Here is a 248,633-nt window from a genome sequence, read left to right on the forward strand (position 1 = left end):
ACCATCCCTTTTTGTAACCTCAATAGCACCCCCTCTCTATATCCCACTTCTGGGGCTACTTGCAAAATTCATTTTGATCAAGATGGATTGTATGCTCAGAATTATCAGCCTGATATGGATCAGGATAAAAGTTTCGTGATCCCTGTAAAACAAACAAAACAGTTGTGACTTTCTGTTTACATAATGAATATAAAAGGGGAGCGGACGAGCTACAAAAAAATATAATAGTATCAACAAAGAGGCAATTCGGATGAATGTTCAAATTATTTAAAATTTCTCAAATTACGAAAAGAGTGCACACGCTGAAATGTCTCGCCTTCTTTACTAATCATTGATATTATGTTGATCCAAAATCCTGGACTTAAAAACATGAAATCCCGAGGTCCTGAATGAAAAAAAAAATCCCGGGTCCCGAAAGGGTTAATCCCGAAAGGGTTAATCCCGAAATCACAAGCTAGAACACCCGATCCTGACGTCCTGAAAAAGGTCCTGCCCACCCTCTATGTTGATAGTTCTTAGTATAAAGCTTTACTACAACTATCACATAAACTTAACATGGTCAAAGAAAATTAGGACAAGGTCATATAAACAAAACAAGAAATACATGTACACCTTACAATAAATCACTAAGTATAAATTACCCATTCTAGTAGTTTCTAAGAAACAGACTTAACCGAGAAAACTAAACACATGAACCACGAAACTAAGGTCAAGGATCTGAACCATGGCAGGTAGAAGTGTACAACTTACAATTCCATACAGCAAATAAAGTTAACCTATTTCTTATAGTTTAAGAAAATCAGAACAAAACTAAAAAACTGAATACTGTGCAATGAACAGTGAAAATGAGGTCAAGGCCAAATAAAACCTACCAGACTGACATGCACATCATTAAATATTTCCATACACCAAACAAAGATTACATATTGCATATAGTGTTAGAAAAAAAGACGTTGGTCAAGGTTTGATAAGCACAACCATGCTTGACACATCTATATCATTTCCTCTATTGTTCAATAAAATATCGTCATTTGATCTCGATGGATCAGCATTGCGTTGTGACTCAGGTTGGATTGGTTGATCTGACATCCATATATGTCTACTGGATCAGAATTCGTATCAGAGGCTCCTCTGATTCTACCTCTATCTCTACCATCACGCCCACTAGTTCTGGTATATTTTGGTGGTATGCCTGTGTTGTTTGCGAGAATTCTACGTATTTTAAATGACAATTAGAATAATTAAAGGGAACAGTATTTATAAACAGTATGTATATGTAATATGATGTTGATGATAATGACGAGAGCGTAGTCAAATTACGTTTTGAAAGTGGAAAGGACTTAGACTGGTCGATGTAAGAGCGGTCTATAATCGCAGAAAAGGTGTGTTAATTAAATTAAGATCGTGTTGCAATCGAATAAATCGTGCATGTATTGTCGTTATGAAAACTTGATTAGCGTAATAAATCGTGATTATCGTATTGAAGACTCAGAATAGGCGTGATGAGAACGTGACCCGTAGCGGGATCGTAGTAGCATCCTGAAAACAATGAAAATCCAAACTTTCATCCTGCTCGTACCGGGAACTCACCTTTTAGATCGCGGTGAGCGTGGTGCAATTGTGGTCTAGAGTGACTTGGGCATAAAACATGCTCCTTGTTTCTCTACCTTTCCTACTGATCAAAATGAGCAACTGGTTCTTGTCTTGAATTGTTGATACCGTACGTTTCCTGCTTTCATCGTGTCAGAATACATTTTTTAATAATCGTGAAATATACATGTATATCACTTATTGTTCAGTAATTTCAACTGTTGTTATTATTGTTATTGGTCGTAACGTAATCAATAAACATAATCAATTCCGAAGAAACTGTGCTATCTTATTTTTTCTTAGTTTCCCAGGTAGCAAGTACAAAACACATTACTAATTGATACATGTACATTTATAAAAATTCATATATGTATAGCATGTATGGCACACGAAAATAAATAACGCTGCGCTCTCCATGTATTCATTTACTCAATTCGTGAATGGAATGCTCTGTAACTAAACTGACGAATACTAGTGATAAACTTTGTTTTATTCATAATTTCACCAAAAAAAAAGATGTGGTATGATTGCGAGAGAAACAATTTTATCCACCAGACATTAAATGATGATGAATTGAACAAGTATAATTCATAGTACAGTCTTCAACATTGATGAAAACCATTACCGCACAACAAGCTATCTGAGAATCCAAAAAGAAAAATTTAAAAACAATTCAAATCATTCGAGAAAAATTAGTTTTACGGCGCATATATAGGACTCTTAGTGATTAAACTCGTTTTATGTGCACAACCATCCCCTTAACATTGAACAGTGATAAAAAGCATATTATAAAAACAGTTGAATCGTTTCACAAATGATATCGGATATGTTCCTTACGTCGTAACTACAATCCTCTTCCCTTTCATGAATGTGACTACCGAATTAGACTATTTACCGGATTTGTTATCACATTGGCAACACGACGGTAGCCACATGTGAAGTAGGATCTGCTTTCCCTTTCGAAGCACCTGAGACCAACCCTAGTTTTTGGTGGGGTTCGTGTTGTTTATTCTTTAGTTTTCTATGTTGTGCCATGTGTACTATTGTTTGTTTGTTTGTTTGTTTTCTTCATTTTTAGCTATGGCGTTGTCAGTTTATTTTAGATTTATGAGTTTTACTGTCCCTATGGTATCTTTCGTCCCTCTTTTGAAAAGACTTTTCAAATAAATAAATAAAGAGCTCCGCTGTAAGCGCATGGTACTCCTCTTGTCTTTATGCTTTAAGGGCATACGATACAGTAGAAATCCCTCGTTGATTTTTTCTTAAATTTTTGATAGAAGGTCAATTTCAATGTGTACTTTTTAAATATGCAAAGAAAAAAGTACCTTCATGACTTACTTTTAGAGATAATTTGGTTCGAAATTTGCATATTTGGAAGAAAATCCCTGATATTTAATAAATTATGACTTTTAAAGAAAGTAACAATACTTTTGAACGAAAAGTCATTACTTAACCGGGTTTTTGTAAAATATTCCCTTGATCCATGACATCAACATGCTGAAACAAGTTTAAGGTTAAACCAAATCATCATGATCCGGATTTAGATTGCTATATCCGAAATAAAGAATTGACCATACTTTTGCGTCTTTTGAAGTGCAGACAAAATTTGATCGTTGTTTTTTTCCTGAAATTTTGTCGGAGTGTTCTTGAAACAGTACTTGATTGATTGCAAAAGAAAACAATTGGGGTCCATGTGCTTGTTTTTTCAATAAAAGCCATACATCTTTATTTTTTACGACGTCTGTCAGTGTGGCGCTAAATTACGTTAAATTAAGTTTTAATCGCAACAACGTCGTTTAATCATTCCCGCCGTACACGAGTTCGCTGTCAACTTTATGCACGTGTTTTTCAAAGCGTTGATACTTAATATAAATGAAGGATTCTAGCAGATTGCTTTGTCAGATGTAGATCTGCTAGAAGTATAAAGGTGCATCTCCGTCCGACATTAGTTCAAAATTGCTTGATGTACTGTAGGATGACAGACAACATTATTGACATGACAAAATGTGAACCAACTATAAATTAAGTGAGGCGATCATACCATATAACCGTCAACAATGACAAAACCGATACCGTATCGTCAACTTTAAAAGGTCCCGACGTACTTTGATTTTATTTATTTTTTTACACTCAAAAGATAATTATCTTTCAAATTTAAATTATGAGCAGTTCTTCTTGTTTTATAATAAGAGCTGTTTTGTGCAATTTAACTCATGCCATTATTGCATCAATTCGACCGAAAATGAAGTTGTAATATAATATTTCATAGGAAGTACTGCAGCAGGTATAAGAGAATGATATTGAACGATGTCTTTATCAATAGATAAGTTACATAACATTTTTTTTACGGCGTATACGTATGAATATTTGCATACTTGTTTGTCTAGAAGAAGAGCTATATTGAAAACACTTTGTTCGTCTGTCTGATCGTCTAACTATACGACGAGTTTTAACGTGTGTACACTTTCTGATTTGCCTGTCTGCAGTTAGTGTACATTTGCCGATACTTCAATTTTTATCTCTCAATACATTGAAGTAAAAAATGTACAATAGGGACATGCTTATACAAATAAGAAGACAAATGACTAAACGACTATAGGACATCGGACGGCCTTCAACAAAGAGTAAAACCCATACCGCATAGTAAGCTATGAAAGGCACCTACATGACAAATGCAAAAAAACTCAAACTTACGGCCTGATTTAAGTACAAAACAATGAACAAAATACAAATATGATGAACAATAGCAAAAGACACCGTTAATTACAAGCTCTTTTAACAACATGTGAACGGGCGTTTCCTTGTTTTGGTCTATTACATCCAGTTTCATATACAAAAAGAATACATGTACAACCAATTAAACAAACTAACGTGTGACAATTAATGCTGCATCTTTTGGTAATATTTTGCTTAAATTCAAACCAAAAATGACACCAATATATTTTTTGAAATCTTTTTAACGGATTTTTATTGACAGTTTTTCTTCATACACATACAATATTATATGTTTTTAAAATATCAATTAAAATCGGCTTTTTTATGTACCAATTTCAAGTCCAGAATAGGATGAGACACTGAGGCTCTCTTTACTTATTATTCTATTTACGAATAGAGGTGTTATACGACCTTGTCCACCAATGAGAGTCTCGCACATGCAGTCGGTTTTGTTATTTCATTGATAGTCTGTTAAATTTGGCCTTACAATGACAATTCTCCGTAAAATTTGTAGGCTGCCAAGTGCTAAACAAGAAAAGAATTCAAGATAGTATTATTTACTTCGAATTCATTATCAATAAATGAAAATAACTGTTCTCGTCATGAAAAATATTGCACAGCTGTACAACACGCCGTAGTAATGACTTTTGTGTATGGATTTCAACACCAGACCAGATTCGGCTACCCTACGCGCTATAGATTTTGTTTAATTTTTCTCATTAATTACGGGTTCATACGTTTTCTCATTTCTTTAAGTTTCATTAAAATAACATTTGGATGTCATTAATGAGCAAAAAATATTTGCCGCTGTATGTTAAGCAGCTACCAATACTCATAATTAGCTATTGCAGGTCGTTTTGTTCCGAATTTTGTTTTTCAGCATGTTACAGTTTAAGCAACGAATAGTAAGATAGATCCCAATTCCTTGAAATATTTCTTTCTCTACGCTGAGCAGATTCCGCTGGGCCGTGCAGCGTTTTGCAGTTATTCAGTGCCAGACTTAAAAGCTCCACAATTCTTGTTCCGTCTTTCCATGTTATACTGTCAGTACTCTCGTTTGTGTCTATCACCATTTCTTCAATTTCGTCATGCAAAATTTCCTTGACCGTTTCGGACATTTTGTCAGAAGAAAAAATCCCCAAAACTGTACAACATCAAATCAGAAATTATATAAAAATCAAAAGGGTACTTAGTTTAATAGATATATTAACTAGTCACCATAGTCTAATTAAATGCTGAAAGCATTTTTATGATTTATTATCCGAAAAACTGGAAAAAAGCCTAATTTTTTTATGAATAAAAACTCCATAACTCCAAAAATGTAAATGTTTCATAAAAGTTGGTAAAAGTGTGTTTGAGTTATTGTCCAAAAAACTGGAAAAAATCCCCTTTTTTCAATATAAAAATTCATAACTAAAAAACGTAAAATCTGAAATTTGAAAAAAAATTGAAAGGTAGCTTAATTATGTCAACAGATTTAAATAGTTCACTAAACTGTCATAAAATTTTGTTTAAGTGTTTATGAGTGATTGTCCGAAAACTGGAAAATCCCCCCTTTTTTAAGCATAAAAATTCATGACACGGAAACGTAAAATCTGAAATTTATAAAAATCAGAGCATACGTCAATAGATTTAAACAATTCACCAAAGTCTCATTAAGTTGATGGAAGCATTTTAGAATTAGTCTCAGAAAACTGGAAAACTCCCCCCCCCCCTTTTAAGGAAAAAAAATTCAAAACATGGGAAACGAAAAATTTGAATTTTATAAAAATCGAAAGGGAGCTTACGTCAATAGATATAAACAATTCGATAAAGTTCCATAAAAGTTGGTGGAAGCGTTTTTTATTAATTGTCCGAAGTGTGGACGACGGACGGACAACGGTATACCATAATATGTCCCGTTTTAGACGGGCGTATACAAACAAAGTAACAAGTTATAAAAAATGCTAAACATATAGTACAGATACAAGCGTGCTCGATGTTTGTGATAGAGGGGGGAGGGGTGTGAAATTGCTGCGAGTTTTGTTTATCCAAAATCGATTTTACAATATGTCCGTTTTTTACAATCAATATTTCACAAAATTAAGTTAAGAATAAGGAATCAGTGAAAAAACTATGTAAATTAAGTATTTTTTTATTATCCTACATTGAACTTTTGATGTTGTCCCTTACTTTGGCTTTGTGGAAGCGTCGACCATGTGCATTATACGCTGTAATCATTGCAGAAGTTGAAACACTTCATATATGTATTTCCGTTGGTGCCCCCACCCTTTTGTGGGGAAAATTTGGTTGATTATATAGGAAATCGCCGAAGCATGATTAGACCCCCTTAAGGTCAGTCAGTGCCATCCCTTATGAAAAGTTCTGGATCAACCACTGCTGCTGTCGTAAATGATGGTAGCGAGGGTTAACTGTCGCTAATGTTTTACCAACTCTAGCATCACACACATCGATTCATTTGCTTGATAAATGTAACTACTAGTATTTGTTCCATGTACATGATGCATACGGTTTGAAATTCGATCATTTGTGTCGATCTGTGTCGATCTGTTATTTTTTCCTTTTTGTATTTCAAAAGAAGATTGCCACTGACTGAGACCCTATTTTTGTGTCGACATATTTGTCCTATAATACTCGTTTTGCTTTCATATATTGAAGATGTAAAATCATATTAAAGACATGATAATAGAATGTACATAATACAGAACCTCGGGGGAACTGTTTCATGTTTGTTGAAATACTATTCACATAATTATTATATATTCTTTGCTACATTTTGTTTTCGGTAAAAGCAAATATAAGAAGTCTTTCATTCTTCGAAATATACATTTATCACACATACATTGTACATGCATGCAAGTTAATTTCATATTTTCTTTTATAAGATGATTGCTTATTTGAAATTCTGCGAATGAAATTGTGAATATCATAAGCTTGGGAAAAACAAGTTTGTATTAAGCAGATTCAAAATAAGGAAACGCTGTACAATGTAGAAAAATACAAAATTGAAAACATATACTAGCATAGTGATCAGAATAATTTAACATCTACACCCATCCCTCCCCATCCCTTTCGAATCGCGAACCCTACTCCTTGAGCATGTACAGAAACTGACATGGACAATATCTAATATTCTAATATTTTCTCTTCTTTTCTAACATGTTTGACACATTCAGCCACGATATGGTTCAATGCTACTTTGTCTACTTCGCATCTCCTAGTAATTTCATTTTCAGAACACAAACGACTTACGGAAAGAAAAGACAAAGAAAAACAAAAGTCAGATCGATAGAAATTCCATTTTCAGAACAAAAACGACTTACGGAAAGAAAAGACAAAGAAAAACAAAAGTCAGATAGATAGACAGATAGCAAGATATATACAATGAAGGACAGATTGATAGATCGAAAGATAGATATAAACACGTAGCTACAAAGACAGCTATATACATTGTATATAGATAAAAAGAAAGAATGATTTTTTGTGGTCATTATCGTACTTGTCAGTGTACCATTCTTGTTCGGAATTTGTTGATACCACACATAGTTCACACACACACACACACACAAACACGCCTTAAAAAGATCTTCAAGACATATTGCGCTTAAAACAAGACAAAAAAAAAAACGGAAATAGTAAAACATTTAATAAAAAGGGACAACAATTTAAACATTTAAAACGCCTACATTGAAACAAATTACATTTCGTTCCCATTATTAGACATTTAAATAATGAACATTTTTCAAATTTGAATATTGCACAGTAAAATGAGAATTGAAAAATTGGAGCATTTTTCATTTTTCAATATTAAACGTCAAATTGAAAAATGCTCCACGTTGGAGCATTTTTCATTTTTCAATATTTGAAGACAAATTGAAAAATGCTCCACGCTTGAGCATTTTTCATTTTTCAATATTGTAAGTCAAATTGAAAAATGCTCCACGTTAGATCATTTTCCATTTGTCAATATTGTAAACTAAATTGAAAAATGCTAAAGGTCAGTATCTTCAATATTTGCTTTTAAGAATGAGATTGAAACATGTTTTGTTTTCTAAAGCAAGCAAATACAAATGTTTTAATAATTTTAAACTTTTGACAAAATAAAATCATTTTTAACAGAAAGTTATTGTTATTTGTTTCAATATCTTCGTTAAATCAAAAATATAATTTCATGAAAATAACAAATTTCAAATCTCATAGAGAAAATGGTTTTTCCAAAGTGATTTCTATGGGTTTTTGTTACATTTTTCAAACCAACTACCTTTAAGATTTGCAGAGCAATTTGAAAATTTATTTTTCATTTTAAAATGAAAAATGTTTGGCGTAAATGTACACGGACGCATTTAAAACGCCTACATTGAAACAAATTACATTTCGTTCCCATTATTAGACATTTAAATAATGAACATTTTTCAAATTTGAATATTGCACAGTAAAATGAAAATTGAAAAATTGGAGCATTTTTCATTTTTCAATATTAAACGTCAAATTGAAAAATGCTCCACGTTGGAGCATTTTTCATTTTTCAATATTTGAAGACAAATTGAAAAATGCTCCACGTTAGATCATTTTCCATTTGTCAATATTGTAAACTAAATTGAAAAATGCTAAAGGTCAGTATTTTCTATATTTGCTTTTAAGAATGAGATTGAAATATGTTTTGTTTTCTAAAGCAAGCAAATACAAATGTTTTAATAATTTTAAACTTTTGACAAAATAAAATCATTTTTAACAGAAAGTTATTGTTATTTGTTTCAATATCTTCGTTAAATCAAAAATATAATTTCATGAAAATAACAAATTTCAAATCTCATAGAGAAAATGGTTTTTCGAAAGTGATTTCTATAGGTTTTTGTTACATTTTTTGAACCAACTACCTTTAAAATTTGCAGAGCAATTTGAAAATTTATTTTTCATTTCAAAATGAAAAATGTTTGGCGTAAATGTACACGGACGTAAATGTTTAAATTGTTGTCCCTTTTTATGAAATGTTTTACTATTTCCGTTTTTTTTTGTGTCTTGTTTTAAGCGCAATATGTCTTGAAGATCTTTTTAAGGTGTGTTTGTGTGTGTGTGTGAACTATGTGTGGTATCAACAAATTCCGAACTAGAATGGTACACTGACAAGTACGATAATGACCACAAAGAATCATTCTTTCTTTTTATATAGCTGTCTTTGTAGCTACGTGTTTATATCTATCTTTCGATCTATCAATCTGTCATTCATTGTATATATCTTGCTATCTGTCTATCTATCTGACTTTTGTTTTTCTTTGTCTTTTCTTTCCGTAAGTCGTTTTTGTTCTGAAAATGGAATTAATAGGCGATGCGGAGTAGACGAAGTTGCATTGGACCATAGCGTGGCTGAATGTGTCAAACATGTTAGAAAAGAAGAGAAAATATTAGAATATTAGATATTGTCCATGTCAGTTTCTGTACATGCTCAAGGAGCAGGGTTCGCGATTCGAAAGGGATGGGGAGGAATGGGTGTAGATGTTAAATTATTTTGATCACTGTGCTAGTATATGTTTTCAATTTTGTATTTTTCTACATTGTACAGCGTTTCCTAATTTTGAATCTGTTTAATACAAACTTGTTTTTCCCAAGCTTATGATATTCACAATTTCATTCGCAGAATTTCAAATAAGCAATCATCTTATAAAAGAAAATATGAAATTAACTTGCATGCATGTATGTGTGGTAAATGTATATTTCGACGAATGAAAGACTTCTTATATTTGCTTTTACCGAAAACAAAATGTAGCAAAGAATCATATATAATAATTATGTGAATAGTATTTCAACAAACATGAAACAGTTCCCCCGAGGTTCTGTATTATGTACATTCTATTATCATGTCTTTAATATGATTTTACATCTTCAATATGTGAAAGCAAAACGAGTATTATAGGACAAATATGTCGACACAAAAAAGGGGTCTCAGTCAGTGACAATCTTCTTTTGAAATACAAAAAGGAAAAAATAACAGATCGACACAGATCGACACAAATGATCGAATTTCAAACCGTATGCATCATGTACATGGAACAAATACTAGTACATTTATCAAGCAAAGGAATCAACGTGTGTGAAGCTAGAGTTAGTAAAGCATTAGCGATAGTTAACCCTCGCTACCATCATCTACGACAGCAGCAGTGGTTGATCCAGAACTTTTCATAAGGGGTGGCACTGACTGACCTTAAGGGGGTCCAGTCATGCTTTGGCGATTTCCTATATAATCAACAAAATTTTCCCCACAAAAGGGTGGGGGAACCAACGGAAATACATAGTGTTTCAACTTCTGCAATGATGACAGCGTATAATACACATGGTCGACGCTTCCACAAAGCCAAAGTAAGGGACAACATCAAAAGTTCAATGTAGGATAATAAAAAAATACTTAATTTACATAGTTGTTTCACTGATTCCTTATTCTTAACTTAATTTGTGAAATATTGATTGTAAAAAACGGACATATGTAAAATCGATTTTGGATAAACAAAACTCGCAGCAATTTCACACCCCTCCCCCTCTATCAGAAACATCGAGCACACTTGTATTTGTACTATATGTTTAGCATTTTTTATAACTTGTTTCTTTGTTTGTATACGCCCGTCTAAAACGGGACACATTATGGTATACCGTTGTCCGTCCGTTGTCCACACTTCGGACAATTAATAAAATACGCTTCCACCAACTTTTATGGAACTTTATCGAATTGTTTATATCTATTGACGTAAGCTCCCTTTAGATTTTTATAAAATTCAAATTTTTCGTTTCCATGTTATGAATTTTTTTTCCTTAAAAAGGGGGAAGTTTTCCAGTTTTCGGAGACTAATTCTAAAATGATTCCATCAACTTAATGAGACATTGGTGAATTGTTTAAATCTATTGACGTATGCTCTGATTTTTATAGATTTCAGATTTTACGTTTCCGTGTCATGCATTTTTATGCTTAAAAAAGGGGGAATTTTCCAGTTTTCGGACAATCACTCATAAACACTTAAACAAAATTTTATGACAGTTTAGTGAACTGTTTAAATCTGTTGACTTTCAATTTTTTTTTTTAAATTTCAGATTTTACTTTTTTTTAGTTATGAATTTTTGTATTGAAAAAAGGGGATTTTTTCCAGTTTTTTGGACAATAACTCAAACACGCTTTTACCAACTTTTATAATACATTTACATTTTTGGAGTTATGGAGTTTTTATTCATAAAAAAATTAGGCTTTTTCTAGTTTTTCGGATAATAAATCACAAATGCTTTCAGCATTAAATGATTAGACTATGGTGACTAGTTAATATATCTAATAATTAAACTAAGTACCCTTTTGATTTTTATATAATTTCTGATTTGATGTTGTACAGTTTTTGGGGATTTTTTCTTCTGACAAAATGTCGGAAACGGTCAAAGAAATTTTGCATGACGAAATTGAAGAAATGGTGATAGACACAAAAGAGAGTACTGGCAGTATAACATGGAAAGACGGAACAAGAATTGTGGAGCTTTTAAGTCTGGCACTGAATAACTGCAAAACGCTGCACGGCCCAGCGGAATCTGCTCAGCGTAGAGAAAAAAATATTTCAAGGAATTGGGATCTATCTTACTATTCGTTGCTTAAACTGTAACATGCTGAAAAACAAAATTCGGAACAAAACGACCTGCAATAGCTAATTAGAACGAAATTCATAACAGTGTGGTCGACAGTAAAACGTTTATTAGTAATTGTACTGAAAAGTTTACCTTTAACTTGTTTGTCGTGGGCGATGATTTTATGCTCACTCAGTCTATCGGTGGCCTTCAAGTGGGGATTTAAATAATCATTTGTTACACATTTTGATACATAAAATGAAACTTTCTTTTCACAAATCATTTAAGGAATTTATTTTAAATAATAGTTATACCATCACTTACAACACTTTTAAGAATATTAATGTCCAGAGATGATATCAATAAATAATAATAATAAAAAAAAAGTTTATTCATGGTAAAAAAAAGCAAAAAAACTTTTAAGTTAATAGGGACCCGCGTTATTTCAGAAAATATCTTATTGATTAAGAGAACAAAAACTTCTACGTTGTGATCATTTAAGAGTGGCCTTCTATTTATTCAATGATAACCATGTGGGCTTTGTTTTTTTTTATATACCATAAATCGATTCGTTCATTCAGATATTTGTCAGTTTGCCTTGGCTCTTCAAGTCCAACACACAACTTCTCACGAAATTGGTATTTTTCTTACAAAAATTACATCCATGTGATGTATTCTTTTCAAGGAGAATGAATGTTGCACCTTATTTTATTTGTTATCGGTTTTTTGTGTGTGTATCATTGACGTATAAGACAACCTGAATCTTCTTTATTCAAATTTAAAACATACGAGATGGCAATTATGACACAAAATAACTAAATTAAACTTACAGCAGAAGAAAGATAATGAACATCGCTTTTATAGTCTTCTAAATATCGAAGACGCGTGGTCTTTTTAAAAATGATGTAAATTTATCAAGGAAACAACAAACAAAATAGTTCGAATATTTATATTGGAAAAAGTAACGGTGTGTAAATCATAACAATTATTTTATTTCGATGAAAATCAAACTGTTGAATTTTTTCCGCTGCGAGCAAATTTTTAATTTTGGTCGCATTTTGAAAATCAATAAATCTTGTATTCTTGTTGGAAGCTGCACTGTGTAGTTTATACCCGTTTTTTTCAATGCCACACAAATCCAACACAGACAAAAAAAATGGTAGGTTCAAGAAATAATTGATCAAACTATACTTTATTGTAGTTTTAACATGGGTAGGCATTATATTCGTGATTATTTTTGCCCGAGCGATATCGAAAAACTATTATAAAAAGTGTCCTAGTTCAGTGAAAATGTACGTCATACTTATTTCCTAAAAAAATAAATAAACAAACATTAATTAACATACAACACTACCAAAGACCAGAAACTCCTTACTTGTATGATTTTGTAAAAATATGCATCTTTTTAAAACAGTCCTCAACTTTGTTAAGGCTCAACTTTGTTACATGTTTCCTTTTTCTAAAGGGAAAGACCTTACTGTATTTTTTCTGTTTATTATTATTATTATTATTATTATTATTATTATTATTCTTCCGCCAAACTTTGACAAATTTATCCGCGTTAACCGTAAGACGTGTCGCTTTCATGTTCACACTTTGTATCGGTGTCATGAATACCTATCCGGAACTCACCCTGTGAGTCGAAATATTATGTCGGTTCGGAGTAATCCCTCCGAAATAAAAAAAACCTTGTTATCGTTCAAACATCGTAACCGTAAGAGGTAGAAAAAAAGCCAAGGGTGAAATTTGTTCAGGACCAGACCCCGGTTCTCCGTTACATTTGGATCGAAAGGTTTCAACAATTCATTGGTAGGGTTATGCCCTATGAAAATTAACCGGTGTCGGTTGACCACCAAAACTCAGAAACCGTAAGTCGTATACACCTAGGATTTTCACCATTCATCATCAATTCATGTGACTTTGAAAAAAACCTCAAGGTCAAATGTGTATGTTGACCTTGACCTTTGACCTTACACCTTGTTATGGGATAATCTCAGAAACCATTATACTTATAGAAGTTTTGAATAGCAGAAAATGTTTGGGTCATTAAGGCTCAACTTTGTTACATTTTGACCGAAGACCTTTCTGTAAGGGGCATGACCCCTGATTTAGGTTTCTGAAAAGACAAAATCAGCTTTTACTATATAACCAAAGGTCCTAGACCCATGGGGTCTTCAGCAATGACATTGGGGACTAATGACCTTGACAAAGGTCAAAAGGTCAAAGGTCAAGGTCATGTCCCAGATAGCGAATTTAGTGTTTTTAACCTTATTTAAAGGATTTTTAGTGTGTTTTCAAGCTTTTTAAGGTTGACCTTGACCTTTGACCTTTCAACTTTTTATTAGATATCTCAAAAACGATTCTACTTACAGAAATAGTAAATAGTGAAAAATGTTGAGTTGACTAAGGCGCAACTTTTTTACATTTTGACCAAAGAGCTTTGACATACCCTTAAGGGGCATAACCCACCGTTAACGATTTCTTAACAGACAAAATTAGCTTTAACTCTTGAACCAAAGGTCCTAGACCCATGGGGTCTTTTATAATGAAATCTTGGACCAATGACCTTCACAAAGGTCACGATGTCAAAAGTCAAGGTCATGGCCTTAAAAGCGAATTTGTTGTTTTTGTCATATTTTCACGGTTTCATGTGTGTTTAAGAGCTTTTCAATGCATTCTACGACTATTGGAACATGTATTTTACATTACGAAAAGGAAAGACCTCTCAATTGTTCAAGAACAATTGACATTTTAATTTTTTTCTTTTTTTTTTTGCTCTTTGGTTGGGTTTTTGTCTCAATGACAATTCAATGTTCATTCTTATCATAGATATAACTGCATGTTAAAATAAGAATATGAAGTGTGATAGACAATCAGACATTCTTTCCAGGGACCAACAGGCGTTATAAAGCTATAGGTCCCCGTATGGCCTTCGACCATTAGCAAAATACACACTTTATAGAATGAAAGCTCCAAGAGGTCTTGGGATGAAAAACACAAACATAAAAGATGAGCGAGAAAAAAATAGGGATACCGCATGGAAATTGAAAAATGCCACTTAGTTGAAATTAAAGACCTGGCGAATTTTAGCCTTTTGCAATGGATGTGATGTATGTTTAAAAAAAATCATGGTTTGTTTGGACATTTTTATAAATCAAGTCTTGTTTTTAAATTATTTGCAAGTAAGTTTTAAGTCATGAACAAAAATTTAATAATCACTCACAGATCCATCAACAAAAGAAAAAAATTAATAGACGACCGACAACGCACAGAATATCATGTGTTCCGGACCATATGAGTATTTGGACCATACGCATATATCATGATCATAAGGGTATACTAATATGGTCCAACCATACACGTATGGTCCAAATACTCATAAGGTCCGGAACATATTTTATTTGCGATCACAAATGCACGAAGACGTCCATTTCTATGTAAATTGGGTCGATTTTTTTATATAGATAAGATGAATGCGTTTCTGTTGCCAAGTGTTTTTCACAAGTATAGTAGCAGTATAGCAGAACGGTTTAAGTTTCCTATATACACCAAATGATACATTTTGCCAATACAATAACGTAAATGAATGCAAATTTCACAAGGTTTAATCCAAATAGCTTTCTTACTATCCAATAACTTTCAAGTACGAAAAAGACAGGGCAGAAGTATATTTTGTCTTTATGTTTCGTATTTGCACAACTTTGAAAGTGGATTATGCATTCGTTCTAAAATAAAATTAGACCAGATAAAAGTTAAAAGATTACATAACTCGACAATCGCAATTGTTAAATCCGAAAAAGATAATCAATACATGCATTCAGTAAGTCATTCTTTTTTCTGAAAGAACATGGCTTTGCGATATCTTATTATGAAAATTGATTGTCGAAACATAACAAAAACACAAGTAAAGGACGTTTAATTAATCAATATAAATCAAAACACAAATTCCTGATTAGTATTTCGAATTATTTTATATAGGCGTTGAGAACCTTTGGTGACCCCACGGTTTAAATGTTTATATTAAGGACGTCGTGAGCAATGGGCGTTATAGACGAACGTTCACCTAATCTGTCCCAGTCAATGGGATATTAAAGTGCGCCAATCAATGTCCATAGCCACACTGTTATGAATTCGATACTATGAGTATTGGTAGCTGCTTAACGTACAGCGGCAAATATTTTTTGCACATTTATGACATCCAAATGTTATTTTAATGAAACTTAAAGAAATGAGAAAACGTATGAACCCGTAATTAATGAGAAAAATTTAACGAAATCTATGGCGCGTAGGGTAGCCGAATCTGGTCTGGTGTTGAAATCCATACACAAAAGTCATTACTACGGCGTGTTGTACAGCTGTGCAATATTTTTAATGACGAGAACAGTTATTTTCATTTATTGATAATGAATTCGAAGTAAATAATACTATATTGAATTCTTTTCTTGTTTAGCATTTGGCAGCCTCCAAATTTTACGGAGAATTGTCATTGTAAGGCCAAATTTAACATACTATCAATGAAATAACAAAACCGACTGCATGTGCGAGACCCTCATAATTGGTGGACAAGGTCGTATAACACCTCTATTCGTAAATAGAATAATAAGTAAAGAGAGTGTCTCATCCTATTCTGGACTTAAAATTGGTACATAAAAAAGCCGATTTTAATTGATATTTAAAAAAAATATAATATTGTATGTGTATGAAGAAAAACTGTCAATAAAAATCCGTTAAAAAGATTTCAAAAAATATATTGGTGTCGTTTTTGATTTGAATTTAAGCAAAATATTACCAATAGATGCAGCATTGTCACACGTTAGTTTGTTTAATTGGTTGTACATGTATTCTTTTTGTATATGAAACTGGATGTAATAGACCAAAACAAGAAAACGCCTTGTACATGTATTCTTATTTGTATAAGCATGTCCCTATTGTACATTTTTTACTTCAACGTGTTCAATGTATTGAGAGATAAAAATTGAAGTATCGGCAAATGTACACTAACTGCAGACAGACAGATCAGAAAGTGTACACACGTTAAAACTCGTCGTACAGTTAGACGATCAGACAGACGAACAAAGTGTTTTCAATATAGCTCTTCTTCTAGACAAACAAGTATGCAAATATTTATACGTATACGCCGTAAAAAAATGTTATGTAACTTATCTATTGATAAAGACATCGTTCAATATCATTCTCTTATACCGGCTGCAGTACTTCCTATGAAATATTATATTACAACTTCATTTTCGGTCGATTGATGCAATAATGGCATGAGTTAATTGCACAAAACAGCTCTTATTATAAAACAAGAAGTACTGCTCATAATTTAAATTTGAAAGATAATTATCTTTTGAGTGTAAAAATAAATAAAATCAAAGTACGTCGGGACCTTTTAAAGTTGACGATACGGTATCGGTTTTGTCATTGTTGACGGTTATATGGTATGATCGCCTCACTTAATTTATAGTTGGTTTACATTTTGTCATGTCAATAATGTTGTCTATCATCCTACAGTACATCAAGCAATTTGGAACTAATGTCGGACGGAGATGCACCTTTATACTTTTAGCAATCTGCTAGAATCCTTCATTTATATTAAGTATCAACGCTTTGAAAAACACCTGCATAAACTTGACAGCGAACTCGTGTTTGGCGGGAATGATTACACGACGTTGTTGCGATTAAAACTTAATTTAGCGCCATACTGACAGACGTCGTAAAAAATAAAGATGTATGGCTTTTATTGAAAAAACAAGCACATGGACCCCAATTGTTTTCTTTTGCAATCAATCAAGTACTGTTTCAAGAACACTCCACCAAAATTTCAGGAAAAAAACCAACGATCAAATTTTTTCTGCACTTCCGAAAAGACGCAAAAGTAGGCCTATGGTCAATTTTTTATTTCGGATATAGCAATCTAAATCCGGAACATGATGATTTGGTTTAACCTTAAACTTGTTTCAGTATGTTGATGTCATGGATCAAGGGAATATTTTACAAAAACCCGGTTAAGTTAATATGACTTTTCGTTCAAAAGTATTGTTACTTTCTTTAAAAGTCATAATTTATTAAATTTCAGGGATTTTCTTCCAAATATGCAAATTTCGAACCAAATTATCTCTAAAAGTAGGTCATGAAGGTACTTTTTTCTTTGCATATTTAAAAAGTACACATTGAAATTGACCTTCTATCAAAATTTTAAGAAAAAACCAACGAGGGATCTCTACTGTATTGTTTGCCCTTAAAGCATAAAGACAAGAGGAGTACCATGCGCTTACAACGGAGCTCTTTATTCATTTATCTGAAAAGTCTTTTCAAAAGAGGGACGAAAGATACCAAAGGGACAGTAAAACTCATAAATCTAAAATAAACTGACAACGCCATGGCTAAAAATGAAGAAAACAAACAAACAAACAATAGTACACATGGCACAACATAGAAAACTAAAGAATAAACAACACGAACCCCACCAAAAACTAGGGTTGATCTCAGGTGCTTCGAAAGGGTAAGCAGATCCTACTTCACATGTGGCTACCGTCGTGTTGCCAATGTGATAACAAATCCGGTAAATAGTCTAATTCGGTAGGTCACATTCATGAAAGGGAAGGGGATTGTAGTTACGACGTAAGGAACATATCTGATATCATTTGTGAAACGATTCAACTGTTTTTATAATATGCTTTTTATCACTGTTCAATGTTAAGGGGATGGTTGTGCACATAAAACGAATTTAATCACTAAGAGTCCTATATATGCGCCGTAAAACTAATTTTTCTCGAATGAATTGAATTGTTTTAAAATTTTTCTTTTTGGATTCTCTTATAGATTGTTGTGCGGTAATAAATAAATTTGGTTTATTTACTGTCTTCTGATTGGTTAAAAGTGTTAGTTTTATTTTCATTGTTGTCAATTTTTATGGCGACACGCCCACTCTGACGTTGTGTATTCATACGCCAACATGTGTGTACGTACGTTGTTATTGTTAATATAAAAAATATAAAAAGTTCTTTGGGCCTTATTTTTGATAGAAATTTGTTTATAATGAATGGCAATAATTTATTTTGAATTTATTGACCCATAAAATAAATTTTTGACTCTTCACATTTGCGGATTATTCAATGTGAAGAGTCAAAAACTAATTTTATGGTTCAATAAATTCAAAATAAATAATAGCCATTCATTAAATGGTTTTCATCAATGTTGAAGACTGTACTATGAATTATAACAGTCTCCGGGACAAGTTTGCAATTCCGCTGAGTGCAAAAGTTGTCACCTTAATTTTTGGAGTTAAGTCAAAATGAAGTTGATAACTTGGTTGGTATTGGTTCCCTGATATTTGTCCTTAAAATTTTTGGCTCTAGCACCACTGTTGAAAAAGTTATGCCCCTTTTTTCAACAATTTCCTCAGAGGAAAAGTAGGTTTCCTCAAGGGAAATCAAATTTCCCTAAAGGAAAAATATTTTTCCTCGAGGGAAATAGTTTTTTCCTCAAGGGAAAAAGATTTCCCTTAGGGAATTTGCTGCATAAATATTTCCTTTGAGGAAATTCTTTTTCCTTTGAGGAAATTTGCGTCTTCAAATTTTCCTTTGAGGAAATTCTATTTCCTTTGAGGAAATTTGCGGCTTCAAATTTTCCTTTGAGGAAATACTATTTCCTGTGAGGAAATTTGCAGCTTCAAATTTTCCTTGGAGGAAATACTTTTTCCTGTGAGGACGTTTTTGACAAACACTTTTCCTTGAGGGAAAATTCAAGACAATAAATTTCCTCTAAGGAAATCATTGTTCTTCAAATTTCCCTTAACCCTTTCCCTTTCAGGCATTTTATACCTTTACTTATCGAAAAGACATTATTGAAGTTTAAATGAATACTGCATTCGCATCAATGGTCATATACATGCCATGTTGGGCTCAAATGAAAGATAATTGGTAAAATATTTCAAAAAATTAAGTTTGAAGATAATTCGTCATTTTTTGGTCACGTGGTATATTTCCAAAAGTCACGTGACTGTTGGAGAAAAGGTGAAAAAATACGAAATCCTTGGGCAAAAAGTCATGCAGAGACATATTGGTGGGCTAATAGGGTCATGTTTTGGTGGAAACACAATGCCTCGAGTCTGTTGAAGCCATATAAGTTATCATAGTGGTATAAATAGACGCATAACGTGCTATAGGCCTCAAAATATAGATGTCCGTAACATTCAAAATAACTGATTTTGGACGCCATTTTTGTCCGATTTCAAAATTGGACCCTAGTTATTTGTCTAATTCTTTTTCAATCAATCAGCGACCTAAACTTTGTTTTTACAAGGGAAAATTCATTGAATTACCAATGCTAGCTTGATCTGGGACACCCTTGACCGAGCCCGATGGAGCAAAGGGGGTAAAAAAAGGGGAGGGGGGTAATTTGGCTCACACATTCTTTTAAAAAAATTCTGTAGGTTTTCTTTTTGAAATTGAAAGTAAAGTTAAGTTAAGTTACATTTAATATAGGAAACTATTTTTCCAACTCCGGCAGTGAGATTCGAACTCTCAATCTTAGCGCCTTGGGATAGATCATCTACATCATACCCCTGCGCCACTGACATTGTAATGAATTTATTGAAATTTAAGTACTTAAGTCTACTACTACGGAAGAAATTAAAAAAAAATATATCATATAAAGATTCTCATCCAGTTTGTTTTCTTTTTTGGAATTATGTGTTCAGATGATATTTTTTTGTTGCCAAATGCATGATTTTTACGCAAATCTGGGAGGAATCCACTCTTTAAAATGTCATTTTTTCATTGAAATATACATGTTCCTTAATTCAAACAAAAGTGTTTTCAACTTTAGCATACCGCAACACTTACGAAACCATGTTTTGTTACATCTATTTCAACTTTGCCAATAAAATTTAGAATATTTTAGTGGTTTTTGTCTCTTTTCTCGTAATTTCTTTAAAAAGTTTGTGTTTGCGCTGCTACAATAAAAATTACATTTGCAACTAGTTTACAAGTTAGAACTATTAGTTTAATACTATTCTTCAAACACTCACTGCACAGTTATCGAGAAAAGTCATAAATCCTCTTAAAAGAGCAGTTTTCTTTGCCCTTCTTTTTGAGAATTTTCCTCAAAATTCGAAGAAAAATAAATGGTTTTTACAGAAAAATTACACATCAGTAAGGGGCGACTTGTTTATTAACTAATAATGATAGAGGTTTGATGCACATTAAGTCGCATTGCTGGTTATATGAGGATTAATTTGAGCCCTTAACCACATCTGTACGTCAGCAAATGGCGACGCAACAAGTCTAAATGCACCCAAAAATTCTTAAAATTGGCTTCACCGGTAAGCTGTACCGGTGTGAAAGGGAGAGGGTTAAGGAAATTTCTGAACATCAAATTTCCCTTAAGGAAATGTTTCCCCTATTTTTCCTCTATGGAAACTTCATAACAGTACAAACAGTATTAATATAATTTTTCCTAGACTGAATTATTGATACAAAAGATAATTAAAACTTTAATACAAATTTTCATGGTGAGTATTAAACATTCAAAAACAAAAGGCTGACTGTTTAACATGTTTAAGACAATACAATAATAAGCAAAACGCTATGAATATCATACCATTTGGGATGTTATTAATATTGTGCTCATATTTGCATATTAAATAAAATAATTTAAACACTTTTCATGTTAAATTAACTTGTCTTTTGTTTCAGCTGCTGTGTACAATTATTCGACCCCCTACATAACAGTTCAGTGCATAAATAATTCCATCCACAAGACATCTTCCTTCATTTGGTTGAATTAATTTTGGCAACTTGTTCTTCAAACATCTCTGTATATTTGATATGATGGAGCCATGTAGTCCACATGAATGGATAAAGCAGGTGTTTATTTCGACAACAAACATGACAAAGATACTATTTTTTCTTAATTTCTCCATAATCCATCAGTGAATATGTGGGTTGTTACATTTTACACAATTGTGTTCTTGTGCATCTTTGATAGTACTCCATTTTGTTTATAGCAATTTTGTAGAATTTTTTCTATTTCTTTTTCCAGAAAAACACACAGTTCATTTCACGTTATCATGACTATGTAGAAAAGTAATAAGAATTAAGTTTCCTCTTCAGTATAGACCTGCAGGACCTGTTGATGATCATAAAAACCAAGATATCTGACCTATAAATACACAAAATTAAAAAAAAATGTTACAGATGGAGAACAAAAACAGCAATATAAATAAGCTTATTTTATCATGTTTTAATGAAAATTTTGAGAAACTTTCATTTGATATTCTTACTTATGAGTTCTCTTATTTCAGTGCTTTGTGTCCAAGATTTAATATTCGTTGTTTAGTGCCTTGCAGTGATATTTAAAGTTGAGCCACTTGCAATAGTTGTTATAGAATGTTCATGACATATATGTTGTGTTATTTGAACCACTGTCAAATATTACATGTATTATGGTAAGGTTGATTGTTATTGACTTTGAATATATATGTTGAACTTAATTGGATTGTTTAAATCTTTTCATGTTGGGATCTTTATTGGCTGACCTATAAAGGAAATGTTTTCTCATTATTGAAGGCCGGCCCATCTTTGGCCTTTAATTTCTTGCATCCACTCTGGTGGATAAGTCACTCATTTACCATACCACATCTTCTTATTTTTATATGAGTCATCATTCAAAGGCAATTACTTTTATTACTGTAATTCAGAAATTAACGAGAGGTTTTTAGTAATGCGAATAATGTGACTGGGTGCGTATCGCAAAAATAAGAACTCATATTTTGATAACAAAAACATATATATATATAGATCTTTATGGAGATTTTTTTTGTAATCACAATAAGTTGTCCATTCGTGAAAAATCACAATAATAAATTCAATCAACATATCAATAATTTCTGAATTTACTTGTGCAGTATATATAGAAGTGGTCTTACCATTTAGGCCTTGTTGTATTCTGTTTTTCTTGTTTTGCCGCTCATTTCTATTTCAACAGTTTCTATTTTCTATATTTCTTGTCCTTAACATAAAAAGGGTAAAAACTATTATTAAACATCAGTATGTGTTTTTCTTTATGTACAATAATATTTAACTAGAGGCTCTAAAGAGCCTGTGTCGCTCACCTTGGTCTATGTGAATATTAAACAAAGGACACATGACAAAATTGTGTTTTGGTGATGGTGATGTGTTTGTAGATCTTACTTTACTGAACATTCTTGCTGCCTACAATTATCTCTATCTATAATGAACTTGGCCCAGTAGTTTCAGTGGAAAATGTTGGTGAAAATTTACAAATTTTATGAAAATTGTTAAAAATTGACTATAAAGGGCAATAACTCCTTAGGGGATCAATTGACCATTTTGGTCATGTTGACTTATTTTTAGGTCTTACTTTGCTGTACATTATTGCTGTTTACAGTTTATCTCTAACTATAATAATATTCAAAATAATAACAAAAAAAAGGAAAAATTTCCTTGAAATTACCAATTCAGGGATATCAACCTAACAACCGGTTATCCAATTCATCTGAAAATTCTAGGGCAGACAGATCTTCACCTGATAAACAATTTCACCTCCTATCAAATTTGCTCTAAATGCTTTAGTTTTTGAGTTATAAGCCAAAAACTGCATTTTACCCCTATGTTCTATTTTTAGCCATGGTGGCCATCTTGGTTGGTTGGCCAAGTCACTGGACACATTTTTAAAACTAGATACCCCAATGATGATTGTGGCGAAGTTTGGTTTAATTTGGCCCAGTAGTTTTAGAGGAGAAGATTTTTCTAAAAGATTACTAAGGTTTACGAAAAATCGTTAAAAATTGACTATAAAGGGCAATAACTCCTAAAGGGGTCAACTGACCATTTTGGTCATGTTGACTTATTTGTAAAACTTACTTTGCTGTACATTATTGCTCTTTACAGTTTATCTCTAACTATAATAATATTCAAGATAATAACCAAAAACAGCAAAATTTTGCTTAAAATTACCAATTCAGGGGCAGCAACCTAACAACGGGTTGTCCAATTCATCTAAAAATTTCAGGGCAGATAGATCTTGACCTGATAAACAATTTTACCCCTGTCAGATTTGCTCTAAATTCTTTGGTTTTTGAGTTATAAGTCAAAAACTGCATTTTACCCCCATGTTCTATTTTTAGCCATGGCGGCCATCTGGGTTGGTTGGCCGGGTCACCGGACACATTTTTTAAACTAGATACCCCAATGATGATTGTGGCCAAGTTTGGTTAAATTTGGCCCAGTAGTTTCAGAGGAGAAGATTTTTGTAAAAGTTAACAACGGACGACGGACGACAGACGACGGACGGCGGACGCCAAGTGATGAGAAAAGCTCACTTGGCCCTTTGGGCCAGGTGAGCTAAAAAGAATGGAATATTTGTGCTATTTCATTTCACAGACTTTTTGCCAGTCATCACTTTCAAAGACTTTCATCCTGGTCAATAGTTTAAAAAACAAACATTCTCATACTTTTTCTTCATGTTCGTACTAACTTTTCATTGGACAACAAAGACATGATTCAACTATTCTTCTATGATTTGCTGGCTTGACTACGTTAAACTCTGAAATATTGTTTACAGTATAATCTGTATGTGTCTCGCTCGTCAAAATTTCAAATTAATATATATTACTTACAGAAGCAATTAAACAAGAGGCTCTCAAGAGCCTGAAGTGCTCACCTGACATTTTTTGCATCAATCTTCCATTTGTGATCATTTTACCCCTATGTTTCATTTTAGCCATGTTACTATAAACATGATAAAGTGGCTATGTTTCTTGACGTAAAAGGAAATAACATACAAACTTTATACTAGTTACTCTGAAACTCATTCAGTCCAAGTTTGGCTGTAATAGATTCCACAATGTTTAAGGAGAAGATTCTTTAGAGTATTAAGCAAACTAGATGAACAAATTGTGAAAAATTGTCTTTAAAAGGCAATAACTCCTTATGGGGTCAATTGACAATTTTGGTTGTATTAATATCATATTTGTAGACCTTACTTTGCTACTTATATTTGCTGTTTACAGTATAACTTTATCACAAATCAGATTCAAGATAATAACCAATAAAAATGCTACGCATGGCGCTAAGCTTGATACGACCGTACAGGTTGAACCCTGAACAGTTGGGGCAAGTATGGACACAACATTCAATTGATACAGCTTTGAATTTTAAGTTTGGATTGTGATTCAATAGTTGACACAGCATAGGTTTCTGACACAGAATGAATGTGGTCTAAGTACTTAAAAAAACTAAATTGAAAATTAACCTCTAATATGGTCCAATATCATGAATATTCAAAATCTTAATACATGGTTAGATGCAGCATATCAACATGATCAAAGAACCCCAATAATTAATTTTTTGATGAAATCAAATAAAGTTCAATTTTGGACCCTTTAGACCTCAATTTGGACCAATTTGATAACGGGCCAAAATACCAAAAATCTAAATGAATGGTTAGATTCAGACTATCAAAGAACCCCATATATTCAATTTTTGTTGAAATCAAATAAAGTAAACTTTTGGACCCCCGATTTGGACCAACTTGAAAACTGGGCCCATAATAAAAAATCTAAGTAAATATTCAGATTCAGCATAATACAGAACACCAAGAATTTAAATATTGTAAAAATCAAAATAAGCTTAATTTTGGACCCTTTGGACCTTAAGGTAGACCAATTTAAACAGGACCAAAAAAAAGAATCTATATACACAGTTAGATTTGGCATATCAAAGAACCCCAATAATTCAATTTTCTATAAAATCAAACAAAGTTTAATTTTGGACCCTTTTGGACCCTAATTCCTAAATTCTGGACAAAAACTCCCAAAATAAATCCCAACCTTCCTTTTTGTGGTCACAAACCTTGTGTTTGAATTTCATAGATTTCTATTAACTTATACTAAAGTAATTATGCGAAAACGAAATTTCTTCGGACAACGATGACTACATGATACCAATATATGATGGCAAAAAAATTTTTGCAGTTGTATAAAAACTGCAATGTTTCCTTAAAATTACCAATCTAGTGCCAGCAACACAACAATGGGTTGTTACATTTGTCAAAAAATTGGTTCAGTAGTTTTAAAGGAGAACACCAGACAGACGACGACGAACAATGACAGGCACCAAGTGGTGGCAAAATCTTACTGTTCCAATAGAACAGCGAGGTAAAATTGCACTGGCTCTATCCAAAAAAAGACTTTTACAGTGCAGTGACAGTCTGGGCGAACATGTTACTAGAGCAAACGGACCCGTTTTCATTGAACAGAGACCTGATGTCACATCTTGAAGATGTGGTCACAGTTTGGTATTAAAATAACCATATTTTAAATGGCTCAACCACTACGGCTCCTTGTACAAATAGACAATGATTTAAAACTTTGATTGTTTGCTTTGGTTTTATAAACATCACTTTCTACACCATATGGGTAATTTCATGGCAGTCAGTTTTTTTGGCAGACTAAACCGTAGTACTTGAAGGAAAGTGCCAACCTGTGGGAGGAAACTGACTAACCTTATCACATATGACATGAAAATAGAACCTTAATTTGCAACTGTCCAACTAGGCCTCAAACCAACACCTAGAGGTACATGTAAGGTGTGACAAACTACCATAATATTAACATGCCTACTGCCCCTGATAAGTTTTGAGGATAAAGGATCTGTACCAAATCAGGATAGCAAAATATTAAAAAATTGGGAGGTTGGCACAAATAGACATGGTGTTTATACTGATATTATCCCAGTGCAATGTTTTTCAGGGCTAGGTTTAAAACGTATGATAAATTCAAAATGGAAATATATGCAGCAGGACAGACAATTTTTGCAGATACATGTAAATAAATTATGGGTTGTAATGCTTGTTTGATTAACAAAAATCTGGACATGCATTACATGAATACAGATTGTATATTTTTTTTACTTTTAGATTAGTTCATCTCTGTGTTTCGAAGTGTAGAGTGGCATCCATTTTCTTGATCTAGTATACATTAGGATTTAGGGGCCTGCTCAAGACCTCTTTGGGTGTGATATTTCTTACATGTTGAAGACCCATTGGTGGCATTGAATCGTTTTGTACGTTTTGGTGGGGTTGTTGTCTCTTTGACATATTCCATTCTTATTCAAATTAATGAGCCCTTTGAATTGTTGAAAAGGAGGGGATTTTATTCATCATTGTATGTTTTGTACCAGGCTAGCATCTACTGGTACATAACTACTATAAACCTGTAAATCTGGGACCATTTTGGTCGTTTTAGCTTTGGTGCTTTCAGCCATAATTTAATATCTTGAATGCATCATTGTGGTTCTGACTATCATGACTATAGTGGATACTTTGTTCTCTGGTTCAAGGGAAAATTTGTCAATGATAAATTTCAAATACATTGTATTTAATAAATTCAACAAATGTAAGAGCCACACATATTTGTTCTGTCATGTCCTGGTGAACAGCTATCTCATGAAGCGACAACATCAAGCAGACATCAACTGTGTCTACTTTACAAACGATAAAATTTGAGTCCTCTATAAGGTCTCTCAGAACGTTTCTTTCAAAAAATTTAGCTGAAAATGTGAAAGTGATAAAATTTTGCCAGCCTCTTTGACATACTTTTGGCAGCCTTTTTCTATTCTATGTCATTAAAACGTTTGCTTCCAATACAGTGTAAGGCAAGCACTTTTAAGATCGTGATTTGAAATGAGTAAAGCCAGAAACAAACTTAAATGAAACTCGGCGGATACGATCAAGTTCCGGCATAATTTCAATTTTTTTTAAATAAAAAAAAATAAATTTCTGAAACTCAAATAAAATTATTTGGGCGGCAAGTTTTTCAGTGGGTCGGGCGGCAATGCCAAACAAATGAAATTTTATTTTAGGTCCAGGGGCAAGTCCCTGTATGACAAATGACTGAAAGACTTCCAAAATTTGATAATAATGAATAGATGAGTATAATGTGACACTAGTCTGAATAAAATTTTACTAGTCTGGCATCCGACTACTGACTAGTGGCTAAATGTGCAGACTGTAACTTACCTGCCTTTTGGTGTACCTTTTCCCCTGTATTGCAGAAGATGACAAAATAAACAAAAATCTGAAATTCATTTGATAGGATCCACTTGTTTACACAGTTTAAATCATGTGTTGCATGGGTTTTTAAGAGTTTTTCATCGTTGTTTTATGGGGAGCATTTCAAACATTTCTTCAAATTATTTTATTTTGGCACCCTCTGTGGAATTGAAAAAAAGGCAGAGCACCTGTTTGATTATACCGATAACGATGAGGAATTGTTCAGCATTTATGTTCAGGGGCGGATCCAGCCATTTTAAAAAAGGGGGTTCCCAACCCAGAGTAAAAGTGGGGAGAGTCCAAACATATATGTCTACACTGAGGGCATGGTTTGTTGTGATGACAAATGAGAGAAATACACAGATGTGTGTTATCTGTGGAGACATGGAGGTGGCCATAAACGATATAATTCGACAGAGTCGATATGTAATTGTGAGACCCATTTGCCAGTTGTGTCTGGATCAGGGATAATATCTCTGTACCAGAAATGCCCTGCTGGAAAGTTAGACAAAAAACTTATAAAAGAATAAAAGGATAACAATGTGCATTTGTTTTAATTAAAACATGTATATTCCTTCCATGAATTGCATATACATGTATTTAATTTATTACAAATCTTTGTCTGTCAGATGTATGTTTATAGGGTTGATACAGTTATGTACAATGTAATTTCTGGGCTTCTGTTTATACTTTCAAATACTGTGTGATATATGCTCCTTCCTTAAAGGTGTTGTCAGTATACAGGCGCGGATCCAGAGGGGTGGGAGGGGGGGGGGGGGGGGGGGGGGTTCCGGGGGTTTTATTACATAATCTGAAAGATGAAACCTTGAACTTTACAGGAAAAATACTCCCACTGCTGGGAAAAATCTGTTAAGAAAGTATCAGTTCATTAAGTTAGGCCATTATTATAGCATTTTATCCACTAAAATAGAATTTGCAGCTAAATTATTGCACCAAAGGCATAAACCTTTCTACTTAAAAGAAGCAAAAAGTTCATTTTTTACAATTTTACTAATATTTACCTATGTGTTTAAAATTTTAGTATAACTACAAAATCACAATTTATGACAAAATTTCTAATTTGCTACTTAAATAAGTAATTTAAAAATCACTCATGTAAGGAAGTCCCCTGACTGTTAATGTTTGTGAGTCAGTGTATGACCTTATGCCCAGAATCCCATATAGCCACTTGTTTGTTTTTACCAATAACCATGAGGAATTGTCTTTATTTTATTACTGTTAATGGTTGTGAGTCAATGTATGACCTTATGACCAGAGTCCCATATAGCCACTTGTTTGTTTTTACCAATGACCATGAGGAATTGTCTAACATTTATTACTGTTAATGGTTGTGAGTCAGTGTATGACCTTATGCTCAGAGTCCCATATAGCCACTTGTTTGTTTTTACCAATAACGATGAGGAAATGTTTAGCATTTATTACTGCTATGTTTGTGAGTCAGTGTATGACCTTATGCTCAGAGTCCCATATAGCTACTTGTTTGATTTTACCAATAACCTTGAGGAATTATTAGCATTTATTACTGTTAATGTTTGTGAGTCAGAGTTTGACCTTATGCCCAGAGTCCCATATAGCTACTTGTTTGTTTATACCAATAACCATGAGGAATTGTCTAACATTTATTACTGTTAATGGTTGTTAGTCAGTGTATGACCTTATGACCAGAGTCCCATATAGCCACTTGTTTGATTTTACTAATAACAATGAGGAATTGTCTTTATTTTATTACTGTTAATGGTTGTGAGTCAGTGTATGACCCTATGCCCAGAGTCCCATATAGCTACTTGTTTAATTTTACTAATGGCAATGAGGAATTGTCTTTATTTTATTACTGTTAATGTTTGTGAGTCAGTGTATGACCTTATGCCCAGAGTCCCATATAGCCACTTGTTTGATTTTACCAATAACCATGAGGAATTGTCTTTATTTTATTACTGTTAATGGTTGTGAGTCAGTGTATGACCTTATGCTCAGAGTCCCATATAGCCACTTGTTTAATTTTACCAATAACCATGAGGAATTGTCTTTATTTTATTACTGTTAATGGTTGTGAGTCAGTGTATGACCTTATGTCCAGAATCCCATATAGCCTCTTGTTTGTTTTTACCAATAACCATGAGGAATTGTTAAGCATTTATTACTGTTAATGGTTGTGAGTCAGTGTATGACCTTATGCCCAGAATCCCATATAGCCACTTGTTTGTTTTTACCAATAACCATGAGGAATTGTTTAGCATTTATTACTGTTCATGTTTGTGAGTCAGTTTATGACCTTATGCCCAGAGTCCCATATAGCTACTTGTTTGTTTATACCAATAACCATGAGGAATTGTGTAACATATATTACTGTTAATGGTTGTGGGTCAGTGTATGACCTTATGCCCAGAGTCCCATATAGCCACTTGTTTGTTTTTAATAATAACAATGAGGAATTGTCTTTATATTATTACTGTTAATGTTTGTGAGTCAGTGTATGACCTTATGCCCAGAGTCCCATATAGCCACTTGTTTGTTTTTACTAATAACAATAAGGAATTGTCTTTATATTATTACTGTTAATGGTTGTGAGTCAGTGTATGACCTTATGCTCAGAGTCCCATATAGCCACTTGTTTGTTTTTACCAATAACGATGAGGAAATGTTTAGCATTTATTACTGTTATGTTTGTGAGTCAGTGTATGACCTTATGTTCAGAGTCCCATATAGCCACTTGTTAGTTTTTACCAATAACGATGAGGAATTGTCTTTATTTTATTACTGTTAATGGTTGTGAGTCATTGTATGACCTTATGCCCAGAGTCCCATATAGCCACTTGTTTGATTTTACTTATAACAATGAGGAATTGTCTTGCATTTATTACTGTTAATGGTTGTGAGTCAGTGTATGACCTTATGACCAGAGTCCCATATAGCCACTTGTTTGTTTTTACCAATAACCATGAGGAATTGTTCAGCATTTATTACTTTTATGTTTGTGAGTCAATGACCTTATGCCCATAATCCAATATAGCCACTTGTTTGTTTTTACCAATAACAATAAGGAAATGTTTAGCATTTATTACTGTTCAAGTTTGTGAGTCAGTTTATGACCTTATGCCCAGAATCCTATATAGCCACTTGTTTGATTTTACCAATAACGATGAGGAAATGTTTAGCATTTACTACTGTTCATGTTTGTGAGTCAGTTTATGACCTTATGCCCAGAGTCCCATATAGCTACTTGTTTGTTTATACCAATAACGATGAGGAATTGTTCAGCATTTTTCACTTTTAATGTTTGTAAGTCAGTGTATGACCTTATGCGCGAAATCCCATATAGCCACTTGTTTGAGTTTACCAATAACCATGAGGAATTGTCTAACATTTATTACTGTTAATGTTTGTGAGTCAGTGTATGACCTTATGCCCAGAGTTCCATATAGCCACTTGTTTGTTTTTACCAATAACGATGAGGAAATGTTTAGCATTTATTACTGTTATGTTTGTGAGTCAGTGTATGACCTTATGTTCAGAGTCCCATATAGCCACTTGTTAGTTTTTACCAATAACGATGAGGAATTGTCTTTATTTTATTACTGTTAATGGTTGTGAGTCATTGTATGACCTTATGCCCAGAGTCCCATATAGCCACTTGTTTGTTTTTACCAATAACCATGAGGAATTGTTTAGCATTTATTACTGTTCATGTTTGTGAGTCAGTTTATGACCTTATGCCCAGAGTCCCATATAGCTACTTGTTTGTTTATACCAATAACCATGAGGAATTGTGTAACATATATTACTGTTAATGGTTGTGGGTCAGTGTATGACCTTATGCCCAGAGTCCCATATAGCCACTTGTTTGTTTTTAATAATAACAATGAGGAATTGTCTTTATATTATTACTGTTAATGTTTGTGAGTCAGTGTATGACCTTATGCCCAGAGTCCCATATAGCCACTTGTTTGTTTTTACTAATAACAATAAGGAATTGTCTTTATATTATTACTGTTAATGGTTGTGAGTCAGTGTATGACCTTATGCTCAGAGTCCCATATAGCCACTTGTTTGTTTTTACCAATAACGATGAGGAAATGTTTAGCATTTATTACTGTTATGTTTGTGAGTCAGTGTATGACCTTATGTTCAGAGTCCCATATAGCCACTTGTTAGTTTTTACCAATAACGATGAGGAATTGTCTTTATTTTATTACTGTTAATGGTTGTGAGTCATTGTATGACCTTATGCCCAGAGTCCCATATAGCCACTTGTTTGATTTTACTTATAACAATGAGGAATTGTCTTGCATTTATTACTGTTAATGGTTGTGAGTCAGTGTATGACCTTATGACCAGAGTCCCATATAGCCACTTGTTTGTTTTTACCAATAACCATGAGGAATTGTTCAGCATTTATTACTTTTATGTTTGTGAGTCAATGACCTTATGCCCATAATCCAATATAGCCACTTGTTTGTTTTTACCAATAACAATAAGGAAATGTTTAGCATTTATTACTGTTCAAGTTTGTGAGTCAGTTTATGACCTTATGCCCAGAATCCTATATAGCCACTTGTTTGATTTTACCAATAACGATGAGGAAATGTTTAGCATTTACTACTGTTCATGTTTGTGAGTCAGTTTATGACCTTATGCCCAGAGTCCCATATAGCTACTTGTTTGTTTATACCAATAACGATGAGGAATTGTTCAGCATTTTTCACTTTTAATGTTTGTAAGTCAGTGTATGACCTTATGCGCGAAATCCCATATAGCCACTTGTTTGAGTTTACCAATAACCATGAGGAATTGTCTAACATTTATTACTGTTAATGTTTGTGAGTCAGTGTATGACCTTATGCCCAGAGTTCCATATAGCCACTTGTTTGTTTTTACCAATAACGATGAGGAAATGTTTAGCATTTATTACTGTTATGTTTGTGAGTCAGTGTATGACCTTATGTTCAGAGTCCCATATAGCCACTTGTTAGTTTTTACCAATAACGATGAGGAATTGTCTTTATTTTATTACTGTTAATGGTTGTGAGTCATTGTATGACCTTATGCCCAGAGTCCCATATAGCCACTTGTTTGTTTTTACCAATAACCATGAGGAATTGTTTAGCATTTATTACTGTTCATGTTTGTGAGTCAGTTTATGACCTTATGCCCAGAGTCCCATATAGCTACTTGTTTGTTTATACCAATAACCATGAGGAATTGTGTAACATATATTACTGTTAATGGTTGTGGGTCAGTGTATGACCTTATGCCCAGAGTCCCATATAGCCACTTGTTTGTTTTTAATAATAACAATGAGGAATTGTCTTTATATTATTACTGTTAATGTTTGTGAGTCAGTGTATGACCTTATGCCCAGAGTCCCATATACCACTTGTTTGTTTTTACTAATAACAATAAGGAATTGTCTTTATATTATTACTGTTAATGGTTGTGAGTCAGTGTATGACCTTATGCTCAGAGTCCCATATAGCCACTTGTTTGTTTTTACCAATAACGATGAGGAAATGTTTAGCATTTATTACTGTTATGTTTGTGAGTCAGTGTATGACCTTATGTTCAGAGTCCCATATAGCCACTTGTTAGTTTTTACCAATAACGATGAGGAATTGTCTTTATTTTATTACTGTTAATGGTTGTGAGTCATTGTATGACCTTATGCCCAGAGTCCCATATAGCCACTTGTTTGATTTTACTTATAACAATGAGGAATTGTCTTGCATTTATTACTGTTAATGGTTGTGAGTCAGTGTATGACCTTATGACCAGAGTCCCATATAGCCACTTGTTTGTTTTTACCAATAACCATGAGGAATTGTTCAGCATTTATTACTTTTATGTTTGTGAGTCAATGACCTTATGCCCATAATCCAATATAGCCACTTGTTTGTTTTTACCAATAACAATAAGGAAATGTTTAGCATTTATTACTGTTCAAGTTTGTGAGTCAGTTTATGACCTTATGCCCAGAATCCTATATAGCCACTTGTTTGATTTTACCAATAACGATGAGGAAATGTTTAGCATTTACTACTGTTCATGTTTGTGAGTCAGTTTATGACCTTATGCCCAGAGTCCCATATAGCTACTTGTTTGTTTATACCAATAACGATGAGGAATTGTTCAGCATTTATCACTTTTAATGTTTGTAAGTCAGTGTATGACCTTATGCGCGAAATCCCATATAGCCACTTGTTTGAGTTTACCAATAACCATGAGGAATTGTCTAACATTTATTACTGTTAATGTTTGTGAGTCAGTGTATGACCTAATGCCCAGAGTTCCATATAGCCACTTGTTTGTTTTTATATGACCGCAAAATTTAAAAAATTTTCGTCGTATATTGCTATCACGTTGGCGTCGTTGTCGTCGTCGTCCGAATACTTTTAGTTTTCGCACTCTAACTTAGATAAAAGTGAATAGAAATCTATGAAATTTTAACACAAGGTTTATGACCACAAAAGGAAGGTTGGGATTGATTTTGGGAGTTTTGATCCCAACATTTTAGGAATTAGGAGCCAAAAAGAGCCCAAATAAGCATTTTCTTGTTTTTCGCACAGTAACTTTAGTAAAAGTGAATGAAATTTTGACACAAGGTTTATGACCACAAAAGAAAGGTTGGGATTGATTTTGGGAGTCTTGGTTCTAACAGTTTAGGAATTTGGGGCCAAAAAGGGGTCCAAATAAGCATTTTTCTTGGTTTTCGCACCATAACTTTAGTATAAGTGAATAGAAATCTATGAAATTTAAACACAAGGTTTATGACCACAAAAGAAAGGTAAGTATTGATTTTGGTAGTTTTGGTCCTAATAGTTTAAGAATTAGGAGCCAAAAAGGGGTCCAAATAAGCATTTTTCTTTGTTTTTCGCACCATAACTTTAGTATAAGTGAATAGAAATCTATAAAATTTAAACACAAGGTTTATGACCACAAAAGAAAGGTTGGTATTGATTTTGGGAGTTTTGGTCCTAATAGTTTAGGAATTAGGAGCCAAAAAGGGGTTCAAATAAGCATTTTTCTTGGTTTTCGCACCATAACTTTAGTATAAGTAAATAGAAATCTATGAAATTTAAACACAAGGTTTATGACCATAAAAGGAAGGTTGGTATAGATTTTGGGAGTTTTGGTCCTAACAGTTTAGGAATAAGGGGCTCAAAGGGTCCAAAATTAAACTTTGTTTGATTTCATAAAAAATTGAATAATTAGGGTTCTTTGATACATGTATGCCGAATCTAACTGTGTATGCAGATTCTTAAATTTTGGTCCCGTTTTCAAATTGGTCTACATTAAGGTCCAAAACTTAGTTTGATTTTAACAAAAATTGAATCCTTGGGGTTCTTTGATATGCTGAATCTAAAAATGTAATTAGATTTTTAATTATTGGCCCAGTTTTCAGGTTGGTCCAAATCGGGGTCCAAAATCAAACTTTGATTTCATCAAAAATTTAATACATGGGGTTCTTGATATGCCAAATCTAACTGTGTAATGTAGATTCTTATTTTTTGGTCCTGTTTTCAAATTGGTCTACATTAAAGTCCAAAGGGTCCAAAATTAAACTTTAGTTTGGTTTTAACAAAAATTAAATTCTTGGGGTTCTTTGATATGCTCATGATGCTGAATCCAAACATGTACTTAGATTTTTGATTATGGGCCCAGTTTTCAAATTGGTCCAAATCAAGATCTAAAATTATTATATTAAGTATTGTGCAATAGCAAGAAATTGTCAATTGTACAATACTCAGCAATAACAAGAAATCTTCAATTGCACAGTATTGTGCAATAGCAAGAAATTTTCAATTGCACAGTATAGCGCAATAGCAAGAAATCTTCAATTGCACAGTATTGTGGAATATTTTTTTAGCAAGTATTTTCAATTGCACAGTATTATTAGATCACAATTAACAAGGAAATATCAAGTATATCTTTCATGGAATTTCATTGGACTGGTTCCCAAGCATGTTTCTAATTAGTTTTATCATTTTGATCGTTCTATAAAATTTTGTCCTACATGTTTAAGTGGGATATTAAATGAGTGAAAAGGACGATTGTAACAAGTAGTGAGTATATCTTTAGTATAGGACACAGTATCTTAAATAATATGAAACTTTGAATCGGAAAAAAGATGTTGACTATTCATGTTCCGAAGGAAAAATGGTTAAGCATGGTTGGGTTTTTTTTTCTGACCGCGATTTTGTTATAGTTGCATGAGTATTTTAAAGACCTTTCCAACCATTTGACAAAAAAATATGTGTTAAGTGATGCCACGTTTTCAGTACACACAAACCTGTGAAACAGGTACAGTTTTTAAGCATGCGAGGCATAGCTTAACTACGGTTTTTTTATTGAGTTCAGTCATTCCAATTGATATTTTATAGTGTGTCTTTCTATGTTGTGAAGTTATACTATTTTTTCAGAAAAGGGAGAAGGTTTGGTACCATCAAAACGTTTAATCCCGCTGTAATTGTTTGCACCTGTCCTAAGTAATGAATCTGATGTTCAGTGGTTGCCGTCAGTTTATGTGGTTCCAAAGTGTTGTCTCGTGTCTCGTTTTTATATAGATTAGACCGTTGGTTTTCCCGTTTGAATGGTTTTACACTAGTAATTGTTGGGGCCATTTATACCTTGCTGTTTGGTGTGAGCCTAGGCTCCGTTTTGAATACCGTACCTTGACTTATAATGGTTTACCTTTGGATGGAGAGTTGTCTCATTGGTACTCATACCCCATCTTCCTATATCTACAGATTGTTACTGTGTATTTCAAAACGAATCTCTCCCGTAGTTCATTAGAATTTTAACTGAGGAAAAAATCATTCACAAAGGTTTTTTTATTTACACTGAAGGATTATTTGAAAGAAAAGAAAAAAAACAGGAGGTATGCCGTTTGGGAATGCGTCATCAAGTGCCTCCATTGATGCTCTATGGGGTCCGAATCCAGCGATCATGAGTGCATGCACAATCCATTAGTATTTCACTTGTCCGAATTCCACGTTGACAAAGCCTGTTTCAAACTGTCTTGGTGGAAATTCTCCACATAAACCTGGAATATAAGCAATAGTATTTGTTTCTGGACTAATAGCTTATTTACTATTATCTAATTATTTACACCACTGTCCCAGGTTAGGGGGAGGGTTGGGATACCGCTAACATGTTTAACCCCGTCACATTATGTATGTATGTACCTGGCCCAAGTCAGGAGCCTGTAATTCAGTGGTTGTCATTTGTTTATGTGTTACATATTTGTTTTTCGTTCATTTTGTGTACACAAATTAGGCCGTTAGTTTTCTCGTTTTAATTGTTTTACCTTGTCATTTCGGGGCCTTTTGTAGCTGACTATGTGGTATGGGCTTTGCTCATTGTTGAAGGACGTACGGTGACCTATAGTTATTAAATTCTGTGTCATCTGGTCTCTTGTGGAGTGTTGTTTTATTGGGAATCATACCACATCTTATTTTATTAATATATAATATACTGTAAATTCAGAAATTATTGCGAAACTCGCATTTTGAATTTTTTTTTATATGAACTAAGCGCTATTTTTTCTCAATATCGCAAAAATTAAAATCGCATTTTTGTGTAAAATGACAAAATCCCAAAAATAAATGCACACAATAATTTCTAAATTTACAGTATGTGTTTTTTTTTTTCAAAGGAAAGATAAAAGTTGATCGCTCTTTGTGTTTCACTTTCCGGACTTTTTAACTGGTTTTCAAATGGTGTATAAATACTAAACTTAATTAGTTTAATTGAATTCGGTTACACATTCAATACAGTTTTTAAATTATAAGGTTATGTCTTTGTTTTGTAAACAATGCCGACTACAAATAAATCTTATCTATAATTTACCTATTATTGTCTTAAGTTAACAATTGTATGATCTTGTATTTGATATGGATAATCGAGCGACAATAGAGATCTACACAATGCCAATAGGTGTTTACAGGTGCACAATTCTAATTACGGAAAATGCAGGTCCACCCAGGCGATCGTATTCAGCATGTTTATTACCTTGATTGAATTTATAACTCGAAGTTTCGTATTAAATATCATTTCCGTTTACTAAGTAACTAAGCATAAAAGAACATAAGGCTAAGATTTCATTAGTATATTATTACAACTCCTTGGCCAATCAAATTGATTGAATTTGCATTATAAATTTCATAGTAAATTACTTTCTTCACTCAGAAACTATGCATAAATAGCGACAAGGGTAAGATTTCATTGTATTTTTGCATTTGAATCCAGATAATTAAGACAAAAAGTGCCACTTGCTATTTTGGAATACAATTTTGTGTCCCAATTAAAAAAAAAACGTGTGTGTGTTTTCACAATGATTTTTTATATAGACTGCTATTAAAATTCTTAGTTTTAGAACCATACATTTTTCTAGCTCATCGTTCCAAAGCCTTTGTCATCACTTGGCGTCCGTGTCCGTCGTCGTCCGTCCAGTGTAAAATATTTCAAACATCGTCTCCTCTGAAACTACTGAACCAATTCAAACGTCTTCTCCTCTGAAATTATAGAACCAATTCAAACCCAACTTCTTTCAGTATTATTCATGATAAAGATAAACTGTTAACAGCAGAAATGTTCAGCTTTGTCAATTGACCCCTTAAAGAGTTATTGTCCCTTAATGCCGACAATTTTACACAATTTCTTTATCATGTTTTCTAATTTTAAAAAGTCTTCTTAGGGTATCTCGAATAGACTTTGTTTCCTCCGAAAACATGGTTGCAATTGCTAAAAATAGAACATAGGGTAAAATGCAGTTTTCGACTTATCTCTCAAAAACTAAAGCATTTAGAGGAAATCAGACAAGTAGTTAATGTATTCATTAGGTCAAGGTCTGTTTTCGCTGAAATTAGCAGCCAAATCGGGTATCTGATTTGTAGGTTATTGCCCCTAAATTGATGAGTTATTTTGCAGTTTTCGGTTATTATATTGATATATAGTGAAAGATAAACTGTAAATAGCAGAAATGTTCAGCAAAACGAGATATATACAAATAAGTTGAAATAACAAAAATTGTCAATTGACCCCTTAATTTTGTTCATATAGTTTTCTTGTTTTAAAAATCTTCTCCCTTGAAACTGCTGAATCAGTTTCAGCCAAACTTAGGCTGAATGAGTTTCAGAATATCTAGTATAAATTTTGTATTTTATTTCCTTCTACGCCAAGAAACATAGCCACTATGGCTAAAATGAAACATAGGGGTACAATGCATTTTGTTTTGCTTTTGTAGAAAATAGGACAGATAAAACGAACATTAAAATGGAATTTTTAAGCCATACATTAATATATATTGAAAAGCAAAAATAATCATTGATGAGATTTTAGCAAAAAATTACATGTGCGTGATTTAGGCTCTTGCGAGCCTCATGTTTAAAGACTAATTGCTATCTCGTAAGTTTACATCCTTTGTTTATTACACTAAAGAGGAAATACTAATATCCGCAGAATTCATTACAAATGTAATAAATTCACTTAAAACAGATGCCACCGATTTGGACATTCTGGATGACTTGTTTAGAACATTATTATTTTAAAAAGGATTTCATAATAAATTTTAGACCCTTCTTTAATTGAGAAAAAGGTGTCGAAGATCATATACATGATAATTAATTTACTGTCTTTCGATCAAAACTAATTAACACATAATTGTTTTGCTTAATTTAAAGTGTCACGTCAACAACCGTGTAAATACAATCATTTATGTAACAATGAAGTGGAATAGAACACCGACAATAATAGTATTGATCAAGTGTGCATTGAATAATCTTGATATACAGTGAAACCTTTTAAAACCGAATCTCTTCGGCACTTAAGATTTTGTTCCGTTTTCGCAGATTTTTGGTTTAATTCGGTTCACGACGCATAAAAGTTGATACGACTGAACTTGAGGACATGCTTGGTTTGAACAGGTTTTCGGTTTATGCAAGATTCGGTTTATAGACAGGTTTCACTGTATTTAAATTCGTTAAGGACAAATAAACATAGTATTAGATCACAGTTTACACGGAAATATCAAGTATATCTTTCATGGAATTTCATTGGACTGGTTCCCAAGCATGTTTCTAATTAGTTTTATCATTTTGATCGTTCTATTAAATTTTGTCCTACATGTTTAAGTGGGATATTAAATGAGTGAAAAGGACGATTGTAATAAGTAGTGAGTATATCTTTAGTATAGGACACAGTATCTTAAATAATATATATATATGAAACTTTGAATCGGAAATAGACGTAGTAAAATCAAAAGATGTTGACTATTCATGTTCCGAAGGAAAAATTGTTTAGCATGGTTGGGTTTTTTTTCTGACCGCGATTTTGTTATAGTTGCATGAGTATTTTAAAGACCTTTCCAACCATTTGACAAAAAAATGTGTGTTAAGTGATGCCACGTTTTGCAGTACACACAAACCTGTGAAATAGGTAAAGTTTTTAAGCATGCGAGGCATAGCTTAACTACGTTTTTTTTTATTGATTTCAGTCATTCCAATTGATATTTTATAGTGTGTCTTTCTATAGATGTTGTGATGTTATACTATAGTTTCAGAAAGGGGAGAAGGTTTGGTACCATTAAGACGTTTAATCCCGCTGTAATTGTTTGCACCTGTCCTAAGTAATGAATCTGATGTTCAGTGGTTGTCGTCAGTTTATGTGGTTCCAAAGTGTTTCTCGTGTCTCGTTTTTATATAGATTGTACCGTTGGTTTTCCGTTTGAATGGTTTTAGTAATTGTTGGGGCCATTTATACCTTGCTGTTTGGTGTGAGCCTAGGCTCCGTTTTGAATACCGTACCTTGACTTATAATGGTTTACCTTTATAAATGTGACTTGGATGGAGAGTTGTCTCATTGGTACTCATACCCCATCTTCCTATATCTACAGATTGTTACTGTGTATTTCAAAACGAATTTCTCCCGTAGTTCTTTAGAATTTCAACTGAGGAAAAAATCATTCATAAAGGTTTTTTTATTTACACTGAAGGATTATTTGAAAGAAAAGAAAAAAAAAACAAGAGGTATGCCGTTTGGGAATGCGTCATCAAGTGCCTCCATTGATGCTCTATGGGGTCCGAATCCAGCGATCATGAGTGCATGCACAATCCATTAGTGTTTCTCTTGTCCGAATTCCACGTTGACAAAGCCTGTTTTAAACTGTCTTGGTGGAAATCCTCCACATAAACCAGTGGCGTAGCTGGATCACATTTACGTGTGCGTCCGAACCTTGAGGGCCGGGGTGACAAACCGCTCAATGCCAACCCCCCTGCTGGTAGTTGGTTCGAGGGGACGGAGCCCCCGAAAGCGATCGAGTTATCGAGAATGACATACCATTCCTGTCAGTAAAAAATCATTGATAGTAACATACTTTTGAAGAATAAATGGTATATTTTTATGTTTAATTTTGAACTTATTCATCGTGTTAATTGGAAGCTATAGCGGACATTGGTTTTAGCGAAAACGTTCAAACCAATATTACTTTCAAATTGTTTAAAGTCGTGAGTGAGCTACAATCGACAAAAGCACCTTTTAATGAACACGAAAAAATGTTTTCTTAGAGATGCAATATAAAAAAATTCTGAAACACGCTTTCTTTCCACAAGAAGTGAATCAATTTACCAGTGTTTTCCAGGAATTAAAAAAAAAAATAAAAAATATTCTTTATTATATTTTCTTGATCTTGAATTTAACGTGTGCCAATATATCACATGTTATGAAGGTTTATAAATTGAGCATGTAAAACAATTAATTGCGCAAAGAAAAGTCTAGCTATCAGTAAAGAACTGAAAAATGAACGAAAACAGATGCTTTCAAAATTTTGCTTTAGACATTAATCATAGAAAAAACTTCTTCCAAATTTTCATAAAATTCGACAAAAAGATTCTATAAGTAGTTAATGTAATTAAGAAATAAAAAAAATTAAGCCCAAACTGTGACCACTTATTAATTGCAGAAAGAAATACCTGTTAAATTAAAGAAATAATTGCAAAATTATATATTGCACTGGATACTCTTTTGATCATAAACATTATTTTTAACAGAAAGTCATTCAAAAAACTTTGTCCACATTCGGAACCTAATTGACGGCGCTGATGACGCTATGTCTCGCTTTTTCGACATAAGTCACATGCTCGACAACAATGCAAACCGCATATCGAATCTCAGCAGATAATGAATGGTTTTAAACACAAGAATAAGTACACAGAATTCACAGTAGATTCAGACTTTTACAGAAAATTGGAACAAATATATACAAAATGAAATATTTGATTAAAGTAAATTTAGTCCCTTTTTATTGAAAATTACAATCCATTGAAGAGAGTTCTAGCACAAGGCTGATGTGCTTTTGACCAGTTTTTTAAATTATATTTAGATAAAAAAAAAAAAGATTTCAAAATTCAAGTGTACGCCCGGGCGTTTTGACGTCAACGTAGCTACGCGCATGTAAACCTGGAATATAACAGTATTTGTTTCTTGACTAATAGCTGATTTACTATTATCTAATTATTTACACCACTGTCCCAGGTTAGGGGAGGGTTGGGATACCACTAACATGTATAACCCCGTCACATTATGTATGTATGTGCCTGGCCCAAGTCAGGAGCCTGTAATTCAGTGGTTGTCATTTGTTTATGTGTTACATGTTTGTTTTTCGTTCATTTTGTGGACACAAATTAGGCCGTTAGTTTTCTCGTTTTAATTGTTTTACCTTGTCATTTCGGGGCCTTTTGTAGCTGACTATGTGGTATGGGCTTTGCTCATTGTTGAAGGCCGTACGGTGACCTATAGTTATTAAATTCTGTGTCATCTGGTCTCTTGTGGAGTGTTGTTTCATTGGGAATCATACCACATCTTATTTTATTAATATATAATATACTGTAAATTCAGAAATTATTGCGAAACTCGCATTTTGAATTTTTTTTATATGAATTAAGCGCTATTTTTTCTCAATATCGCAAAAATTAAAATCGCATTTTTGTGTAAAATGACAAAATCCCAAAAATAAATGCACACAATAATTTCTAAATTTACAGAATGTGTTTCTTTTTTCCAAAGGAAAGATAAAAGTTGATCGCTCTTTGTGTTTCACTTTCCGGACTTTTTAACTGTTTTTCAAATCCGGGTGTATAAATACTAAACTTAATTAGTTTAATTGAATTCGGTTACACGTTCAATACAGTTTTTAAATTATAAGGTTAAAGCTTATATGTTATGGTATGTCTTTGTTTTGTAAACAATGCCGACTACAAATAAATCTTATTTATAATATACCTATTATTTTCTTTAGTTAACAATTGTATGATCTTGTATTTGATATGGATAACCGAGCGATAATAGAGATCTACACACTGCCAATAGGTGATTACAGGTGCACAATTCTAATTACGGAAAACGCAGGTCCACCCAGGCGATCGTATTCAGAATGTTTATTACCTTGATTGAATTTACCACTCGAAGTTTCGTATTAAATATCATTTCCGTGTATTAAGTAACGAAGCATTATAAATGAACATAAGGCTATAAGAATTCATTAGTATATTATTACAACTCCTCGGCCAATCAAATTGATTGCATTTGCATTATAAATTTCATAGTAAATTACTTTCTCTGTTTACTCAGAAACTATGCATAAATGGCGACAAGGGTAAGATTCCATTGTATTTTGTACAATTTTGTGTCCCATTTAAAAATGAAAATGTGTTTTCACAATAATTTTTATATAAACTGCTATTGAAATTCTTAGTTTTAGAATCATAAATTTTGTGGCTCATCGTTCCGAACGAACTGTGAGCTTTTGTCATCACTTGGCGTCCGTCGTCGTCGTCGTCCGTTCAGTGTAAAATATTTCAAACATCTCCTCTGAAAACTACTGAACCAATTCAAACCGAACTTAAGTGAATGGTCCTTAGAATATCTAGAATAAAGTTTGTGTTTATTTTTCTGTTTCAGAAAATCTATAGAGGCCAATGTGCTAAGCTTGCTTTCGAGATATATATAGCCATTGAAAGTTTGGCGGGAACATGTTCTCTCTTGATTTTTCATAGTTTATCATTGACAAGTTAAAGTTCTCAAAAACTATTAAAAAATGAATAAGATTGTACAAGAATTTTACAAATGACTTATGCATGCAAAAGATTTATAAAAAGAACGGGCAAATTTTTTAAGGCATTCAAATGGATAATACCAGAGGATTCCGAAAATCTGACAAAAAATCTTAAACATGACAAGCAAACATCCTTAAGGAGTTATTGCCCCTTAATGACAATTTTACACAACACAATTTCATCATGTTTTTTTAACTTTAAAAATTCTTCAACTGAACCAATTCTAACCAAACTTAAGCTGAATGATCCTGAGAGTATTTCGAATAAACTTTGTGTTTCCTCAAAAAACATGGTTGCCATTGCCAAAAATAGAACATAGGGTAAAATGCAGTTTTGGACTTAACTCTCAAAAACTAAAGCATTTAGAGAAAATCAGACAAGTACTAGTTAAAGTATTCATTATGTCAAGGTCTATTATTGCCCTAAATTGTTGAGTTATTTTGCAGTTTTCAGTTATTATATTAATATAGATAAAGATAAACTGTAAGCAGCAGAATTGTTTAGCGAAGTGAGATATGTAAATAAGTTGAAATGACCAAAATTGTCAATTGACACCTTATGAAGTTTTTGCCCTTTAAAGGTAATTTTTCACAATTTGTTCATCTTGTTTTCTTGTTTTAAAATATCTTCTCCATTGAAACTGCTGAATCAATTTCAGCCAAACTTGGGCTGAATGAGTTTCAGAATATCTAGTATAAATTTTGTATTTGATTTCCTTGTACGTCAAGAAACATAACCACTAGGGCTAAAATGGAACACAGGAGAAACATGCAATTTATCTTTTGCTATTGTAGAAAATAGGACAGATACAAAAAACATTTAAATGGAATTTAAAAGCCACTCATTAATATATTATATTAAAAAGCATAAATAATCATTGATGAGATTTTAGCAAAAAATTACAGGTGAGCGATTTAGGTTCTGGGGAGCCTCTTGTTTAAAGACAAATTACTATCACGTAAGTTTTTTGTTTATGACACTAATGAGGAAAGGACAATATCCCAAGAATTCATTACAAATAGATTATCTAAGACTCTCTTAGTTTTCTTAAAATTTGCAATATCATTAATTCAAATGTGTTCTCCTTTTTTTTATTTTTTTTACAACATATATATGCAGTGTAGCAATATATTCTTCCAGACTGCTGTACCCCTATTTTGACAATTTTACCTATTATATCTGTTTTGTTCACACATCGTTGTAAATATAATGGAATTTGATGCGACTGTCATACAAGTGAGATGTTTAGCGCTATAAAACAAGGTTTAATCTACCATTTTCTACATTTGATTTTGCCTGTACCAAGTCAGGAATATGACAGTTGCCCATTCGTTTGAGGTGTTTTATCAATTGATTTTGCCATTTGATTATGGACTTTCCGTTTTGAATTTCCTCGGAGTTTAGTATTTTTGTGATTTCACTTTTTTCTTCAACATGATCCTTGACATTAGAAGAATATTGCTACAATGTACAACATTGGAGTATGTTTGTGACCAACTTTAAATGCCTGAATATGGCACCAGACTGCAATTTTTACAGATATTGGCAAATGTTGCGAAAGGTATAAGGATATCCTTAATCAAAAATTATGTTGGAAGTCAATCTTCAAATTAATAACTAAAAGTTAGAGACATCTTTCATATTCTTAAAAAAAACCTGTATAGTGACTGTGTTTTAACAGCAATTTTCTTCGCTTAATAACAATTGTGTGATTATATTATAAAGGCCCTTTTATATTCGATTGTTGAATATGTGAAACATCTCGTTATAAAAAAAAAACTACCTATAAATAAATGAAATTTTTCTTTGGATGTAAATTATCCAGCAGCGCCTGCATACGAAGTATATATCTCCTAATTGATACGATATTCCCCTGCTTGTGTTTCCTATCATGATTTCCTTGATAGAGGATTGCTGCTCACAAGGAAGCTATAAGGTCCAAATGGTGAAATTGAAATCATCCCTTCGTAAATTTATTTGGACGAGTTAGTTGACCGTTATGGATTAACCGTTTCACAGAGGATATCAGATGTGTTCCTTCCATCGTAACTATAACCCCCTTCCCTTTTCACGAATGTGACCTACCAACTCAGACAATTTACCCGGTTTGTAATAACATGAGCAACTCGACGGGTAGCACATGTAGAGCACGATCTGCCTATCCTTTTGGCGCACCTGGGATTACCCCCAGTTGTTGGCGTGGTTAGTGTTGCTTAGTCTTAAGTTTTCTATGTTGTGTCATGTGTACTTTTATCTGTCTGTTTGTCTTTTTCATTTTAGCCATGGCGTTGTCAGTATTTTTTATCTATGAGTTTTCTGTCTCTCTGGCATATTTTATGGAAGATAAATAGGGCAACAAGGAGCTAGCATAGTGCATTATTTTTGATACCCCTCCCCCAAATCAAACCCATTTCTATAATGTGCATAAACAGTAAATAATCCATTTTAGGTAATCCCTTTATCACTATCAAATTAGGTTTAGTTTGAAACGGTTATTTTGATCTGAAAAGTAAAACAATAAATTAATCATCCATGTTCTGCTTTTCAGTCTATTTTCAGACGTTTCCTCTGCGTTAATTTCTGTTCTGTTTAGACAGTTGATGTGTTCATATGAATAACAGATGTTAAACAGTTTAAACAATGTTAAAAATTCAATCAGTTGACTCTGGATTATGTGGTGATTGAAATTGCTTACAAATATGAGGCAAACATCCCATTAAGACCGATTACTTTCCCAGATGAATACTGGAATTAAAATCGCAGCTAATAACATGAAAATTCAGTCTTGATCCATAGTTAACCGTTTTCCTTTTTAGCTCACCTGGCTCGAAGGGCCAAATGATCTTTTCACATCACTTGGCGTCCGTCGTCCGTCGTCGTTAACTTTTACAAAAATCTTCTCCTCTGAAACTACTGGGCCAATTTAAACCAAACTTGGCCACAATCATTATTTGGGGTATCTAGTTTAAAAATGTGTCCGGTGACCAATCCAACCAACCAAGATGGCCGCCACGGCCAAAAATATAATAAAGGGGTAAAATGCAGTTTTTGGCTTATAACTCAAAAACCATAGCATTTAGAGCAAATCTGACGGCGGTATAATTGTTTATCAGGTCAAGATCTATCTGTCCTGAAATTTTCAGATGAATTGGACAACCTGTTGTTGGGTTGCTGCCCCTGAATCGATAATTTTAAGGAAATTTTGCTGTTTTTGGTTATTACCTTGAATATTATTATAGATAGAGATAAACTGTAAAGAGCAATAATGTTCAGCAAGGTAAGATTTACAAATAAGTCAACATAACCGATATGGTAAAGTCACCCCCTAAGGAGTTATTGTCCTTTATAGTCAATTTTTAACAATTTTCATAAAATTTGTAAATTTTTATTATCATTTTCCACTGAAGCAACTGGGCCAAGTTCATTTTCGATAGAGATAATTGTAAGCCGCAAGACTGTTTATAAAAATGTAAGATGTACAAACACATCACCATCACCAAAACACAATTTTGTCATGAATCCATCTGCTTCCTTTGTTTAATATTCACATAGACCAAGGTGAGCGACACAGGCTCTTTAGAGCCTCTAGTTTAATTAGTTGTATATTAAAATTAATAGATGAGATATTCTGAATGATGGACACTGAGAAGAATACTAGGAGCCACATCTCAAGAAAGAACAAAGTTATTATTGACAGATGGTTAAACCATTCTTCAAAGCAACATGACACAAAAAGAAAACCGGAGGTAAATATGACGGACGTATTACCAATGTTATTTCAACTGATCGGGCGGAGCTTATATTTTAATTTGGACAGTCTATGTATAGATGTGTATGATAAGAATGATTGCCGTTATAATTATTAATGATTTCTAATCACTTTTCACTGTTATCAAAGGAATTTACAAAACAATGACCGGACTTCATTGATGAGTTTATCCTAAAATACATATCTATAGATGGTTTATTGTGAGCGAAACGGTTAAACTTCGCCCAGTCAAGTGAAATACATCGAGTAATAGCAGATCGGTTATTAAACCTGCTATAGCCTTCGGCGAGGCAGGTAAAAAGTAAACAAAAACAAAAGGCCATCTTTAAAACAAATTTGTCATATTTGGTGATATAGCTGTCCAACTGTTTCTGTTCCTATGCTCGCACGGCTTTCGAATATTCGACTTTAAGCGTTCCTCATGAAAGTTAATCCAGTTAAGCATTTGTAAGACACGCATTTAAACCTTATAATTTCCTTTAAAATCAGAATTGACTAGGAGTAAAAAACAAAGTTCAAAGAAATCCGCATGGTTTAACTTAAAAAATCTGAATGGTCATTTCATGCATTTGATCTCATAACCGGAAACAAATATCAATAAAATGCTAATAAGGGAGGCCTGCAATAAATAGATAATAAATAAATGCCTTTGTGTACACAATCAATGTAACAATTTAATAGACTATTTTATAATTCAAAATGTTTCTGCTTGTGATATTGAATTTTCGCTTTTTTTTTCAGGAAAAGTCAAAGGAAATAAGTAGAAAATATAAATACACGTAAGAAAAGTCACCTTACTTATATTGTCAATTAAAAAGCTTTATACAAGTTTATGATATGGCAGGGCGTTCAGTTATCGCTTGGCATAACTTTTTGGAACTTTGGATCCTCATTGCTCTTCAACTTTGTACTTGTTTGGCTTTATACATATTTTGATATATGAGTGTCACTGATGAGTCATATGTAGACGAAACACGCGTCTGGCGTAGTAAATTATAATCGTGGTACGTTTGATAACTATTATGCAAGTGTATTGACACATAAGATCCAATGCACAAATCATTTAAAACCATTTTTTATTCTGAAAAAAAATCTCGTTTTTAAACATACCCATTTTCAGAATCATGATATGAAGATAATGCTTTGTAAAATTGTCAACTTTAACCTGTTTAGTTGTTTTGCAGTTAGAAAACAACTATATGAACACTTTATAATAGGGTACAAAAAGAACAAATGTATAAAACACGTTCAACATGTTCAACAATGTTACACGATATCTACTAAACCTACATGATATTTTTATGGAAATAAATAATTGAATTTAGAAAAAAAAAAAAATGTTAACGAATATAACTCAATGTGCACAATAATTGTAAAAGATGCACGTGTATCTAAATATCAACTCTCTACCTCTCGCGTTCAGACTGCTTTAACCTCTTATTTAAATACGTACATTTAGACCAAAAAAATACATCTTATAAAGTCTGTTTATTTTCTTCTCACATTGGTGTCAATACAATGAAATTTTATGCGACTGTCATACAAGTTTGAGGTTTCGGTAGCTGCAAAATAAGGTTCAATCCACCATCTACATAAGAAAATGCCTGTATTAAGTTAGGAATGTGACAGTTGTTATCTATTCGTTTAATGTGTTTGAGCTCTTGATTTTGCCATTTGATTAGGGACTTTCCGTTTTGAATTTTCGTCAGAGTTCGATATTTTTGTTATTTTACGTTTAAGATAAATATTGTAAGATTCTAAATTAAGTATTGCTGTTAGCTTTTAGTATATTATGTTGTAAATTGATAGTTTTAAATACTAATCAATATAATAATAAGAAAATATCTTTTCTTTTAAAATTTGTTAGGCGTGGAGGTGAGACACAGAACAACCTTAAACATGGAATTATCAGATTGAATTCAGAAGACACCGAGGAGCAAATAAAAATTCCAGTATGTTTTTTAAAATATATTAAAATTTGTACTTTGAAAGAACAAATATGTTATGCATAGAAATCCAGTAGAGGAAATTCAACTGTACTTTCAACTTGTGAAAACATGTAGCTTTATTTTGGAATTTCTAGTACAGAACCGTTTTATACAAAAATAGAAACTGCAACTTAATTTAACCTTCCGATGTTGTTTAGTGGTAATCAAGATGCCGTCATACCATTTAGAATTAACTTTCCAAACATAATATCTCGAACAAATATATCCGTAAAATAGTAGCTTGTTATAGGAATACTGAGTATGTTTACTGCAATCGTGTGGACAGATTGGATAATGGGTCTGAAACGGAAAAGATGGGAAGGGACAACCCGCTTTATGTGACTGAAAATACGAGATTTAGTGTAATGTTTTGATAATGGAAGCCATTTTTGAAAATACTTGATTCGCCACTGATCGCTTCGATGTGAAAATAAAAATAAATGTAGATAATTGTAAAATTGAGAGTGGAAATGGGGAATGTGTCAGAGAGACAACAACCCGACCAAATGCATATAGATATAAAACCAAATATATATATATATATATATGGGTACGAATCTCGGCGAGGGAAGAACCAAAAATTTGCGAAAGCAAATTTACAGATCTAACATTGTTGGGGTGATGTATAGACGAGTTTGGTTTCTTTTCCAATATTACAGGATTGACATTAGGTAAACATGTCCTAATATAAGATATCTTTACGCTGATTTGAAAAAAAAACACCTTTGAAATCGTCAGTCTGAGAGAACTTATACACACTGATAATCAGTACAATTTTTAAAATCAAGAGACAATTACAAGCACGCCAAGATCGAGATCAGTCTTTCAGTTATTTTTCATATGTCCATTTGTAGTCCTATACCTTTTCAGTGTATCATAGCGCCTGCTGACACTGACTGTAAGATTTTATATGAGGAGATGCGCAAATGGGTTCCTTTTAACAAAGCACCAAAGGCAGTTCTATCCCTTACTGGAGGATCAGCACATTTTTTAAACAATGAAACACTTGCAAGTCGATTGAAAAGTGGCTTACTGGATCTTATCACCACCACAAGTAAGAAAGAATGTTGCATCCCTACGCTCTCTCTCTCTCTCTCTCTCTCTCTCCCGCTCTTTTTTGTTGTTTTTAGACAAATGAACTTAAAAAGTAAACTCACAAAATTACTGAACTTAGAGGAAAATCAATTCGGAAAGTCCATATACAAATGCAAAATCAAATAACAAAATACACAAAAAACGAATGGACAAGAGCTGTCATATTCCTGACTTGGTACAGGCATTTTCAAATGTAGAAAATGGTGGATTAAACCTGGTTTGATAGCGCTAACCCTCTCACTTTGATGACAGTCTAATCAAATTCCGTTATATTTACAATGATGCGTGAACTAAACGGACACAATAAATAAAAATAGTCGAAATATAGGTTCATAAGTCATTATCGTGTTACAATTTTTTCGTTTGTTTTCTCTTATATTTGAGTGTGAATTCACATTACTATCAGACGTGTCACGGTACTTTTCTATCCCAAATTCATGCATTTGGTTTTGATGTTATATTTGTTATTCTCATCGGATTTCGTCTAATGCTTAGTCCGTTTCTGTGTGTGTTACATTTTAATGTTGTGTCGTTGATCTCCTCTTATATATAATGCGTTTCCCACAGTTTTAGTTTGTTACCCCAATTTTGTTTTTTGTCCATAGATTTACGAGTTTTGAACAGCGGTATTCTTCTGTTGCCTTCATTTAAAAGGGACAATTTAACAGATCACAAAAACATCTACCTACAAACACATTCATTGATTCGCGTGTCTGACGTCAGAAAATTTTAACCGTCACATATATGTGTCGTTCAATGTACATACACACAATTTTAAAATTTCACATAGGCAATGTTAGTATGCAGGGTAAGAAGTATGTAAGAATAAATTTCAAAAAGAGACCGTGATTTAAAATAGTCCGAAAGTTGTAAAGAATTTATAAGAATCCACAAATAGTTAATTCCACTACTCGATTGAATGATTTTGACGTTTGTGGTTCAACGTATTTTGTAATTCATAATAGAAATATATCACAATGACTTAAAATAGAACAATATCATACTGGCGGGATCTTTTAATGTACAGAGTCACGTTATAAGAACCAAAGCGGCTCACACTCTTTTTGTTAATATAACGGAACTTCAGACAATCATCATACAAGTTGGAGATAAGCTATCGGTAAAACAAGGTTCAACTCACCATTTCTTAACAAATGCTTGTGAAAAGGAAGGTGCCAGTCGTTTTACAGGCCCGTATGCTGATTTTGTCAAGTGTTGGTTGTGTCTGTTTCTATGGGTTTTGGCCTTACCGAATTTACCTTGAAGTTCGGTATGTTTTTTGGTTCTTTTTCGCCTGACACGAGATATTTTCCCAGAAATGTACGTACATATTTTATCACTGAACGCTACGCAATAAACAATCAATAAATTAATCGATCTTTTTCCTGTTGTTGAAAAATCTTGAAGTACGTTCATTTGTTTCTCTTTTATTTGAACTTCTCCAAAGGTATCACGCCGTACGGGCTTTGAAAGCTGTCATCACCATAAAAATACACATTTAAAGATTTTTCAGCGATCCCTAAAAAATTATCAAAAAGAGAACACTTCAATAAGATTCAAACAATATCGGAAGTGGGAAATTTAATGCAAACCTCGTGGCCAAACAGATCTACTACACTATTTAGATTGTCTAATAGAGAAAGACTTTATATATATATATAGAGAGAATTCATATGACCAGTTATCAGTTGCCAAGACATCTAAAAGGTAGTCAACAAATCAGTAAATTAACCCTTGGCACGGAGCAATATAGGAAAATAAAATAAATTCAGAAATATTGCAAGGTTTGTATTCATGCAACAAGGTAGCGTATTCTGACATCTGTTAAATAAAATTAACGGTACCAATTTTCTTGCACCAGATGCGCATTTCGACAATACATTTGTCTTCAGTGATGCTCGTGGCCAAAATATTTGAAATCCAAAGCTTATATAAAAGATGAAGAGCTCTAATCCAAAAGGTCCAAAAAGTATAGCCAAATCCGTGAAAGGAATCAGAGCTTTGCATGAGGGAGATACATTTCTTAATTTATAATAATTTCTGACATCTGTTAAAATATCAATATACAGATTTTATCGCAATAATTAAACCAGCATTTTGTTCAGTCTCCTAAGATCGCAATAATAAAACCACACAATAATTTCTGAATTTACAGTATTTTATTTGCTGCAATATTGTTATACTGTTTGGTGTATATCTTTTAGGTCTCTGGCTCATTACTGGAGCAACGAACACAGGAATTACAACTTCTGTAGGAGAAGCAATTCAGGAATACAGGGATAAACATGAAAACAAAGATCATATTCCGGCTTTTGGATTTTCCGAATGGGGCAAGGTAAGAGTATACAGTAAATAATTTACTTCGTCAAAATTATTTGTCCATTTGTACGCCATCTAATTTTTCAATTACGATAATTGGAGACACTATAGGGATGACGCGGTATCAATTAAGTTTTATAATTTTTGAAGTATTAAGATGTTCCTCTGCCCCTGCAACCGTTGTTTCGGGAATAAATCCTCAAAATGCGTAAAAAGTTCATCGAAAAGGAGAAATCGATTCTTTATACTACTGGGAGAAGAGACCGAATTCATTAATACGCAATTCCTCTGAAACCATACCTAAGTCGGAATCTTTTTTTCTATATGATGTATAAATGTAGTGTTTTGTTGTTCCTAATTTTGTCTTTGGAATAATATTTTTTTTCCACCGGTAACGCCAATTTTTTTGGAGAATATCCCAATTTGGAGACTGCTAACAATACGAGTATTATACACCTTTCCACACAATCAGTCGACTTTTATTTTATTTTTCATCCGTGTTAAATGGATTTTTTTCCATTTAGTTTTCCTTTTTTATCCCTATTTAACATATTTAACGTGGCTCATAAAGTTATTGTGATTGTGTTTTCAGGTTGTTAAAGGTTATTACCAAACCTGCAATGGGAAGGATTTAGAACCAAACCATACACACTTAATAATGGTCGATGGCAGCGAGGAAAAGGTATTGAAGCTAAGAACAGACCTTAGATGTTATCTTGCAAGTAAGAACAATACTTTAAGTTTAATGCCTCGTTTACACGTACATTTCTTGCAAATAGAATTTGAATCGAATTCGCTAATCGCGTTCACGCACTCTTCGTTTTTAATTCAAATTGATTTAAATCGGCTATATCGCATTATCAAATTTGCAATAGAAATGCGTTTTTATTAATACGATTTAAAAGTAAACGTCGTTCGGACAGTAAAGCGAATTTGACGCGCATTGCAATTCAAATTAGAACTTACGTTTGAACTTAAAACGTTTCGTATGAGAATAAAACTAATTCGAATTAGTTAATACGATTCGAATACGAATGACGTGTAAATTGGTGATTGGTAACAGATGTTCCATAATCTTCCAGGATTTCGTTTATTCTTTTGAGTTTTGTCACGAGTAAATTGTTCTTGACTTTAAATGATGCATCTTGTACTGCTGATTTTAATCTGTTTTAAATTTTACGTAAAAAGTTGTGATATACTAATAGAATGAAATCTTGACAAAAGCAATAAAGGTATCAAATAGATTATAATAAAGGTAGTATCTGTTGTATTTATATTACGCTTACATTTTGAAGAAATAAAGAAAACCATGTTCTTTGCGTTTATATTATCTAATGCATAACCATTTGTAAAGGACAATTCATACATCTAGAATTTACTAGTCCGTTAGGCATTGATTGAACTGTTATTCGCATTAGCTTTTATAGTGATTTTTAGAGTTTGATTCGAACGTAGTTAAGGATGTACTTTGGTGAGGTTTTGGAATGCGTGTCAAATGTTCGGAATCCTTGGTGTTTTTTCATACAATTCAAAGTAAAATGTTTTGCCCCATAACACCTGATTATTTTTTTATTTAAGACTTAATAGCACATGAAAGGTCAAAATTTCAAAAGATTCTTGATTTTGTTTCTTTTGTTTCGAGACCAAAAAAATACCACTGAAATATAAGTTAAAAGTCTGAGTCAGCCTTTTCCCGCCATATTCTAAATCTCAAATATCTCGAAAAGGAGGTCCATGACCTATCGATATTTTTAGCTTATGTTTATCTTTAAAGAATGCTCTACCAGATTAAAGTATCAATTTTAAATTATTAATTTATTAATTATCACCTAAACTCACCTTAGTACATCCTTAAGTGAATCATATTTTCAAAGACACTTAGTGTGATATATTTGATTTATCATGTACAAAAATATGAAGGTAAAAAATTCTGAAAAGTGTATGACAACGTATTTTAAGGTATGATTGTATAGTATTGAACTATTCTGCGATTGGCTCAAGAAATGATAAACATTGACCATTTTGGCTCAGAGATTATTAGCTATGTGTTGATCTGTTGAAATAAATTGTATTCCTATGTTTGATACACACTACAATTTGAAATGCACCATTTATAATCAAAGTTTACACATCATTAATACACTGGAAGCTATGAATGAAATTGGCTTAAACAGAACACAAACTTCGTTTTAGGTCTTTGTTTTGTCTATTTTCCCTGCATTACTCAATCTATTGATTGTCATTCGTGTAGCACATATGCAGATTCCCGTGATACTGTTGATTGTAGAAGGTGGACCAAAAACATTTGAAATAGCATTGGAGTCTGTCAGAAAGAATATTCCTGTTTTAGTAATAGAAGGGTCGGGTAAAGCAGCGGACTTCATATCTAAAGGTTATAAATTGAGCGAGGATAAAACCAGGTTGGTGGTAAAAAGTATTATCTGATATTGTAATAATGATCACACCTATATTAGCTTAAGCTGTAATTAGTCAACGCAATATGTGCATCGGGTATAATGTTTTTGACTCGTCCGTTCCTCCGTCAGTCCATCAGCACTATTCTTGTCACCGTAACTCCGCTGAAATCACACACCAGAATTTCATGCATCTTTATAGATAATAAGGATATTCTATGTAGACATGGTAAATGTGCATATTGACAGGAAGTAGTGATTCAATTTTTCTTGTTTTTCCCCTTTGCACTGATTGGCTTGTCCACTGACAATGTGGGGGAGTGAGGTATATGAATGTAACAAAGGTTCTTTAATTGTTATTTTATGTAACTGATTATAATTAAAAGTGTTTATTTTTATATACATTCTCAATGGGATATTTTTGTTGTTTTTGGTTTTGTTTGCTTTTTCATAATTTGAAGAAAACGTTTTAATATTTTTATATAGTGAAGGAAATAGCGTTTTTACTGAAACATTTGGACCAGAAATGTTTCAGTCAGCAAAAAACATGTCAGACACAAGCAAAGATGATCCTAACAAGTATGTAAGCCAACTGAAGGACTGTCTGAAGGAAAAGAGGAAAATGGTAAGGAAACATTAATTTGGGCATTCCATAGTTGTCTAACTTTTTTACGATATCATATAATGTCGACCCGTTTTATTTATATAACTTTTATTAAATTCAAATATCCTATCTGCTTCAACATTTGTTTTAAAGAATCCAAGATGAAGATCGATCTAAAACGTGCATCGAACATATCCAATTTTGTTTTTGAATATAGATATATAAAGAGATGTGAACAATTAAAGGCAATCAAAAGGTCTTCAATACTTCAACAGGTTACTTTGTTTCAATTGGATGTTAGTTTATCTAATTCTGACATTTTTTTTTTCACGTAGATATACGTTTTCTCGTTAGACGACACAAGTGAAACTTTGGACAGGCATATCCAAGATATGATTTTCACCATAAGAAATAAAGGTATATTTGTTAATAAATACTTAAACTTACTATTTAACCTTTATTTACAGAGACAAAACTGTATTCTTTGAGATCGTTTCGTTGTCTAGTATTTACCACTGTGGTAAAAAGAAAATGACAGTTAAGCGATCAGGAGTGCTGGAAAATCTTCCTTTTGCATAGTAACATTGAAATTTAATTAATGCATGTTCTCATTTTTATGTAATGAATAAAGATCAAAACTTATTAATTTTCATTTCATTTCAATTTTAATCACTGGTAAACAAATTTGGATCTGAAACGTCATTTCGTCTGAAAGACTGAAAATTGATAATTACGGTTATTTCGTAAAATTCACTTCCAGTCAATTAATATCTGTTAAGTCTGTGTGTAGATTGTTAATATACAGTACTATTACTGAATTGTCTCAGAAACTGAAAAAAAGTGAAAGAACAAACAACAAAAATTAATAACGAAACCAAATCCTCAACTATTTCATTGATATAATCTTACTTTGTTTGTTTTTCATAGTTATTTTAAATTAAAAGAGTAAGACAATGTCTTTATAGAATTCAATAGAATACTAACACTTTACTTATGAGAATATATTTTAGATAAGTATAATTGTGAATACTTTTATACATCCATTTTGCAGATAATAAAATGGATACCGAGAAAAAAATTCGTTTGGTCAATATCTGGAACAGACCTGATATAGCTGAAAACCACATTTTTAACATGCAGAATAGACAGGACATTGCGTATTTACGGGTAATAACTTACTTCAATTGACAAATTATAGTATTAGTATTAGCCAAAAAAACAGGTTAAACCCACCATTTTTTTCTTAAAATGTCAATATGAAGATATGATAAAACTGCCAATGAGACAAATTTCCAGGGGGAAAATATTAAATATAAAAGTATCTGTTAGACTGACATTAAGGTTTCAAACAATCATTGTTAACTCTTGGTATACAAATTTAAAATAAAAACATATATTTAAATCTATAAGAGCAATTGAATACATTAAGTAATGTTTTTTATATTTAGTCCCCTTTCCTTTTCAACTTCGTACTTTATTTGGCCTTTTTAAAATTTTGATTCTAACGTTACTGATGAATCTTTTGTAGACGCAATGTGCGTCTGGCATAAACATAAATTTCAATCCTTGTATGTATGATGAATTTATTTACCATGAATTTAAACAGTTATTTTATTTAACATGTTTAAACAATTGGTTTATTATTTGCAGGAATCGTTGAAAAAGAAAGATAGTGCGGTATCAGAGCTGTTTAAAAAATCTTTGGTGAACAACAGGGTCGAATTTGTAACCCTTGTGTTGAAATACATATTAGCACCAGAATGTTATCAACAATTTGTGACAGACAATCTTTCTTTACTATACAGAGAGGTATGTTCAGAACTTGTAAATTTCATTCTGAATTTACCCGCCGAAAGTTTAAAAGATAACAGCTGGTGGATTAGCTTCAACCCCAACCTTGACAGGAATCCATCATTCATTGGAATCCAGATTCAATAAAACAAACAAAACGATTGGCAATATGAACAAAAAATACACAAAATTTAGTATTCATGCAACCAAACTTTTTGAAATTCGCAAACTAGAATTATTATAGAGTTTTTGTTCTATTTTCAAAAGAACTTTTAGTATCCCACTTCGCATTAAATAAAATTCTGAAATATATTTATACAGGCATTATCTATGATTGAGATTTTATAAAAAGTGCATATACTTGGAATCACATTTGTATTTGTACCCTTCACGGAAAGACACGCTCCCTAAAATCTTAAGATTTTCAAATTTAAATTATCTGGTATTAATTCGTTAAAGTTAATTTTGTTATATATGTATTTGATGCTGGACTCTTTCTGTGTCATTGTAGTATTCAGCTGTAATTATAGAATATGCAAAAACGAAAATACCAAGAAACAAATCTAAAATACTGATGATTTGTTATTTAGAGGATTGATTTTTTTTACAATAATCCTTTTTTTTTTTTATTTATAGTGTATGGATCCAGAAAAGGAGAGTAGTTGTACCGCAGGACAGTTCCTACACGAGTATTTACAGTCATCAAAAGTAAGATGATATTTCATTTCATAATTGTGTTACTTCAATAATGTTGATAAAGAATAAAAGGAAATTATAAAAAAGCTTGGTTTATCCTACTTGCAAACTACCGACGTTGTAACCAATACGATTTTTAATATTTAATTGCCAAATAGATATAAAAAAGGCAGTAAATATCTGACTAGAGATCAATAATGATTGTCTGGGAACATTTCATAATTGTGTTACTTTAATAATGTTGATAAAGAAAAAACAAATTATAAAAAAAAGCTTTGCTTGTCCTACTTGCAAACTTCAAAGTAACGTTATCATATGATTTCATACCGATAATATTTTTTTAATATTAAAATAAATAAAAAAATATATCTTACTAAAAATGAATAATGATCGACTGGGAAAATTTGTTTATTATTAAACATGAAACCATCTAAACCTTGAAAATGATCTGACACTGATGGAGTTTATTTTGATGTACCGACTTCATGCAGGGGCGTTTATCAAAAAAAGAAAAAAAAAGAGCTCGCATTATCTTTTATTTCATGTTCAGCCTTATTAATTCTACCACTGAATAATTCAACATTTGGTGAATATTTTGATCCCAGCTTTCCCATTGAACTGGAAATAAAAAATAACACAAAGACATGGAAGTCTGCTTAATATTTTGAATTACATCTATGATAATTTATCGGCTTAGGACGTAAATTAATCGAAATTGTTAGGCAATTCATAACACTGGAGAAATTACCCTATTTTTTCATCGACTTGGACTGTTCCTAGATATTGGCACGACATAGTTGTAATTCTGATTTTTAAGTAGATAAGAATAAGTAAAATCAGAAAAATACTGAACTTTGAGCTATTAGTCACCGAAGTCGATAGGTGTTTTCTTTTAATGTAAAATACATTAATCTGTAAATCATACAAATGTTTGAAACACTTAAAATAATAAAATATATTTCCAAAACAGCAATCAATGTTGAAGAGAGGTAACTGGAAAAACGATCGCAGTGACCTTAAATATCTAGACGATATAAATCAAGCTGTTATACTGCTACTTGGCAATAGACAACTCAAGCCTATTGAGACTATGGGTAATTTAATCGCATTTCATGTCGTTCTTATAAAAAAAGGAGATGTGGTATGAATACTAATGAGACAACTATCCACCGAAGTTCAAAATAAGTGGATGTAAATAAATGCAACAGTATTTTACTGCTGTTTGACAGTCATAATTCGATAACACAAATACCAATCCGAGTAAAAAAATCAAGTCGAGAGAAACACATAAGTAAATTATATGAGGAAAACAATGGAATAACAGAAAAACTGAACTACAACAAAAGCAAACACTAATATACATTGATACGGACTGTTGATACAATGTCTTTGATATGTTCATTTGCTGTCAATTTACTATTTTAAAATGTAAAATTATTCTTGACACTAAGTAGTATCTACGTCAGGCAGAGATTGCCATACCGTATTATCGTAATTTTCAGTTTTTTAATGCTGTTCAACTAATTTTGTTTATTTGACCTCCCAACTTAGACGATTCGAGCATCATCGATGTGTTTCATGTAGACAAAACGCGCGATTGGGTTACCAAATTATATCTATATTATAGTTGTACTCACCTATGTTGCAGAACCAACAAGCGCATGGAAATTTGAGATTTTGTTTTGTCAGATCGGAATTCTGAGTACATAACTTTCACAAAAACACATTTATATTTGAACAATACTTACCTCGTTATCATTGAAAAGATTAAGAAAAAAAATAAAACTTATAACTTGTATAGTCAGTGTTGTTATGCATTTTCTTTGTTCATTTCGACAGAACAAATACGCGTTTGAATGAGGAACAAGATTAAACTTGAGAATTAAAATAGGTAATGTGTCAAAGAGAAAACAACGTGACCATAGAACAAACAGCTGAATGGTACCAAAGGGTCTTTAATGCAGAGAGAAACTCCCGCACCAGAGGAGTCGTTTTATTTAAGAAGTAAACAACTGAATATAGAAATCAGATTATGTTACCATTAACAATTCAACTGCAAAACTCCTGGGGATGAAAAAATATCATATGTCAGAGCGGTAGCTGGTATTGTCATGATAAAATTGTGACTCTCGGGGCTGCAGAAGTGTAGCAGGGCGTCTCATTATCCGAGGGCAGATAGATTCCTTTTATCAGTTTTGCTAGTAAAGTACTTATTTGCCTGAGAGCTGTGACCCCATGTATTGCTTTAAATGATATGTTGTACTTCATATAAACTATTTCAAGCAATATCGTTATGCACAGATAAAAATGATAACCTACTCATACATTTTTTATTGTGCTTTTCTTTTCAGGGACCATATTTCCCTTTAAAGCACTTTTTATTTGGGCAGTGCTTATGAATCGAAGGGAGATGGCTGAGCTATTTTGGAAAAAAGATAGTGATTTTATATGTAAGATTTTCATATTATGTATGCATGGTTTGTGTAACTTGCAACTACTTAAATGATCGTCCTTTAAATATGCGTTGAAATCATACGTTGAAATATGAAAAACAACACATTTGACTTTTTTCTGTATTTACCTTCACCACGAACAATTAGAGCCGAATATTTGAAAGCCAAGGATGTATAAGAACCGAAAAAGTTAAAGAGCTTTATTACTATTAAACAGTAAAACAACAAAATTACCGAACTCCAAGAAAAATTAAATTAAATAGTCGCGAATATATGTAAAACTTGGATTTTCCAATATCTATCTACATCATGTAAGGTTGAAAATGGCGTACTTAATTCGCCGCGAAATCTATTAGATCGGGATAATCGCAGAAAAACGTATACGCGAAAATAAGTTTGCTTACAGTACATGATAGATTGAGTACATGTTATTTAGGTGCAGCCTTGTATGCAAGTTCATTGGCCAAGAAGCTAGCAGAGAGCGCTTGCTCAGAAGAAAATATGGAATTGATAACATCGTTTGCAGAGAATTCCAAGTGAGTGTAAAATGCCTCTATTAAAACAATTAAAGATTAAAAAATATCTGTCAATGAATGTATAAGACATAATTCGCTCTTCGAATATAGTATTACATTGACATCTATAATTATAGATTATTATATAAAATAAGAATAGCGTGACACTAGTATACACGTAGATGCTGATAGCGCATATTTCTTGTCTGTCTATTTGCTTAAAAATTGTATGCACATTTTACGCGGTATGTAAAAAGGATTCGGAGAATAAATATAGCTACGATGTAGGAAAGACTGCTTAAAATGTTTATGTTTTGTTATGTGTTTTCTTCAAACATAAATGATTCAAATAATATCATTAATATCTACTATTATCAATGTTATTTCAACTGATCTGGCAGAGATTATGTTTTAATTTGCATACGAACAGTCTATTTGAAGATGTGTGTGATAAGAATGAATGCCTTTATCATTGAATTCTAATCACCTTTCATTGTCACCAAACGCATATACAAAAGAACTGAGTGTATGATATGGGACGAATAACTAGACACTTCATTGATGAGTTTATCCCAAACTCCTGTCATTATATTAACTGGTCTTAAATACGCGAACATCTTAAACCCCGCCCAGTTAGAGAAATAAATCTAGTAATACCATAGATGTAAAAAAAAAAAAAACAAAAAACAAAAAGATTGAAAAGAAAATGTGTGGAAGAATTAAAACAGCACCTTTTACAGTTCGTGCTTTTGGATCACTTGTCTGGATTTACCTTCATCGGGAATTTTCGGGGATATAGGTAAGCCAGAAATGTATAGATACGTAGCCCAGGTAGGAACTATCTAATCAAAATGAATTGTCAACAATATTTTACAGATATTATGAAACCCTTGCATACAATGTGATGACAGAATTATATTGTAAAGATAAATCCAAGGCTAGACAACTGTTGGTGAAAAAAGTTGAAAGATATGGTAATGCAACAATATTTGAATTAACAGAACACAACAACCTAATGAAGTTTATTGGACACACTGCATGCCAAACAAAGTTGAATATAATTTGGAAGGGACGAATTGCTACTTATACTTCACACATGAAGGTATTTTCAAATAACTCTTATAATAGTTAACTTAAAAGATATTGTGTTTTCTTTTTTCTGTTCCGATAAGATATATATTTATATTTAGCCTTTTCCAAAACCGCGAAAATCAAGTTTTCACAAAAGAGTTTTTCTGAATGCAGAATATACAGCGATATTGTACAGCGATATTGTACAGCGATATTGTTTGAAGACACATCTTGCTCTACTTTTATATTTGGAACTCACATTGTTAGAGTTGTATTAATTTGTAAAAAATTTATAAGATTAAACGATTCTGTTGAACATGTTGAAGCAGTTATGATTATTGAATGATGTACGTCTAATATAAGTTGATATATAAACAAAATGACACATTTGAATAGGAAGCGAATGTGACCTTTTTGTGGTTAATGTTATCATTTATTATTTATATTATTTCCACTTGCTCTGTTGATTAATTAATAAGTACACGAAATATGATTTTGTCATTTTTTATGGACTTTTATGTCCTATAGGTTTTTTTGTTATACGTTTATAAAATAATGTAAACACCATCGTTTCTATGCATAGGCTAGCCTACTTTATCGTGGTCATTCTTGTAGATCATAATTGATACTGTTGGCCATAATGCAATTATAAATCGTGGAAATAGGATTGAGTTGTATTGATTAAAGTTAATCTAGTCTGGTAATTTAATCACCAAAAAATGGACGTTTGACGTTGTTTGTCAGAATAAGATAATTTTTGTGTTTATGGTAATATCATTTCCAGATTTCATCAAATTAATGATGACATAGTGTATCTTGTGTCTTATTCTAACTCGTTGTAAAAGAAATTAAGGGTATGTATGTTAATGTTTTAGGCCGAGGAAAATTCAAAACGGAAAGTCCCTAATCAAACGACAAAACCAAAAGCTAAAACACATCAAACGAATGGATAACAACTGTCATTTTTCTGACTTGGAACAAGCATTGTTCCCATTTATAAAATGGTGGATTGTTTGGTATGACTAAATTAGATTAAAATTCCTATTTTGTAGGTAATTTTTGGCGCTTTCCTACCCTTTTTGATACAAAGCATGATGATTCAAGACGACAAAGAAAAGAAATCTACTTATGAGACGCCAAAAACCCGGTATGCATTAGACATACACAAAGGTTTGCCAAACGGTATTCACAACGGGTCGACAAAGCATGGACCTGAATTTCTTACTGAGCAACACCAATCTAAACGAGCAGAAAACTGGAATGGTATAGCATTTCATAAAAGAATAAGAAATATTTATTACTTTTACAACGCACCTGCAACCAAATTCATTTTTAATGTAGTAAGTACTTTATATACATATATATTAGTAGTTGCAGTATCTAGGTGTTTCACTTTAAAAGATGAAGATGAACCACAATGTGTACCTTGCAACTGCAAGTATACTATTAAACATGTTTTAATTAATTGTATTGACTTTGCTGATATTCGTAAGAAGCATTTCAATGTCAATAATATGTATGATTTATGTAATAATGTTCCATTTACAAATATTGTTGCATTTTTAAAAGAAATTGAAATTTATTATAGAATAAAAAATGTTATTATATTTAAGTCGTTTGTTATTTTTTATCACGTTATCTTACTGTTGATTTTTATTTGTAAATAATCAATTTGCTTTAGTCTAGAATTTTAATGTATTGAAGGACTTTTTGTCTTATTTTAAAAATATGCTTTAAATTGTAAAAATATTCGAATTAGCTCTCGCCGCAATATAGCCTTTTTGTGCAATTGCGGCGTAAAGAAACCAAAAATCAATCAATCAATCACTTTAAATAAGACAAATCACCGAAAATAAATTCAACTGACTAGAATGGGTTTGTATATTAAACATGTTAAATGGGGTTTATCCTGTAAGTTGAACTTTGAATATGCTTAAGTAAATATTTATCTTATTTAAACTAGAGAACGGAACGTTTATAATACATTTAGATTAATTTAATGGTATGACACGCACACCACACAACCATGAACACATGCTCTTCAACAACAGACAGACAGTTGCCTTTATGATACTGCAAGCTCTTAAAATAGATACATTGTAAAGCTGGTAAATCATTTTTATCGTTTATTTGTCCATTTGTCTCCATGAATGTGTACTTTTCATTCATCCACTATCCACTTGTGTTTAAGTTTAGTTGCAAATCTACTGAGTCAAATTCAAATTCTTTGTGATTGAATATAATCAGTTTTTTTCAGACATTAAAGTTTGTTTTCTAACTTATAAATCAACTTTCAGTTCTCATGTTATGACACAAACAGATACTCGATCAGGAGTTTGTGTTTTTTCGAAAACAAATGATAAGTTATAACTTTTCGGAAAGGGTGTATAAGGTTACACTGAATTCAGTATCAGAAACATGTGCATCATAAAAACATCATGTATACAATTATTTTACAAATATTTTATCAAGTCTTAATGATGTACTTAGAAAAAATTAAAAAGTCAAGAATTTAAAATCAATACTGTCAGTTTTAGAGCATTAGTTAAATAACAAAATAAGCTATAAATAGTGAAAGGTATGGAGCTCCTTTCTTTTCGAGATGTTTATTTTTTAAAAATCGCGGGAAAAAACTGACTCTGACTTTTACCTTATACTTGTATTAGTATTTTGTGGGTTTCAAATCGAAAGAAAAGAAATATAGAATCTGCTAAAATTGTGGGAAATGACCATTTAACAGCTATTGTACATGTTGAAGTCTTATATAAAAAGAAAAATGGGTGTTATGGGGCAAAACGCTTTAATGTAAAATGAGAAGTCCCAATATTTGACACAGATTCCTAAACTTCACCTCAGTACATCCTTAAACAGCCTTTTATGAATTTGTTAACAATAAAATGCATAAACTGATTTGATTATACTATTTCAGTGTATGATAATACATTATGCGTTTGTTTTCAGTTGGCGTACACAGCTTTCTTAGTGGTTTTCTGTTTGTTTGTGCTGACAGATTTACATTCAATGGTTAAGGGTGGCATATCTACTTATGAATATGTCACGTGGGGATGGGCAGCATCTATGATGACAGAAGAAATCAGACAGGTAAAACAACTTATTTACATGGAACTCCAATTCTTAGCTTACAGATTCCAAATCTAATACTAGTATTATGTATGGGATTGCGTACCTTACTCTAATATACAAACATAATAATTGTCTGATTCGTTCATATTTAATGTAAAACCACAACAATAGACTTGCATTTGTTAATACAAGCTTTTGTAGACGCCAAATCAATTACTAGGATTTATGGCCACATGCATAATGAGAGAGAATCCCTTTTAAATTTATTAAATGTCAACGAAGAAGTGAGTAATGTTACTTTCAATACTAAATACGTTATGAAAACTGTAACCGAGAAGATCAACTTTCTTGACAATGATGAATGATATAACATACTTTTAAACAGTTATTGTTATAACCGTGGACACCAAAACGGTAATAAACTAAGCACTGATAGACAATTTAAACAGGAACGAAATATTGAACCGTATGTCTTATTGTAAATACCTAGACAACTCTGTTCCGGGCCGCATCGCTACTGCTACATTCGGCTTTTTTTGTCCTTTTAATGGGGAAATGGGGTATGTTAGTTTGCTCAAGAAAAGAGAGGCAAAATAGATAAAAAATTGTAAATTGATAAGTCGATGATATATTGACAAAACAATGGCAAACACGAAAAACGATAGAATGAAAAACAGACCACAACAGTAAAATAATAAAAAAAACATTATCGCCAATGAGCAAGTATATATGATAGTATCTTTTTAAATCGATATTTAAAGTGCTACTGGTAAAAAAGAAATAAACAATTATGTTTAAGTTAAAATAATTCGAATCCATCTGAACACTTGATGAACGATGAGTGTTTGGAAGCAGTAGAGTCCATGTTTAGTATATCATTATCACAGGACATGTGAGTTAAAGAAAATACAGACGTAAATATAATCTTTAATCGACAATTTATTCCTTGACAACATTCATTTTTTACTCTATACATTTTTACTCTATACATGAAGGAAGATCTAGGGTAAACGTCAATGAAAATCCAACCAACGACACAAACAGCCACAAGGAGGCAAGATATAGTGTCCAACAATATACATGTGTTAAGTTTTGATAGAATATGTAGCACAAACCATCAGTGCCTTCATATCGTATGACTAAAATACCCGTATCAAATATACTTTCCGTGTGTATACCATATTAATCCACTGATGTACAGTAGGATATAAACATTTATATTCTTCCAACAATCGGATACATTTGGATCTATTTCTAATTTTGCAAAGTGATATAAAAAAGAAGATTTAGTATGATTGCCAATGAGACAACTGTCCACAAGAGACCAAAATGAGAGATAAATTAACAACTATAGGTCACCAAATAGTGATGCCTTCTTTATCAGGCAATGTCAATAACCATAAATCTTGTACATACATTTATATATTTTAACACGCAAGTGACATCGCACAACTAATTGAGTTCTTTGATATCTATATAATAGATACTAATTTTTCAGGCTTTAGTTTTGTCAAAGGCGCCGTTCAGGTATGTGACTTGGTTCAATTTTTGGACAGTATACGAAGTAATCATGTTTTGTCTGTTTATTGCATCTGTTCTCCTTCGACTAACCTTGTCAGAGGTTGATTTTAATTATGCACGTGCGATGTACGCATTAACGCTTGGATTGTACATTGTGAACATCATGCAATTTTTTCTTGTTTCGAAGACAATTGGTCCAAAGGTCATCATGTTGGGGAAATTGGTGAGTATTTTTTTAAAATTCTTTATATTCCTGTCATTTTATGTATGACCACCTGACTCTTCTTACATTTATATGTATCTTGATAAATCAATGTTTTATCCCCTGCTGCAACCCGGAGAAGAAACATAGACATATCATACCACCTGGTTTTTTAAGCGTACTTATGTCAACATTTCCAGTTGGACTTTTATGAATTTAATATCAAATATAACAAAGAAGATGTGGTATGATTGCCAATGAAACCTTGTTATACAATATACTCCAGTTGATGTCAACTGTTGAAAAGTATTTGAAAATTAAGATTCAGAACTACTAAGCATCGCTGACAAGCTAGTGTAATTGCTGATGCATGCAAGTTCAATTAACAACAGAATGTCATAAAACGCACCGAAGAAACTTCTATTAGAATTATTTTTCATTAATACACACGTACATTGATTCAGTTTTAAACAGTACAGGAACTAAACTTTAGAAGCAGAAGTTTTTGTTTTATCAAAACATAATACTTAATGGATTTGGTGCTTCTGAGGCACTATACTGGGTTGACCTTTGTCAGTGTACTCAAACTAGACAATAAAAATATATAAGCGAAGTATCTTCATCTTAGTTTATAAATACGTGATGTGTGCCGTAATAATTATCGTTTTTGTAAAAAATCAGAAATTTCGGATTCAGATTTTACATTCTATCATATTTTTTACCGTGCCTTTTTTCTTAACATACTGTATTTCTTTCTGCTGAATGCCTCACATTAACCTTCGGTTGTAGATAAACTCATCGTGTATTCAAGGCTTAATGTTTTGTCAAAACAAAAAACTATAGTAAACCGCTTTGAAAACCCAAACAAACAAATAAACTCACAATTTTGTTTTAAATTACTTTAAGACTGAATACACAGATAGTAAATTTTAGATATATTGAGTTATTTTTTGTCTCTTACAGATCTATGACATCATTTTCTTTGTGTTGCTATTTGCCGTGTTTGTATTTAGCTTTGGTGTCTTTTACCATGCAAACATGTACCCTAACAACTTATACCATAACAACGGTACATTGACCAAGAGAAATGCATATGGACTTTTCAAAAATATCATATACATGCCATACTGGCAGTTATATGGGGAACTGAATTTAGACACCTACAGAGGTAATGCTTTGAATTGTTTTTATCAACATTAAAGTCATATCACATAAAACAGATATTTTGACAAGTTTCCGTTTGAATTGATCCAAGAAATGTAGGTCGTCGAATTTGCTTTCTAGGCTTTTGACTCACAGCTTTTTTCACTTATGTACATGCACTTATCCAAATAATAATCACCTTGAGAGAACTATCCAATAAATATAGACGCAACTTTTAACTAAACTTATATAATAAGCAAATCTATAATTATTCATTTTTGATAGGCATAGGTGATCGAGTAGTAGGAAGTTTTTTCCGGGTACAATAGCTTCTCCTCGTCATGATATAGTTGATAGCGGAAAGCGACATTTACACCAACAATCAATCAATAATAATCATTTTCCCCTCGAACAAAACAACGTAAATCGATAATTTATTTTAATGATTGATTGATTGTTTGTTGCTTCACGTCTAATCGGAAATATATCATGGCATTTTTTTCTGATTTGTTTTCTTCAAAATGTATTAAATAATAAGAAGAAACATAGTTATAGAGTTGTAGCAGTTTATCTCTAAGCCATTTGCATTTTTTTTGGTATTAGCGTATTCAACATACTGTGTGTGACAGTTGTATAAATTTATCGTTAACACATGAAATATTTAAAAAATAAATAAATGAAGAATTAAAAGTATTCGTAGTAAGATTTTTGTGATAAAGGGTTTAATAGAACATTTCCTATAAACGAAAATAAAAGCATCTAGAAGGATTCATATGTCTACATGTCAGAAATATTGAAGCTCAACATTACTCAATATCTTAATTAGTCTTATGTCCTCCCTGTGAATATTAATCATGGATATTTGAGGCACAGGACACAAGACTAGTTTCTTGATGGACAACTGTAAAACAAAGATCTACGCACAACCCGGTGATTTCCGTTTTCCTATCTATCGTCGACTTTATTGTGTTAAAAATATAAAAAAAAACTTTCTTTCAAAGTTTATGGCCTTAACAGTCATAATTGAAATGATAAAATTGAGATTGTTCTTACTAAATCAATAGAGATATATTTTCTGCGAAAAAAAAGGTTAAGAAAAGTAAAGATTTAAAATTTCTTTGGCCGTCTTCATGAAGTGGAAGATTGTCATGAAATCTCAGTGCTTGCACTCACTAGCAACATTATACTGCCATGGTCGGAGATACCCTGCTACCATTGATTAACATTTATCAAGTTAAAGTAAACATAAGTGATATGCATAGTGCTTAAGCAGATGCAGATTGTCAGTTATTGCATACACGAATACGCAATGCATACATTGGTGAACCAAGTACCATGAAAGATATGAAAATTAATAGAGTAACTTATAAGCCGGGGCAAATGACATGCATTTTGAAATGCATGCTAATGTTCTCCAGTTCACACTTGCAATAAGGAGAAAATTGCATGAAAGGCTTAAGATTAATTTTTTCCTTCACTTTTGAGAAATCAATCGAATGACAAAAAATCCTAATTTAAACAAAACGTATTAAGGGTAGATTTAACAGTCACCAATAAGTCATTATTTTCAATTATTGATGTGTTTTGCAAATATCAAATGTCAAATTGTATGTGTTTACAATTCAATTAATGTTCTGATTAAAAGGGGGTACAGAAGAGGAAAGAGATACAGGAACTGGCCCAGAAATCAGTGAGATAAATATATTGTTGCTAGCTCTTTACATGGTATTGACGCAAACTATTCTCATCAATTTTCTTATAGCAATGTTTTCGTAAGTATTTGATTAAAAAAAAAAACAAGATACATATTAAAAGACACATCTTTCAAAAACAATGTCTACACAATTCAAAACACAAATTGATCAGATATTTTTTTATTGCAAATGAGACAAGAGAGAGGCGGAGGATACACACTTAACGTAATAGAAAAACTGACAATTTTGTGTCCGATCAACTTTCCAGTGACGAAACATTTATGTGACCTACCGAATTAGACTATTTACCCGTCACATAAGCAACACGACGGATGCCACATGTAGAGCAGGGTCTGCTTACCCTCCCGGAGCACATGGGATCACCCCTAGTTTTTGGTGGGGTTCGTGTTGCTTATTCTTTAGTTTTCTATGTTGTGTCATTTGTACTATTGTTTGTCTGTTTGTCTTTTTTATTTTTTATTTTTAACCATGGCGTTGTCAGTTTATTTTCGATTTATGAGTTTGATTGTACCTTTGGTATCTTTCGTCCCTCTTTAGACGCAATGAAATATTGTCAATTCTACAAGCGCTATAACTCCTTATATCCAATTTCCAGTTAAAGTAAGATTGGCTTAAGTTTGTATCGGACAGGCTTATATATCTATATTGCATGTCATTGTAACGTGACTATGTAATCGACTTAACCCCGCCACATTATGTATGTATGTGCCTGTCCAAAGTCAGGAACCTGTCATTCAGTGGTTGTTGTTTGTTTATGTTTTGAATATTTGTTTTTCGTTCATTTTTTATATAAATAAGGCCGTTGTTTTACATTGTCATTTCGGGGATTTTTATTGCTGACTATTCGGTATGGGCTTTGCTCATTGTTGAAGGTCGTACGATGACCCTACAGTTGTTAATTTCTTTGTCATTATGGTCTCTTGTGGAGAGTTGTCTCATTGGCAATCATACCATATCTTTTTTTTTACATTTGCCATAGTGACCATATGATTTTGTTTAATTATAACAGATTGGTCAAGTTCTTTACTCTACATTTGAACGCGCCTATTGTAACATTTGGGAGTATTCATATATGTATGATTTATTTTAACAACGCAAGTGGGTTTATAATGCAATATAATTACATTTGATGTATGTTTCATTATAATACGTTATTCTGATTGGCTAACTGCACATCACGTGTTATTCCTTAAGCAGTTGTATCACACAATAAAACTTATCATTCATGATGACACGAGGTTCCACAAAAAAGTGCACAGGTGTATTAAATAATTTTTTTTATTAAATTCGTGTTTTTCATGATCATAGCTAAACAAATGTAATTATAAGTATTGAATGCTTCTTTTTGTAACTTCATAGGGTTGTAAAAGCGTTGACCGTGCATACATTTTTAGAATGAAGCGCTTCCGCGCTTCATACAAAATGTACTTCGGTCAACGCTTTTACACCCCAATAAAGTTACAAAAAGAAGCATTCAATTCTTAAATAAATGGTTCAAATTTATATGACATGAAAATAATTGTTTATCAGACTAAACATTATATATATTCGGAAATTTCTTGTGATCACTGGCCTAAAGTACTCTCAATTCAATAGCCAGCATTTTAACAATTTCACAAAAGAACAATATACTTTTCTAAACCTGTCTTGTTTTTTTTATGACAGGCACACATTTAATAAGTTTCAGGAGAACAATGAACTCGTTTGGAAATTTCACAGATTTTCGCTTGTCCAAGAGTATTACGACAGATGTGTGTTGGTGCCACCACTTATAATTATAAACCACATAAAGAGGGCCTTCTTTTATATCTTGTACAAATGTTGTGACAGTAAAACAAATCAAGTAAATGTTTTCAGTAAGTATATATCTATTAGCTAAACACATCAATCATACACTGTTGATTCATTCATTTTCGTGGGTAAAATGTTTGTGGAATGCAAAAAACTTGCCTTTTCGTGGTTTACCAAAGTCTGCAGTAAACCTGTTGAAAATTTAAATTCGTGGTTCATCTGTAACCATGAAAACCCCAAAACAAAAATTGAAATTCATGGTTTCAGAGATTACTTGAGAAGCTTAAAACTTTACACTGTCTCACAAGGAAGACCCAATGTTCGTGTGGCTATATGGTAAGCACGAATTTAAATGTTCGAGGAAATGCAGATTTTAACAAAAACAAGAAAACAATATCGCATAAATACAATTTGTCTTCAATCCACGAAAATAACTGAATTTATAGTACGATGATTTTTCGTATCATTATTATAAAAAGTTTTTGTCAGCGAAGAAATCGAAAACGAAATATCATCCTCTTCCATATGATATACTGTATACATGATTGATGAAAATAGTTGAACAAAAATGGCTTACAAGGAATTCATAAATCACCAAATGGTCAAGTTGAAGTTGCTCCTTTGAAATTGTACGGACGCCATTACAAGTTGATTGACAATTATAGAAAATCTGTTTCGCAGATGATGACGGATAAGTTGTTATTGTCATAATCATAACGTCGCCCTCTATATTCCTCAAATACTTATCAACGGATTTGCTTTTACACAAGCAACACAATTGGCGTCACAGGTGGAGCAGGAAAATCTTTCCCTTCCTTGTTACCTGATATCTACCAATGTTCTTGTGTAGGGTTATTGTTTCCCAGTAATTAGTTTTTTTAAAATGTGATTTGTTTTTTGATAGTTTTGCTGAGTTAATATATCCCTTATTTTTCACTCGTCCCTCTTATAGAAACTTTCAAATATATCTGCAAGCATGCAAATACCAAAAAAAATGACGTATGACCTATGTAACTTTAAAATGTATAATGTATAATATAAAAAAAAACATACGGCCTTCAACAATAATGTATTTATATTGCAGAAAATATCAGAATGCAATCCGTGAAAAAAAGTTGTTCGTGTATCTTCTTTATGTAAAAATAGTACAGATGCATGCACGTGATGTAAAACAGAGAGATTATTTCCTTCTATACAGATAAGAATCACAGCAGTGTACGTTATATCAGTACCTGTTTTGTCAGTAATAGAATTATGGTGGCGGTACCCAAAGTACACATATTTAATAGTTTTTTCACCTACGTGTTTTTATGATAAAGTCGAAAATTGCCATTCTGTGTTTATTTTTATAGCCGTATCCTTCTTTATTATATAGGTATACCAATTTGATTTTTAATTCCTATTAAAAGTGATCGAAAAATGGGTTTGAATTGACCTCCAAAATATCCATGATTCCGTAATCATGGTAATGAGGAGTACAGAAAATGCATCTATGCTTAAATTCCCATCATTAAAAATGAAACAACTTTAATAATTTGTTTTATTATTTTCAAATGTTTAGAACAATTTGACATTAGAACATCGCCACTATTGTTTTTTAAATGGATGCTTGTAACATATTTTTTTTTGTTCATTTTAAAAGATGACTTTTTGAGAACGTCGCATGGCGGCGTTTTCGTACATTTTTCTTTCCAATTGAAAGCTTGGTCTGTAAAACGTGTGTAATAATAATAACATGTATTATGTCAAATAATAAAAATGAAAATTGTTAAGTCTCAAAGAAAACTTTTAAGAATTTCTCAGCTGTTTATATTTAAAATGTGCATTTAAGGTACCGTATCGTTAGGTATAAATGTGGTATTGTAATAGTCAGTTCTGAATATATTCACATATTTTTGAGACTAATTTGATACTTGAAGCTTGATGTTTTGTATAGATACATATGTATTGTTGAATCGAGCCCGTTAATATCTTGTTGACTACGGACGTATTGTGTTGTTTGGCTGGTGATTCTTCGTCGTAAACTCCAAATCTAATTTTATTCCTGATTCGAGTACAATAGAAACGCTACGTTATTATGAAGAGTCAATAGCGATATTCAATTAAATCGTATTTACAATGTGGCATTCAGCGTAAATGTTGACTTTACACTGTAATAACTATGGTAAATATACATTTACAGATAGAAACACTCATGTTACTTGAGACAAAATCCTAATCAATTGCATATGAAATATATATACTAGTATTTACATTCCAGCTTGTTGTTATTTATTTTTTGTAAAAAGTTATCAAAGGTACCAGGAGTATTATATAGTACGCCAGACGCGCCTTTCGTCTACATAAGACTCATCAGTGACGCTCATATCAAATAGTTATAAAGCCAAACAAATACAAAGTTGAAAAACATTGAGGATAAAAAATTCCAAAAAGTTGTACCAAATACGGCTAAGGTTATCTATTACTGGGATAAGAACATCCTTAGTTTTTGGAAAACAATTTGTTTTGGATATATTTATTCATCGGTCAAAATGTAACCCAATCTGATCTGACAGGATATGGGAGCACTAATGTCATAAGTAACATATACTTTTTTTGAAATGTACCTTGATTATACATATAGTAGATCTGAACATTTGGGGTATCAAATAATGTCTTCTGTCGGATCTGAACGCATTTTTTCTGCCATCAAATATATAGCTCCTTTTACAGTTTGTCAAATACAAGGACTAGTCATATTCTTGTTTTTATGAGCATAACTCAATTATTATTATTATTCAAATACAAACACATTTGAATGACAAACATGATTATGTGTTAAAAAGTATGTAAGACTGTTTTAAATCAATTGTTTATTTTAGGAATCGAGATTAAAGGCAAAGAAAAGAAAAGACTGGATTTATTGGAAAAAGATGCAGTTAAAAGCTACTTGAATTCGTCAATTCGGTTACGTAGATCTCGCGCTAAGACTATATCAAGTGATGATGGAAGGTATGGGATGTTTTTATTGTATCATGTGTTCAAACTGTTTATATCATTTTACTCAGATGCTATTATTTGCTTATCACGGCTTTGTGATGTTTACAATGCAGGACATAAAAACTTTGATCATCGATGTCATCATAAACGAACCGACATTGATAAATTTGACATATTTTTTTCGGGCAAGGTAACACACTTGTTATATCGTGTTACAAATACAATCCGATAAATTGATTATCTAACTGTCCTTAACTGTAAATTCAAACACAATATGAAGCTTTTCTTTTTAACTCGATTGCTGACCTCAGTCGACAAAAAGCTTTATATTGTGACTCATATTGATATATTGATTTTGTTTGCTTAATGTCCAGTGGTCAATATTTTATGTATGCTCAGGACGATATATATTTAAGGAATAAAAAATTTGGTGTACACTGAATAACGCGCGTAGCGGGTTATTTAACAGTGTGCACCACATTTGTTATGTTATTTCGAATAGACAGAAAAAATATTACAGTCATTTCTTATAATTTAATTCTAAATTCCATTTTAAACTGGGCTCATAACAAAATAACGTCAGCCAATCAGAAGACGCGTTACATCCAAAATTCAATTTTATATATGTATTGGGGAAACAGGAATTGTTGTACAACAGGTTTAATCAGCAACCAGCACGTGATCCCACAGAAATAAAAGACGTACCACCAAAGAAAAAGCCATAAAGAACAACATATGTCAAGATAGTTTGACTTTGTAAATGCATACAATTTAAGTAGTTTCATCAAGCTCAGAAGATCAAAAGCTTCCTCTAAACATGTACTGGTTAAATATAACTCACCTAGATACATTAGTGGTTCAGAACATTGATACTTGCATTACAATACGGATGGTTTGTTTTACATTTGCTATTATTAAACTTATAAAATCAATAATAATGAAAAACTGCATCTTCCGCATGCACAGTTCTGGTTGCTCTTTTGTTGTTTGCTATACACATGATACATTTAGTCATGTTTTTGTTACTGGTATTAGGTTATGGTTTGTTTGATAACCCTGTTTTGTCAAATCAGTTCTTAATTAGTTCGAAACGAAAACATTTCTTTCTTAAAAACAAAAACCTTTTTACTAAGCTTTACTGGTAAACCAAAATCGGATCAAACAAATCATAAACAATTTATTATCTAATCCAGAATCTAATAAAAAGTGTCGCTGCAACAAATGTGCCCATGGATTATCATTGTTCTTATTTTACAGCTTGGAAGACCGTTATAAACACGATGCAGAACTAAGCTTACAAGAACAAGTTGAGGTAGTAACAGCTGATGTTGGACAGATCCAAAATCACCTCAAAGAGATCACACAGAATATTAAAGACATAAAAGCATATAAACAGAAAATATTGCTAGTTGAACTTCCGCGGGGTGTACAAAGCGGAACACATGTTCCAGATGAGGTGACCATGTTTGAATAGAACGCATGAACAATTAAACTTTCAATGCTTACTGGAAAACAATTTATGTAAAGTGATGTCAGTGTATATTCACTTGTTTGTGTTCACAAATCTTTTGATTGAGTTAAGCCATTTTAATTTATTTTTTATAGTGTGTCTTGGTATAGTGTGATGTTACATCTTTGTTTCAGGTATGGGTAATAACTTCGTTTCTTATTAGATAAAGGCAACAGTAGTTTACCGCTGCTCGAAATTCATAAATCGATTGAGATAAAAACAAATCCAGTTTACAAACTTAAACTGAAGGAAATGTCAAATATAAGAGCAGAACTACGACACAACAGAAACACACCATTATAATGTTACACACACAGAAACAAGCTATATTATAACAATGTTTATTCCCGCTGCATCTGTATTTTCTCAGGAACCTGATGTTCAGTGGTTTTCGTTTCTTGGTGTGGTTAATAAGCGTTCATCGCTCATATTTTTTATATATAAAATAGACAATTAGTTTTCCCGTTTGAATGTTTTAGACTAGATATTTCTGGGACCCTTTATAGCCTATTTTCCGGTATCATACAAGGCTCTGTATTGCCCTATAATGGTTTACTATTATGAATTGTGACTTAGATGGAGAGTTGTCACAATGCCACTTATATCACATCTTCTAATATCTATTCACATTAGCAGATAAGGCGTAAAAATCTTGCATTTTACTACAGCCTCTAATCAACTTACAGTACAAATAATTGTGAAAAGAAACAGTACTTTAAATACATGAAATAAGTGACATTGAGGCATAATTCTATCTTTGGATTGCGTTTCAGTTTTGTTTAACTCGTTTGATTAATTTTACATGCAGATTTTTGTAGATTTATGTTCCTCACCTCAACACAATTTTGTTTTGTTTCCTTGCAATTGGCCGTTTCAGAAACTAAAGGACTGTGGGTTATTCAATTGTTTGTACCCCAAAATAAAAATAACGTCACGTCATTGGTTGAATTTCCATTGTTACGGACGTGTTTAATCAATCACGATGCTTTGGTATACGCTTTTGAAAATATTACCCAGAATGCATTAGATTCTGAAAAGGCGAATTTGCATTGACATTGTTGATTGTATGATGATTATTTATACTTGTGACTGATTAGAATATAAAAATATTTTTACAACATGATTTTACAAATTTCATGATTTGTATTTGTTGTATACTATTTTGACAAATTTAATGACACTAGTGATTCAATTAAACAATTTGATTGAAACGTTTAGTAAATAGATAAGATTTTGTACATCCGTAAGCATGTTATGATAAACATAGATCCAGCTCCTGGTTGTATTTATAGGGGAAGTAGTTATTCATTTTTTCTTGCATTAGATAAGCATTTGTGTTCCCTACTAGGGTGATCGAAGTGAAGTTTGGAATGTTCGATGTACGTGTATATTGTTGTTGACTACAGTGTGTATATTTACAAAAAGTATTTGAAACACATTTTTGTATAAGTGTTTTGTGTAGCATCACTTATCCCGTCATAGATTTGTTTTCTTTATGCAATAAAGCTCCGATAATATCAGAAGCTCTGTCAGTCTAGTATCTGTTCAGATAAAAGTGTATCTATAAATGTGATCGAACAAAAATAATAAAACAAGGCAAAATACACGTGTTAATTTGTTTAAGTTAAAGTACATTTAAACTGCGTACGGCCTGGTTTTTCGACACGACTAGACAATATATTACAGATAACAAGATAGATGGGAACAATATGAATATTGTCAGTAGAAATCCATTCTTAATAAAATAAATCATTGTCTTGGATTGATTGTTTTTTATTGGAACTTCCAGTAAATGCAAATACTCACATATCGGTTCTTTGTGTATTTGTTTCTATGTGAATGTATCATGGGGAGAGTTTGGAGCTTGCAAGTATTTAAACCATGCCATATTTGGTATGTGTCAGTCTCAAAGGTATACATTACAGTTTCGATTTCTAGGTGTATATTTTACCTAAATTAGCACACAACCTGTTATGACGTAAAGAATACAAATATGTATAAAAAATGTATATATTCATATGATAAGTTCGGTCAAAATTTTAGAGATTTACTCAACATTTCGTGTTACAAAAGATAAACACCCGCTTGGTGGATTTTTGTAAAAACATTTGGAAAATCTTCTTTACATAAGTATGCTCGTATTACAAATGCATTATGTGTAATATTTCTTAATGATTATTTTTATCCAAGTTTCAGGAGTTTGGAATAAAGTATTGTATGTGAAGTTAGCAGCCAGTTCGTTTTCGATATTCGATATTCAATATCCAACCGGCTGCTGGCAGTCGGTTCGATATTCAAAATTATTTGAAAATCATACGAAAAAATATTTGATAACATTAAAAGGATGATTTTCATAGTTAAGAGGACTGATAAGATATGTAGGAAATCGTTTAATTATCTCTTCAAGCTGTTTTCAATTCGATTGTCCTCGAATATAAACCCTTTTCTAAGTTGCATATTTGTTTTTATGTAATATAGATTTTTTATCAATACAACGACTTGAAAGATGAACTTTTATATATGATATTGTAACGTGTCTGGGGTCCGTTCCCGAGTTGATTCTCGAGATCTGAGACTTGTGTTTATATTCATTTAGTTTATAATTTCTCTCTAACTCTCTCTCTGCTCATTAAAGCTCCCCCAGCTCAATGATTATCCAGCCTTACTGGCTTACTGACTCTATAGGTCAATTAAATAGCAAGATCTACTTGCGCACTAGCTCTGTAGCTCTTAGCTCAACAGACTCACTAGCGCTGTAGCTCCACTGACTCACAATATTATCGCTCTTTCCGCTATATCTTTATCAACGAGGCTCTCGTAGCTCTCTAGCTCTTCTGTCTCTCTCAATGCATCTCACTTAAAGCTTAAGGTAATTCTTCTGCTAAGCTTCAGTTATTGGAAAGACTTGAGCAGTGAATCCAATGTTTGGAACAAGAAGCAGGTATTTATCTTATCACTTATACGTGTGATCTGATCGTAATACCGACCCTGACTGACTGCTGACGGCTGTTTATATACCCCTGAATGATTGGGATATACCACTATTGGACAATACCATTACCCTGTATTGCCTAGTAACGAGGGTTTATCAACCCTGGATGAGTCCACCTTTATTGGACGGGCCATATTGAGCATATCATAGTAACAAGGGAAGTCAAGTAATCAAACGATAATATCTTATATCAAGGAAGATATTATGGTACCCGATGACCATAAAAATACCAATTATATTGTTATTACATCTCACGCTGTAGATTCTTCATACACGTTCACTCATTTTCCAGTTTATAAAATAGTCAGAGATATGCATACATTGTTTCCTGTTTTCAATACTTTGAATTTTTCGGAAAACTAAGGATTTTCTTATCCCAGGCATAGATTACCTAAACCGTATTTGGCAGATCTTTTTGGAATTTTGGATCCTCAATGCTCTTCAGTTTTGTACTTGTTTGACTTTTAGATATTTTGATGTGAGCGTCACTGATGAGTGTTATGTAGACAAAACGCGCGTCTGGCGTACTAAATTATAATCTTGGTACCTTTGATAACTATAGTAACTCCTTGAATTGGAAAGTAAAATATAGTCCGAAATAATGCAAGTTATCAAATGATTTTAAACTCACTGTAACTTTAAAAAAATGTAACTTATTAATACGATTAAGTTTAAGGTAAGTATTAAGACAGATAAAGAAATTGTAACTGTACCTTTTAATTCCAATGTTTTGATGTGTAGGGTTCAAATACGAAAGGGGACAGTAACTACTGACTTCGCCCTTGTTAACGCATAGTCGTCCCAAAGTTATTCGTCACAATATTTCTTAAAACAAAAAGAAAAACCGATAACTCTAGAAACATTTAGAAATATAAATAGACATATTTATTGAAAGCCCCAAAAAGAAATATATAGTGAAAACCTACCTGACACCTCTTAAATTAAAGTGAACTTGTCTTTCAACGTTCATACAATTGGAGGAAATCATAGACACTGTCTATATGAAGGTTGTATTAGAAGGATTTCCCAGAATAATGTCATATTCGATATCTACGATGGGCTTAGATTGTCATTTTTCAACAACAAATTGTCAAAAGTTTAGGACAAAGAACACAAGGCAATTGCGAGAACCCCATGATCTCTCAATCTTTCTAATATTATGCAGAAATTTATTTAATAGGTAGATACAAATGTGACTAAAAGGAATTTGGGTAGACTTCCTGTCTTCTGTATTTACAGAGGGCCAAAAGTGCCAGTCGGATATTCAAAATTCATAGTTAAAATCTACCTGAGACCGCTTATATGAGGGTGAGACTCCACTGGTCTTTAAATGACCATTAAATTCGACTAGATCATAGACGCTGTATGTATAAATATTGTATCAGAAGCATTTCCTAGAATAATGTCATCTTCGATATCTACGGAGGGCTTAGATTATCACTTTTTAGCAGAAAGTTGTCAAAAGTTCAGGATAAAGGGCACAGGGCAATAGTGAGAGCTCTTGATCTCACAATCTTTCTAATATTATGCAGACATTCAGTTTATGCGTAGATACAAACGTTTATAAAAGTAATTTGGATAGACTTCCTAACTGATATATTGACGGATGGTCCAAAGTACCAGTTGTATATTCAAAATTTATAGTGAAAACCTACCTGAGATCGCTTAAGTCGAATGAAGATGACAAAGTGATATGACATCATAAAGAGTTAGAGAAAAACATTACCTTGTGCAATGCCGAGATACGGGAGTCGACAGATTGTCATTCCATGAAAGGGCATATGCATATAATAGTACTAGTAACATTTAGTTAGTGGGTCTTCAATGCAAAGTGGAACTCCCTCACCCTGATGCATCCTTCAGCTGGCCTCTAAATGTGTATACTAGTTCAGTGATAATAGATGTCATACTAAACTCCTGATTATACACAAGAAACTAAAATTAAAAATCATATAGGACTAACAAAGACCAGAGGCTCCTGACTTCGGACAGGCGCAAAATTGCGGCGGGGTTAAAAATGTTTTTTTTGAAATCACAAATCTCCCCATATACATGAGACAATGTAGAAAAAAACCAAACGCACAACAATACGCACAGTAAAACTCAGATGAGGAGAAGTCCAAGTCCGATGTGAGAATATGAAACCAAAGAGAAAAAACAAAATGACAATAATACATAAATGACAACAGACTACTAGCAGTTACTGGCATGTACGCCATTTATAGATTTGACTACAACTATTTGCACGCGTGAGTGTTGTACATGATGTTTGAAAGGTTTAAAAGATCTATATGAACTAGATATATCATAATTTTTCATTTCGTTTATAACTATCGTCCTTTTCAAGAATTTCAAAAACCTCCTGCCCATAACAATACTTTGATGAAAAGGAATATACGATATGATCACATAAACAAACGGTCCGGGATTTGAATTATTCTTTTACACTTTATAAAATCTGAACACACAATTCTTAATAGTAAAGGTGGTATATTATACAAGTATATTATACCTATAAAGTACTTTAAAATGTCATTGAGTTATTGTAATTTTGCCACGTTGTATAATCAGAAATAATTACATCATGTATATGTAATCAATTGATTTTTTCATGTTCTGTAACATATTTGTGAATAATAATGATGATTAGTAATTTTCTTTATTGGCAGAAAAAGTACATTTAGCATACAACTAAAATAAAACTATACTGAAATTATGACAAGCGATAAAGGTATATTGTTAAATGCAAAATTATTTCTGAAAAAAACCCCCGTGATATTCAAATAGTGATTGTGTTGTTTCAAATTGTTGATTTAGGTAACCCTACAGTCAGAATTTTCTGACTCTAACCAACAGTATTTAAAGATCAATTTTCTTCTAAACATTCTCAATGGATTTTTAGACTCTTTAAATCATTTGAAAGCTGAAATAGTATTCTTTCTTTATATATAGATCTTAATTTATTTTGGTTTTATTAATCTCACAATATAGCTCATTATGTGCCAAAAATGTCTTTCAACTTGGATAAAAATGGCACATTTAGGTCATATGGAATAAAATTTGTTTTCATCCCTTTAATCAACCATACACAAACGAAAAAAATGTGTGTTGGATTTTTGATATCTGCCTCCATTAAGACGGAATTTTTATTTAATTGCTGGGTGCTAAACCTCATTTCACCTTTCATCTTTGGAGACCTACACATTCATTTTGAAACAAAACATTCTAAAACTGGGACATAGTATTGTATTAACTTGTGGTCAGGGATAAACAGCTGGACACAGATGATTGACATATTAGCCCCTCCTAAATGTCTATATATTTAGATTAATTACCATGTGCTTTTATTTACATAAGTTCATTATCAATTTATTCCCTGTGTTATATGATAATGACTTTGTACATTTTACAAACTGTGCAGGGTTTGGTTTATTCTTGTAATCTTCAAAATTATGTTTTAAAAAAATCATAAAAAGATCAGGGTTAGACTGTAGTGCTACCTTGTGATAAAATCAGTCTTAAGATATAACCGATTGTATCGTATACAACACGAAGGATTTTCTTATAGTAGCCAATAGTGACCAGTGTCAAGCTATCTAGTAATTCATATCCCGCAGTTCTCTTTATAATAAGCAACCCTGCAACTCGTCATTCTGCAATTGCGTTTGGAAAACTACTAGAGCGGCAATTTCATTTTTTTTGTTGTTGCTTTTTTTGTTCGAAAACGCGATATGAGCGTCACTGATGAGTCTTATGTAGACAAAGAACACAAGGCAATTGGGAGAACCCCATGATCTCTCAATCTTTCTAATATAATGCAGAAATTTATTTAATAGGTAGATACAAATGTGACTAAAAGGAATTTAGGTAGACTTTCTGTCTTCACTAGCTTATCTCATAGAAAATCAGAGATTGTTTTGTGCCATGTACCATCCCGTTGTAGTACTATCCAATAGCTATTTATTAGAGCAGAGATTTTTTATGATAGCCGTTATGTACTACCGAAAAAATGGGTCGGAAATTAAAGTGGGTACCCAATGCGTATTTTACCCTCCCTTTGTATACTATCCTGTTGATATTTATCAGAGCAGTATATAATCCCTAGCCATAATGATCTACTCAGACAATGGTTGGAAAGATGACCCTAGTGTTTTTATGTTGTTTTTTTTTTTATCGAATTTGGCTCTATGTCCCGTGTTTCTAATGGTATTTTGAGCCTTTACGAAAGCTTACCCTAAAAATACTTTACCATCCCGTTGTAGTAATAGCTGTTTAGTAAAGAAGAGTCTATAATCCCTAGCCATTAAAAACTACCGTGACAATTTGTTGGGAAGGTGTAACCCGAGTACGAATTTTATACATAAAAACATGTTCCGTCTACATAAAAGTCATCAGTTGCGTTAGACTGTTTGTCATAGTATGTTAACTTTTTAAACGGCAGTACGATACTTATAAATTTACCGGTTGGAAAATAGCACGTCACAATGTGCATTCTAACTGTTTAGTTATATTTGTTTGACTCTTTTTGTTTTCTAATTAACAATCACAGAATCTAGAATATAATTGATAACTTTCTTATCATACAATCCTCATTAATGTCAAAATTATTTAAAGTGTTAATTTATTTTATTTTCTTTTTAACTGGAAGTACATTTTTACATCCATATATTTTTCCGTGGTTGTTGCATATGTTATTTACATATTTCTATTGATATTTTGTTCATTTGGTTATTCAATAAATTGTGCGCCTACATGTACTTCTTGTCTAGCCATTACAATCAAAGCGTTATTGCATCATTTTCCCTTATACACAGATACTTGTGTGCTTTCAATCTTTAAAGTATATATTGGCGAAAGTGAAGGAAATTGATAGTATTTGCTAAGTTTGTATAAACAACTTTTGGGTCAGTTTTTATTGTAAGTATTGTTATTTTTGTCGCAATAAATGCGTATTTAGATATCTTTTTAGTGTAATACTTTACATCGTTGGTTAAGTACATCATTAGTTGTTGACCCTTTCATTGTTAAAATTTATAGGTTTTTTTAAACGATGGTGTATTTCTATAAGAGAAGCAATATTAAACATTCGAAGAGTCAACTAACAGTTATGGTATCTTTTCGAAGAGATTGTAGCCGGGAAATACCCTATCGTTTGAAAAACTATAAATTTTAACAATTATATGCAACAACGACTAACGATGTACTTAACCAAACATGTAAAGTCATTAAACAAAATTCATGTTTTTCCACGATTGCATAACAACGGAATATTTGAAACATGTTTTGAAATTAACATAACTTAAACTTACGCATCAAAACGTTAAGCTAGCAATAAACCGATATGAAATACGATAATTTTACAGTTACTGTAGCTTATCTTTAAACTATAAAGTTAAGTGTTCTCCTTCTACTGGTTTATATTACTTCTCTTTTTATTACACGGATCGAAAGTATAAAAAAGACAGGTGATTTATTTGACCAAAAACGCTTGTGCCATGTTCGGATATAGTTAACCGTTATTTATATTTAATGAAATGTACCTTTTTGGGTACCTTTGATTGTAGATGTTATATAGTTACACTTATAATTTCGTATTTTTTCAGTCATAGAACGTTTTGATCTTATTATCCCGTATACACATTTTTCTTTAAAAGAAAACTATATTTACTCTTAAAATTTGGATTTGTCTGTGTCGTTGGGTTGCTGTCTCCTTTTATTCAAAACCAAAGAATTGAATTCAGTTGTTGATTTTGATTTGAGTGTAAAGACCTGCACTGGGTTAATAAGTTCGGGGTACAATAAGTAAACAAAAGAGGTTCTTCATGGCATGGGATCGTCACCAACATATCTAATACTATTTTGCTCTGATTAACAATAGAAAATGCACGAACAGAGTCTTATCCATTCCAGCAATTGCAGGCTCATACCATATACCTAATAGTCTGAACCTAATAGAAAGGTTTCAAACAAGATTTTTTTCTGACAAACGTTTTTCCATACTTTCCGTTTTTGACCCAATCCATATGGCTTCAGTTTTGTTTCTGCTAATTTATCAAACTTCTTTTAACATTGATTTAGGGACTTTTTGTCATCATTCTAGTGATGAATCGTCAGCATATTGACTCAACAAAATTTCTGAGTCATTAATTGTTACACCAGCAACATCAGGGTCATTTTTAATAGCTGCACTGAGTAATTCCAACACGAAACTAAATACATACGGAGAGAAAGGATTCCCTTGACGAACCCATCTTTTCAATGAAAAAAAGTCTAAAATATATCAGTTGTTTAACACTGCACTAGAGGCTTCACAATAGCAAGCCCTTATCCAACTAATAAATGTATCGTAAAAGCCATAAAACTGCAAAGCCTCTAGTATAAAAGACCATTTGACCGTGTCGATCGAATAATTGTTAAAAGTTCAGAAATGTCGTCTTCTTCCATCTTATCCATCAGATCATAAATAAATGTAGTACATTCGACTATATACTTTTTTTTGTGTTTGACTCGGGGTGTCAGGATTGCTCAAAGAAAGACCTCTCTACAATCGGTCTTTCATTTAATCAATTTCGATACCCCTCGATGTGTTCTGCGACAAGAAAAACCATGCATTATCTATAACCGAAACACTCAAACAAATTAACCCGTGGTTATCGAATTTAAAATCTGTGAACTCAGATTATCAATCGGTGATCTCGGATGATTATCTGTGTTCATGAATTGCCAATATGTTCTCATGAATTGACAATTTGGTAATCCTGAACTGATTCATGTAAAACTTTTAATCAAGACATATCGGGGCCTTTTATAGCTGACTATGCGGTATGGGCTTTGGTAATTGTTGAAGGCCGTACGGTGACCTATATTTGTTAATGTCTGTGTCATTTTGGTCTCTTGTGGACAGTTGTCTCATTGGCAATCATACGACATCTCATTTTTTATATTAAACAAAAAAAATTGTAGAATTAGTTTACATTGTTTCCCGCAGCTACAATCGTGTACCTTATAACGGGCTTTCATGTATGTAAATACACTAATCTTTCGTTCCCCCTCCCCCCACTCTATTGCCATAATTCAAAATAACATGTGTCTGCATTTCCAATTCAAATGGTTTTTATCCTCTCGCTTACAAAATTGAAGGGAATCTTGTAACGATACCGTCTGTCCCTCCGTTTGTCCACTTCGTTCGTAGCACATTTGTTAACACTTTATATCCAATCGTTCTAGGATTTTGTCAAATTTGGTAACACGTAGTCCTCATGCATTACTAGAATCCTATATTTTTTAGGTCAAAAGTCAGGGTTACTGTTAGACTTGTTATTTATTTGATATCCTTGCCAACACTCTAGACTCGATTTTGACTTAACTTGGAATATACTTTACCCTTATGAATATCTGGAACCCATTTTCAAGTTCAGCGGTAAAAAGTCAATCAACCACAAATTGGTACACCATGTAAGAGACATCGACGGAAAACGTCGAGCCAAAATTGAAATGTAAAAATGTAAATAAAAAAACATCAGAGTGTCATGCATGTGTATGTCGAACACGCAGTGAGGCGTTTAAAGATAAACAAGTTCGTTTGAAACTTTTTGGAACTTACTCAAATTGTTGAAATTTGTGCCAGACTTGTCGAGAGACAAACTGAGATAATTTCGTATTTAACCAATATAACTGAATTCTAATGTGAATAAGCACGTGACCACAAAATTTCAAAATTTGCCTAAGACATAAGACATAAGACATAAGAAATTTCATTTCACTAAAGCCCCTACATTGGGTATGTTAGTACAACATGTTGTTACCTTTTTAAAAAACAATAAAAGTGTGAACATATTTACATTAGAACAACATGGTAAACAAAGGTGCAATAAGAGTATATAACTTATACTGATATTTGACAGGAAGTACAAATTATGGTAACATGATTAAGCAAATGTATTAAATAATAGGTTTTAATAACACTTTTGCAAAATTTTGCTATTCCTGTAAGTGTAAATAAATATGATGTATTCATCAGTTCTTTAAATTTTAAAAAAAAGTTGGGCTATTACATATATTTAAAGGTAAAAATTTACCTCTTACATTGTTGAAAAAGGTATATTTGAATAAGTAATGAAACTCATCACCAAGTTCATTAGCATTACAAAGATTACAATGTCTTTCAGTACTGTCAACATTACAAATCTGCTCGTTTTAAGGGGCAATTTATTACTAAGGCAACGGAATTAACATAAATACATTTTAAGATCAGATGGTTACACCGATATATATTTCTCAAAACAAAAATCAGAATTCTATATTCGGTATTTAAGACATTTTGCAGAATTCATAACTTTATTTATACTCCAGTTTAACATAAATGTATCACTCAAACATTTCCTGACATTCTTACTAATATTATCAGATTAAGCAATTATTTTACATCAAATTAAAACCCCATTCATATAAAGTTTTTTTAATTTCTAATTTCTAATAACCATTTTGGGTGGTTGATACCCTCTGTACTAAGCTGATACAATCTACCCAATTCTCCACAAATCATACAATGAGCAGTTCTTTTTAAACCTTCACAATTGTTTTACATAATTGCACATGTTAGTTTTTTTTTATAATATTACAATTTTCAAAAAAAACCATACTTCTGCACCATATAACAAAATAGGTATAATCATTGTATCAAATAGCTCTAATTGCATATCAATTAGTAAATTCAACTTCCTAGTATAGACATGACTTTTCTTGCTTGCTGTACAAGATGTGCTTTGGCGTCATTGAAATTACAATTTCATGAAAATACAATACAAAGGTACTGAAAATTTGTTACACTATTTAGGCTTTCACCACTATATTTAAAGTTCATATTATCAGTGTTAAGTCTACACTTTGAAAACATAACAACTTTTGTCTTAGATTTGTTTACTTGCATTTTCCAGGTTTGACAATATAAATACATGGCATTTAATGAGACTTGTAACTCTGCTGTAGATTCGGCTAAAATTACAGTATCATCTGCATACAATAACAAATATAAACGAAAATATACAGCGACTTCATCAGTATCAAGAAGATGTGATGCATTACTTATATCATCTAGACCATTATTTGAATGTGACATAAATTCGACCAAATCATTTAAAAAATGGCAAACATTACAGGAGACATATTTTCTCCTTGGCGTACACCAACATTGAAAAACAAGTTTGAACAAGAATTGTCTTGTCTCACACAAAACTTTGCGTTGTTATACATACTGTTGTATTTTAGAATAAATCATCGAGCATTTATCTTGTGTAAAATGGGAAGTTGTGTCTAGTTTCCAAAGTTGTTTTATTCTCATTCCTATTTTTAAATCGTTCCAGATAGTAAAACTATGTTTTTGTTTCCATTAGGAGATGTACATGTATAAGGCGAAACTGATAAAACTGTTGTTTCTTTATTTGTTGTAAGACTTTTGTGATTTTGAAAAACATGCCCCCCCCCTATATAATTATTTTCAATAAAAGTATCCCATGTAATTTATTTTAAAATTCACATTAAGCTATTAATGCTGGGTCTATAAAAATGATTGTTTTGTATACTATTAATAAAGTATTCCAGTGGTTATACAGGTATTAAAAACGATATAATATTTAAACTTTTGGGGATGACCTCCTCCTCATATTGTATTCATCTTCCGTCCAACACGTGCGCCAGCAGTAGTGTCGACTTTCTCTTCTATTAGAAACTAATATTCATGGTCAACATTTACCCGCAAATGATATTAAAACAAGCATGATACTCTCCATCCACGTCATCATTAGTAAAGTTAAATGTCCTTTAGTTCTTATCTGTAAAATTATTCTCTTTTGTAGATAGTTGCTGTGTAAAACTAACTCACAAGAACAATAAATCAATAATATAATGCAACGGAACAAAAGAACAGCCCTAAGAAATCAAACTTTTCAAAAAACGTTGAAATTCCCGCAACCAGAGGCGTCCTTCAGCTGGCCCCTAAACACATATGTATACTAGTTCAGTGATAATGAACGTCATACTAAACTCCAAATTAGACACAAGAAACTGAAATTAAAAAAATACAAGACTAACAAAGGCCAGAGGCTCCTGACTTGGGACACGCACAAAAATGCGGGGTTAAACAAGTTGATGAGATCTCAACCCTCCCCCTATACATCTAGCCAATGTAGAAAAGTAAATGCATAACAATACGCACATAAAAAAATCAGTCCAAGAGATGTATGAGTCTGGTGTCAGAAGTTGTAACAAAAGAAAATAAACAAAATGACAATAATAATTGCGTATACAAACGTGCTTTACTAGTTCTAAAATTTCATGACAATAAGTATATATTAATAGTGTGGTTTAGTTGTTAGTTGAGTTTATATCACATTGACGTATAATTTTATCAAGCACACGTGTGCCGTTACGAAAGGCATAGGGATAGTTGTTATATTTTCTTAATCATGTTGTATTCATAAGATTAGTTTTACACTTAAATTTTTCTGTTATATTTTCAGAATTATGTCAAGATTTTATTGTGTTGTCGCTGTTATCTTCACCATATGTCACGTGGTAAATGCAGGAAGTAAGAAGTTTGTCATATTTCTTTACTATAAATACACAAATATGAGTCTATATATATCTCATTCCCACAACTCATATCCCGTAAGAATTGGACTTAATGTAAATTATTATTCTGTATTCTCATTTTGGTACATCCGTTTTTATGTAGCACTTTAAGAGGTCAACTAAACGCGGGTGTGTCTTATATACACAGTTTCATGTTTTTATTTCTGATAAGGATTTTCTTCTCTTAATTATTGATTTTTGTTATAAGACTTATTTAATTTATGGCAGGATTGTTTCAAAGTAAAAATCGTCAAGATGAGAGTGGCACCACCATGAATTAAAATGGTCTGACACCCTTTACGGAGTATAGATGACCACTAGTCATGATACAGTCCTTCCTTACTGTTTAACTATATCACATATTGATGGTGATTGACATTGATACACAGCAGAGGGTATTATATTACATAGTGAATGCCACTAGTGAAAGAGGAAAGGGTATTATATACATATCGGATGCCACTAGTGAAAGAGCAAAGGGTATTATATAACAAACTGGATGTAATTTTTGAAACTGCAAATAGTATAATATTACATACTGAATGACACAAAATGAAACAGCAAAGGGTATAATATTACATAAGCCATTTCCACTTATTTTTATGAAAAAGTAATAAGAAACAATATAATTTAGGAAAAAGGGTACATTAACTTATCAATTGAGACAGTGAATTAGCTGCAATACACAGAAGGTACCCAAATATCCCCAATATATTTAAAATCTTTGTGAATAATGCTTTAATATTATACCGGAAGTCATATTTTAAAACTGGAAGTTGCAATTTTAAAAAAATCCTTATTTCAGAAAAAGATCTATTTATATATATATATATATCCCGTATATTTTTTAAATCAGTATGAAGAAACTTATGCGAGAAGCCAAAAGTAACTTTGAGTAAACCAAAGTAGCTTCTCGTCAATCATTAAGAAAATGATGCGTAAAGATCTTCAATTGTCTGTGGACAGTCATATCATATTTTTTTCTTCATTCAATTTGTTTTTCTTCTTAGGTGCATAGTGGTTTGGAAGATGTCTTTTAGATTTTTTGCATATGGTTTCAAATAGTTATTGCACTGTTAAACCGAGCACTTATCTTAGGATAAAACTCATGGTCCCCTCCAATAGTGGAGACTAAGTGTCAATTGATTTTAAGACCTAGCTTAATAACCTCAAAATTAGGTCAAAGGTGACATTCTAGATATCAACTTTTACTATAAATTTAAATTTATATTTGAAAAACAAGTCTTGTGATCTTTTACATTCGGTGAGTAGACAAATGACATTGAACATGTAAAACAAAGGACATATTTTAAAACCGAAAGAGGCCATTTTTCCCTATTTCAAGCGATAGTACACAAAACTATATAAATTTTTAATATCAGGGAAAAGTATGCATTAGGTTGCAATTTATTTGACCTTGATAAAAGGAACCGAAAGTGAGCTTATGTAATCCGGAAGTATAGATTTGTTTGCACGTCTTTAATGTTGAAGTAAAAAAAAACATATAGTTTTGGAAAAGTAATAAGCGAGTATTTTTGGCAAGTTAATACTATTCAAACAGAAAGTTATAGAAACCACATATTTTTTTAAATCAGTATACAACTCTCTATAAGTTGACACTGAAAGTGAAACGTTTAACAAGATTTTACAATTTTTCATAATTTTATTAAAAATAAAAATTTTAATTAAAAAAAACCCGAAAAAGTAGAAACACCTATTGTTTTTTTTTCTCTGAAATTTATAATTTTTCTTCCGCCAAAACATTTTTCCTCCGCTGTTTGTCTTTTTTGCAAGCTGTCGTTTAGTTATTTGGTATATGACATCGAACAGTTAATACGCTTTTGAAACAAATACCACTTACTTGAATACTTTTCATGTAAGAGTTATCTCTTTGAACACTGTTTTTTCTAAGACTTTGAAAAGAAACCAACAGATGTATTGTACCAAATTGCCTCTGATATCCGTAGGATGTTTTGATTTTTTTACCAAAGCGGTATAGAGATTTTAAGTTAGAGTTAATTCAATTGATGCATTTGATATAAGTGATATGCATTTGTAACTAAAAGAAACGTATTTGGGAAGGGGGAGCGTTGTCTTTTGACTTATGGTTCTTGGTCCAAAAAAATTAAGAACAAAAATCAAAGATTCAGGTCATATTCAAAATTTTAAATATTGGCTTTTTTCACTTCTTTTCAAAAACCGTAAATGATATCGACCATATGATTTTGTCGTTAGTTGCGACATGTCGTAACACATACACTTTAGTTGAAAGAGATGTCGACATTGGAAAGGTGTTTTGATTGGAGGTCTTTGACTTATGACTTTGGAATTGAGGTCAAAATCATAGGTAAACTTAACGTTCTAAATTCATTGAAGTTGTATGCAGAATAAAACTGTGGAAATGACCTTGCGTTAACCAGAAGTAGGTTGTTTTTGTACTTGTAAAAAGTATATAAAACCATACATTTTTTGGATTATTGTCAAGTAACCTATCATATAATACCAGAAATATTTTTTTTTCAAACCCGGGAGAACACATTATGTTTCTTATTTAAAGTAAGCCATCATATGGCACGGGACATGATATTTGTATTCAAATTATAATATTAATCGGATCAAAATATATCGTATCTAGTGGAGAGACCTTCAGTTGTTCTCTGAAAAATTGATTAATAATTCTTAGTATTATTATTATTTTTATCATTATTATTATATAGAGTTATTGCATAAATATTGGGGAATATTGTCCCGAGTAGAATTTTATATTGCACGAGCTTGCGAGCGATATATATATTCTACGAGGGACAATAATCACCAATATTCATGCAATAACCCTTTAATTGTATAGAAATATAATATTTGAAAGTAAAAATTGGTTTAAACTAAGATTATGTCGTTGATGACGCCATGAATTTTGAAGATTTATTGCACAAGTACACTGTTTATTATTATTAACCAACTAAGTACATTATTGCCAAAAATGACTGTTTATTAAAAATTACATATTTTCTGTATTGGCCCTATTTTCTGTAATGGCTCTGTTTTTTTTTCTGTATTGGCAATGTTTTTTCTGTAATGGCCCTGTTTTTCTGTAATGGCCCTGGTTTCTTTTCTGTATTGGCTCTGTTTTTCTGTAATGGGCCTGTATTAATGCCCAGTTTGTCTGTATTAAGCCCAGTAAAGGTTTTTAATTAAGTTAATAAAATTAAGTTGTTAAGAGTATAATACCTTTATTTATTAACCAACTAAGTGCGTTATTGCCAAAAGTGACTGTTTATTAAAAATTACAAATTTTCTGTAATGGCCCTTTTATTTTTCTGTAATGGCCCTGTTTTTTTCTGTAATGGCCCTGTTTTTCTGTAATGGCCCTTTTATTTTTCTGTAATGGCCCTGTTTTTCTGTAATGGCCCTGTATGAATGCCCAGTTTGTCTGTATTAAGCCCTGTTAGGGTTTTTAATAAAGTTAATAAAACTAAGTTGTAAAGAGTATAATACCTTTTTGAATCATATAAAGGGATCACTGTTCATCCTGTTTTTTAACACATATCTCTTTCAACTTAATATCTTGGATATTTGGTATATTTAAAGCTTTATAATGGTGAAGTACAAATTATTTTGTTTAAACTAAACTGTCATTAAAAGAGTAAGACAGTACATCAAGTTAGCACCAACACATACACTTTAGTTCAGTTGGTTAATAAATGTATTAAGAAATGGGTGTTTTTATAATGGCCCTGTTATATGTCCTCGGTCAGTAATAATGGCCTCGGATGTCTGTAATAGCCCTCGGCGTTGCCTCGGGCCATTACAGACTTCCGCAACCATTAATACAGACCTTGAAAATATAACAGGGCCATTATAAAAACACCCATTCATTAATACTTTATTATTAACCAGTTAGTATAATTATAAGCTTAACTGTCCTATCATTATAATAGGTGTCAATACATTATTTTACCCAAAATAGTCACCCCGGTCCAATATGACTTTTATCCGGTCCATTATGACTCATATCCGGTCCATTATTGATTTGTTGCCAGTCCTTTATGAGCACGTGCAATAATGTTGAAAAACCAAAAAAAAATGGCTGACATCAGTGTCCGCTTCGATTTCAATTTTATGTTTTGAAAAGATCTGTGCAACTTTTCTGTGGAATTACCTACAAGTCCAGGACTGCGTAACTTCTTTTAGCAACATTTTGCGTGCTATATTTAGAACCGGAACTCTATAGACGCAGACGACAGTACAGTATGGCAGGCCTTGTTCCTGCAAAAATATCGGACAGATACGCCAAGAATGGCGAAGACATGCTTGATGTTTTGTCTCATGACATAATGAGGTACGAAATGCTTGCAGAGAAGGAGACGTTCACACTATAATTTTCCGTCTATGAAACAACAAGACCAGGCATCAAATATCATATTAAATGTTGTCATTCCTCCATGTTCCAGCAATCAGAATGAAACGGCACCTGAGAATTCAGATAAGGATACCAGTGACTGTCCTGAATATGATATTCACATTGTTTCCTCTCAAGAAAAAACTCTTGATATTCATTATGACAAGGAAAATGATTCAGAGCTATCTATGTTTGAAAAACCATCTCAGGCTTCTAGCATTGTTAACAATAGTAAAAGTAACATGATTGCCAATAGAAAAGACTGCAGTAATCCATTCAGTATTCTAACTGGCGCTGTTATTAATGGTGGAGTCATAAATCTAAACATATTTTCTGGGAAGAGGAAACGGGATGACTTTTCCAGCTCTCAAGAGTCTTAATAATTATCAGACAAGTTCCTAATTCAATCTGTATTTGTTGTCCTTGTTGAAAAATTTTGTTATCAGTAAATAATTAAGAAAATATACAATTCCATTTTTATTGCCTCAGAACTGGTTAATAAAAGTATTAAGAAATGGGTAATTTAATAATGGACTGGTTATATATCCTCGGTCCGTAATAACGGCCCGCGGATTACTGTAATGGCCCTCGGCGTTGCCTCGGGCCATTACAGCAATCCTTGGGCCGTTATTACAGACCTTGGATATATAACCAGTCCATTATAAAATTACCCATTTATTAATACTATATTATTATTATTATTATTATTATTATTATTATTATTATTATTATTATTATTATTATTATTATTATTATTATTATTATTATTATTATTATTATTATTATTATTATTATTATTATTATTATTATCATGATTATAATTATTATTATTATTATTATTAATATTACAATTAACTATATTATTTGTATTATTATAATCATTATAATTATTACATTGGGTCTTTTGTAGACGAAACGCGCGTCTTCGTATATACAAAATTTAATCCTGGTATCTATGATGTGTTTATTTCTTACGCTTACAATTGTCAGTTCAATCAGTTCAATGTGAAGATCTTCAACCTCAACCAAATGGAATGGTTTCTGTGAATGGTAGAGACATTGGGGATGTTGCAAACTTTTCATGTAAAAGCCGATATACTTTACTGGAAAGTCAATCTCTAAGATGTACAGACTCCGGGTGGGATGGTGATATTCCGATATGTGATGGTACGTTAAACATTTAGTTAATGTTCATTCAAAGGGTTAGCTGATTTTTGTTTTATCATCTGAATGCATATGATTTAATATCGTGAACAACTATTCTCACATTTTTTCTTATCTTAATTGTGAGATTTACAGGATTATGGGACTTTAAGGGAAACAAAAGAGTGGTCAAAATCTTTTTACGTTTTAAACTATTTTTTCATTTTATTTAAAATTGTATAAACTTTCACAAGCGGATGTATGCTGATAAACTTTATATAAAGGTTGGTAGGGAGTCTTAATCAAAATTGAATATTTTGATAACTTGTCAAAATGAAGTTTCTTTAATGCTTTTTTGCAAAAATATTGAAAAGTATGGGTCACCGGACTTTTTTCCACGCTACAGGTTGTGCAAAATTATCAGATTTTGTATAGGTTATGCATGGAACATCTTATTTTGTGTGCTAAAAAGAAAACTGTCTATCAGAACTTTTAGATAAAATGTGAGAAGATTGCTCTTATAACATGCTTTCAGATAAGAAAAGAAAAAAATGGGATCACCGATCTTGTTTTCTTGCTACAAATTAAAATAGGTAAATTCATTACACTTTCTATTATAAAAATTACTTTATCTGAGTTATCTCTCCTTATTTGTCAAAGTTGAAAAAAATCAAACCAAACACAAACGAGGTGTTTGAGAAATTACAGCTATAATTATGATAAAACACACAATTTTCTATATTGGTATCAAAAGTCGTTTACATAAATTACATACAACTCTCAAAATTTCCACATTTCATCAAATATCTAGACCAAAGTTATCTGCTTCTTCAAAAAATCCAAGATTGAGGAGGATACCCAAGCCAATTTAAGCGTGTCATAGGCTATTTTGTTGTTCTTTGTTCAAATATTTTTTTTGGATCTATTATGGGGAAAAAAAATACACTTCAAAGTTGACTGCTGTATCCAAAGTATTTTACATTCTAGCTTTTTGTGTGTTTATTTTGCTCACATATTGTTTTCAATTTAATGTAAATAGGTGTTCTTGTAATACAGTGCGAGGCTAAGTAAAAAAATAATCTACCATTTTCTGCATAACGAAATGTATGTATCAAACCAGGAATGTGACAGTTGCGTTCCCTTTGTTGGATTTTGCCATTTGAAAATGGAATTTCCGTTTTTAATCTTAGAAAAAGAAATTTAATAAGCTCATTATGATTAATCAACAAAACGAAAGAAGATCATACAAAAAAGCGAATTTCCTTTTGGTAAATTAAACGGGAACTAAAATGTGATACGATCATACGGATAAATGGTTAATGATCTTTTTATTAATTTATCTATTATAGGATGTCCAGCTACCCAATTTTCTTTTCATGACACAATATACACTTTAATTTGTGGTCGCGCATCTATGCAGAGTGCATTGGTAAGTATTACAATATGAAATTTGGCATGCTTAACATATTAAAAGCGTGTTGAAATCAATCAAAACTAAAAGAATTAAGACAGCTATACTTTAGTAATTAGCTGATAAAACATTAAAACTTATGAAAGAATATGAGATATCTACCTGTTTGGATTTCATAAGTTTTTTCTAATACATTTTGGTTGAAAGTTGTTGTAATGCTTTCTAATTGTAACTGTATCACCTTATTACGTGTCTTTCATTAGTGTCAAGAGCTAATTGCACAAAAACGATGACGTCAAACAGATATGACTGCATACCAATGACTGCTTGTCGTCTGCTGTACCACCAGCTCGGAAGCCATAATAAGTTCACTTTTTTTTACAAAAAATCATTTGAAATTCGAGGATAAACGTTCAATTATAGACTACCTAAATGTATCTGTATTTGGCAAATTTTTCGGATTTTAATGGTTCTCATCGGTCTTCAACTTCATACTTAACTTTTATCTTGTTTTCCTTGTTTTTATATGAGCGTCAAATCTTTTGTAAACAAAACAAAACATCCTGCGTAAAATTCGGTCCTGGAATCTATAATAATTTTACTGTTGTGCAATGTATATACCAACACTGTTTGGTGTAATTTTTATACTTATAAAAATATTTGTGTTAACCAATGTATCTTATCACTCTGAGATCCAGTGGGTCACAACTTGTGACACTTGAAGAAGGCTATTTGTTGAGCCGAAATATTTGTCAACACGATTTAATAACAACATTTTCGTATAATAACATCTTATATAATTACGGTTGTGCAAATTTTTAGACTGATATATATATAGTATATATATACAACTCGTCTAAACATCAACCCAACAATGGTTTGCTTTCGCAAATTTTTTGTTCTTCCCTCGCCGGGATTCGAACCCATGCTACTGAGATATCTTGACACCAAATCGCATGCACTGTAGCCGTCCCGCTAGACCACATGACCTCCTGGGCTTCATACAGAAAAAGTAATGGTACCGTGTGGAAGTAAATGCCATCCTTAGCGTAAATCTAAGAATTCGATTCGCGATAAAAACTAACTGTGGCATCTATATTTGATTTTTGTATAACCATTGTTTTTTTTTCTTTCGATAAAGTTTATTAATATTTGAAAAAAATACCTATATATGTATATGGTCCAAATACTCATATGGTCCGGCCTGTAAATAAGCAAACTAGTATAGGTGTAATACCACCAAATCATGGTACGTCACATCCGGTTGTATACAAAAGTAGGTCTAAAACATATTCCCTTGAATTTGAAAGTTGTTGAAAATTAATCCTGCATTACAATGCACTTAAATTTTTCTGGGTCATAAACATGTATGTTGGATGTCTGAAAGCATCATTCTTTTTTTATTTGATGGTCTTATAAAATATTTCAGATAGTTAAGGTTACATAGTTATCAAAGCCGGTAACCAGTAAATAACAATGTAAAAATTGGGTTGTTTACTTCCGGTGATGGTTACTTCCTTATATGCAATGAAATGTTGTGTGAAATTTTCACTGTAGCACTTAAAACGATTTAACTTTATTCATGCAAAGTATTTCTTTGGTTGAAATAAAGGTAAATACTGTACAATTGTTTTTGAAATGCCAATTTAACAAAGACTAATAGGGGAAAATCTATTATTATTATTATTATATTGATATTTTGGGAGGCGACTTTCCGGATATGGAACTTGCGCCCTATTTACACTTATCGTGATTGTTTTTTGGAAGAACAAAAAAAAAAATCAAAATAATCTTAGTGTTTCGTGTTTTGTTTACTACACGTGAGTTCTTAAGTTGTGAGGTTTTTTTTCCCAGAGTCTTTAATGTGTTGTGGTTTTACTTTTGTAAAATAAAAGTGTTTATTTTGTCGTTCTTGCTTTTGTTTCGTTGCATTGCTAATTACATAGATGAATGCTTTGATGTGTAAGGTAGTAGTAGCTAATAAATATACACAAGTGTATAAATGAATCTTAATGTCCATCGCTGAAGATAGAGATTAGATACTGCTTCCCGATAGCCCGGTGGCAATTATTTAATGAAAAATTGCCAAACATTATGTATGCGCCAGAAAAAAAGACTGTCGCATACTTTTGTAACCTACATTGGGATAATTAAAAGAAACAAAAATATTATATATGAAATTCCCACAGATACCAAGAGACCAGTTTGAGTCATGGTCCCTTTGTTCAGTGAGGATGGTTGTGGTCTGTGTATTGACCCCGACTGTCCTCACTGACCATGAGACCCCCAAATAATCAATCTAGTAATCAAATTTTGTATCCTATTATTTACACCGTGACTTCGGGAACTACTAATACCATACGTTTTGGACCAAGAGATTGGCAGTATTATTTTAACTTATCTTGCTGCATTTTATTTTTTAAAATCTAAATTAAGTTTAACAAACATTTTATCCATTAACAAGTTTTCTTGTTTTTTTTTGTGGGGACAGATTTCAATGAGTTCTTCCTAATGTAGGTAGACCCCTTTTATTTTATGTAATAAAAATAAAATCAAGTTATTGTACAAGTATTATAAAAGTAATACGTTTATAGTATCATTCTATTCGTGCTTTTTACGTATGTATCAATTGGTAAAAAATTATATCCAGTTATATTGAATATATTGAAAATTCTGTATTTGTAATTTTCTTAAACTGTCAAATAAAATAGATCGTTCTGCGTTATATAATTTGCAGTGTAGTAAGAAATGTTCTACTGTTTCTTCAACACGACACGGGAAAAATCAATGGTGGTATTACACCTATATATACTCATACGGTCCGACCATACGCGTGCGGTCGCACCATACGCGTATGGTCGGATTATATGAGTATACGCATATGGTCATGACCATACGCGTATGGTCAAAATACTAATATGGTCCGGAACATTTACATATGACTTCCGGATATATTATGATTATTGATTAACATATGTATTTGCCCATTCTTTATTTGCTATGTTCCGGACTATATGAGTACTTGGACTATACCCGTATGGTCATGACCGTATGGGTATATACTCATATGGTCGCGGTAATTAATAAATTTGTAGTTAATATACTTTAACTCTTCATAAGGTATGACCCTTCTATTTGTCACGATATTAAAAAGACGATACCAAAGGTCATTTTATTATATGATAATAATAAAAAGAGTAACTAAATAATAATAAGCAGTTTCACACATTTGATTTTACACATTTTATACCTTATTATCGTTTTTTTTCATTACGCTTAAATGGCAACAAGCCGACCTTTGAAGATATTTTCGGAATTTTTTTAAAAGAACCGTTATGGAATTCATCACTGCTTGAAGCTGCTAAGAAGGGTAACTTTCACTAAAAAGCAAAAAAGTGTAACTACGGAGAATCATGCATAATCAAGACGAGTTAATGCAGACAAATAATGGGACGACGAATAGTACTGTGAAGAAATAATTTCACCCTACGCATTAATACAAGAATGCGAGTAGTGATGAAAACATACGTGTCAAAATACTCATTTGTTCTGGAACATAGATATATATATATATATATTTATGCATTATATTTTTGTCAAAAATTAAGATAAATTATAATTTTATTTTTCACAAATGTAGATGTTTCTTGTAAAAAGATGTTTCTTCGTGGAAATCTTTCACTGAATCTAATTTACCACAAATCCAATTTCCATAAATTTGCAGACAAAGTTAACCTTACATTCTTCTCCTACATTGTGTCAGAAATTATTACAACACTGATAAAACAGTTCGTGATAGAGTTCAGACCACAATAACCTCCGACAACAAAAAACTCTATTCTCTATTCATCCATCACGCTTTGAGCCGAATATTTTGAACCAAGGATGCAAAAAAAAGGTAAACTTTGCCTGATGGAGTAAAAACCTTACTTTCTTTATAATGTTAAAATTTATGGTCAATTAACATAATTAAAGTTGATTTCAGAATCAATACGTCGCTTTCGTCGGAATGATTCCTAAGTTTTCATTTTTTTATATTTGTACGATCCTTAATTCATTCCAATCTAAAACAACAATTTATTGCTAAGGTCTTTAAGACGAATGCTCGATTAACAAGTTTTTTTTACTACGTATAACATGTATAAATGTTAAATGAACGTTAAAATTTCTCAATTGATTGATTGGATTTTTTTTTCTGAATTAATATTGTTGGACAGTTCAATGATAAAATTTAGTTCTGGTGATAAAATGTATACTCTATCTAGGAACATATATATATTGACATACTGTTCCCAGCTCTATCAGATTCTAGATTACTCTCAATGTCGGATAACTAATGCTGCTGTATATGTTATAAAATTAAGAAAAAAATGATGCAAGCTACAGTGTATACTGTATTGCAGTTTTTACATGGATAGGCATTATATTCGTGATAATTTTTGCCAGAGCGATAGTGAGGGTTAAAATAACACGAATATAGTGCTTACCCATCTTAAAACTACAATAAAGTATAGTTTGCATCAATTATTCTGATTATGTCAATTAAGGTAATTTCTATGTCCGATCTGCATAGGTGTAGAGCGTTTGTGTAGGCTCTTCCATGAACCTTTTTTTTTGTTCGTAAACAAGCAAACGACTTGAAACGTCATTTTTCAGAGGGGGAGTTTTGAACAGCCAGCATGAACGGTTGTCGTATCTAAGTCAAATATGTTTATTTAGAATTGCAACACATTACACATGTGGACAGGATCTTCTTACCCTTCCGGAGCACTAGAGATCACCCCTCGTTTTTGGTGGGGTTCGTGTTGTTTATTCTTTACTTTTCGTTGTGTCATGTGTACTATTGTTTGTCTGTTTGGCTTTTTCATTTTTAGCCATGGCGTTGTCAGTTTGTTTTTTCGATTTATGAGTTTGACTGTCCCTTTGGTATTTTTCGTCCCTCTTTTACAGTCATGATAAATAAATTAGTTACTGCATGTGCATCATTTAAGAGTATGGAAGTGTTTTAAGTTAATAAAATATATTAAATGCTGGCCAATTTGATTAAATTCATTATCCTGCAGTAGTCAATATACGCATGTGCAAACAATTTTTATTGGATTAAGAGCATGGATTCATTCACACAGCGAAAGAAGCACGTCATATTAGAAGTAATGCTCAACTTCGAATTCTCAGTACTATCACCTCCTATCGCAAACTAGATAAGATCAAATATAACTAATTTCATCTTATCTACTGCTTGTTATCCCATATATCTAAATTATTACAAACAAATTGAAATTATTTATATTTTTCCTTTTTGGTTTCAATCAGATATTAATCAAAATTGATAAATGTGGTCACTTGTGTAGTGCAGTGACATATTCAAAAGGGACACATAATTCAAAGATTAGAATAAACATATTTCTTATTGAAAAGATAATAATGGCAAAAAAAAATTATACAGAACAAAGAATTAAAGACTCCCCCCCCCCTCTCGTTGCCCCAAATCCACCAGACCCTTACTGTGACGGATAGTTTTGTTTAATACATTTAACTGTTTTTGTCTTCAAATAGAGTATGTAAGTGTTGCCGTTAATATATATAATGGACAATATATACCATGTCCACTCAGCCGTCGTAGTAATTTAATTTCAATGAAAGAAAGTGTTTGATAGCATCCCTCCCTGTGCAATATGTTATTAAACTCGTTAGGCATCTATTAAAAAAGTGTCATATCTTGATTATTGAAAAGGAGCTGCTATGCCTTACTTGCATTGATATTGATATAAAAAACATCATCATAATTCGCCATCCGTAATAATTTATTTATAATGTTTAATTGGCATGCCATACTCGGTAAAAGTGCGGACGTGAGAGAAAGCACTCTACCTGGTTTACGATACACTTACGATGATACACAGGACGTAACTTGCAATCAACTTAGTGGTTCTTTTGTGAAACACACTAACATGATCGTAGAACCACACGTAAACAGATCGTTAACTGATACGATGGTCGTAAGTTAAGAAGGCTTTGTGAAAAGGTAGCCAGACCCCTAAGGATTATTTCAAACCCAAGGTCCCTTATCAAATCACAAAAATCAAAATCAGATTCATCAAAAGAGTAGAAAAAACCTGTGATATCCCCGAGTACGGACATTCCAATATGTATTGTTGCTTAACATTCGTAGTTTAGTATTTATGTGATTTCACTTTTTATAGCTAACTAAACCTTTCACTTGTATGACAGCCATAGAAACAGAAAACAGAAACAAAGAGGAAAGACAATAATACCATAGATTACAATAATTACTGCCAAATTATTCAAGATCAGTATGTTAAACTACCGAGCTAGATCACAAGGATTTTACTAATAACATGGACTAAACGGTAAAGGTTAAAAACGAACAAAGACAAACATGACAAATAATTACTTTGTTCAATTAGTTATAACCAATTAGGGAAGTTTGCCGTGCAATTTCCCCACGGCAATGTCAGTTTTTGTCTTATGTGTTTTAAAGTTTGTAATGACATCTGTCGCCTCTTCATTTTTAAGCAAAGTGCACGTATGTTCGAATATTTTTTTTTTCTATCTCGTTTTCATATATTTCACATTATATAGAAATTTTGCAAGTCAATTACTTTTAATAGACTGGTGGATAGGTCTCCAAGACAATAACACTGAAGGCACGTTTGATTGGGTTTCTGGTCAACCTTTGACATACACTGACTGGTATCAAGGAACACCGATTCAACCAGATAATAAGAATAAAGCTGGAGCTGGACCTGCTAATTGTGCTGCATTAGTTTTTTCTTACCAATATCAATGGGGTGATGAAAACTGTGATTCCATAAAGCAAATAATTTGTAAATCTGGGCAAGTATTCAATACAGCCTTTAATTTATTCTATTTTACTATTTATTTTATCTAAATATTATTGGTTACATAGTGTGCTAGTGACCTAATCCGGTATATAAGGGGTCAGTAAATTTCATATGGGGTGAGAGCGAAGCCCGAATCCCCATTTGAAATTTACTAACTCCATATAGACCGTTTTATGTCACTAGCACACTATATAACGAATTTATCTTATCGACTATCTTAACGGGTGAAATTTAGACTAGTGACCTATCAAAATAAGCAAGTCTTCAAGCATTAAGAAACTATTCCATTTATCCTTCAAAAACAGATGTCAACAATAACAACTTGTTAGGTTAAAATGTGTTTAATGAATTTATTTCAATCGTAATCATCAATTTCTTCGTCTGTTGAAATCTTTAAGATTCTTTCTCAGTACCCGTTTTGTTTTTATAAAGGGACGTAACACCACTACTAACCGTGAAATAAGCCCCGCCTCCCTTCTAATCTGATCTGGAAAATAAAGGGACGTAAAACCACTACTGACCGTATATGAAATAAGCCCCGCCTCCCTAATTATATAGTATGAAATATACAAGGTTTCCAAATTTTTGTTGTTTAAAATTTTTCATCTTAATCTTAATTATGAAACATATACTATCAAAGATCATAAAAATTCAGAATAAATCTAAAATAGGAAATTATTTTATGCAAACAAAATCATGATAATCATATGGGTAAATCAACCAAAGAAAACTGACGTGTCAGCATGGGGACCGCTTGAACATTTTATGTGAGGTTAAGAAACTTATAAATATAAGGCATTGGTCAAATGGTGTAAATTTTCACTTTTTTTTTAAATGTCCTGTACCAATTCAGGAATATGGCAGTTGTTATCAAATATTTCCGTTTCTTTGTACGTTTCATTGACGTTTGTTTTTGTAGGACTTATGTGTTTCTATTTTTCCGTTGTTTTATGACTTTTGAACATCGGTTACTTCTGTTGCCTTTTTCATGTTTTTTACATTTTTAAACATGCATTTTATTCAGGGTGTGTTCTCAATTAATACATGTTTTGTTAAAATCCAAGCGCTACGACATGTACTCTGGTAAGCATTGGTTGTCAACCAATAATGTTAAAAATCATTTCGTGAAAGCAAATAAACTCATCATAGATACCAGGACTAAATTTAGTACATACGCCAGACGCGCGTTTCGTCTACAAAAGACTCATCAGTGACGCTCGAATCCCAAAAAGTTAAAAAAGGCCAACTAAAGTACGTTGAAAAGCATTGACAACCAAAATTCCTAAAAGTTTTGCCAAATACAGCTAAGGTAATCAAATGATACATTTTTCATTTTCCAACAATTGGAAATTTCAGAAATTGCTATTCTAAATTATTTTATGAACACTAAGTTTTAACACAATTTCGTTTAGAGGAAACAAATTGGTATGCATATATAATACATCAAATTTTATAAAAGTTCATTACTTTGCAGTTTGTAGTGAATAAGTTTCCATCTAAATATGTTCAGTCTATTATCATTGAGATATTAAAAAAAAAAGCGAAGGTATTTTTCAATTTTAAATTCAAATGTTTCTTTAATATTTTTTCTCACATAAGAAAACCATTTAATTTATCACTACTTTCTTTAAGTGTGAATATTTTATAGAGTTATTTTGTGCTCAACTTTAGTTTTAATTGAATCTTCAGTACGAAGAATTGTTTAGGTAAGATGATAGTTTCAGAGATATTACCCTGTTCATCAATTATATCATTTGTTTTAATAATGTCTATAAATGTCTAGTGAAAAGGGGGCATTTTTGTATATATAAATTACAGATATTTAACCAAATTTCTGAATGTTAGACAGTTCTCCTTTTTTATAGCAGTAATTGAAATTAGAGACTATACAAGATTTAAATTCATCCCAAATTGTTCTGTAAAATTCCACATTTACGCTGTTAGGCCGGGCGCTTTATTAAGTTTAAACATTCAGCTGTACATTCTTCATCTTTTATATAAGCTTTGGATTTTAAATATTTTGTCCACGAGCATCACTGAAGAGACATGTATTGTCGAAATGCGCATCTGGTGCAAGAAAATTGGTACCGTTAATTTTATCATCAACTGTTATTTCCCCTTCACTATCAAGTATTACATTCACAGTAATTTAATTTCTTATATTCCTCGAGAGGATTCAAATACTTTTTGTTGCTTCTATTTCAGAGACTTTGATGATTATTACTATGATTACTGAGAACAACTTATGTAAGCATTGTAAAAAAGGAAGACTATGAACATTGTTTTGTCAATTGCTCATATAATATGACTTTTAAAAAATAGAATGGCATTAATGTAATCTCTTGGTATTGAAAAAGACATTTCGACATGAGAAAAAGATCAGTAGATAAATCAAAAAAGTTTAAATACTCACCAAATATAATTACAAAAGTTAAATCCTGTGGATAGAAATAATATTTTTCCGACACACATTTAAGCTATAGCCGATAACGCACATGTTTTGGGAAACAACACTGTGCCCAATATTAATGGCAACACGGATCATAATGATAAAAAAGAGAGAAAGAAAAGAAAAAGAAAAAAGAATGTGTTTGTGTAATAGCAATAATTTATCAAATATATTTTGTGAAATGAAATATGTTATGAATACTAATATAATGAAGAAATAATATCTAACCAAATCAATAGTGCTTCTCTTAACTTTTATGTAAGCTAACATAAGGGATACTAATTTAAAAGCTGTAAACTTAGTAAATTGTTACACCAACATATTGTTGGAAAACAATCTTTTTTTTTCATACTACAGAAGATTCTTCTCAAATATGTTATCTTTCAACAAAAGTAAGCATAAACCGGTGACCTAGTTGTTAATGTCTGCGTCATTGTTGTTTCTTGTGGACATTGGCAATCATACCACGTCTTCTTTTTTTATATAACATTCCTTTGAAATTGTCAAATCTTTCAATCACGTTGCAATAACGTATAATTTTGAATTTTTTACGTTTACATACGACATTTCTCATAATTTATGACTATTTTTACCAAATATTACCCATATTTGCAAATTCAAGAGCTAAATGTAACAATGGTATAATATACACATCTATATATTATGCACTTTAATTGAACAAAATTTTATTTGCCTTTTTGCGTTTACAAAAGACAATTTAAAAAAAATGTATTTTTACAAAATTTATGCTATGAATATCGTGAAAAAATTTACTGCACATCTACATTTGTAAATATGATGCACAACAACTGTGCAAAGTTTTATTGGCCTCCTCTATATGTATACTTAGTCATTTTCCCCGTTGCAATTCTCAATAATTATTTCGTTTTTAGCTTTTCCCCTTATCAAAACTGTTGTCGAACAAACAACGAACAATTAGACAGTCAGACATAGTAGACACTGTAGAGTTTCCATATTTTTGATGCGGGGTCATTATTTAGAGATGATACATGTATTTATAAAATGAATTGATTGTTTTACCTTAACGTGGAATTTTTATAAATGTCCTTTATGAAAATGTATCTTTAAGATCTAAAATACTTTGGACCAATCTAATCATTTGTCTTGTGACTTTTTGTTTTAATAAAAACAATATTGCATACAACCAATAAACTCCATTTTATAATCTTTATAAAAAAAGTATGTAGGATATACAACATTGTATACTAAGTTTTTGACTACACAAATAGGTGTCATCACTTCAACAATCCAGAAATAATTAATGTTCACGTGTAACTTAATGACTATCATTTTATTGTTTTATTTAGTTTCAACTTGATATCCCCCTACGTATCCTTCAAATGTGTTTACTATTATATTGATTTAAAGAATTTTAGGTTAAACATTAAAATATTTTTTTTGTAATAAATTGTATTTTAGGTGCGAACTCGCATACACTTGATAAATGTGTAGTTATTTATATATCTTTTGTATTATTATGGATTATGAATGATACGTCTTTTCAGTTACGATTGTTTTGTCTTTTTGTAGATAACTTTATCACAGACTAACGTTGATGCCACGCTGAAAGATTTTGAAATATTTTAATGTAATTTATGTAATTTACAATAAAAAAAATAGCAAATTGTATTTCATTTAAGTCTACCGAATATATACAAAATTAATACATCAATAAGTCAGACTGAGCAACTCACAAACACAAACACAGTTAACTAGATGAAATAAAATTGTTAAGAAAAATAAATCTACACATAAGGCTGCTTTTACACCAAACTTTGCTTACTGTTTAAATTGAGAATGGAAATGGGAATGTGTCAAAGAGAAAAAAAAACCGCCGAAATAGCAGAAAACAAGAAAACGGAGAGATCACCAATGGGACTTTAATACAGCAAGAAAATCCCCACCTGAAGGTGAATATAAGTTTACTTGTATTGTACGTCTTATTAAACTCCGATTATATATAAACCGGTGCTTTATACATAAATGAAATGAAACGAAAAATCATGGAGTCTGATGTAAGAATATGTAACAAACAAAACTAAACAAAATGACAATAATACATACATTAACAAATGACTACTAGCAGTTGCTGACATGCCAGCTCCAAACCTCAATTTAACTAATTGAAAGATTATGTCTTCATCATATAAATAACAAGCACAATCCCTCCCGTTTGGGGTTAAGTATCAAACTATCATAAAAGAGGAACATAGCCCGTATCATGCCAACAACTGGATTTAGAATAAATGTGTGTATGTACGAGGCAAAGCCACTATGAATGAATCAAAAGCAAAGACAAAATAGGCCATCTTTAATTACTTATGGCAGTGTCGTAATTTTATCCCGGCTAAGTATTTTCTAGGATTTTGATTGCTTAACGCAGGTAGTTACAAAACCAATAGCCCCGGGTATGGTTATCAATTTTCCCCGGGATGTCACGCGCGTTTTTACGAGGTGAGCGTCCAAATTGCAAATGGAAAAGCCATTTGCTTTTCACAGGGAGAATGAAATTCTTGACAATTCAAGAGATAAAACATTGCTCTCATCAAAAGAAAAAGCAAACATTAAAAGGCCTGGTAATTAATTACGATAATATCTATCTGTTAAAAATGAAGACACACACTCTTAACAGTATATATAAAAAGATGTGGTATGATTATTAATGAGACAACTGTCCACAAGAGACCAAGATGATATAGAAATTAACAACCACAGGTAACCAGACGACCTACAACAATGAGCAACTCATACTGCATAGTCAGCTATAAAAGGCCCCGAAATGACAATGTTACCGAATTCAAACGAGAAAACTAACGGCCTTAGTTATATAAAAAAAATCGAACGATTGGTTAAATAATGCTCTGAAATATTGTGGCCTGTAAACCTAATGGAGAAATGTATACAGTCAATTCGCTTGATTAATTCTCTTAGCAGGTATCTCAAGGTTGAAATCTCGTTCTGGAATTATTTCGAAAACATGTGATATAAGGGAAAATTATCAATGAATTTTCAAAATGTTATAATCAAACGTCATTCTCGGAAAAAAATGGCTAATTACAATCAGTAGTTTTTGAGTTATAAATTTTTGAAATATAATTACCAATCAAGTCTTTTGAGCCAACAAAATGGAAAGGGCTACATGTAATGATTTAATCAGAGACATGTACATCTTATATCACTTTTTTCTTTTCAAATTTCTCAAATAACAAATTTACAAAATTGTCAGCACGGTAAATTTGATACAAAAAAAAACTGTAAGATATGACAAACCTTTATCATTTTAACACATACCTTTAGTTAAGTTAAATTTTATCAGATTGGTCCACTTAAGGTAACACGATACCGAATGGCATATCTCCCGATTTCCAAACTTTTTGGCACACGTGTTCTTTGAATCGAGTTACATAGGAATATGTAATAAAATATGGGGGTTACCATTTTTGTTTTCTTGGTATTTTCGTAGGAAAACGTCAACTTTGGCGACAAATTTCCATAGGTATATAGGGGAAATGCCTATTTTTCGGCTTACCTTTCTAGATTCTCCAATGGATGGCTATGTTCTTATATACGAAGAACAACAAAAACTAACATAATATCCAGGATTGCAAGCTGAATCCATACACGTATAGAAACTCATATGTCACCATCCTTGTTTTTTTTTTTTAGATAAATGGCTTTACAGTTGATTGATACCCTTAGAATTTGACAGAAAACGTGTGACGTTATTTAATACAGAATGTAACGTTATTCCTACTCAGAGATATGGAAAACAAAATATGTGCCGGGATCTGAATAGTGTTTATTTTATTTTCATTTCCCATTACGGGTTTCATAAATTTCCTAGTAATGCAATATAGAATTCTACTGATATAATTTATTTCGTCCTTTACATGGACATTTCACTCACATGAAATAACATTAATCTCGTCTGATTTTCACAGCAAACGAGCATATACTTGAAACTTTCTGGTTGGTTCCACGTGAATCTTATGATAATAATTGATGAATAAATCACCGGAATTTAGTACACGTTAAATTCACGTAAATTTTTAAAATAAGATTATTCAAATAATATGTTTTTTCTAAAATTTAATTAAAATCATGAAAAATACCTTCATATTTGTGTAAAGGACACGTGAAAATAACATGAAAAATACCTTCATATTTTTGTAAAGTTCACGGGAAAATAACATGATATATATATATATTTCGTGTGATTCATTTGAATTACTGAGTTTTAACTCCTCACTTTAAGACAATGGTGGTATCATTGCTTCATCCATGCAGAAATAGAGTATACTCTAAAAATTTGATTCAGTTAACAGTTGCTCTGTTTTTGATGGTCGTTTAACGTTCAGTGGCAAATAGTTCATGCATGTTCGGGAAGATACATTACAATTTTGAAAACAGTTGTTTATAAAAGACACATTTGATGCACCAGTAAAAAAAGGTTTAACATTCTGTTAGTTGCGAAACTTATATGAGGGAAAAAAATGATCCTGAAAAAATACACATTCTAAAAAGTGAAATAACAAACTCAAAGAAAAATTCAAAACTTATATTCTAGACTTGCTACGTACATTAGTATAGTGTACTCTGCGTGGTGTAAATGTGTGAGTTGGTTGCTCAGCAAGTCGGACAAACATTGCAAACTGTATGCAAAATTTCACAAAGTTCAACAATCTGTCATTTGTGGAAAATTATTTACAAAAGAAATCTTGAGATCATATATGCATTCTTTAAAGTAAAAAAAAACTGCGAAATAGAAAAGTTCCAGTTGAAATTTCACATGTTGGAGATGTAAGCCGGAGTCTGTACTCTGCGTGCCTATTTTATTTCATTAAAATGCCTAATCCAGCAACCTGTCATGAACAAAAAATAAAGAAAATCCAGACGATATGCGCACCTTTAATATGAGTAGTAACACCAGGTACATAATCTAACCTGCAGCAAAAAGACTACGAAGTGCGGGATTGACGATCGAACGGACATGGATGGACCTATATGATGATACGTGCTCTATTAGGATTTTGGTGACTAAACATTTTTTTGAATATGCAGTTCATATAATGGAAAGGTAATTTGGAGATCTATAATGAAGTAGCAATGTAAGCAAGCGAACATTTCAGTCATTTTGTCTTTGGTCGAAAGTTGATTAATTGGAATTTTACCGCTCCTCCTTATTTCATTATGGCTTGAATTTTCTCCAGAAGAATAAAAAGTTTTAAGACTTAAACAAATATGTACTAAGAGACTGAAATGTTACTGTGATAATTATACTCCACATACTTATCAAAACTCTCCAATTTAAGGGCCCAATGTTTACTAAACCTACAAATTAGAAGTAAAAAGATTCTCGTCCAATTAGCATTAGTCACAATTTGCTTGATGTCTTTGGTTTTGATGTCGTTAAATGTACAGATGTTGCTTTCTTATTTTATAATTGCATACCCCAAATCTCCATTTATCATTCTAACAGCCAACTGTTGTACATATATCATATTCCATATATATTTTTTTCTTTGTATTTGTACGATTACAAATAAAGTCTCAAGTTACCCCACTTTCATAATGAGCAAGCGGTAACGTAGATATTTCTGTGTGCGTAAATGGTCGTAAACTTTGTCGATTTCTTTGAAAAAATTAAAGTCAATGATCTAAATTTTAACAACTAAAGTTTCAAGTGACGGTTGTAAATTGTAGGATTGATTGCTGATTGCTTAACGTCCAGTTGTAAATATTTTATGCATGTTTAGGACGATAACAAGTTAACAATAAATAATACATCCCGAACAGCCAAATGGACGCCCACTTTGGAAGCATTTTATTGCCGGTTGGAATTTCTATCTGTAGTCACCCTTGGGGTGTAAATTGTAGGATTTAAACAAAATATAAAAATTATGAACATTGTCAAAAAAATAAAATGAATTTGTACTCACTACGAAATAAGTGAAAAACTCGGCGAGTCTCGTTTTTCATGGTGTTTCTAATGCTAGTGCAAATACATTTTATATTACAATGTACATGTATATATATATACAAATAGTATATTTATCCACATAAAGAAATGCATACAGTTCTTTTTTACATGTATATAGATCAACATGAAAGTTGCATACTTGTTCTAATAGCTCCCTTTGAGACTGTAAAACTCCTCGGGCTTTTCCCGACGCCTAGAATATGAGCACTATGCCCCTCAGGGCCTAAAACGGCAACTATGTAAATTATCTTCCAGTCGTTTTGTCTTCGAACTTGTACATGTCTTCCTATATCTATGTATATTGTTTCCAACTCTAATCACACATAAAAAAAATACACTACCGCCGAATACCCATGCAAGCGTAAATGAACACGAATATAAAATCTGAATGATTTCAAGATCCAGCTATTTCAGTCTCTTTCTGCCGTTTGAATAATAATTAGTCAGTCGTTTGCTTATAAATTGCGAGAGAAATATTTGTAACGGAACTAGCCTGATTAGAGCCAGTCCCGACTATCAACTTGCGTTTATAGATACTTGGGGTTGGCTTTAATCAGACTGTAACTAACGGGACCTGATTTTTTCTTATTTTTTTTTTGTCGAATCAAGTTACCATGTATTTCTCAGGCTACGCTTACTTTTCAGGCTTCACTCCGATGTTGTTGTCTATCCCGTGTAACATTTGTCTATAGGATTACATATCTAGCACTTTAATTTAAAAATGTTTCCGAAACTATATCGGATTTACTCTGTACAAACCAATGAATTTCAGAGACTGTTTACACAAACACAGAGAAAGTTATTTGACAAAATTAGCAAGTTAAAGTTAAACCATTTCTTTACATTCCATACTAACAAACTATTTTCTGTATAAGTTTCGAAGTCTGCTTGTATTGTGCTTTTTCGCCTTATTCTATCCGTATTCTCATCCAAATAAATTTCCTTTTTCCATTTTGCCCGTGCGGTGTTTTAAAAGACCCTTTCAACACGAATTAATAGATGTAAAATTGCCTGTGTTCTTTACACATCATACTAAGTTTTTACTGATTAGATTTCTATCTTCAAAACAAATTTTGATAGTGATACGGCGTTTATCATGAATAAATGCAAAAATAAATCAAGAATAAAATAAAGTGATAAAACTCAGTCTATTATGCATAAGAACATATATAGATAAATCAAGCAGATGCTTAAATATTAAAGAAACAGAATATCTAAAAGTAAAGTAATACATTTTTAAAGTAGTAGAATTGCCGGAAAACTATATTTAGCGAATACGTTAACCGTTATATATTGCATCAAAACTCTCGGCACTCTGCATTTAGAAAAAGTTACCGTTAAAATGTCACATAGTGACCCAAAATCTTTTTTTTTATTATTTAATCACTTTGTGATAGCAATACCTGCTGCATTGGCTTGTATGTGTGAACGGTATTCGATAACGTCAGGAACGGTAACCCGTGGCGTAACGTCATTCGGTATTGTGTTATCTTAAGGAAGCTGGCTTGTCACGTTTTAGATTTTTTGTCAGATTTTCAGAATCGTATGATTTTAACCATTTGAATGCCTTGAAAAAATTTGACCGGTGACCCTCATTTTTCTTTTTGCTAATCTGATACATGTATAATGATAAGCCATTTGTAAAAGTCTTATAAAATTTTGATTACTTTTTAACAGTTTTTGAGAACTTCAACTTGTCAATGAAAAAGCTATGAAAAGTCAAGGCAGAATATTTTTTCGCCACAATTTCAATGGCTCATATCTTGAAAATAAGCACGGTGACCTATATATTTTTTTTGCTCTTTGGATTCCTTTATTAATCTCCTATCTATATACATTTTTTTTTAAAGTTAATTACTTTGAAACTGAGAAGCAAACTCCCCTAATCGTTATTGAAATTATGTAAAATAGTTTAACTATTTTATTTTCACATTAATTGCAAAACAAAATGGGTACAAATTACGAAAAAAACAGAAAAATCATCAAAATTGGTTTCTTTCAAAAGGTCGGAGCATAAAAGAAGTGCTCCAACATATTATGTTTTCTTAACCATTTTATTTAAAGTCATATCAAACAAAAAAGCAGGTTAACAAAAACATGTTTGGCTCCTCAGAGGTGTACACCCTTAAAGAATTTGACATAATGAAGCTTGACGACTTTGATGAACGAAACCAGGTATTTATAACCACCCTTATATAATTAAAACCCAACGGAAAAGGAGCCAAACACTTCCAAATAATGTCAGAAATTAACAGGGCCAAATTGTTCTTTTCAATGTTGATGTATACAAGCTACCCTTCTGGTTTATTAAATAATGTACAATTTGACACAAGAATGAACTTCTTTAGACGAACAGCTGAAAATATTGATTAAATAACATAACGCTCCTATCGTCAAAACAGATACAAAAACAAAGTAAGTAACAAAAGAAATTTAGGAACTTACCCCAAGAATCATCGCTTCAATGACAAGGAAAATGTCACTTAAATTATGTCAGAGCAACCTGAGAGTTCATCTTGTCCAGAGGCAGTTTTTCAGAAAAAAGTATTTCAAAATTGCATCCCAAATGCAAAAGAGCATGACAAAGACCACCGGGATCCTTTTAAAGAGATTATTCTACTTGGTACTGTAATTCACCAGTTGGTCGTAACATTTTTTGGCTCTTCTTGGAACAATTTATAAATCAGTTTAGTAAAAGAGGGACAGTCAAATTCATAAATCGAGAACAAACTGACAACGCCATGGCTAAAAATGAAAAAGACAAACAGACAAATAATAGTACACATGACACAACATCGAAAACTAAAGAATAAGCAACACGAACCCCACGAAAAACTAGGGGTGATCTCAGGTGCTCCGGAAGGGTAAGAAGATCCTGCTCCACATGTGGCACTCGTCGTGTTGCTTATGTTATAACTCATCTGGTAAATAGTCTAATTCGGTAGGTCACATTCATGAAAGGGAAGGATATTGTAGTTACGACGAAAGGAACATATCCGATATTATTTGTGAAACGGTTATATCCTAACGGTCAACCACCTCGTGGTGGCGTACGTAAAATATATGAAGGGATGATTTCAACTTCACTATTTGGAACTCTTGGTTTAATAGTATACAAAAGAGAAGATGTGGTATGATTGCCAATGAGACAACTATCCACAAAAGACCAAAATGACACAAACATTAACAACTATAGGTCACCGTACGGCTTACAACAATAAGCAAAGCCCATACCGCATAGTCAGCTATAAAAGGCCCCGATAAGACAATGTAAAACAATTCAAAAGAGAAAACTAACGGCCTTATTTATGTAAAAATTGAACGAAAAACAAATATGAAACACATAATTAAACAAACGACAACCACTGAATTACAGGCTCCTGACTTCGGACAGGCACATACATAAATAATGTGGTGGGGTTAAACATGTTAGCGGGATCCCAACCCTCAACTAACTCCTTGTGAGCAGCAACCCTCTATCAAGAAAATCATGATAGGAAATGCACGCACGGGAATATCGTATCAATTGGGAGATATGCAGGTGCTGATGGAATGTTTCTACTTAGAAATGGAAAGTTCACAATTGGAAAGCTGAAATCATCTCGTCGTAAAGTTTTGTTTTCAATATATGAGGCCGACTTAACTGTATCTGTAGTATCGTTTATCTCTAGTTCGATGGGTTAGATGCGTTCCAAATATTCACCAAACTTTGAATTATTTAGTGAAAGAACATCATCCATATAGCGGAAAGTAGAGTTAATGGATATCGCTAACTTCTTAACTTACTTCCTAAGAAGTTCCTGCATGGAGTCAGCCTCATAATGATAAAGAAACAAGTCGGCAAGAAGAGGGGCACAATTTTTTCCCATTGGAATGCCAAACATCCGTTGAAAAACATGTCCTCCTAACGTAACAATTAGGTTGTCAATTAAGAAATCAAGCATCTTGATAATGTCAGTTTCAGAGAATTTTTTATTAGAATCAGAGTGATCCTTTACAAAGTATGATTTATCCCTCCATAAGACAAGATATTTGTATCTACGTTGGCTATTCTTTTTTTATGAAACAAAGCAATACCAACTTTTACAATTTTTCTTTTAAGTTGGAATGTGGAATACTTGTGTAAAGTGTAGAAAAGTCAAATGTAATACTATTACAAGTTGAAATAGAGTTAGATTGTAAATACTATAAAAGATCTTTGGAATTTTGAAGTATCCACATCTGATTCACGCCTCCTCTAGAATAGGTGTGAGTAAACTTTGTTCGTTATCGCAAGTTTAAACAAATTATTCAATCCGAGCGACTATTGCAATTTTTCTAAAATAAAGAAGGTACCTTGCAAATGCTATAATCATGTTTATTATTAGCCACACAAGTGTCTCGATTTGGCAAATATATAAAAAACTTCTGACAAGCCAAATTTGAATTGGGACAAATTATTTTTGCTGAAATGAAGGAAAGAAATCCAGATGCAAATGCATTGCCGGTCCCAAGTCAAGAGCTAACATTACCTCCGCCTGCTCCTAATAAACAGCTAACACTACCTTCTCCTGCTCCTAATCAATAGCTAACATTACATTCGCCTTTTCAACAAATCAACAGCTAACATAACCGTCACCTGTTCAACAAATCAACAGCTAACATTACCGTCGCCTGTTCAACATATCAACAGTTAACATTAACTTCGCCTGTTTAACAAATCAACATCTATCATTACCTTTGCCTGCTCCGCATCAACAGTTAACATTACATTCGCCTGCTCGACATCAACAGCTAACATAACCATTACCTGCTCCAAATCAACAGCTTACATAACCTTTACCTACTCCAAATCAACAGCTATCATAAACTTCGTCTTCCCCAAATCAACAGCTTACATTATCTTCGCCTGATACAAATCCACAGCTAACATTACCTTCGCCTGTTCTACAATCGACAGCTAACATTAATTTCGGCTGCCCCATATCAACAGCTAACATTACTTTCGCCTGTTCAACAAATCAACAGCTAACATTACCTTCGCTTGCTCCAAATCAAGTTATTACATTACCATCGCCTGCTCCAATTAAACAGCTAACATTGCCTTCGCCTGTTCAACAAATCAACAGCTTACATACCGTCGCCTGCTCTAAAACAACAGTTAATATTACCTTTGCCTACTCCAAATCTACAGCTAACATTACCGTCGCATGTTTAACAAATCTACAGCTAACATTATCTTCGCTTGTTCAACAAATCAACAGCTAACATTACCTTTGCCTGCTCCAAATCAACAGGTAACTTTACCTTCGCTTGTTCAACAAATCAACAACAAGCATTACCTTCACCTGCTTCAAATTAATAGCTAACATTCCCATCGTCTGTTCAAGTAATCAACAGCTAACATTATCTTCACCTGTTCATCAAATCTACAGTTGACATTACATTCGCCTACTCCAAAAGCTTACATAACCTTCGCCTGTTAAAGCAATAGACAGAAAGCATTACATTCGCCTTCCCAAAATTGAAAGCTAACATTACCTTTGCATGTTCAACAAATCAACAGGTAACGTTACCTCTGCTTGCTCCATTACAACAGCTAACATTACCTTCGCCTGCACCATATCATCATCTATTTTTACCTTTCCCTGCTCCAAATAAACAGCTTGCATTACTCTTCCCTGCTCCAAATCAACAGTTGACATAACCATCAACTGTTCCTAATCAACAATTTACATTACCTTCGCCTGCTCAACAAAACCACAGCTTACATTACCTTCGACTGTTAAACCGAAATCGAAAGTTAGCAATACATTCGCTTGCCCCAAATTGACAGCTAACATTTCCTCCGCCTGCTTAAAATCAACAGCTAACATTAACTTCATCTGTTCCAAATCAACAGCTAACATACCTTCCCCTGTTCAACAAATCAAATGCTGACATAACCTTCTCCTGCTCCAAATCAACAGCTCACATTACCTACGCCTGCTCCAAATCAACAGCTCACATTAACTTCGCCTTCTCCAAATAAAAAGCTCACATAACCGTCGCGTGCTCTAAATCAACAGCTAACATTATCTTCACCTACTCTTAATCAACATCTATTATTAACTTGGCCTGCTCCAAATCAATAGCTAACATTACCCTCACCTGTTCCAAATAAATAGCTAACACTACTTCGCCTGTTCAGCAAATCAACAGCTAACATAACTTTCGTCTGCTCCAAATCTACAGCTATTATAACCGTTGTCTGCTCCAAATCAACAGCTAACATTACATTTGCCTGCTCCAAACCAACAGTTAACTTTACCTTCGTTTGTTCAACAAATCAACAGCTAACAGTACCTTCGCCTGCCCCAAGTCAACAGCTGACATTACCTTCGCCTGCCCCTATCAAAACAGCAAACATTACCCTTGCCTGCTCCAAATCAACAGCTAACATCGTCTACTCAAAATCAACAGCTAATAAAACCTTCATGTGTTCAAAATCAACAGCTAACATAACATTTGCTGCTCCAAACCAACAGCTAAATTTACCTTCGCTTGTTCAACAAATCAATAGCTAACAGTACCTTCGCCTGCCCCAAGTCAAAAGGTGACACTACCTTCGCCTGCCCCAAATCACCAGCAAACTTTACCTGTGCCTGCTCCAAATCAACAGATAACATTGCCTTCGTCTACTCCAAATCAACAGCTAACATTACTTCCCCCTGAACAACAAATCAAAAGCTGACATTACCTTCGTCTACTCCAAATCAACAGCTAACATTACCTTCTCCTGTTCAACAAATCGACAGCTAACATTACCTTCGCATGCCCCAAATCAACAACTATTATTACCTTCGCCTGCTCCAAATCAACAGCTAACATTTCCCTCGGCTGCTCGAAATCCACAGCTAAGATAACCTTCGCCTCCTCCAAATCAACAGCTAACATAACCTTCGCCCCTCCAAATCATCAGCTGCTAGCATTAACACTGCCTGCTCCAAATCAACAGCTAACAGTACCTTCGTCTGCCCCAAATCAACAGCTAACAGTACCGGCGCCTGCCCCAAATCAACAGTTACAGTACCTTCGCCTGCCCCAAATCAACAGCTAACAGTACCTTCGCCTGCCCCAAATCAACAGCTAACAGTACCTTCGCCTGCCCCAAATCAACAGCTAATAGTACCTTCGCCTGCCCCAAATCAACAGCTAACATTACCTTCGCCTTTTCCAAATCGACAGATAACATTACCATGTTCAACCGTTTCACTTTCCACTCCGGATAGATCCATTGTCAATGGCGTCCAAATAACAAGTTACACAAATGACATAGAGTGGAAATCAACTCTCTGGTATCAACATAAAGGTGTTGTTCAGCAACTGTGACACTGCTCCACAAATTCCAGTATTTTATGGTTGAAACATTTGGTGCATCAGCATATATATGAGCAATATATAAATAATTAAAGTCCGTGTGATATAAAATTGATTAACGTTTACCGGCCATTCAAAACAATAATGTTTGTCTTGATTTCGTGTTGTTCCGGTAAAAAACAACGCTGTTGTCATTTGATTTTGCCATGTGATTATGGACTTACCGATAGGATTTCCTCTGAGTACAATATTTTTGTAATTTTACTTTTTAATAAAACTATGAATATCTGTGATTAAATATGTAAATATTTAAGGATTGTATCTAATTATTCCAAAAAGGTAGTATCCTACACTCCATAAGAAATAAATTAATTTCCAATGAGTAGTTCCGGTAAGACCCCTTTTTGGCCCCAAAATATAGGAGTTTTACAAAATTGTTAAAATGTAAAGTTTTAGTTATTTACTGGAAAGTATAATGCTTCTGCTACATAAATATGGGCTGTTTTTGACAATACAATGCACATATATCGGGTACTAGCATCACTAAGGCATGCTAAATTACTAAAAATCTTCACTATTTTAGCATGTAAGTTAAATTTTAGACGTCTTAAATGAAAATGGACGCATTTGCGTTCATTCTTAATATTGAAATGTAAGTTGTATTTGATGATAATACATAACATATATAAAGGTTGGAGATGAACACGGATGCGGCCACTTTCATTGTTGACAAAAAACATCTGAAAAGTGACATTGTTTTGGCATATTTGATAGATTTTTCATATTTAAGCTTGAATTTGAGCTTTTTGAATGACTAAATCAGTTAAAATCATTCACATTAACTAATTGAATCAACTGAAATAGACACTTACGTGTTTAAAAAGTGTCCAAAATCTTTCGTTAGATGAATCTGAAATTTGACAGCTTTGAGGATCTATCCAATGTGCGAAGTGCATAGTGAAATTGATGCTATTGACAATGTTTAGGAACTAGCCAGATTGGGAAGTGCAAAGTAAAGTTGATGACATTGACAATGTTGATTCATAGATTGAGTCAAAGTGTCACGACCAACTGGAGAATTACAGTGCCAAGTAGAAGAATCTTTATAAAAGGATCCCAGTGGTCTTTGCCATAACCAGTTGCGTTTGGGATGCACTATTGAAATGTTTTTTTGTCTGAAAAGATGTTTGTGGACAAGACGGACTATCAGGTTGCTCTGGCATCATTAAAGTGACATTTTCTTTGTCATTGAAGTGGTGTTTCTTGGTAAGTTCGTCCATTTCTTTTGTTAATTACTTGGTTTTTGTATCTGTTTTGATGATTTTATCAATATTTTCAGCTCTTCCTCTAAAGAAGTACATTCGTATGTCCGATTGTACTTTATGTAATACACCAATAGGGGAGCTTGTATACATCAAAATAAAAGAGAAAAAATTGCTCCTGTCAATTTCTGATATAATTTGGAAGTGCTGTGTGGAATTTAATTATGTAAGGGCGGTTTTAAATCCTCGATTTCATTAATCAAAATCGCCAAGCTTCATTATGTCGAATTCCTTAAGAATGTTGATATGACTCTTCAAAAATGGCAAAGAAAACATCTTAGGGTGGTGCACTTCTTTTTGTGTTCCGACTTTTGAAAGAAACCAATTTTGATGAATTTTCTTAATTTTACCCATTTTTGAGATAATTAACGTTAAAAAATCACAGTTTCAATTGAACTTTTTTTCTTAATATCAGTAAAGATGAAGAGGACCAATCTAAATAAATAAAATTGAACAAATGCGTTTTCGTATCAAATAAACCATGCTAATAATTTTGTATTTTGTTTTCTTCTATTTTTAAAAACAAAATGCTTATTACTCAACAACTACTGATTGTTAATAGATATTTGTTTTTCCGAGAGCGAAGTTTGATTATAGCATTTTCAAAATTAATTGATATTTTCCCCTTGCATCACATGATTTTGAAAAAAAAAATCAGATCGAGAAGATTTGAGAACAGCATTTAGTCAATCGTTCATTTTTTATTTAACTAAGGTCGTTTGTTTTTCTCGTTTGAATTCTTTTACATTGTCATTTCTTGGCCTTTTATGGCTGACTATGTGGTATGGGTTTAACGCATTGTTAAAGGCCGTACGGTGAACTATAGTTGTTAATGTTTGTGTCATTTTAGTATCTTGTGGACAGTTTATATTTATATTTATATGGATCTTGTTTATATACCAGCTTTGATTATTTGAAATATCTTCAAATTTTCACTTCTTCTTAGTAGTAATACTACATTTGTATAAACTTCAAGATTAACCTGTATTATTAAAACCGTTTTTTTTTCTAAAGTGAATTTTTTCGAAGGGTTAAATATATCGTAGTGGTGTCTTGCCATGGCTTTGTTTGGACTTGTTTGTTTGCTTATTGTGCCTTGAATGTTTGTCCCTAATATTTTATTAACTGTGCATTTGAATTCAGATATCGCCGATCAAAATTATTTGTTTATAATGTATTAATTTACGTTTTTTGATTGAGTTAAGCCTGCCAATTGATATTTTAGCGTGTGTTTTTCTATGTTATGATGTTATTACATGTTTTAGAAAAAGGGAGAAAATTTAGATCCATTAAAACGTTTAATCCCACTGCAAATGTTTGCACCTGTCCTAAGTCAGGAATCTGATGTACAGTAGTTGTCGTTTGTTTATGTACTTTATACGTCTTTCTCGTTTCTCGTTTTTTTTATATAGATTAGACCGTTGGTTTTCCCGTTTGAATGGTTTTACACTAGTAATTTTGGGGCCCTTTATAGCTTGTTGTTCGGTGTGAGCCGAGGCTCCGTGTTGAAGGCCGTACATTGACCTATAATGGTTTACTTTTTTAAATTGTTATTTGGATGGAGAGTTGTCTCATTGGCACTCACACCACATCTTCCTATATCTAGTTGTCTCATTGGCAATCATAAAAACATCTTTTTTATATACTGTTCAAAGAGTGTGTCCTCATTTTTTACAGATATATATTATCGTAATGATTACATTACCAGGCTTTTTAATGTTTGCTCTTTCTGTTGATGACGCAATGTTTAAGATCTTTTGTCAGGAATTTCATTCTCCATATGAGAAGCACATAGTTTTCCCCTTTTCAATATATACGCATGCCCCGTATAAACGCGCGTGACATCCCCGGGGAAGATTAAGAGACATACCACGGGGCTATTTATTTTTTAACGACGTGCGTTGTTCGGTGTGAGCCAAGGCTCCGTGTTGAAGGCCGTACATTGACCTATAATGGTTTACTTTTTTAAATTGTTATTTGGATGGAGAGTTGTCTCATTGGCACTCACACCACATCTTCCTATATCTAGTTGTCTCATTGGCAATCATAAAAACATCTTTTTTATATACTGTTCAAAGAGTGTGTCCTCATTTTTTACAGATATATATTATCGTAATGATTACATTACCAGGCTTTTTAATGTTTGCTCTTTCTTTTGATGACGCAATGTTTAAGATCTTTTGTCAGGAATTTCATTCTCCATATGAGAAGCACATAGTTTTCCCCTTTTCAATATATACGCATGTCCCGTATAAACGCGCGTGACATCCCCGGGGAAGATTAAGAGACATACCGCGGGGCTATTTATTTTTTAACGACGTGCGTTAACCAATCAAAATCCTAGAGATATACTTAGCCGGGGTTACAATTATGATACTGGTATTATGTAGTTAAAGATGACATATTTTGGCTTTGATATTGATTCACTCATAGTGTGTTTACATCGGAAATAAACACATTTATTTTAAATCCAGATGTTGGCATGATACGGGCAAGGTTCTTAGTTTATGATAGTTTGATACTTAACCCCAAACGGGGAGGATTGTGCTTGATATTCATATGAGGAAGACACTATCTTTCAAATAGTTAAATCAATATATGTTAATGTATGTATTATTGTCATTTTGTTTTGTTTCATTTGTTACCTGAACTGACATCGGACTGGGACTTCTTTTGAACTAAGTTTTCCCCATATCGGATAGAGGTATATCTGGAGGGTTGAGATATCAAAAACATGTCTGACATCCTGCATAATTGCGCCTGTCTAAAGTCAGAAACCTTTGGTTTTGTTAGTCTTGCTTGATTTTTCATTTCATTTTGTATATATTCGGTAAACTTAAATAAATTACAATTTGCGATTTTTTTTATTGTAATTTGTATAATACATAAATTACATTGAAATAATTTAAACTCTTTCAGCGTGGCATCAACATCAGTCTGTGATAAAGTTATCTACAAAAAGACAAAATAAACGTAACTGAAAAGGCGTATCATTCATAGTCCATAATAATACATATATATGTTATTAACTACACATTTATCAAATTTCGGCGAGTAATAGATCATTTTTCACAGCTATTTCGTATAATAGAGGGGGAAGGACCTTTTACGGGACGTCGGGATCGTTTTTTAAGCTCGGGATTTCGGTATTGACCCTTTTTGGATCCGTTCTAATTTTGGGAGGTCTGGATATAATTGGTTTTAAATTCGCGACCTCGGGATTTCATATTTTTAAACCCGGGATTTGGGTATCAGGACACCTCCGACCTTCCCATCATAATATGTAGAAGCGCAAATTATATTTCGGTGAATTTCGTTAAATCAGGTTCGGAACAAACTTCGTTAAAGAAATTATTGGGAAATATATGATAAGATTTGAACAAAAAACTGATGTATTCAAATGCAGCTGTATTAAGTTATTTCAAATTGATTGACTGATTGACAATTGTAGAATAATTTTGTGCTTACTTTTGTTGGAAGACAACATATTCAAGAAGAATTTGTTGTAGTATGATGTTATAAAAATTGATGTATAATATGTGCATACCAATTTATTTCCCCTAAACGAAATTGTGTTCATAAATTTTCATAAAATAAATTAAAACGGTAATTTCTGGGATTTTGAATTGTTACTTCGTTCGAAAAATGTATCATTTGCTTTCACGAAATGATTTTCAGCATTGTAAGTTGCCAACAAATGCTTACCAGAGTACATGTCGTAGCGTTTGATTTTCAGAAAACATGTATAAATTGAGAACACACCCTGAATTAAATGCATGTTTAAAAATGTAAAAAGGCAACAGAAGTAACCGATGTTCAGAAGTCATAAAACAACGGGACAACAGAAACACTTAAGTGCAACAAAACAAACGTCTCAAAGAAATATAGTTTCCTACATTGCAATACGTGTATTACGATATTTCTCCACTAGAGACAGTTATTTTATTTAAATCGCGAGGCTTGCCGAGTGTCTCAATAATTAAAATCTAAATTTCGAGAGTTGCAGTGTAGTATCGGAGTCTGTTTCTCTGATGATTTTTATCGTTCTTTTTCACCGATTTTCAGAAAATTTTCTAAATCGTGACCTCACAATTGGAAAATTCAGAAGAAAACAAAACATTTCAACTTCATAATCAAATTTCAACTTATCATTTGCCGAACACAGATATTTCATTAGTGAAGAAAAATATTTTTCTCTCACCGATCAAGAATTGTCAAAATAGCACAAACATTAGAGAAACGAAAATATTTGATAACAACTGCCATGTTCTTGACTTGGTACAGGACATTCAAAGAAATGTTAACATGTGTCTAATATTCATCTGTTTTTTTACCTAACATAAACTGTTCAAGTGGTGCTCTTGCTAACACGTTAGTTTTCTCTGCTTGCTTTACCCATGAGATTATCATGATTTTGTTTGCATTACATAATTTCCTATTTTTGATTTCTTCTGAATTTTTATGATCTTGGATAGTACATTTAGCATAACTGGTTACGATGAAAAAAATTTAAAACCAAAATAATATTCACAGTTCGATATTACACATAAAGCACATAAACAGATGACGTTATCATGAAATCAAATGGTAAAATATAATAACATAAAGGCTGTATTGAATACTTGCCGAGATTCACAAATAATTCCTTTGTAGTCATTACAGTCTTCATCACCCCATTGATATTGATAAGATTTAACCAATGCAGCACAATTGGCAGGTTCATCTCCATTTGTTCTCCTATTATCTGGTTGAATCAGTGTTCCTTGATACCAGTCAGTGTATGTCAAAGGTTGACCAGAAACCCACACGAACGTGTCTTCGGTATTGATGTCAGTGAGACCTATCCACCAGTCTTTAAAAAAACAATTGACTAACTGCTATGAAACATATGGAAACAGGATTTTCAATAAACATATTCGAACATACATCGATATAGGAAGATGTTGTGTGAGTGCCAATGAGACAACTCTCCATTCAAAAACAATTTATAAAAGTAAACCATTATAGGTCAATGTACGGCCTTCAACACGGAGCTTTGGCTCACACCGAACAAAAAGCTATGAAGGGCCCACAAATTACTAGTGTAATACCATTCAAACGGGAAAACCAACGGTTTTATCTATATAAAAAACGAGAAACGAGAAACACGTGATCTAGGTGTTTTTACATCCCGATCTTGAATAATTTGGTGGTTGTAACGTTTGGTATTCTTGTCTTTCGTTTTTTTGTTTTTTTTTACTGTCATACAAGTTCAGTTAGCTATAGCAAGTAAAATCTCATAAAAACTGTTCTACGAGTTTTAGCAACATGTTTATACATATTGGAATATGTAAGTCGGTTTAAAATATTTCATAGGATCCTGTTTTATTCATTTAATTTTTTTCCTGACATGATCAAAATGTTTTATTAAGGGACACAAGTCAATAGTTTTTACCATTTGTACTTGGGATTAATGAAACTATACGTTTCAAAAAGATGCTTTCTTCCCTGGTTTCCACAGATATAGGTGTTTGACCTAGTCGTCCACATAAACCCTACAAGTACAACATATTAGGTAAACAGAAACGTAATTATCAAAAAACACAAATTTCACTCTTACAGACAATATATCAATAAAATGTTACAGACATATGTTAATTTACCATTGAAACATGTCGGCACATTTTAAGATATCGGTTTTTTGTTTTTGTTTTTTATAAGTATGTAAGAATATTATTTCGTGAAAGTAATCAAATTTGTGGCAGATTAGATAAAGTACAATATTTTTACGTGAAAACATCTTTTTACAAGAAACATCTACATTTGTGAAAAATCAACTTATAATTTATTTAAATTTTAGACTGAAATATAATGCATATATATCCGATGGATAAATCTGTTGTAGAGTTGTCACTGGCTCAGACGTACTTATAAATATAATTATTTGCTGTGACTGTATCTTACATTAATTTGTAGGATCCTTTACAATAGATAATTGACCTGATCTGTAACAATAATATCTCCATGCGTTATATATCATGTACTGTAGTACGACGATAGATTAAAGCTGACGTGGAAAGGTAACACACGGCAACTGAAAGCTTTATTTTTTGTAGAGCCCAGGTGGTCGTGTGGTCTAGCGGGACGGCTGCAGTGCAGGCGATTTGGTGTCACAATATCACATTAGCATGGGTTCGAATCCCGGGGAGGGAAGAACAAAAAATTTGCCAAAGCAAATTTACAGATCTAACATTGTTGGGTTGATGTTTAGACGAGTTGTATATACATAATGTACACAGCCATGTATCACCATCATTGATGGCGATCCGATGGATAAATCTGTTGTAGAGTTTTCACTGACTCAGACGTACTTATAAATATAATTATTTTCTATGACTGTATCTTACATCAATTTGTAGGATCCTTTACTATAGATAATTGAGCTGATCTGTAACAATAACATCTCCATGCCTTATATATCATGTACTGTAGTACGCCGCTAGATTACAAATGACGAGGAAAGGTAACACACGGCAACTGAAAGCTTTATTTTTTGTAGAGCCCAGGTGGTCGTGTGGTCTAGCGGGACGGCTGCAGTGCATGCGATTTGGTGTCACGATATCACATTAGTATGGGTTCGAATCCCGGCGAGGGAAGAACACAAAATTTGCGAAAGCAAATTTACATATCTATGATTGTTGGGTTGGTGTTTAGACGAGTTGTATATACATAATGTACACAGCCATGTATCACCATCATTGCTGGTGATCCGATGGATAAATCTGTTGTAGAGTTGTCACTGACTCAGACGTACTTATAAATATAATTATTTTCTGTGACTGTATCTTGCATTAATTTTTAGGATCCTTTACTCTAGATAATTGAGCTGATCTGTAACAATAACATCTCCATGCCTTATATATCATGTACTGTAGTACGACGCTAGATTAAAACTGACGAGGAAATGTAACATACGACTACCGAAAGCTTTATTTTTGTGAAGCCCAGGTGGTCGTGTGGTCTAGCGGGACGGCTACAGTGCAGGCGATTTGGTGTCACGATATCTCAGTAGCATGGGTTCGAATCCCGGCGAGGGAAGAACAAAAAATGACTGAATAAATAGTCAACGATCAATCTTACAGGGCGATGGATCATGTAATATGATTCTGTACACTACAAAATATAATATATAACAAGTCAAAAAGGGTACAACATCACCATTAAATAACTATAAAATATACAAATATTAGATATTTCGGATAACAGATACCCTTCTTCAATAATAGCACGATGTCAAATGAATCATGTCAATATATTCAAACTGAGATACTTTTTCTAAATCTTGAATTTATACAATTTAAGTGAACACCACAGACGCTGATAAAATTTTAAAATTTCCAAACACGGCGCAAAGATTACAAAGATATGCCAAATGAAAATAGTTATTTTCGTTGTGAACTGGCACAACTCTAGATTTCCAAAGGTTGTGACAGTTTAGACGCGCTAACAATAACAGCCGCAATGACCTCTTACAGTACAAACGGAAGAGACGCAGCAAAATAGTCCCGTTTGTTCTTACATACAATCCAGCCTTTAATAACCTTTCACGTTTGATCCGTGCCAAGTGGCAAACTATTGCCAAACACCCTAAATTATCCAAGATCTTTCCCAATCCTCCTGTCTTAGCTTTTCGGAGACCAGCAAGTCTGAAAGACTTATTTGTTAGAGCTGACGTCTCCTCAAATAAAAGCTGTTCAATTGCAGGATGGTGCAAGTCATGTGGTAACAGACGTTGCCTGACTTGTCAACAAATACTGAATACTCAAACATTCACTTGCCACTCGACTGGGTCTGTGTACACTATATATTGCAATGTAACTTGCAAAACCCAGAATGTTGTATGCATCCTTCAGTGTCGATATGGCATGCAGTATGTTGGCGAGACAGAGAAGCCATTCAACAAACGCATGAATGGTCATCGAAGTGACTACACTTGCAAGCCCGACCTACCAGTAAGTCGTCATTTGAGATCACCTGGACACACACAAGCTGATCTCAAAAACCTTACCATCACAATCATAGACCACAACGAGGGTTGGTCGAAGGTCGACAGAGTCGCTCGGGAAAGATTTTGGATCAGAAAGTTACGGACAGTTTCCCCAGAGGGCATAAATGAAAAAACATAGAATGAGTCCCTCATTTTCCTGTGACCACCTGTTTCAAACAATGCCGGATTTAGTACTGGCTTTACAGTTCGAAATTATTTTTAAAAATAACAGTTTAAATTGCAGGTTTCCATTGATTCGGGATGATGTATAAGTACGTTGCCACGTTCAATTATTTTAATTCATTATATAAAACTTATTTTTTCAATCATTATTAGACTGCTATTCGTTTGGGAGGCTTAAATATGTAGTTTCTGTTGTAATTGCCCTACCGTTGTCTAATTTATACCATCCTGGATCGGTTAGGACATTTTTTATTTTTTTGTTTGAGGACTGCCCTCAATGCAGTTATAACATCTCAACTGTCACAACCTTTGGAAATCTAGAGTTGTGCCAGTTCACAACGAAAATAACTATTTTCATTTGGCATATCTCTTTGTAATCTTTGCGCCGTGTTTGGAAATTTTTAAATTTTATCAGTGTCTGTGGTGTTCGCTTAAATTGTATAAATTCAAGATTTAGAAAAAGTATCTCAGTTTGAATATATTGACATGATTCATTTGACATCGTGCTATTATTGAAGAAGGATATCTGTTATCCGAAATATCTAATATTTGTATATTTTATAGTTATTTAATGGTGATGTTGTACCCTTTTTGACTTGTTATATATATATATATATATATATATATTTGTCAGTAGAAAATCTAACTCTAACACTGTTTGGTGTAATTTTCAGACTTATATATATATAATTGAAGGCATAAATTGCACTACTAGTACTTCAGTTTAATGTCCCTTATGCAATAAATAAGTTTATTTTAGTAGTTTCAAATATTTATTCAATACCGGAAAAGTTGCACTTAGTGACTACTTCAGCCGATTTCATTGAGCGTGAAGCCAAAAATGTATTATCGTGTTAGCTTGGTTGTAAGCTGAACCGTGAAGTCATTGTTAGGTCAGGTGAACTACCCTCCTTTAAGAAAAAAGATTAGTCCAGCAGATTACCAATTTATCAGTCTAAAGGACTAGGCTACTTCGAAAGGAGGGTAGTAAACCCGACATAATAATGACTCCACGGTTCAGCGAACAAGCAAGCTTACCACAGATTTACCGTTTGGCTTAACATTCAGTCCTGCAAGTGAAGACATTCAGAATGAAAATAATAAATAGATCAACATTAATTGAAAGGATAAATTAAGGCTGAAAATGAGTGCACCCGCACGAGCGGGGATATAACTCACAACCTCAGTGTTGACTAGTTAGTGATTACAGAAGTATTACTTAGACCAATCGGCCACCGAGACCCTCTTATAAATGTTTCTAATCAAATTCAAATGTTTTGGGGTTTCATTAAATACTACTAATCAATAACTGTTTTGTTAAAAAAAGGCATAACATTTTGGATAAGATAAGGAGATGTGGTATGATTGCACATGATACTATACATGGGCGATCAGTGTGTTAATTTCAGGATATATATCGTAGAGATAATTAATATTTAGAGAAATTTGAAGATGTTCATGCCTCTGTCATCTACACATCTTCATGAGTGTTTTTTACGTCTTAACCCCTGACCTCATCGAAAACTTTAAACTTTGTTTTCAGTGTTTCTTTCTTTAGAATATTATGTTGAGTGTTAAAAAGTTCACAGTGTACAATTCTGAAAGTGACAAACAATGGCATTGCACAAGATATGTACATTTGCTATACATACTGTATAAATCTGATATTGAATATCGTCAATAGAAGTTTTAATCCATTTAAGTTTTTTAATGTACCTGTAATCATCATGTGAATGTGAAATACTATATTCATAAGTGGTGGAATCTGTTTCTCTAATGATTTTTATCCTTCTTTTTCAAAGATTTCAGGAAAGTTGTGTACGTTTTATGTGACGTCATAAGGCAGGGGATCGCCTTTTTCCATGACGTCAGAATAGGAAAATTCAGAAGAAACAAAACATGCAAAACAAATTTAACGTCCCAATAAAATTTCGACCAATCTTTTGCTGAAAACTAATTTTTCACTAGAGATTAAAAATATTTTTCTAACACCGGTCAGGAAATGTAAAAATTGCATGAAAATTAGAGAAAAAGCATTACAACAACTTTCAACCAAAATGTACAAGAAAACTCTTATGAAATCCAAACAAGTAGATATCTCAAATTCTTTCATAAGTTTTAATGTTTTATAGATAATTACTCAAGTATATCTGTCTAAATTCATTTAGTTTTGTGGTTTGAATGATTTGAATGTCTCCCCTCAGGCTTTTAAAATGTAAAGCACGAAGAATGTCAAATAGTAATACTTACCAATGCAAATTCATAATATAAGGTGGTACAAGTTATCGTGTATATTTTGTCATTAAAAGAAACTTGGTTGTCGCCTACTGTCGGACATACTATAATAGATAAATTAATAAAAAATCAATAATTATTTATCCGTATGATAAGGTTACATTTTAATTCCCGTTTACCAAAAATGGAATTCGCTTTTTTGTATGCTCATTCATTTTGTTGTTTCATCATTATGAACTTATTTTAATTTCTTTTTCTAAGATTGCGGTTAAATATTTCCTAGTTAGCTTTGTGAAATAACAAAAATACTGAACATCAAATGAAATTAAAAACTGAAAGTCCATTTTCAAATGGCAAAATCGAACAAAGGGAAAACAACTGTCACATTCCTGATATGGTACATGCATTTCCTTATGCAGACAATTGTGGATTATTTTGGTTTACTTACTTAACCTCTCACTGTATTACAATCGCACATAGTTACATTAAATTGAAAGCAATGTATAAGAAAAATTAACAGATCATAAAGCTTGAATGTAAACAACTTTGGGTACAACAGTCAATTTTGTAGTGTTATCTTTATCCCAATAATAGAACAAAAAAATATTTGAACAAAGAATAAGAAAACAGCATATGACACGTTTAATATAAAGTACATTAGCATACACCCGCTTGTGAAAGTTTACACAATTTTCAATAAAATGACAAATGTTTACCTTCTGAATAAATATTTACTAAATGTTTCACTTACCATAACATATTGGAATGTCATCATCCCACCCAGAGTCTGTACATCTGAGTGATTGACTTCCTCGTAATTCATATGGACTTTTACATGAAAAATTGGCAACATCCCCAATGTCTCTACCATTCACAGAAACCATTCCATTTGGTTGCGGTTGAAGATCTTCACATTGAACTGACAATTGTAACCGTTAGAAATAAACTCACCATAGATACCAGGATTAATTTTTGTATATACGCCGTACGCGCGTTTCGTCTACAAAGACCCATCAGTGTCACTCGAATAAAAAGAGTATAAAAGGTCAAATAAAGTACGAAGTTGAAGAGTATTAAGGACCAAAATTCCAATAAGTTTTGACAAACAGCTTAGACAATATATTCCCCAAGTAGAAAAGGCTTAGTAGTTCCAAAATTCCAAAGTTTTGTAAACAGTTGATTTATAAATATGATCATATCAATGATAATCCATGTCAAAACAGATGTGCTAACTACTGGGCTTGTGATACTCTCGGGGAATTAAAACTCCACCAGCAGTGGCATCTACCAAGTGGTTGTAAATAAAGTCATCATAGATACAAGGATTACGTTTTGTATATACGCTAGACGAGCGTTTTGTTAACAACAGACACACTGTTATAATTATAATGATGATGATAATAATAATAATAATAATAATACTAAAAAAAAGTAATAATAATAATAATAATAATAATAATAATACTACTAATAATAATAATAATAAAAAAAGTAATAATAATAATAATAATAATAATAATAATAATAATAATAATAATAATAATAATAATAATAATAATAATAATTATAATTATAATTATAATAATAAAGATAATGATTATTATAATTATAATTAAAAATAAATTTTTCAGAGAACAACTGATGATCTCTCCACTAGAAACAATATATTTTGATCCCATTAATATTAAAATTTGAACACAAATATCATTTCCTGTGCTTACTTTTAGCTAATTTTAAACAAATATATGGTTTATGTACACATTTTTATAGATAATGTGTTATTCACGGTTTGAAACATTTCCTTTCTGGTATCATATGATAACTTAATTGACACTTATTCTAAAAAAAAGAATGATTTTCTATACTTTTCACAAGTACAAAAAATAAGCTACCTTCGTTTAACACAAGGTCACTTCAATACCTTTATCTTGCATACAATTTAAATTAAAGCATCGATAAAAAAAATTAAAACGTTAAGTGTACATATAACATTGACCTCAATTTGAAAATAAGTAGCCAAAGAACTTCAATCAAAACACCTTTCCAATGCCAAAGTATCCTTCCTACTAAAGTGTATGTGTTACGACAAAATTCTGTGGTCGATAACTTTATCGTTTTTTTTAAAAGAAGTAAAAAAATCCAATTAAACGTTAGAACACGACCTCCGTCTTGACCTTTATTCTCTAAATTTTTTTTAGGACCACGGACCTCAAGTCAAAAGACCCCAGGATGTAAAACTTACATTTCTTAGTTACAAATGCATGTCACTTATACCAAATGCATCAATGAAAATAATTCTCACTTGAAATCTTTATACTGCTTTGTCAAAGTAAATGAAAACATTAACCGTATGGCAGAGGCAATTTGGAACAATACATTTGTTGGTTGCAAAGGTTTCTTAGGTAGAAAAGCCTTAGTTTTTCAAATATTACAATTTTTGTAAACAATTAATTTATGAATATAGCCATATCAATGATAATTCATGTCAGCACAAAAAGTGTTGACTACTGGGCTGAAGCCATCTTATCGACCATCGAACTGACTTGCGACGACTTCTGAAGAAAATAACAGCAAATTAAAAATCGATATTGATATAAATAGATATCAACATCATGCAAATATATTGTTTTAAGTATTCTTGACATTAGTCGTGAAAACATTATAACCAGTTCAGACATAGTTTTGTACTCAGGTAAATATAGTATCAACCGTTAAGCTTTGTATAACTGATTACAATACCATTTAAATTGGCATTATAATTCACAAAGAACTTAATTGAATTTTTCGAATTTCATAAGCATTGTAAAGTGACAATTGTTGGAGGCGGAAAAAACTATTTCATAATTGTACCGTATAAGCTTCAGTACATATATAACATACTTACATTTGCAACATGGCCCACCTCTACAACATTTTCCTATATTTGTCCATCCTGATCCGTAAGCCGTTTCACAAGTATTTCCTCTCTTTGCGCATGTTCCATTCGAAGCATGACATTGCCGAGTAAGACCTTAAGAAAATGTGCTACCATTAAACTTAAATTTGATAATTGAACAGATTAATAAATGACGCAACATTGAATTGGTAAGAAAGTTATCAAATAAATTAATCAATATATCATACAATTATGAAATATAAACTGTAGGTTCGTTCTAAAGATGAAAGCATATATGTTCATAATACCGTTACTACAATCCTGACGACTTTTTACAAAAAAAGACTTGTTACTAGGTGCGTTCTATAAAATAAGCAACAAGAGATGCCACATGTGAGTATATGCTTACGCTTCTGTAGCACCTCGGATTATCAATGCTCTTCAACTTTGTACTTGTTTGGATTTATAAATATTTTGATATGAGCGTCACTGATAAGTCTTATGTAGACGAAACGCGCGTCTGGCGTACTAAATTATAATCCTGGTACCTTTGATAACTATTATCCTATCTTTTTTGTGTGCGTCATTCATGTTTCTCGGTCTTTAGTTTTCTATCTTGTATTTTGTGTACTATTGTTTATCTGTTTTGATTAGATTTATTCTCTTTTACATCAGAGCATCTGTATTAAGACTTTTGTATAAGCTTAAAAAATAACCCTACTGTCTTTACAATATAAAAAGGTCAAACATCACTATCTATTATACTTTTATTTGAAGTTAAACATTAATATTGAAATTAATTGTAAAGCTATTCTACCTAATATTAATTCAAACTTTTTCTCGTTTCACACAATAACACATGACACACTATTATATAATAATCTTTTGAAATTGATAAGTAGAAAAGAAGGTGAAAAACAAACATATTAATCAAAATTGAAATAAGTCTAACGACAAGTATATCATGACTCGTGGTCATCTACATTCCGTGAAGGGCGATCAGTTTAATCCATGGTAGTGCCACTCCCATCTTGACGATTTATACTTTGAAATAAACCTGCCTCGAACATTTATTGATTAAGTCTAATAAACAAATCTATAAGGTCAGGGAATCTGTATAAGAAAGCATGAAATTGTGTAAACAAACATCCGTGTTTAATTGAGCTATAAACATGATAAAGGTGCTACATAATAAAGGAAATATTTAAATGGGAACACATAATAATTATTTATTTTAATTAAAATTCGTTTTTTAGGGGATATGAGTTCTCTATTGAATGATTGACTGATACTTGTGTTGTATGGAAAATAAATATGAAAAAAACTTCTTACTGCCTGCATTTACCACGTGACATATGGTGAAGATGACAGCGACCACACAACAAAATGTTGACATAATTCTGAAAAAATATAAAGAAAATATTCAGTAGTTTTAAACTAATCTTATAAATGAAATAAGATATAGAAGATATACCAACTGCGTTCATATATCAAAAATGACTTTTTTTTTCACTATTTCCCCTGTAAGAATAACTTAAACAAAATGTTCGTGCATATAATGAACACTGAGAATGCTAAAAATTTGTCTAAAATGTACAAAACAAACCTGTGTCTTCCAAGAAGTAAATCTATAACTGAAAGATAATAACAGTGATTTATAATAAATTGATCTTAAATTGAAACACGCAACAGCTGTCTAATTGCACACCTTCTATTGTGAATAATTACACACCTTTTTTGAATAATTACACACCTTTTTTGAATAATTACACACCTTCTTTTTTGAATAATTACATACATTACGCATTGAATCGATTGCATTATAGACATATGTGTCTTCAACGCATCTGTTTCAATTTTTCCATTTTATATGATATTTTTCTTTAATAATTTTCTTTCTGATAAACACTATTTGAAAATTTTGATTCCTTTGGGCCGTTCGCCAATTCATTTGCATTATATTATTTATTTACTGTTCTAAGATATAGGAAGATTTGGTGTGAGTGCCAGTGAGACAACTCTCCATCCAAATAACAATTTATAAAAGTGAACCATTATAGGTAAATGTACGGCCTTCAACACTGAGCTTTGGCTCACACCGAACAACAAGTTATAAAGGGCCCAGAAATTACAAGTGTAAAACCATTCAAGCGGGAACTTAGGACAGCTGCAAACATTTGTAGCGGGATTAAACGTTTTAATGGTACGAAACCGTCTCCTCTCTTTTTCTGAAACAATAGCATAACATTACAACATAAAAAAACACACGATAAAATATCAATTGGCATGCTTAACTCAATCAACAAACGTAAATTAACACTTGTCAGTTAGTATTACACAATTAATGTCTACAAAAGAGAATGTTGTTAGAGTTAAGAGGAAAAGGACATTAATATTTTACTAATTGTGACGTGGATGAAGAGTATGCTTGATTTTTATTGTAATAGGATTGGACAAGTAAATGTTCATCATGAGAAAAAGACCCAGACAAGCTGCATAAAAACAGTGAGATCATCAACAAAAACATTATTTACTTCATCCTTATAATACTTGTATCAAAATTAAATCCCCAATATACTGTAGATATATACTTTATACAGAGTTCTTCTTCGTCGAAATTATCTCCCCGTTACACCACCTTATCTTAATATCCGTGAACATTAAACCCTTGAAGTAATGACGCGTTGTCAATTCACATGATTTACCTCTAGAAATTAGATAAATTCATCCGCAGAGTATCATTGCTAGTATTATATACCAGTTGTATTGTAAAACGTTAAATCACAAAAATACTGAACTTCGAGGAAAATTCAATCGGATAGTCCCTAATCAAATAGCAAAATCAAATGAAAAAAACACATCAAACAAATTGACAACAAATGTCATATTCCTGACTTGGTTCAAATGTAGAAAAACGGTGGATTAAACATGGTTTTATAGCGGTAAACCTATCACTTTTATGACAGGCGCATCAAATTCCGTTATATTCACAACGATGCGTGAACTCAAAAGACATGATAATAAATACAATAGTCAAAATACGGGTACAGCAGTCATCACTGTGTTACAATTTCAAAACAAAAAGTCATTTACAAAAAAGCACAAAAGCATCTATCAAATTAAAAAACAAATGCATTGCTGCGCGTGTCTGACGTCAGAAAATATAAACGTCACATAGGAAAAAAATTGTCGTTCAATGACCATTAAAAAAATTATAATTTCAATGGGGAATGGTGGTAAACAGCTTGTTGAAAAAATCAAAAGTTATGTTATAATTCATTTCAGAAATAGACCGAGATTTAAAATTGTCCAGAAGTTGTTTAGAATATTTTAGAATCCAGATATGGTTAATACCACCCACTACGAGATTAAAATAATTAAGGTTCGGTATCATTATAACGTTTTAATCCGATGCAATAGTTTGGACCTGTCCAAACTCAGTAATCTGATGTTCAGAAGTTGTCATTTGTTGTTTTTTATATAGACTTAGCCGTTGGTTTTTACCGTTTGAATTATTTAACACTAGTAGTTGTTTGGGCCCTTTATAGCTTGGTTTTTAGTGGGAGATCCGTGGTGAAGACCGTACTTTTACCTATAATGTTGTTGTTTTTTTTTTATAAATTATGACTTGGGTAGAGAGTTGTCTCATTTGGCACTCCAATCACATCTTCGTATGTCTAACACAATTTCAAAAACCAAAACACGGCGGAATGACAACACAACGGTCTACTAAACACAACTGGAAAGCTAAAATCTGATCAACATGAACCAAACATTATACAAAAATACCTTGAACAAAACGAAGGAATAATTTCAAATATCCTACATTCATTGATGCTGAAGCTTCTAGAAATTGAATTGCTTGATATATACTTGTTGTAACATGTAAACAATTTTTCTACGCACAAAGAAGATGCGTGTAAATAACTAGTTTTCAATAAAGTTGGCTTTGCATTTAGGTAAAATACATTTGTATGATCTAACATATTCGAAAAGTTAGTCTAACATTGTGTCATTCTGACATCTCGAGAGCGGTGCTGAATGATAACACTGTATTTCCGTAATCTAACATTTGAAATGTTAGTATAAAAAAAAGTAAAATCTCAAAAATATTCAACTATTACAAAAATTCAAAACGGAAAGTTCCATCTCAAATGGCAAAATCAAAAGCTCAAACACATCAAACGAATGGATACCAACTGTCATATTCCTGACTTAGAACAGACATTTTCAAATGTAGAAAATTGTTGATTGAACTTAGTTTTGTACCTAGCTCAACCTCTCACTAACAGTCGCTTCAAATGCCATTATATTTACAACGATGAGTGAAAAAACCAAAACAGACATAATAGGATGTCATATTGTTATTCTAACGTTTTGAAAGCAGACATGAATGAGATCACTGCAAAGTCTCAATCTTACTTTCAACTCCCGCATCCAATCATATGTCTTTCTGTACTGCTTTCACACTCAAACACGTGTACATAAGGGTCAAATTGTTGCATGGTACAGTTGGAAATTGATGAAAGTCACACACTCTTGTTTAATCTGCTGTCTTAATTCGAATGAATCAGTTTTGCATCGTCCTTGCATTCAGACAGTCATGGATAATAAGGCATAAAATAATGTGTTTTCAGGTTTAATTTGAAAGACGAGTTGTTCACCATACTTCTACATGTCTTCGGCATATTGTGTTTGTACCTCCTAAATATATGGACCTCTACACTGGAGATTAATATGAAAAGGGGCAGATAACTCAATCCATGAAAACCGTTAGAAATATTTCACAAAATACAAAATTATTGTTTGATACTATAAAGTAATTGTGTTTCTAGGGTAAAAGTTATTAAAACTAACAGCTAAAACAAAATAGAGTGAAAAATCAATTTAACAAGTGAAATAACAAAAGACTTGGATACCCATGAAAATTCACTTCTTGAACAAAATTATTTTATATGAAAAAAGTATATGACAACAGTAAATTTTTTATTCTATATTTCAGTTGGCGATATGTACTAGTTGTGATAAAGTTTAAAACAAAACAATCCTCGCTTCACAATACCCCTTATTAAAAATGGCAAAAGACAATGTACGATAAGGGCTGTTTTTATAGCCCTCGTATTTTCTCATGTTCCCCTAAAATGAAAAAAAGGGGGATGTAAAAAAACGAGCCTTATCGTACCTTGTCCTTTTGCTTTTTCAATAACACTGGATTTTTACGGAAATGATATATATGGTGAGGACAATATACTATTCATGAGTGCATGTATGTTGCATCAATAACATTCATTATAAACCCCTTTATAAGTTTTTGTAAATACAGCTGTTTCTCAAGACACGTCTTTTTTGGGAAAATCTTGAATATTCATAGAAAATTATTTTTGTTTACATATTGGTTCCCAGTTATTCTGTGTTTCATCTCACAGAGACATAATTTGGGAATGTTACCAGTACATGTTCATGTGCATATTGTTTACATTGAGATCTGTGGTAACCTTTCATTTGCGGTAAGGGTAAATAAAAAAAAAATAGTGTTAGTTTAAACTCTGAGAAATTCAGGGCATGTAAACGTTGAAAATATGCCGCACAGCCCTATATTTTGACCTTTGAAAAAAATGGTGGTGCAAATGAACTTTCAATCCTAGGATAACAAAAATTTCAAAACTTCAAAGTAAAAGTGGTACAGTTTGAGCCGTTAAAGGAGTTCCTATGGGAAATTGCATTGTCAATATTTACAGAAATGCAACCTTAAATTGACATAATTTGTTTTTAAGTTTAAACACCGTTACACTATAAAAAGACAATCATATGGAGGCATGTATTTTTTAGTAAATTGACACTTTTTATTAACTCGAGGTCCATTTTATGCAAATTATCTGTTTCTTAAAATAAAAGCAACAAGGCTAAAAAAGAACATGTATTTTCCATTTCCTATTGTTGTGTAGATTCTTGGAACATATTAAACATACATTTTCTTTGACTGCTTCTTGACAATATATCATATTTTTCTTAGTTAAGACTGAGCAAGCTTCTTATGGGGGGGTCGGGACTATTCGACTGTACATAAATTAATTTCACGCTTGAATTATCATGCACATGAAAAGTGTGTGTCGTACATTCACTGTTATTTGTTTGATATTTCGATTGATTTAAAATGTTGATATATTGTATTTTTGTCACAACAAAATATTATCGTTAGTATTTTTTCGACGAATTTGAATCTTTCTCTGTAAAGATTAAACTAACAAATACACGGCACTTCTGACAAAAACTTCGAACTCAGAGCCACCTTTACAAAGCTGTAGCCGATGCATAAAAAAAAACCACAAGTGTTTGGAGCAAATCCGCTACTTTAAGATGGAACCGACAACAAACGCCGTGTACAGTTTACATGTTTACAATTAGTTTAATGTAATGGACACTGGTTCCACATTAAATGTGTTCACACCTATACACCTTGTTTAGCTACCTATACATCAGATTTGTTCACACTTGTTAAATTGTTCATTACGTAGAACCGAATGCAAAGTTTTCGGACAACTTTTCCAGCAGTAAGGGAACGATCATTTGATTTTAAAAATGGGGGATCGAAATATTTCGATCCCCAATTTGATAAAAAAAAATCTGGTCATACAGATTATAAAAAAAATGTTCTGAATGAAGAGTTTTCAAATACATTTTAGTTTTAAATATTGAGAAAAAAAAAAGGATTTTGATCACCAGCATCGAACAAAAAATCTGACTCAGATAAAAAAAAAAAATATCCCCCCCCTTTTTTTAAGTTAAGTTGTTGCTCCTTTATGAAAGCAATTTTGATGATTTGCAGTAATTAGATGTACAAAAGATGTCTCGATAATGCATAAGAACACGTAAGCTGCAGCAGTGTGCTTACAGACGAAAAAAAGGATTGAGATGTTAGGGATCACTACATTTTTATCTTTTCTGTTTGTTTTAAATGGTATTTCTTCTCCAAGGAGTATTTGGGGGCAGGACTCTTAAAAAATAACATTTAAAAAATAGTTCATCGAAGCCATTTATTTGGTGTAAATTTACACATGGTCTGGGTGGTGATAATCGAATTTTATCCTGAGCGTTAAAATGAACGAATATCACGGCCCAACCCATGTGTAAATTTACAACAAGTCTATGGCTTTTTTTTTTATTCAAGTAGAACAAATACTGTTATTAAGAAAACTGAAGTGTGGGGGTTGGGGTATGCCATGTGTGGCTGTTCTATTTTACTCACTGTTAGATAAATGTACAAAATAGCTAATAAATATATAGCTTGCGTGAATCATTTATTAGATATCCGTTAGACAAAATGTGATCATACCAAATATTTGCCATTTTAATTTTTATATATTTTACGTTAGATACCCTCGAATTTCCTATTGACAGTTTGTCACAATGAGCCGCCATGTTGACCTACTGAAATCCGAAAATGTGTGAATAATGCAATACAATAGAAAAAGCAGCATCTACCTCCATATTTTATTTTAATGCAATATTATTCGAGTTTAGAAGGTAAAGGCAACGATAAAACCTTCAGCTTTGTCCTTTTCATTCGTATGACGTCATGTTTTGAAATGACAATAATGCGTCAAATAAATTAAAAGAATTTCGTGGAATTTTTATTTATTTTGATTTTCTTCATTTTTCAGAAGTATTATGCACTAATTCTTTTTGTTATGCCTCAGAATTAAGATAGCGTTTGCAAATAGGTTACGATACCTGTGAATTTACATAAGATGTATATTGTATCAGCCATTAGTATGTGCATCCCAGAGTCTGCCCTCGTATAGTTATATCGAGATTTTTATCTCGGTGTTGTTCACAAAGCAGATTAAGCACGTCATATTTGACTTTCTATTACATAGATTTGTTCTGATATTTCACTGCTGTCCAATGGGTTTGTTACTCATCTTGTTTTAAATGGAGAATTCACCACAATTGTTTTTATTGGCTTTAAATTCAAAAGAAGCATGAAGTTTAAAAGATTGATGAGCCCCCTGTGCTAAGTTCTAAAGACAGTTATATATAATTAAACACTGGAATGTTGTGGTAGAAGGTTTACTGAACAGAAAATTTTATATGATTAAGTGATTTATTGGGGAAATATGTTATTGTCCTTCATTAAATCACATTTATAAAGTAGCGATTTTATAAAAAGAAACTTTTCTTATTCAATTTTTTTTTCAAACATCCGGACCATTTGTCTTAAAACCCTGACAATATCAAACACTGATTTTTGGAGTTGAATACAAGGAGATTGTGCTTCATTTTTATTAAACATGCAATGTATTCATACTAAGATAGTTAGTCATGTGAAAAACTTTTAAAATAATGAAATAGCAGTAAATTGTCCTGATCGCAGGTTGTATCACTCTAAAACGAAATCGTGGACACATTCACACGATCCTATAGCTAACTCAAATGAAAATGAATTAATTGGATAATAACTAGATGATATTGTTTACGTAGGTGCTATGAGTTATTTATTTGCTACGGTTTACTATTCAAGGCAACACTAAAATTTCTTCGTTCATATATCAAAAGAAAGTTCTCTCTATAATTGACATTTTTCACTATTTCCCTTTACAAAATGAATAAAACAAAATGTTTATGTATATAAAGAAAAACTGAGAATATTCAAAGTTTGACCAAAATGTCCAAAAACAAACCTGCGTCTTCTTTGATCAAGAAATGAATCTGGGACTGAAAGCAAATCCCAGTAATTGATAATAAAATTGATTTTAAATTGCAACACGCAACTGCTGTATAATAGCGCACCTTCTATGTTGAATAATTGCATATATACATTACTTATTGAATCAATTATTGTATAGACATATGTTTTCATAAACACAATCTTGTTCAGTTTTTCCATTTTGATATAATATTGTTCTTCAATTTATGATTAATGCTATTTGAAAATTTAGATTTCTTTGTTCCGTTCTTTGGTTCCTTTGCATAACATTATTTAATTTTTGTTCTTGTCAGTTATTTTTACACATATACTGTCTACTAAAGAGACTGCGTTTACAGGTCAGAAGAAAAGGACATTTACTTTTTACTAATTGTGACTTATACAATATGAGTTATGACCACTCTATATTGAAATTGAAAAATACGTTGGTATTGAAATCACTGGAGCTGAAAAAAACTAATAAACAAATTGACTGGAAAGAATTCTGTACGCCAAGAGAGGACTCGTGAAGATTTTGCTATTCCAAGCAAATACAAAAAGAGCAGACTTAGATATTTGCGCTGGTTATCAGCCGTTTTATGAAAGCATAAAATTGTTCCATGTTAATGAAGGCCATGTAATGGGAAAACACTCCAGAACCACAAGGCAAAAGGTGCAAGTTCTATCAAAGCATATCTCATATCTTAAGATCAAAATATATTTTTTCAGGAACGAAAAAAGTCTAGGATGATTCATTGATTAAAATACCAGTAAAATAACCAGTCACAGTTGTGATGAATCAACAAGAACAATGATTGCAGGGTTTTTTTGTTCTTTCTTTGTGACGGGGTATCTGACTATCATCATGAAGCATTGACAATTATGATCGACAATAGAGTATTTGACTGTCATTTGAACTACTAATTACTGTTGCTCTTTTAGCCAGACTTTTATGCTGCTCATTGTTGAAGGCCGTGCGGTGACCTATAGTTGTTAATGTCTGTGTCATTTTGGTCTTTTGCGGATAATTGTCTCTTTGGCAACCATACCACATCTTATTTTTTATATATCAGTGCTGGAGATTAATAATTCAGGAGCAGATATCATGCTAACTGTTTGTTAAAACTGTACGACAAGGCAATTAGACAGAATTTGAGACACAGAAAGAAAGTCAAGAATCTGGAATGGGGCTTACCAAAATGAAAAAAACCAGTGACTGCTCACAGTCTGGACAGATAATGTTTTATTATTCGAAATTACTGATATCGGTGAAATGTACAGTATACATTCTTAGTGAATATGAGTTGTTATGGAAAAAAGAATTAATACAACACTTTTGATAATTTGAAAAATTGAATAATAGCTGCCAAAAGTAATATTCAAGCATATAGATATAGGAAGATGTGTTGTGATTGACAATGAGACAACTCTCCACCCAAATAACCTCCCAAATAACCTAATACATGATTAACATTAACGGTACCAATTTTTCTGCACTAGATGCGCATTTCGACAATAGATGTCTCTTCAGTGATGCCCGTGAAGGGTTGCGACTCTCCAGGCCATGTCTTATAGTCGTGATGGTGGAGGCATCTCAATAGTCAAGGTAACTAGAATAGTTTGGAGAGCTATGCTTGCTACAAAAAAAAGGTAGATACATTCAATGTGACATTCAAATTGAATCAGTTCCATAATATTTGAGACATCTTACTCTCTATCGGAGGACTGATAAGTTGCAGTTGTATCCTTTCGAAGACGAGTAGCACAATTGAACTTTTGTTGCTGAGAAATGGTTAGTGTTATCTGTCACTTAAGGATATCACAGGACTGTCTCTCGATGTTTGGTCATTCTGTATCATTCCTACTAACGAGACTCGTGTCTGTTGAATTGATTGTGTTAACAACTGTTATTAAGTGTCCCGGAAAAGCTATTATTTGTATCTAGCAGACATATTTTGCCTGCTATGACTATGGTGATACCTTCCGTTTACCTTTTATTATGAGGTCTGTTCCAGAGCTTCACGAATACCTTCGTTGAAAGTCAAAAAAACTAAATTACCTTGCTTGAAGGCATGCATATATCCCATGGCAGATACATTTCAAATTCATATTTGCATTGTATCAATTTTTCCTTCCATGATAAATGCAAATTATTCTAGGCGTTCAATGTAGAATTTAGCGTGTTGTGCAAGCTTGGAGATTGGTACAATATCTCTTCCAGACCGTTTGCCGAAATGTATTTCATAATTTCGGAAACACAACTCCAAATATGATGGATTTCTGACTTTCTTTATGTGTCTGTCTTTTTGCTATGTTGTCAAGTTGTATCAATCATCAATCAAGATACTAGTGATTTGAATCTTCAGCACTCACTTTGCCTAAGAGAATATGTCTTGTAGTACAGATGCGCAGTCATGCCTTTTTTCCGATTTGAAAACGAGTTTATGTGTCATAGTGATCTTCAGATACATCATCACAGAAAAAAATACATTGCTGTCATAGTTTTTGTGTTTGACAAAACATGTACATTTAATTTATTGTGAGAAATGTTTTAGCGTCAATTGAGATCATTTGATCAATCGATGTTCATATAACATTACTTGTATGATATGAAACTCATATGTCTGTAATCAAGGTTTTTGAAAGTTGTTTTATATGAACACTAGGCATTGTACTTTTTCAACAAATTTTGCATTGAAAGAAAGTTTATAATTATCATTATTATTCATTTGTTACAGAACATTTACGGTAGATTGATGGTATACCGCCATCTTGGATTGTACAATTACAGTACAAAATCGGTCTAGTTATTTGTATAAACCTGCAAATTTAGAGACAAATTTGCAATTCAATAGTTAGACTGATTTTTCTATTTGAAGAAAACCTGTTAATTAATCGTATAATACAAAATATTTTAACAAATAGAATTTTTTTTTAAATCATTTTTACAAATAAGCCATTTAAAGGGAGATAACTCTTTTAGTACAAAATTTATACTGGCCTTATAGGGATTTTTTTTTATTTTTACTTGTAGCAAGAAAACAAGTTCGGTGACACCAAGTTTTCTTCTCATTTTCTTAAAACATATTATGAAACCTTTCTTCTCACAATTTATTTCAAAATTCTATCTCATAGACTTTTTTTTATACACACTAATGTGTTTTTTCATGAACAAACTAACCAAATTTTGGCAATTTTTAACGACTTATTGCTTGAAAAATAGCACGTTGACCCATACTTTTTATAAAAATTTTGAAAAGAGCATAGTAAAATCTTCATTTTGGCAAATTATAAAAAAATCTGTCTAAAAAAATATATACTTGTGATCTACCTTGAAAGTTCTATTGATAACAATAACTATTTTCATTTGTACAACGTGACTAAATTAAAAAAAACCTCAACTAATTTCAAAGTACATTTTAGGTACAATGTATCACTTTCACCAATATCAACAAAACAAATAATCCTATAATCAGCCAACTATCATAAATCACAGGTATACAAACTCTTTTTTGCTTTAGTTGTACTTGTAAAATAAATTTCTCCTGTAATTTTATGTTCAACAAGCGGAAGTATGAATATTGATTTCACCGTATTAAATCATTTTAATATCCTTTTCGTGGTCCGCGTTTTAACTATGTCGATAACTTTTAAGCTTTCAAGACCATGATTCAGATTTTAACCTTTTAAGTGTTGGCTTTGAACTTTTATAAAAACAATAAAAGTTCATTGTCGGAAAATAAAAAGTTATTTGTACCTACTGCAAAACAGAATTAAAACTCGAGAAGGGGGAGGAAATAGGCTCGTTTTTTTGTCCTGTTTATAAAGATCAAACAATCAAATTTGTATATTGTTGTCAATGTACATATAATGCATTTGTTTTTATTTTTATCGAAAAATGACTACCTATTTCATTGTATTTGGTCCGCGAATATTTGCGTCCATTCGTTTTTCATTTTGAAATATTTAAAACAAAAAAAAAAACAAAAAAACGGAAGTATTTTCATTTTTATTTTTTGATTTCTCGTTTATAAGTAGTTTTCCACTCACAAACACAATAATATTTTCAACATTTATTAAAATAATTTTTTTTTTACTTTAATGTTGATTTAAAATATCAATTTGACTTGAGTTTGGGATCCCGCTAACATGTTTAACCCCGCCACATTCAAAATGTATGTGCCTGTTCCAAGTCAGGAGCCTGTAATTCAGTGGTTTTCCTTTGTTTATGTGTTACATTTTTGTGTTTCGTTCAATTTTTGTGCATAAATTGGGCCGTTAGTGTTCTTGTTTGAATTGTTTTACATTGTCATTTCGAGGCCAGTCAGCTTATATTTTTATTTTTCGTCTGACTATACGAAAGGCGAGGAGGGCTAATTTGATAGATCAGGTTGACCGATAAGCTGTCTATATAAAGTAATGGGACAATGCATGGCATGAAGACATCACCAAATCACCGTTTGCAATAGTCAAAAAGACATCCAGAGCTTACCATATAGTCATCAACTACCCACCAACAGGCCGTGAGCTTTGGTTGGCTCTTAACTCAAATCCAAGAAGTACAGAAAAATGTCAAAATATCCTATTCAAACTGGGTGACCTGGGAGAAAAAAAATAGAAATTTTCCAAAGTAATACACACACCCCACAACTTTTAATAAGGAGATTTGGTATAAATGCAAATTAGTCAACTATCCCACAAAGTTCAAATGTAGTGGATGTAAGCAATTATTTATAGGCAACAATATAATCTTCAACAATGAGAAAACAAAACGGCATTGTCGGCTCCAATAGTCCATGAATTGAAAAATATGAAACAGTTCAATTGAGAAAAATAACGGCCTATTTTAAAACAACATAAATAACGAAAAACACATATAAAAGACATCAACAAACGAAAAACACTGGACTACATGCTCCTAAGTTGGAGCAGGCACATGCAATATACTGTAGCGTTTAACATGCTTGTAAACAGCTGGGACAGTATTGTTACATCACTGCATAAGAACAAACTATACAAATCAGTGGAAAATGGCTTAACGTATGAGATACATACAAAACAGAAGAAAAAAGGTCTAACAAAAACACATAACGAATGTGGCAGGGTATTTTTATCTCGTTTTCAAACAATCAAAGTACTGAAGTACTGAACATCGAATGACTGCAAGTTCTTTTAGATTGTCACAAGCACTTGTCTCAGAAAAAAAATCACATCTCTATACTTGAAAGTGAAGTTAATGTACAGATATCTTTTTTTTGAAACTCAGTACACATATTCTTTATCATATGATCTTTTTAATTTAAAAGCAATATATAGAGTTCTGACCCACTAGACATGGAAAATGATAGTGCGAGTGGGGCAATTATGTGGTATGGACTCATACTTATTCAAATCCTTTATTATAGAAGTCAGTAAATTTACTAAAGATAATACTTCATTTGTAAATTAGACGAACTGATCTTATTAAAAGGTATATCTCTGATTTCGTTATACTTATGTGCATGAGAAAATTAATATATATAATAAGTTTAATAAGATTGTTGAACGAACGCGTTTAGTCTTCGGATTTTATTCTTGTCAATTTTTCCGAGCAGAGCGAGTCGAAAACAATTAAATAGACGTCTTTCAAGCCAAAGTTAATATGTTTGCTACGCACACATATGATTTTATTAAACTTGGTAATCAATTGAAATATTTGGTCTAGTAATAAAAAAATCACACAAAAAACAGTAGTTGTCGTTTGTTGATGGCGTTCTCGCTTCTCGTTTTTTTAGCTCACGAAGACACGTAGACTTACGAAGGCTTTGTGAAACGGTGGCTTGCCCCCGAAGTGTCAAGTGAACTTTTCTCATATCTTGGCGTCCGTCGTCCGTCATGAAACTCTGAAACTACTGAGCTAAATTCAACCAAACTTAGCCACAATCATCATCGGGGTATCTAGTATAACAGATGTGCCCGGTGACCTGGCCAACTAACTAAGATGGTCGCCATGGATAAAAATAGAACATAAAAGTAAAATGAATATTTTGGCTTATGTCTCAGAAACCAAAGCATTAAGAGCAAATCTGACAGGGATTAAATTGTTTATTAGGTCATTATCTATCTGCCCTGAGTTTTTCAGATGAATCAGACAACCTGTTGTTATGTTGCTGCCCCTGAATTTGTAATTTTAAGAAAATTGTGCAGCTTTTTGTTATTTTCTTGAATATAATTATAGATAGAGATAAACTGTAAACGACAATAATGTACAGCAAAGTAAGACCTACAAATAAGTCAACATGACCAAAATGGTCAATTGACCCCTTAAGGAGGTATTGCCCTTTATAGTCAATTTTTATCAATTTTTATAAATTTGTACATTTTTACAAAATATTTTCCACTGAAACTACTAGGCTGAGTTCATTATAGATAAAGATAATTGTAAGCATAAAACATGTTTAGTAAAGTAAGATCTCCGAACACATCACCATCACCAAAACACATAGACCAAGGTGAGCGACACAGGTTCAATATATCCTCTAGTTATATATAGAGTTTAGACCTTTGGTTTTCCCGTTTGTATGGTTTTACACTAGTCATTTTGGGGGATCCTTATAACTTGCTATTCGGTGTGAGCCAAGGATTCGTTTTGAAGAGGGTACTTTTAACTACAATAGTTTCCTTCTACACACTGTGACTTGGATGGAAAGTTGTCTCATTGGCACTCATACCGCATCTTCGTATATCTATACACTCTTTCGATATGTTTGATTGGGGTCTAGAGCGGGTTAGTCATTTACTGCTAGTAGTGCTTTGTTAATTTATGATTCATATTCATTTTGTGTAGTTTCTTTTGTTTACTATTTTGTCATCGGACTCGGATTTCTTTTAAACTGAGTTTCTCTGTGCATATTGTGGTGTGTTTGTTTATTCTACATGAGCTAGATATGGTTATTTAGCGGGAGGGTTGAGATCTAAGAAAGCATGTTCAAACCCGCCGTATTTTTGCGCCTGTCCAAAGACAGAAAACTCTGATCTTTGTTAGTATTTTTATGTTTTTTTTTTTATCTAAGTAAAGTGTGACGTCCATTTTCACATTACTAGTATATATTTTCATTTAGAGACCAGCTGAAGCCCGCTTCTGGTTGCGGGATTTTCTCGTTTTGTTAAAGACTCATTGGTGGCCTTCGGCTGTGCACTTTGGTTAGGTTGACACACTTTTTTTTCCATTCTCAATTTTATTGATTGATTGATTGATTGATTGATTGATTGATTGATTGATTTATTGATCGATCGATCGATTGATTGATTGATTGATTGATTATTTTAAAACAAGCAAAACATTCATCTTATGTTATTATTAGTTATATAAAGGTAAAATCAATCGCTTTCGATATATTACAAAGCGTACTACCCACTTTCCATTTTAAAAAGTCAACACTTTGAGTGTTTATAGATTCGTAAATAATTATGATTTTTTTTAATGATGGCAAAATTGCACTATTAGATAAAATAGCTTTCCTTATTATCATGATTATCGGCATCATGTCAAATAGTTCATAAAAAGTAATAATAATTCTGCATTACAAGAAAAGAAAGTTGCACTCGTGCTTTAACTTTTTTTGCCACACCAAACAGTTTTTACAAAACATTCTACCTCTGAACTGGTGGATTTCGCTTAAAGTGAATGGACAAAAGGTTTATTTTATGTATTCAAAGTATGGTGGGCAAGTAAATTATTTATTAACTTAAAATAGATTGATCCGTGCTATCAATTAACTTGTAATTTTGATCAAGTAGGCCCTAGATCTCTAGCTTACGTTATCACCTAGTGCAGATAAAAGGATTACCGCAGAATATTTTTATTAACTGTCTGGTAAGGGTTTTTGTAGGGTATGCGACCTCAACTTTAGACCTACTTTAGAAAGAAAAATTAGCAGAACAACACCCTTGATTTTTCTACTGTAGACTCCAGCTACCCAGCTTGCCTTTACGTCTAGTGATGACAATGTTTATTACATTTTCGGTAAGGGTGGGGTCGGGTGTTCGACCCAAACTTTGGACCTATCTTTGAAAAAAAATAAGCTAAACAGCAACCTTGATTTTTGTCTCCGGCAGACATCAGTAACCCAGCTCCCCTTTACACTTTGTGCGGACAGAAGTATTTCCGTAGACATTTGTTTATTAACTTTTATGTAACGATGGCGTAGGTTGGGTAACTAAGGTCCCCTTAAAAAAAATTACAGGGACACCAATTTGGTGTGGTCTATGCAACACAATTACCGGAAATCTATGGTATTTTGCAAAATAATAGTCATTTTTATAATGTGATATGTAAAATGTTGGCAAATAATGAAAGCACGCTTCTCAATTAATAGACATAGAAATAAAGAGAAATCGTATGATAACCAATAACAATATCCATGAGAAAAACTAACGTTCATTAAGGCAACTAGTATGATGGTCTGGATTCGGGGTTCTTAATTTCTGTATTCTGTGATATTTTAGGCCATATTTCTCTATTCTTTATACTTTTTGACAATTATTCTCTTATCATTACATTTTAACACCATTATTCCAGCTATTTTATTTATTTCTTGGTCCATTGTCTCTATTATTTCTATTTTTTGTCCACTATTCTCAATTCCATAACACCCCCATCAACGGCCTCTAGTTAATGTCACCTTATAGTCTTTTCAAATAAGCAAAAGTAATACCTTATCATAATAGGCTTCTTATGGCAAACCAATTGAAGGCTTTAATATCCCAGTTTGAATTGTGAAATTGCGGAATTTTGAAAATTTGATCAAGCAAAATACACTATCGTCCTCGTAGTTCGCAAAATACTGCCTGATGGATGGATCTTGGTCATAAATTCTAATAATCTTGGATCGACCTTTCTTAACTTAAAAGTAATAAAGTTCACGCATTGTTTCCATTGCTAAAGACTTTTGCAATCGTCGACATTATCTTCGATTAAAGTAGTATTGATCTGACATCCGCTGTGCATGTATACTTTAACGACCTCTAAATGAATGACAGATAACAACATTGTCAATTTTTGAATGACAATTAAACAGTGATGAAAATAAAATAAATACACTTTCGTTTTTCGTTTTTTGTTTTTGTGAAATCAAAAATGAAAATGAAATACTTTTGTTTTTCGTTTTATGTTTTGTGAAATCAAAAACGAAATATGAAAACACTTTCGTTTTGGTTTTTAAGAAATCAAAAACGAAAAATGGAAACACTTTCGTTTTTCGTTTTGGTTTTTAAGAAATCAAAAACGAAAAATGAAAACACTTTCGTTTTTTGTTTTTTGTTTTTGATATTTCAAAACGGAAAACGAATGGACGCAGATATACACGGACCGTTTTCCTCTAAATATATTTCCAATGTGAAGACCGCGTTGTTCTTTCAACATAATGTAGACAAAATAGACCGCATGACTTCTGAATTGAACTACGGTGATAAAGTAATCAAAGACTTTCAAATTACCTTGTTTATATCTTTGATAAAGAATACATTAGTATATTTAAATATAAAACGAATCACAAATTTAAATTGTACAATATGTAATCTATAATAGTAAAATTACGAGGTCCAATTTGTCAGCCGTCATCACGTAAAAACGATGAATCAAAGAATTCAACTTGATATATAACATATATAGTACAATGGTGTTGATTAAAAATTACACCACTCCAGACCATTTTGTTTTCCACATAATTAATATTGCCAATAATTTAGAAGTTCTGGGTCGAATCCGATACCGATACCAATAGTATATTCACCTGTTACATATTACTTTATCTGTACATTCCGCATCTGACAGGCGCACCACCAAACGCTGTATTGAGGATTTTGCTATACACGGGTCGTAATCACAGGGTTGACACTACTAAATTCAATCATTGTCACATTGTTCCCGATTGTAGTATTTTAATCAGTATGACTTTACGAATAAAAAAAATCTGGACTTAAAATAAGGTGTATAGGTACAGCATGTACAGTTTTCAATTTGTTAGCCGGAATGACGTAAAACAGCGAATCAAAGAATTCAACTTTATTTATAACTCATAATGGACAATGCTGTTGATTAAAAATACTACTTTCCAGGCCCTTTTGTTTTCCAAATAAAATTAATAATACCAATAATTGATAAGTTCCAGGTTGTTCAAACAGAAAAATGTTGAAAGCAGAGAAAACTGTGCATCTTATAATCAGCAAGACTTTATCAGATGACAATACCAATACTAAAATAAGGCTTACGCATAGTTATATTCTTTAATTCAGTCACAGACCCGTGATATCACGGGTGTGTTCTAGTATTATATAAAGATGGTACAAATCAAATTGATGACAACATCACACTAACAAGGGAGCTAACTACTATTTAAACTGACAAAAAACCTAGCCCGGTCGTTAAAGTATACATGCACAGCGGTTGTCAGATCAATACAACTTTAATCGAAGAAAATGTTGACGAATGCAAATATCTTAAACAATTTGAACAATAAGGGTGCTTGAACTATAATTTTAAGTTTAGAAAGGTCGATCTTAGATTATTATAATTGATGACCATGGTCCGCCTGCCAGAATTTTACGAACAATTTTGCTTGATCAATAGATTGAAAAACAAAATTCCGTAATTTCATAATTCAAACTGGGATAAGCATTCAACTATGTTGCCAGTTGGGGCCTATTCGGTATAAGTTTTACTCATTTATGAAGGTTATATGGTACTTTAATTAGAGCTAGGGCGTTGATTGGGGATTATGGAATTGATAATAGTGGACAAAAAATATAAATAATAGACCAAGACATAAATTAAATAGCGTTATTAAATTTAAAAAGAAGAGGATAGTTGGCAAAAAGTATAAAGAATAGAGAAATATGGCCTAAAATATCAAAGAATACAGAAATTAAAAACCCTGAATCAAGACCATCATACTAATTGCCTTAATAAACGGTAGATTGTCTCTAGGAGATTTTTGTTAGTTATCATACAGTTTCTCTTTATTTCTATGTCTATTAATTAAGATGCGAGCTTTCATTTTTTGACAAAATATTACATATCACATTATAAAAAGACTATTATTTTGCAAACTACCATAGATTTCCGTTAATTTTTCTGCACATAACCACATTGGAGTCCCTGTATTTTTTTTTATATTAGCTACCCACCCTACCCCATCATAGCAGAAAAGGTGATAAACAAATTTCTACGGCAATACTTTTGTCCGCACAATATGTAATCGTGTAGAAGGGAGGTTGAATAGCTGATGTCTACTAGAGAATAAAATCAAGGCTGCTGTTCGGCTTATTTTTTTTTAAAGATAGGTCCAAAGTTGGGGTCGGACACCCAACCCCATCCTTACCGAAAATTTAATAAAATTTTTCCGCACTAGGTGCAAAGGGAAGGTAGGTAGCTGAGGTCTACAGTAGAAAAAATACAGGGTGTTGTTCTGCTTAGTGTTTTTTTTTCTAAAGTAGGTCGGATACCCTTCCCAACCCGACCGTTAAAGTTACTTGATCAAAATTACAAGTTAATGTATATCACTTTTTTTAACTAATAAATTATTTCCTTGCCCACTATACTTTGAATACAAAACATAAACCTTTCGTCAAATCATAATTAAGCGAATTCTAATTCAGATGTAGAATGTTATGTGTGTGACAGAAAAAAAACCATAAAGTTAATGCACGAGTGCAACTTTCTTTTCTTCTCATGCAGAACAATTATAATTTTTCATGAAATATTTTATAGGATGCCGAAAATATTAAAAGCTATTTTACACAATAGTGCAATTTTGTCCTCATTTAAAAAAAAATCATATTTATTTACGATTTTATAAGTTGCACTTTGTAAATACAGCTGTTTCTGTAAGCACGCCTCTTTTGCGGAAACATTGAATATTCATAGAAAATTGATTTTGTTTACATACTGGTTCCCAGTTATGCGCTCTATGTTCCATATCGCAGAGACAGAACTTGGGAATGTTACCAGCAAATAAACACGTGCATATTGTTTACATTAAAATCTGTAGTAACCTTTCATTCGAGGTAGTGGTAGTTCAGAAAATTAGGGTAAGTCTAAACTCTGAGAAATTCTGAGAAAATAAACGTTGAAAATATACCGAATAGCACTATGTTTTGACCTTTGAAAAAAATTGTGGTGCAATTGAACTTTCAATTCTAGGATAAGATTTTTTCAAAACTTCATAGTAAAAGTGGTCAAGCTTTAGCCGTAAAAGGGGTTTCTATGAGAAATTGCATTGTCAATATTTACAGAAATGCAACCTATAAACCCACAAAAGTGTTTAAGATTTAAAATGTAAAACGTGCAGCGCGCTGTGTAATATATTGAAAGCGATTCGTATTGCCTTTATATAAGTAATGAACCAGAAATGAAGTTTTAAAAGTCATTAAATAGTGTCTTTGGCTGTTTAATTATATATTAAAAACTGATATCATAATGGTTATATTTTAATAAAGACATTTGAAGTACGTTTGAGTCTAAGGTACCATTTGTGTTTATATAGATATTTGAAAATTGGCTGCTACCAACTGACTGCTTGAGCCTGGTCTCACATTTTTTTTGTATTTGTGAAGTAATTATAAGATAAGTTATACTACCCTCCAGTAGAAGAAGCCTAGTCATACAGACATATTGATTGGTTAACCTCAGCTCTTTAAAATAAAAAGCATGCATTCATCAATAAATCTAAATAATCATAACAAATTTTCACACCGGTGAGTACATGTGATGAGCTAAGAGAGGGACGAAAGATACCAAAAGGGACAGTCAAACTCATAAATCTAAAACAAACTGACAACGCCATGGATAAAAATGAAAAAGAAAAACAGAAAAACAATAGTACACATGACACAACATAGAAAACTAAAGAATTAACAATACGAACCCCACCAAAAACTAGGGGTGATATCAGGTGATCCGGAAGGTATAAGCAGATCCTGCTCCACATGTTGTACCCGTCGCGTAGCTTATGTGATTACAAATCCGGTATATAGTCTAATTCGGTAGGTCATACGGTAATTGGAAAAAGGTTCCGATTTAAATATTCCTTTGTTAAGTGCAGACTTAAGTCAGTTAATGCATACCATTTAAAAATTTGACTTAACTAAGGAAATACTTAGTGAAATCTAACTTTAAGGAATACTTTAGTTAAGATGTTTTATGCATACGGCCCCAGTTCGGCAAAAACAATCAAAGTTAGACTCTAAGGTGTCCGATGAAACAAATAGAATTGAGAAAAATAATCCTGAGTGACTTTAACGATTTTTCCTACCACAAAAAAAAATATCTGGGACAGTATCCCTAATGCGCCTTAAAATGAGGAAATCAAAAGTCACGTGTAAACAAAAATTCTCTGTGTAGTGATATTTGACACGTTTCCATGATAAACAGATGACTGAGCTGAACCAATTGTGTCAATTTAAACAGTGAGGGAACACAGAATAAATATGTAAAAACTACAGAGCTATTTTCTGTGTTCAAAGTATTAAATTTTCAAAGAACTTATTGTGTTAAAAATGGGATTTTTTACAATGAGGAGCCATATCGCAAAAGGATACTCGGGGTTTGCTAGTTTACGGAAAAATGAATCACACTTTGTACCCCCGAAAATTTAACCACATGACTGAGTAAAAATGTCTCAGCTTTGAAAGAATCCATCATACATATACAAGTTTACGATATGGGCTGAGCAATAGAAGAAAACGTTACCATTACGGCCTATGTAGAAACAATTGCGCATATTGCCCCATCTTCCTAGAAAAATTCAAGAGATATCTTAAGATAATTTCACCTTGTACACCACAGAAAGTTGTGAAAATGATTGTAAGTAATCTTATTGTATACCTTGTTATCATAAATGGTTTGAGATAAATATTATTGATTGAGATCAGCAAAAAGTCAATGAAATTTTCGGTTTTAAAATGCATTACTGGCACGGGGCTGTACACTTTTTTTAGGCAAAATCATAACTTTGTTTACCCCCGAGAGATCCGAAAGGAATTGTTTATTTAATTGAAAAAGGCAAGAAATAACTTACATGTCATATTATTAAATTGTAAGTAAACATGACACAACATAGTCTTTTTTATGTAATTATCACTCTGGTCTACAGGAATAACTGATAATCAAGGGAGATAACACACTTCACACGAGTAAAGTGAGATACATAATCACATGTGCTTTTATCCAATGATTTGACCCCGGTCAGTAGATATCATATGCAAATACACAGAAAAAAAACATGTACATTTATTAAGAAAATCATGAATTACTATTGTTAATGCACACGAGCAAAACACAAGATATTGTCATTTCTCAGTGAAAAAGGGGGAGGGTCAAACCTTCTTCAAAACAATATTGCTATTCAACTATTAAGCTAGTTAGCTACATGTACTTCTGAAAAAAAGGGTTTAAATGAAGTTGGCTAGGCCACAAGGGAGAAGCATTTTTCTTTCTTTGTGATAAAACTTTCAAGAATTATATTTTTCTCTCTTAATAATACTTATGTATTTAAATTAAATGACGACACAGCATGAGTATTTTTTTTTGTCTTATTTCAGTTCCAGACATATCATTACTGTTAAACATGAGATAGTAAACTAAAGGTTTCAAAAATTCCAGAATAACTGGTAAGCATTTTGTTTTGTTAGGCAAGCTCTAAATTATTTATTTATGATATTTGTGCAAATGAAATTATAGTCGGTATTCTATAATATGCTAATATGAAAACTGTTGCTATAGTCTTGATATTAAATGAAAAGGCTTGGTTACTGATCTTTTCGACTTAATATTTCGAGTTAAATCTTGCGGCAACTGTTTCTAATGTAACATTGCAAACTATATTTAGCGCTATTTTGATCTGCCGTTATTTAATGACGCCATAATACATGTGATGTCACAATATTTCATTTAATAACTCATTTGGATTTCTAACTGATAAAAGGTTTTCACTAAAATACATGTAAAAAGCATTTTTTTCTCAAATACAATTATGTGAATGGGCAAGTTTTGAGAATTTGCACTTCATTGCCCTCTAATTACATGATAAGAATGACTTTTCCAGTAGTTTTTAGGGCTTTCTACAGTATAAGATACCAGATGTCCACTAGTAAGAATAAATGTATAAAAACTCTGGAGCTATTTTATGTGTTCAAAGTATTAAATTTTCAAAAGACTTATTGTGTTAAAAATGGGATTTTTTACCATGAGGAGCCATATCGCAAAAGGATACTCGGGGTTTGCTAACTTACGGAAAAATGAATCACACTTCGTACCCCGAAAATTTAACCACATGTATAAAAATGTCTCAGCTTCGAAACAAGCCATCATACATATACAAGTTTACGATATGGGCTGAGCAAGAGAAGAAAACGTTACCATTACGGCGTATATAGAAACAATTGCCCCACCTTTCTTTTTCTCCGATGAAAATCATTAATATTTATATTAGAACAAGTCAAAAGTTGCCGGATCTTGATTTTATATGATGTATACAAAGCTTGAATGAATGATTATCGTTTGTATTTTTCAAAATAGCTATTTCATCCGATAAAAATCGAAAAATAAATCTTTAAGTAAAAACTACCGATTTTTATGAGACAAAATTTATCCTTATTGGAGTCAAATTTTCAATATGGATTCATAAAGGACAAAACATATCCTCAGTAACGGAAGAAAACATACACCATGGTCAAAATAAAATCCGTAATTCTTTGAGAGCAGACATAGAAATTTAACATATCATGTAGCGACTCGGTGGGATTGCGACGTTTGTAATAGGAAATACAAAATCTGAATTAAATAATGCATCTAATTTTATTTAGTTTTTTTAATTTAATTACGTCAAATTAAAGTATTCGAAAAGATATGAACCAGTCCATGCGAACAGGCCTTGTTGAAGCTTGTACGGCGACCTATAGTTGAAAGCTTCTAGGTCAATATGTCTCTGGTGGAGAGTTGTCTCATTGGCAATCAGACCAATCTTCTTCTTATTATATATAACAACTTCCGCCAATATTTATTTAAACGCGGTAGAACAAGGCTATGTAGTTTTATAATGGCATTGCATTGTACATATATATCAGGATCCGGGTGGGGTTTACTGTATAGGGAATTGTCGATGAAACGTGCGTAATACAACAGAGGATATACATATACATGTAGGACTCAAAATAAAAGAATAGAGGAAAATAAAATAAACTATTGAGTACAGGTGTAGATAATAAAGGAATAAAAAATAGAGAAAAATAGCTACATGAACATAATAAATAATACAAAATTGAAACAGCCACCGCCCCGCCCCCCCCCCCCAAAACCAATGCGGATTCTCGTACGTGTATATGGCTTTCTGTGCTGTTTATGACTTTGTAGTTCTAGGCCTTTTGCTTAAAAGTGCAATTACTGTTACTAGAGTATTAGCAGCATATCATTCTGTAATAAGTAAAAGAACGAAATTTGTAATCTGTGGTTTGAATTTTCGTCAGATGTGTCTTAGCATTAACATTGGATTTACTGACATAATGGTTGTCTTATGCGTGAAATATTTGCCACTAGACGTTAAGTAGAAAACATTCAAATTCACATCTAACCGCTCTTTTTGATGCGAAAGAAACGTGACAGACAGTGCTATCAGATATATATGATCAGGTTTTTTTTCAGCCATCAGTGCAAACGATAAGTGTTGCACGAAAAAAAGGAGATGTAAGGTATACGCAAATGAGACAGCAACCGGACTACAGAAATAATCGAAAGACATCTATAGGGAGACGTGTCGACTTCAACAAAAGACAATTGTCTAACATTATGTCTAATAAGTGCTATCAATTAGTGTTTCGGCCAGAACTCGGACATCTTAGAGTCTATACATGTGTACCATATTGGACTTTAATATTACATATTGAATTGAAATAGAACGCGGACCTCGATGCGAACACCTTGATTGAAAGTTTGCAAACTTTCCGATCAAGGAAATTCATTTTAATATGTAATTCAAAATATAATAATATGCGAATTTCAACGAGAGCACCTAGATAAAATATTAGTTTTTATAATGAAATTACCGCAAAAAAAAAGCTAATAAAATAATATGAGAGCAACATTGCAGAATTGTTTCTTTTCCAAAATTACAATTTAACACAGTTTTAAAAGTTCATTTATCTATTACTTCATTTACAATTTTGAGCAAGACTTAACTGTTTATTAAATTCATCCAATGCTAAAATTATCTTCATCAATTTTATCATTTAACAAAATATTTATCAAAGGTACCATGATTATAATTTAGTACGCCAGACGCGCGTCTCGTCTGCATAAGACTCATCAAAACATAGTTTTTCATTAAAAGCAATTTCGTATATTAATATACAACTAGTGCATATGTGTTTTTTACCGAAAATATAAGATTTGAATTATATACGCAATGAATAATTTCTGTTATTCTTTTACTTCCCTGACAAATTCAATATACGAGTACAATATAATCCAGAAAAAACAGAAACGGTAAATATACGGGAATACTTAAAGTTTCCAATTGCAAGGAACCACACGTTACTTACTATATACGAGTTTTCATAGCACTTAGCAATTTTAAAACGAATATGTGAGATAAATATCCACTGCATTTTGGCAAATTCAAATTATGTTATACATGTTACAATTCTATTTTCAACACATTCAAATTTTTAAAGCTTGCATCAATATTTTAATGTTTTTATTTAAATTTCTTAAATGTCACGTGTATTGTTTATTCATCTGATGAAAACCATGAAGCATGTGACTTTACTAAGAATACACGCATTTAACTGAATTCGATAAAATTTTGAAAAAAAAATAACAAAACATAAATCAAGGTTGTTTTGCTTGAGTGATTTACTTGAACAAAGCTCGGGTCTCAACGATGTTTAAAACGAATTGATGCCAGTTTGAAATAGTTAAACGAGGGCGTGTCCTATTAGTTTGACGTACATTACCGCAAGTTTGATTTCAATTGATTGACCGCAAAGAAATCTATTTGACTGCCGTATCGCAAAAGGATACTCGGGGTTTGCTAACTTACGGAAAAATGAATCACACTTCGTACCCCGAAAATTTAACCACATGTATAAAAATGTCTCAGCTTCGAAACAAGCAATCATACATATACAAGTTTACGATATGGGCTGAGCAACAGAAGAAAACGTTACCATTACGGCCTATATAGAAACAATTGCCCCACCTTTCTTTTTCTCCGATAAAAATCATTAATATTTATATTAGAACAAGTCAAAAGTTGCCGGATCTTGATTTTATATGATGTATACAAAGCTTGAATGAATGATTATCGTTTGTATTTTTCAAAATAGCTATTTCATCCGATAAAAATCGAAAAATAAATCTTTAAGTAAAAACTACCGATTTTTATGAGACAAAATTTATCCTTATTGGAGTCAAATTTTTCTCAGTAACGGAAGAAAACATACACCATGGTCAAAATAAAATCCGTAATTCTTTGAGAGCAGACATAGAAATTTAACATATCATGTAGCGACTCGGTGGGATTGCGACGTATTAGACGTTTGTAATAGGAAATACAAAATCTGAATTAAATAATGCATCTAATTTTACTTAGTTTTTTTAATTTAATTACGTCAAATTAAAGTATTCGAAAAGATATGAACCAGTCCATGCGAACAGGCCTTGTTGAAGCTTGTACGGCTACCTATAGTTGAAAGCTTCTAGGTCAATATGGCTCTGGTGGAGAGTTGTCTCATTGGCAATCAGACCAATCTTCTTCTTATTATATATAACAACTTCCGCCAATATTTATTTAAACGCGGTAGAACAAGGCTATGTAGTTTTATAATGGCATTGCATTGTACATATATATCAGGATCCGGGTGGGGTTTACTGTATAGGGAATTGTCGATGAAACGTGCGTAATACAACAGAGGATATACATATACATGTAGGACTCAAAATAAAAGAATAGAGGAAAATAAAATAAACTATTGAGTACAGGTGTAGATAATAAAGGAATAAAAAATAGAGAAAATTAGCTACATGAACATAATAAATAATACAAAATTGAAACAGCCACCGCCCCGCCCCCCCCCCCTCCAAACCAATGCGGATTCTCGTACGTGTATATGGCTTTCTGTGCTGTTTATGACTTTGTAGTTCTAGGCATTTTCTTAAAAGTGCAATTACTGTTACTAGAGTATTAGCAGCATATCATTCTGTAATAAGTAAAAGAACGAAATTTGTAATCTGTGGTTTGAATTTTCGTCAGATGTGTCTTAGCATTAACATTGGATTTACTGACATAATGGTTGTCTTATGTGTGAAATATTTGCCACTAGACGTTAAGTAGAAAACATTCAAATTCACATCTAACCGCTCTTTTTGATGCGAAAGAAACGTGACAGACAGTGCTATCAGATATATATGATCAGGTTTTTTTTCCAGCCATCTGTGCAAACGATAAGTGTTGCACGAAAAAAGGGAGATGTAAGGTATACGCAAATGAGACAGCAACCGGACTACAGAAATAATCGAAAGACATATATAGGGAGATGTGTCGACTTCAACAAAAGACAATTGTCTAACATTATGTCTAATAAGTGCTATCAATTAGTGTTTCGGCCAGAACTCGGACATCTTAGAGTCTCTACTACCATAGATTTCCGTTAATTTTTCTGCACATAACCACATTGGAGTCCCTGTATTTTTTTTTATATTAGCTACCCACCCTACCCCATCATAGCAGAAAAGGTGATAAACAAATTTCTACGGCAATACTTTTGTCCGCACAATATGTAATCGTGTAGAAGGGGGGTTGAATAGCTGATGTCTACTAGAGAATAAAATCAAGGCTGCTGTTCGGCTTATTTTTTTTTAAAGATAGGTCCAAAGTTGGGGTCGGACACCCAACCCCATCCTTACCGAAAATGTAATAAAATTTTTCCGCACTAGGTGCAAAGGGAAGGTAGGTAGCTGAGGTCTACAGTAGAAAAAATACAGATTGTTGTTCTGCTTAGTGTTTTTTTTTCTAAAGTAGGTCGGATACCCTTCCCAACCCGACCGTTAAAGTTACTTGATCAAAATTACAAGTTAATGTATATCACTTTTTTAAGCTAATAAATTATTTCCTTGCCCACTATACTTTGAATACAAAACATAAACCTTTCGTCAAATCATAATTAAGCGAATTCTAATTCAGATGTAGAATGTTATGTGTGTGACAGAAAAAAAATCATAAAGTTAATGCACGAGTGCAACTTTCTTTTCTTCTCATGCAGAACAATTATAATTTTTCATGAAATATTTTACAGGATGCCGAAAATATTAAAAGCTATTTTACACAATAGTTCAATTTTGTCCTCATTTAAAAAAAAATCATATTTATTTACGATTTTATAGGTTGCACTTTGTAAATACAGCTGTTTCTGTAAGCACGCCTCTTTTGCGGAAAAATTGAATATTCATAGAAAATTGATTTTGTTTACATACTGGTTCCAAGTTATGCGCTCTATGTTCCATATCGCAGAGACAGAACTTGGGAATGTTACCAGCAAATAAACACGTGCATATTGTTTACATTAAAATCTGTAGTAACCTTTCATTCGAGGTAGTGGTAGTTCAGAAAATTAGGGTAAGTTTAAACTCTGAGAAATTCTGAGAAAATAAACGTTGAAAATATACCGAATAGCACTATGTTTTGACCTTTGAAAAAAATTGTGGTGCAATTGAACTTTCAATTCTAGGATAAGATTTTTTTCAAAACTTCATAGTAAAAGTGGTCAAGCTTTAGCCGTAAAAGGAGTTTCTATGAGAAATTGAATTGTCAATATTTACAGAAATGCAACCTATAAACCCACAAAAGTGTTTAAGATTTAAAATGTAAAACGTGCAGCGCGCTGTGTAATATATTGAAAGCGATTCGTATTGCCTTTATATAAGTAATGAACCAGAAATGAAGTTTTAAAAGTCATTAAATAGTGTCTTTGGCTGTTTAATTATATATTAAAAACTGATATCATAGTGGTTATATTTTAATAAAAACATTTGAAGTACGTTTGAGTCTAAGGTACCATTTGTGTTTATATAGATATTTGAAAATTGGCTGCTACCAACTGACTGCTTGAGCCTGGTCTCACATTTTTTTTGTATTTGTGAAGTAATTATAAGATAAGTAATACTACCCTCCAGTAGAAGAAGCCTAGTCATACAGACATATTGATTGGTTAACCTCAGCTCTTTAAAATAAAAAGCATGCATTCATCAATAAATTTAAATAATCATAACAAATTTTCACACCGGTGAGTACATGTAATGAGCTAAGAGAGGGACGAAAGATACCAAAAGGGACAGTCAAACTCATAAATCTAAAACAAACTGACAACGCCATGGATAAAAATGAAAAAGAAAAACAGAAAAACAATAGTACACATGACACAACATAGAAAACTAAAGAATTAACAATACGAACCCCACCAAAAACTAGGGGTGATATCAGGTGATCCGGAAGGTATAAGCAGATCCTGCTCCACATGTTGTACCCGTCGCATAGCTTATGTGATTACAAATCCGGTATATAGTCTAATTCGGTAGGTCATACGGTAATTGGAAAAAGGTTTCGATTTAAATATTCCTTTGTTAAGTGCAGACTTAAGTAAGTTAATGCATACCATTTAAAAATTTGACTTAACTAAGGAAATACTTAGTGAAATCTAACTTTAAGGAATACTTTAGTTAAGATGTTTTATGCATACGGCCCCAGTTCGGCAAAAACAATCAAAGTTAGACTCTAAGGTGTCCGATGAAACAAATAGAATTGAGAAAAATAATCCTGAGTGACTTTAACGATTTTCCTACCACAAAAAAAATATCTGGGACAGTATCCCTAATGCGCCTTGAAATGAGGAAATCAAAAGTCACGTGTAAACAAAAATTCTCTGTGTAGTGATATTTGACACGTTTCCATGATAAACAGATGACTGAGCTGAACCAATTGTGTCAATTTAAACAGTGAGGGAACACAGAATAAATATGTAAAAACTACGGAGCTATTTTCTGTGTTCAAAGTATTAAATTTTCAAAGAACTTATTGTGTTAAAAATGGGATTTTTCACAATGAGGAGCCATATCGCAAAAGGATACTCGGGGTTTGCTAGTTTACGGAAAAATGAATCACACTTTGTACCCCCGAAAATTTAACCACATGACTGAGTAAAAATGTCTCAGCTTTGAAAGAATCCATCATACATATACAAGTTTACGATATGGGCTGAGCAATAGAAGAAAACGTTACCATTACGGCCTATGTAGAAACAATTGCGCATATTGCCCCATCTTCCTAGAAAAATTCAAGAGATATCTTAAGATAATTTCACCTTGTACACCACAGAAAGTTGTGAAAATGATTGTAAGTAATATTATTGTATACCTTGTTATCATAAATGGTTTGAGATAAATATTATTGATTGAGATCAGCAAAAAGTCAATGAAATTTTCGGTTTTAAAATGCATTACTGGCACGGGGCTGTACACTTTTTTTAGGCAAAATCATAACTTTGTTTACCCCCGAGAGATCCGAAAGGAATTGTTTATTTAATTGAAAAAGGCAAGAAATAACTTGCATGTCATATTATTAAATTGTAAGTAAACATGACACAACATAGTCTTTTTTATGTAATTATCACTCTGGTCTACAGGAATAACTGATAATCAAGGGAGATAACACACTTCACACGAGTAAAGTGAGATACATAATCACATGTGCGTTTATCCAATGATTTGACCCCGGTCAGTAGATATCATATGCAAATACACAGAAAAAAAACATGTACATTTATTAAGAAAATCATGAATTACTATTGTTAATGCACACGAGCAAAACACAAGATATTGTCATTTCTCAGTGAAAAAGGGGGAGGGTCAAACCTTCTTCAAAACAATATTGCTATTCAACTTTTAAGCTAGTTAGCTACATGTACTTCTGAAAAAAAGGGTTTAAATGAAGTTGGCTAGGCCACAAGGGAGAAGCATTTTTCTTTCTTTGTGACAAAACTTTCAAGAATTATATTTTTCTCTCTTAATAATACTTATGTATTTAAATTAAATGACGACACAGCATGAGTATTTTTTTTTGTCTTATTTCAGTTCTAGACATATCATTACTGTTAAACATGAGATAGTAAACTAAAGGTTTTAAAAATTCCAGAATAACTGGTAAGCATTTTGTTTTGTTAGGCAAGCTCTAAATTATTTATTTATGATATTTGTGCAAATGAAATTATAGTCGGTATTCTATAATATGCTAATATGAAAACTGTTGCTATGGTCTTGATATTAAATGAAAAGGCTTGGTTACTGATCTTTTCGACTTAATATTTCGAGTTAAATCTTGCGGCAACTGTTTCTAATGTAACATTGCAAACTATATTTAGCGCTATTTTGATCTGCCGTTATTTAATGACGCCATAATACATGTGATGTCACAATATTTCATTTAATAACTCATTTGGATTTCTAACTGATAAAAGGTTTTCACTAAAATACATGTAAAAAGCATTTTTTTCTCAAATACAATTATGTGAATGGGCAAGTTTTGAGAATTTGCACTTCATTGCCCTCTAATTACATGATAAGAATGACTTTTCCAGTAGTTTTTAGGGCTTTCTACAGTATAAGATACAAGATGTCCACTAGTAAGAATAAATGTATAAAAACTCTGGAGCTATTTTATGTGTTCAAAGTATTAAATTTTCAAAAGACTTATTGTGTTAAAAATGGGATTTTTTACCACGAGGAGCCATATCGCAAAAGGATACTCGGGGTTTGCTAACTTACGGAAAAATGAATCACACTTCGTACCCCGAAAATTTAACCACATGTATAAAAATGTCTCAGCTTCGAAACAAGCCATCATACATATACAAGTTTACGATATGGGCTGAGCAACAGAAGAAAACGTTACCATTACGGCGTATATAGAAACAATTGCCCCACCTTTCTTTTTCTCCGATGAAAATCATTAATATTTATATTAGAACAAGTCAAAAGTTGCAGGATCTTGATTTTATATGATGTATACAAAGCTTGAATGAATGATTATCGTTTGTATTTTTCAAAATAGCTATTTCATCCGATAAAAATCGAAAAATAAATCTTTAAGTAAAAACTACCGATTTTTATGAGACAAAATTTGTCCTTATTGGAGTCAAATTTTCAATATGGATTCATAAAGGACAAAACATATCCTCAGTAACGGAAGAAAACACACCATGGTCAAAATAAAATCCGTAATTCTTTAAAGGGGCACTAGCTGTCAAATTCATTGTAACCGATTTGACTCAAATTCTAATATTTGGTTTATAACAATGTAAAACATTTATCCAAACTATCAAAAGTATAAAATAAACAGTTTACAGAGCATGAGGTAGATAATACATAGGTTCGTTTCGTGTGTATTTTAGTCCAGACGACATCTAATTAACTATCGATTTGACCTCAGATGACCATATAAGCGATGTAAACAAAAATAAAGATACGAATAGATTAACCAACACGTGCAATTGGATTTTTATAGGTCTGTTTGATTTTATTTTATAGATTAAAAATAGATGTTTCTCATTGTTTTTAACCATATAAGAATGATTTTATGTGCATCGAATTAGTAATCAAATGATTTACCGTAGTTTCACTTTCATTGTTGACATTCTTTTTCTTTAAATAACCAGTACACGTACAATGCATGCGTTGTCAATCTCTAGCTAGGGGTTAACTTGAAGTTCACATGAATACCGGTTAGAATGATGATGACGTTTTCACTTGCAAGTGAATCAGTCAAAAATTATGTTTAATCGCTTATTTCAACAAAATTAAAGGAAATTGATTACTAAAAGCAAATTATTATTTCATTATTCCAATTTGATTAATGATTGATCTAAAAAAAAATCATACTTTATTTTTTTTATATATCGTAGCTAGTGCCCCTTTAAGAGCAGACATAGAAATTTAACATATCATGTAGCGACTCGGTGGGATTGCGACGTATTAGACGTTTGTAATAGGAAATACAAAATCTGAATTAAATAATGCATCTAATTTTATTTAGTTTTTTTAATTTAATTACGTCAAATTAAAGTATTCGAAAAGATATGAACCAGTCCATGCGAACAGGCCTTGTTGAAGCTTGTACGGCGACCTATAGTTGAAAGCTTCTAGGTCATGTGTCTCTGGTGGAGAGTTGTCTCATTGGCAATCAGACCAATCTTCTTCTTATTATATATAACAACTTCCGCCAATATTTATTTAAACGCGGTAGAACAAGGCTATGTAGTTTTATAATGGCATTGCATTGTACATATATATCAGGATCCGGGTGGGGTTTACTGTATAGGGAATTGTCGATGAAACGTGCGTAATACAACAGAGGATATACATATACATGTAGGACTCAAAATAAAAGAATAGAGGAAAATAAAATAAACTATTGAGTACAGGTGTAGATAATAAAGGAATAAAAAATAGAGAAAATTAGCTACATGAACATAATAAATAATACAAAATTGAAACAGCCACCGCCCCGCCCCCCCCCCCAAACCAATGCGGATTCTCGTACGTGTATATGGCTTTCTGTGCTGTTTATGACTTTGTAGTTCTAGGCATTTTCTTAAAAGTGCAATTACTGTTACTAGAGTATTAGCAGCATATCATTCTGTAATAAGTAAAAGAACGAAATTTGTAATCTGTGGTTTGAATTTTCGTCAGATGTGTCTTAGCATTAACATTGGATTTACTGACATAATGGTTGTCTTATGCGTGAAATATTTGCCACTAGACGTTAAGTAGAAAACATTCAAATTCACATCTAACCGCTCTTTTTGATGCGAAAGAAACGTGACAGACAGTGCTATCAGATATATATGATCAGGTTTTTTTTCAGCCATCTGAGCAAACGATAAGTGTTGCACGAAAAAGGGAGATGTAAGGTATACGCAAATGAGACAGCAACCGGACTACAGAAATAATCGAAAGACATCTATAGGGAGACGTGTCGACTTCAACAAAAGACAATTGTCTAACATTATGTCTAATAAGTGCTATCAATTAGTGTTTCGGCCAGAACTTGGACATCTTAGAGTCTATACATGTGTACCATATTGGACTTTCATATTACATATTGAATTGAAATAGAACGCGGACCTCGATGCGAACACCTGGATTGAAAGTTTGCAAACTTTCCGATCAAGGAAATTCATTTTAATATGTAATTCAAAATATAATAATATGCGAATTTCAACGAGAGCACCTAGATAAAATATTAGTTTTTATAATGAAATTACCGCAAAAAAAAAGCTAATAAAATAATATGAGAGCAACATTGCAGAATTGTTTCTTTTCCAAAATTACAATTTAACACAGTTTTAAAAGTTCATTTATCTATTACTTCATTTACAATTTTGAGCAAGACTTAACTGTTTATTAAATTCATCCAATGCTAAAATTATCTTCATCAATTTTATCATTTAACAAAATATTTATCAAAGGTACCATGATTATAATTTAGTACGCCAGACGCGCGTCTCGTCTGCATAAGACTCATCAAAACATAGTTTTTCATTAAAAGCAATTTCGTATATTAATATACAACTAGTGCATATGTGTTTTTTACCGAAAATATAAGATTTGAATTATATACGCAATGAATAATTTCTGTTATTCTTTTACTTCCCTGACAAATTCAATATACGAGTACAATATAATCCAGAAAAACAGAAACGGTAAATATACGGGAATACTTAAAGTTTCCAATTGCAAGGAACCACACGTTACTTACTATATACGAGTTTTCATAGCACTTAGCAATTTTAAAACGAATATGTGAGATAAATATCCACTGCATTTTGGCAAATTCAAATTATGTTATACATGTTACAATTTTATTTTCAACACATTCAAATTTTTAAAGCTTGCATCAATATTTTAATGTTTTTATTTAAATTTCGTAAATGTCACGTGTATTGTTTATTCATCTGATGAAAACCATGAAGCATGTGACTTCACTAAGAATACACGCATTTAACTGAATTGGATAAAATTTTAAAAAAAAATAACAAAACATAAATCAAGGTTGTTTTGCTTGAGTGATTTACTTGAACAAAGCTCGGGTCTCAACGATGTTTAAAACGAATTGATGCCAGTTTGAAATAGTTAAACGAGGGCGTGTCCTATTAGTTTGACGTACATTACCGCAAGTTTGATTTCAATTGATTGACCGCAAAGAAATCTATTTGACTGCCGTCAAAATGAATTGAAATGAATTGAAATGAATTGAAATGAATTTTTAATTTTTGTCAATCTTATTTAAATAGCGTTAACACTTTTTTGTCCGTTGAAGCTTAATTCGGGTTTCTAGTGCGGAATGGAAAGTGCAAAGTAAAGTGGAAGCTATTGGTAATATTGAGGATCTAGCCAGAGTGGGAAGTACAAAGTTAAGTGAAATCTGTTGGCTATGTTGAGGATCTAATTGGAGTAGGAAGGGCAAAGAAAAGTGGACGCTATTAACAATGTTGAGGATCCAGTCCAAATGGGAAGTGCAAAGTAAAGTGGACGCTATTGACAAGGTTGATGATCCAGCCAGGGTAGGTAGTGCAAAGTTAAATAGATACCTTCAATAATGTTGAGAATCTAGCCGGAGTGGGAAGTGTAATGTGAAGTGAACTTTATTGACAACGTTGAGAATGTAGGGTGTAGGAAGTGCAAAGTGATGTGGACGCCTTTGACAGTACTGAGGATTTAGCATGAGTGGGAATTGCACATTACAGTGAAAGCTATATATATATACAATGTTGATGATTTAGCCGGAGTGGGTAGTGCAAAGTACAGTGGACGCTATTGACAATGTTGAAGATCCAGTCGGAGTAGAATATGCAACGTGATGTGAACGCCTTTGACAATGTTTATGATCTAGCCGGAGTAATGAGTGCAAAGTAAAGTGGACGCTTTTGACAATGTTCAAGATCTAGTCGGAGAAGAAAGTGCAAAGATGTGTGAACGCCTTTGACAACGTTTGGGATCTAGCCGGAGTAAGTAGTGCAAAGTAAAGTGGACGCTTTTGACAATGTTCAAGATCTAGTCGGAGAAGAAAGTGCAAAGATGTGTGAACGGCTTTGACAAAGTTTGGGATCTAGCCGGAGTGGGTAGTGCAAAGTAAAGTGGACGCTATTGACAATGTTGAGGATCTAGTATGAGTAGAAAGTGTAAATTAAAGTGGACGCTATTGGCAATTTTGATTATCTAGCCGTTGTGGCTAGTGCAAAGTAAAGTAGACGCTAATGACAATAATGAGGATCTACTTTGAGTAGGTAGTGCGATGTAAGTGGACGTTGTTGACAATGTTAAAGACCTATCTGTAGTGGGAAGTGCAAAATGTAACGCCTTCATCAATGTTGAGGTTCAAGCGGAGAGTGCAAAGGAAAGTGGATCTAGCCGGAGTTGGAAGTGTGAAATTAAGTTTACGTTTTTGGCAATGTTAAAGAATTTTGCAAGAGTGGGAAGTGAAAGTAAAGTGGAACTATTGATAATATTGAGGATCAAGCCGGAGTAGAAAGTGCAAAAAGATGTGGACGCCTTTGACAATGATGAGGATCTAACCGGAGTGGCTAGTGCAAAGTCAAGTGGACGCTATTGACAATGTTGAGGATCTAGCCTGAGTGGAAAATGCAAATGAAAGTGGACGCTATTGGCAATGTTGATGATCTAGCTGTAGTGGCTAGTGCAAAGTAAAGTAGACGCTAATGATCTAGATGGAGTAGGAAGTGCGATGTAAGTGGACGTTATTGACAATGTTGGAGATCTAGCCGGAGTAGGTAGTGCAAATTAAAGTTGACGCCTTTAAATAAAAGTTGAAGATTTAACCCAAGTGGGAAGTGCAAAGTAAAGTGGACGCTATTGGCAATGTTGAGGATCTAGTCAGAGAAGGAAAAACAAAGTGAGAAGGACGCCTTTATCAATGTTGAGGTTCTAGCCGCAGTGGAGAGTGCAAAGTAAAGTTTGGAGAATTTGCAATGGAGTGGTGATTTTTTGGCTTCACCGAGGTCAAAGATTTATCAACTTGTTGTTTTTCGACAACAGCATTGCGACATTAACAATATCTTCATACATGACCATTGTTCCCTTGAAAACTTACAGTTTTAAGTAAGAAAATCGCCAAAAACTAAGATTCATCAACGTCAATGTTTAGCTTGTCACGTCACAGTCATTATCATCAGCTGTTGAGCACCTTGTCACAGAAGTCGGCACATGAAAATCACAATGGAAAGGTTGATTTTGCATACATTTTGAGGTAAATACGTTGTAAATTGTAACTCTTTATCACCGGTACCCATTTCTTCTGATTGAATTTGTTGAAGTGAATCAAACCATTTATAATTCGTCATTTATTTCGATAACCGACGACGAAAACCGTTAACCTATGAATCAATCAATAAAGTTTTTTTTTGTAGCTAAATGGAAACAATGCTCGGAGAAAGATTGTTTTAATATTAGTTATATTAGACTTGATTTTTCCCAAGCTTACTGTTACATAATAATTACAACCCCTCCCCCCTTAATTCCCCCTTGGTTTGGTGTATGCATTAAATTAAAACTATTCATTTTTACGTTGGTAGTAGGGGGTGCACCCCCTATATTGTCATATATACCCAGTCTACCTATCCTTAGGCTTAGTCATTTTTGTTTATACTTTTATACACCACCCACGCAAATGAACAGTGTTGGTGTTTTTACATCTTAAACAGATAATGACATTGTGTCAATTCAAAATTGTTTTTTTTTCATTGTGATTTAAGCATAAATTTTATAAAAATAAAACATTGATTTGTTTCACAAATAATATTTATATATCCATTGTCATTTCTAAGTTTATTAAAAAATACCAGAAATTATAAATGCATGTACAAACAAATAAAATGTACTTTTAAGTTATATTTCAGTTAACAGGCTACTGAGATTTTACAAAATGAGAGAATTTGCTCATCTCAGTTAATATATTATCCAATTTAATTTTTAGTAATAGACATGAAAATTTTAAATTGATCACCACTTTCATTCAATTGACATAAAGACTATTGATTACTTGTAGGATTTGCTTGATATTTTACTATTAAAATGTTATAATCCAAATAAGTGACGTTAAAAGGTGTCAATCTACATTGGTGTAAATATTTCAATATCATACAGATCAAATACCTAACATTTTAATTTAAGTATCTCCTTTATTGCCTATGTCCTACATGTTTAAAAAAAAACTTTTGGTGTGTTTATAGCTTTTAAAGTTTTGATTATGCAATTTTATACTTGTCTTTTGCAGAATTTGTATTCACTGGGTTTTTTTTGCTTCCAAGTGAGTTGACATGTAGGAAGTCTGCATTATCATGTAAGCATTCAAGTTTTATGTTATTGTTATTGACACTTTAATATTTTATAGTCACATGAAGTGATATGAAAGCTATTAAATATTAATTGCTTATGAGGTAAGATTACTCTGTCTATTATATTTATGTGTTAAGAAAGTAAACAACCATGGCAATTATTTTATTACAAACATGTAAGTTTACTATTAGTTTAACCAACCACTGCTGATACTAAGGGCTATAGATATTAAGCTTACTAAAATTTGATTATATTGAAGTTCTCTTTTTGTATCAGAATAAGAATAGAAATAAGATAAGTGTTATGTTCAAAATATTAATATCAGTGCACATTAAGAGCATATAAATTAAGTGGGGCTTATAAATTAATCATATGGTGTATAATAATATCATTGTTGCAGGATTTTAAGATGAATGAGAAACAATGGCTACTTCCATTACAATAGCACATTTCATAAAATGAATAAGACACAAGGACTGCACTTTTCATTCTAATGAAGATCAGCAAATGAAACCCAAACAAGGATATTATTTTCATATCAGATTCCTGTACATGAGATATAACGAAACAATTAATTTCCCTGAAAGGACAACTCTTTACTTATACATATGTGTGACAAAATGAATGGAATTAAGACTGTTTTAACTGTGCTTAAAGGAATACAAATTAGAAGTTAATTGACTGTATTAAAAAAAAGTGAGAAAAAAAATTTAGTGTATGAAAAAGCAGGTTCAGCAAAAGGAAATATGTTGAAATGAATGAATAACTAACTGCAATGATTCTGGAACATGTGTTAGTTCATGATCAAACAAAGGAAAAATTTATAAGAAAGTGGAATACATACTAGTATGTGATATTGTGTCCTAATTATGATCACTGAGGAGAGGATATTTCACAGAACATTTACTTCATAAATGTATCACTGTGTACAAATTCTGATTTCATTCGGCGGATTAATTATATTTAGCTGTGCTCCATGGAATATCAAAATCAAAATCATTAATAGTGTTTATTAATAATAATGTGAAACAAAAGCAAAAGTGTTAGGAATGATGAAATGTTTCCACATACAAATTAGCATATAGATTCATCAATAGGAACACTCATTCCCTAATTTCAATGATTGTGAAACATGTTTTATAACAAAAACAATGTTATTTGGTTATGATGGGAAGTTGTCACACATTGAAAAACATACCACATGAAGTAAAACAAGTCATGTTGGCTGTATTTAATACACAATTTAAAATCAAGCAATCAGTGAATGTATATTTTAAATTACTTGGATTAAATGAAACAACTTTGAGATTGCCCTGTAGTGTTTTCTGTCAGACACTGATCATATTTTCCCTTACAAAAACATTCACTCCCCCTTTTCAGAAAGTACCAAATAATGCTTATTGAGGAGCAGTTATCAATATTAATTCAATTATCTAATTACATGAAGCTTTAAAAGATGATAAATATTATAATAACTTTTTTTATTCAGTTCAACATGATTTAAACTGATGTCTGCTAGTTTTATGCTGCTTTATCCTTAAAAATAAACATATCATTGACGGTTAGCATTGCAATTATAAAAGATAATATATGATATTGATATTAATAAAAAAAAAAGATAATCAAAACAGTTGTCCAAGTTCATGATTTTTCTAATTTATACAGATTTAGGTCACAGATACATTAATTGGGGTATGAACTGGGAGGAGGGGGTTGTCAATTAGATGCTATGAGAATTTTTCTCTATTATCTTTATTCAAATAGCATCTTTTCTTTACCCTGCAAAATTAATATGATATATTCTTTGAATAAACTTTACACCCTATATATACCTATATTATTGTTTCCTGTACCTTAAAAAGAGATTACAGCTAATTTCCTAAAGCATTTAGAGAAAGACTTTGGTTACCTTGCTTGCTTTGTTTGTATATTGTACAATAATAATTTAGATAACATCCAATTGAATTTCACTATAATATTTACAGGTTTAAGTTTGCCTATATTTATTGTTTTAAGTTGACAATCTTAAGTGCTTTAAGCTTGGGTAAATGTTTATACAAACAAGACAAGCAAGCCAACCAAAGTTTTACTCCACAAGCTTTAGGGAATTAGCTGTAAAAGAAAATATTCTGCAGTTTTTGAATATTTTATTCTCATAAACTAAATACAACAAATTTATAAGTTACAGAGATAATGGTACATATATACATACATAGAATAAATACATATTTTGGACTTTTAAGTATGCTTGAATGAGACACAGGATATTCATTGAATGTGTACTTGGTGTATAAAGGGTATGTGTGAAAAAAATTATGCCGGATTTGAAATATAATTAAATTTCCATTAGCTCTTGCACTGAAATATTTGGTATACATTGATGTAATAGTCCCATACTTACTGACCACGGCACCATACGTTTTTTTGTTATTTTGTAATGAAATCATCATCTATTTTTCTCAAAGTATGTTTTCTATCAGCATGTGGTAATTAAATTTTTTGAGAGAGAAAACAAAGGAGGACATTGAATATATATTTCAAGCTGTCATTATATATGGTGTGATTGCCACTGTGACCAACGACTGAATGATGTACAGTGTATGGGTCTGTATGATTTATGAAGAATGAGCAAGATTCAAGATTTAATTGTACACTCTAACAGTTTACCCTGTTACAAGTGGCAAAACCCAAACATCTGACATAACAGAAAACACAAATCAAAGAACTATCGGATTGATTGAATGGTGTTTAACGACACTTCCCACACTGTTGTGCAAATACACGGAGGTCATGTATTATTGGTAGATAAAGCTACAGTGTCCGTAGAAAAATTCAATACATAATTTGTTTGCCACAAGATACCAAACAGAAAGAAAAGGAGCTTCATACCCCTAGCCGATGTGTAATTAAAATCATTCTGATCTATTCTCCGAGTAAAATATATATTTAAATAGTTTGTTTCTTTTATTAAATATATGGTTATGGAGGAGATGCAACAAAAAATACATTTGAATAAAGATCAGCAACACTTTCCCGATGACTGAAATGTTTAGTTCTGTTTACAGAATTACTTCCCTTTGAAAGTCACTTGTGCGTTTGTAAACAATGTCGGACCAAAAATCTTGTTAAACACGTTAACTTTGACTCAAAAGTGCTAGCGTGTAAAAATGATGAATTTTCGAGTCAAATTAAATAACAGAAAGCAGAATATTAATATTTTACGAAAACTTCTACTCGGTTCATGTTGTTTATACCGTTTAAGTTTTAGACGTTGTAATATCTGAAGGTCAAAGTATTTTTGGCGCAATTCAGTCAAAAATCTCCGTTTATGTATTTAATCTTTTTATTCAAAGGAGGCGAGTAGCACTTTTCTAATACTTTGGTATATAAGCTATCCACAGATAACAATATTTAGAAAAACAAGACTGGCTAGCACTTTTGAGTTTACTGTTTTTACGTTTATAAATAAATTTTGAGTATCACATGATAACCACGTGATGATTTGAGAATGTTATTTTTGAAAACGAAAATTTATATTGTCAACATACCAGCAAAACTAAAAAATATTACAAATTACAATATAAATGAGTCAAATAGTCTTTTTGTATTAAAAGTTGAAATTTAAGTATCATTTTTTCATTTTTTCGAAAATACAGAATTAGCATACCCACGTCGACGCTATTGGCAATGTTGAGGACCTATCCATAGTGGGTACTACAAATTAAAGTGGACGTTATTTACCATGTTCAGGATCTAGCCTAAGTAGGAAGTGCAAAGTATTGTTGACGCCTTTGTCAATGTTGAGGATCTAGCCGGAGTGGGCAGTGCAAAGTCGAGTGGACGCCTTTAACAATGTTAAGGATTTAGCCGGAGTGGGTAGTTCAAAGTCAAGTCGACGCTATTGGCAATGTTGAGGATCTAGCCATAGTGGGTACTGCAAATTAAAGTGGACGTTATTTACCATGTTCAGGATCTAGCCTAAGTAGGAAGTGCAAAGTGTTGTTGACGTCTTTATCAATGTTAAGGATCTAGCCGGAGTGGGTAGTACAAAATGAGGTTGACGCTTTTGACAATGTAAAGGATTTAGTCGGAGTGGGAAGTGCAAAGTAAAGTGAACGCTATTGGCAATGTTGATGATCAAGCCGGTGTGAGTTGTGAAAAGTAAAGTAGATGCTATTGGCAATGTTGAGGATCTATTCGGGGAAAGAAGTGCAAGTGATAGTGACACCTCTATCAATTTTGAGGATCTAGTCGGAATGGGTAGTGCATAGTAAAGTGGACGTTATTGACAATGTTGAGAATCTAGTCGAGGAAGGAAGTGCAAGAAAAAGAGGACGTTATTGACAATGTTGAAGATTTAGCCGAAGGGTAAAGTGGACGCTGATGGCAATGTTGGTGATCCAGCCCAAGTAGTCGGTACAAAGTTAAGTGGACATTATTGATAATTGTGAGTATCTAGCTAAAGTTGGTAGTGAAGTGATTGCTTAAACAATGTTGAGGATTTAGCTGGAGTGGGTATTGTAAAGTGAAATGGACTCTATTGACAATGTTGAGGATGTAGGCTGAAGTGCATAGTGACGCCTTTGAAAAAATTGAGGATCTGGCTTGACTTGGTAGTTATAAATTGGACACTACACATTGAAAATGTTGAGGATCTAGCCGGAGTTGGAAGTGCAAAATAAAGTGGACGCTGTTGGCAATGTTTAAAATCTAGCTTGAGTGGTAAGTGTATATGTAAATTGAACGCTTTTGACAATGTTGAAGATCTAGCAGGAGTGGGAGGTGCAAAATGGAGTGGAAGCTTTTGACAATACTGTGGATCTAGCCGGAGCTGGTACTGCAAAGTAAAGTGGACCTCATTGACAATATTGAGGATCTAGCCGGAGTAGGATGTGCAATGTGATTTTGATGCTTTTGACAATGTTGATGATATAGCCGAAGTTGGAATAGCAAAGTAAAGTGGACGTTTTTTAATTTTTTTATTATTTATTATTTATTTTAGTGGGTAGTGCAAACTTAAGTGGACGCTGTTGACATTGTTGAGGATTACGTCGAAGTGGGAAGTGCAAAGTTATAAGGGCTCTTTCACAATTTTAAGCATCTAGCCGGAGGGATTAGTTCAAAGTAAAGTGGACGCTTTTGGAAATGTTTAGAATCTAGGCGGAGTAGGAAGTGCAATATAATGTTGACAACTTTGACAATATTGAGGATCTATATAACTAGCAGGAGTGGGTAGTCCAACGTGATGTGGACGCCTTTGACAATGTCAAGGATCTTGCCGGAGTGGGAAGTGCAAAGTAGTGTTGACGCTATTGGTAATGTTTAGAATATTGACGCAGTGGGTAGTCAAAAGTGAAAAGGACGCTATTGGCAACGTTGAGAATCTAGTCGGAGTAGGAAGTGCAGTGTAATGTTGATGCCTTTGACAATATTGAGGATCTAGCCAGGGTAAAAAGTGCAAAGTTGTCAGTTTGTTTTGGATTTACGAGTTTGACTGTCCCTTTGGTGTCTTTCGTCCCTCTTTTGTAGCTATGTTGAGGATCTAGCAGGAGTGGGAAGTCCAAAGTGATGTGGACACCTTTGACAATGTTGATGATCTAGCCGGAGGGGGGAGTGTAAACTAAAATGGACGCTTTGACAATGTTTATGATCTAGCCGGATCGGGAAGTGCAAAGTAAAGTGGAAGGCATTGGCAATGTTGATTCATAGATTCATTCAAAGTGTCAAGACCAATTCGAGAACTACAGTGCCAAGTAGAAGAATCTCTATAAAAGGATCCCAGTGGTATTTGCCCTAACCAGTTGCATTTGGGTGCAATATTGAAATGGTTTTTTTTTGTCTGAAAAGCTTTTTGTGGACAAGACGGACTATCAGGTTACTCTTGCATCATTGAAGGAATATTTTCTTTGTCATATTTTTGTTAGTTACTTTGTTTTCGTATCTAATTGGATGTTTTTATCAATATTTTTAGATCGTCTAAAGAAGTACAATCTTATTGTATTCAATTGAATAAACTAGTTTTACTTTTTTGGTGACAATTAACTTTAATAAATCACAGTTCCCAAAATTTAACTTTTTTTCTTAATTTCAGTTATGATGAAAAGGATCAATCTAAATAAATTTAATTCAACTAGTGCTTTTTCATATCAAATATAATTTAGTAATTCGTAATTTTTAAAAACAAAATGCCTATTATTCATTCTTTGTTGTGAATAATTGAAATGGATTATATATTAATATGTCTATGAAATTTGAAAAGAGAAAAATGATAAAGTATGTTCATGGCTCTGATAAAATCATTACATGATGTCCTTACCAATTTTTTTGGCTTAAAAGATTGCATAAATATGTAATAAAATTTCGAGAAAAAAAATATTACTCAAAAACTACTGATTGTTAATAGACATTTATTTTTCGAGAGCGATATTTGATTATAATATATTCAAAATTCATTGATATTTTCCCCTTGTCTTACATGATTTGGAAAACAAATTTTGAACGAGATTTCAACAAGACTGAAACGTCAGAAGTACAAATTTTAAAAGTGGAAGCCTTGAGATACCAACTCAGACAGTACCGGAATGAATCAAGTGAATTATCTTGTACATTTCTCTTCGGGTTTTTAGGGCATCAAGATAGAAAAAGATTTCAGAACATCATTTAGTCAATCGTTCATTTTTTTTAAATAAATAAGGCCGTTAGTTTTCTCGTTTGAACTGTTTTACATTGTCATTTCGGCGCCTTTTATAGCTGACTATGCGGTATGGGTTTTGCATATTGTTGAAGGCCGTACGGTGACCTATAGTTGTTAATTTCTATGTCATATTGGTCTCTTGTGGACAGTGGTCTCATTGGCAATCATACCTTTTTTTATTTATATTTATATACTGTTCAAAGTGTGTGTCTTCTTCAAGTCAGGAACATTTGGCTTTGTTATGGCTCTTGCATGATTTTACATTTAAGTTCATTTATGTATAAAGCACCGGTATATGTATAATCAGAGTTTAATATGACGTACAATACAACTAAGCAAATATTCAGTTTTGTTTAAGAACCAGCTTAATCACTCCTTCGGGTGCGCATTTTTCTTGCTGTATTAATTTCCAATTGGTGACCTTTAGTTGTTTTCTGCTCTTTGGGCGAATTTTGTCTCTTTGACATATTCTCCATTTCTATTCTTAATCTAAATAGCAAGCTACATTTGGTGTAAAACAGCCTTATGTGTAGATTTATTTTTCTTAACAATGTTATGTTATCTAGTTAATTGTTTTTGTGTTTGTGAGTTGCTCAATCTGATTTCTTGATGTATTAATTCTGAATATATTCGGTAGACTTAAATAAAATACAATTTGCGATTTTTTTATTGTAATTTGTATAATACATAAATTACATTGAAATAATTTCATCTCTTTTGGCGTGGCATCAACGTCAGTCTGTGATCAAGGTATCTACAAAAAGACAAAATAATTGTAACTGAAAAGACGTATCTTTCATAATCCATAATAATACAAAATATATATAAATAACTACACATGTATCAAGTGTATGCGAGTTTGCACCTAAAATGCCATTTGTTACAAAAAAAATATTTCAACTTTTAACCTAACATTCTTTAATTAAATATACTAGTAAACAGTTTTGAAGGATACTTAGTGGAATATCAAGTTGAAACTAAATAAAACAATAACATGATAGTCATTTAGTTACACGTGAACATTAATAATTTCTGGATTGTTAAAGTGACGACACCATTTGTGTAGTCAAAAACGTAATATACAATGTTGTATATGCTTCATATTTTTTTTTATGAAGATTATAATATGGAGTTTATTGGTCATGTTGGTTGTATGCAATATTGTTTTTATTAAAACAAAAAGATATAAGACAAATGATAAGATTGGTCCAAAGTTATTTAGATCTTAAAGATATATATTATAAAGGACATTAATAGAAACTCCACGTTAAGATAAAACAAATCAATTTATTTTATAAATACATGTATCATCTCTAGATAAGGACCCCGCATAAAAAACATAGGAAAACACTACAGTCTGTCTGTCTGTCTGTCTTATCATTCGTTTTGTTGTCTGTTTGGATGAGCTCAAAAGCTGAAAATGACTAAGTATACATGGTTTACTTTTCAAATTGTTATTTGGATGGAGAGTTGTCTCATTGGCACTCACACCACATCTTCCTATATCTATACACATGGAAAAAAGTATTGCAACACCAAATTAAAATTGAAATTAAAAAACACTCTTTATTTTTTTTTTATATAATTTGGTAAAATAGAACTAGTTAAACTTTATCACCTGAGTTTAATCAATACATATCGACTCGATAAGTTTTTATCTGTACATGCAGCTACTGTATCCGTAAACAGCAAAACAGATGTTTGTATCCTCATTGTTTTCAACACTTTAAATAACCAAGTTTTTAAAGTTATGTGAATGACACCTTGTAATGGGTCCTTGACAACTCTTAACTGTGGCAAGATGGCAGATTATCAGTTTAAGAGAAGCAGGGATGTCGCTGTTACAACTGTACGTATTGTTGGTCATTACCATTCCACTATAAGTCGTTTTGAGATTAAAATCAGGCAATAAACGCTGTTAAAGACCTTCCAAGATAATGAAGACCCCCTATACCATTTGCTAGGAAAAATCAAGCATAAGGAAGGTTATTCAGAAGGAAACCCATTGCATACAAGACAATCCTAAAAAGAGAGCGGTGGCCATACATGAGCCTTTTAACAAGAACTGTTCGAGATCGACTCATCGCTACTGGTTACCGTGCGACAAGACCATTTCGGAGACCTTTGCTAACGAAAAGACACACAGTTTTCCGTATCCAATGTAGTGCAGAGCTCGCCAAATAGGAAATTAGCATCGTGGAGAAAGATCCAATGTTCAAATGGAATTCGGTTCATCTTCCTTGGCCCGATCGTAGCCCGGATTTGAACCATATCGAGCATATTTGGGACACTATTGGGAGAAAAAAGCGAAAGGACACCCCAGTTCAAACACATCATGAAATAAACAATGCCGTTCATCAGAAATGGTTGCTGCTACCTTAGCAACAACTTAGTCGATTTATGGTTGGAATCAGAAGACGTTTAGATGCGGTTGAATAGAGGCTGCGCACAAAGTACTATTCTTTGGCGTATAACAATCAACCATGATGTGAACAGTCATCTGAAGATTAATTTTGAAATGTCTGACATTGTAAAGTTCGAATACAGTGATAGTTGTAAAATGCATTTTTTTGTACAAAACACACTTCATTTTGTTATTAAAATTGTGGTTATATAAATCATTTTTTTCTGAAACTTTTTTTGTTCGTTTTAATGCCAATGTTATCATCAACTATGTTTCAATAATATTATGCACATATTTTATCATATTTCATCCAAAAAATGAGGCCGATTTTTCAAGTTTTAAAAAATCAAGGTGTCGCAATACTTTTTTCCATGTGTATCTATATAAGGAGACCATTAAAACTTTGCACAGTTGTTTTGCAAGATATGTACAAATGAAGATGTGCGGTTAGTTTTTTCGTGATATTTATAGCATTAAATTTGTAAAAATACATTTTATAAATGGTCTTTTGTAAACGCCGAAAGGCCAATAAAATTCTGTTCAATTAAATGGCATAATATATAGATGTGTATATTATACAATGGTTACTTTTAGCTCTTAAATTTTCCAAATTTAGGTAATGTTAAGTAAAATAGACATAAATTATGAGAAATGTCGTATGTAAACGTAATAAATAAAAAAAACCAACTATACGTTATTGAGAGAATTGACGATTGCAAAGGAATTGTATCTTAGAAGAGAATACGTGGAATTATTGCCAATGTCCACAAGAGACAACAATGACACAGACATTAACAACTTTAGGTCACCGGTTTATGCCTACTTTTGTTGAAAGATAACATATTTAAGAAGAATCTGCTGTAGTATAGTGTTATAAAAATGGGGGTCTTTTTTAACAATATCTTGGTGTAACAATTTACTAAGTTTACAGCTTTGAAATAAGTATCCCTGATTTTAGCTTACAAACAAGTTAGGAGAATTACTTTTGATTTGGTTAGATATTATTTCTTCATTATATTACGTATTCATAACACATTTCATTTCACAAAATATATTTGATAAATTATTGAGATTACACAAACACCCTCTTTTTTATTTTTATTTTTCTTCTCTCTGTTCTATCATTATCATGATTATGATTCGTGTTGCCGTTTATATTGGGTAAAGTGTTGTTTTCCCAAACATGTGCGTTATCGGCTATAGCTAAGATGTGTTTTGTCTAAATAATACTTTTATCCACAGGATTAAACTTATGTAATTATATTTGATGAGTAGTCAAACTTTTCTTATTTATCTACTGATCTTTCACTAATGTCGAAATGTAAATGTATTGCAGAATTAAGTAAAGCTTTTCGTGTTTTGGTCAAACAATCACCCGAGAACAGACATTATTTTTCCACAATAATTAATAAACGCAAGGATACATTTATGCCGTATTAGTTTTATTTATATTTAGTAAATACACAATTCAAAATATGAAAAATACAGTATATTTGACATTTGGAAACTCGTGCATGGCTTGACGTTCTTACAAATATACATTGTGTATCTAGGACATGCATGGTTAAACCCGATCATAAATATAACCATATTAGGCATGTGTACAAGAAACAATTGTTCTAACCTTCGTGCAAAGACTAATCCTGAGTCAAATGATTCTTTTTGATGCATCTAATTGTTTTTAAAATTATCTTATTATTTTTTAAATTTTTTTTTTAATTTTTTATTTCTATATTTGTTTTCATTTCGTTTAGAATTTTATGAAATGTTTAAATCTTTCGGGTTTTTTTCTGAGACAAAATGTTATATTATAGTTTATATGTAATTAATATCAAAGTGTGATGTAATTTCTTTCTTTTGTATCATATTGCTAAATTATCATGTCTTTTTGCAATACCAAAAGATTTCATTAATGCCATTCTATTTTTTAAAAGTCATATTATATGAGTAATTGACAAAACAATGTTCATAGTCTTCCTTTCTACAATGCTTACAATAATTTCGTCCCAGTCCCAGGTAGCACCACAGTTATCACCAAAGAAAAAATCATAGTAATCATCAGAGTAATCAACATAACTATACAATTCTCTGAAATAGAAGCAACAAACAATGAAATTCTCTCGTTAAATTACTGTGAATCTACATCTTAACAGTGAAGGGGAAATAACTGTTGATGAATGTACTGCACTAATAAAACTTAAAACGCCGAGGCCTGATAGCCTTAATCTTGAATATTAGAGTGATACTTAATAAAGCGCGAGAACTTGACAGCCTTAATGTGGAATATTACAGTGCTACTTAAAAGCGCCCGGGCCTGACAGCCTGACTGTGGAATATCACAGTGATACTTAAAATTGCGCCCGAGCCTGACAGCCTAAATGTGGAATATTACTGTGATACTCAATAAAGCGCTCGGGCCAGACAGCCTAAATGTGGAATAATACAGTGATACCTAATAATGCACCCGGGCCTGAAAGCCTCAATGTTGAATATTAGAGTATTACTTAATAAAGCGGCCGGGTCTAATAGCCTCAATGTGGAATAATACATAGATACCTAATTAAGCGCCTGGGCCTGCCTACCTACATGTGGAATATTACAGTGATACTTCTTAAAGCGCACGGGCCTGACAGCCTAAATTTGGAATAGTACAGTGATACTTAATAAAGTGCCCGGGCCTAAGAGCCTCAATGTAGAATAATACAGCGATACTTAAAAAAGCGCCCAGGCCTTACAGCCTAAATGTGGAATATTACAGTGATACTTAATAAAGCGCCCGAGCCTGACAGCCTAAGTGTGGAATATTACAGTGATACTTAATAAAGCGCCCGAGCCTGACAGCCTAAATGTGGAATATTACTGTGATACTCAATAAAGCGCCCGGGCCTGACAGCCTCAATGTTGACTATCAGAGTGATACTTAATAAAGCGCCCGGACTTGACGGTCTAAATGTGGAATATTACAGTGATACTTAAAAAGCGTCCGGGCCTGACAGACTGAATGTGGAATATTAGTGAGATACTCAATAAAGCGCCCGGGCCATACAGCCTAAATGTGGAATTTTACAGTGATACTTAATAAAGCGCAAGGGCCTGACAGCCTCAATGTTGAGTATTAGAGTGATACTTAATAAAGCGCCCGGACTTGACAGCCTCAATGATGAATATTACAGTGATACTTAAAAATGCGCCCGAGCCTGCCTACCTACATGTGGAATATTACAGTAATACTTCATAAAGCGCACGAACCTGACAGCCTAAATTTGGAATAGTACAGTGATACTTAAAAAAGCGCCAATAACTGACAGCCTAAATGTGGAATATTACAGTGATACTTAATAAAGCGCCCGGGCCTGACAGCCTCAAGGTTGAATATTAGAGCAATACTTAATAAAGCGCCCAGGCCTGATAGCCTGAATGTGGAATATTACAGTAATCCTTAATAAAGCGCCCGGACTTGACAGCCTTAATGTGGAATATTACAGTGATACTTAATAAAGCGCCCGGGCCTGCCTGCCTACATGTGGAATATTACAGTGATACTTCATAAAGCGCACGGGCCTGACAGTCTAAATTAGGAAAATTACAGTGATAATTAATAAAGCGCCCGGGCCCGACAGTCTAAATGTGGAATATTACAGTGATACTTAATAAAGCGATATATTAAGTTTCACTGACATATTCCACATTTAGGTTGTCAGGCACGGGCGCTTTATTAAGTATGTCTGTTATATTCCACATTCAGGCTGTCAGGCCCTGGCGCAATATAAAGTCTCGCTGTAATATTCCAGATTTAGGCTGTCAGGCCCGAGTACTACATTAAGTAAATGTGAAATATTACAGTGAAACTTAATAAAGCGCATGGGCCTGACAGCCTAATTGGGGAATATAAAAGTGATACTCAACAAAGCGCCCGGGCCTGAGAGCCTAAATGTGGAACATTACAGCGATACTTTCAAAGCCCCCGGGCCTGACAGCCTAAATGTAGAATATTACAGTGATACTAAAAAAGCCCCCGGGCCTGACAGCCTCAATGTGGAATAATGCAGCGATACTTAAAAAAGCGCCCAGAACTGACAGCCTAAATGTGGAATATTACAGTGATACTTAAAAAAGCGCCCGAGTCTGACAGCCTAAATGTGGAATATTACAGTGATTCCTAATAAAACGCCCGGGCCTGCCTGCCTACATGTGGAATATAACAGTGATACTTCATAAAGCGCACGGGCCTGACAGTCTAAATTAGGAATATTACAGTGATACTTAATAAAGTGCCCGGGCCTGACAGTCTAAATGTGGAATATTACAGTGATATTTAATAAAGCGCCTGGGCCTGATAGCCTGAATGTGGGAAATTACAGTGATACTTAATAAAGCGCCCGGACTTGACAGCCTTAATGTGGAATATTACAGTGATACTTAATAAAGCGCCCGGGCCTGACGGACTAAATGAGGAATATTACAGTGATTCTGAATAAAGCACCCGAGCCTGACAGCTTAAATGTTGAATATTACAGCGATACTTACAAAAGCGCCCGGGCATGACAGCGTAAATGTAGCATATTACAGTGATACTTACTAAAGCGCTTGGGCTTGGCGGACTTAATGTGAAATATTACAGCGGTACCTAATAATACGCCCGGGCTTGACAAACAAAGTGTGAAATATTACAGTGATACTGACTAAAGCACCCGGGCCTGACAGCCTAAATGTGGAATATTACAGTGATATTTAATAAAGCGCCCGGGCCAGATAGCCTTAATGTGACATATTACAGTGATACTTAATAAGCCTGGGTCTGCCTGTTTACATGTTGAATATAATAGTGATACTTCATAAAGCGCACGGGCCTGACAGCCTAAATTTAGAACAGTACAGTGATACTTAATAAAGTGCCAAGGCCTAAGAGCTTCAATGTGGAATAATACAGCGATACTTAAAAAAGCGCCCAGGCCTGACAGCCTAAACGTGGAATATTACAGTGATACTTGATAAAGCGCCCGAGCCTGACAGCCTAAATGTGGAATATTACTGTGATAGTCAGTAAAGCGCCCGGACCTGACAGCCTTACTGTAGAATTTTACAGTGATACTAAATAAAGCACCCGGGCCTGACAGCCTCAATGTTGAATATTAGATTGATACTTGATAAAGCGCCCGGACTTGACAGCCGAAATGAGGAATATTACAATAATACTTAATAAAGCAGCCGGGTCTAATAGCCTCAATGTGGAATAATACATAGATACCTAATTAAGCGCCTGGGCCTGCCTACCTACATGTGGAATATTACAGTGATACTTCTTAAAGCGCACGGGCCTGACAGCCTAAATTTGGAATAGTACAGTGATACTTAATAAAGTGCCCGGGCCTAAGAGCCTCAATGTAGAATAATACAGCGATACTTAAAAAAGCGCCCAGGCCTTACAGCCTAAATGTGGAATATTACAGTGATACTTAATAAAGCGCCCGAGCCTGACAGCCTAAGTGTGGAATATTACAGTGATACTTAATAAAGCGCCCGAGCCTGACAGCCTAAATGTGGAATATTACTGTGATACTCAATAAAGCGCCCGGGCCTGACAGCCTCAATGTTGACTATCAGAGTGATACTTAATAAAGCGCCCGGACTTGACGGTCTAAATGTGGAATATTACAGTGATACTTAAAAAGCGTCCGGGCCTGACAGACTGAATGTGGAATATTAGTGAGATACTCAATAAAGCGACCGGGCCATACAGCCTAAATGTGGAATTTTACAGTGATACTTAATAAAGCGCAAGGGCCTGACAGCCTCAATGTTGAGTATTAGAGTGATACTTAATAAAGCGCCCGGACTTGACAGCCTCAATGATGAATATTACAGTGATACTTAAAAATGCGCCCGAGCCTGCCTACCTACATGTGGAATATTACAGTAATACTTCATAAAGCGCACGAACCTGACAGCCTAAATTTGGAATAGTACAGTGATACTTAAAAAAGCGCCAATAACTGACAGCCTAAATGTGGAATATTACAGTGATACTTAATAAAGCGCCCGGGCCTGACAGCCTCAAGGTTGAATATTAGAGCAATACTTAATAAAGCGCCCAGGCCTGATAGCCTGAATGTGGAATATTACAGTAATCCTTAATAAAGCGCCCGGACTTGACAGCCTTAATGTGGAATATTACAGTGATACTTAATAAAGCGCCCGGGCCTGCCTGCCTACATGTGGAATATTACAGTGATACTTCATAAAGCGCACGGGCCTGACAGTCTAAATTAGGAAAATTACAGTGATAATTAATAAAGCGCCCGGGCCCGACAGTCTAAATGTGGAATATTACAGTGATACTTAATAAAGCGATATATTAAGTTTCACTGACATATTCCACATTTAGGTTGTCAGGCACGGGCGCTTTATTAAGTATTACTGTTATATTCCACATTCAGGCTGTCAGGCCCTGGCGCAATATAAAGTCTCGCTGTAATATTCCAGATTTAGGCTGTCAGGCCCGAGTACTACATTAAGTAAATGTGAAATATTACAGTGAAACTTAATAAAGCGCATGGGCCTGACAGCCTAATTGGGGAATATAAAAGTGATACTCAACAAAGCGCCCGGGCCTGAGAGCCTAAATGTGGAACATTACAGCGATACTTTCAAAGCCCCCGGGCCTGACAGCCTAAATGTAGAATATTACAGTGATACTTAGAAAAGCGCCCAGAACTGACAGCCTAAATGTGGAATATTACAGTGATACTTAAAAAAGCGCCCGAGTCTGACAGCCTAAATGTGGAATATTACAGTGATTCCTAATAAAACGCCCGGGCCTGCCTGCCTACATGTGGAATATAACAGTGATACTTCATAAAGCGCACGGGCCTGACAGTCTAAATTAGGAATATTACAGTGATACTTAATAAAGTGCCCGGGCCTGACAGTCTAAATGTGGAATATTACAGTGATATTTAATAAAGCGCCTGGGCCTGATAGCCTGAATGTGGAAAATTACAGTGATACTTAATAAAGCGCCCGGACTTGACAGCCTTAATGTGGAATATTACAGTGATACTTAATAAAGCGCCCGGGCCTGACGGACTAAATGAGGAATATTACAGTGATTCTGAATAAAGCACCCGAGCCTGACAGCTTAAATGTTGAATATTACAGCGATACTTACAAAAGCGCCCGGGCATGACAGCGTAAATGTAGCATATTACAGTGATACTTACTAAAGCGCTTGGGCTTGGCGGACTTAATGTGAAATATTACAGCGGTACCTAATAATACGCCCGGGCTTGACAAACAAAGTGTGAAATATTACAGTGATACTGACTAAAGCACCCGGGCCTGACAGCCTAAATGTGGAATATTACAGTGATATTTAATAAAGCGCCCGGGCCAGATAGCCTTAATGTGACATATTACAGTGATACTTAATAAGCCTGGGTCTGCCTGTTTACATGTTGAATATAATAGTGATACTTCATAAAGCGCACGGGCCTGACAGCCTAAATTTAGAACAGTACAGTGATACTTAATAAAGTGCCAAGGCCTAAGAGCCTCAATGTGGAATAATACAGCGATACTTAAAAAAGCGCCCAGGCCTGACAGCCTAAACGTGGAATATTACAGTGATACTTGATAAAGCGCCCGAGCCTGACAGCCTAAATGTGGAATATTACTGTGATAGTCAGTAAAGCGCCCGGGCCTGACAGCCTTACTGTAGAATTTTACAGTGATACTAAATAAAGCACCCGGGCCTGACAGCCTCAATGTTGAATATTAGATTGATACTTGATAAAGCGCCCGGACTTGACAGCCGAAATGTGGAATATTACAATAATACTTAATAAAGCAGCCGGGTCTAATAGCCTCAATGTGGAATAATACAGTGATACCTAATAAAGCGCCCGGGCCTGCCTACATGTGGAATATAACAGTGATACTTCATAAAGCGCACGGGCCTGACAGTCTAAATTAGGAATATTACAGTGATACTTAATAAAGTGCCCGGGCCTGACAGTCTAAATGTGGAATATTACAGTGATATTTAATAAAGCGCCTGGGCCTGATAGCCTGAATGTGGAAAATTACAGTGATACTTAATAAAGCGCCCGGACTTGACAGCCTTAATGTGGAATATTACAGTGATACTTAATAAAGCGCCCGGGCCTGACGGACTAAATGAGGAATATTACAGTGATTCTGAATAAAGCACCCGAGCCTGACAGCTTAAATGTTGAATATTACAGCGATACTTACAAAAGCGCCCGGGCATGACAGCGTAAATGTAGCATATTACAGTGATACTTACTAAAGCGCTTGGGCTTGGCGGACTTAATGTGAAATATTACAGCGGTACCTAATAATACGCCCGGGCTTGACAAACAAAGTGTGAAATATTACAGTGATACTGACTAAAGCACCCGGGCCTGATAGCCTAAATTCGAAATATTACAGTGATACTACATAAAACATCCGGGCCTTAGATCCTTCATGTGGTATATTATAGCGATACCTAATAAAACGCACGGGCCTGACAGCCTAAATATGGAATATTACAGTGATACTTAAAAAGCGCCCGAGTCTGACAGCCTAAATTTGGAACAGTACAGTGATACTTAATAAAGTGCCAAGGCCTAAGAGCCTCAATGTGGAATAATACAGCGATACTTAAAAAAGCGCCCAGGCCTGACAGCCTAAACGTGGAATATTACAGTGATACTTGATAAAGCGCCCGAGCCTGACAGCCTAAATGTGGAATATAACTGTGATAGTCAGTAAAGCGCCCGGGCCTGACAGCCTTACTGTGGAGTTTTACAGTGATACAAAATAAAGCACCCGGGCTTGACAGCCTCAATGTTGAATATTAGATTGATACTTGATAAAGCGCCCGGACTTGACAGCCGAAATGTGGAATATTACAATGATACTTAAAAAAGCGGCCGGGTCTAATAGCCTCAATTTGGAATAATACAGTGATACCTAATAAAGCGCTCGAGCTTGCCTGCCTACATGTGGAATATAACAGTGATACTTCATAAAGCGCACGGGCCTGACAGTCTAAATTAGGAATATTACAGTGATACTTAATAAAGTGCCCGGGCCTGACAGTCTAAATGTGGAATATTACAGTGATATTTAATAAAGTGCCTGGGCCTGATAGCCTGAATGTGGAAAATTACAGTGATACTTAATAAAGCGCGCGGACTTGACAGCCTTAATGTGGAATATTACAGTGATACTTAATAAAGTGCCTGGGCCTGACGGACTAAATGAGGAATATTACAGTGATTCTGAATAAAGCACCCGAGCCTGACAGCTTAAATGTTGAATATTACAGCGATACTTAAAAAAGCGCCCGGGCCTGACAGCGTAATTGTAGCATATTACAGTGATACTTACTAAAGCGCTTGGGCTTGGCGGACTTAATGTGAAATATTACAGCGGTACCTAATAATACGCCCGGGCTTGACAAACAAAGTGTGGAATATTACAGTGATACTGACTAAAGCACCCGGGCCTGATAGCCTAAATTCGAAATATTACAGTGATACTACATAAAACACCCGGGCCTTAGATCCTTCATGTGGTATATTATAGCGATACCTAATAAAACGCACGGGCCTGACAGCCTAAATATGGAATATTACAGTGATACTTAAAAAAGCGCCCGAGTCTGACAGCCTAAATGTAGAATATTTTTGTGATAGTCAGTAAAGCGCCCGGGCCTGACAGCCTTACTGTGGAATTTTACGGTGATACTAAATAAAGCACCCAGGCCTGACAGCCTCAATGTTGAATATTAGATTGATACTTGATAAAGCGCCCGGACTTGACAGCCGAAATGTGGAATATTACAATGATACTTCATAAAGCGGCCGGGTCTCATAGCCTCAATGTGGAATAATACAGTGATACCTAATAAAACGCCCGGGCCTGCCTGCCTACATGTGGAATATAACAGTGATACTTCATAAAGCGCACGGGCCTGACAGTCTAAATTAGGAATATTAAAGTGATACTTAATAAAGTGCCCGGGCCTGACAGCCTAAATGTGGAATATTACAGTGATATTTAATAAAGCGCCTGGGCCTGATAGCCTGAATGTTGAAAATTACAGTGATACTTAATAAAGCGCCCGGACTTGACAGCCTTAATGTGAAATATTACAGTGATACTTAATAAAGCGCCCGCGCCTGACGGACTAAATGAGGAATATTACAGTGATCCTGAATAAAGCATCCGAGCCTGACAGCTTAAATGTTGAATATTACAGCGATACTTAAAAAAGCGCCCGGGCCTGATAGCGTAAATGTTGAATATTACAGCGATACTTAAAAAAGCGCCCGGGCCTCACAGCGTGAATGTAGCATATTACAGTGATACTTACTAAAGCGCTTGGGCTTAGCGGACTTAATTTGAAAAATTACAGCGGTACCTAATAATACGCCCGGGCTTGACAAACAAAGTGTGGAATATTACAGTGATTCTTACTAAAGCACCCGGGCCTGATAGCCTAAATTCGAAATATTACAGTTATACTACATAAAACACCCGGGCCTAAGATACTTCATGTGGTATATTACAGCGATACCTAATAAAACGCACGGGCCTGACAGCCTAAATATGAAATATTACAGAGATACTTAATATAGCTTCCGGGCCCTGATAGCCTAAATATTGAATACTACAGCGAGACTTAACAAATCGCCTTGGTCTGACAGCCTAAATGTAGAATATTACATTGATACTTAATAAAGCGCATGGGCCTGACTGCCCAAATGTGGAATATTATAGTGATACTTAATAAAGTGACCGGGTCTAATAGCCTCAATGTGGAATATTACAGTGATACCTAATAAAGCGCCCGGGCCTGCCTGCCTACATGTGTAATATAACAGTGATACTTCATAAAGCGCACGGGCCTGACAGTCTAAATTAGGAATATTACAGTGATACTTAATAAAGTGCCCGGGCCTGACAGCTTAATGTGGAATATTACAGTGATATTTAATAAAGCGCCTGGGCCTGATAGCCTGAATGTGGAAAATTACAGTGATACTTAATAAAGCGCCCGGACTTGACAGCCTTAATGTGGAATATTACAGTGATACTTAATAAAGCGCCCGGGCCTGACGGACTAAATAAGGAATATTACAGTGATTCTGAATAAAGCATCCGAGCCTGACAGCTTAAATGTTGAATATTACAGCGATACTTAAAAAAGCGCCCGAGCCTGACAGCTTAAATGTTGAATATTACAGCGATACTTAATAAAGCGCATGGGCCTGACTGCCCAAATGTGGAATATTATAGTGATATTTAATAAAGTGACCGGGTCTAATAGCCTCAATGTGGAATATTACAGTGATACCTAATAAAGCGCCCGGGCCTGCCTGCCTACATGTGGAACATCACAGTGATACTTCATAAAGCGCACGAGCCTGAAAGTGTAAATTAGGAATATTAAAGTGATACTCGAGAAAGCGCCCGGGCTTGACAGCCTAAATATGGAATATTACAGTGATATTAAATAAAGCGCCCAGGCCTGATAGCCTGAATGTAGAATATTACAGTGATACTTCATAGAGCGCACGGGCCTAACAGTCTAAATTAGGAAAATTACAGTGATAATTGATAAAGCGCCCGGGCCTGACAGCCTAAATGTGGAATATTACAGTGATATTTAAAAAAGCGCCCGGGTTTGATAGCCTGCATGTGGAATATTACAGTGATACTTAATAAAGTTCTATATTAAGTATCACTGAAATATTCCATATTTAGGTTGTCAGGCCCGGGCGCTTTATTAAGTATTACTGTTATATTCCACATTCAGGCTGTCAGGCCCTGATGGTTTATAAAGTCTCGCTGTCATATTCCAGATTTAGGCTGTCAGGCCCGAGTACTACATTAAGTAAATGTGGAATATTACAGTGAAACTTAATAAAGCGCATGGGCCGGACAGCCTAATTGGGGAATATAATAGTGATACTCAACAAAGCGCCCGGGCCTGACAGCCTAAATGTGGAATATTACAGTGATACTTAAAAAGCGCCCGGCCTGACAGCCTACATGTGGAATATTTAAGTGATACTCATTTAGGCGCCCGGGACTGACAGCCTAAATGTGGAATTTTACAGTGATACTTAAAAATGCGCCCGGGCCTGACAACCTCTATGTTGAATATTAGAGTGATACTTAATAAAGCGCCCGGACTTGACAGCCTTAATGTGGAACACTACAGTGATACTTAATAAAACGGCCGGGTCTAATAGCCTCAATGTGGAATAATACAGTGATACCTAATAAAGCGCCCGGGCCTGCCTGCCTACATGTGGAATATTACAGTGATACTTCATAAAGCGCTCTTCACATTCAGGCTATCAGGCCCAGGTGCTTTATTAAATATCACTGTAATTTTCCACATTTAGGCTGTCAGGCCCGGGCACTTTATTAAGTATCACTGTAATATTCCTAATTTAGACTGTCAGGCCCGTGCGTTTTATTAAATATCACTGTAATATTCCTAATTTAGACTGTCAGACCCGTGCACTTTATGAAGTATCACTGTAATATTCCACATGTAGACAGGCAGGCCTTGGCGCTTTATTAGGTATCACTGTATTATTCCACATTGAGGCTATTAGACCCGGCCGCTTTATTAAGTATCATTGTAATATTCCACGTTTAGGCTGTCAAGTCTGGGCGCTTTATCAAGTATCAATCTAATATTCAACATTGAGGCTGTCGGGCCCGGGCGCTTTATTTAGTATCACTGTAAAGTTCCACATTTAGGCTGTCACGCCCGGGCGCTTTATTGACTACCACAGTAATATTCCACATTGAGGCTGTCAGGCCTGGGCGCTTTTTTAAGTATCACTGTATTTTTCCACATTGAGGCTCTTAGGCCTTGGCACTTTATAAAGTATCACTGTACTGTTCCAAATTTAGGCTGTCAGGCCCTTGCGCTTTATGAAGTATCACTATAATATTCCACATGTAAACAGGCAGACCCAGGCTTATTAAGTATCACTTTAATGTGTCACATTAAGGCTATCAGGCCCGGGCGCTTTATTAAATATCACTGTAATATTCCACATTTAGGCTGTCAGGCCCGGGCGCTTTATTAAGTATCACTGTAATATTCCTAATTTAGACTGTCAGTCCCCTGCGCTTTATGAAGTATCACTGTAATATTCCACATGTAGGTAGGCAGGCCCGGGCACTTTATTAGGTATCTATGTAATATTCAACATTGTGGCTATTAGACCCGGCCGCTTTATTAGACATCACTGTAATATTCCACATTAAGGCTGTCAAGTATGGGCGCTTTATTAAGTATCACTCTCATATTGCACATTTAGGTTGTCAGGCCAAGGCGCTTTATTGAGTAATACTTTAATATTCCACATTTAGGCTGTCAGGCTCGATCGCATTTTAAATTATCACTTAAATATTTCACATTTAGGCTGTCAGGCCTGGGCGCTTTTTAAGTATCACTGTAATTTTCCACATTTAGGCTGTCAGGCCCGTGCGCTTTTTAAGTATCACTGTTATATTCCATAGTTATGTTCTCAGGCCCGGGCGCTTTGTTAAGTATCACTATTATATTCCCAAATTAGGCTGTCAGACCCATGCCCTTTATTTAGTTTCACTGTAATATTCAACATTTACTTAATGTAGTACTCGGGCCTGACAGCATAAATCTGGAATATTACAGCGAGACTTTATAAAGCGCCAGGGCCTGACAGCCTAAATGTGGAATATAACAGTGATACTTAATAAAGCGCCCGGGCCTGACAACCTAAATATGGAATATTTCAGTGATACATATACATGTATAGCGCTTTATTTAGTATCACTGTAATATTCCACATTTAGGTTGTCAGGCCTGGGCGCTTTTTTAAGTATCGCTGTATTATTCCACATTGAGGATCTTAGACCCGGGACCTTTATTAAGTATCACTGTTATATTCCACATTCAGGCTATCAGGCCCAGGCGCTTTATTAAATATCACTGTAATATTCCACATTTAGGCTCTTAGGCCTTGGCACTTTATTAAGTATCACTGTACTGTTCCAAATTTAGGCTGTCAGGCCCGTGCGCTTTATGAAGTATCACTGTAATATTCCACATGTAAGCAGGCACGCCTTTATGTGAAAAATGGCAGCGATACTAATAAGCCTGGGTCTGCCTGCTTACATTTGGAATATTATAGTGATACTTCATAAAGCGCACGGGCCTGACAGTCTAAATTTGGAATAGTACAGTGATACTTAATAACGTGCCCGGGCCTAAGAGCCTAAATGTGGCATAATACAGCGATACTTGAAAAAGCGCCCAGGCCTTACAGCCTAAATGTGGAATATTAGAGTGATACTTAATAAAGCGCTATATTAAGTATCACTGACCCGGGACCTTTATTAAGTATCACTGTTATATTCCACATTTGGGCTATCAGGCCCAGGTGCTTTATTGAATATCACTGTAATATTCCACATTTAGGCTCATAGGCCTTGGCACTATATTAAGTATCACTGTACTGTTCCAAATTTAGGCTGTCAGGCCCGTGCGCTTTATGAAGTATCACTGTAATATTCCACATGTAAGCAGGCACGCCTTAATGTGAAAAATGGCAGTGATACTAATAAACCTGGGTCTGCCTGCTTAAATGTGGAATATTACAGTGATACTTAATAAAGCGCCCGGGCCTGACAGCCTAAATGTGGAATTTTAAAGTATTACTCAATAAAGAGCCCGGGCCTGACAACCTAAATGTGCAATATGAGAGTGATACTTAATAAAGCGCCCGGGCCTGACAGCCTTAATTATTAGGAATATAACAATGATACTTAATAAAACGCCCGGGTCTTACAGCCTAAATGTGGAATATAACAGCGATACTTAATAAAGCGCCCGGGCCTGAAGCCTAAATGTGGAATATTACATTGATACTTAATAAAGCGCCCGGGCCTGAAAGCCTAAATGTGGACTATTACAGCGAAACTAAATAATCACCTGTGCCTGACAACCAAAACGTGGAATATTACAGTTATTCTTAATAAAGTGCCCTGCTTGACAGACTAAATGTGGAATATTACAGCGATACTTAAGAAAGCGCCCGGGTTTAACTGCTTAAATGTGGATTATTACAGTGATACTTAATAAAGCGACCGGGACTGACAGCCTAAATTTGGAATATAACCGTGATACTAAATAAAGCGCCCAGGCCTAACAGCCTAAATTTGGAATATTACAGTGATACTTAATAAAGCGCCCAGGCCTGACAGCCCTTATGTGGCATATTACAGTAAAAATTAATAAACACCCGAGCCTGACAGCCTACATGTGGAATATTACAATGAATTTTAATAAAGCACCCGGTCCTGAATGCCTTAATGTTGACTAATACTGCTATAGTAATAAAGCGCACGGGCCTGACAGCCTTAATGAAGAATATTACAGTGATACTTAAAAAAGCACCCGGGCCGGACAGCCTTAATGTGGAATAGTACATTGATACTTAATTTAGCGCAAGGGCCTGACAGCCTAAAATAGGAATGTTAAAGTGATACTTAATAAAGCGCCCGGACCTGAGAGCCTAAATGTGGAATATGACAGCGATACTTAATAAAGCGCCCGGGCCTGACAGCCTTAATGTGGAATATTACTGTTATACTAAATAAAGTGCCGGGACCTGACAGCCTAAATGTGGAATCATACAGTGATACCTTATAAAGCGTTCGGGCCTGACAGCCGAAATGCGGAATATTACAGTGATACTAAATAAAGCTCTCGGGCCTGAGAGCCGAACTGTGGAATATTACAGTGACGTATGTATTATATATGCATACCAATTTGTTCCCTCTAAACGAAATTGTGTTAAAACTTAGTGTTCATATATAAATTAAGATATCAATTTCTGACATTTTCAATTGTTGCTAGGTTTCAAATGAAAAATATATCATTTGATTACCTTTTGCAAAGCTTTTAGGAATTTTGATTCGCAATGCTCTTCAACGTACGTTATTTGACCTTTTAAATTTTTTTGATTCAAGCGTCACTGATGAGTCTTTTGTAGACCAAACGACCGTCTGGCGTATGTACTAAATTTAGTCCTGGTATCTATGACGTGTTTATTTGCTTTAACGAAATGATTTCTAACATTGTTAGTTGCCAACCAATGCTTACCAGAGTACATGTCGTAGCGCTTGGATTTTAACAAAATATGTATTAATTGAGAACACACCCTGATAAAATTCATGTTAAAATAAAAAAAAAAAAAAAACAGTAGTAATAGATGCTCAATAGACATAAAACAACGGAAAAATAGAAACACATATTAAGTCAAACAAAAACAAACGCCAATGAAACGTACAAAGAAACGTAGATATTTGATAACAACTGTCATATTCCTGAATTGGTACAGGACATTTAAATAAAAAGTTAAAATTTACACCATTTGACCAATGCCTTATATCTATCAGTTTCTTAACCTGACATAAAAATGTTTAATCGGTCCCCATGCTGACAGTTCAGTTTTCTTTGGTTGATTTAACCATATGATTATCATGATTTCGTTTGTATAAAACAATTTCCTATTTTTGATTTATTCTGATAATTTTATCTTTGATAGTATATGTTTCTCAATTAAGATTAAGATGACAAATTGTAAACAACAAAAATGTTTGCAAGTTAAACAGTTTGATATTACATATAAAGCACATATTCATATGACGTTTTATCTTACCTCTTTTATTTTTTTCGGAATATGATTGGTTAAACGCGTCCGCTTGGAAACCTTGTATATTTCATACTATATAAGTAGGGAGGCGGGGCTTATTTCATATACGGTCAGTAGTGGTTTTACGTCCCTTTATTTTTCATATCAGGTTAGAAGGTCGGTGGGGCTTAATTCACGGTTAGTAGTGGTGTTACGTCCCTTTATAAAATAAAACAGTACTGAGAAAAAATGTTAAAGATTTCAAGAGACGAAGAAATTGATGATTACGATTAAAATGAATTCATTAAACACATTTTAACATAACAAGTTTTTATTGTTGGCATTTGTTTTTATAGGACCAATGGAAGTAGGTTCTTAATGCTTGAAGATTTGCTCATGTTGATAGGTCACTAGTCTAAAGTTCACACGTTAAGAAAGTCCGTAAGATACATTCGTTATATAGTGTGTTTGTGACATAAAACGGTATATATGGAGTAAGAAAATTCCAAATGGGGATTCGGGCTTCGCTCTCACCCAATATGAAATTTGCTGACCCCATATATACCGGATTAGGTCACTAGCACACTATGTAACCAATAATATTTAGATAAAATAAATGGTAAAATAGAATAAAAAAAGGATGTATTGAATACTTGCCTAGATTCACAAATCATTTGTTTTGAGGAATCACAGTTTTCATCACCCCATTGATATTGGTAAGAAAAAACTAATGCAGCACAATTAGCAGGTCCAGCTCCAGCTTTATTCTTATTATCTGGTTGAATCGGTGTTCCTTGATACCAGTCAGTGTATGTCAAAGGTTGACCAGAAACCCAATTAAACGTGCCTTCCGTATTATTGTGTTGGAGACCTATCCACCAGTCTATTAAAAGTAATTGACTTGCAAAATTTATATTTAATGTGAAATATATGAAAACAAGACAGAAAAAAACATATTCGAACAAACGTGCACTTTGCTTAAAAATGACGAGGCGAAAGATGTCATTAGAAACTTAAAAACACACAAGACAAAAACTGACAATGTCATGGGAAAGTTGCCATGCAAACTTTCCTAATTGGTTATAACTAATTGAACAAAGTAATTATTTGTCACGTTTGTTTTTGTTCTTTATAAACATTGACCATTTAGCCCATTTTTTTTAGTAAAATCGTTGTGGTGTAGCTCGGCAGTTCAACATACTGATCTTTAACAATTTGGCAGTAATTAATGGTATTATTGTCTTTCCTCTTTGCTTCTGTTTTCTATTTGTATGGCTGTCATACAAGTGTAAAGTTTAGTTAGCTATAAAAAGTGAAATCACATAAATACTAAACTACGAATGTTAAGCAACATATTTATACATATTGGAATGTCCGTACTCGGGGATATCACAGCTTTTTTCTACTCTTTTGATGGATCTGATTTTGATTTTTGTGATTTCGTAAGGGACTTTGGGTTTGAAATACTCCTTAGAGTTCTGGCCACCGTTTCACAAAGCCTTCTTAACTTACAATCATCGTATCAGTTTACGATCTGTTTATGTGTGGTTATATGTTCACGTTACGTGTGTTTCACAAAAGGACCACTAAGTTGATTGCAAGTTACGTCCTGTGTTCCATCGTAAGTGTATCGTTAACAAGGAAGAATGCTATCTTTCACGTCCGCACATTTTTCGAGTATGGCATGCCAATTTCACATTTTAAATAAATTATTACGGTTGGCGAATTATGACGAATTTTTTATTTATATCAATATTAATGCAAGTAAAGAGTAGCAGCTCCTTTCCAATAATCAAGATATGACACTTTTTTTAATAAATGCTTAACGAGTTTAATAACATATTACACAGGGAGGGATGCTATCAAATACTTTCTGTTATTGAAATTAAATTACTACGACAGCTGAGTGGACATGGTATATATTATCAATTTCATATATTAACGGCAACACTTTGAACACATACTCTTTTTGAAGACAAAAACAGTTAAATGTATTTAATAAAACTATCCGTCGCAGTAAAAGTTTGGTGGATTTGGGGCAACGAGAGAGAGAGAAGGGGGGGGGGGCCTTATTTCTTTGTTCTGTATACTTTGATTGGCCATTATTATCTGTTCAGTAATAACTATGTGTATTCTAATCTTTAAATTATGTGTCCTTTTGAATGTGTCACTGCACTACACAAGTGACCACATTTATCAATTTTGATTAATATATGATTGAAACCAAAAAGACAAACAGACAAATAATAGTACACATGACACAACATAGAAAAGTAAGGAATAAACATCACGAACCTCACCAAAAACTAGGAAATCAATGATCTCAGGTGCTCCAGAAGGGAAGGCAGATTCTGCTCCACATGTGTAATGTGTTGCAATTCTAAATTAAAATATTTGACCTAAATACGACAACAACTCATGCTGGCTGTTCAAAACTCCCCTTCTGAAAAATCACGATTCATGGTTGCACTTTGTAAATACAGCTGTTTCTGAAAACACGCCTCTTTTGTGGAGAAATTGAATATTCAAGGAAAATTAATTTTGTTTACATACTGGTTCCCAGTAATGCTATCTGTGTTCCATATAGCAGAGACAGAACTTGGGAATATTACCAGTAAATAAACACGTGCATATTGTTTACTTTGAAATCTGTGGTAACCTTTCATTCAAGGTAGTTCAGAAAATTATTGTAAGTTTAAAGTCTGAAAAGTTCAGGGCATACAAACGATGAAATCATGCCGCACAACCCATATTTTGACCTTTGAACAAAATTGTGGGGCAAATGAACTTTCAATTATAGGATAAGATTTTTTTCATAGTGAAAGTGGTACAGTTTTAGCCGTATTAGAGTTCCTATTGAAAATTGCATTGTCAATATTTACAGAAATGCAACCTCAAGTCGTTTGTTTGTTTACGAACAAAACAAAAGAAGTTCATGGAAGACCCTATACAAACGCTCTACACCTTTGCAGCTCAGACATAGAAATTACATTAATTGACACAATAAGTATCGAAATAATTGATTCAAGCTATACTTTATTGTAGCTTTAAGATGGATAGGCACTATACTTGTTTTATTTTAGCCCTCACTGTCGCTCGGGCAAAAATTATCACGAATATAATGCCTACTCATGTTAAAACTGCAATAAAGTATAGCTTGCATCAATAATTTCTTAATTTTATAACATATACAACAGTATTAGAGACATGGAGAGTAATCTTGATTCTGATAAAGCTTGGAACAGTATGTCAATATATATGTTCCTGGATAGAGTTACATTTTATCACCAGAACTAAATTTTATCATTGATCTAGGGAAAAAAAAACAATCAATCAATTGAGAAATTTTAACGTTCATTTAACATTTATACATGTTATACGTATTTAAAAACTTGTTTATCGGGCATTCGTCTCCAAGACTTTAGCAATGCATTGTTGTTTTAGATTGGAAAGAATTACGGATCGTACAAATACTGAAAACTAAAAACTTAGAAATCATTCCGACGAAAGCGACTTGTTGATTCTGAAATCATCTTTAATCATGTTAATTTACCATACATTTTAATATTATAAAGATAATAAGGTATTAACTCCATCATACAAAGTTGACCTTTTGTTTTGCATCCTAGGTTCAAAATATTCGACCCAAAGCGTGATGGATGAAAAGAGAATAATTTTTCGATTGTATGAAATTTATAACTAGTGATATGCTTTTTCTGTTATTACAGAGTCTGTTGTTGTCGGAGGTAATTGTGGTCTGAACTTTATCACGAACTGTTTTATCGGTGTTGTGATAATTTCTGACACAATGTAGGAGAAGAATATAAAGTTAACTTTGTCTGCAATAGTGAACGAACTGTTCAGTCAAGATTTATCAACTCTTGCAAAATCGTGGATTTGGAGGAAAATACCTATGCTTGTAATTGAACATAATGTGCTTGGCTAAAATCAAAGAACCAGTTCTGAAAGGACCAGTTCAACATTTCATTCCAAATGATATACTTATATCAATAATAAATTTGATATGCAGAAAACAAAGAGTTAAGTTATTTTGTTAATCGACTTTGCTTTATATTTTCTCATAATTCGGGTTAATTCAAATAAATACAGTCCGACTGTGTGCGTATTCTAAAAAAAGTACGTATACGGTCCGGTCCGTACGCGTACTGTCCAAATACTCATATGGTCTGGAAAATAGACATTATCTATATTGTTGAAAACTATTATATTTTGCTCTCAAGATGTCTTTAGTTTGTCTTTGTTATTTGATTTGTTTGCTGTCTTATTAACGTATAACCAACATCTCCAACAGTTTTCTATAACTAAAACGGTTATTGTGTTTCTTTCCTTCAATGATATGCTTAAAGGATGAAGAACCGAAGAGAGATTTACACAGGCACATGTTTCTATCAGGTAGGTCGACTTTTGATATGTATTACACGTTGAAAGTCAACCTTGGTGCCTGCGGGCGATGTCCCTAAATAAACAATTGTAAACAGAACAAAATTTGCTTCACTTTTTCATCTTTAAATTCTCCTCCCCTTCCAATTTTTTTTCTACTGTATTAATTTTTGAAGACATATCTTAAAAAAGTATAATGGATCTTCAGCTTAACCCCTTCCCCCGCAGTTTTCGTATATATTGTACACATTAGATTCGATCCTAAAATAACCACTAGAAAGACATACAGGTATAACTAAATAGTTGCAAAAAATTCAATTGACCACGAAAATAATCCCAATAAGGTTTTATATGTTTCGATATTCTGATTAGAATACATTTCTTTTTTTGGAAAAATTACCAAAAAATAATCATTATCTGATTTGACGGTAAACAACTGTTTAGATTTAAACGTTTTTATCAATTACCACTGTGCCTGTAGTGATATAATCATAAAGAGATATCAGAACGCGGACGTGACAGAAAGCCTATTTATCAAATTGTTAAGACGGACGCCGATAGGAAATAAAATGAGCACAAAGTGATTAAAACCTTAGCTTTGCTATATGAAAGTTGATTGCCTATTCAAATAATCAAACGATGTAAGACTCTACGTTTAGTTCTATAAGATTAAAAAAGATTCTTCTTCGTCTTCTAACATTTGAGGCATCTTGATCAAGAATAAAGAACGCTGCAGCCATGTTAGATAGATAAATTCATTTTCGCAGAAAAAAAATACAATGGAGATACGACTAGGTATAGTTGTATGAAGTTACGCAAAGTTAACGCATTATTTAAAGCATTTTAATTTACAACGGCTTTGTGAAACGGCTGTAACATGTGTAAGATCTACGATTTATTTACGATGGATATACGATGAGACGAACTTTGTGAAGGCTTTGTGAAACGGTACCATGTATATTTGTTATTTTATTTTTCTAATCATTACCATGTGAACTGTTGATCAATGTAGCTATACGTTTCAAATAGTTGCTTTCTTCCCTAGTTTCCAAAGATGGAAGATGGCCACCAAAATCTTTACATGTGGTCTATAAGTACAACATGAACGGTAAATAGAAACGCATTTATCTCAAAACAACACATTATTATTATTACTATTATCACAGACAATATATCGATAAAGGTTACAGACACATGTTATGTTTACCTTTGACATATGTCGGCACATTTTTGTCAGTTTGTTATCAAGCGTCGTAAAACATAACATGATATATAAGGCATGAAGGTAAAATATCTCTATATACATAATAAAGGATCCTACACGTTAATGTAAGATACAGTTAAAAAATAGTTATATTTATAAGTACGTCTAAACCAGTGACAACTCAACAACAGATATACATTGCACAACAGTAAAATGATTAAAGATACTAGGACTGATTTGACGCTAAAAAAACAAGGAAAACAAGATAACAGTTATGAAGTTGAAACCCGTTGATAACCATTAAAATCCGAAAATTTTGACAAATTCAGATAAATTAATGTAGTCTATAATTGATAGATTATCCTCAGAATTTTAAAATAAATGTTTGTAAAAAAGTGAACTTATTATTTCTACTGGGCTTGTGACTTCATTGGTATGCAGTCCTATCTTTGTAATGTCATCTTTGTTGTGCAATTCGTTCTTGACACTTAGGAAAGACGCATACGAAGGTTATACAGTTACACGTAAAAATCATCACAACAACTTTCAACCAATATGCACAATATTTAGATATCTCAAATTTTTTCATAAGTGTTAATGTTTTATCAGATAATTACTAAAGTATAGCTGTCTTAAGGTAACACGATACCGAATGACGTTACGCCACGAGTTATCGTTCCTGACGTTATCGAATAACGTTCACACATTCAAGCCAATGCATCAGTATTTGCAATCACAAAGTGATAAAATTAAAAAAAAAATATTGGGTATTTATGTGACATTTTTAATGGTAACTTTTTCTGGATACTTGATGGATCAAAGACTTATGGCCTGACCGATGAAGAAAATGTTAATAATTTTTTTTATTATTGCTTATTGTTTTAAAATCTTTAAAAATGTATTACTTTACTTTTAAATATTCTGTTTCTTTAAAATTTAAGCATCTGAACGATTATCTACATATAATAGACTGAGTTTTATCACAAGTCTTTATTCTTGGTATATGTTTGCAATAAATACTTTTTCTTGATCATGATGAACCATGAAATTTTGTTTTGAAAGTAGAAATATAATCTATAGAAACTTAGGATGATGTGTAAAAAAACACGGGGAATTGTTGGTACATCTTTTAATTCTTGTTAAAATGGTCGTCTAAAACACCGCTCTGGAAAAATGGAAAAATGAAATTTATCTGGATGACAATACGGATAGAATTAGGCGATAATGCACAATACAAGCAGACTTTGCAACGCATACAAAAATAGTTTGTTTGTATGAAGGCGGGAATTTCAAAATTAATAATTGTAAAATATTGATTTATTTCATAACGGTACACTTTTTTAACACAAACGTTGTTACAAATATATTAATATAATAATTTTCTATTAATTTATCCAGTTTTTTTTTGGTTTCCTTCTCCTTTAAGAAAGGGGTTTACTTGGTTATTTTGCCGAATATATATCTTTCTCTATGTCCCAGTATAAAAGGTCTCTGAAATTCATTATTCTGTACAGAGTAGATCCAATATCGTTTCGGAATTATTTTGAAAATAAAGTGCTAGATTTGTAATGCTATAGACCAAGTCTACACGGGATATACAGCAACATCGGAATGAAGCCTCAAAAAGTTAACGTAGGCTGAGAAATACATGGGAACTTGATTCGGCAAAAATAAAATGAAAAAAGCAGGTCTCGTTACAGTATGATTAAAGCAATCCCCAAGTTGCTACTTGCGCCAATAAACGCAAGTTGATAGTCGGGACTGGCTATAGTCAGACTGGTTTCGTTCCAATTTTTTTCTCTCCAAATTTACAATCAAACGACTGACTAATTATTATTCAAACGGAAAAAAGAGACTGAAATAGCTAAATCTTGAAATCCTTTAGATTTCATTTTCGTGTTAATTACGCTTGCATGGGTATTTGGTGGTAGTGTGTTTTTTTTTGTGTGATTTGAGGTGCAAATAGTGTACATGTACAAGTTTGGAGACAACGCGACTGAAAGAGAATTAACATAGTTGCCTTTTTAGGCCCTGAGGGACATATTGCTCACATACTTAGGTAGCAACCATTTGATTTTCGGGGGGGGGGGGGGGGGTGGCTATGGATTTTTTTCTAAACAAACTTCTTTTATCGGCTTTGGCGAAAGACAATCTATTTTTCTGGCGACAAGTCGAAAACTATTTTTTTCTTTCAATTTTAGCATTACATATAGTTGCAGCTGAGGGTGAAACAAACAATTTTTTTTTCTCAGGGTCAAAAACACCCCCCCCCCCCCCCCCCACCCTCCCCGAAAATCAAATGGTTGCTGCCTTGTCGTCTGGAAAAGTCCGAGGAGTTTCATAGTATTGAAAGGAGTTTTTAGAACAAGCATGCAAAAGAAGAACAAGTTTTTAGAACAAGCAAGCATGCACAAATATATATATATTTATTAGGGTTGAGATCTCACAAACGTGTTTAACCCCGCCGCATTTTTGCGCATCTCCCAAGTCAGGAGCCTCTGGCCTTTGTTAGTCTTGCATTATTTTAATTTTAGTTACTTGTGTACAATTTGGAAATTAGTATGGCGTTCATTATCACTGAACTAGTATATATTTGTTTAGGGGCCAGCTGAAGGACGCCTCCGGGTGCGGGAATTTCTCGCTACATTGAAGACCTGTTGGTGACCTTCTGCTGTTGGTTTTTTTATTTGGTCGGGTTGTTGTCTCTTTGACACATTCCCCATTTCCATTCTCAATTTTATATAAAAAAAAATCATATACATGTATGCATATTGTAATACTAGTATAAAATGTATTAGCATGAGTTTTAGAAACACGATGGAAAGCGAGACTCGCCGAGCTTTCCACTTGTTTCGTAGCGAGTGCAAAAACCTTTTATAATTCTGACAATGTATATTGCACATAATTTTATATTTTGTTTATATCCTACAATTTACACCCCAAGGCCTAGGGTGAATAGGGATAAAAATATGGTCACTTGGTCTTCTTCCGACCGGCAGTAAAATGCTTCCAAAGTGAGGCGTCCATTTGGCTGTGCGGGATGTATTATTTATTGTAAACTGCGTCTTGAACATGCATAAAATATTTGCTACTGGACGTAAAGTTACCAGCAATCAATCCTACAATTCAAAATCGCCACTTGAAACTAATAGAGCACGCAACATCATATTGTTTCACCCGTGTAAATTCGACCGTCAATCCCACACTTGATAGTCTTTTTGCTTCAGGTTTAAATTGTGCACCTGTTTTTTAAAGGTACGCATACCGTCTGGATTTTCTTTTTTTTTTTTGTTCATGACAGGTTGCCTGATTAGGCATTTTGATAGATCATAAAGGCCCGCCCAGTACAGACTCCGGATAACATCTCCTGCATGTGGAATTTCAAGCTTGAGCTTTTATGTTTCGCAGTTTGTTTTACTTATAAAGAATGCATATATAATCTCAAGATTTGTTTTATAAAATAATTTTCCACAAATGCCAGACTGTTGAACTAATAGTGAAATTTTGCATACAGTTTGCAATGTTTGTCCGACTTGCTTAGCAAGCAACTCGCACATTTACACCACGCAAAGTACACTATACACATGTACGTAGCAAGTCAAGAATCATGAAAAGTTTTGAATTTTTCGTTGAGTTTTGTTATTTTATTTATCATGCATGAACTATTTGCCACTGAACGTTTAACAACCATCCAAAACAGAGCAATTATATCACTGTCAACTAAATCGAATTTTTAAAGTACTATTTTCCTACATGGATGAAGCAATGACAACACCATTGTCATAAAAGATGGAGTTAAAAACTCAGTAATTCAAATGAATCACACGTAAACATTTTATGTTATTTTCACTCGAATTTTACAAAAATAAGAAGGTATTTAATATGCTCGTTAAAATCAGACGAGATTAATGTTAAATTCATGTTAGTGAAATTTCTATGGGTAGGACGAAATTAATTATATCAGTAGAATCTCATCACTAGGAAATTTACGGAAACCTGACAGGGGAAACACAAATAAAATAAACACCCTTCAGATCCCGACACATTTTGTGTTTTCCATTTCTCTGGAGAATAACGTTACATTCTGTATTCAATAACGTCACACGTTTTCGGTCAAATTCTAAGGGTATCAATCAATTTTGAAGCCATTTATTTCAAAAACAAGGATGGTGACATATGATTTTCTATACATATATGAATTCAGATAGTAATTTTGAATATTATGTTAGTTTTTTGTTGTTCTCTGTATATAAGAACATAGCCATCCATTGGAAAATATAAAAAGGTTAGCCGAAAAACAGGCATTTCCCCTATATACCTAAGTAAATTTGTCGCCCAAATCGACGTTTTCCAATGAAAATACCAAGAAAACAAAAATGGTGACCCCCATTTTTTATTACATATTTCGATGTAACTCGGTGCAAAGAACGCGTATGCCAAAAAGTTTGGAAATCGGGAGATATGCCATTCGGTATCGTGTTACCTTAATTCTTTTAGTTTTTTTATGATTTGTTTGATTTCAATTTTCCCCTCAGGCTTTTAATATGTTAAGAATGACAAATTTCATATTGTAATACTTACCAATGCAACAGGCATAGGTACCTGATCACACATTATAAGGTATCTTTTGCCATGAAAAGAAAATTGGGTGAATGGACATGCTATAATAGATAAATTAATAAAAAAGATAATTAACCACTTATCCGTATAATCGTATCACAGTTTAGTTCCCGTTCACCAAACGGAAATTCGATTTTTTTGTATGCTCTTTCGTTTTTTTTATTAATCATAATGAGCCTATTAAATTTCTTTTTCTAAGATTAAAAACGGAAATTCCATTTTCAAATGGCAAAATAAACTAAATGGGAAAGCAAATGTCGCATTCCTGGTTTGGTAGATACATTTCATTATGAAGAAAATGGTAGATTATTTTTGTTTGCATACTTAGCATCGCACTGTATATTAATAACACATGTTTACGTTAAATTGAAAATTGGGATCCCGCTAACATGTTTAACCCCACCACATTATTTATGTATGTGCCTGTCCCAAGTCAGGAGCCTGTAATTCAGTGGTTGTCGTTTGTTTATGTGTTACATATTTGTTTTTCGTTCATTCTTTTACTTGAATTAGGCCGTTAGTTTTCTCGTTTATTTTTTTTTTTCATTGTCTTATCGGGGCCTTTCATAGGTGACCATGCGCTATTGGCTTTGCTCATTGTTGAAGGCAGCACGGTGACCTATAAGTGTTAATGTTTGTGTCATTTTGGTCTTTTGTGGATAGTTGTCTCATTGGCAATCATACCACATCATCTTTTTTATATGTATGTTATCCGCATGTGGAGCAGGATCTGCTTACCCTTCCGGAGCACCTGAGATCACCCCTAGTTTTTGGTGGGGTTCGTGTTGTTTATTCTTTAGTTTTCTATGTTGTGTCATGTGTGCTATTGTTTTTCTGTTTGTCTTTTTTTCATTTTTAGCCATGGCGTTGTCAGTTTGTTTTAGATTTACGAGTTTGACTGACCCTTTGGTATCTTTCGTCCCTCTTTTATCAAAATAAATACACAAAAAATAGAGAAAATTGTGTGTTTTATCATAATTATAGCTGTAATTTCTCAAACACCTTGTTTGCGTTTGGTTAGATATTTTTCTACTGTGCCAAATAAGGAGAAATAACTCAGATAAAGTATTTTTTATTATAGAAAATGATATGAATTTACCTTTTTTGATATGTAGCAAGAAAACAAGATCGGTGATCCTTTTTGTTTTCTCTTTTTCTTATCTGAAGCATGTTATAAGAGCAATCCCCTAACATTTGATCTTAATGTTCTGATAGTACTCTTTCTATTTAGCACATAAAATTAGATTTTGCATGCATAACCTTTACAAAATCTGATAATTTTGCACAACCTGTAGCGTAAAAAAAAGTCCGATGACCCATACTTTTCAATATTATTGAAAAAAGCATTAAAAAAGTTATCAAAATATTCTATCAATTTCAATAAAGACTCCCTACCCACCTTAATATAAAGTTCATCAGCATACACCCGCTTGTGAAAGTTTATAAAAGTTTATATAAAATGACAAAATAGTTTTCAACGTAAATAGATTTTGACCACTGTTTTGTTTCTCTTAAAGTCCCATAATCATGTAAATCTCACAATTAAGATAAAAAAAAATCCAGACAATAGTTGGTCACGATTTTAAATCATTTGCATTCAGATGACAAAACAAAAATCAACTAATCCTTTGAATGAACATAAACTAAATGTTTGACGTACCATGACATATTGGAATATCACCATCCCACCCGGAGTCTGTACATCTGAGTGATTGACTTCCTAGTAAAGTATATCGGCATTTACATGAAAAATTGGCAACATCCCCAATGTCTCTACCACTCACAGAAACATTTCCATTTTGTTGAGGTTGAAGATCTTCACATTGAACTGACAATTGTAAAAATAAAAAATAATAACATCCTAGAAGCCAGGATTAAATTCTTTATATACGCAAGACGCGTGACTCGTCCATTACGTTTCTTTTAGTTACAAATGCATATCACTTATTTCATATGCATCAATTGAATTAACTTTAACTTGAAATCTTTATACCGCTTTGGTAAAATATCAAAACATCAGAGGCAATTTGGTAGATACATTTGTTGGTCTGTTTTCAAAGTCTTAGAAAAAACAGTGTTCAGAGAGAAAACTCTTACATGAAAAGAATTCAAGTAAGTGGTGTTTGTTACAAAAGCGTATTAACTGTTCAATGTCATATACCAAACAACTAAACGACAGGTTGCAAAAAAAACAAACAGCGGAGGAGAAATGTTTAGGCGGAAGTTAATTATAAATTGTAGAAAAAAAAAAACAATGGGTGTTTCTATTTTTTCGTTTTTTAATATTATCATGATTATCATCCTGATATTGAAAGAACATTTGAAGGTCTTTCAACCGAAACGATCTATGTGCTATGAAACATTGTAAATTCTTGTAAAACGTTTCATTTTCAGTGTCAACTTAAAGTAAGTTGTATACTGATTTAAACAATATGTGGTTTCTATTACTTCCTGTTTGAAATAGGGGAGATAATTCGTTACTTCCCGCTTGAAAAATATCATTTACGCTATTATTTAATAGTATTAGCTTGCCAAATAAAACTCGCTTATTACTTTTCAGAACTTTACATGCAGACAAAACTATACTTCCGGATGTTACAAGCCCACTTTCGGTTCCTTTCATCAAGGTCAAATAGATTGCAAACTAAGGCATACTTATCCCTGATTTTAAAAATATATATAGTTATTTGTACTATCGCTTGAATTAGGGAATAAAATGGCTTACGTATCTAACATTGTTGGGTTGATGTTTAGACGAGTTGTATATACATTATGTATACACAGCCATGTATCACCATCATTGATGGCGATCCGATAGATACATCTGTTGAAGAGTTGTCACTGACTCAGACGTACTTATGAATATAATTATTTTCTGTGACTGTATCTAACATTAATTTGTAGGATCCTTTACTATAGATAATTTAGCTGATCTGTCACAATAACATCTTCATGCCTTATATATCATGTACTGTAGTACGCCGCTAGATTAAAACTGACGAGGAAAGGTAACATACGGCCAGCGAAAGCTCTATTTTGTAGAGCCCAGGTGGTCGTGTGGTCGAGCGGGACGGGACGGCTGCAATGCAGGCGATTTGGTGTCATGATATCACAGTAGCATGGGTCCGAATCCCGGCGAGGGAAGAACCAAAAATTTGCGAAAGCAACTTTACAGATCTAACATTGTTGGGTTGATGTTTAGACAAGTTGTATATATATATATATATATATATATATATATATATATATAAATTGCGGTTTTTATCCAACGCAATCATAGGTTTGAACGTAGTTTTCAATTTAGACTCGTTTATATTTTTTGTTTGGGCATGTATCATATTTTGCCTCCGGTTTATATGATCCGTTCATCCTATATTGACTCTTAAAATTCAAGAGTTTATTTAAAAATGAGGGTACTTTTTCTTAAAATGAGGGTTCTTTTTATATGGCCTTCCAAATACCGTTTCGATCCCTAACATTACTGAAGAGACATTTATTGTCGAAATCCGGATCTGGTGTACTAATGAAATATTGACACCGTATGTTTGTGGCATAACATCGTATCCACACAATTTTTTCTGTTTAATATTAAATTTATAAGATCAATTTTGTTACATCTTGTGATCAATTTTATTTGGCAATCGTCAATGGCAGTCATCAGGGTTAAAGAAGATCAGTTGTTCGACCTGTTAGTCAAATGCGTTTTGTTTAAATATACTTTTTCACTTTTTTGGTCTTTTGGAAAATGTTGTTTGTGCTGTTCTTAGACCCTTCTACAACGAAATTTTGTTTGACATGAACACGTATAAAAATTTCGGTTTTTATCCAACGCAATCAAAGGTTTGAACGTAGTTTTCAATTAAGACTCGATATATTATTAATTATATTAAAATTGAAATTGGAAAAATCTAAGTAAAAAAACAATTATTCAGAGAACAGAAGAAGGTTTTTCTAATCGAGATGATGTAATTTGATATCGAAATCTTAATATACCTTTTAAATCTGATTATGAATTTATAGCTTATTGAATGCCAATGGTTTCATTGCCTTTTGTTTGAAGTTAGTTTTTGTTACTCCAGGTTAAACAATGTCAATTTTTGTATTATTTAATATATTAGATGATATTGATTTCTAAATAAATGGTTCTGTTAACTTAACTAGAGGCTCTAAAGAGCCTCTGTCGCTCACCTGGGTATATGTGAATATTAAACAAAGGAAGCAGATGGATTCATGACAAAATTTAGTTTTGGTGATGGCGATGTGTTTGTAAATCTTACTTTACTAAACATTCTTGCTGCTTACAATTATCTCTATCTATAATGAATTTGACCCAGTAGTATCAGTGGATAAGGTTTACAAAAAATTACAAATTATATGAAAATTGTAAAAAATTGACTATAAAGGACAATAACTCCTTAGGGGGTCAATAGACCATTTCGGTCATGTTGACTTATTTGTAAATCTTACTTTTCTGAACATTATTGCTGTTTGCAGTTTATCTTTATCTATAATAATATTCAAGATGATAACCAAAAACAGCAAAATTTCCTTAAAATTACCGATTCACGGGCAGCAACCAACAACGGGTTGTCAGATTCATCTGAAAATAACAGGGCAGATAGATATTGATCTGATAAACATTTCACTCATGTCCGATTTGCTCTAAATGCTTTGGTTTTTGAGTTATAAGCCAAAAACTGCATTTTACCCCTATGTTCTATTTTTAGCCGTGGTGGCCATCTTGGTTAGTTGACCGGGTCACGCAACACATTTCTTAAACTAGATACCCCAAAGATTATTGTTGCCAAGTTTGGATTAATTTGGCCCTGTAGTTTCAGAGGAGAAGATTTTTGTAAAAGATAACCACGATTTACGAAAAATTGTTAAAAATTGACTATAAAGGGCAATAACTCCTAAAGGGGTCAACTGACCATTTTGATCATGTTGACTTATTTGTAAATCTTTCTTTGCTGAACATTATTGCTGTTTACAGTTTATCTCTATCTATAATAATAGTCAAGATAATAACCAAAAACATATATATACAACTCGTCTAAACATCAACCCAACAATGTTAGATCTGTAAATTTGCTTTCGCAAATGTTTGGTCCTTCCCTCGCCGGGATTCGAACCCATGCTACTGTGATATCGTGACACCTAATCGCCTGCACTGCAGCCGTCCCGCTAGACCACACGACCACCTGGGCTCTCAAAAAAGAGCTCTTCGGTGGGCATGTGTTACCTTTCCACGTCAGTTTTAATCTAGCGGCGTACTACAGTACATGATATATAAGGCAGGAAAATGTTAATGTTACAGATCAGCTAAATTATCTATAATAAAGGATCCTACAAATTAATGTAAGATACAGTCACATAAAATAATTATATTCATAAGTACGTCTGAGTCAGTGACAACCCTACAACAGATATATCCATCGGATCGCCATCAATGATGGTGATACATGGCTGTGTACATAATGTATATACAACTCGTCTAAACATCAACCCAACAATGTTAGATCTGTAAATTTGCTTTCGCAAATTTTTGGTTCTTCCCTCGCCGGGATTCGAACCCATGCTACTGTGATATCGTGACACCTAATCGCCTGCACTGCAGCCGTCCCGCTAGACCACACGACCACCTGGGCTCTCAAAAAAGAGCTTTCGGTGGGCATGTGTTACCTTTCCACGTCAGTTTTAATCTAGCGGCGTACTACAGTACATGATATATAAGGCATGAAGATGTTATTGTTACAGATCAGCTAAATTATCTATAGTAAAGGATCCTACAAATTAATGTAAGATACAGTCACAGAAAATAATTATATTCATAAGTACGTCTGAGTCAGTGACAACCCTACAACAGATGTATCCATCGGATCGCCATCAATGATGTTGATACATGGCTGTGTACATAATGTATATACAACTCGTCTATACATATATCTTTCTCTGAATTCAGGATTCAATTTGCTACTTCTTCATGTTCTTCTTTTAGAATATGACTTCAGGTATCATATTAGAGCATTATTTAGAAAGATTCCAAATATGTATGATTTCCTTTTGCACTTTGCTGTTATAGTGTCCTTGATTTCATCGTTTCTTATTATTTTTTTATAAAAAGAATTGGACATTGATTCAACCTGTCAGTTGAAAATTTTGAAGTTTTCCGATTGATATTGTCACGGTCATATGTCACCCAAAGGCCTGCAACAGACTATATGACTTTACCATGTACCAAGTTGGTGAAATAAATAATTAACCTTGAAATTAACAAATTGAAGGACTTTTTCTCCTATAAGAAGGCTTTTAACTGAAATGTGTCAGATTTTCATCACAATAAGGTGAATATTTTGCACTAAACATTTTATTCATATCTTTTGAGTGCCGAAGTAGATCATAAAACAAGGAAAAGTCAAAATTCGGTATATGAAATTGACCTGAGAACCTTAACCTAAATTTCAAAATAGTGAGCCAAAAACTTCAAACCAAAATACCGGTCTCATCAACCTACCAATTATGTCATTCATTTATAGATAACTAACGTAAACAGAAGGGGAAATAACTCTCAGATAATCAACAAAAAAGATTTCATTTATGATAACAGAGGAAATACATGTACATGAACAATACAAACCTCACAATTATAGGTCTTCAACTTAACAAGGTCGGTTTCAAAAGCCCAATAACTGTTCAATTAAATAAACGAGAAAACGAAAGATACCAGAGGGACAGTAAAACTCATCAATCGAAAATAAACTGACAACGCCATGGCTTAAAATGAAAAGGACAAACAGACAATTGTACACATGACACAACATAGAAAACTAAAGAATAAATAACACTAACCCCAAAACTATGCACCATCTTGCATTTTCTTTCAGTAAACGCGCGTTTGATTTTAAAGGGGCACTTGTCTAATTCGTGTTCACAAGGGACTGTCCGACTTGATTTTCCTCTGAGTTCAGTATTTTTGTGTTTTTACTTTTCACCGATTGGACCAAAATTCTCATATTATATTGATAACCAAGTGTAACATTATTCGTCACTTATAGGTATTATAAAGACAAACCTCGCGTCTTGTATAGTGAATGAGAATCATTGTACCTTTGATAACTATTATCCAAACTATTAAAAGTCTAAAATAATAAATTAACAGGGCATGGGATTAATTAGATGTAGTTTAGTTTAATGTGTATTCTTATCTAGACGACATCTTGTTGTCCATCGAGTTGACCTGCGACGACATTCGATGACCATAACAGTGATGTAAACATAGATATTGATATACATGTAAATAGATGTCAGTATCGTACAAATAGATTATTTAAAGTTTTTTCGGGACAATTGTCGTAAAAACTTTATATACAGTTCAGACATAGTCTGTTACTCTGTTACAAACATTAAATATTTCAATGCAACTTTCAAACTTTTTAACAGTGATTTGATTTCTCTTAGGTTAATATAGTATCAATCGTATAATCTTGTAAAAAGAGAAATGAAAGTTACCAGAGGGACAGTCAAACTCCTAAATCGAAAAAAAGCTGACAACATCATGGCTAAAAATGAAAAGGACAAACATGCAGACAAAATAAGTACACATGACACAACTTAAGAATAAACAACACGAACTCTACCAAAACGAGGGATGATCTCAAGTGCTATCGAAGGGTAATAAGATCCTGCGCCACATGTGGCACCCGTCGTATTGATTATGAGATAATAAATCTGGTAACTAGTTTTATTCTTTAGGTCACATTTATGAAAGGGAAGGGGACTGTAGTTACGACGTAAGGAGCATATCCGATATCATTTGTGAAACGGTTATTCCATAACGGTCAACTAACTCGTGATTGCGTCCGTATAACTGATTACAATACCATTTAAATTGGCATTATGATTAACAAATTTTACGTTAATTGAATTTTTCGATTTTTTGAATCATTCAAAAGTGACAATTGTTGAAGGTAAAAGAAACTATTGCAAAAACGTACTGTATTAGCTAAAGTTCATATATAATGTTTATACTTACATTTGCAACATTGTCCACCTCTACAACATTTTCCTATATTTGTCCATTCTGGTCCGAAAGCCGTTTTACAAGTACTTCCTTGTTTTGTGCATGTTCCCTTTGAAGCATGACATTGCCGCGTAAGACCTTGAGAAAATATGTTACCATCAAGTTTAAATTTGATAATTCAACAGATTGATCAATTACGCAACATTCAATTGGTGAGAATGTTATCAAACAATGCTGAACATATCATACAAATATGAAATATAAACTAGGTTCGTTCAGAAGATGCATGTATGTTCATAATACCATTACTACAATCCAGACCCCTTTTCTACAAAATAAGACTTATTACTATGTGCCTACTACAAAATAAGCAACAAGGGATGTCACACGTGCTGTTTACCCTTCTGCAGCACCTTGAATCGTTCTATTTTGTTGTGTGGTTCGTGTTTCTCAGTCTTTTGTTTTTTATCATGTATTTTGTGTACTTTTGTCTGTCTGTTTTGGTTAGATTTATTCTCTTTTACATTAGAATTGTATTAAGACTTTTATAAAAGCTTAAAAGAACGACCTTTACAATACATAAAGTTTGTTTCATAATATTATTTACTGTTTCCATAGTTGCATCCAATATGTAATATTATACCCTTTGCTGTTTCACTGGTGTCATCCAGTTTGAATATATAATACTATTTGCAGTTTCAAAAGTGACGTCTAGTTTGTATTATAATACCATTTACTCTTTTACAAGTGGCATCCGATATGTAACATAATACCCTTTGCTGTATCACTTGTGGAATCTACTATGTTATATAATAACGATAGTTCCCCTATGCTGTCTATCAATGTCAATCACCATCAATATTCAATATATGGTATAGCTAAGCAGTAAGAAGGACTGTATCATGACTCGTGGTCATCTATATTCCGTAAAAGAGTGACCATTTTGATTCATGGTACTCTCATCTTGACTATTTCTATTTTGAAACAATCCTGCCTTGAACATAAATTGAATAAGTCTAATAACAAATATCCATAGTTTAGGGAAGTAAATCCTTATAAGAAGAACAAAGCATGACATTTTGTATTCAAGAAACACAAGCATTTAGCTGACCTCTTAAAGTGCTACATTATAACAGTTATCAAAAGTACCAGGATTATAATTTTATACGCCAGACGCGCGTTTCGTCTACATAAGACTCATCAGCAACGCTCAGATCAAAATAGTTAAAAAGCCAGATCAAAAGAAAGTTAAAGAGCATTGAGGATCCAAATTTCAAAAAAAAGTTGTGCCAAATATGGCTAAGGTAATCTACTCCTAGGGTAAGAAAATCCTTAGTTTTTTTGAAAAAATGCAAAGTTTTAATTGTACACAGAAAATTTATAAAAATGACCATTTAATCGATATTCATGTCAACAATGAAGTGCTGACTACTGGGCTGGTGATACCCTCGGGACGAAACGTCCACCAGCAGTGGCATCGACCCAGGGCTGGTAATAGTTATCAAAAGTACAAGGATTATAATTTTATACGCCAAAGGCGCGTTTCGTCTGCATAAGACTCATCAGTGACGCTCAGATCACAATAGTTAAAAAGCTAAATAAATCCTAAGTTTTAGAGCATTGAGGATCCAAAATTCCAAAAAGTTGTGCCAATATGGCTAAGGTAATCTACTCCTGGGGTAAGAAAATCCCTTTTTTTTGGGGAAAAATTCAAAGTTTTGTAAACAGAAAATTTATAAAAATGACCATATAACTGATATTCATGTCAACACTGAAGTGCTGACTATTGGGCTGGTGATACCCTCGGGGACAAAAATAACGGATATACCAAAATAAGAAGACAGAATAATAATTTACTGTAAGTCCAATTTTAAGGGGATATGAGTTGTGGGAATGAGATCTGTATTGACTCATCCTTGTGAATTTATAGTAACGAAATATGACAAAACATCTTACTTCCTGCATTTACCACATGACACATGGTGAAGATAACAGCGACCACACAATAAAATCTCGACATAATTCTGAAAGTATATACAGAAATATTTATAAGCTTAAAACTAATCTTATAAATGAAATATGAACTACTACTCCCTAATTTTAGAACTAGTAAAGTACGGTTATACAAACAATCATTATTGTCATTTTGTTTATTTTCTTTTGTTACAACTTTTGACATCAGACTCGTTCTTCTCTTGAACTGAATTTTAAGTAATGTGCGTATTAATATGCATCTACATTGGCTAGAGGTATAAGGGAGAGTTGATATCTGATAAACTTGTTTAACCCCGCATTTTTGCGACTGTCTCAAGGCAGGAGCCTCTGGCCTTTGTAAGTCTAGTATTTTTTTTAAATTTTAGTTTCTTATATATCATTTGGAGTTTAGTATGACGTTCATAATCACTGAACTACATGTAGTGCAAATATTTGTTTTTTTAATTTTTATTTTTTGTATTTGAGTTTAGTATGACGTTCATTATCACTGAACTAGTAAAAATATTTGTTTAGGGAGCAGTTGAAGAACGCCTCTGGGTGCAGTAAATTATCGTTGCGATGAAGACTAATTGGTGGCCTTCGGATGTTGTCTGCTTTGACACATTCCCCATTTCTCTGCTAATCATGCTAATTGGTCTTTTTATGATCTAAATAACGAATCTCATTGTGCGTATACCAAAATGAAAATAAAAAAAAATAGAACGTTTTCAACCAATAACGATGTTTTTTGTACGCTTTTGAAAATTAGTCAGAAGGCATTAGATTCTGAAACGGTGAATCGTTGGTTTATGATTCAGACGAAATTTGTATAATGGCTAATAACAGGACGGTGGTGTTTAAATTAGTTATACTAGTATTATATAGTTTATTTTCTTCGGTTAAATATTACAGGCAATACTGAAATTTCTACGTTCAAATATAAATCGAAAAAAATTGAAATATATCCATGCAATGACATTTTTCACTATTTCCCTTGAAATTGATCTTAAATTGCAACACGCAACAGATGTCTAATTGCGTACCTTCTTTTTTGAATAATTACATATATTACGCATTGAATCGATTGAAGTATAGACATATTTTTTCGTCAACACAACCGATTTCTGCTTTTCCATTTTATAAAAAAAAAATCTATAATAATTTTCTCTCTGATCAACGTTTTTTAAAAGGTTAGTTTTATTAGGGCCGTTCTTTAGTTTCGTTGCATTATATTACTTATGTATTGTTCTTGTCAGTTAGTTTTACACAGCAACTGCCTACAAAATAGATTGATTTTAAAGATAAGATCTAAATGACATTTGCCTTTACTAATGATGACAAAGTTGATGAGTATCATGCTTGTTTTAATAGCATTTGACGGGTAAATGTTGACCATGAATATTTGTTTCTAATAGAGGAGAAAGTCGACACTACTTCTGGCGCACGTGTTTGATAGCAAATGGATACAATATGATGAGTAAGTAATCTCCAAAAGTATAAATACTATATTGTGTTTACTACCTGTATAACCACTGCAATACTTTTAAAATTAATAGTATGCAAAACAATTATTTTGAAAGACCCAACTTAAATCATTTGTCAATAGCTTAATGCGAATTTAAAATAAATTACGTTGAATACTAGTATTGAAGATAACTATTATTGGAGGGAGGGCATGCTTTTCAAAATCAACAAATTCTTGCAACAAATAAAGAAACAAAAGTTTTGTAAGTCCCGCCTTATACATGCACATCTCCTAATGGAAACAAAAGCATCGTTTTGCTACACAGTTACTTGTGCATAGGTACTATTTCTGTACTGAAAATCTGTAGTACTCGAATTATTGTCATATGTAGGTACTTGTATTTTCCAGTACTTGATTTATACTTGAAATTTTGTTACAAAAAAATACCAAAGATGATCACCGTATTCCATGTTTGAACATCATAACTTTAAGAGAATTGAAATAGACAAACTTTCAAAATCATGAACATGTAGCCGTGCAACCAAAAATTTGTAGTACTTAAATTTCAAGCACAAATCGAGTACTATAAAATACAGGTACCTAAATACTACAATAATTATGAAGTAAAAAAAATAGGACTGGCTATTAAAAGTAGATTTTCAGTATAACATATTTTTGGTACAGAAATATTACCTATGCAAAAGCAGCTGTGTAACTGGAACGATTTGAAAATAGGAATGAAAATAAAACTTCTTTGGAAACTAGACACAAATTCCCCTTATACGCAAGATGAATGCTCGATGATTTATTCTTAAATGCAACAGTATGTATAATAAAGGAAAGTCTTGTGTGAGACAAGGCAACTCTGGTTCAAACTGTTCTAAATTCAAAGTTGGTGTACACCAAGCAGAAAATCTGTCTTCTGTCATGTTTGTCATTTTCTTAAATGACTTGGTCGAATTTATGTCACTTGCATATAATGGTTTAGTTGATATGAGTATTGCATCACGTCTTCTTGATACTGATGACGTCGCTGTATATTTTGGTTAATATTTCCTATTTTATTCAAATGATACTGTGATTTTAGCCGAATCGGCAGCATAGTTACAAGCCTCATTACATGCCATGTATTTATATTGTCAAACCTGGAACATGCAAGTAAACATTTCTAAGACACACGTTGTTATGTTTTAAGATTTAAGTAAAGTGTAGACTTAACATAGATAATATCAACCTTAAATATAGTGATGAAAGTCTAAATATTGTTACAAATTGTCAATACCTTTGTATTATATTTCACGAAAGGGTAATTTTAATGACGCCAAAGCACATTTTGTGCAGCAAGCAAGAAAAGCCATGTTTATAGTCTTTAGAAAGGCTAGGAGGTTGAATTTTCCAATTGATATGCGATTAGAGCTATTTGATAAAATGGTTATTAGATATTGGTTGATGTGGTGTGAGTGCCAATGAGACAACTCTCCATCCATATAACACTTCCAAATAAAGTAAACAATAAAAAGGTCAATGTACGGCTTTCAACACGGAGCCTTACGACGAACAACAATCTATAAAGGGCCTCACAATTACTAGTGTAAAACCATTCAAACGGGTAAACCAACGGTTAAATCTATATAAAAAAACGAGAAACGAGAATCACGTATAAATTATATAAACAAACGACAACTACTGTGCATCAGCTATATATAGCTATTTTGTAATATGGTGCAGAAGTATTGGATTTTAAAAATTGTAATATTATGAAAAACTTACAGATGCAATTTTGTAAAACAATTTTGAAGATTAAAAAAGAGATGCTAATTGTATCAATTTATAGATAATTGGGTAGAATACCATTACATATTCCTATTAAAGCTAGAATGGTTGGTTTCTGCAAACGTATCATGTGTGAAAAAAAAAGAGATTTTTTTTATATATACCGTATTCTATACTGTATCAGTAGTAAAGAGGGTATTTAACACTCTAAATGGTTATTAGAAATTAGAAATACTTTATATGAATTTGGTTAATTTTAATTTGATGTGGTGGGATGATCAAATAATTGCTTAATCTGATAATATAAGTAAGAAGGTCAAAAAAAAATTGAGTGATACATGTATGTAAAGTGAAGTAAGAAAATTCTGCAAAATATCTTAATTACCAAATATACAAATCTTATCTGAGAAATATTTATCGGTGTTACCATCTGATCTAAAGATGTATTCGTGTTAGTTCCGTTGCCTTAGTTATAAATTGCGCCTTAAAAGGTTTTTAATGTTGACAATACATGCGCTATACATGTTATCGTAGTTTATACTTCCTGTCGCATATCAGTATTAATTATATACACTCTTATTGCACCTTTGTTTACCGTGTTGTTCTAATGTAAATATGTTCACACTTTTATTGTTTGTTAAAAGGCAACAAAATGTTGTACTTACATACCCCATGTGGGGGCTTTAGTGCAATACACTGTGTGGTCACGTGCTTGTCAGTATTAGCATTCAGTCACAATTGTTAAATACGAAATTATCTCAGTTTGTCTCTCGACAAGTCTGGCAAAATTTTCAACAATTTGATTTAGTTTCAAAACGTTTGAAACGAACCTGTTAATCTTGAACGCCTAATTGCATGTTCGACATATACACATGACACTCTGATATTCTTTTATTTACATTTTTAAATTTCAATTTTGGTTCGGCGTTTTCTGTCGTAAGTGAAGTCTCTTACATGGTGTACTAATTCGTGGTCAATTGAATTTGTAAAGCTAACTTGAAAATGGGTTATAAATATTCATAAGGGTAAAGTTAAGTCAAAATCGAGTCTAGGCTATTAATAGATAACAAGTCTAACAGAAATTCTGATGTTTTACTTTAGAAATATAGGATTCAAGAGGACTACGTGTTACCAAATGGTTAGTCTATTCACATAAATGAAAGCCCGTTATAAGGTATACGATTGTAAATGCGGGAACAATGACAACTAATTCTACCTTTATTTTGTTTAATATAAAAAGAAGATATGGAATGATTGTAAATGAGACAACTGTCCACAAGAAACCAAAATGACACAGACATTGCAAACTCAGGGTCACCGTACGGCCTTCATCAATGAGCAAAGCACATACTACATAGTCAGCTATAAAAGGCCTCGATATGTCGGGATCAAAAGTTGTATTACATGAATCAAATAAAAAGGTGATTCAATTGTCATAGTTATTCAGTTCAGGATTACTAAATTATCAATTCATGAGAACATATTGGCAATTCATGAACACAGATAATCAATCCGAGATCATCGATTGATAATCTGATATCACATATTTTAAATCCGATAACCACGGGCTAATTTGTATGAGTGTTTCTGTTATAGATAATGCAAGGTTTGTCTTGTCGTAGAACACACCAAGGGGTGGCAGAATTGATTAAATTAAAGACCGACGTCCGTAGTGAGGTCTTTCTTTGAGCAATCTGGACACGCTGAGTCAAACACAAAAAGGAGAGTATATATGTGCTACATTTATTTTTATTATACTTTACGATAAAATGACATATTGTGATTACATTGTAATTAAAACGAGGGTGTCAATTTACTCTTTCACATAGAGCTGAGCGAGTCACAGTTTTTTTGTAATGTTACCCTCTTGTCTAGACCAATCAAAAATCGACAATTCAAAGAGGAATGAATTAAATGTATATAAAGGAATTAAATACAATGGTTAAGTTCTACGTATTGGCTCAGATTTTATTATCGACTGTTAAAAAAAACAAAAAAACCCATCTTCCTTGACTTTTGTGGTTTTTTTCTAATGCCGTTGTTATGAACGTGGCGTCATAGAAAATACTTTTAAAATAAAAGTGGTCTATAGAAGCCAATATTGATAGGACATTCAGTATAATTAATTAAATAACACATAGCTGAGAGGGTGATAGAGCAGATTGGAACCCCTCGAACAGGCATTGTCAACCTTGGCTTCGGCGCGGTTGACAATGTTTTCTCGGGGTACCAATCTGCTCTATCACCCTCTCAGCTATGCGTTATTCATATAATATTCTGATGGATAAGATGGAAGGAAAACGACATTCCTGGACTTTTAACTATTATTTGATTTCGAAACAGCTGTCGACACAGTCGAATAATCTTTTATTCTAGAGTTTCAAGACTTTAACGATACATTTATTAGTTGGATAAGGGCATGCTACTGTGAAGCCTCTAGGGAAAGGGTCTAAGCTTGCAATTACTGAAATAGATAAGACTCTATGTAATTTTGTTTTTAAATCAAGTAACTATTAAATACTTGGGCTAGAGAACTAACATATATTGGAAGGGTTGTAGTGATTACAACTTAAGCATTTCCCATTTTGGTTAAAGTTCTGACTGTCCTTACCAATCCCCTAGACATATGTCTTTAATTTTTATACCCCATTTATTGGGGTTATGTTTTCTGGTCTGTGCGTCCGTTCGTTCGTTCTGTCGTCTGTTCGTCCGTTCGTTCGTCCGTTCGTGCGTTCTTTCGTCTGTTCGTCCGTTCGTCCCACTTCAAGTTTTTGGTCAAGGTACTTTTTTAAACTGCAATCAACTTGAAAATTATTTAATATGTTCCCTATTATATAATCTTTCTAATTGTAACTACACATAAGGGATTTTATCCCATTTTCACGGTCCACTGAACATAACAAATGATAGTTCAGATGGGGCATCTGTGTACTTGGGACACATTCTTTTTTTGTTAAAAGAAAAACCGGATAAATTGAAAAGGGGGTGAGGGGTAGGGGAAGGACAACATTTTACATCTAAGTTAGAAAGGATTGCTCTAGATAACAGAATAAAGGCAATCTGTTTTGGCCTGATATTCTGGTACATTTTTCCGAGTTGAAAAATAAGTTTGAAAGTTGAAACAATACAGATATTCTGATCCAGTCCATATGGCTAAACCCAAACATGAAAAGGGATTGCAAGATAATTGTGAAGACTAAATGTATTGAAAGTGTATTTTGTATCAATGATCTGGTGTCAAATAATAAAACGTTATTCTCATATGAAGAATATAAGTATAATATCAAACCCAGTTTTATGGTGTTTTATGTTATTTAAAGTGATATTCCGAAAAGATAGAAAAGTATGATAGAAGGCTGATCTAAATTTGATTAAACATGTTATGGTGAAAATGAATTATTAGATAAAGTTAAAAAAAAAAAAATATTGTAAATTTTTCTATATATCATTTCTGGAGTATAATACAGTATTATCATATTCTTCCTGTAATAAATTGGGAAAAGATTGAAACAAGGTGATTGGAATGCTATATAATGTATGCCTTTCATAAAAATCCGAAATTCGTTTTTACAAAATTTTCAATTTAATAAAAAAAACAAAAAAACTTGTGGTATTATTGAAAATGATACAACCTTGCACCAGAGACCAAAAAGACACAAAAAATAACAACTATAGGTAACCGTACGACTTTCAACAATAAACAAAGCCTATACTGTATAGTCAGCTATAAAAGGCCCCGAAATTCAATGGACAACAATTCAAACGAGAAAACTAACGGCCTTATTTAAGAATTGAACATAAAAAAATATGCAACACATAAACAAACACCAACCACTGAATTTTCAGATTGTTTATTGGATTCTTCCATGTAGTTCCTTCTTATAAAAATGAAAAGAAACTGAACAATGTACATTTTGTTCAGAAATCATAGAAAATATTTTTCACATTTTTGGGAATGTAATGCTATACAAAACGTCTGGTTATTACTTATAGATTGATAAGAAATTATGACTTATTCTTGCCTTTCAGTGCAAAAGAGTCTGAGGATTTTGTCATCAGTAAATCAGTTAATATTATCTTTCTGTTATTTGAATACTATATATTCGAATGAAGATGTAAGAAGATATGGGAAGATGTGGTGTGAGTGCCAACGAGATAACTCTCCATAACTTCCCACAAAATATGATTAGATGGAATATTTAAAGTATTGGGTTAATAAAGACAAATACTCTGACCCTGAACAAAAAATAAAAATGGATCAGAAGTGGCAATTGTGAGAAGCAGCATTTCATTAAATGAAAAAGAATTGTAGTATCTATATCTTATTGTACCATTTTTTTATTATTTAATCGATGTTACAAGTGTTACTTTGTGGTTATACTATATTATGTAATTTCACAAGTTTCGTCTTTGAAAATAAAATAATTATAAAAAAATCACTTTTTTTTTTACCTAACCTTACAAACCTGATCGTGCCTTTTCTATTGTTAATCAGCGCAAAATAATATTCTCAGATACCTTGAACGATCCCATGCCATGAAGAACCTCTTTTGTGTGCATATAAAACATTAAAACTTACTTTCTGCTAACAAATTAACCCCGAACTAATTAACACAGTGTAGGTCTTTAAGTTGAGGTTAATTTTTTTTAAAGTCAATCAGGCATGATTAATCAGACATGATTAATCAGGCAAATGCTCTTAAAATCAATGGGTTCACACTAGGATCCGGGAAAAAAGCAGCCAGTGCAATACCAAAAAGAACAATTCAGAGAATAACTTTTGTTATCTTCGGTAAATTATATAAAACCAGTGGTAACTGAATGGAATCAAAGCATAATGGCTGTAAAAGCAATTGCTGCCATATTAATGTTTAAGGGGATTTTTTTTATCCACGTATATATAAGAATTGATCCTGACAGGAGTCTCTTCTAGTGAGAAGTATAAAGGTTTAAGCTCTTTATCTATAACAGGCTTTAGCAGAAAGTAATTTTTAATGTTTTATATTTCACCAGGACACAACACTTTTACCAGGCTAGAGTTAGAGTTAATTATACATATGCTGAAACACGTAATTCAAAACGAAATCATAATGGATTATCCCCTGGTAGTGTTTGTTACTGTGAAATAATTTCCTTTATTAATTATATTTAAACAAGTTTAATTTTTGAATTAAATCAACCATTCAGCTAAAACATATCAATTTTCAAGACGCAAATGTAGAAAAACGGTAAAAAATAAATGTTTATATCATTGGCACTCACACCACATCTTCTTTTATCTATTTCAGCTTACTATAAATAGTTTCATTTTTTTTTACCTTGTCATCATTTCTTAAAACTTAGTCTCAAACATTATTTATTGTTCTGTTGATAAGTGTCATCCTCATGCTGTACAAGATAACTATAAATCTGATGCAAAAGGGGGAACATCACAAACAAACATGATATTAAATCGTCATTATACGAACAAGAAAACACAGCTCTATGTTGCTTTGATATATATCAATGTTCAGGAATAATTGCGAACAATTATCTTCAATATTTCGCAAATCTTTGAAACAAAATTGCAAACACATTTGACCATCGAGTGTCAACAAAGGTATTAGACCCGTCCACTGGAAAGACGAGGAGAGTGGTTTTATATCATTTGTCATGCATATCAAGTTTTGATTATGATATTCAAAACACACTTTTTTTCAATCTATGAAACTAGAAAATTGTAAATTTCTCTTCGTCTCGACTAAGCGTCTATCACGTTTGGACGGGTCAATTTCATTATTAAGGTGATCAGTTAAGTTTGTATATTTTTAGTTGACATGTAATCAATTGAATCAAAGGAGACAGCAACCCAACGACATAGACAAATCAAAATTATAAGAGTAAATATAGTTTTATGTTTAAATAAAATGTGTATACAGGATAATATAATCAAACCGTTCTATGACTGGAAAAAATACGAAGTTATACATGTAACTATATAATATCTAAAGTCAAAGGAATCCCAAAAGGAACATTGATTAAATACTAATAACGGTAAATTATATCCGAACAGGGCACAAGTGTTTTGGTAAAAAAAAGTCATCTGTCTTTTTTTTTATTTCGATTCGTGTAAAAAAAAAAGAGACGTAATATAAACCATTAGAAGAAGAACACTTTACCTAATAGTTTAAAGATAATCTACTGTAAAATTATCGTATTCCATATCGGTTTATAGTTAGCTAAACGTTTTGATGCGGAGGTTTTAGTTATGTTTATTTCAAAACATATTTCAAATATTCCGTTGTTATGCAATCGTGGGCAAACATTAATTTTGTTTAATGATTTTATATATTTGATTAAGTACATCGTTAGTCGTTGTTGCTTATCATTGTTAAAATGTATAGTTTTCCAAACGATACGGTATTTCACGGCTACAGTTTCTTTGTAAAGATACCATAACTGTTAGGTGACTCTTCGAATGTCGCCTTTCTAAGGTGTTATACTGCTTATCTTATAGAAATACCCTATCGTTTAAAAACACCTATAGATTTTAACAATGAAAGGGTAAACAACTAATGATGTACTTCACAAAACATGTAAAGGATAACACTAAAAGAAATCTAAAATAGCATTTGTTGCGACAAAAAAAACATACTTACGATAAAACTGGCCCAAAGTTCGATTCCTTATACAAACTGAGCCAATACTATCAATTTTCTACACTTTCGCTAATATAAACTTCAAACACTGAATGTTCACAAGTATCTGAGCTTGAGAAAAAATTATGCAATAGCGCTTTGATTGCAATGGCTAGAGAAGAAATACACGGAAGCGCACAATTTATCAAAATACCAAACGAACAAAATATCAATAAAAATATGTAAACGACATATGCAACAACATGGAAAAATACATGGATGTAAAAATGTACATTCAGTGAAGAGAATATAAAATAAATTAATACTTTAAGTAATTTAGACATAAATGAAGATTCTATGATAAGAAAATTAACAATTGTATTCGAGATTCTGTGATTGTTAATTAGAAAACAAATATAACTAAACAGGTAGAATGCACATTGTGACGTGCGATTTGCCAACCGGTAAAATTATAAGTATCGTACTGCCGTTTAAAAAGTTAACATACTATGACAAACAGTCTAACGCAACTGATGACTTTTATGTAGACGAAACCTGATTTGTTGTATACAATTCGGATTCGGGTTACAACTTTTTAACAAATATCTGGGTAGTTTTTAATGGCAAGGGTTTATAGACTCTTTTCTAATACACAGCTAATACTGCAATGAGATGGTCAAGTATTTTTAGAAGTCTTTACTGTCATATTGCAGTACTATCCAATAACGATTTTTTTGTGAAGCGTCTAAAGTCCCTAGCTACGATGTAAAACCACAATAATAGGTTGCAAAACGGGTGTCCCCGATGCGTACATGGTATATAGATATGGTGGTTGCCTACAGAGCGTATTTTATCCTATTCTGCTTTATTTCTATGTTTAGGACAGGTATTCATTGGAATATAGTCTATTATATATATCAGTACGGAACTTTTTAGGCAGTAGGTTGGAAAGTGTAAAATGTGTCAAAATCGACTGTATCGTTCGTTTTACCAACGAAGTTTTCTGTCTATAAGAAAGCTAATCCAAGAAATGTTCGTTTTCCTTCTGTAAAACCATGATACGCTTTCTTATAGGCCGAAAATGTCGTTGGTTAAACGGTATATCATGATTGTTGTTTAAATATAGATCAAAATTCTATATCTTTCGTTGGTAATATGAGTTTTGAAAATCGATAAATTTATACGGGTTCAACATGCATAAATACGAATCACATTCTGATTAAACAAAGACTACTTTGTTTGAATCGTCATCATGACTTTATTTAATTGTAAATTCTTGATTCCAAAACGTAAATATTAGTTAGAAACCTGAAAACTAACGTTGAAATTTTGTTAATGACACAAAACAACCTCTGATTTTATACATACATCTTGTTTTCGGACAATTGTTTTCCTTTTAAACTATGATTTTGAGGGATAATGAAATTGTCGCTCAAGAAAATTTTCAAATGCAATTGCAGAATGAAGAAAAGCAGGATAGCTTGTTATAAAGAGAACTGCGGGATATGAATAACTAGACAGCAATACAATCGGTTATATCTTAAGACTGATTTTAGCATAAGAAAGCACTACAGTATAAGCCTGAATTTTTTTATCCACATATATATAATAATTGAACCTGACAGGAGTCTCTTCTAGTGATAAGTATAAAGGTTTAAGCTTTTTATCAATAAAAGACTTTAGCAGAAAGTAATTTTTAATGTTTTCTATTTCACTAGGACACAACACTTTTACCAAGCTAGAGTTAATTATACATGTGCTGAAACACATAATTTAAAACAAAATCATTATGGATTATCCCCTGGAAGTGGATGCTACAGTGAAATAATTTCCCTTATTAATTTTATTTAAACAATTTTCATTTTTTAATGAAATTAACCATTCAGCTAAAACATTTCAATTGTCAAGACGCAAATGTAGAAAAAACGGTTAAAAATGAATGTTTATCTCATTGGCACTCACACCACATCTTCCTTTATCGGTAATTTGTACATTTTTTCTTTGATGTGTACTCGCTGATAATGTCAGTATCAGTGGACTGGCCGTGATATAAAAATTATTGGGTTAGTACGCAAATGACATGCGCGAATGCAACGCGTAAGGATCTACTTTCCCCTTTCATTCACTAAATTGCGCGTGATTTTTATCGCAAAAACGCACGAGATTTTTGGCGAATGAAGCACTTGACATTGATTATAACTTTCACAAAGTTAGTTTAGCCTTTTTTGTTGTGAAAATGTGAACAGAAAATGCATGAAAAAGCCGACAGACTTAAAAAAAAATGCGTTATCTATATGAAGTACAACTAACACATCGTCCATGGTGTTCCAATCCGAGTTTTTGCCGTTCCAAGTAGTTTTCTTTTTCTGTTTCTTGAGAAGTATTTGTTTTACCTGTTAAGTCACTATAAAGTGTTACAATTCAAATTTAAACGCAACACATAAATAGTGACCAAAAAGGTACCGCTATCGCATGAGAGAACCTAGAAAACAAATTTGAAATTTACGCATTTTCGACATTTTTGTGGGACCATCATATACAATTTTAAAAGATGTGGTTTCATTGTCAATTAAAAGACATATATTCATAGAACAAAGAACAAAAAAGTGAACTTATTCATTTGCGGATCTAGGATAAATTTTAAAAAGGGGGTAACCGGGACACCATTTATTAAAATGTTTGAAATAATTATGAAGTAGACAAGAAATGAGCTTGTTCTGATAATTTACAAATTACAGTCGGCTTTAAGTAAAATATAATTATAACTTGACGTCGTTGAACTTAAAAATGATGATCGATGAAAAATCTGCCGATTCATATCGTATCATTCTAATGTTCTGACTTTCTATGCTCGAGGGGGGATAGGACATTAATCGGGACTCCGGGATCGGGTGTCTTTAAGCTCGTGATTTCGGGATTTACTTTATTTAAATCACAAGTGTTTGAAATCCTATCAATAGGGGTTAAAAATATACCAAAGTCGACTATTACAGTAGAGCTTCTCTCGAGACCCGTGGTAGCCCGCTGAAGGGAGACCCTATCGTGGGCTATCGTGGGTCTCTGCCGCGGTACGTACGAGAGTCTACTGTGATAGTCGACTTTGGTCTATTTTTTTTCGGGCTCACCTGATATTTTACTGTGATAAAGTCAGTATCAAAAACAAAAAGTCCTTTATTCTATATTTATCTATTTCAGCTTACTATCAATATTTTCTTTATCATACTGTTACTTTGTCATCATTTCTTAAAACTTAGTCTCAAACATTATCTATTGTTCTGTTGATAAGTGTCATCCTCATGCGGTATGTTAATTTCAAAACATGTTTCAGATATTCCGTTATTATGCAATCGTGGACAAACATTAATTTTGTTTAAAGACTTTACTTGTTTGGTTAAGTTCATCGTAAGTCGTTGTTGCATATCATTTCTCGGCGACAATTTCTTTGAAAGATACCATAACTGTTAGTTGACTCTTCGAATGTCAGCTTTCTACGGTTTAATATTTCTTATCTTATAAAAATACCATAACGTTAAAAAAAACTATAGATTTTAACAATGATAGGGTAAACAAATGATGTACCTCACCAAACATGTAAAGGATAACACTAAAAAAAATCTAAAGGAGCATTTATTGCGACAAAAATAAGCATACTTACTATAAAAACTGTTCCTTATACAAACTGAGCCAATACTATCAATTTTGTACACTTTCTCTTATATATACTTCAGAGATTCAATGCACACAAGCATCTGTGCATGACGAAAATGATGCAATAGCGCTATGATTGCTATGGCTAGACATGAAGTACACGGAAGCGCACAATTTATTAAAATTTCAAACGAACAAAATATCAATAGAAATATGTAAACGACCTATGCAACAACCACGCAAAAATACATGGATGTAAAAATGTACATTCAGTGAAGAGAAAATAAAATAAATTAATACTTTAAGTAATTTAGACATTACTGAATATTGTATGATAAGAAAATTAACAATTATATTCAAGATTATGTGATTGTTAATCATAAAACAATTTTTTAAGCAAAAGGTTGGAAAGTGCAAAATGTGTCAAATTCGACTGTATCGTCCGTTATACCAACGAAGTTTTCTGTCTATAAGAAGGCTTATCCAAGAAATGTTCGTTTTCCTTCTGTAAAACCATGAAACGCTTTCTTATAGGCCGAAAATGTCGTTGGTTAAACGGTATATCATGATTGTTGTTTAAATATAGATCAAAATTCTATATCTTTCGTTGGTTATATGAGTTTTGAAAATCGATAAATTTATACGGATTCAACGTGCATAAATACAAATCACATTCTGATTAAACAAATACTACTTTGTTTGAATCGTCATCATGACTTTATTTAATTGTAAATTCTTGATTCCAAAACGTAAATATTAGTTAGAAATCTAAAAACTAACGTTGAAATTTCTTTTATCTATTTCAGCTTACTATAAATAGTTTCATTTTTTTTTACCTTGTCATCATTTCTTAAAACTTAGTCTCAAACATTATTTATTGTTCTGTTGATAAGTGTCATCCTCATGCTGTACAAGATAACTATAAATCTGATGCAAAAGGGGGAACATCACAAACAAACATGATATTAAATCGTCATTATACGAACAAGAAAACACAGCTCTATGTTGCTTTGATATATATCAATGTTCAGGAATAATTGCGAACAATTATCTTCAATATTTCGCAAATCTTTGAAACAAAATTGCAAACACATTTGACCATCGAGTGTCAACAAAGGTATTAGACCCGTCCACTGGAAAGACGAGGAGAGTGGTTTTATATCATTTGTCATGCATATCAAGTTTTGATGATGATATTCAAAACACACTTTTTTTTAATCTATGAAACTAGAAAATTGTAAATATCTCTTCGTCTCGACTAAGCGTCTATCACGTTTGGACGGGTCAATTTCATTATTAAGGTGATCAGTTAAGTTTGTCTATTTTTAGTTGACATGTAATCAATTGAATCAAAGGAGACAGCAACCCAACGACATAGACAAATCAAAATTTTAAGAGTAAATATAGTTTTATGTTTAAATAAAATGTGTATACAGGATAATATAATCAAACCGTTCTATGACTGGAAAAAATACGAAGTTATACATGTAACTATATAATATCTAAAGTCAAAGGAATCCCAAAAGGAACATTGATTAAATACTAATAACGGTAAATTATATCCGAACTGGGCACAAGTGTTTTGGTAAAAAAAAAGTCATCTGTCTTTTTTTTTATTTCGATTCGTGTAAAGAAAAAGAGATGTAATATAAACCATTAGAAGAAGAACACTTTACTTAATAGTTTAAAGATAATCTACTGTAAAATTATCGTATTCCATATCGGTTTATAGCTAGCTAAACGGTTTAATGCGGAGGTTTTAGTTATGTTTATTTCAAAACATATTTCAAATATTCCGTTGTTATGCAATCGTGGGCAAACATTAATTTTGTTTAATGACTTTATATATTTGATTAAGTACATCGTTAGTCGTTGTTGCTTATCATTGTTAAAATGTATAGTTTTCCAAACGATACGGTATTTCACGGCTACAGTTTCTTTGTAAAGATACCATAACTGTTAGTGGACTCTTCGAATGTCGTCTTTCTAGGGTGTTATACTGCTTATCTTATAGAAATACCCTATCGTTTAAAAACACCTATAGATTTTAACAATGAAAGGGTAAACAACTAATGATGTACTTCACAAAACATGTAAAGGATAACACTAAAAGAAATCTAAAATAGCATTTGTTGCGACAAAAAAAACATACTTACGATAAAACTGGCCCAAAGTTCGATTCCTTATACAAACTGAGCCAATACTATCAATTTTCTACACTTTCGCTAATATAAACTTCAAACACTGAATGTTCACAAGTATCTGAGCTTGAGAAAAAATTATGCAATAGCGCTTTGATTGCAATGGCTAGAGAAGAAATACACGGAAGCGCACAATTTATCAAAATACCAAACGAACAAAATATCAATAAAAATATGTAAACGACATATGCAACAACATGGAAAAATACATGGATGTAAAAATGTACATTCAGTGAAGAGAATATAAAATAAATTAATACTTTAAGTAATTTAGACATAAATGAAGATTCTATGATAAGAAAATTAACAATTGTATTCGAGATTCTGTGATTGTTAATTAGAAAACAAATATAACTAAACAGGTAGAATGCACATTGTGACGTGCTATTTGCCAACCGGTAAATTTATAAGTATCATACTGCCGTTTAAAAAGTTAACATACTATGACAAACAGTCTAAAGCAACTGATGACTTTTATGTAGACGAAACCTGATTTGTTGTATACAATTCGGATTCGGGTTACAACTTTTTAACAAGTATCTGGGTAGTTTTTAATGGCAAGGGTTTATAGACTCTTTTCTAATACACAGCTAATACTGCAATGAGATGGTCAAGTATTTTTAGAAGTCTTTACTGTCATATTGCAGTACTATCCAATAACGATTTTTTTGTGAAGCGTCTAAAGTCCCTAGCTACGATGTAAAACCACAATAATAGGTTGCAAAACGGGTGTCCCCGATGCGTACATGGTATATAGATATGGTGGTTGCCTACAGAGCGTATTTTATCCTATTCTGCTTTATTTCTATGTTTAGGACATGTATTCATTGGAATATAGTCTTTTATATATATCAGTACGGAACTTTTTAGGCAGTAGGTTGGAAAGTGTAAAATGTGTCAAAATCGACTGTATCGTTCGTTTTACCAACGAAGTTTTCTGTCTATAAGAAAGCTAATCCAAGAAATGTTCGTTTTCCTTCTGTAAAACCATGATACGCTTTCTTATAGGCCGAAAATGTCGTTGGTTAAACGGTATATCATGATTGTTGTTTAAATATAGATCAAAATTCTATATCTTTCGTTGGTAATATGAGTTTTGAAAATCGATAAATTTATACGGGTTCAACATGCATAAATACGAATCACATTCTGATTAAACAAATACTACTTTGTTTGAATCGTCATCATGACTTTATTTAATTGTAAATTCTTGATTCCAAAACGTAAATATTAGTTAGAAACCTGAAAACTAACGTTGAAATTTTGTTAATGACACAAAACAACCTCTGATTTTATACATACATCTTGTTTTCGGACAATTGTTTTCCTTTTAAACTATGATTTTGAGGGATAATGAAATTGTCGCTCAAGAAAATTTTCAAACGCAATTGCAGAATGAAGAAAAGCAGGATAGCTTGTTATAAAGAGAACTGCGGGATATGAATAACTAGACAGCAATACAATCGGTTATATCTTAAGACTGATTTTAGCATAAGAAAGCACTACAGTATAAGCCTGAATTTTTTTATCCACATATATATAATAATTGAACCTGACAGGAGTCTCTTCTAGTGATAAGTATAAAGGTTTAAGCTTTTTATCAATAAAAGACTTTAGCAGAAAGTAATTTTTAATGTTTTCTATTTCACTAGGACACAACACTTTTACCAAGCTAGAGTTAATTATACATGTGCTGAAACACATAATTTAAAACAAAATCATTATGGATTATCCCCTGGAAGTGGATGCTACAGTGAAATAATTTCCCTTATTAATTTTATTTAAACAATTTTCATTTTTTAATTAAATTAACCATTCAGCTAAAACATTTCAATTGTCAAGACGCAAATGTAGAAAAAACGGTTAAAAATGAATGTTTATCTCATTGGCACTCACACCACATCTTCCTTTATCTATTTCAGCTTACTATCAATATTTTCTTTATCATACTGTTACTTTGTCATCATTTCTTAAAACTTAGTCTCAAACATTATCTATTGTTCTGTTGATAAGTGTCATCCTCATGCGGTATGTTAATTTCAAAACATGTTTCAGATATTCCGTTATTATGCAATCGTGGACAAACATTAATTTTGTTTAAAGACTTTACTTGTTTGGTTAAGTTCATCGTAAGTCGTTGTTGCATATCATTTCTCGGCGACAATTTCTTTGAAAGATATCATAACTGTTAGTTGACTCTTCGAATGTCAGCTTTCTACGGTTTAATATTTCTTATCTTATAGAAATACCCTATCGTTAAAAAAACTATAGATTTTAACAATGATAGGGTAAACAACTGATGTACCTCACTAAACATGTAAAGGATAACAATAAAAAAAAATGTAAAATAGCATTTATTGCAACAAAAATAAGCATACTTACTATAAGAACTGTTCCTTATTCAAACTGAGCCAATACTATAAATTTTGTACACTTTCTGTAATATATACTTCAACGATTGAATGCACACAAGCATCTGTGCATGACGAAAATGATGCAATAGCGCTATGATTGCTATGGCTAGACATGAAATACCCGGAAGCGCACAATTTATCAAAATATCAAATGAACAAAATATCAATAGAAATATGTAAACGACATATGCAACAGCCACGCAAAAATACATGGATGTAAAAATGTACATTCAGTGAAGAGAAAATAAAATAAAATAAAACTTAAAATAATTTAGACATTAATGAATATTGTATGATAAGAAAATTAACAATTATATTCGAGATTATGTGATTGTTAATCATAAAACAATTTTTTTAGGCAAAAGGTTGGAAAGTGCAAAATGTGCCAAATTCGACTTGATCCTCTGTTTTACCAACAAAATGTTCTGTCTTTAAGAAAACTTATCCAAGAAATGTTAGTTCTGTTTCTGTAAAACCATAATAAGCTTTCTTATAGGCCGAAAATTTCGTTGGTTAAACGGTTTATCATGATTTTTGTTTAAATGTAGATCAAAATTCTATATCTTTCGATGGTAACATGAGTTTTGAAAATCGATAAATTTATAAGGGTTCAACATGCAGAAATACAAACCACATTCTGATTAAACAAATAATTCTTTGTTTAAATCGTCATCATGAATTTATTTAATTGTAAATTCTTGATTCAAAAACGTAAATATTAGTTAGAAATTTGAAAACTTACGTTGAAATTTTGATAATGACACAAAACAATCTCTGATTTTCTATATAAATCGAGTATTATTAACTTATGATTTTGAGGGATAATGAAATTTTCACTCAAGAAGTTTTCCAAACGCAATTGCAGAATGCAGGATAGCTTGTTATAAAGAGAACTGCGGTATTTGAATTACTAGATAGCAATACAATCGGTTATATATTAAGACTGATTTTATCATAAGGAAGCACTACAGGCTAACCCTGATTTTTTATGATTTTTTATCACATAATTTTGAAGATTAAAAAAGTAAACCAAACCCTGCACAGTTATCACAACATGTAGTAAATTGATAATAAACTTATGTAAATGAAAGCACATGATAATTTATTTAAATATATAGGGTTTAGGAGGGGCTTATATGTCAATCATCTGTGTCCAGCTGTTTAGCCCTCACCACAAGTTATTACAATACAGAGTCTAAGTTTTAGGATTTTTTGTTTCAAAATGAATTTGTAGGTCTCCAAAGATGAAAGGTAAATGAGGTTAGGCAACCAGCATTTAAAGAAAAATACCGTATTAAGGGAAGCATATATAAAAAATCCGACACACACATTTGTCGTTTGTGTATGGTTGATTAAAAGGAAGAAAACTAATTTGTATTCCATTTGACCTAAATGTGCCATTTGCATCCAAAGTGAAAGACATTTGTTTTGCACATAATGAGCTATACTTTGAGATTAATAAAGCCAAAATAAATCATGATTTATATTTAAAGAAAGAATACTATTTCAGCTTTCAATTGAGTAGAAGATTCTGAAAATCCATTGAGAATTTTTAGAAAGAAATTGATTTTTAAATAATGTTGGTTGGATTCAGAAAATTCTGACTGTAGTGCTACCTCAATCAACAATTTGAAACAACACAATCACTATTTGAATATCCCGTTTTTTTTGTCGGCAATAATTTTGCATTTAAAATTTACCTTTATCGCTTTTCATAATTTCAGTAGAGTTTTATTATAGTGGTATGCTAAATACACTTTTTCTGAGAACAAAGAAAATTAATAAACATCATTGTTATTCACAAATATGTTACAGAACATGAAAAAATCAATCGATTACATAAACATGATGTAATTATTTCTGATTATACAACATGAAAATTACAACAACTCAATGACATTTTAAAGTACTTTATATGTATAATATACTTGTATAATATGCCACCTTTACTTTTAAGGATTGTGTGTTCGGATTTTGTAAAGTGTAAAAGAATAATTATAATCCCGGACCGTTGGTTTATGTGATCTTATCGTATATTCCTTTTCCTCATAAAAGTTATACGCTGGAGGTTTTTAAAATTCTTGAAAAGGACTCTCTTGATGCAAAACTAAAGATACATATACACGAAATGAAAAATTATGATACCTAGTCCACAGATCTTTTAAACCTTTGATAAACCTTGTACAACACTCTGGTTGCGCATGGTGGTTGTCAAATCCATACATTGCTGACATGCTAGTAACTGCTAGAAGTCTGATGATATTTGTGTATAATTGTCATTCTGTTTATTTTCTTTTGTTTAATATTCTGACATCGGACTCAAACTGAGTTTAACTGTGCTTATTGGTGTGCGGATTTTTTTCTACATTGGCTAGATGTATGGGGGGAAGGGTTGAAATTTCAAAAAACATGTTTAAACCCGCCGCAATTTTGCGCCTGTCCCAAGTCAGGAGCCTGTGTATAATTCGGGGTTTAGTATGACATCTATTATCGCCGAACTAGTAGACATATCTGTTTAGAGGCCAGCTCAAGCACGCCTACGGATGAGATAGTTCATCTTTGCATTGAAGACCCACTAACTAAATGTTACTAGTATTATTATAGCAATCTGTCGACTCCCGTATCTCAGCATTGCATAATGTCATGTTTTTCGCTGGCTCTTTGTGATGTCATATCACTATGTCATCTTCATTTGACTTAAGCGTCTTAGGTAGGGTTTCACTAAACATTTTGAATATACAACTGGCACTTTGGGCCCTCCGTCAATATATATGTTAGGAAGTCTACCCAAATTCCTGTTAGACACGTCTGTATTTACATATTAAATAAATATCTGCATATTATAAGAAAGATTGACAGATCAGAAGGCTCTCACTATTGTCCTAAACTTTTGGCAAAGTGACAATCTAAGCCCTCCGTAGATATCGGAGAGAACAATATTCTGGGAAATATATTCTGGTAAAATCTTTTTACATACAGCGTATATGATCAAGTTGAACATTATGGTCATTAAAAGACCACAGAGGGTGCTCACCCTCATATAATTATAAGCGGTCTTAGGTAGATTGCTCTATGATCGGGTGGTTGTCGCTTTGACACATTCATCATTTCCTTTCTCAATTTTATTCAACTATAAATTGTAAATATCCAACTTGCACTTTGGGCCTTCCGTAAATACAGAAGACAGGAAGTCTACATAAATTCCCTATAGTCACATTAGTGTCTACCTATCAGGGAACCTGATGAGGATTTGCGGCCTTGGTAAAAATCACAGAAATGATACGCGAATCATTATTATTTTATCACACACACACACCTTTATAAAATTATTATTTTCCATAAGAAAGGTCAAATCAGGCTACGATAAAACATAACTACACATTAAATGCATAGTATACGCAATATAACTTTTTTAAAAACGTCTGTACAGTAATACATAATTCACTTATTGACAAAGGTAATAATATGTTTTGCTGGGATTAGTTATGGACACGACTATTGAAAAACAATTGGCGATTGTGTGAACGCATCGATAGGATCGAACTAGAAATAAAGGATACATCAGATAGAGTTAAATCTGCCTCATATCTTGACTAATATCTAGAAATTGACAAAAAGGTTCGGTTTAAAACAAAACATTACGACAAACGAGATTAGGTTAGCCTCCTAATTGTAAACGTTCCATTTCTATGTAGCAAAATTCCAGCAGCGCATGCATACGGAATATTTATCTCAAAATTGATACGATATTTCCGTGCTTGTGTTTCCTAACATGATTTCCTTGATAATGTCCTGCTAAAACGGACGCTGTTAAACCAAGTGATACAAATCGGGAAGTTGAAATCATCTCTTTGTACATTTTACGGACACTACAGGAGTTGGTTGGCCGTTACGGAATAACCGATTCACGGATGAATATCTTTCTTTCGTCGTAACTACAACTCCATTCCCTTTTCATGAACATACCGAATTAGACTATTAACGTGAATTGTATAAACATGAGCAACATGACCGACGGCTGCAAACATGTGGAACAGGATCTGCTTACCCTTCTGGAGCACCTAGAACCGAGAACCGATGTACGAATATAATATGCATTACAATAAATTAATCATTGTTAATGGTAAACAAGTTAAGTTGATTTTACAGAAAGCAATTTATGAATTATTGAAACATTATAACACCAGGGTTTATATCACAAACTAGTCAAAACATTTAATAAATGTTGTCACCAGTACAAGTACATCATTATTTCGTCAATATAATTCAGTATGTTAACATCTTATACCATGTTAATTTTTTTGTAATATTTCCCTTTTCCATTCTCAATTTTAACAGTAAGCAACGTTTGGTGTAAACACAGCGCTAGCCTTATCCGCAGATTTATTTTTCTTAACCATTTTATGACATCTAGTTACCTTTTTTTTGTTTTTCGTGAGTTGCTCATTCTGACTTCTAAATGTATTTTTGTATTCTCAGTAAACTTAAATATATTACAATTTGCGATATTTTTATTGTAGTTTTTATAGTACATGAAAAACATTGAAATAAATTTCAACGGGGCATCGACGTCTATCTGTGATAAAGTTATCTACAAAAAAGACAAAATAATCGTAACTGAAAAGATGTAAATAACGTATCTTTCATAGTCCATGATAATACAAAATATATATAAATAACTTCATATTTATCAAGTTTATGAGAGATCGCACCTAAAATACAATTTTTTACAAAAAAATGTTTCAACTTTTAACCTAAAAAATTTTAAATCAATATAGCAGTAAACACATGTGAAGGATACTCAAATTGAAACTAAATAAAACAACAAAATGATAATCATTGAGTTTTACGTAAACACGACTAATTTCTGGATTGTTGAAGTGACTACACCTAATTTTGAAGTCACTGACGTAAAAAAAATATACGTTTTTATTAAAGAATACAATATGAAGTTGATTGGTTGTATGCAATTTTTTCCATTAAAACAAAAAGGCATAAGCCAACTGATTAAGTAGATCCAAATAATGTTAGATCCTGAAGATACACATGCATTAAGTACATTTATAAAAGTTCCACGCTTAGAACAAAAATCAATTTATTTTATGAATACATGTATCATCTCTTAATTATGAACCCGTATTAAAGATATGGAAGCCCTAAAGTGTTCACTTCGTCAATCCTTCAAACCATGATAACAGTTTTGAAAGTGCAAAAGTACAAAACGAACAATTAGAGAGCTAGTAAGACTTATGTTAAAAGATAGAAATATTGTATCGTAAGGAATGTATTATATGTGTATACCGATATGTTTCCCCTAAACCAAATTGTGTTAAATTAAGTTTTCAGAAAATAATTTGAAATACTTATTTCATGGATTTCCAAGTGTTGCTAGGTTTAAGATGAAAAGTGTATCATTTGCTATCACGAAATAATGTTCAATAATTGATAACTATTTCAATATGATTAGTTGCCCACCAATGCTTACCAGAGTACAGGTAATAGCGCCGATTTTAACAAAACATGTAGTAATTGAGAACACACACTGAATTAAATGTATATTTAAAAATGTGAAAAAAACAACAGTAGTACCCGATGTTCAAAATGCACAAAACAACGGAATAACACGAAAGTGCAACAAAAACAAACGCCAATAAAACATACAAAGAAATGGAAAACTTTGATAACAACCTCCATATTCCTGACTTGGCACAGAAAAGTAAAAATTTACAAGTTTTCAACAAGTGCCTTATATTTATCTGTTTCTTTACCTCATATACAAATGTTTTATCGGTGTTCTTGCTGACACGTCGTTTTACCTGCTTGCTTTGCCTATATGGATATCATGATTGTGTTTGCATAAAATAATTTCTTTTTTTTTTACTTGTTTTGAACTTAATGATGTTTGATAGTAGATAAATCATAATAAGATGAAAATTTTAAACCAAAACAATGTGTATAAGTTAGACAGCGCGATATTACAAATATAGCATATAAACAGATGTTATCCGAATTTAAATGTAAAAATAGAATTAAATTTCGGCTGTGTTGACGTTTGCATTTTTTGACGCTCAACACGCGAAACAAGGAATGTGGTTTTTTTTTTAATTTGATAAATGTTTTTTTTTTGTATCTTTTAGGTTTGTTTGTCATATATATATATGCATGAGACTGTAAGACAATGATGACTGCTGTAACCATATTATGACTATTTCACCGATTATGTCTGTTTTGTTCACGCATCGTTGAATAAAAAAAATGAAATTTGATGCAACTGTCATAAAAGTGAGAGGTTAGCGGTATTGAACCAGATTCAATCCATCATTTTCCAAATTTTTAAATGCCTATATCAATTCAGGAACATGACAGTTGTTGTCCATTCCTTTGAAGGGTTTTATCCTTTAAATGTTCCGTTTGGTTAGGAACTTTCCTATTGAAATATTCCTCTTGTTAGACTTGTATGCTTTTTAATTTTAGTTCCTTATGTATACTTTGAAGTAAGGTATAATGTCCATAAGCACTGAACTAGTATATACATGTATATTTGTTTAGGGGCTAGCTGAAGGACGCTTTCGGGTGCCGAAGTTTCTCAGTGTATTGAAGACCTATTGGTCACCTTCCGCTGTTGTCTGTTATATGGTTGGGTTGTTGTCTCTTTGAATTAATAAAAGCAACAGTAGTTTACCGATGTTCAAAACTAATAATTCGATAGACAAAAAACAAATCCGGGTCACAAACTAAAAACCGAGGGATAGGCATTAAATATAACAGGAGAATAACGACACAACATTGAAATGTTACACACACAGAAACGAACTAAGCATAAGACAAAATCCGATGAGGATAACAAATATGTTATCAAAACTAACTACATGACACATTCCCATTTCCATTCTCAATTTAATGATGGATCTTCCACAGTCGTTTTTTTTTTTATTTTGAAGTGTTTGATATCTTTACAAGTCTGTTGTTATAGATGGTTGGGTTGTTGTCTCTTTGAATTAATAAAAGCAACAGTAGTTTACCGATGTTCAAAACTAATAATTTGATAGACAAAAAACAAATCCGGGTCACAAACTAAAAACCGAGGGATAGGCATTAAATATAACAGGAGAATAACGACACAACATTGAAATGTTACACACACAGAAACGAACTAAGCATAAGACAAAATCCGATGAGGATAACAAATATGTTATCAAAACTAACTACATGACACATTCCCATTTCCATTCTCAATTTAATGATGGATCTTCCACAGTCGTTTTTTTTTTATTTTGAAGTGTTTGATATCTTTACAAGTCTGTTGTTATAGATATTTGTACACATGTGTTTGGAAATGGATAATATTTATGAACAATTTCAATAAATGAAAAAATCAAGTACGAGGTAGAAAACTGAAGTAAAGTAATTTATGAATCCTAATTGTATGATGAGTAAACGTAAATGAAATATATGGAAGACACGCAATCATTGATATGGAGTCAAATCTTTGTGACGTCATCGCTTAAGTTCAGTATGATAGACTTTTGTCCCTGAGGGTATCACCAGCTCAGTAGTCAGCATTTCGGTGTTGACATGGATATTAGTTATACGGTCATTTTAATAAATTTCCTGTTACAAACTTTGAATTTTTGAAAAAGGACTTTCTTAACTCGGGACTAGAATACCTTAAGTGTATTTGGCAACATTTTATGCAATTTTGGGTCATCAAGGCTCTTCAACTTTGTATTTGTTTGGCATTATAACTTTTTTGATTTGAGCGTCACTGATGAGTCTTTTGTAGACGAAACGCGCGTCTGGCGTATTAAATTGTAATCCTGGCACCTTTGATAAAGATATGCAATACTTACAAATCCATCAGATATATCAGCCGTGACACAACTTATTGTGTACATTTTGCTATGAAAAGAAATCTTACTCAGTCGACATCCTATAATAGATACATTTAAAAGAAATCAATAACATTTATCCGTACGATAAGGTCACATTTTAGTTCCCGTTTACCAAAAAATGAAATCTTTTTTTGTTTTGTTGATTTGTTAACTCATGATGATGAGCTCATATGTAGTTATATATTTCTTAGTTAGCTCTGTAAAACAAAACAAACATACTTAAAACTTCAAGTGAAATAAAAAAGTCTATTATCAAATTGCAAAATCATAAAGCTCAAACACAGCTAGCACATGGAAAACAATTGTCACATTCCCTGACCTGGTACACTCACTTCCTCATGCAGAAAACTGTGGATAATTTTTGTTTACATCATGTGCCTCGCTTTGTATGTCAGCAAAGAAAAACAGACAAAATAGCTAAAATGTAAAAACGTTTCGGTACAGCAGTTAACTTTGTTATGTAATCTATTAGTTAAGCAGCTTACCACAAAAATCATGCAAATGGTGATACAAGCATGAAACTTTGTAAGAACATGCCTTTAGGTGTATGTAATCATATTAGGGGGATAGGCACAAAAAAAATCATCCGATCATGGCGGCCATCTTGGATTTTCGAAATGACGTCTTCACAGGAAAAAGACATCATATGTATTGCCCGTTTTGCTTGTATTGTATCCAATATATTACAAAATGGAGTAAATCATTGTTATATAAGATCAAGTATCACTTTCGGTCAAATATCGGTCGATAACCCACTCCTGATTTTTTTATATTCCACAAATCTTCGACTAAATTTCGATTGCTACATTAGGTTCGATAGATTATATGCCAATAGAGGGCTCAATTTTATTCTAGTTAATCTTTTTGAGAGTGTGTGTTCTCATTGTTATTAGACGTGGCTCGGTACTTGTCTTTCCACCGTTCATATTTTTAGTTACGAAGTTTTATTTGCAATTCTGATCAGATATTGATTTGAAGGAATTCTATCCCTTTTACTAACACAATTTTATAATAATAATGTTGTTAATACATCAAATTACATAATAAGAAAAGTAATCTTGAATTTTATACAATTTCTAGAATTTTACCTATGACGTTTCTCTATGTTGGGTAAATGTATTCAAGTTACAAACACACACTCTTCGTGTACTTTTTAAATAGTTGATTAGTTTCACTTGGTTCTTCTTTGCTGTTGCATTTATTTATTGGTCAGATAAGATTTGCGTTATTGTTCTTTAAGTTCATTGTTGATTAATTTTGTTTATATAATAGTTACTTAGGTTTTGAAATGGCGAAAAGAATTCGCTTATCAGCTTCTTCAGCAAATAGTTGGGAAACTGATTGACAACATGTTGTTTGTGTCAGGAGGTCACAACAGACCTACTAACATCGTCAGAAGGATATACAATGTAAGGCAAACATATCCCTCTTATTCGTGAATTTAATGCCCTCCCTATCCCTCTTGATATTGGGCAATTAAACCACGGAGAGGGTATTGAAATTACAATGAAAAAAGAAAGTGCCAAGTACCATAATGTGTGTAGGATAAAGTTCAATAATACTTAACTTGAGAGAGCCCAGAAATGCAATATGTCACCGATACCATCTGGAAGTTCAAGTGATTGTACGTCTCCTAAACTGTTTAGGTGTACTCCTCGTTCTAAAGATCAGCAACAAAATCCAGTTGAAAATGTGCATAAATGTTTCATTTGTGATAAAGAGTCACCATTATCTTTCTTAAGAGAGGCAATGACAATGAAACTAAACCAACGACTATTGCATTGTACAACAGCTCATCAGAATAAACAACTGTTGGCAAAGCTGAGTAGTGGTGATGTTAAAGCACAAGAGATGGAGTATCACTTGTCTTGTCTCGCAGCTGTATATAACAGAGAGAGATAAAAACAAAAAAAAAAGAGACAAAAAGAGATCGAAACCAGTTGCACACAGGAGGAAATTATAATAAGAGAAACTGCATTAGCCGAGCTGGTCACATACATTTTTGAAACTCAAAGGAACTCTGAAGAGTCGGTTGTGTTTCGATTAGGAGACCTGGCACATCAGTACGAGGAAAGATTGGCACTGCTTGGTTCTTCTCCTGCACAGGTACATTCTACTTGATTCAAGGACAAGATATCGCAAAAGATACCAGAATTAGAAGCACACACAAAGGGTAGACATCTACTTTTAATGTTTGAAAATATATAGCGTTTGCTTGCGATTATAATTATTATTTCAAAATGGTTTATGTACTTCTTACGATCGGTTACTGGGAATATCAATTTAACTAGGTGAAGTTGTTGTTAAATCTTATTTAAATGAAGGTGTGGTCTGCCCGCCTCCAATAATAATAATAATAATAATAATAATAATAATAATTATAATAATAATAATAATAATAATAATAATAATAATAATAATAATAATAACAATAATAATAATAATAATAATATAGGGTTATTGCATTAATATTGGTGGATATTGCCCGAGCAGTATATCATATTGCACGAGTTTACGAGTGCAATATGATATACTGCGAGGGCAATATCCACCAATATTAATGCAATAACCCTTTTATTATATAGTAATAAATATTTTACACACAAAATTTCTGTTTTATCCAGTCAATATACAAGTTTTTAAAGAAAAATATATCTTATTGCACTAATGCGAATAAATGTTGTTTGCACTAGTGCAATAATATTTTCGATTTTTTTTTTTTTTTTGAAGTTGTAATTTTTTCTAAAACTTTTACTAAGAGTAAATTTGATCATTGTGATGAGACTCGTAACAGTCATTTGTTCCTGTTGACGGATGACAGACAGACAATGGACACCA

At 32.8% G+C, this 248,633-nt stretch overlaps 4 protein-coding genes and 2 long non-coding RNA genes across 8 annotated transcripts; 2 read left to right on the forward strand and 4 right to left on the reverse strand.

Annotated features, from left to right (window-relative positions):
• Positions 1 to 21,381: 21,381 nt before the first annotated feature.
• LOC139503297 (uncharacterized) lies at positions 21,382 to 23,379 on the reverse strand. Its single transcript, XR_011659075.1, has 2 exons — positions 22,829 to 23,379; positions 21,382 to 22,062 (listed from the first exon to the last, which is right to left on the reverse strand). It is a non-coding gene; the product is annotated as an uncharacterized lncRNA (long non-coding RNA).
• A 12,506-nt stretch (positions 23,380 to 35,885) lies between these two features.
• Positions 35,886 to 78,369, forward strand: LOC139502517 (transient receptor potential cation channel subfamily M member-like 2). Of its 3 annotated transcripts, XR_011658868.1 has the most exons (26): positions 35,886 to 36,053; positions 47,718 to 47,845; positions 48,610 to 48,647; positions 49,736 to 49,820; positions 50,727 to 50,910; positions 53,156 to 53,286; positions 53,863 to 53,992; positions 55,522 to 55,690; positions 56,171 to 56,309; positions 56,624 to 56,705; positions 57,340 to 57,455; positions 57,939 to 58,097; positions 58,716 to 58,787; positions 59,746 to 59,869; positions 61,127 to 61,225; positions 61,665 to 61,764; positions 62,620 to 62,845; positions 63,867 to 64,154; positions 65,776 to 65,916; positions 67,397 to 67,642; positions 68,585 to 68,789; positions 70,419 to 70,536; positions 72,145 to 72,335; positions 75,132 to 75,261; positions 76,507 to 77,619; positions 77,798 to 77,879. XR_011658868.1 is itself a non-coding variant. In XM_071292002.1 (25 exons), exons 2-25 carry the CDS (start codon positions 47,732 to 47,734, stop codon positions 76,721 to 76,723), a joined length of 3,513 nt encoding a protein of 1,170 aa, XP_071148103.1. In that variant the 5' UTR covers positions 35,886 to 36,053; positions 47,718 to 47,731; the 3' UTR covers positions 76,724 to 78,369. The 3 variants fall into 3 exon arrangements, 2 of the variants coding, with proteins under 2 accessions (XP_071148103.1, XP_071148105.1); XM_071292002.1 differs by having other exon boundaries at positions 70,410 to 70,536; positions 76,507 to 78,369; XM_071292004.1 differs by lacking the exon at positions 35,886 to 36,053 and adding an exon at positions 39,970 to 40,162 and having other exon boundaries at positions 70,410 to 70,536; positions 76,507 to 78,369.
• An 11,898-nt stretch (positions 78,370 to 90,267) lies between these two features.
• LOC139502987 (uncharacterized) lies at positions 90,268 to 137,200 on the forward strand. Its single transcript, XM_071292658.1, has 4 exons — positions 90,268 to 90,336; positions 95,770 to 95,946; positions 97,272 to 97,351; positions 137,076 to 137,200. Exons 1-4 carry the CDS (start codon positions 90,273 to 90,275, stop codon positions 137,100 to 137,102), a joined length of 348 nt encoding a protein of 115 aa, XP_071148759.1. The 5' UTR covers positions 90,268 to 90,272; the 3' UTR covers positions 137,103 to 137,200.
• LOC139503244 (uncharacterized) lies at positions 125,890 to 136,277 on the reverse strand. Its single transcript, XM_071293003.1, has 7 exons — positions 136,235 to 136,277; positions 135,961 to 136,028; positions 134,638 to 134,763; positions 132,505 to 132,672; positions 131,769 to 131,857; positions 126,744 to 126,843; positions 125,890 to 126,161 (listed from the first exon to the last, which is right to left on the reverse strand). The coding sequence occupies exons 2-7, from the start codon at positions 136,022 to 136,024 to the stop codon at positions 125,890 to 125,892; spliced, it is 819 nt and encodes a 272-aa protein (XP_071149104.1). The 5' UTR covers positions 136,025 to 136,028; positions 136,235 to 136,277.
• A 43,895-nt stretch (positions 137,201 to 181,095) lies between the features above and the next one.
• On the reverse strand, positions 181,096 to 185,119 carry LOC139502988 (uncharacterized). The gene is made up of 2 exons (XR_011658990.1): positions 184,843 to 185,119; positions 181,096 to 181,198 (listed from the first exon to the last, which is right to left on the reverse strand). It is a non-coding gene; the product is annotated as an uncharacterized lncRNA (long non-coding RNA).
• A 15,016-nt stretch (positions 185,120 to 200,135) lies between these two features.
• LOC139503994 (brevican core protein-like) lies at positions 200,136 to 233,439 on the reverse strand. Its single transcript, XM_071294043.1, has 7 exons — positions 233,296 to 233,439; positions 219,768 to 219,835; positions 217,824 to 217,949; positions 211,452 to 211,619; positions 209,753 to 209,832; positions 204,956 to 205,055; positions 200,136 to 200,449 (listed from the first exon to the last, which is right to left on the reverse strand). Exons 2-7 carry the CDS (start codon positions 219,829 to 219,831, stop codon positions 200,136 to 200,138), a joined length of 852 nt encoding a protein of 283 aa, XP_071150144.1. The 5' UTR covers positions 219,832 to 219,835; positions 233,296 to 233,439.
• Positions 233,440 to 248,633: the final 15,194 nt, after the last annotated feature.

The sequence above is a fragment of the Mytilus edulis genome, chromosome 14 (genome assembly GCF_963676685.1).
Source record: "Mytilus edulis chromosome 14, xbMytEdul2.2, whole genome shotgun sequence".
Lineage (NCBI taxonomy): Eukaryota > Metazoa > Mollusca > Bivalvia > Mytilida > Mytilidae > Mytilus > Mytilus edulis.

Bases quoted from the DNA above. Each gene is read 5' to 3' on its own strand.
- LOC139502987 (XM_071292658.1), top strand. From the start codon at position 90,273: ATGTCAAGATTTTATTGTGTTGTCGCTGTTATCTTCACCATATGTCAC. The intron at 90,337-95,769 runs GTAAGAAGTTTG...TACAATTGTCAG, and splicing joins TCACGTGGTAAATGCAGGAA to TTCAATCAGTTCAATGTGAA. The intron at 95,947-97,271 runs GTACGTTAAACA...TATCTATTATAG, and splicing joins TGATATTCCGATATGTGATG to GATGTCCAGCTACCCAATTT.
- LOC139502517 (XM_071292002.1), top strand. From the start codon at position 47,732: ATGATGGACACTGAGAAGAATACTAGGAGCCACATCTCAAGAAAGAAC. The intron at 50,911-53,155 runs GTAAGAAAGAAT...TATATCTTTTAG, and splicing joins GGATCTTATCACCACCACAA to GTCTCTGGCTCATTACTGGA. The intron at 56,706-57,339 runs GTATATTTGTTA...TCCATTTTGCAG, and splicing joins TTTCACCATAAGAAATAAAG to ATAATAAAATGGATACCGAG.
- LOC139503994 (XM_071294043.1), bottom strand. From the start codon at position 219,831: ATGTCGAGATTTTATTGTGTGGTCGCTGTTATCTTCACCATGTGTCAT. The intron at 211,620-217,823 runs GTAAGTATAAAC...TACAATTGTCAG, and splicing joins AGGTGGACAATGTTGCAAAT to TTCAATGTGAAGATCTTCAA. The intron at 205,056-209,752 runs GTAAGTATTACA...TTGTACTTATAG, and splicing joins TACCTATGCCTGTTGCATTG to ACCACATGTAAAGATTTTGG.
- LOC139503244 (XM_071293003.1), bottom strand. From the start codon at position 136,024: ATGTCAACATTTTGTTGTGTGGTCGCTGTCATCTTCACCATATGTCAC. The intron at 134,764-135,960 runs GTAAGAAGTTTT...CATTTTCTTAAG, and splicing joins TCACGTGGTAAATGCAGGCA to GTCTTACTCGGCAATGTCAT. The intron at 131,858-132,504 runs GTAAGTGAAACA...TATCTATTATAG, and splicing joins TGACATTCCAATATGTTATG to TATGTCCGACAGTAGGCGAC.